General features: G+C 37.5%; 3 protein-coding genes across 9 annotated transcripts; 1 reads left to right on the forward strand and 2 right to left on the reverse strand.

Moving 5' to 3' along the window:
* Positions 1-2,279: 2,279 nt before the first annotated feature.
* On the reverse strand, positions 2,280-25,859 carry LOC136687411 (oncostatin-M-specific receptor subunit beta-like). Its single transcript, XM_066661809.1, has 13 exons — positions 25,761-25,859; positions 25,568-25,621; positions 15,159-15,206; positions 14,147-14,252; positions 13,815-13,981; positions 13,256-13,398; positions 12,702-12,837; positions 11,256-11,338; positions 8,527-8,737; positions 6,268-6,447; positions 6,015-6,146; positions 4,233-4,379; positions 2,280-3,774 (listed from the first exon to the last, which is right to left on the reverse strand). The coding sequence occupies exons 1-13, from the start codon at positions 25,795-25,797 to the stop codon at positions 3,572-3,574; spliced, it is 1,647 nt and encodes a 548-aa protein (XP_066517906.1). The 5' UTR covers positions 25,798-25,859; the 3' UTR covers positions 2,280-3,571.
* A 16,580-nt stretch (positions 25,860-42,439) lies between these two features.
* On the reverse strand, positions 42,440-69,895 carry LOC136687619 (oncostatin-M-specific receptor subunit beta-like). Its single transcript, XM_066662127.1, has 13 exons — positions 69,819-69,895; positions 69,626-69,679; positions 54,265-54,312; positions 53,265-53,370; positions 52,935-53,101; positions 52,373-52,515; positions 51,819-51,954; positions 50,373-50,455; positions 47,644-47,854; positions 45,385-45,564; positions 45,132-45,263; positions 43,350-43,496; positions 42,440-42,895 (listed from the first exon to the last, which is right to left on the reverse strand). The coding sequence occupies exons 1-13, from the start codon at positions 69,853-69,855 to the stop codon at positions 42,693-42,695; spliced, it is 1,647 nt and encodes a 548-aa protein (XP_066518224.1). The 5' UTR covers positions 69,856-69,895; the 3' UTR covers positions 42,440-42,692.
* Positions 69,896-83,372: 13,477 nt separating this feature from the next.
* mast4 (microtubule associated serine/threonine kinase family member 4) lies at positions 83,373-223,988 on the forward strand. 7 transcript variants are annotated; one of them, XM_066657980.1, is made up of 30 exons: positions 83,373-83,900; positions 114,035-114,188; positions 123,512-123,639; positions 162,722-162,753; positions 176,225-176,305; positions 188,415-188,503; positions 190,644-190,713; positions 194,173-194,251; positions 197,454-197,608; positions 198,102-198,177; positions 199,196-199,405; positions 199,610-199,711; positions 199,864-199,996; positions 201,490-201,557; positions 202,250-202,341; positions 203,162-203,370; positions 204,008-204,146; positions 204,287-204,419; positions 204,757-204,922; positions 207,507-207,608; positions 209,048-209,173; positions 210,246-210,358; positions 211,082-211,203; positions 212,368-212,585; positions 214,116-214,316; positions 215,053-215,279; positions 215,718-215,840; positions 216,335-216,471; positions 216,797-216,981; positions 217,135-223,988. In XM_066657980.1, the coding sequence occupies exons 1-30, from the start codon at positions 83,613-83,615 to the stop codon at positions 220,914-220,916; spliced, it is 7,740 nt and encodes a 2,579-aa protein (XP_066514077.1). In that variant the 5' UTR covers positions 83,373-83,612; the 3' UTR covers positions 220,917-223,988. The 7 variants fall into 7 exon arrangements, with proteins under 7 accessions (XP_066514077.1, XP_066514086.1, XP_066514094.1 ...); XM_066657989.1 differs by having other exon boundaries at positions 209,051-209,173; XM_066657997.1 differs by having other exon boundaries at positions 201,490-201,551.
* The last annotated feature ends 10,927 nt before the right edge of the window (positions 223,989-234,915 follow it).

A 234,915-nucleotide genomic window follows, 5' to 3' on the forward strand; every position in this document is an offset into this window, starting at 1 on the left:
TCGAAATGCACATTAATTCGTCAAATCAATTCATGTTAGTATATATTCACCTGAGAATAACCTATGATAGACAATAATAAAACATTACATAATGCATAACTGGATTCAGAAAAGCATACGTGTCCAAGATAACCCTTTTTTTAGGACAGCGATAAAATGAGAGAGAGAGAGAGAGAGAGAGAGAACGGGGTGTCATATGATTTCCAGTCACTTGGAAAGAGGGTTTTACGGCCTTCCAATCTCCAACAGACTATGTGTGTGTGTGTGTGTTTCATAGGTCCCCACAGCTCACTGCTATGGAATGTGAGGTTTAAAAAAGAAAGTCAAAGGCTGTATCTTAAAATTTTTCCATTTCTTGATTTAGATCGAGAGTCTGAAAAAGGTTCAGCATACCTGGGCCTTCCTCCACTACAAGTGACATGCATAATATATGTATTCTCAGCACTAGGCTAATGAGTTTATGACTATATATACCCATTCCATCAAGAGTGAAAGCAAGGATTTATCTGGCTTTGTTTCAATGTACTTTATGTCACTCTTTCTTCCCACTCCTGCAGATGTGTAAGCTGCTAACTGCACATGATACAAATTTCGGCTTGCCAGATTCTTCAGCTCATAACTATTTACATGTGGATCCACTGTAACATCTGGAAAACACAGTGATATACAGACAAATAAATGTAAATCAATTTGTTTGTATTTTGTCGTGTATGATGGTGCCTAAATTAATTGGTGCCTGGTTGCAGATTACAGACGTGGAGGGGGTTTGATGGTGAAGGCTTTGTGAGAATACTGCTGCCATAGGTCTGGTAAGAAAGGGTTACTGATTTTGACTTATTTAATTGTTACTGTGCTTCTCATCATTTTCCTTAGTTGAGAATAGCATAGTTAATATAGCCACACATCAGGCCTGATACACTGATGGTGTATTTTTTGGATAAGAGATATCTTAATAATAATAATCATTAATTAATAATTAATTAATTAATTAATTAATTAATAATCTAAATTAATAAATAATCTGCAAAGATATTAAGTATAATAATATAGTTTTTTTTAACCACGTCATTCTGGAATGCAACATTTAACTCACTTTTTTCACTGCTGTCAACTGTATAATAGACGACATAGCCTCGCAGGAACCCAGACATGTCCTCATCATCCATTGGGGTACAAGTAATCACAAATGAATTCTGGGTAATGTTAGTGATGGTCACATTCTCTGGGGCAGTGAGTGGTCCTGGACAAAAATACACTGCAAGATGTTACTGCTGTTATGATATTGTATGTGCATGTTACACAGGTGGGTAGAGAAGCCTTAACCCATACTCAAGTAAAATAGTTCTCAGGCAAAAGAAAATAAATACAAAAGCAGCAGCAATGGAATTTTAACACAGAAGAGGGCACAGTCAAGTTTACAAAAGGTTTAATACAGTATCTCTGATATATCCAGACTCCGTTCTTTTTTCTGATGCAGTCTAATTTTTACTGTATATTTTATATATATAAAATTTCAAAACGCCAAAGCAGCACAGAAGCTGTCACTTAAGTAATAAAATGTAATGAAATACATACCCAAACTAAATATGTATTTGTAAAAAATGAATTTGAACATGAAAATCAACAGGACCACCACAGAGCAGGTATGATTCTCAGTGCTGCAGTGACACTGCAGCTATGGTGGTGTGACACAGCAGTGCTGCTGGAGATTTTAATCGCTGTGTCCACTCACTGTCCACTCTGTTAGACATGTGTACCTTATTGTTCCATATTGTAAATGTAAAGTCAGTAGATGTAGAGACAGTAGCACTTTTGGAAGTATATTTTTAATTGGTGGAATACTCCCGGTCCAGCAGTGCCACTAACGTGTTTAACATCTCAAGCAGCACTGCTGTGTCTGATCCACTCATACCAACACCCACTAACACACCACCACAACGTGGTGGTCATAATGTTATGGTTGATCTGTATATATATCCTGCCACTGCTGAGGGTTGAGGTGGCAGGAAGCATGTGTTTAAGTGGCTTTATTTACCTACTTAAAACATGAAACTACTCCAGAAAATCAAAACTGAAACACAGAAAAATGGAGCGTGGCATGCTAGTAGAAGGTGTACATGTAATCTAACATAAGGGGCAGAAAAGGAAGCAAAACAAGGACACATGGGCAACATAAACTATACATACTAGTTTGTGAGTTTTCAGGATCTTCAGACTTTATGGACAAACTCTCTACACAGTATTATTTCAAATCAAAGAACACTTTATTGGAAAGGAATAATAATTACTTAATAAACATAGCACAATTATCATAATCTCACAAACGGGATCAACGCAGATAAAACCCTTAAGAGTCTAATAAGTGGCTAGGCTATCAGGCTTGTAAATAATATGTGTTGCTAAATGAAATATAACTAATGATATATATGTAAATTTATTCGCAAGAGTCTCTCTTGTCTCGAATTTTCAGAGGTGATGTCTTGAAGTCAGTGTATAAAGTCCATATACTAAAAATTCACCAATCTCAGCGGTGGTATCTTATTCTGGCCAAAAATAAGTAAATTGAGGCTAGCGCTGACAGAGTTATTTTTACAGGTTTAGTTATCTGACTCAATCACTAAATTATGTAGTGTTAAACTGACCAAAGCATCCCTTGTTCAGTTTTATAAGATTGGTTCGTTATCAGAGTCTTTCAGAAGGTGTGGAGTCGACTCCATTCCGCAGCTCAATTCTTGTGACTTCTGGTGACTTCTCTGTGACTCCTCGACTCTGAAACACGCCCTTTTGGCAGTTTTACTGTTTTCTATGTGACGCCGTTACGCCCACTTGAGAGGTTGCTGTTCTCTGATTGGCTACTGGGTTTGGGAAGTACACATGACCGTCTCAAGTTCCCAGAGAAAAAAGATATGCTTAATGCAGCTTGGGCGGATAAAATATCCTTGAATTAATACTTCGTATATACTTGAATGTTAATACATTGAGTATACTGATGTAGTTACACCAACTATTCTAGTTATTAGAGATTAATTAACATTCTTTTAACTTGAAAAAGGAATTGGTCTTCGTGATTTCGAAATGCACATTAATTCGTCAAATCAATTCATGTTAGTATATATTCACCTGAGAATAACCTATGATAGACAATAATAAAACATTACATAATGCATAACTGGATTCAGAAAAGCATACGTGTCCAAGATGACCCTTTTTTTAGGACAGCGATAAAATGAGAGAGAGAGAGAGAGAGAGAGAGAGAGAGAGAGAGAGAGAGAGAGAGAGAGAGGGAGAGAGAGAGAGAGAGAGAGAGAGAGAACGGGGTGTCATATGATTTCCAGTCACTTGGAAAGAGGGTTTTACGGCCTTCCAATCTCCAACAGACTATGTGTGTGTGTGTGTGTTTCATAGGTCCCCACAGCTCACTGCTATGGAATGTGAGGTTTAAAAAAAGAAAGTCAAAGGCTGTATCTTAATGTTTCCATTTCTTGATTTAGATCGAGAGTCTGAAAAAGGTTCAGCATACCTGGGCCTTCCTCCACTACAAGTGACATGCATAATATATGTATTCTCAGCACTAGGCTAATGAGTTTATGACTATATATACCCATTCCATCAAGAGTGAAAGCAAGGATTTATCTGGCTTTGTTTCAATGTACTTTATGTCACTCTTTCTTCCCACTCCTGCAGATGTGTAAGCTGCCAACTGCACATGATACAAATTTCGGCTTGCCAGATTCTTCAGCTCATAACTGTTTACATGTGGATCCACTGTAACATCTGGAAAACACAGTGATATACAGACAAATAAATGTAAATCAATTTGTTTGTATTTTGTCGTGTATGATGGTGCCTAAATTAATTGGTGCCTGGTTGCAGATTACAGACGTGGAGGGGGTTTGATGGTGAAGGCTTTGTGAGAATACTGCTGCCATAGGTCTGGTAAGAAAGGGTTACTGATTTTGACTTATTTAATTGTTACTGTGCTTCTCATCATTTTCCTTAGTTGAGAATAGCATAGTTAATATAGCCACACATCAGGCCTGATACACTGATGGTGTATTTTTTGGATAAGAGATATCTTAATAATAATAATAATTAATTAATAATTAATTAATTAATTAATTAATTAATTAATTAATTAATAATCTAAATTAATAAATAATCTGCAAAGATATTAAGTATAATAATATAGTTTTTTTTAACCACGTCATTCTGGAATGCAACATTTAACTCACTTTTTTCACTGCTGTCAACTGTATAATAGACGACATAGCCTCGCAGGAACCCAGACATGTCCTCATCATCCATTGGGGTCCAAGTAATCACAAATGAATTCTGGGTAATGTTAGTGACGGTCACATTCTCTGGGGCAGTGAGTGGTCCTGGACAAAAATACACTGCAAGATGTTACTGCTGTTATGATATTGTATGTGCATGTTACACAGGTGGGTAGAGAAGCCTTAACCCATACTCAAGTAAAATAGTTCTCAGGCAAAAGAAAATAAATACAAAAGCAGCAGCAATGGCATTTTAACACAGAAGAGGGCACAGTCAATTTTACAAAAGGTTTAATACAGTATCTCTGATATATCCAGACTCCGTTCTTTTTTCTGATTCAGTCTAATTTTTACTGTATATTTTATATATATAAAATTTCAAAACGCCAAAGCAGCACAGAAGCTGTCACTTAAGTAATAAAATGTAATGAAATACATACCCAAACTAAATATGTATTTGTAAAAAATGAATTTGAACATGAAAATCAACAGGACCACCACAGAGCAGGTATGATTCTCAGTGCTGCAGTGACACTGCAGCTATGGTGGTATGACACAGCAGTGCTGCTGGAGATTTTAATCGCTGTGTCCACTCACTCTCCACTCTGTTAGACATGTGTACCTTATTGTTCCATATTGTAAATGTAAAGTCAGTAGATGTAGAGACAGTAGCACTTTTGGAAGTATATTTTTAATTGGTGGAATACTCCCGGTCCAGCAGTGCCACTAACGTGTTTAACATCTCAAGCAGCACTGCTGTGTCTGATCCACTCATACCAACACCCACTAACACACCACCACAACGTGGTGGTCATAATGTTATGGTTGATCTGTATATATATCCTGCCACTGCTGAGGGTTGAGGTGGCAGGAAGCATGTGTTTAAGTGGCTTTATTTACCTACTTAAAACATGAAACTACCCCAGAAAATCAAAACCGAAACACAGAAAAATGGAGTATGGCATGCTAGTAGAAGGTGTACATGTGATCTAACATAAGGGGCAGAAAAGGAAGCAAAACAAGGACACATGGGCAACATAAACAGGGAGGCAGGGACAAAATAAGACATTTAAATACATTCATTGTCTGTAAGCACTTATCCAGTTCAGGGTCACGGTGGATCCAGAGCCTACCTGGAATCATTGGGCGCAAGGTGGGAATACACCCTGGAGGGGGCGCCAGTCCTTCACAGGGCAACACACACACGTTCAATCACACCTACGGACACTTTTGAGTCGCCAATCCACCTACCAGTGTGAGTTTTTGGACTGTGGGAGGAAACCGGAGTACCCGGAGGAAACCCACGTGGACACAGGGAGAACAACACACCAAACTCTTCACAGACAGTCCCAAACCCACAACCTCCAGGTCCCTGGAGCTGTGTGACTGCAACACTACCTGCTGCACTACTGTGCCACCCCATTTAAATACACCAAAGTGAAATAGAGGAAAAACACAAAATGGCTAAATATTACTACTAGTTCACTTAGCAAGAACTAAACAAACAGGTAAAGTAGGTCAGTTTGAGTGTTATTCTTTTTAAATTCTGTTTTGTTGATGTCTTCTATTCCAATTTAAATCTGTACTCTGACCAAGCCAAATAAGGAGTTTGATCAATGAGCTCTCTGAAAAAAAACATTATACTGCCATTTCTCTTTAGAAAACAACTTTTTAAATTGTGAAATGCAAGCCTCCATATAAAATAAAGGAAGCATATATAACATTTAAAAATATACTGACTTCCTTCTGTGAGGTAGGCCTGGGCTCTTCCGTAGGTCACCTCACTGTTATTGATGTTTTTCAGGTTGCAGTTGTTTTTGTATGGTCTGGCATGCAGGAAGAAGTGATATCTCTTATAGGGCTGAAATGTTACTATTGAAACAAACACACAAACAAACAAAAAGAACAAACCAGCTTTTTAGTGTGATGCACATTTTCTTCATCAGAGAGAGAGAGAGAGAGAGTGTGTATATTATAAAAAGAGATGAGGTACCACTCTGTGTTGTGACTTCATGGGAGGACTTCTTCTCAAAGAACGACTTGTAACTTGTATTCCCTTCACTCTCCCACCACTCTACAGAGTAGCAGGAGTACCCCAGGGCCAGGTTTTTACTCCACGAGAGGCTGAAGCTGTTATTCGCTTTCACAGAAACATTAAGTACACCATCCAAAGCTGTAGAGACCAAACATAGTTTGCTACGTTTACATGAAACAGCATGGCACTTTAGTGAATATGGGCCGTATTTCAACAAAATATCTTGCTGATGCTTGTATAAACATTGTAATGTACAAAAAACAAGTTAAGAAGAGTCAAATTTTAAATTATAAATTAATAATAAATAAAATATACATTAATTTAAAATATATTAATATTATAATTATAATTGAATTATATCAATATTTTATCTCAGAGCTTCATTTTTTGGAACTGCACTGCCCTGTACCTGACTCTTATACCTCATTTGGAGTAATGAAAAGAGTCATGTTGTGATACAGTCCTGTGCACTAAAACACCATTCTGGTCCCATTCCTTTATTTGAAACACGGAAGTGCTTTGTGTGAAACTGATGGACATTTCCTTCTGGTCAAGGAGCCTGAATCATTCTCATTTTACCCATGCAGGTCAGTTTAGGATCATGATCTGTTCAGACTGATGTCAGATATAGGTCAGATTATATAGACTGTGTAAACAGCAGAACAAAAATATCAGATTTGATCACGAAATCAGATTTGGGCCACTTTTACCTGCTGTGTGAAAGTTGCCTTAGATCTTAGTCAAAAACAATGACAAAGAAATATAGGATCTGCCATAGAAAACCACTCAAAATGAGGGCTGTACATAGGGGTTAAGAAAAGCATTGAGGAAACCACTGTTGTGTTAAAAAGAAAAAAAAAGAAGGAAAAAACTGCTGTTCACCTCAGGTTTGTTCAAAACATGAGTATGCAAGGGGGAAATAAAACACAGCATACTAACCCTAAAAACCTCATGTCTCTTTCAATGGAGTAAGTATAGCTGTGTGATGTTGCTCTAAAACCTGAATGTCTTGCACTTTTGAGACTAAAGAGACCATACTGTAAAAGCATGCCTTCATTTGGTTCTCTGTTATAGATTGCCTGCCACATATTGACCACATAATTTGCACACCCCTCCCCACAACATGCACAACCAACACATACCAGCAGATGCTAACAACTGATAGCAGGGCAAGCATATTACATTAGCAGTTTGGTATACTACTTTAATTAAGATAAGATCAGATAAAGATACAAAAATCTAGATCCTTCTAAATGCGTTTGCACCAGTGGCAGTTTAACATTTAACTAATTATTACTTGCTTTCAAGGCGGCACGGTGGCGCAGCAGGTAGTGTCGCAGTCACACAGCTCCAGTGTCCTGGAGGTTGGGGGTTTGATTCCCGCTCCGGGTGACTGTCTGTGAGGAGTTGGTGTGTTCTCCCCGTGTCCGCATGGGTTTCCTCCGGGTGCTCCGGTTTCCTCCCACAGTCCAAAAACACACGTTGTAGGTGGATTGGCGACGTGAATGTGTGTGTGTCTGTGTTGCCCTGTGAAGGACTGGCACCCCCTCCAGGGTGTATTCCCGCCTTGCGCCCAATGATTCCAGGTAGGCTCTGGACCCCCCGCGACCCTAAATTGGATAAGCGGTTACAGATAATGGAAATGGATAGATAGTTGCTTTCAATTCCACCCCATTAGCTTTTAGCTGAACTACAGCACCATGCCTTAACTACTGGGGTGGGGTGGGGGTGTGAAAAAGCAAGCGCTCCCTCTGAGACATGTGATATCAATCACCACTTCTTTCACACTGCTGCTAATGCAATGTTACAAGAGAGTACAGTGCGCCAGATGAGATCAAGAACTACCCAGATCCAGCTGCCATGTGATGAGGTGAGGGAAAGGCAGTCCCACTCACCCAGAGAGATAAGAAATGTGCGCTATCTTTGGACTCCAGTATACTAACACCTAGTGGCCTGGGAGCTTCACGATTTAATATAATGTCATATAACAATAACACATAATGGCTTTAAAAATAGTTTGCTGCTTGTTGGTGGTAAAATGGTTAATTGTTCTTATCATCATTTTCTTCTTTTGTAGTGATCTAAACTCCAGTAGCAGATATACACCAAGTATCTAGTTTTACACCTTAATTTCAGAGTGTAATGTAATCATACTACATAACCAAAATAGTTTTAATGAAAACTACAGCAGATAAAATATAAATATACAGTGCATACCACTTGGATCCTTCTTTGCCTTTATGAATTTATATGCAGGTGGTGATGGTCCAGCACTGTTAATGGCTATTATGCTGATGTGGTAGGCAGAATAACACAGAATCAGAGTTATACTGGTGTTGATTTGTTGGAAAATGTTCACTGTAGAAGGTTCCCCAGATGCCTTCCGAACAGTTACATAATAATGTTCCACTGCCTCACTGTGCACATACTGAAAACAGAAAAAAAAACACACCTTTAAAAATACAGAGTGAAATGAGATTGAAATCAAAAGTAGAACAACATCCACCACTTTGCATTGACTGTGCAAAATGAGCAAATGACATTCGCCAAATATGGGACTTGTCAAGGCTGCCTTCTCTTCCCTCAGATATTTAATATAGACATTGCAATGTAGATGATGGCAATCTTAACTCAGTTTCCAAAATATTCATTTTTGAAAATACAGCTATTCAGTTAAATTAACTAATTAAGAGTGTTGTATATACATTTTATATATATGACCACCTCTGTGTTTCTCTATACTTCCATTCTCTAGGTTCCACTGACCATATAGGAGCACTTTGTAGTATTGCAATTACAGACTGTCATCTTCTTTTTGCTCTACACACATTGTTTGCCCAGATTCACCCTACTCTTCAATGGTGAGGACCCCCATGGGACCACCAGAGAACAGGTATGATTTGGGTTTTAGATCATTTTCAGTACTTCAGTAATACTGACAATGTGTTAGTGTTTGCTGTGGTATGAGTGGATCAGATACAGCAGTGCTACTGGAGTTTTATTTTGAAGCCCTCAGTGTAACTACTGGACGGAGAATAGTCCACCAGGTCAGAGAGAGAAGAATCCTAGCATGGCTGACCAAGCCACTTTGTTGTTTTACTCCTTTATTTTCACCATTGCTTTGTAAACATATTAGACTGTTTTCCAGTGTAGTAACATGCATCCGGTGAGTAAACACATGAATCTTTTAAAAAGTGCTGTTGTTTTTTTTACAGTCATAAACATGGTCTTTAATGTTTAAAATGTCAGATATAGCACTTAAATATTAATATTCTGAAGAACAAGCCTGTTGTTATAATGTTCAGTCTTGTGCTGTTTATCTCTTGGTTTGTGTTAAATCCAGATGATATGTTGAATGTGTTTTATTGTGTATATGTCATTGTATATAAACATTTTTCTACTACTCTAAACATTTTTTTTTTCAAAATACAGTTATCTTTTGAGCTAAAACACTTTAAACAATTTTTTTAACAAATTGAATATGGTTGACAGGTCTGGTTTCCTGTTTCGTAGATTAAATTATTTACAGTTATTTTTGGGCCAAAACTGTAAAAATTTAGGACTGAATATATGTCATTTTGTCAGTATTTTGCAACATATTGTCAGCATTTTCCACAAGTTGGATGAAAATTATAATATATATATATATATATATATATGAATTTGAAAAAAAAAGAAAATTAAATTATCTTTGCCTGTGCAACACAGAAAACAATAAAACAGCACATCTCCAGATGATAGGGTGAACACTTAGACCATTGGGTCACTTGGACAGCCCAATATTATTGAAAACAGAGTCACCTTTTCCATCATTCTTATCCACAATGTACCAGTGTCGCTGCATGTCTTCATTCCAATAAAGCAGCACATCTAATTCTCCTTGTTAAATCAACTAGACTTTAATAATTTGTTAATTATACAGGGTGTGCTCCAGCTTAATAAAATCTGCAGCCACTGCAGTTAAAATTTAATTGTGGAAATATACAAACCCCATTTTCATAAAAATTGGACATTTTGTAAAATGTAATAAAAAAATCTGTTTTATGTTAATTCTCTTTGAGTTTTATTTAGCTGACAAAAATACACAAAACAGATTTCCAATGTTTTCCCTGAGCAACTTGATTTCATTTTGTGAAAATAAACATATTTTTTATTTGAAACCTGTGACACACTCCAAAACATTTATCACTGTGTTACATCAGTTTTCCTTTAATATTCACTGTTTAATCATTTCAGAACTAACAATACTAATTGTTAAAGTTTTGCATGTACACTTTTGCCTATTCTGACTTCAGCTTCTCAACAGCTCATGAACACAGTTGCTTCATTCTCCTCTTTAAATGGCACCATTAAAGTCAGATCTGGGTTGCAGACAGGCCAGTCAAGCACATGCACTATGTCTTTAAAGCCATATTGTTGTAGCACATGCAGAATGAGGCCAGGCATTGTCTTCTTGAAATATCCATGGACTTGCCATCTGCAGCATATGTCTGTTTAAAAACACCTGTTTGCCTCCACTTTAATGGAAAATTCTCACATATGTATGTCACAAATGCTGTGGTCACTGATGCACACCCTGTACTATGAGCAATGCTGGCTTTTGCACCTATCACTGATAACAGTCTGGATGATCCTTGTAATTCTTGTAGTTCTATAAACCATTCACTCTTATTTTGTCCCCGTCACAGCTTTGTTGTAGTGTGCTGCAGACATCAAATTCAAAATAAAAAAAAATGTTTATTGTATTTTATAATATTACTCAAATTTTCTACAAATGGGTTTGTAGGAAGATCACTTAATTTTATGAAATAAAACAAGGTGATAATGTCTGCAGCTACAGAGTTTCATTACTGTAACTACTAAAAAAAACATCTATTTAGGGTGTTTTTGTAGAATACATTTTTGAAAAGATTGAAAAAAATATCATAAAATTTGAGGCACAGTACCTGCCATTTAATGATTATTTCCCTCTCTCCATTTCGTACTTGCTGCTCTTCAATATCTTTAATGTCTGGTACATCTGCTAATTCTGGTGAAAGAACAGCATAAAAGTAAACCTCAAGTTAGTCTCAGCCTACACAATAATCAATAATCAGATATCTGGCTTGTTGGACTACAGAATGAGTCAAATGTCGCAGGACACCCTTTTATCTCAATACCCCAGCAAGTAGTGGGTGTGGGGGCCTATCTTTTAGGCTATGTCCAGAACATGGCTGCCATCTTGAAAGCCACCATATTGCATCAAGTTTTTTCAATGGGAAAGTGGTCATGTAGCATACCAAAAAAATAAAAGGGTGTCCCAGGACATTTGACTCACCCTGTATTGTAATATTAAAAAATATATTAAAAGATAAAGAGAAAAACATTTATCAATGGTGCCTGGTACTTGAATTTGTTCTAGACCCTGTCTGGTATATAGTTGCAGTATATGGTTCCAACCATGCTTGGAAATGATGCTCTACACTCACTGTGGGATATGCCCTTCCACATTTGAGTTAGAAGCCTACATTTTATATGCCAGCTTATTGATAGTGGGAATGACAGTGCATACTGCTCCTGTAAAACAAAGTGGTGACACTGCATGATTGGACATTCTAAACACTTCTTCCTTGCTTCACATCAGTTTACATTCTACATGGAGAGGGCATTTCCTTTTTGACAGCAAATCGGCCCATCAATACAACACACCCTGTACATAGGTGGCCTACAGAGACAAAAAGTGAGCAGTGAGCACTGCTCTACAGGATCGATCTGCAGGCCAGAATGTGTAAAGGGTGCACCTAGAACCCCATTTCCATATTATTTTATGCCAGTACCTTTGTATTGTATGAAGGCCTTCTGAAAATGGAAGGAAAAGCATTTAATTATTTGCTTGCATTTCCAAACAATTATTTTGGGACTTCATTTGTTATTTAACATTCTGCAACAGTCTTAACCCCCAGTCAGTCACTGGACCCATAGACCAAAGCAATGACAGCTGCTCTTGTTACTTTCACTTTCACTATTTGTTTCTATTTAATATTTTAGGCTTTGACTGTTTAACTGATGAATCCCATCAGTGAAGAGAGATATGGAGAAGCTTCTAATGTTAAATTGGGAGCAGTGTTTAGAATGACTTCTGATGTTGTGATACACTGTGCATTATATACACAGTGGTACACTGACATCAGTTCTGTCAGATGAGCTGACATATTGAAATTTGGCCACTGAGGGTATGTGGCAGGGCAAGACACCCAAAAAATGCTTGAAAAAGGACCATACATTATCAATATTGTCAGTTTCCCTAGACCACATTTTAACAGGGGAGCTTCATTCAGAATTCTGGAGTCTAGAACTAAGGCAAATCCCTGTGTAGGAAACAGAGCTCATTAGTGTAATACTTATGACATTACCTTGCGGTATACTAATTGGGTGACTCGGGGGACACTGTGGACACTCTGTAGTCACAACACACTGTATTTGGATCTTGTAGGATAGATATGAGGTAAGATTTTTCACAGTGACCTCTCTGTTGTTCTGGGATAGCACCTATTATATGTAGAAGTGGAGGAAACAATGTTTAGGCATCAAGAGAAAATAGAATCAGTTCAAGCCAATTCATTATTAAGGGAATCTTTAAATTCCTATCTGTAATTTTTACAAGCGTCCATCTTAACACAACAGAAAACGTCAGTGTATTTATTGATGATAATCACTACAAACCATTATAGCATAATGCATTTTTGAATATTGGCCCAGATAATGTAAATGTAAGTAAGTATATAATAAAACTGAACATATACTGACTGGAGTTGAATTAGAAAAGCAAATATATATTTAAATATAATTCTAAACTCAACTTTTGCTGAGCTATTGTTTTTCTTAGGACAAAAAGGAAGAACGTCACACCTAGGAAACAGGATGTCTGTATCAGTGATATAATATGATAAGCAGAAGTGGTGTTTACCTCTTTCCACAAGGTGTTGTTTTGTTCTCTGTACATCAAATAATACTGATTTACATTTTTATCCTTCCACTCAGCTGTAACTTGCAAAACGCCATGTCTTCTCTTGAATTTTATGTTGTTAGCACTCGGCGGGTCACAATGAACTAAAAAAAACCCAACAACATATGAAAACAATTAAATGGGCAACAAAGAAAGAGTTTATGAAGTGTTTTAGGAGATATCTCTAGTCTGGCCTAAGTTCAGTGGATGGACACTGTTGATAAAGCATGATTAAAAAACACCACATTTTCTAACTTTATGCTGTAATTTCCTGCACTGCAAAATGGAACAACATTAACTCTCTTATTCCATACGCAGATCATTGTTCCAAGTTGGGTTTCTATTAATGATGTGAATATTTTGGTTTTAGTTTTTCAAGAAACCTGGAGCTGTGTAACATCAACACTACAACTTGTGCCACTGTGCGGCCTCATTTATTAAATTATGAAGATTAGTTTTTGAAGTTGTAGAACAGTACAAACAAACAAACAAACAATAAATAAATAAATAAATAAATTACTCATTTGTGAAGGAGTGCCAGTGAACTTTGCAACAATGCAATTCTTTTGATCTTCACCCCGTGCAATGGCATACGCCGTCATATTTGTTTTTTCTGACAGAGTGAATGATTTTGAAGACAGGGTTATTCTGCTGACCTGTTCCAGTTCTATTTTTTTACATGTCCTTCTGCCAGCAAAAAGAAAAACGTAAAATGACCAACTTTAATATGATTATAATTTAGCTGCACCATTATAATGTTTATAACTTTTAGAAGGAAAAAAAAATTTTTATGCGCAAGATGAAATAAGAATTTAATATATCAATTAATATCTTACCATCATTAATACTTACTGTGAAATATAGAGTTCATATTTGCTGTAATTTAGACTCAGATTGCATTTATAATCTACAAGGTCACGTTGAATTCGCTGTCCATAGCAAAAAAAAGTGTTGTTTTCTGAACAAATAAATCAAAGAAACATGGAGACAGAATTATAAAATTGTGAAGAAAGCTGGTTTCACTCCACTGAAAATACACAACACCTACAGAAGCTTTACATGACAACTAACATAAACATGTACAGACAACTGGGGGCTTGGATATTTCAAAGATTCTGTACTAAACCCTTTAAAAAATATTATATAACACATGGGACTCAATCTATGGCAGAAAATTTGTTTGAGGACTACAAACAAAAGTTGCTTCTTAAATGACAAGTATTAAATGGTGAGGATTCGTTTGGAAAACAGGAGTCTGTCTCAAAAACGAAATTCATCCTAGGGTTCAAGGTAAGTTCATTTGACAAAATCAATTTTACAATAGAAATTGCTATTAACTTGTTTAACAAGTGGGTCTGACAGCTTTCACTTTTAACCCATGTTTAGATACTCAAGCAATGTGAAGAATGATTAATCAAGCACACGAGTGCAAATGACAAACTACCAACCTCATGAAAGACTGCAAGATGCTGAGGGGATACTTTTCAGAAACAAGATAATGAACTGTGAAAGCAAAATGGCATAAAGCAACACACCCGCTGCCACCGCTGTGTTAAAAATAGTGCTTTTGCTCTTATAATCGCAAGCCACACACAGCACAAAGGGCTTGCTGGGTGGTACCTGTGTCTAATTGTCTTAGTTTTATGAGCACTGTAAAACATTTGTAGCTAAAGATGGCAACGAGAGTTACAGCTTTATTGCTGAAATTCAGAAAAAAAGGAAAACTAAAGATATATATATATATATATATATAAATTGTTAGCAATGATCATTTTGCTTTTTCATTGTATTATGTGAATATCTAATAATGATAATAGATCAGGTGAAAAGGGCTTTTTAAAGAATTGCATTGCCATCACATTACCTTCACTGGCGTTACACTGTACACAGCCATTCTTGCATCCACATGCTCCTGGATAATAAAAGAAAATAATCAGCAAAGCCACTTTGAAACACGAGAGCAAATCTTGACCTATTATTAACTGCCATTTTCATAAAATGTGTCCGAATTTCGGTTCAGAATCTTAAATTAACATTTACTAGGTTTAGACCTTCTCCTCTGGCTTATAGATGTGGTTGTTCCATGAGAGAACCATTAAATGGAGGTTCTGCGTGCACAGAATGCACAACAATTCAATAAATGGCTGGAGAGGGTCATGCTGAAATAAAACAAAATCCACAGTCACAAACATATAGCCTACACTATTGTGTAAAACTCACAGAACGCCCTTCAGTTCATTTAATTTCCTGACAAAAATGTCCAAACAGAGTCAGTTGAAATAAGCAGCAAATGTACGATTAACAGAAAATTTAACAAAAGCCTCAACAACCAATGCATTATAATTTCCTTCAAAATTTGGTGTGTCTGCACTTTTGAGTTTTTCCCCATGCTTCTTGGAAACACAACCAAGTTTCAGACCAACTATGTTGACTTTAGAAACTAAGTGAGAAACTAAACCAAACCCAAAAAAGAAAAAAGTCTTAGTTTGCATAATCGGAATGACTCAAAAATCAAAAATACCTACACCAAGAGATCACTTTTCACATGTCTACAATAATTTTCACAGATGTAAAATTGCCCTATTATGTTTTTTAAAAGTGTTCTTCCACATGGTGTGGTTGTATGCTGGAAATCAAGCATAATGCTGAAACTGTAGCATTGTGGCCATGAAAACTAATACAAGAGTAAGTGGGCTGTTCAAAGAAAATCATGTAACTTCATTTGTTTCCAAATTTCCTTTTCCTGCAACATATCACCTACTCTTAACTTTCTGTGAAAATTATTAGATGAACGGAGCAACAGATATCCTCCCAAATAATTTGAAAAAGTATTACATTAAATTTACCTGCATTAAACGTTAAGAATATTTTCCCCTTATTCTTATTTTGGAAATAACCATTTTTGGGCAGTGACTGATTAAATAGACACATATTATTACTCCATCAAAACACCATAAGTGACACACAAAATGAAGGCCAGCTATGTTGAGTTAAACTGTCAACTGTTTGCTATAAGTCTGAGCGATTTTAATGAAGACCTGACAGAAAGTTGAAAGATGATTTTGGAACATACAGAAAAGGATAAGGTGGCAAATGACGTCTAGTGTTTGTTAACACACTGAATTCTCCATCTTTTTCTTTTGGCTTCTCCCTCCCATTAGGGGTCGCCACAGCAGATCAACCATGATCCGCAACATTGATCTGGCACAGGGTTCACGCCGGATGCATTAACACATAAAAGAAGCTAAAATTGAACACAAAACAAGTCTTGGCGAAAGGTATAAATTGGTAAAAGTGTTCTTCCCACATGGTGTGGTTGTATGCTGGAAATCAAGCATAATGCTGAAACTGTAGCATTGTGGCCATGAAAACTAATACAAGAGTAAGTGGGCTGTTCATTTTTATTTCTGTTGAATCCTTCTAATAAGCTTTATTAACATTACACTTTACCCAATTAGCTGAAAAAATACTACTACATGAACAATAGTTGCATGAACATAACTATACTTCTATACGAGTAACTTGCTTCAAAATCACCAGGTTCACACATTTTAGAGAACTTCTTTTTTATTTTTAAATCATGGATTTATGCCAGAGTCCAAAACTGTTATAAAGCTGGTCACAACCACATGCTTATGTAGGTATGAATTCATAAAGCCATGTTATGCCTAAATAAACTTGCATAACTACAGAGACTTTGTACAACAACGGAAGGTGTCATAAAAGCTGCTTTAGACAATTTCACTTTAGAAAGTTTTATTCTCATTGGAATTAACATTTCTAAATGTTTATGTTTGTTTTCAGTCATTTTCAAAATAGGCTTATGTACATTGCTACCTCATGAATGGAGATTAAATTTACATTGTCTGTAACCTCTTATCCAGCTCATTGTCACAGGGGGCCTAACCAAATCATTGGGCACAAAGCAGGAACACAATCTGGACAGGGCCACAGTCCATCACAGGGCACCACACATTCACACATTCACTCACAGCTATGGACACTTGTGCATTGTCCACTTATCATTGTGTTTTCTGGACTATGGGAGGCAGCCCTCACAGACACAGGGAGAACATACCAAACTCCTCACAAACAGTCAACAGAGGCGAGACTTGAACACACAACTCCAGCAGAGCATCTGTACAGCTTTGTGATTGTTTATGCTATTTTTGAGATGTGGCATTTTATTTTAGCTAAAAAAAGGGAAAAAGTTATACAAATTTCATCTTGTACTGATAGACATGGGATGTACTGAAGAGCTCTGAGGCCTTTCTGTACGATTCTCAGTAACAGGAACTCTAGGAGGTCTTGACCTTCTTTTTGTTGTACTTCTGGAAATGTAGTAGTTGTACATTTAGTTGAGTTTTAAAGGGAACATCTAGGATTGAGGGCAATCACAGTTCTCTCTGGTTGTTTACATTCTGAGGCTAAGCATCTTTTAAGGTGGGACAGCGTGTTTGAGGGGGAAAAAGACTGTTGTTTGTACTTGGATTAAGTCTAACTTGTCTGTAAGTTTATAATCTCTGTTTGAATTACCACACAAACTCATAGTTTATTAATTTTTTAGCACTTTCAGTAATACAGTTAGCTGTCACCTGAATTTGTCAACATTTACACCTTATGTGATCCTACAGACACTGGGGCTTCATAAACACATCAGACTGACGAAAAAAAAGCAAATGGTTAAGAAACATCTTCTGAGTTTTATAAAAAGTGTTTTTTGATTACAAGTATGAACTTGGGATAACACTTAGGATTGCAATACATCCTGCCTCCTTTGAAAAGCTAGATCAAAATCTCTCTCTCTCTTATACATATACAGGGGTTGGACAATGAAGCTGAAACACCTGGTTTTAGACCACAATAATTTATTAGTATGGTGTAGGGCCTCCTTTTGCGGCCAATACAGCATCAGTTTGTCTTGGGAATGACATATACAAGTCCTGCACAGTGGTCAGAGGGATTTTAAGCCATTCTTCTTGCAGGATAGTGGCCAGGTCACTACATGATGCTGGTGGAGGAAAACGTTTCCTGACTCCCCAAAGTGGCTCAATAATAATTAGATCTGGTGACTGTGCAGGCCATGGGAGATGTTCAACTTCATTTTCATGTTCATCAAACCAATCTTTCACCAGTCTTGCTGTGTGTATTGGTGCATTGTCATCCTGATACACAGCACCACCTTCAGGACACAATGTTTGAACCATTGGATGCACATGTTCCTCCAGAATGGTTCGGTAGTCCTTGGCAGTGACGCACCCATCTAGCACAAGTATTGGGCCAAGGGAATGCCATGATATGGCAGCCCAAACCATCACTGATCCACCCGCATGCTTCACTCTGGGCATGCAACAGTTTGGGTGGTACGCTTCTTTGGGGCTTCTCCATACCGTAACTCTCCCGGATGTAGGGAAAACAGTAAAGGCGGACTCATCAGAGAACAATACATGTTTCACATTGTACACAGCCCAAGATTTGCGCTCCTTGCACCATTAAAACCAACGTTTGCCATTGGCATGAGTGACCAAAGGTTTGGCTATAGCAGCCCAGCTGTGTATATTGACCCTGTGGAGCTCCCAACGGACAGTTCTGGTGGAAACAGGAGAGTTGAGGTGCACATTTAATTCTGCCGTGTTTTTGTTTTTTGGATACAATCCGGGTTAACACCCAAACATCCCTTTCAGACAGCTTCCTCTTGCGTGCACAGTTAATCCTGTTGGATGTATTTCGTCCTTCTTGGTGGTATGCTGACATTACCCTGGATACCGTGGCTCTTGATACATCACAAAGGCTTGCTGTCTTGATCACAGATGCGCCAGCAAGACGTGCATCAATAATTTGTCCTCTTTTGAACTCTGGTATGTCACCCATAATGTTGTGTGCTGTCACGCCCTTGTCCTGTCGTGTCTGTTTTCCCCGCAATGTGCTCTCTTAGCACATGGCTCTGTTTGTTATTGTCCATGTCTCCGCCCATGTCCCGCCTTTGTTCCTCCTCTTCATCAGTGTCATTTGTAACCCTGCCCCCTCGTTATCTGTTTCAGGTGTCCCTTGTCTGTGGTGTGCATTTAAGTTCCCTTGTCTCTGTGTGTTTGGTTGGACATTCCACATTCACTCATCTGTCCCTGGTCTGTTTGTCTTGTCTGTCCCTGGTCTGTTTGTCTTGTCTGTCCCTGGTCTGTTTGTCTTGTCTGTCCCTGGTCTGTTTGTCTTGTCTGTCCCTCATCCTCCTCCCTATCAAGTCGGTTTGTGTCTCTCTAGTTTGTTTCTCTGGTCTGTTAGTGTTTCCTTTCCTGTGCTTTGTGTACTTTTGTGGTTTCTGTCTGTAGTCTATTAGCTCTCTCTGTTCAGGTCTCTGTATAAGCCCTCTTTGTCAAGGTTTGTCTCTTTAGCTATCTCTGTCTGTCTAGTTTCGTCTGTTTAGGTTTAGTCTGTATCTGTCTCTTTAGTCTAGGTCTCTGTTTAAATCTTTCTGTCCAAGTCTCCCTGTCTAGGTCTTTCTTTGTCTAAGTATGCTGTTGTGTGATCCAAGTCTGTCTGTCTTTTTGTTATCTTTTGTTTAAATAAGTCTGTGCTATTAGCAAGTGCGTCCATCTGTCAGTCTGCCCCGCGTTCCTGACATGTGCATTACAATATTTTGAGCAAAACTGTGCTCTTACCCTGCTGATTGAACCTTCACATGCTGCTCTTGCTGGTGCAATTAATAAAGATTGGCCACCAGGCTGGTCCAATTTAGCCATGAAACCTCCCACACTAAAATGACAGGTGTTTCAGTTTCATTGTCCAACCCCTATATATATATATATATATATATATATATATATATATATATATATATATATATATATATATATATAAAGCAGTTGTGTGAAAATTTTCGTGATGAATGAACCATTCCTCGGAATATTTCAGTATTACTTAAAATATAATAAAATATTTTATGATATTGACATGTATTTACACTTAAGGTGTTTTTTCTTCCCCTGAAAGTTACTATATTTGGAGATACGTGTTTTTCTTTGGACAGTGATAATGAGGATGATGATGTGTGTGTGTTTTGAGCTACTTGTAACTTAGTTATTATACAATAATGCTTATTATTATATAATTTTTTCTAGGTTCTAAAAATAAAAAAATGATAAGCCGCTTTCTTAAAGGAACTACTATAAATATTACAAAAGATTACATGTACATTTTTTTCCAAAAAGAACTACATTTCTTTGAAACTCTGAACTACTCACATCCTGTGTAGTAGCATTGCTTTCAGTACCATGTAAACAGATTTAAAGATAAAAACCAAAACCATGACAGCTCAAGACATATTGAAGAACTGAAAGAAGTTCATATGCTAGAAATTGTGGTTCATAGCTAAAGGAGTGTGTCGTAGTGTAACATACATAATTATGAAATTTGAAATAAGAGTTTAAATCACTAGCTAATGCTATGCACTTCAGGAGTTCCATTTACTTTAGTCTTGTGTCTAAAATCTTGCAAATCTATTAATCAAAATATCTTTGCTCATTACTTTGATAAATGTCTCTCATAAAATAAAAGTTTCCAGAAAATGCACAAATACAGTTCTCTAGAATATTTGATGAATTCAACTGATATAGTATTCCTTCCAGTTATCTTTTACTGTTTAAAATGACTATTGCATTACTACGTGACATGCCGATCAGCTATAAGTATATGACCGCCTCCTTGTATCTACAATCTCCTTGTATCAACAATCCATTTTCTTAGACCCACTGACCATACAGGGGCAATTTGTGGTTCTTCAAATACAGGCTGTAGTCCACCTGTCAATCTACATACTTTGTATGCCCCCCACAGAGCAGGTATTGAGTTTTTTTGCAATCCTCTGAGTTGTCTGAGAATTGTCCACCAACAAAAAATGTCCGGCCAAAAGCACCCCGTCTCTGACTTTACATCTACAAGGTGTACCAATGAGGTAGTGTCTAACAGAGTGGACAGTGAGTGGACAGTGGTTAACAAATCACTGTTTGATCCACAACACACATGGCAATGTCACTGCCACACTGATAGATGATCCACCAGCTAAATAATATCTGCACTGTGGTGGTCCTTTGGTGATCCTGACCATTGAAGAGCAGGGTGAAAGGGAAACCGATGGACTACATTCTGTAATTGTAATTCTACAGTAGTACTGTATGAACAGAGAATATAGGTAAAAATGATGATTGATAATACTGATTGATTTATGTGTGTATGTTTTGTATCAAATGTATATATTTAATTCTACTGGTTAATCACAGCATTTACAGGTGTTGAAATTAAAGGTGACGTTTTTAATAAAATGCAGAAGATGTTTCCACACCATTTGCTATTTCTCCAGTCTGTTTATGTGCTGGAAACCAGTCTAATGTGTTTTTACCAAGCCCCAGTGTCTGTAAATTAGTAAAAAACAAACGGTTTCTGTCCGGTTTGCTAGGCTGTTGTCTAAAAAATTACAAATGTCTTTATAGTCTATGTCTTTATATGTCTATATTGACATGAGCAGAAAGAGAAAAGACATTTGTAATTTTTTTAGACAACAGAGAACTCCAAATGTTGTAAAGTACGAACTGAGTTGAGGATATTGCTCTATTCAGGCTCCATAGCTGGGTAGTATTGACTTATTTTTACTGTTTCAGATTAATTAAGGTGGAAATGTCTCCAGATTCAGGAGAACGCTAAGTTTATTACAGAAAATGCTACAAAAAGAAACAACTCAAGTTGTTTCTTGCTCTTAGAAATTAAGGATAAATTACTGTCAGTTTATTTAATACATGCACACCTACATTTCTAAAAATCTACATTATAATTTGAGAAACAAAAATAATTTCCTTTTTGAACAAAATGTAAACATGATTTTAAGCAACACTAGGTAGTATTTTTACCTTGAAATTACTGCTTCAAAATTACTGTGATGCTCCACTGACTTGTAATAAGGAGAATAGAGCCTCTGTCGTTGCTTATTTTAACTTTTGGAGGAGGGTAGGATATCAACTCCTCTATTGACACCCTCCCCCTTGATTATAGGACAGTGCTGTAAAGTTAATTACACCCTGTTGTAGGGATTAGCAGCATCCACATTTTTCATAACGTCTCAAAATATTAATATGCTATACGGTATCACCGGCAGGTGGTGTGAGCCTGATTTCTGAGGGAAGGGTTTTCAGTGCTGTGCACTTCAGCTGAGCACATCCCAAGAGTGCACCTAGACACATGTTGGTGATGACAAAAAAAAGAAAACTATTTGGCTCAGAGAGCAAATTTCTGTGACTAGTGCTGAAGGAACAGAAAAGTTTAAAAATAACTGAAATATGACATGCTCCACACTTTTTCTAACAGCCACTTGAGGTTTAGCACACCACAGCAGAGGGCTTTCCAGTGAATAGAGGCACAAAACACATATATTTAGAGGATAAAGCCTCATGCTTTTGAGCATAAAGACGAGTGAGGTGTCTTCTAAGTATTTTGCCAGTTTTCAGACTCAAACGCAGCACTAAACTCACAACAGCAGTGGGCTAGTGTTTTCCCCCACCCATTTTTAAAGTGTGACATCACCATTCAGTGAGCTGCCATAGCACCCCCTCCCTGTGATCCCTTAAATGCACATAGATTAACTCTTTGGCCAAATATGTGACACACCACACACAAGTCATAAATACAGCTCTCATTTTGAGATACCATCCACATTTTTAAATACCATGGTATACTGTATTACCATTACATCACCCAACCCTACTCTGCAGAGGGAGCCCAGAAGCAAATTTACTAAATCTTACATAGTGTTGTTTTCAAAAGAAATATAGAATTATACAGACATGCTGCTTCTAAGACTCCTTCCTCTTCTTTAAATACAAACTAAGCCTGTCTCACACTTTTTTATGTCTTTGGCCTTATCATATTCAAAATGTATTTATGCTGACTGATTGCTGAGTGCATGAAAGTAAACATACCGAAAGTGCTAAAAAACTAAACAACTCAAGTTAAAAATTAGTTTCCGTGGTACAACAACAGTATTTTTATTTTCCTGAAACATGCCATCCCACCTTAAAAGACACTTAAAAGAGCTTCTGAACATAAACAAACCAGAGAGAACTGCAGTTCCCCACAATCATAGACATTGCCTTTAAATATGCTTAGATATATACTATGATAAAAATTGGAAATCACTCAGGATAAACCCATCTATCAAACCCTTTCAACCTGCAGCTCACTAATAGTTTCTGATCCAACATTCACATCTAAGACTTTGAAAGTCTTTTCTCTTTTTTCTCCACAAAAATGCATGCATCCATCCTCAGCTTGTGATCACTAAACAAAACTTAGTATCACTAATGTTGTTTAGTTGAGCTGATGTGGTTAATGCCTTTCCTAAGGCATGGCGTGCAGATGTACTGCAGCTGTTTTGCTTTTCTTTTCTTTTTTTTTACTGATTATCAGTTGTTGTCATCTATTTGCTCTGTCATGTAATCTGCGGTACTTGTTAAATTGCACTGTAAAGTTTATTTAAGTTGCACCATATTTAAGAGTGCCTAATAAAATATCTATTAGAGAATAAGAGATGAACACAGCAGTTTTAACAATGGTGTTTGGGTTAGGGATAAGATTATGGTAAAGATTATGTTTGGGTTTAAGGTTGAAGTGGTTTATGTTTTGGAATGATGTAATGATTAGGGTGAGGTTTAGGGTTAGATTACAAAGAATTGATTACATTCAACATAAATTTGAATAGAACAGATGTTTCATGAAAGATTTAAAGGATTTAAGGACAACAGCTTTCTACAAAGCACTTTCAGTGGACTCTAAAGTAAAGTCTTACTATTATTTTGAGGTGGCTTACATCTATACTCAGGTATAAGTATTTCTTATAAGTGCTTCTATTTTACCTTACTTGGGTAATAAAATAAGTAAGAATGTCTGTGCAAAAAGTATAAAAGAAACAACTAATAAAATACTTATTTTTTTCTAAGTATCTAAGAGAACTGTAGAGGAACTTCGTATCCTGCATCTATCAACATAGGAAGTAAAGCTTGTACAGTTGTACTCTTCTCTTTTTGAATCCTTTTGGGCTAAAATAAGACCAAATGTCAGTGGTATGACTGATCACAAACATGTACAATATCAAAATATCATGAAAGTTAATATAAAAGCTGTATTGTACAATTAATATAGAAATCCATCAATTCTGCACTTCAGTAAATGCATTTGAGTGAATGTCATTAACTACTATCAACTTCTGACAGTATTAATATTATTATTAATGGTAGTAGTAGAAGTAGTTGCAGTGATAGTAGTAGTAGTAGTGTAGCAGAATTTGCACTGTTTTTCCACAGAATTTGTTCATTTCTGCTTACATTTTTGCAGCCTCTTTGTGCCTTGTTTCCATGAATTCAAACTTCACTTTCTGTAATCTGAAAACCAATGTTTGACTGTGGTCTGCACCTTAGAAAAGTATAATTGGACTGAAACTGAGCACTGTGTTTCAAAGAATGAGTTTGCTTAGTGAATACTTTCCGTGTAGTCACTGAATGTCTCACCTACACTTCTTTACATTTCTATATCTACATTTACATTCAACCAACAAAAGCGATTTTTCATAAAAATACCTTGTAAAATGTGTTCTGCACTCCCAGAAAAAATTTACAGTACATGTACATTATTGTCACTAAAGATGTAAACAGTACCTTTAAAGCCCAACTATGTTCCTTAAAGTTACATTAAATTCTCTTCTCCAGAAGGAGAATATATAAATATAATAACAAAGAGCTACCAATTTCTTTCATTTTAAACAATCAAATCCCTATTAAAACCTACATTTCCTTCAAATATAACTTAATAAGATTTACCCATCTTTTTATTCTTATTTATGAAGGTAGGGCTTTTCAAGCATTATTTAGAAAATGCATTAGTTCTATTTGGAATTGATACAGAATGTATTTTTTGTTTATGATTCTGTATTATCATATTATTTTGAAAATAGCACTAAAAGGCACAAACCGGGCATCATAACAATAGAAAAGTTTTATGGTGCAATATAAAAATTGAAAATGCTATTTATAACTCATAGTCATCCTGAGGAACAATTTCACTGTGCAAACTGTTATACAGAACTCATGGTTCTCTACAGAGCCATTGCCTTTACTGAAGAACTAAAGTGTAGAGCTATAAAACATAGAGTAACTAATCTTAATAAAACGGAACCCAGAGTCCATTCCAGTCCATTGACATGTTCAGTTGTTCCAATGTAGTTTGAATTGAACCGACCTGCTGAAGTTTTATGAAGAGGCAGAGAAAAGTAGAAAAAGCCCAGCAGAAAACCTGTAGAAAAGGCAGAACAGCATAAAACAGCATGAACGAATGAGACAGTGTTATTAAATCGTGAAAATGGATTTGAGTATGTTTGAGGTTTGAGTATGCTAGTCTATGTAAACTTGTTTCAAAATACGTTTAAACTCACCGTAGAATAGTCGTAGTGTCGCGCGGGCATGCATCATGCTCTCTCTCTCTCTCTCTCTCTCTCTCTCTTTCTTTCTCTCTCTCTCTCTCTCTCTCTCTCTCTCTCTCTCTCTCTCTCTCTCTCTCTCTCTCTCTCTCTCTCTCTGTGTGTGTGTGTGTGTGTGTGTTGCGAAGTGAAGATTCGGTTATGAAGGGTCTCCAGAGCGACGCTGCAGGAAGATGGAGTGTATTCCTTTACCACACGATAAAATAGACAGAGTCCCCAGGCTCCTGGAGAGTCTCACTTTCGAGACTCAACACACGCATAGCGCTGGCGCTCCTCACACCATGAAAATCTGCACGATGTGAGAGAACGGGCTGCAGAACTCTACCAACCCACACTAGGGAAGACGATGCCTGAATGAACGGTACACTAATTTACATGAACGAAAATAAAACCATGGATAGAGCGGACATTTAACCTCAAATACTGGCATAAGCAAGCCACTCTTTGCACACGTTTCACTTCCTCAAGCCGAGAATAGACTTCAGTTAGCTTTTACATCGTCTCGTTGATTTACTGGAACGAAATGGCGGCTGAGCCGTTGGGTGATGTGCGCTAATGTGATTCATATGTCGATTGTTCCAGAGTTGTGGTTTCTTTAGTTTTGGTCTAAGGCTTGTGTGTGTGTGTGTGTGTGTGTTTATGGTGGAGTGGCTTTGCTTAACTTGAATTTAAATAGAATTTATTAATATTGTAAAATTGTGTTATTATCAAATATTGGTGAATCCCAAGCAGAAACAACGTTAAAAACTCAAGCTGCACGACAACATTAAAAACAAAATCTCTCTGTCAGGGACTGAAACACAGAGAAATGAATGTGTCCTGTCCTATGACACATTTCATGACATCACAGCCTTGCTTTCAAGGAACTCTTCTCTGTATGCGTTGTTTCAGTTATTCGTCGTTGCCTAGTGAACTTTGGTGAACTTTACAATATTTTACAGTGCTAATATTAAACTTAAACTAAACAAGCAAGATACATGGTGTACCCATACATTTGGAACACAATAGTGACTTTCTGACGTGCATTTCTGACATACTAAATTTCTCTCTCTCTCTCTCTCTCTCTCTCTCTCTCTCTCTCTCTCTCTCTCTCTCTCTCTCTCAAACACACACAGGAAGGAGCATTTTCACACTTCAGAGCCTTAGGAGGCCCCAACATAGGCATACTGTACTTGGATCTTGTGACATGCCTGTTTTGGGCACTCTATTAAAAAAATGATTTTTCCCTCTTGTAAGACTGTAGACACCTCACAAGCATCTCTTCAGCAGTTTAAGTCTTCCATCGTCTTTCATTGAAATCGCTGAATTAAAATCATGTTTATTTAACTTCGCATTCTAACTGGAATCAATCAACTTTCATTAGTTTGCTTCATTTGTTTTAAACTGGAGATAAGTGGCTAATATCACTGAAAAAGATTTGTATTACAGTTTCTTTTGAAGTTTTAAAATTCTGAGCAAAACAATGCTTTCACTTGTTAGATACATTAGCGCTGTGTATTTAGCCAGATGGCTATGTTTTGGGTAATTTTCATTTTTTCTTTAAAAAATTCAAATTTGTATTTAAAGATTCTAAATGTTGATATTATTATTAAATTTTGAAAAAGCAGTATTGAATAATCAATTAAAAAACTATGCTGCTCTGATCGAAACAAGCTGCAGGGACGTGAGGTGAGATCTAGGTAATGTAAATGAATGAGGGAAGTGAGTCAAGAGCTAAGATTCTTTACACTAAACAGGACAAAAGGGACACTGACAGGAAATTACTGAAGGGCCCTGTAAGTTTGTGTACCACACAGGGGTAAAATCCCCCACCCATATACTTATCAATGCACTGATCAGCGACAAGGTTGTTTTTTTGACACCTGTCATATGGAGAGCGGTAATGCTGAGATCACAAAGTTAGATAAAAAAAACTGTGTGGGTCCTGTTGTGCTTTGATAGAGCGATTGAAGTGTGTTTGAATGTTACCCGTTTCTATTTTAAGTGATAGACACTGAATCAGTACAATTTCAGAATGATTACAGAATGATTTCCTGAATATAATAATAATAATTTAAAAAATACACTGTTATGTGGACATTTTAAATGTAATAATTATATCTTGCAAAATTAAAATCACTTAACAGAAGTAAAACAGTCTTAATTGTATTTCTTAATTATAATATATTTATTCTTAATTGTAACTGTAAACATGTTCATTTTAAATGTTAATACTCAAAAAACCTCAAAATGGGAATTATCTTGGTAAATGTCTAAAATATACACACTTAACAGGATATTATTCTATAGCAAGGATTGTAATAATTTTCACATATGGATTTAAAAGTAAATGTTAGACAAATTTCCCGCCAATGACAGATTATAATTATGCATATGCTTATAAAATAAGCGTTTACCTTTTTTCTGCAGTAATACTGTAGCTTTAGTTTATTTTGTGTGCACAGCTGATGTTATGGACAGAGTAAAAAACTTACTTTTGATCACCCTCTAGTGTCTAGAACCCTTCAACAGCTTTTGAAGCTATTTTGAGGTGAAAACCAAACTTCTCTTCAGAGAGTAACTCCTGTACATTTCAATACTCACAGTTAATTTGTTGAATTGATGTATTGGTAATAAATGTATTTATATTTATTAATAGTATTCACATATATTGTGCCTTTCTAGACACACAATGACTCTTTTCAGTTAACACAACATTCAATCCACACACACACTGGAACAATGCTCACCTCGAGGACAACATCGAGGGGGTTCACCAAGGATAAAGTACCAATCGATATCTGGGCATACACATATGCAGACATTCATTCACACATACACACTCATTCACACACACACACCAGGACAGTTATTAGTAGTAGCCAATTCACCTAACCTCCATGTGTTTGGATTGTGGGAGGATACATCTTTCTGGAAAAATATATCTTTATGGCATCTTACCAAGAAACGGAATGTATATTTTACGTTTCAGTTCATTCTGCTGTGCATGTGTAAGTGGGAGAAGTGTTTAAGGACAGAACACACTAAGAGGTTAAAAAAAATGGTAAAGAGCAGAAAAACCATATGATTATTTTGCTCTGCTTCTGCCCAAAGATTTCTACTTTGTTTTTAAGTATCACCCACAACAAAATCCCAAATGAACTCAAAAGGTTCCTTTAAAAGTAGAACACAGTCAGAATATGTTTAAAATACAGTGAAGAAACTCACTCTGATTGCTACGTAGTATGTCTTGATTTTGCAAAACTGTTCAACGACAATGTATTTTTCAAAGGACGCTTTCTGGCACCAGAGAAGAGAAAATCAAGGTTCATATAGGCATGCTTCCTCATAGCTAGCAGCCCAGATATCTCTAGCCATTTGAGTGACAAACAAATCTCAGCTCACATTGAGCAGGTCTAGACAAAGTAAAGAACGTGTCGTTAACGTCATGTATAGTTTGGATAACATAAGACTGGACCTTGGCAGATTTCTTGAATGATGTTACCTAAAAGAACATGTGAAGATCTGCACTAAAAAAAGTAAGCCACTGCACAAGACAAAGTAAAGCACAAAATTCCCTTGTAACTTTAATTTCTACAGCAGCACTGAACAGAGTGATTGCGATTATCTGAATCCTCTTACCACAGACTGCTGCTGTTGAAAAATGCAGGGATGTTCTCAATTCAAATGGATACAACCAAAGATCAGGCTCCCAAAGGTCATTGTGCAGTATTGTTCTGCTACGTCACTGATGTTGTCCTTAAGAGGCTGTTTACTGTATTTGATGCAAATCATTGACTGGAAAATACTTTATGGAAATTCTGAAACAAACTCAAGGAAATGCTAAGACTGCTGTCAAGCAAGGGTTAGCCACGCAACAGATGGAGCTGTAAACATATAGGGCACTGCCAGGGTTTCTCATGCATTCTTTACAAATGAATCACATAAAACAGTGCACATAATGTGTTATGTACTCATTGTAAATCTAGATTTGCTCACTAGTGTAACAAGAACCAAGCCTTATCTAATGTATTTGAATGGTTTGGAAAGCTCAGCAGTGCATTCTACACTTATGTGTTTATCACAGTAAAGAAACCAACTGCGAGAGGTAAGGCCAGATGTTTCATTCAATCACCCGTGAATTATGAAACCATAAGCTCAAGTTCTTCTCTGAAATTTTAAGCAGACATCCCCTCTTTGTAAGTACTAACAAACAAGTGGCCTATGGATATACCAGCAGCTCAGAACTTGGTGACTCTTGAAAAAATGTGCCAGGGATTTTGATTGTGTGAAGAGAGAAGCAGATCTTTTTGTTGACTGGACTAATTGTTTTCTGTAAAAACAGCAAAATTGCAATGCTAAAGTGAAGACTGCTGTACCAAAGAAGCAAGTGAAAAAAAAGAATTAAAAAATGCAAAAGCATTTTGCTTAATATTTTGAATTTCAAAAACTCAATTAATGCTTGATACTATTAGAATAATATAGAATATAAACCTATAATATAATATAAAATATAATATAATATAAACATATCCAAACCTTCCATTGTAATCCAACCTGTAAATTAGCCATCTGTACATCATGTTTATGGTATTTACTTTCCAAAATATATATTATACTATAATACATTTATAATATATTCACATATACAGGGGTTGGACAATAAAACTGAAACACCTGTCATTTTAGTGTGGGAGGTTTCATGGCTAAATTGGACCAGCCTGGTGGCCAATCTTCATTAATTGCACATTGCACCAGTAAGAGCAGAGTGTGAAGGTTCTATTAGCAGAGGGTAAGAGCACAGTTTTGCTCAAAATATTGCAATGCACACAACATTATGGGTGACATACCAGAGTTCAAAAGAGGACTAATTGTTGGTGCATGTCTTGCTGGCGCATCTGTGACCAAGACAGCAAGTCTTTGTGAAGTATCAAGAGCCACGGTATCCAGGGTAATGTCAGCATACCACCAAGAAGGACGAAACACATCCAACAGGATTAACTGTGGACGCAAGAGCTGTCTGAAAGGGATGTTCCGGTGCTAACCCGGATTGTATCCAAAAAACATAAAACCACGGCTGCCCAAATCACGGCAGAATTAAATGTGCACCTCAACTCTCCTGTTTCCACCAGAACTGTCCGTCGGGAGCTCCACAGGGTCAATATACACAGCTGGGCTGCTATAGCCAAACCTTTGGTCACTCATGCCAATGCCAAACGTTGGTTTCAATGGTGTAAGGAGTGCAAATGTTGGGCTGTGAACAATGTGAAACATGTATTGTTCTCTGATGAGTCCACCTTTACTGTTTTCCCCACATCCGAGAGAGTTACGGTGTGGAGAAGCCCCAAAGAAGCGTACCACCCAGACTATTGCATGCCCAGAGTGAAGCATGGGGGTGGATCAGTGATGGTTTGGGCTGCCATATCATGGCATTCCCTTGGCCCAATACTTGTGCTAGATGTGTGCATCACTGTCAAGGACTACTAAACCATTCTGGAGGAACATGTGCATCCAATGGTTCAAACATTGTATCCTGAAGGCGGTGCCGTGTATCAGGATGACAATGCACCAATACACACAGCAAGACTGGTGAAAGATTGGTTTGATGAACATGAAAATGAAGCTGAACATCTCCCATGGCCTGCACAGTAACCAGATCTAAATATTATTGAGCCACTTTGGGTGTTTTGGAGGAGTGAGTCAGGAAACGTTTTCCTCCACCAGCATCACGTAGTGACCTGGCCACTATCCTGCAAGAAGAATGGCTTAAAATCCCTCTGACCACTGTGCAGGACTTGTATATGTCATTCCCAAGACGAATTGATGCTGTATTGGCCGCAAAAGGAGGCCCTACACCATACAAACTATTGTGTTAAAAAAAAACCAGGTGTTTCAGTTTCATTGTCCAACCCCTGTATATCGTACAACTGCTGGTTATAAAATTAGAATATCATGAAAAAGTTGATTTATTTCAGTATTCCATTCAAAATATAAAACTTGTATATTATACTCATTCATTACACACAGACTGATTTATTTTAAGTGTGTATTTCTTTTAATTTGATGATTATAACTGACAACTAATGAAAAAATACCCTAAATTCAGAATCTCAGAAAATTAGAATATTAGTTAAGACCAATACAAAAAAAGGGATTTTTAGAAATGCTGGCCGACTGAAAAGTACGAACATGAAAAGTATGATCATGTACAGCACTCAATACTTAGTTGGGGCTCCTTTTGCCTGAATTACTGCAGCAGTGTGGCGTGGCATGGAGTCGTTCAGTCTGTGGCACTGCTCTGGTATGAGAGCTCAGGTTGCTCTGATAGTGGCCTTCAGCTCTTCTGCATTGTTGGGTCTAGCGTATTGCATCTTCCTCTTCACAATACCCCATAGGGATACCATGGTCCTTAAACCAGGTACTGGTAGTTTTGTCACTGTGTGCAGATGCCAAGTCCTGTTGGAAAATTAAATCTGCATCTCCATAAAGTTGGTTAGCAGCAGGAAGCATGAAGTGCTCTAAAACTTCCTGCGTTGACCTTGGACCTCAGAAAACACAGTGGACCAACACTAGCAAATGACATGGCACCCAAACCATCACTGAATATGGAAACTTTACACTGGACCTCAAGCAACGTGGATTCTGTGCCTCTCTTCTCTTCCTCCAGACTGTGGGACCTTGATTTCCAAAGGAAATGAAAAATTTACTTTCATCAGAGAACATAACTTTTGACCACTCAGCAGCAGCCCAGTCCTTTTTTGGAAGCTAGACGTCTCTGACACTGTATTTTGTTTAAGAGTGGCTTCACACAAGGAATGCGACAGCTGAAACCTATGTCTTGCATATGTCTGTGCGTGGTGGTTCTTGAAGCACTGACTCCAGCTGCAGTCTTTTCACAATATTCTAATTTTCTGAGGTACTGAATTCGGGGTATTCGATAGTTGTCAGTTATAATCATCAAATTAAAATAAATAAACACTTGAAATATAACAGTCTGTGTGTAAAGAATGAGTATAATATACATGTTTCACTTTTTGAATGGATTACTGAAGTAAATCAACTTCATGAAATTCTAATTTTATGACCAGCACCTGTATATTTGTCCATACCATTTGCCTATATTTTGTATATATGTACATTCTGCACTTGCTGCTTACTGCACTCGGGTTAGATGCTAAACTATATTTCGTTGCCTTGTACTTGTACATGTGTAATAACAATAAAGTTGAATCTAATCTAATCTAATACAACTCAGAAATATGCATTTCTGTTAGTCAGTATGATTAAGTACTATTAAGAAACCCGTTTTAAGTATTTTAACTAAATATTTAATGTCAAAACGTATATTGTAAGTGTTAATAATAAATTCATTCATCGTCTGTAACCACTAATCCAGTTCAGGTTCATGGTATGTGGAGAGCCCACCCAGTGTCTCTAGGTGAAAACCTGAATGGTGAATAAGTCCACCACAATGCACCACACAGTCACACCTATGGACATGGGCAATCAACCTACCAATGCATGTTTTTGGACTGTGGAAAGAAACCCACAAAGACACAGGGAGAACACACCCAACTCCTCACAAACAGTGACTCGATACAAATCTCGCACCCACAACTCCAGGATCTGGGAGGAGTGTGACAAAGACACCCACTAAAATAAGCTTGTGAATGTGTCAGCATGAAATGCCATAAAAGACCATCTGCCATCTTGGTTGAAAATTGCTGCATAGTGTTTTCTACTTCTGACTACTGACAACATGATGCAAAAAGTCATAATTTTTAAGTTCAGTTAAATCTATAATATAAAGCTGTTTTTACTTAATACAACAAAGAGGATTCTGTGAAATTCAAAATTTTCAGTTTCACAAAATTCACAAACTCACAAATACGAAATATTTGACCATTTGATTTGAGTGAATTGATTTGTTAATTTGATTAAATTTATTTGGGTAACTAAAAGTAACTTTTGAATCTATTTTAAGTTAAAACTGCTCAGTCCAGTTAATTGTTTGAACATTAGGGTGTACAGTGCAGAAAATAAGAAGATCCGCAAATGTGTTTTGAAATGTAATCTGTTTGACACAGTTGAGACCTTTCAAGCAGGACTGTCACAAAAGCCAATTTTGTGGTTGATATATTGTCCCGGAAATAATTGTGATAAAAGCACATCATCAAGGAGATCAAGTTGGTCCAGATTTATAACGGTGAACTGCATGTCTTCGTGGATTACGGCATCTTAAATGGCATCTCTGATATAGGAACAATATTCTTTGTACTGCCGCCATGTTCATCACATACGCAGCATTGTCAGCCTTCCTCTTGGTTACTTACATGTGTACATAATCAATCAGTCAGTGTGTTTGGTTAAGGGTTAACAAGCTCAGTAGGCCAATTTGTAACCATTGCTCAGAAAATAATATATTTATTTACTACTATGACTGTTAACCTGGAAAAAAATATACTGAAATTATGTCATTAATATGTTTATATCAATAAATTATATAGTTCACTTTGAGTAATTTCAGTTGTTTGTTTTACGTGAATACACTGTTTTCAGCCCTGAAATGAAAACAAATATGTACATTTACGCTTTCATTTTTATTAATTCCTCTTCGTATACACACGTGTGCTGCTGCTGTGCACGAAACAATGCGCCAGTGCGTGTTTAAAAGGATGATTAGCGGCCTCTTTCGTTTAAAGACAGAACTGCACCTGAACTTAATGTTAAGGAGAACCTAGATACGAGTGCGTGAGGCTACTCTTACATTTACGAACGAGTTCAAGTAATACGTTAGTTACGAATGCTTTCGGGAAACGCTCTTAATTTTAAGAATGTTCTTAAGTATGGGGTTACGAAGTACTTAGCGTTAGGAACGTTTTGGGAAACGCACCTCAGTTCAGTTGCCTTGGGACTGGTTCAATTTCAGTTTAAAACCTGAAATAATAAGCAAAAAATCACTACCAGTAATGCTTCTGTGGCTGAATGCAGTCAAATTCTCAAAGCAATGTTCCAGTATATATTAAAAAGCCTTGCCTGTATATTAGAGGTTATTAATGCAGCAAATGTTGGACAAACATTCTGTAATATCTTTTGTTTAAAGGACATATTTGATGAGCATGTGCCTATAAACATTTCAGTTAAGGATATGAAAGTCCAGTTCATATTAATGAGAGACCGAACCAAAAAGTTGTTTATTGTTTACAAAACTTATTAACATGTAACATGTTAATATGCACATTACTAATACATTAAACATAGTATTTGAAACAAATTAAAAAAGGCATGTATCCTTTAAATTATAAGCAGCTGAAAAGCCTGAAAACCTAATGGAATACAGCAGAACTATAAAACTACAGTATTTATTAAACAAATGAGCTCACCTCTTGCAAAACCGTGTCCAAGTGGCTCCCTCTAGTGTAAGTGTGATCATAGTCCAAATATTTCCATCCAAGACATAAAAGCCCAATGACTCAGTGTACATTTTAAAGAATAAATAACCGGCAAAGTCTAACTGGAAAATGTGAATCAGAACTTGACTTTGTGGTAAACAGTAGCTTTCCCACCATTATTACTGCAAGGGATTTATCATAATGAGCTAACACTACCCTGCACTACAAGGACTGAAGCAGAAAACAACTGACATAGAAGAAGCATTTTGTTTCCTTAAAAAACTTTATTTGTATACATTATTTGTATTCCTTAATATCATTTAAATTTTATCAAAAATTGAAAATTCACATTAAAAAATACATAAACAATTTCTTGTCTCATCATACATGATGTTTCTGCAGTATATGAGCTTGTTAGAACTTTGCAAAACATTTTAGCATAACTGCTCATAACATTCACCAGCCTAATTAATCAGTTAATTCACATGAATGATCAGCACATTTTTGGCTGATGAATTCTGGCAGGTGTGGTTTTAGTTTCAAGCAGAGATACAGAGATAACACATACTGCCAAAGTTGCACAAATGTATCAATGCCATAGAGTGTTTTTTGAGCCACACAGCAGAAAAAATGCTTTTGGTTTCTTAAAGACCCAGTTTAAAAAAAGAAAGAGATTTGTTAGCGAAGATTCTTTACAAGTTTATAAGTTCTTCCCAGGCCATTTACTCTGAGATTCATCAAACAGAAAGATTCTTCATACTGAATTATTCAGTCATTCATTCATCTACAGTGTCGCCCTGTGAAAGACTGGCGCTCCCTCCAGCGTGTGTTCCTGCTTTGATTCGGGGTAGGCTCCGTTTCTCCTTTTACAGACAATGAATGAATTCCTCTACAGTAACCTATTCATTCTCATCAGAGCGACAGTGTGTCTTGGGCCTACCCACAATCACAGGGTGCAAGTCAGGAACATATCCCAAATAGAGTGCCATTGCAGGGCATCTCACCCACTCATACACACACACCTTTGGACATTGGTCAAAGTATTCCCTCATCGCATCTTTATGAATATGTCTTCACAACATTTTTGATCGGCATACTAGGGCGTTCCCCGGAGGCGACGCGTGGCGCCCTCGCCCGAGCGACGCGAACAGTGAGCTAGGCTTACCCCCCCATGGATGAGACGGGCTAAAGAAGTTAGCCCATTTGCGATTTGGAACGATCAACGTCGGAACACTGACTGGATGCAGTCGAGAGCTGGCCCAGGCCCTGAAGAACTGGAATATCGACATGGCCTACATGCAAGAATGCAAGTGGGCTGGCAGAGATTGGAGAGGGATACAAGCTGTTCTACTGCGGAGAGAAGGCCACCAAGAACGGAGTGGCTATAGCCATCAACTAGCCCCTCCTCCAGTGCCCGTACATGGTGAACAGAACGTCCGACCGGTTGATGGCCATCAAAATCGACTCGGGAACAGTTGCAATCAATGTAGTCAGCTGTTATGCGTCACAGACTGGCTGCAGCGACGAGGAGAAAGACTGGGACAAACTCGATGAGATTATACAAGAATCCCCCCTGGAGAACACATCCTGGTTGGAGGTGACTTGAACGGTCATGTGGGAGTGGATAGAGATTATCCGCAACGCCACGGCGGACAGCGCCTTGGAGATTGGAACTACGAAGGCCAACGCATTCTGGACTGTGGGGAAACTCATGACCTGGCTGTCGCCAACAAATTTTTCAAGAAGCAGCTATTGCATTTGGCCATCTACACCAGCGGCGGCCATGCGACACTACTAGGACCTGTATGACCAGCTAGACACTCCTGAAGGAGCAAACAGCGTCCACAGACTTGCCAAAGCACGCCACCGCGCGATGCTAGATTTCGACACGAACCACGTTGTGCAGATTAAGGGTGCCGACGGACAAGCCCTCCGGAACCCTAAAGATATCCTTCAACGATGGTCAACCTACTTTGCCGCAATCAGCAATGACGAATTCCCGCACCCACCAATAATACGCAGACCCAGTCACCGGGTTTGTCAAGCTGATCACCATTGCGGAAGTTCGAAAGTGCGCTTAAGAAAATGAAAAACCGGAAAGCCACCGGACCCGATGACATCCCTGCTGAAGCATGGAAGCTGATGGGTGATGGCGGGGTCGCATTCCTCGCAGCCCTCTCCAACCGGATCATGGCCGAAGACACCCCTCCCCAAGCCTGGACAACGAGCATCACATCTGGAAGGGCAAAGAGATGCCACCGAGTGTATAAACTACCGGCCGACTCGACTGCTCTGCCATGCCATTAAAATCTTCGAACGGGTCCTGGACAAGCACATCCGTCAGGTGGTGGCGATCACGTCAAACCAATGCGGCTTCGTCAAGGGTCGTAGAACCACTGACACCATCCATGCAGTTTTGTTGCTCATGGAAAAACATCAAGAAAAGAACAAAACGATGCACATGGTCTTCTTAGACTTGGAGAAGGCATTTGACCGAGTCCCACACGAGCTGATTTGGAGATCGCTGCGCTGCCATGGCATCCTAGAAGCCTACGTGCAGTGGACTAAGCTTCTTTCATCCGACTGTGACACGCTGCCAGACGTTAGAGCAAGGATCAATGCAGCATGGATGAAGTGGCGGCAGGTTACCAGAGTTCTCTTCGACAAGAGAATGCCCATCTACCTAAAGGGCACACAAGTTGGTGGTGCGCCTGGCAGCACTCTACGGGTGTTGGCCAGCCACAACCAAACATGAGCAGGCCATGAATACCATGGAAATGAAGATGCTCAGGTGGCCTTTGGGTCTGAACCACATGGATAGAGTGTCAAACGAACGCATCAGGAAAGGGTGGGGTGTGGCACCCATCACAGACAAGATGCGTGAATCCAGGCTTCGATGGTAGGGCCATGTTGTCCACAGCGAGGAGGAGTCAGTGGCCAGAAGGGCCCTGCAAATGGACTCTCTACAGAGTATTATTTCAAATCAAAGAACACTTTATTGGAAAGGAATAAAAATTACTTAATAAACATAGCGCCCTGTGAAGGACTGGCGTCCCCTTCAGGGTGTAGTCCTGCCTTGCGCCCAATGATTCCAGGTAGGCTCTGGACCCCCCGCGACCCTAAATTGGATAAGCGGTTACAGATAATGGAAATGGATAAACATAGCACAATTATCATAATCTCACAAATGGGCTCAACGCAGATGAAACCCTTAAGAGTCTAATAAGTGGCTAGGCTATCAGGCTTGTAAATAATATGTGTTGCTAAATGAAATATAACTGATGATAAATATGTAAATTTATTCGCAAGAGGCTCTCTTGTCTCGAATTTTCAGAGGTGATGTCTTGAAGTCCTTGTATAAAGTCCATATACTAAAAATTCACCAATCTCAGCGGTGGTATCTTATTCTGGCCAAAAATAAGTAAATTGAGGCTAGCGCTGACAGAGTTATTTTTACAGGTTTAGTTATCTGACTCAATCACTAAATTATGTAGTGTTAAACTGACCAAAGCATCCCTTGTTCAGTTTTATAAGATTGGTTCGTTATCAGAGTCTTTCAGAAGGTGTGGAGTCGACTCCATTCCGCAGCTCAATTCTTGTGACTTCTGGTGACTTCTCTGTGACTCCTCGACTCTGAAACACGCCCTTTCGGCAGTTTTACTGTTTTCTATGTGACGCCGTTACGCCCACTTGAGAGGTTGCTGTTCTCTGATTGGCTACTGGGTTTGGGAAGTACACATGACCGTCTCAAGTTCCCAGAGAAAAAAGATATGCTTAATGCAGCTTGGGCGGATAAAATATCCTTGAATTAATACTTCGTATATACTTGAATGTTAATACATTGAGTATACTGATGTAGTTACACCAACTATTCTAGTTATTAGAGATTAATTAACATTCTTTTAACTTGAAAAAGGAATTGGTCTTCGTGATTTCGAAATGCACATTAATTCGTCAAATCAATTCATGTTAGTATATATTCACCTGAGAATAACCTATGATAGACAATAATAAAACATTACATAATGCATAACTGGATTCAGAAAAGCATACGTGTCCAAGATAACCCTTTTTTTAGGACAGCGATAAAATGAGAGAGAGAGAGAGAGAGAGAGAGAACGGGGTGTCATATGATTTCCAGTCACTTGGAAAGAGGGTTTTACGGCCTTCCAATCTCCAACAGACTATGTGTGTGTGTGTGTGTTTCATAGGTCCCCACAGCTCACTGCTATGGAATGTGAGGTTTAAAAAAGAAAGTCAAAGGCTGTATCTTAAAATTTTTCCATTTCTTGATTTAGATCGAGAGTCTGAAAAAGGTTCAGCATACCTGGGCCTTCCTCCACTACAAGTGACATGCATAATATATGTATTCTCAGCACTAGGCTAATGAGTTTATGACTATATATACCCATTCCATCAAGAGTGAAAGCAAGGATTTATCTGGCTTTGTTTCAATGTACTTTATGTCACTCTTTCTTCCCACTCCTGCAGATGTGTAAGCTGCTAACTGCACATGATACAAATTTCGGCTTGCCAGATTCTTCAGCTCATAACTATTTACATGTGGATCCACTGTAACATCTGGAAAACACAGTGATATACAGACAAATAAATGTAAATCAATTTGTTTGTATTTTGTCGTGTATGATGGTGCCTAAATTAATTGGTGCCTGGTTGCAGATTACAGACGTGGAGGGGGTTTGATGGTGAAGGCTTTGTGAGAATACTGCTGCCATAGGTCTGGTAAGAAAGGGTTACTGATTTTGACTTATTTAATTGTTACTGTGCTTCTCATCATTTTCCTTAGTTGAGAATAGCATAGTTAATATAGCCACACATCAGGCCTGATACACTGATGGTGTATTTTTTGGATAAGAGATATCTTAATAATAATAATCATTAATTAATAATTAATTAATTAATTAATTAATTAATAATCTAAATTAATAAATAATCTGCAAAGATATTAAGTATAATAATATAGTTTTTTTTAACCACGTCATTCTGGAATGCAACATTTAACTCACTTTTTTCACTGCTGTCAACTGTATAATAGACGACATAGCCTCGCAGGAACCCAGACATGTCCTCATCATCCATTGGGGTACAAGTAATCACAAATGAATTCTGGGTAATGTTAGTGATGGTCACATTCTCTGGGGCAGTGAGTGGTCCTGGACAAAAATACACTGCAAGATGTTACTGCTGTTATGATATTGTATGTGCATGTTACACAGGTGGGTAGAGAAGCCTTAACCCATACTCAAGTAAAATAGTTCTCAGGCAAAAGAAAATAAATACAAAAGCAGCAGCAATGGAATTTTAACACAGAAGAGGGCACAGTCAAGTTTACAAAAGGTTTAATACAGTATCTCTGATATATCCAGACTCCGTTCTTTTTTCTGATGCAGTCTAATTTTTACTGTATATTTTATATATATAAAATTTCAAAACGCCAAAGCAGCACAGAAGCTGTCACTTAAGTAATAAAATGTAATGAAATACATACCCAAACTAAATATGTATTTGTAAAAAATGAATTTGAACATGAAAATCAACAGGACCACCACAGAGCAGGTATGATTCTCAGTGCTGCAGTGACACTGCAGCTATGGTGGTGTGACACAGCAGTGCTGCTGGAGATTTTAATCGCTGTGTCCACTCACTGTCCACTCTGTTAGACATGTGTACCTTATTGTTCCATATTGTAAATGTAAAGTCAGTAGATGTAGAGACAGTAGCACTTTTGGAAGTATATTTTTAATTGGTGGAATACTCCCGGTCCAGCAGTGCCACTAACGTGTTTAACATCTCAAGCAGCACTGCTGTGTCTGATCCACTCATACCAACACCCACTAACACACCACCACAACGTGGTGGTCATAATGTTATGGTTGATCTGTATATATATCCTGCCACTGCTGAGGGTTGAGGTGGCAGGAAGCATGTGTTTAAGTGGCTTTATTTACCTACTTAAAACATGAAACTACTCCAGAAAATCAAAACTGAAACACAGAAAAATGGAGCGTGGCATGCTAGTAGAAGGTGTACATGTAATCTAACATAAGGGGCAGAAAAGGAAGCAAAACAAGGACACATGGGCAACATAAACTATACATACTAGTTTGTGAGTTTTCAGGATCTTCAGACTTTATGGACAAACTCTCTACACAGTATTATTTCAAATCAAAGAACACTTTATTGGAAAGGAATAATAATTACTTAATAAACATAGCACAATTATCATAATCTCACAAACGGGATCAACGCAGATAAAACCCTTAAGAGTCTAATAAGTGGCTAGGCTATCAGGCTTGTAAATAATATGTGTTGCTAAATGAAATATAACTAATGATATATATGTAAATTTATTCGCAAGAGTCTCTCTTGTCTCGAATTTTCAGAGGTGATGTCTTGAAGTCAGTGTATAAAGTCCATATACTAAAAATTCACCAATCTCAGCGGTGGTATCTTATTCTGGCCAAAAATAAGTAAATTGAGGCTAGCGCTGACAGAGTTATTTTTACAGGTTTAGTTATCTGACTCAATCACTAAATTATGTAGTGTTAAACTGACCAAAGCATCCCTTGTTCAGTTTTATAAGATTGGTTCGTTATCAGAGTCTTTCAGAAGGTGTGGAGTCGACTCCATTCCGCAGCTCAATTCTTGTGACTTCTGGTGACTTCTCTGTGACTCCTCGACTCTGAAACACGCCCTTTTGGCAGTTTTACTGTTTTCTATGTGACGCCGTTACGCCCACTTGAGAGGTTGCTGTTCTCTGATTGGCTACTGGGTTTGGGAAGTACACATGACCGTCTCAAGTTCCCAGAGAAAAAAGATATGCTTAATGCAGCTTGGGCGGATAAAATATCCTTGAATTAATACTTCGTATATACTTGAATGTTAATACATTGAGTATACTGATGTAGTTACACCAACTATTCTAGTTATTAGAGATTAATTAACATTCTTTTAACTTGAAAAAGGAATTGGTCTTCGTGATTTCGAAATGCACATTAATTCGTCAAATCAATTCATGTTAGTATATATTCACCTGAGAATAACCTATGATAGACAATAATAAAACATTACATAATGCATAACTGGATTCAGAAAAGCATACGTGTCCAAGATGACCCTTTTTTTAGGACAGCGATAAAATGAGAGAGAGAGAGAGAGAGAGAGAGAGAGAGAGAGAGAGAGAGAGAGAGAGAGAGAGAGAGAGAGGAGAGAGAGAGAGAGAGAGAGAGAGAGAGAACGGGGTGTCATATGATTTCCAGTCACTTGGAAAGAGGGTTTTACGGCCTTCCAATCTCCAACAGACTATGTGTGTGTGTGTGTGTTTCATAGGTCCCCACAGCTCACTGCTATGGAATGTGAGGTTTAAAAAAAGAAAGTCAAAGGCTGTATCTTAATGTTTCCATTTCTTGATTTAGATCGAGAGTCTGAAAAAGGTTCAGCATACCTGGGCCTTCCTCCACTACAAGTGACATGCATAATATATGTATTCTCAGCACTAGGCTAATGAGTTTATGACTATATATACCCATTCCATCAAGAGTGAAAGCAAGGATTTATCTGGCTTTGTTTCAATGTACTTTATGTCACTCTTTCTTCCCACTCCTGCAGATGTGTAAGCTGCCAACTGCACATGATACAAATTTCGGCTTGCCAGATTCTTCAGCTCATAACTGTTTACATGTGGATCCACTGTAACATCTGGAAAACACAGTGATATACAGACAAATAAATGTAAATCAATTTGTTTGTATTTTGTCGTGTATGATGGTGCCTAAATTAATTGGTGCCTGGTTGCAGATTACAGACGTGGAGGGGGTTTGATGGTGAAGGCTTTGTGAGAATACTGCTGCCATAGGTCTGGTAAGAAAGGGTTACTGATTTTGACTTATTTAATTGTTACTGTGCTTCTCATCATTTTCCTTAGTTGAGAATAGCATAGTTAATATAGCCACACATCAGGCCTGATACACTGATGGTGTATTTTTTGGATAAGAGATATCTTAATAATAATAATAATTAATTAATAATTAATTAATTAATTAATTAATTAATTAATTAATAATCTAAATTAATAAATAATCTGCAAAGATATTAAGTATAATAATATAGTTTTTTTTAACCACGTCATTCTGGAATGCAACATTTAACTCACTTTTTTCACTGCTGTCAACTGTATAATAGACGACATAGCCTCGCAGGAACCCAGACATGTCCTCATCATCCATTGGGGTCCAAGTAATCACAAATGAATTCTGGGTAATGTTAGTGACGGTCACATTCTCTGGGGCAGTGAGTGGTCCTGGACAAAAATACACTGCAAGATGTTACTGCTGTTATGATATTGTATGTGCATGTTACACAGGTGGGTAGAGAAGCCTTAACCCATACTCAAGTAAAATAGTTCTCAGGCAAAAGAAAATAAATACAAAAGCAGCAGCAATGGCATTTTAACACAGAAGAGGGCACAGTCAATTTTACAAAAGGTTTAATACAGTATCTCTGATATATCCAGACTCCGTTCTTTTTTCTGATTCAGTCTAATTTTTACTGTATATTTTATATATATAAAATTTCAAAACGCCAAAGCAGCACAGAAGCTGTCACTTAAGTAATAAAATGTAATGAAATACATACCCAAACTAAATATGTATTTGTAAAAAATGAATTTGAACATGAAAATCAACAGGACCACCACAGAGCAGGTATGATTCTCAGTGCTGCAGTGACACTGCAGCTATGGTGGTATGACACAGCAGTGCTGCTGGAGATTTTAATCGCTGTGTCCACTCACTCTCCACTCTGTTAGACATGTGTACCTTATTGTTCCATATTGTAAATGTAAAGTCAGTAGATGTAGAGACAGTAGCACTTTTGGAAGTATATTTTTAATTGGTGGAATACTCCCGGTCCAGCAGTGCCACTAACGTGTTTAACATCTCAAGCAGCACTGCTGTGTCTGATCCACTCATACCAACACCCACTAACACACCACCACAACGTGGTGGTCATAATGTTATGGTTGATCTGTATATATATCCTGCCACTGCTGAGGGTTGAGGTGGCAGGAAGCATGTGTTTAAGTGGCTTTATTTACCTACTTAAAACATGAAACTACCCCAGAAAATCAAAACCGAAACACAGAAAAATGGAGTATGGCATGCTAGTAGAAGGTGTACATGTGATCTAACATAAGGGGCAGAAAAGTAAGCAAAACAAGGACACATGGGCAACATAAACAGGGAGGCAGGGACAAAATAAGACATTTAAATACATTCATTGTCTGTAAGCACTTATCCAGTTCAGGGTCACGGTGGATCCAGAGCCTACCTGGAATCATTGGGCGCAAGGTGGGAATACACCCTGGAGGGGGCGCCAGTCCTTCACAGGGCAACACACACACGTTCAATCACACCTACGGACACTTTTGAGTCGCCAATCCACCTACCAGTGTGAGTTTTTGGACTGTGGGAGGAAACCGGAGTACCCGGAGGAAACCCACGTGGACACAGGGAGAACAACACACCAAACTCTTCACAGACAGTCCCAAACCCACAACCTCCAGGTCCCTGGAGCTGTGTGACTGCAACACTACCTGCTGCACTACTGTGCCACCCCATTTAAATACACCAAAGTGAAATAGAGGAAAAACACAAAATGGCTAAATATTACTACTAGTTCACTTAGCAAGAACTAAACAAACAGGTAAAGTAGGTCAGTTTGAGTGTTATTCTTTTTAAATTCTGTTTTGTTGATGTCTTCTATTCCAATTTAAATCTGTACTCTGACCAAGCCAAATAAGGAGTTTGATCAATGAGCTCTCTGAAAAAAAACATTATACTGCCATTTCTCTTTAGAAAACAACTTTTTAAATTGTGAAATGCAAGCCTCCATATAAAATAAAGGAAGCATATATAACATTTAAAAATATACTGACTTCCTTCTGTGAGGTAGGCCTGGGCTCTTCCGTAGGTCACCTCACTGTTATTGATGTTTTTCAGGTTGCAGTTGTTTTTGTATGGTCTGGCATGCAGGAAGAAGTGATATCTCTTATAGGGCTGAAATGTTACTATTGAAACAAACACACAAACAAACAAAAAGAACAAACCAGCTTTTTAGTGTGATGCACATTTTCTTCATCAGAGAGAGAGAGAGAGAGAGTGTGTATATTATAAAAAGAGATGAGGTACCACTCTGTGTTGTGACTTCATGGGAGGACTTCTTCTCAAAGAACGACTTGTAACTTGTATTCCCTTCACTCTCCCACCACTCTACAGAGTAGCAGGAGTACCCCAGGGCCAGGTTTTTACTCCACGAGAGGCTGAAGCTGTTATTCGCTTTCACAGAAACATTAAGTACACCATCCAAAGCTGTAGAGACCAAACATAGTTTGCTACGTTTACATGAAACAGCATGGCACTTTAGTGAATATGGGCCGTATTTCAACAAAATATCTTGCTGATGCTTGTATAAACATTGTAATGTACAAAAAACAAGTTAAGAAGAGTCAAATTTTAAATTATAAATTAATAATAAATAAAATATACATTAATTTAAAATATATTAATATTATAATTATAATTGAATTATATCAATATTTTATCTCAGAGCTTCATTTTTTGGAACTGCACTGCCCTGTACCTGACTCTTATACCTCATTTGGAGTAATGAAAAGAGTCATGTTGTGATACAGTCCTGTGCACTAAAACACCATTCTGGTCCCATTCCTTTATTTGAAACACGGAAGTGCTTTGTGTGAAACTGATGGACATTTCCTTCTGGTCAAGGAGCCTGAATCATTCTCATTTTACCCATGCAGGTCAGTTTAGGATCATGATCTGTTCAGACTGATGTCAGATATAGGTCAGATTATATAGACTGTGTAAACAGCAGAACAAAAATATCAGATTTGATCACGAAATCAGATTTGGGCCACTTTTACCTGCTGTGTGAAAGTTGCCTTAGATCTTAGTCAAAAACAATGACAAAGAAATATAGGATCTGCCATAGAAAACCACTCAAAATGAGGGCTGTACATAGGGGTTAAGAAAAGCATTGAGGAAACCACTGTTGTGTTAAAAAGAAAAAAAAAGAAGGAAAAAACTGCTGTTCACCTCAGGTTTGTTCAAAACATGAGTATGCAAGGGGGAAATAAAACACAGCATACTAACCCTAAAAACCTCATGTCTCTTTCAATGGAGTAAGTATAGCTGTGTGATGTTGCTCTAAAACCTGAATGTCTTGCACTTTTGAGACTAAAGAGACCATACTGTAAAAGCATGCCTTCATTTGGTTCTCTGTTATAGATTGCCTGCCACATATTGACCACATAATTTGCACACCCCTCCCCACAACATGCACAACCAACACATACCAGCAGATGCTAACAACTGATAGCAGGGCAAGCATATTACATTAGCAGTTTGGTATACTACTTTAATTAAGATAAGATCAGATAAAGATACAAAAATCTAGATCCTTCTAAATGCGTTTGCACCAGTGGCAGTTTAACATTTAACTAATTATTACTTGCTTTCAAGGCGGCACGGTGGCGCAGCAGGTAGTGTCGCAGTCACACAGCTCCAGTGTCCTGGAGGTTGGGGGTTTGATTCCCGCTCCGGGTGACTGTCTGTGAGGAGTTGGTGTGTTCTCCCCGTGTCCGCATGGGTTTCCTCCGGGTGCTCCGGTTTCCTCCCACAGTCCAAAAACACACGTTGTAGGTGGATTGGCGACGTGAATGTGTGTGTGTCTGTGTTGCCCTGTGAAGGACTGGCACCCCCTCCAGGGTGTATTCCCGCCTTGCGCCCAATGATTCCAGGTAGGCTCTGGACCCCCCGCGACCCTAAATTGGATAAGCGGTTACAGATAATGGAAATGGATAGATAGTTGCTTTCAATTCCACCCCATTAGCTTTTAGCTGAACTACAGCACCATGCCTTAACTACTGGGGTGGGGTGGGGGTGTGAAAAAGCAAGCGCTCCCTCTGAGACATGTGATATCAATCACCACTTCTTTCACACTGCTGCTAATGCAATGTTACAAGAGAGTACAGTGCGCCAGATGAGATCAAGAACTACCCAGATCCAGCTGCCATGTGATGAGGTGAGGGAAAGGCAGTCCCACTCACCCAGAGAGATAAGAAATGTGCGCTATCTTTGGACTCCAGTATACTAACACCTAGTGGCCTGGGAGCTTCACGATTTAATATAATGTCATATAACAATAACACATAATGGCTTTAAAAATAGTTTGCTGCTTGTTGGTGGTAAAATGGTTAATTGTTCTTATCATCATTTTCTTCTTTTGTAGTGATCTAAACTCCAGTAGCAGATATACACCAAGTATCTAGTTTTACACCTTAATTTCAGAGTGTAATGTAATCATACTACATAACCAAAATAGTTTTAATGAAAACTACAGCAGATAAAATATAAATATACAGTGCATACCACTTGGATCCTTCTTTGCCTTTATGAATTTATATGCAGGTGGTGATGGTCCAGCACTGTTAATGGCTATTATGCTGATGTGGTAGGCAGAATAACACAGAATCAGAGTTATACTGGTGTTGATTTGTTGGAAAATGTTCACTGTAGAAGGTTCCCCAGATGCCTTCCGAACAGTTACATAATAATGTTCCACTGCCTCACTGTGCACATACTGAAAACAGAAAAAAAAACACACCTTTAAAAATACAGAGTGAAATGAGATTGAAATCAAAAGTAGAACAACATCCACCACTTTGCATTGACTGTGCAAAATGAGCAAATGACATTCGCCAAATATGGGACTTGTCAAGGCTGCCTTCTCTTCCCTCAGATATTTAATATAGACATTGCAATGTAGATGATGGCAATCTTAACTCAGTTTCCAAAATATTCATTTTTGAAAATACAGCTATTCAGTTAAATTAACTAATTAAGAGTGTTGTATATACATTTTATATATATGACCACCTCTGTGTTTCTCTATACTTCCATTCTCTAGGTTCCACTGACCATATAGGAGCACTTTGTAGTATTGCAATTACAGACTGTCATCTTCTTTTTGCTCTACACACATTGTTTGCCCAGATTCACCCTACTCTTCAATGGTGAGGACCCCCATGGGACCACCAGAGAACAGGTATGATTTGGGTTTTAGATCATTTTCAGTACTTCAGTAATACTGACAATGTGTTAGTGTTTGCTGTGGTATGAGTGGATCAGATACAGCAGTGCTACTGGAGTTTTATTTTGAAGCCCTCAGTGTAACTACTGGACGGAGAATAGTCCACCAGGTCAGAGAGAGAAGAATCCTAGCATGGCTGACCAAGCCACTTTGTTGTTTTACTCCTTTATTTTCACCATTGCTTTGTAAACATATTAGACTGTTTTCCAGTGTAGTAACATGCATCCGGTGAGTAAACACATGAATCTTTTAAAAAGTGCTGTTGTTTTTTTTACAGTCATAAACATGGTCTTTAATGTTTAAAATGTCAGATATAGCACTTAAATATTAATATTCTGAAGAACAAGCCTGTTGTTATAATGTTCAGTCTTGTGCTGTTTATCTCTTGGTTTGTGTTAAATCCAGATGATATGTTGAATGTGTTTTATTGTGTATATGTCATTGTATATAAACATTTTTCTACTACTCTAAACATTTTTTTTTTCAAAATACAGTTATCTTTTGAGCTAAAACACTTTAAACAATTTTTTTAACAAATTGAATATGGTTGACAGGTCTGGTTTCCTGTTTCGTAGATTAAATTATTTACAGTTATTTTTGGGCCAAAACTGTAAAAATTTAGGACTGAATATATGTCATTTTGTCAGTATTTTGCAACATATTGTCAGCATTTTCCACAAGTTGGATGAAAATTATAATATATATATATATATATATATATGAATTTGAAAAAAAAAGAAAATTAAATTATCTTTGCCTGTGCAACACAGAAAACAATAAAACAGCACATCTCCAGATGATAGGGTGAACACTTAGACCATTGGGTCACTTGGACAGCCCAATATTATTGAAAACAGAGTCACCTTTTCCATCATTCTTATCCACAATGTACCAGTGTCGCTGCATGTCTTCATTCCAATAAAGCAGCACATCTAATTCTCCTTGTTAAATCAACTAGACTTTAATAATTTGTTAATTATACAGGGTGTGCTCCAGCTTAATAAAATCTGCAGCCACTGCAGTTAAAATTTAATTGTGGAAATATACAAACCCCATTTTCATAAAAATTGGACATTTTGTAAAATGTAATAAAAAAATCTGTTTTATGTTAATTCTCTTTGAGTTTTATTTAGCTGACAAAAATACACAAAACAGATTTCCAATGTTTTCCCTGAGCAACTTGATTTCATTTTGTGAAAATAAACATATTTTTTATTTGAAACCTGTGACACACTCCAAAACATTTATCACTGTGTTACATCAGTTTTCCTTTAATATTCACTGTTTAATCATTTCAGAACTAACAATACTAATTGTTAAAGTTTTGCATGTACACTTTTGCCTATTCTGACTTCAGCTTCTCAACAGCTCATGAACACAGTTGCTTCATTCTCCTCTTTAAATGGCACCATTAAAGTCAGATCTGGGTTGCAGACAGGCCAGTCAAGCACATGCACTATGTCTTTAAAGCCATATTGTTGTAGCACATGCAGAATGAGGCCAGGCATTGTCTTCTTGAAATATCCATGGACTTGCCATCTGCAGCATATGTCTGTTTAAAAACACCTGTTTGCCTCCACTTTAATGGAAAATTCTCACATATGTATGTCACAAATGCTGTGGTCACTGATGCACACCCTGTACTATGAGCAATGCTGGCTTTTGCACCTATCACTGATAACAGTCTGGATGATCCTTGTAATTCTTGTAGTTCTATAAACCATTCACTCTTATTTTGTCCCCGTCACAGCTTTGTTGTAGTGTGCTGCAGACATCAAATTCAAAATAAAAAAAAATGTTTATTGTATTTTATAATATTACTCAAATTTTCTACAAATGGGTTTGTAGGAAGATCACTTAATTTTATGAAATAAAACAAGGTGATAATGTCTGCAGCTACAGAGTTTCATTACTGTAACTACTAAAAAAAACATCTATTTAGGGTGTTTTTGTAGAATACATTTTTGAAAAGATTGAAAAAAATATCATAAAATTTGAGGCACAGTACCTGCCATTTAATGATTATTTCCCTCTCTCCATTTCGTACTTGCTGCTCTTCAATATCTTTAATGTCTGGTACATCTGCTAATTCTGGTGAAAGAACAGCATAAAAGTAAACCTCAAGTTAGTCTCAGCCTACACAATAATCAATAATCAGATATCTGGCTTGTTGGACTACAGAATGAGTCAAATGTCGCAGGACACCCTTTTATCTCAATACCCCAGCAAGTAGTGGGTGTGGGGGCCTATCTTTTAGGCTATGTCCAGAACATGGCTGCCATCTTGAAAGCCACCATATTGCATCAAGTTTTTTCAATGGGAAAGTGGTCATGTAGCATACCAAAAAAATAAAAGGGTGTCCCAGGACATTTGACTCACCCTGTATTGTAATATTAAAAAATATATTAAAAGATAAAGAGAAAAACATTTATCAATGGTGCCTGGTACTTGAATTTGTTCTAGACCCTGTCTGGTATATAGTTGCAGTATATGGTTCCAACCATGCTTGGAAATGATGCTCTACACTCACTGTGGGATATGCCCTTCCACATTTGAGTTAGAAGCCTACATTTTATATGCCAGCTTATTGATAGTGGGAATGACAGTGCATACTGCTCCTGTAAAACAAAGTGGTGACACTGCATGATTGGACATTCTAAACACTTCTTCCTTGCTTCACATCAGTTTACATTCTACATGGAGAGGGCATTTCCTTTTTGACAGCAAATCGGCCCATCAATACAACACACCCTGTACATAGGTGGCCTACAGAGACAAAAAGTGAGCAGTGAGCACTGCTCTACAGGATCGATCTGCAGGCCAGAATGTGTAAAGGGTGCACCTAGAACCCCATTTCCATATTATTTTATGCCAGTACCTTTGTATTGTATGAAGGCCTTCTGAAAATGGAAGGAAAAGCATTTAATTATTTGCTTGCATTTCCAAACAATTATTTTGGGACTTCATTTGTTATTTAACATTCTGCAACAGTCTTAACCCCCAGTCAGTCACTGGACCCATAGACCAAAGCAATGACAGCTGCTCTTGTTACTTTCACTTTCACTATTTGTTTCTATTTAATATTTTAGGCTTTGACTGTTTAACTGATGAATCCCATCAGTGAAGAGAGATATGGAGAAGCTTCTAATGTTAAATTGGGAGCAGTGTTTAGAATGACTTCTGATGTTGTGATACACTGTGCATTATATACACAGTGGTACACTGACATCAGTTCTGTCAGATGAGCTGACATATTGAAATTTGGCCACTGAGGGTATGTGGCAGGGCAAGACACCCAAAAAATGCTTGAAAAAGGACCATACATTATCAATATTGTCAGTTTCCCTAGACCACATTTTAACAGGGGAGCTTCATTCAGAATTCTGGAGTCTAGAACTAAGGCAAATCCCTGTGTAGGAAACAGAGCTCATTAGTGTAATACTTATGACATTACCTTGCGGTATACTAATTGGGTGACTCGGGGGACACTGTGGACACTCTGTAGTCACAACACACTGTATTTGGATCTTGTAGGATAGATATGAGGTAAGATTTTTCACAGTGACCTCTCTGTTGTTCTGGGATAGCACCTATTATATGTAGAAGTGGAGGAAACAATGTTTAGGCATCAAGAGAAAATAGAATCAGTTCAAGCCAATTCATTATTAAGGGAATCTTTAAATTCCTATCTGTAATTTTTACAAGCGTCCATCTTAACACAACAGAAAACGTCAGTGTATTTATTGATGATAATCACTACAAACCATTATAGCATAATGCATTTTTGAATATTGGCCCAGATAATGTAAATGTAAGTAAGTATATAATAAAACTGAACATATACTGACTGGAGTTGAATTAGAAAAGCAAATATATATTTAAATATAATTCTAAACTCAACTTTTGCTGAGCTATTGTTTTTCTTAGGACAAAAAGGAAGAACGTCACACCTAGGAAACAGGATGTCTGTATCAGTGATATAATATGATAAGCAGAAGTGGTGTTTACCTCTTTCCACAAGGTGTTGTTTTGTTCTCTGTACATCAAATAATACTGATTTACATTTTTATCCTTCCACTCAGCTGTAACTTGCAAAACGCCATGTCTTCTCTTGAATTTTATGTTGTTAGCACTCGGCGGGTCACAATGAACTAAAAAAAACCCAACAACATATGAAAACAATTAAATGGGCAACAAAGAAAGAGTTTATGAAGTGTTTTAGGAGATATCTCTAGTCTGGCCTAAGTTCAGTGGATGGACACTGTTGATAAAGCATGATTAAAGAAAAACACCACATTTTCTAACTTTATGCTGTAATTTCCTGCACTGCAAAATGGAACAACATTAACTCTCTTATTCCATACGCAGATCATTGTTCCAAGTTGGGTTTCTATTAATGATGTGAATATTTTGGTTTTAGTTTTTCAAGAAACCTGGAGCTGTGTAACATCAACACTACAACTTGTGCCACTGTGCGGCCTCATTTATTAAATTATGAAGATTAGTTTTTGAAGTTGTAGAACAGTACAAACAAACAAACAAACAATAAATAAATAAATAAATAAATTACTCATTTGTGAAGGAGTGCCAGTGAACTTTGCAACAATGCAATTCTTTTGATCTTCACCCCGTGCAATGGCATACGCCGTCATATTTGTTTTTTCTGACAGAGTGAATGATTTTGAAGACAGGGTTATTCTGCTGACCTGTTCCAGTTCTATTTTTTTACATGACCTTCTGCCAGCAAAAAGAAAAACGTAAAATGACCAACTTTAATATGATTATAATTTAGCTGCACCATTATAATGTTTATAACCTTTAGAAGGAAAAAAATTTTTATGCGCAAGATGAAATAAGAATTTAATATATCAATTAATATCTTACCATCATTAATACTTACTGTGAAATATAGAGTTCATATTTGCTGTAATTTAGACTCAGATTGCATTTATAATCTACAAGGTCACGTTGAATTCGCTGTCCATAGCAAAAAAGAGTGTTGTTTTCTGAACAAATAAATCAAAGAAACATGGAGACAGAATTATAAAATTGTGAAGAAAGCTGGTTTCACTCCGCTGAAAATACACAACACCTACAGAAGCTTTACATGACAACTAACATAAACATGTACAGACAACTGGGGGCTTGGATATTTCAAAGATTCTGTACTAAACCCTTTAAAAAATATTATATAACACATGGGACTCAATCTATGGCAGAAAAATTGTTTGAGGACTACAAACAAAAGTTGCTTCTTAAATGACAAGTATTAAACGGTGAGGATTCGTTTGGAAAACAGGAGTCTGTCTCAAAAACGAAATTCATCCTAGGGTTCAAGGTAAGTTCATTTGACAAAATCAATTTTACAATAGAAATTGCTATTAACTTGTTTAACAAGTGGGTCTGACAGCTTTCACTTTTAACCCATGTTTAGATACTCAAGCAATGTGAAGAATGATTAATCACGCACACGAGTGCAAATGACAAACTACCAACCTCATGAAAGACTGCAAGATGCTGAGGGGATACTTTTCAGAAACAAGATAATGAACTGTGAAAGCAAAATGGCATAAAGCAACACACCCGCTGCCACCGCTGTGTTAAAAATAGTGCTTTTGCTGTTATAATCGCAAGCCACACACAGCACAAAGGGCTTGCTGGGTGGTACCTGTGTCTAATTGTCTTAGTTTTATGAGCACTGTAAAACATTTGTAGCTAAAGATGGCAACGAGAGTTACAGCTTTATTGCTGAGATTCAGAAAAAAAGGAAAACTAAAGATATATATATAAATTGTTAGCAATGATCATTTTGCTTTTTCATTGTATTATGTGAATATCTAATAATGATAATAGATCAGGTGAAAAGGGCTTTTTAAAGAATTGCATTGCCATCACATTACCTTCACTGGCGTTACACTGTACACAGCCATTCTTGCATCCACATGCTCCTGGATAATAAAAGAAAATAATCAGCAAAGCCATTTTGAAACACGAGAGCAAATCTCTGACCTATTATTAACTGCCATTTTCATAAAATGTGTCCGAATTTCGGTTCAGAATCTTAAATTAACATTTACTAGGTTTAGACCTTCACCTCTGGCTTATAGATGTGGTTGTTCCATGAGAGAACCATTAAATGGAGGTTCTGCGTGCACAGAATGCACAACAATTCAATAAATGGCTGGAGAGGGTCATGCTGAAATAAAACAAAATCCACAGTCACAAACATATAGCCTACACTATTGTGTAAAACTCACAGAACGCCCTTCAGTTCATTTAATTTCCTGACAAAAATGTCCAAACAGAGTCAGTTGAAATAAGCAGCAAATGTACGATTAACAGAAAATTTAACAAAAGCCTCAACAACCAATGCATTATAATTTCTTTCAAAATTTGGTGTGTCTGCGCTTTTGAGTTTTTCCCCATGCTTCTTGGAAACACAACCAAGTTTCAGACCAACTATGTTGACTTTAGAAACTAAGTGAGAAACTAAACCAAACCCAAAAAAGAAAAAAGTCTTAGTTTGCATAATCGGAATGACTCAAAAATCAAAAATACCTACACCAAGAGATCACTTTTCACATGTCTACAATAATTTTCACAGATGTAAAATTGCCCTATTATGTTTTTTAAAAGTGTTCTTCCACATGGTGTGGTTGTATGCTGGAAATCAAGCATAATGCTGAAACTGTAGCATTGTGGCCATGAAAACTAATACAAGAGTAAGTGGGCTGTTCAAAGAAAATCATGTAACTTCATTTGTTTCCAAATTTCCTTTTCCTGCAACATATCACCTACTCTTAACTTTCTGTGAAAATTATTAGATGAACGGAGCAACAGATATCCTCCCAAATAATTTGAAAAAGTATTACATTAAATTTACCTGCATTAAACGTTAAGAATATTTTCCCCTTATTCTTATTTTGGAAATAACCATTTTTGGACAGTGTTACGAACCACTCGCGCTCCAACTCACCTGAGTATTAATTAGTTACACCTGCACCTCATCAGCCACACCCCGTTTGCAGCCTTTAAGTTTCCTTTCTCCTTCCTTGCGAAGTATTGCCCCTTTCATGAGATTCACTAAACCAGGCGTGCACAACTCCAGTCCTGGAGGGCCAGTATCCAGCAAAGTTAGGTGATTACTCTGCTCACACACACCTGATTCAACTCATCTGTTAATTGCCAGGTTTAAGGGGTGTGTTTAAGTAAAGCAATCAACAAACTTTGCTGGATACTGGCCCTCCAGGACTGGAGTTGTGCACCCCTGCACTAAACTGTCAATTTTTCCTTTCTGCCTTCTGGTGTTTCGACCTCTGTTTTTCCCCTCAGGACCTGTCTATCGCCTAGCCCCTCGGATAATTTCTGGACTCTCCCTCCCTGGTGTGACCCACGCTTTCCCTGACTATGCTTACTGGAATAAACCCGTCTGGACCATTCATGTCTCTGCTATTCACTTAGTCCTAGTTGTAAATAAAACTCCTGCAATTGGATCTTTGAGTTTCTCTGTGTTTTTTTGGACGTTACAGGCAGTGACTGATTAAATAGACACATAATATGACTCCATCAAAACACCATAAATGATGCACAAAATGAAGGCCAGCTATGTTGAGTTAAATAGTCAACTGTTTGCTATAAGTCTGAGTGATTTTAATGAAGACCTGACAGAAAGTTGAAAGATGATTTTGGAACATACAAAAAAGGATAAGGTGGCAAATGACGTCTAGTGTTTGTTAACACACTGAATTCTCCTTCTTCCTCTTCTTCTTTCGGCTGCTCCCTCCCATTAGGGGTCGCCACAGCAGATCAACCATGATCCGCACCATTGTTCTGGCACAGGGATCACGCCGGATGCATTAACACATTAAGGAAGCTAAAATTGAACACCAAACAAGTCTTAGCGAAAGGAGGCTAGGATGTAAATTGGTACATTTTTATTTCTGTTGAATCCTTCTAATAAGCTTTATTAACATTACACTTTACCCAATTAGCTGAAAAAATACTACTACATGGACAATAGTTGTATGAACATAACTATACTTCCATACGAGTAACTTGCTTCAAAATCACCAGGTTCACACATTTTAGAGAACTTCTTTTTTATTTTTAAATCATGGATATATGCCAGAGTCCAAAACTGTTATAAAGCTGGTCACAACCACATGCTTATGTAGGTATGAATTCATAAAGCCATGTTATGCCTAAATAAACTTGCATAACTACAGAGACATTGTAAAACAACGGAAGGTGTCATAAAAGCTGCTTTAGACAATTTCACTTTAGAAAGTTTTATTCTCATTGGAATAAACATTTCTAAATGTTTATGTTTGTTTTCAGTCATTTTCAAAATAGGCTTATGTACATTGCTACCTCATGAATGGAGATTAAATTTACATTGTCTGTAACCTCTTATCCAGCTCATTGTCACAGGGGGCCTAACCAAAATCATTGGGCACAAAGCAGGAACACAATCTGGACGGGGCCACAGTCCATCACAGGGCACCACACATTCACACATTCACTCACAGCTATGGACACTTGTGCATGACCAATCCCCTTATCATTGTGTTTTCTGGACTATGGGAGGCAGCCCTCACAGACACAGGGAGAACATACCAAACTCCTCACAAACAGTCAACAGAGGCGAGACTTGAACACACAACTCCAGCAGAGCATCTGTACAGCTTTGTGATTGTTTATGCTATTTTTGAGATGTGGCATTTTATTTTAGCTAAAAAAAGGGAAAAAGTTATACAAATGTCATCTTGTACTGATATTTAATTAACTTTGATATATATAGAATGAAAGCTGATATATATAGAATGAACTTTGATATATATAGAATGAACTTTGATATATAGAGAATGAAAGCTGATATATATAGAATGAACGCTGATATATATAGAATGAACTTTGATATATATAGAATGAACGCTGATATATATAGAATGAACTTTGATATGTATAGAATGAACTTTGATATATATAGAATGAAAGCTGACATACAGGGGTTGGACAATGAAACTAAAACACCTGGTTTTAGACAACAATAATGTATTAGTGTTGTGTAGGGCCTCCTTTTGCGGCCAATACAGCGTCAATTCGTCTTGAGAAAGTCCTGTACAGTGGTCAGAGGGATTTTAAGCCATTCTTCTTGCAGGATAGTGGCCAGGTCACTACGTGATGCTGGTGGAGGAAAACGTTTCCTGACTCGCTCCTCCAAAACACCCCAAAGTGGCTCAATAATATTTAGATCTGGTGACTGTGCAGGCCATGGGAGATGTTCAACTACACTTTCATGTTCATCAGACCAATCTTTCACCAGTCTTGCTGTGTATATTCGTTGCATTGTTATCCTGATACACAGAATCGCCTTCAGGATACAATGTTTGAACCATTGAATGCACATGGTCCTCCAGAATGGTTCGTAAGTCCTTGGCCATGATCATTCTATATATATCAAAGTTCATCCTATATATATCAGCGTTCATTCTATATCCCCCATACTCAAATAGCGGCCTCCTGACCTTTTTAGGCCCATTGAGCATCTATTTCTGGCCCGAGGGCTGTTTTGAAAAGATTTTTTTTTAATTATGATTTTTTTTTCAATCGCGCTGTCCGCTCTTATTTTGAAATCGCGCACCGCGATCTCAAGGCGAGGCTGGTGATTGCCTCCATGGCAACAATAAACAGACAGCAGTAAAGCCTTCGGAAACGAGACAGTCACTCTCTCGCTCAGCAGCAGCAACACGTTTACCGACCGGAGCAATAATGACATGCCCGAAATTTGCCCCAAAAAGAAAACTGTGTTCAATGTTCATTCTATATATATCAGCGTTCATTCTATATATATCAGTTTCATTCTATATATATCAGTTTCATTCTATATATATCAGCGTTCATTCTATATATATCAGCGTTCATTCTATATATATCAGTTTCATTCTATATATATCAGCGTTCATTCTATATATATCAGTTTCATTCTATATATATCAGTTTCATTCTATATATATCAGCGTTCATTCTATATATATCAGTTTCATTCTATATATATCAGTTTCATTCTATATATATCAGCGTTCATTCTATATATATCAGCGTTCATTCTATATATATCAGTTTCATTCTATATATATCAGCGTTCATTCTATATATATCAGTTTCATTCTATATATATCAGTTTCATTCTATATATATCAGCGTTCATTCTATATATATCAGTTTCATTCTATATATATCAGCGTTCATTCTATATATATCAGTTTCATTCTATATATATCAGTTTCATTCTATATATATCAGCGTTCATTCTATATATATCAGTTTCATTCTATATATATCAGCTTTCATTCTATATATATCAGTTTCATTCTATATATATCAGTTTCATTCTATATATATCAGCGTTCATTCTATATATATCAGTTTCATTCTATATATATCAGCTTTCATTCTATATATATCAGTTTCATTCTATATATATCAGCGTTCATTCTATATATATCAGTTTCATTCTATATATATCAGTTTCATCCTATATATATCAGCGTTCATTCTATATATATATCAGCGTTCATTCTATATATATCAGTTTCATTCTATATATATCAGCGTTCATTCTATATATATCAGTTTCATTCTATATATATCAGTTTCATTCTATATATATCAGCGTTCATTCTATATATATCAGTTTCATTCTATATATATCAGCTTTCATTCTATATATATCAGCGTTCATTCTATATATATCAGTTTCATTCTATATATATCAGCGTTCATTCTATATATATCAGTTTCATTCTATATATATCAGCTTTCATTCTATATATATCAGCGTTCATTCTATATATATCAGTTTCATTCTATATATATCAGCTTTCATTCTATATATATCAAAGTTCATTCTATATATATCAGCGTTCATTCTATATATATCAGCTTTCATTCTATATATATCAGCGTTCATTCTATATATATCAGCTTTCATTCTATATATATCAGCGTTCATTCTATATATATCAGCTTTCATTCTATATATATCAGCGTTCATTCTATATATATCAGTTTCATTCTATATATATCAGCGTTCATTCTATATATATCAGCTTTCATTCTATATATATCAGTTTCATTCTATATATATCAGCGTTCATTCTATATATATCAGTTTCATTCTATATATATCAGCGTTCATTCTATATATATCAGTTTCATTCTATATATATCAGCTTTCATTCTATATATATCAGCGTTCATTCTATATATATCAGTTTCATTCTATATATATCAGCGTTCATTCTATATATATCAGCTTTCATTCTATATATATCAGTTTCATTCTATATATATCAGCGTTCATTCTATATATATCAGCTTTCATTCTATATATATCAGTTTCATTCTATATATATCAGCGTTCATTCTATATATATCAGCTTTCATTCTATATATATCAGTTTCATTCTATATATATCAGCGTTCATTCTATATATATCAGCTTTCATTCTATATATATCAGCGTTCATTCTATATATATCAGTTTCATTCTATATATATCAGCGTTCATTCTATATATATCAGTTTCATTCTATATATATCAGCGTTCATTCTATATATATCAGTTTCATTCTATATATATCAGCGTTCATTCTATATATATCAGCTTTCATTCTATATATATCAGTTTCATTCTATATATATCAGCGTTCATTCTATATATATCAGCTTTCATTCTATATATATCAGCGTTCATTCTATATATATCAGCTTTCATTCTATATATATCAGCTTTCATTCTATATATATCATTCATTCTATATATATCAGCTTTCATTCTATATATATCAGTTTCATTCTATATATATCAGCGTTCATTCTATATATATCAGCTTTCATTCTATATATATCAGCGTTCATTCTATATATATCAGTTTCATTCTATATATATCAGCGTTCATTCTATATATATCAGCGTTCATTCTATATATATCAGCTTTCATTCTATATATATCAGCGTTCATTCTATATATATCAGTTTCATTCTATATATATCAGCGTTCATTCTATATATATCAGCTTTCATTCTATATATATCAGTTTCATTCTATATATATCAGCGTTCATTCTATATATATCAGTTTCATTCTATATATATCAGCGTTTATTCTATATATATCAGCGTTCATTCTATATATATCAGCTTTCATTCTATATATATCAAAGTTCATTCTATATATATCAGCGTTCATTCTATATATATCAGCTTTCATTCTATATATATCAGCGTTCATTCTATATATATCAGCTTTCATTCTATATATATCAAAGTTCATTCTATATATATCAGCTTTCATTCTATATATATCAGCGTTCATTCTATATATATCAGTTTCATTCTATATATATCAGCGTTCATTCTATATATATCAGTTTCATTCTATATATATCAGCGTTCATTCTATATATATCAGTTTCATTCTATATATATCAGCGTTCATTCTATATATATCAGCTTTCATTCTATATATATCAGTTTCATTCTATATATATCAGCGTTCATTCTATATATATCAGCTTTCATTCTATATATATCAGCGTTCATTCTATATATATCAGCTTTCATTCTATATATATCAGCTTTCATTCTATATATATCAAAGTTCATTCTATATATATCAGCGTTCATTCTATATATATCAGCTTTCATTCTATATATATCAGCGTTCATTCTATATATATCAGCTTTCATTCTATATATATCAGCGTTCATTCTATATATATCAGCTTTCATTCTATATATATCAGCGTTCATTCTATATATATCAGTTTCATTCTATATATATCAGCGTTCATTCTATATATATCAGCTTTCATTCTATATATATCAGTTTCATTCTATATATATCAGCGTTCATTCTATATATATCAGTTTCATTCTATATATATCAGCGTTCATTCTATATATATCAGTTTCATTCTATATATATCAGCTTTCATTCTATATATATCAGCGTTCATTCTATATATATCAGTTTCATTCTATATATATCAGCGTTCATTCTATATATATCAGCTTTCATTCTATATATATCAGTTTCATTCTATATATATCAGCGTTCATTCTATATATATCAGCTTTCATTCTATATATATCAGTTTCATTCTATATATATCAGCGTTCATTCTATATATATCAGCTTTCATTCTATATATATCAGTTTCATTCTATATATATCAGCGTTCATTCTATATATATCAGCTTTCATTCTATATATATCAGCGTTCATTCTATATATATCAGTTTCATTCTATATATATCAGCGTTCATTCTATATATATCAGTTTCATTCTATATATATCAGCGTTCATTCTATATATATCAGTTTCATTCTATATATATCAGCGTTCATTCTATATATATCAGCTTTCATTCTATATATATCAGTTTCATTCTATATATATCAGCGTTCATTCTATATATATCAGCTTTCATTCTATATATATCAGCGTTCATTCTATATATATCAGCTTTCATTCTATATATATCAGCTTTCATTCTATATATATCATTCATTCTATATATATCAGCTTTCATTCTATATATATCAGTTTCATTCTATATATATCAGCGTTCATTCTATATATATCAGCTTTCATTCTATATATATCAGCGTTCATTCTATATATATCAGTTTCATTCTATATATATCAGCGTTCATTCTATATATATCAGCGTTCATTCTATATATATCAGCTTTCATTCTATATATATCAGCGTTCATTCTATATATATCAGCTTTCATTCTATATATATCAGCGTTCATTCTATATATATCAGTTTCATTCTATATATATCAGCGTTCATTCTATATATATCAGCTTTCATTCTATATATATCAGTTTCATTCTATATATATCAGCGTTCATTCTATATATATCAGTTTCATTCTATATATATCAGCGTTTATTCTATATATATCAGCGTTCATTCTATATATATCAGCTTTCATTCTATATATATCAAAGTTCATTCTATATATATCAGCGTTCATTCTATATATATCAGCTTTCATTCTATATATATCAGCGTTCATTCTATATATATCAGCTTTCATTCTATATATATCAAAGTTCATTCTATATATATCAGCTTTCATTCTATATATATCAGCGTTCATTCTATATATATCAGTTTCATTCTATATATATCAGCGTTCATTCTATATATATCAGTTTCATTCTATATATATCAGCGTTCATTCTATATATATCAGTTTCATTCTATATATATCAGCGTTCATTCTATATATATCAGCTTTCATTCTATATATATCAGTTTCATTCTATATATATCAGCGTTCATTCTATATATATCAGCTTTCATTCTATATATATCAGCGTTCATTCTATATATATCAGCTTTCATTCTATATATATCAGCTTTCATTCTATATATATCATTCATTCTATATATATCAGCTTTCATTCTATATATATCAGTTTCATTCTATATATATCAGCGTTCATTCTATATATATCAGCTTTCATTCTATATATATCAGCGTTCATTCTATATATATCAGTTTCATTCTATATATATCAGCGTTCATTCTATATATATCAGCGTTCATTCTATATATATCAGCGTTCATTCTATATATATCAGCTTTCATTCTATATATATCAGCGTTCATTCTATATATATCAGCTTTCATTCTATATATATCAGCGTTCATTCTATATATATCAGTTTCATTCTATATATATCAGCGTTCATTCTATATATATCAGCTTTCATTCTATATATATCAGTTTCATTCTATATATATCAGCGTTCATTCTATATATATCAGTTTCATTCTATATATATCAGCGTTTATTCTATATATATCAGCGTTCATTCTATATATATCAGCTTTCATTCTATATATATCAAAGTTCATTCTATATATATCAGCGTTCATTCTATATATATCAGCTTTCATTCTATATATATCAGCGTTCATTCTATATATATCAGCTTTCATTCTATATATATCAAAGTTCATTCTATATATATCAGCTTTCATTCTATATATATCAGCGTTCATTCTATATATATCAGCTTTCATTCTATATATATCAGCGTTCATTCTATATATATCAGTTTCATTCTATATATATCAGCGTTCATTCTATATATATCAGTTTCATTCTATATATATCAGCTTTCATTCTATATATATCAGCGTTCATTCTATATATATCAGTTTCATTCTATATATATCAGCTTTCATTCTATATATATCAAAGTTCATTCTATATATATCAGCGTTCATTCTATATATATCAGCTTTCATTCTATATATATCAGCGTTCATTCTATATATATCAGCTTTCATTCTATATATATCAGCGTTCATTCTATATATATCAGTTTCAGTCTATATATATCAGCGTTCATTCTATATATATCAGCTTTCATTCTATATATATCAGCGTTCATTCTATATATATCAGCTTTCATTCTATATATATCAGTTTCATTCTATATATATCAGCGTTCATTCTATATATATCAGCTTTCATTCTATATATATCAGTTTCATTCTATATATATCAGCGTTCATTCTATATATATCAGTTTCATTCTATATATATCAGCTTTCATTCTATATATATCAGCGTTCATTCTATATATATCAGCTTTCATTCTATATATATCAGCGTTCATTCTATATATATCAGCTTTCATTCTATATATATCAGCGTTCATTCTATATATATCAGCTTTCATTCTATATATATCAAAGTTCATTCTATATATATCAGCTTTCATTCTATATATATCAGCGTTCATTCTATATATATCAGCTTTCATTCTATATATATCAGCGTTCATTCTATATATATCAGTTTCATTCTATATATATCAGTTTCATTCTATATATATCAGCATTCATTCTATATATATCAGCTTTCATTCTATATATATCAGCGTTCATTCTATATATATCAGCTTTCATTCTATATATATCAGTTTCATTCTATATATATCAGCTTTCATTCTATATATATCAGCGTTCATTCTATATATATCAGTTTCATTCTATATATATCAGCGTTCATTCTATATATATCAGCTTTCATTCTATATATATCAGTTTCATTCTATATATATCAGCGTTCATTCTATATATATCAGCTTTCATTCTATATATATCAGTTTCATTCCATATGTATCAGCGTTCATTCTATATATATCAGCTTTCATTCTATATATATCAGCGTTAATTCTATATATATCAGTTTCATTCTATATATATCAGCGTTGATTCTATATATATCAGCTTTCATTCTATATATATCAGTTTCATTCTATATATATCAGCGTTCATTCTATATATATCAGCTTTCATTCTATATATATCAGCGTTCATTCTATATATATCAGTTTCATTCTATATATATCAGCGTTCATTCTATATATATAAGCTTTCATTCTATATATATCAGCGTTCATTCTATATATATCAGCTTTCATTCTATATATATCAGCGTTCATTCTATATATATCAGCGTTCATTCTATATATATCAGCGTTCATTCTATATATATCAGCTTTCATTCTATATATATCAGTTTCATTCTATATATATCAGCGTTCATTCTATATATATCAGCTTTCATTCTATATATATCAGCGTTCATTCTATATATATCAGTTTCATTCTATATATATCAGCGTTCATTCTATATATATCAGTTTCATTCTATATATATCAGCGTTCATTCTATATATATCAGCTTTCATTCTATATATATCAGCGTTCATTCTATATATCAGTTTCATTCTATATATATCAGCTTTCATTCTATATATATCAGCGTTCATTCTATATATATCAGCTTTCATTCTATATATATCAAAGTTCATTCTATATATATCAGCGTTCATTCTATATATATCAGCTTTCATTCTATATATATCAGCGTTCATTCTATATATATCAGCTTTCATTCTATATATATCAAAGTTCATTCTATATATATCAGCTTTCATTCTATATATATCAGCGTTCATTCTATATATATCAGCTTTCATTCTATATATATCAGCGTTCATTCTATATATATCAGTTTCATTCTATATATATCAGCGTTCATTCTATATATATCAGTTTCATTCTATATATATCAGCTTTCATTCTATATATATCAGTTTCATTCTATATATATCAGCTTTCATTCTATATATATCAAAGTTCATTCTATATATATCAGCGTTCATTCTATATATATCAGCTTTCATTCTATATATATCAGCGTTCATTCTATATATATCAGCTTTCATTCTATATATATCAGCGTTCATTCTATATATATCAGTTTCATTCTATATATATCAGCGTTCATTCTATATATATCAGCGTTCATTCTATATATATCAGCGTTCATTCTATATATATCAGCTTTCATTCTATATATATCAGTTTCATTCTATATATATCAGCTTTCATTCTATATATATCAGTTTCATTCTATATATATCAGCGTTCATTCTATATATATCAGCTTTCATTCTATTCATATCAGTTTCATTCTATATATATCAGCGTTCATTCTATATATATCAGCGTTCATTCTATATATATCAGCTTTCATTCTACATATATCAGCTTTCATTCTATATATATCAGCGTTCATTCTATATATGTCAGCTTTCATTCTATATATATCAGCGTTCATTCTATATATATCAGCTTTCATTCTATATATATCAGCGTTCATTCTATATATATCAGCTTTCATTCTATATATATCAAAGTTCATTCTATATATATCAGCTTTCATTCTATATATATCAGCGTTCATTCTATATATATCAGCTTTCATTCTATATATATCAGCGTTCATTCTATATATATATCAGCGTTCATTCTATATATATCAGTTTCATTCTATATATATCAGCTTTCATTCTATATATATCAGCGTTCATTCTATATATATCAGCTTTCATTCTATATATATCAGCGTTCATTCTATATATATCAAAGTTCATTCTATATATATCAAAGTTCATTCTATATATATCAGCGTTCATTCTATATATATCAGCTTTCATTCTATATATATCAGCTTTCATTCTATATATATCATTCATTCTATATATATCAGCTTTCATTCTATATATATCAGTGTTCATTCTATATATATCAGCTTTCATTCTATATATATCATTCATTCTATATATATCAGCTTTCATTCTATATATATCAAAGTTCATTCTATATATATCAAAGTTCATTCTATATATATCAGCGTTCATTCTATATATATCAGTGTTCATTCTATATATATCAAAGTTCATTAAATATTTCCTGTTTGGCTTGCCATAATATGTATATAACCACTCTGACTTTACATCTACAAGGTGTACCAATGAGGTAGTGTCAAACAGAGTGGACAGTGAGTGGACAGTGGTTAACAAATCACTGTTTGATGACTGTCCTTTGGTGATCCTGACCATTGAAGAGCAGGGTGAAAGGGAAACCGATGGACTACATTCTGTAATTGTAAACTTTACAGTAGTACTGTATGAACAGAGAATATAGGTAAAAATGATGATTGATAATACTTATTGATTTATGTGTGTATGTTTTGTATCAAATGTATATATTTAATTCTACTGGTTAATCACAGCATTTAAAGGTGTTGAAATTAAAGGTGACATTTTTAATAAAATGCAGATGATATTTCCACACCATTTGCTATTTCTGCAGTCTGTTTGTGTGCTGGAAACCAGTCTAATGTGTTTTTACCAAGCCCCAGAGTCTGTAAATTAGTAAAAAAAACAAACTGTTTCTGTCCGGTTTGCTAGGCTTTTGTCTAAAAACTTACAAATGTCTTTACAGACATTTGTCATGAGCAGAGTGAGAAAAGGCATTTGTAATTTTTTTAGATAACAGAGAACTCCAAATGTTGTAAAGTACGAACTGAGATAAGGATATTCCTCTATTCGGGCTCCATAGGTATCTCATTTTGAGATACCATCCACATTTTTAAATACCATATACTGTATTACCATTACATCGCCCAACCCTACTCTGCAGAGGGAGCCCAGATACAAATTTACTAAATCTTACATAGTGTTGTTTTCAAAAGAAATATAGAATTATACAGACATGCTGCTTCTAAGACTCCTTCCTCTTCTTTAAATACAAACTGAGCCTGTCTCACACTTTTTTTATGTTTTTGGCCTTATCATATTCAAAACGTATTTATGCTGACTGATTGCTGAGTGCATGAAAGTAAACATACCGAAAGTGCTAAAAAACTAAACAACTCAAGTTAAAAATGAGTTTCCGTGGTAATTAAAACATTGAATAAAACTTATAGGCACAAAAATGCATGCATTCATCCTCAGCTTGTGATCACTAAACAAAATTAGTATCACTAATGTTGTTTAGTTGAGCTGATGTGGTTAATGCCCTTCCTAAGGCATGGCGTGCAGATGTACTGCAGCTGTTTTGCTTTTCTTTTCTTTTTTTACTGATTATCAGTTGATGTCATCTATTTGCTCTGTCATGTAATCTGCGGTACTTGTTAAATTGCACTGTAAAGTTTATTTAAGTTGCACCATATTTTTAAGAGTGCCTAATAAAATATCTGTTAGAGAATAAGAGATGAACACAGCAGTTTTAACAATGGTGTTTGGGTTAGGGATAAGATTATGGTAAAGATTATGTTTGGGTTTAAGGTTGAAGTGGTTTATGTTTTGGAATGATGTAATGATTAGGGTGAGGTTTAGGGTTAGATTACAAAGAATTGATTACATTCAACATAAATTTGAATAGAACAGATGTTTCATGAAAGATTTAAAGGATTTAAGGACAACAGCTTTCTACAAAGCACTTTCAGTGGACTCTAAAGTAAAGTCTTACTATTATTTTGAGGTGGCTTACATCTATACTCAGGTATAAGTATTTCTTATAAGTGCTTCTATTTTATCTTACTTGGGTAATAAAATAAGTAAGAATGTCTGTGCAAAAAGTATAAAAGAAACAACTAATAAAATACTTATTTTTTTCTAAGTATCTAAGAGAACTGTAGAGGAACTTCGTATCCTGCATCTATCAACATAGGAAGTAAAGCTTGTACAGTTGTACTCTTCTCTTTTTGAATCCTTTTGGGCTAAAATAAGACCAAATGTCAGTGGTATGACTGATCACAAACATGTACAATATCAAAATATCATGAAATTTAATATAAAAGCTGTATTGTACAATTAATATAGAAATCCATCAATTCTGCACTTCAGTAAATGCATTTGAGTGAATGTCATTAACTACTATCAACTTCTGACAGTATTAATATTATTATTAATGGTAGTAGTAGAAGTAGTTGCAGTGATAGTAGTAGTAGTAGTGTTGTTGTTATTAGTAGCATTAATGTTATTGTTAATAGTAGTAAAAAAGAGGAGGAGGAGGAGGAGGAAGTGGAAAAATAATAGTAGTTACAGTAGGAGTAGTACTCATATTAGCTCATTTAAAAAGGGACCATAACTAGTTTCTCAGGAGGCAGTTAACAATGTTAACAATCAGGGTTGAAGCTTGTCTAAAACACATATATAATTATTTATCTGATAATAATAAAATATAATGATGGCCTTCAGAGTATTCACTGGTTCTGCTCCCATCTACCTCAATAAACTCTTAAAACCATATGTTAGCGCCCGCCCTCTCCGTTCCAACAAACACGACCAACCCCCCGTACAGGTCAGTCGAGGCTATTCTCATCTCTGGTACCACACTGGTGGAACGAGCTTCCAAGCACTATCAGAGCAACAGGAACCCTCTCCGCATTCAAGAAATCCTTGAAAACCCAGCTCTTCCGAGAGTATCTTTTGCACTGAAAGTCTTTCTTTAATGCACTTATTACTTCCTGCATATTGCACTTAATGTAACGTATTTTGTATAATTTGTGCTGTAGTTTGAAGATCCTCTTTTGTAAGTCGCTTTGGATAAAAGCGTCTGCCAAATGCATAAATGTAAATGTAAATGTAAATATAAGCATCAACTATGTCACATATAATATAGCTCTTCAAGCATTATTTAGAAAATGCATTAGTTCTTTTTCGTTTATGATTTACTGAAGAACTAAAGTGTAGAGCTATAAAACATAGAGTAACTAATCTTAATAAAACGGAACCCAGAGTCCATTCCAGTCCATTGACATGTTCAGTTGTTCCAATGTAGTTTGAATTGAACCGACCTGCTGAAGTTTTATGAAGAGGCAGAGAAAAGTAGAAAAAGCCCAGCAGAAAACCTGTAGAAAAGGCAGAACAGCATAAAACAGCATGAACGAATGAGACAGTGTTATTAAATCGTGAAAATGGATTTGAGTATGTTTGAGGTTTGAGTATGCTAGTCTATGTAAACTTGTTTCAAAACACGTTTAAACTCACCGTAGAATAGTCGTAGTGTCGCGCGGGCATGCATCATGCTCTCTCTCTCTCTCTCTCTCTCTCTCTCTCTCTCTCTCTCTCTCTCTCTCTGTGTGTGTGTGTGTGTGTGTGTTGCGAAGTGAAGATTCGGTTATGAAGGGTCTCCAGAGCGACGCTGCAGGAAGATGGAGGGTATTCCTTTACCACACGATAAAATAGACAGAGTCCCCAGGCTCCTGGAGAGTCTCACTTTCGAGACTCAACACACGCATAGCGCTGGCGCTCCTCACACCACGAAAATCTGCACGATGTGAGAGAACGGGCTGCAGAACTCTACCAACCCACACTAGGGAAGACGATGCCTGAATGAACGGTACACTAATTTACATGAACGAAAATAAAACCATGGATAGAGCGGACATTTAACCTCAAATACTGGCATAAGCAAGCCACTCTTTGCACACGTTTCACTTCCTCAAGCCGAGAATAGACTTCAGTTAGCTTTTACATCGTCTCGTTGATTTACTGGAACGAAATGGCGGCTGAGCCGTTGGGTGATGTGCGCTAATGTGATTCATATGTCGATTGTTCCAGAGTTGTGGTTTCTTTAGTTTTGGTCTAAGGCTTGTGTGTGTGTGTGTGTGTGTGTTTATGGTGGAGTGGCTTTGCTTAACTTGAATTTAAATAGAATTTATTAATATTGTAAAATTGTGTTATTATCAAATATTGGTGAATCCCAAGCAGAAACAACGTTAAAAACTCAAGCTGCACGACAACATTAAAAACAAAATCTCTCTGTCAGGGACTGAAACACAGAGAAATGAATGTGTCCTGTCCTATGACACATTTCATGACATCACAGCCTTGCTTTCAAGGAACTCTTCTCTGTATGCGTTGTTTCAGTTATTCGTCGTTGCCTAGTGAACTTTGGTGAACTTTACAATAGGTGTACCCGTACATTTGGAACACAATAGTGACTTTCTGACGTGCATTTCTGACATACTAAATTTCTCTCTCTCTCTCTCTCTCTCTCTCTCTCTCTCTCACGCACACACACACACACGCACACACACACACAAACACACACACACACACACACACACACACGCATTTTTACACTTCAGAGCCTTAGGAGGCACCAACATGGGCATACTCTACTTAGATCTTATGACATGCCTGTTTAGGAGACTCTATTAAAAAAATGTTTCCCCTTGTAAGACTGTAAACACCTCACAAGCATCTCTTCGTCAGTTTAAGTCTTCCATCGTCTTTCATTGAAATAGCTGAATTAAAATCATGTTTAAGGGCGGCACGGTGGCGCAACAGGTAGTGTCCCAGTCACACAGCTCCAGGGACCTAGAGGTTGTGGGTTTGATTCCCGCTCTGGGTGACTGTCTGTGAGGAGTTGGTGTGTTCTCCCTTTGTCTGCGTGGGTTTCCTCCGGGTCCTCCGGTTTCCTCCCACAGTCCAAAATCTAGGTGGATTGGCGACTCAAAAGTGTCCGTAGGTGTGTGTCTGTGTTGCCCTGTGAAGGACTGGCGCCCCCTCCATGGTGTATTCCCGCCTTGCGCCCAATGATTCCAGGTAGGCTCTGGATCCACTGCGACCCTGAACTGGATAAGCGGTTACAGATAATATGAAAATGAAAAGCATGTTTATATAACTTCACATTCTAACAATCAATCAACTTTCATTAGTTTGCTTCATTTGTTTTAAACTGGAGATAAGTGGCTAATATCACTGAAAAAGATTTGTATTACAGTCTCTTTTGAAGTTTTAAAATTCTGAGCAAAACAATACTTTACTTGTTAGATACATTAGCGCTGTGTATTTAGCCAGATGGCTATGTTTTGGGTAATTTTCATTTTTTTCTTTAAAAAATTCAAATTTGTATTTAAAGATTCTAAATGTTGATATTATTATTAAATTTTGAAAAAGCAGTATTGAATAATCAATTAAAAAACTATGCTGCTCTGATCGAAACAAGCTGCAGGGACGTGAGGTGAGATCTAGGTAATGTAAATGAATGAGGGAAGTGAGTCAAGAGCTAAGATTCTTTACACTAAACAGGACAAAAGGGACACTGACAGGAAATTACTGAAGGGCCCTGTAAGTTTGTGTACCACACAGGGGTAAAATCCCCCACCCATGTACTTATCAATGCACTGATCAGCGACAAGGTTGTTTTTTTGACACCTGTCATATGGAGAGCGGTAATGCTGAGATCACAAAGTTAGATAAAAAAAACTGTGTGGGTCCTGTTGTGCTTTGATAGAGCGATTGAAGTGTGTTTGAATGTTACCCGTTTCTATTTTAAGTGATAGACACTGAATCAGTACAATTTCAGAATGATTACAGAATGATTTCCTGAATATAATAATAATAATTTAAAAAATACACTGTTATGTGGACATTTTAAATGTAATAATTATATCTTGCAAAATTAAAATCACTTAACAGAAGTAAAACAGTCTTAATTGTATTTCTTAATTATAATATATTTATTCTTAATTGTAACTGTAAACATGTTCATTTTAAATGTTAATACTCAATAAACCTCAAAATGGGAATTATCTTGGTAAATGTCTAAAATATACACACTTAACAGGATATTATTCTATAGCAAGGATTGTAATAATTTTCACATATGGATTTAAAAGTAAATGCTAGACAAATTTCCCACCAATGCCAGATTATAATATAAAGCAAGCATTTGCCTTCTTTTCTGCAGTAATACTGTAGCTTTAGTTTATTTTGTGTACACAGCTGATGTTATGGACAGAGTAAAAACTTACTTTTGATCACCCTCTAGTGTCTAGAACCCTTCAACAGCTTTTGAAGCTATTTTGAGGTGAAAACCAAACTTCTCTTCAGAGAGTACAAACTCCTGTACATTTCAATACTCACAGTTAATTTGCTGAATTGATGTATTGGTAATAAATGTATTTATATTTATTAATAGTATTCACATATATTGTGCCTTTCTAGACACACAATGACTCTTTTCAATTAACACTACATTCAATCCACACACACACTGGAACAATGTTCACCTCGAGGACAACATCGAGGGGGTTCACCAAGGATAAAGTACCAATCCATATCTGGGCATACACATATGCAGACATTCATTCACACATACACACTCATTCACACACACACACCAGGACAGTTATTAGTAGTAGCCAATTCACCTAACCTCCATGTTTTTGGATTGTGGGAGGATATATCTTTCTGGAAAAATATATCTTTATGGCATCTTACCAAGAAACGGAATGTATATTTTACATGTTCATTTTATTCTGCTGTGCATGTGTAAGTGGGTGAAGTGTTTAAGGACAGAACACACTAAGAGGTTACTTACTAACTCACTCTGATTGCTACGTAGTATGTCTTGAATTTGCAAAACTGTTCAACGACAATATATTTTTCAAAGGACGCTTTCTGGCATAGAAACGTGCACCAGAGAATAGATAATCATTAGCAAATCAATGTTCATAGAGGCATGCTTCCTCATAGCTAGCAGACCAGATGCCTTTAGTCATTTGAGTGACAAACAAATCTCAGCTCACATGGAGCAGGTCTAGAAAAAAATGAACATGTCGTTAACGTGATGTATAGTTTGGATAACATAAGATTAAGAGAAGACCATGAAAACCAACTGCGAGAGGTAAGGCCAGATGTTTCATTCAATCACCCTTGAATTATGAAACCATAAGCTCAAGTTCTTCTCTGAAATTTTAAGCAGACATCCCCTCTTTGTAAGTACTAACAAACAAGTGGCCTATGGATATACCAGCAGCTCAGAACTTGGTGACTCTTGAAAAAATGTGCCAGGGATTTTGATTGTGTGAAGAGAGAAGCAGATCTTTTTGTTGACTGGACTAATTGTTTTCTGTAGAAACAGCAAAATTGCAATGCTAAAGTGAAGACTGCTGTACCAAAGAAGCAAGTGAAAAAGAAGAATTAAAAAATGCAAAAGCCTTAATATTTTGAATTTCAAAAACTCAATTAATGCTTGATGCTATTAGAATAATATAGAATATAAACCTATAATATAATATATAATATAATATAATATAAACATATCCAAACCTTCCATTGTAACCCAACCTGTAAATTAGCCATCTGTACATCATGTTTATGGTATTTACTTTCCAAAATATATATTATACTATAATACATTTATAATATATTCACATATACAGGGGTTGGACAATAAAACTGAAACACCTGTCATTTTAGTGTGGGAGGTTTCATGGCTAAATTGGACCAGCCTGGTGGCCAATCTTCATTAATTGCACATTGCACCAGTAAGAGCAGAGTGTGACGGTTCTATTAGCAGAGGGTAAGAGCACAGTTTTGCTCAAAATATTGCAATGCACACAACATTATGGGTGACATACCAGAGTTCAAAAGAGGACTAATTGTTGGTGCCAAAGAAGCGTACCACCCAGACAGTTGCATGCCCAGAGTGAAGCATGGGGGTGGATCAGTGATGGTTTGGGCTGCCATATCATGGTGCTAGATGTGCGCGTCACTGCCAAGGACTACTGAACCATTCTGGAGGAACATGTGCATCCAATGGTTCAAACATTGTGTCCTGAAGGCGGTGCCGTGTATCAGGATGACAGTGCACCAATACACACAGCAAGACTGGTGAAATATTGGTTTGATGAACATGAAAATGAAGTTGAACATCTCCCATGGCCTGCACAGTCATCAGATCTAAATATTATTGAGCCACTTTGGGGTGTTTTGGAGGAGTGAGTCAGGAAACGTTTTCCTCCACCAGCATCACGTAGTGACCTAGCCACTATCCTGCAAGAAGAATGGCTTAAAATCACTCTGACCACTGTACAGGACTTGTATATGTCATTCCCAAGACGAATTGACACTGTATTGGCCACAAAAGGAGGCCCTACACCATACTAATAAACTATTGTGTTCAAAAAAACAGGTGTTTCAGCTTCATTGTCCAACCCCTTTATATCGTACAACTGCTGGTTATAAAATTAGAATATCATGAAAAAGTTGATTTATTTCAGTATTCCATTCAAAATGTGAAACTTGTATATTATACTCATTCATTACACACAGACTGATATATTTTAAGTGTTTATTTCTTTTAATTTGATGATTATAACTGACAACTAATGAAAAAAACCCATAAATTCAGTATCTCAGAAAATTAGAATATTAAAGACCAATACAAAAAAAGGGATTTTTAGAAATGCTGGCCGACTGAAAAGTACGAACATGAAAAGTATGATCATGTACAGCACTCAATACTTAGTTGGGGCTCCTTTTGCCTGAATTACTGCAGCAGTGCGGTGTGGCATGGAGTCGTTCAGTCTGTGGCACTGCTCAGGTATGAGAGCTCAGGTTGCTCTGATAGTGGCCTTCAGCTCTTCTGCATTGTTGGGTCTAGCGTATTGCATCTTCCTCTTCACAATACCCCATAGGGATACCATGGTCCTTAAACCAGGTACTGGTGGTTTTGTCACTGTGTGCAGATGCCAAGTCCTGTTATCCTGTAAATCTGCATCTCCATAAAGTTGGTTAGCAGCAGGAAGCATGAAGTGCTCTAAAACTTCCTGCGTTGACCTTGGACCTCAGAAAACACAGTGGACCAACACTAGCAAATGACATGGCACCCAAACCATCACTGAATATGGAAACTTTACACTGGACCTCAAGCAACGTGGATTCTGTGCCTCTCTTCTCTTCCTCCAGACTCTGGGACCTTGATTTCCAAAGGAAATGAAAAATTTACTTTCATCAGAGAACATAACTTTTGACCACTCAGCAGCAGTCCAAAAAGTTCCTTTTTTGGAAGCTAGACACCTCTGACACTGTATTTTGTTCAAGAGTGGCTTCACACAAGGAATGCGACAGCTGAAACCCATGTCTGTGCGTGGTGGTTCTTGAAGCACTGACTCCAGCTGCAGTCTTTTCACAATATTCTTATAATATTTGGGATATTCATTAGTTGTCTGTTATAATAATCCAATTAAAATAAATAAACACTTCAACTATATCAGGCTGTGTGTAATGAATGAGTATAATATACAAGTTTTACTTTTTGCATGGAATTACTGAAGTAAATCCACTTTTTCATGAAATTCTAATTTTATGACCAGCACCTGTATATTTGTCAATACCATTATACCATTATATATTTTGTATATATGTACATTCTGCACTTACTGCTTACTGCACTCGGGTTAGATGCTAAACTATATTTCATTGCTTTGTACTTGTACATGTGTAATAACAATAAAGTTAAATCTAATCTAATCTAATCTAATCTAATCTAATCTAATCTAATCTAATACAACTCAGAAATATGCATTTCTGTTAGTCAGTATGATTAAGTACTATTAAGAAACCCGTTTTAAGTATTTTAACTAAATATTTAATGTCAAAACGTATATTGTAAGTGTTAATAATAAATTCATTCATTGTCTGTAACCACTAATCCAGTTCAGGTTCATGGGATGTGGAGAGCCCACCCAGTGTCTCTAGGTGAAAACCTGAATGGTGAATAAGTCCACCACAATGCACCACACAGTCACACCTATGGACATGGGCAATCAACCTACCAATGCATGTTTTTGGACTGTGGAAAGAAACCCACAAAGACACAGGGAGAACACACCCAACTCCTCACAAACAGTGACTCGATACAAATCTCGCACCCACAACTCCAGGATCTGGGAGGAGTGTGACAAAGACACCCACTAAAATAAGCTTGTGAATGTGTCAGCATGAAATGCCATAAAAGACCATCTGCCATCTTGGTTGAAAATTGCTGCATAGTGTTTTCTACTTCTGACTACTGACAACATGATGCACAAACTCATAACTTTTGAGTTCAGTTAAATCTATAATATAAAGCTGTTTAATTAATACAACAAAGAGGATTCTGTGAAATTCAAAATTTTCAGTTTCACAAAATTCACAAACTCACAAATACGAAATATTTGACCATTTGATTTGAGTGAATTGATTTGTTAATTTGATTAAATTTATTTGGGTAACTAAAAGTAACTTTTGAATCTATTTTAAGTTAAAACTACTCAGTCCAGTTAATTGTTTGAACATTAGGGTGTACAGTGCAGAAAATAAGATCAGCAGATGTGTTTTGAAATGTAATCTGTTTGACACAGTTGAGACCTTTCAAGCAGGACTGTCACAAAAGCCAATTTTGTGGTTGATATATTGTCCCGGAAATAATTGTGATAAAAGCACATCATCAAGGAGATCAAGTTGGTCCAGATTTATAATGGTGAACTGCATGTCTTCGTGGATTACGGCATCTTAAATGGCATCTCTGATATAGGAACAATATTCTTTGTACTGCCGCCATGTTCATCACATACGCAGCATTGTCAGCCTTCCTCTTGGTTACTTACATGTGTACATAATCAATCAGTCAGTGTGTTTGGTTAAGGGTTAACAAGCTCAGTAGGCCAATTTGTAACCATTACTCAGAAAATAATATATTTATTTACTACTATGACTGTTAACCTGGAAAAAAATATACTGAAATTATGTCATTAATATGTTTATATCAATAAATTATATAGTTCACTTTGAGTAATTTCAGTTGTTTGTTTTACGTGAATACACTGTTTTCAGCCCTGAAATGAAAACAAATATGTACATTTACGCTTTCATTTTTATTAATTCCTCTTCGTATACACACGTGTGCTGCTGCTGTGCACGAAACAATGCGCCAGTGCGTGTTTAAAAGGATGATTAGCGGCCTCTTTCGTTTTAAAGACAGAACTGCACCTGAACTTCATGTTAAGGAGAACCTAGATACGAGTGCGTGAGGCTACTCTTACATTTACGAACGAGTTCAAGTAATACGTTAGTTACGAATGCTTTCGGGAAACGTTCTTAATTTTAAGAATGTTCTTAAGTATGGGGTTACGAAGTACTTAGCGTTAGGAACGTTTTGGGAAACGCACCACAGTTCAGTTGCCTTGGGACTGGTTCAATTTCAGTTTAAAACCTGAAATAATAAGCAAAAAATCACTACCAGTAATGCTTCTGTGGCTGAATGCAGTCAAATTCTCAAAGCAATGTTCCAGTATATATTAAAAAGCCTTGCCTGTATATTAGAGGTTATTAATGCAGCAAATGTTGGACAAACATTCTGTAATATCTTTTGTTTAAAGGACATATTTGATGAGCATGTGCCTATAAAAATTTCAGTTAAGGATATGAAAGTCCAGTTCATATTAATGAGAGACCGAACCAAAAAGTTGTTTATTGTTTACAAAACTTATTAACATGTAACATGTTAATATGCACATTACTAATACATTAAACATAGTATTTGAAACAAATTAAAAAAGGCATGTATCCTTTAAATTATAAGCAGCTGAAAAGCCTGAAAACCTAATGGAATACAGCAGAACTATAAAACTACAGTATTTATTAAACAAATGAGCTCACCTCTTGCAAAACCGTGTCCAAGTGGCTCCCTCTAGTGTAAGTGTGATCATAGTCCAAATAATTCCATCCAAGACATAAAAGCCCAATGACTCAGTGTACATTTTAAAGAATAAATAACCGGCAAAGTCTAACTGGAAAATGTGAATCAGAACTTGACTTTGTGGTAAACAGTAGCTTTCCCACCATTATTACTGCAAGGGATTTATCATAATGAGTTAACACTACCCTGCGCTAAATTACTGATGCTCTTCACTGAAATTTTCTGTTTTAATTAAACTGTGCTGAGCAGTGCCCCACAAGGACTGAAGCAGAAAACAACTGACATAGAAGAAGCATTTTGTTTCCTTAAAAACATTTTTATTTGTATAAATTATTTGTATTTCTTAATTAATTTCATTAATTATATCAAAATTTGATTATCCACATTAAAAAAAATACAAAAACAATCTCTCGTCTCATCATACATGATGTTCCTGCAGTATATGAGCTTGTTAGAACTTTGCAAAACATTTTAGCATAACTGCTCATAGAACTTTTTAACAGTTTAAAAGTTCTTCCCAGGCCCTTTACTCTGAGATTCATCAAACAGAAAGATTCTTCACACTGAATTATTCAGTCATTCATTCATCTACAGTATTGACCTGTGAAGGACTGGCGCTCCCTCCAGGGTGTTTTCATGCCTTGCACCCAGTGATTCGGGGTAGGCTCCAGACCCACTGTAACCCTGAAATGGAAAAACGTTTACAGACAATGAATGAATTCCTCTACAGTAACCCATTCATCCTCATCAGAGCGACAATGTGTCTTGGGCCTACCAAAGGGCGCAAGTCAGGAACATATCCCAAATAGACTGCCATTGCATTGCAGGGCATCTCACCCACTCATACACACACACACCTTTGGACATTTTTGCTTAGTCAGTTGACCTATCAGTATGTATTTTGGATTGGATTGCCAGTGTCTTCTCTGGCAGTGGTTTTCTACTTCAGTCCTGGGATGCCACAGTTTCAAATATTGGAATTTTCTCAGTTTTGTGACACTGTAAACTGCTGTAGTTCATTGTCTTTCATTACCTTTTTGCCTAGTGAATTGGTGTGCTTTAATGCTTTAATGCAGTGTCCCTGTTTGGAAGAAAAGTATATTTTTCAGCCCCCACACTCCAACATAAAGGTACATGTTTTTTTTTTTTTTGTTTCCAAATTAGCTGAAATTTATTGTAAACCCTGTAATCTATACAAAACCACTACTTCACAAAACAAAATAAAGTGACAAATGTACAGTTTAATTATTAAAAGTGACATGAATAATATATGTATTCATTTGCCTTGCTGCACCCCCAACTTCCCAACAATTTTTTTAGCAGCTGCTGTGAGGCTAGTTGCTAGCTATCCCTGCTGCCACTGCCAACATGGGGAGCATGTTTTTGCCCAACTGGTTATGCTCGGCACAACTCAGTGGCTGGGTAACTACATTCTGCTGCAGACTGTGGTGTCCTGTGCCTCTTGGGCTGGCTGTCTGTTGTTGTTTATTTGCACTATTTCTGTAAATTCTGTGATTCTTGTGATGCACTGGATAAAGGAAATGTATTATCATTCTCTGTCTGTAACCGCTATTTAGAGTTTCCAGTGGGTCCAGAGCCTACCCAGAATCACTGGGCACAAAGCAGCAACACACCCTGGTCAGCCAGTCCATCACAAGGCAGCACACACTCACAGCTATGGACATTGTTGCATCACCAGGTCAACAATCAATATGTCTTTTTGGACCGTGGGAGGAAACTGGAGCAACTGGAGGAAACCAACACTAACACTGGGAGAACACACCAAACCCTTCACAGACAGTGACCCATGGTGGGTCTTGAACTCGCAAGCACAGGTCTCTGGATTTGGTTGCCTGTTTCTTCACAGTGTCAGCTGGAAATATATTATCATTCCTATATTTAATTTATTAAAGAAAAAAATAATGAATGCATAAGTGAAAATATTAGTCTTAAAATATTAGTTTACAATATTCTTAGTTTTAAATAAGACCTGTCTGAACATTTTGGAACTCACTACCCACACAACCACACTTTTTAAATCATATTACACCTCATACAATTATTATTGTGTAGATTCTTGTACTCAGTAATACACACAACATATCTTACTACCAGCACTGGGGATGGCTGCCCGCCGCGCTGGGTGTGTGTTTACAGCCCCACACACACACACATTAAGTAGTGTCATATAGCGGTACAATATTACTATTTCCATTTGTCTCTTTTTTATATGTCATGTTTACCTCTCTTTCTCTCTCACTCCCTTCAAATCACTTTTTATGTTTATTTGTGTTCTGTTTATGCTGTTTATTTTTGGACTGTTCACTTGCTTAAAAATGGCAGTTTGACATTTGCCCACTACCTTGGAGCATTTTCCACTGACTTAATGTGGCACAATCCTCGGTTAACATCTTTTGAGAGTTGGCTAATTTACATGTTTTCCATAAAGCTCCTTTTATCTGTAATTAAATAAAAGCATCTAATTGCTTTAAATAAGTTGCTGCTGTGTGGCAGGAGCGGCGCCAACGTAGATAATAATGTGTTTTTCTCACACTTTGTTGAGCTTTCTTTGTTATGGAAATATGACACACATCATCAAGCCTTTATTAATCTCTGATCCAGCCGTTGGGAATGACCATGGGGATTTTGAAGGATTAGCTTTGGTACAGTTGTGGGTGTAAAGGTCGAAAGGACAGCAGAGAGCACACATTCAGCACCATACAACAACAATACAACTTTAGGTCCGAACCAGATGTGGGTAATTCCTAGATTCACTAAGTAGCTACATGTACTCACATAAAATTTTAATTGGTTTGTACTATGTTGAGATTCTGCAAAGACTTTACCAAACATTTTGGGCACATGCTCATCCAGTATTTCTCCTGAAGTCACTGTATTAAGGTTTTGCACCGTTTTGTTGACCTTGACCGTATTTATTTTTTGTGACTGAATGTCATCAAATTCTCACAGCAGCGTTCCATCATCTAATTTCTAGCCCACAAGTATAGCAGCTGTTAAAGGAACACTAGGTAAGATTTGGTATTTTTTGCTCCTACCTTTAAAAGGTTCTGTGAGCCATGCCAAACGATCATGCTTCCTTTTGGAACCAAAAGTGGTTCTATTGTGGCATTGCTTAGAGAATCCTTTGTGGCACCTTTAAGAGTGTAGGCTTCCTTACAGTTGCAGAGCATAGTACAGTTTCACAGGAATGTCCGTAAATCAAAGTGGGGGGTTGCTTTCCTACCTTCCCCAAAGGTTACATAGTGCAGTTTCTGCAGTGCTGATTCTGGAGTAGCAATGACAGAGACTCTATTCTCCCTATTACATGTCAGGTAAGAGATATTGGATGATTTGTTTGGGCCACATGCACAAAAAATATATTGACCTGCATCACTCCAGGGAATACAGTTTAACTGCTTCACAACTATCGGAGGCTTTATACCCTTCTTGTCTGTGAGAGGCATTGGGCTTCATAGCTGCTAGAGAACGTCTCATTTCATTTCATGATTACCTATGGAGATTTTACAAGTTTTGCAAGCACAACTGGACATCTGTTTTCTCAGTAGGTGCACCATGGCATCGCTGAATTCACTAATTGTACTGAATGTTTACAAACATATACTCCATAGTTAAGAAACACTACATTTCAGAGGCACTATTATATTGTAAAGAAAAACAATAGCTCTATGGCTTTGGCAGCAGTAAATGGAGTTGCCTATAAACCATAATTAAGTATATATATAAAAAAGGACTCAATAACTCCTGAATGGCACAATAGTCTGCTTTCACCCTATCATCCAGAGCTTGATGATTGTTCAATTGTTTGTTACACAGTGTAACAACAGCCTTGTTGTTATAAACCTGGCTTATATAAGAAAATCAAGAGGTATGAAAACTGCAGGAGAGCTGGAAGCCTCTATAGATATTAATGCATTAATGTATTTGGGACAGATTTGTGTATTAGTTGGTGCACTAGTGGTATCTGTGTTTTAAAACAAGTATTTAAAAGTCTGCTAAATCCTAATCTCTAGTGGTTTATTAAATAATAAAAAATGATGCCAGATTACAGGCTTAATGCAGCTCAGTGCTAAGATAAATAAATAAACAAATTACACACAAATTAATTATCTTACTCTCTTCCATGTTTTCTAAGCAGCTGTAATTAAAGGCCTAACTAGCTTTGTCCTAATTATCTGAGAAATGTCATGTTTTCATACAACCTGTGTCGGTGCAGGTTGTTATTGGCATTAAAATCAGTCCTGCACTCTTCAGTCCCCACTCTTCTGGCCTTTAATACAACTGATCAGAAGCAGGGAAAGCATTACGTCGAATTACATTACTCAGCTGCTTTATTTAAATTACATGAAAAATAGGTGTTGTATTATTGTCAGTTATGTGATCTTAAAAATCCATAAATACATGTAACTCTGTTACTGTGTGTTATTGTCATGTGTTACTGCAGTGTGTTACTGCCCTGTCACTGTGGTGTGTTACTGCTGTGTGTTTGTTGTGTGTCATTGTTACAGCAGTGTGTAACTGTGGTGGTCCGTTACTGGTGTGGTATAGTTTTTTTTGCTTGTTACTGTTGTGTTTTACTGCTGCTGTGTGTTTACTGTGCGTCATTCTTACAGCAGTATATTATTGTTGTATGTCACTGTGGTGTGTTATTGCTGTTTTTTGTGCATCTGTGTTACTTCCGTGTGTTACTGCAGACTGTTGTTATTGTGTGTTATTTGCTGTGTGTCACTGTGGGGTGTTATTGTTGTGTGCTTTTATTGTGCGTCATTGTTACAGCAGTGTGTTATTGCTGTGTCGCTGTGGTGTTACTACTGTGTGTTATTGCTCTGTGTCACTGTTGTGTGTTTCTGTTGTGTGTTATTTTTGTGTGCCACTGTGGTGTGTTATTGCTCTGTGTCACGTTACTGCTGTGTTTACGTTGCGTTAATGGTCGATGGGTGAACTTTCCTCCTCTCTGCTCGCTTTGGTGGGCGGGGTTTAGTGAGCGGTGAGCGAATTGAATGAGAATGAACCGTAGGCGCCCGCGCGCGCACTTTTAGAGTCTCGTCGACATAGTATCCGCACGCGGACGTAACGCCTGCAGAGCTGCAGTGACAGTGGTCAGTTATTGCGTCGCGATGGTCTCGAAACCAACGGTTTCTGGCTCAATGGAAAGGTGCGCGTGAGGGTCAGTTCTGCGAGATAAAGAACGTCAACACCGGCGTCCTTCACAATGACGAAGTAGTAGGAGCTCCCTCTGGAAGTTGTTCAGCTCGAACTCGAGCCCGAGCGAGACCGACCGGGGCAGAATGGAGCAGGAGGCAGCCTCGCGTGGGGTTGAGAGTGGCGAGAGTAAAAGTTGCTCGAGCTCTCAGACGCTGTCGGAGGGAGAGTTTGGCGGCGTGAGAAATCAAGCTGAACTGCGGCGTTTGGAGGCTCTTCACCGCCGCGCTTTAGAACAACAACAAAAAGGGACGGAGGAGGAGGAGGAGGAGGAGGAGGAGGACTCCGAGGACATCAGCGAGACGGCGAAAGTGAGACATAAACCAGAGCAGGAACTTGAAGAAGACGAGGAAAATGGAGAAGAAGACGAAATGGTAAAATAAAAACAACAGCAGACATTGGACACAAACACATTTTAGATTACAGGCTCTTCAGATGGCTCAGAGTTTAGAGAAACTGGAAATGCAGGTGTGTTTGTTGAGTGTGGGGGGCGGTCACTCTCCATGGGCTCTAGTGGTAGGACTGGGTCTGGGAGAAGTTTTGTCCAATGACAGTCAAACGACCAGATTCAGACAGACAGGTTTCTTACATCATAAACCTAAGGAACCAATCCTGTCAGCGTGCCAGGAGTGATATTCTAGCTGAAGGCATGCGATGGAAAGTGAAAATTGAGGAGTCTAGCTGCATATTCATAGATCTGTGCATACTGAATGAAAGGGAATGTGTGGAGTTATGTATCCATGTGTTGGAGGTGACATCACGGTATAGTAGCTGCCATATTGGGTACTTATTACACAAAACACTCAAATAAAAACTGTGTAAAATCTTTTTTTACTGTTTCTTTCAACAATTTTAGTCCTCATTTAAAGCAAAACTCAGTTGGTCTGTGTCAGACAGTAGAGGAGGTCAGGCTGTGTCCCAAATAGTGCCATACTCCCTACATAGTATATGTCACACACAAAACTAAATATAATGCACCCACACAGTGCACTAATTCAACTGGGAAACATGAGCCATATAGCTGACTAAAATATTTTTGAACATACAGAAACTGTTATTTTATGACCTACACTGTCTACTACAGACGGTATAGAGTAATATTTGGGGTTCAGCCTTGTGCTTTGCTGCAGTGTGGAGACATCTCTAACTGATCACTCATATTTTCAGACATGAACGAATTAATTAAATTTTAAGCCAAATCAGAGAAATTTAAAACATTATCCTCAAGAATCTATTCTACAGGGACAGATCAGATTATTTACCTTGTAAACCAGGGATAATGTGAGACAAACAAATGTGTGGCTTGTGCATGAAATTTTACACCCAATAACACAATTACTGAAGCTTGTATTTGATCTGTGTATGAATAATTCACACAGATTAAGTCATAAGAGCAAGAAATGCATTTGAGTCTAATGTGCTAACAGTTAGATTTTATGACAAAAATGCTAATAGGTCTAACAGTGGATAACAGTCCTTTCTCCTCATTATACCACACTGTGGGGTGCTTTTCCCTGCTGACGCAAAGAGTCAGTGGGCATCTGTGCTTCTGGGTGTTATAAGACTGTCTCTCCAGCACAGGGAGATGAGCTGTGTGTATGATAATTCTATCTTTTCTCTCTGTTTACATTAGTGCTGCGCCCTAATAAACCAGTCACATAGTACCAAATATGGCACCCACACAAAGAAAAATCACATGACTGCAGCCCTTGGAACAGATACTTTTAAGATGTTAGGGGAAATTTAGCCTGTAACTAACTTTGAAATATTCACTAGCAAGCGTAGATGAGTTTTTAATAGTGCAACTGACGACAGAAGGGAGTCTTATTGTTAATTTCTAATTGTTCTCGTTTCTTAGAACATTGACTTATGCTATTGGGCTGTCTCATAATTATGACTTGCTTTCTCATAATGATATTATTTTTGATTATTACAAGTATAGAGTACAATATATTTATTTTTTGTTATAAAGATTTTATCATGATAAATGTTCTTGATATTAATATTATGACTATGCACACATACACACACACACACACACATATGCAGGGGCTTCAAATTGTACACAATAAACTTTGGAGTCAGCTCTTTAACCAAATCATATCTATTTTTGTTTGTTTAATGTTTTCACTTGCTAGGTTCTGTCTTGATTATTTAAGGCTACAACCTCTGATTTGATTGTATATAAATATGAAAATTAACCACGCAGCCAAAATATGTAATTTAAAAATCCAAATGTGTTCTTTAGATGTTAATCCAAGGTGTGTCTTTACAAAATTCCTTCTCTTTAAACCAAGCAGAGCAAGTTCTGTGGGATTTTCTCTTGATCTAATTTAGGGGTTGTACATGAGTGGGTTAAGTAGCTTAACAACTCTTATAGTTAAATGAACCAACAGCACCAGGGTTTTTCTGATATATATAAAAAAATCCAGCTTGATAGTGAGCCACTCCTGCTTTGTTTTTGACCTTGGTTTCAGAACTGAAGTATCACATATATAAAAGCTTGGTGTTGGGTTTACAAACTCTGTCAGTGCAGTTTTCAGTGAGAGGTTTGGTGTCATTAAATATTCAGTGTTTGAAAATTTTCAAAGTTGGACTTAAAATATGCTTGTGCTTATTTCTGTGTGAAGTTCCTGCTGTATATTTCAGTGGTCTCTCATGTACATATTCACTGTGGGGTGAGTTAGAGTAACATTGATATTCAAAGACTTGTCTTGGTTTTTTCTTTAGAGTATTTCAGAGTGTGTGTTGTGAGGAAAAAGAGGACAGAAGTTGACACTTTCACTTTCCCTCACAGTTCCAATATAGTGACATAGAGCTGACAAGAGAGTGACATAGAGTCATATAGAGCTTTACTTGCATACAAAGTAGGAAAATGTTTGTACCAGTCTAGACTGGTTTCTCCTGCTACACAGAATAGTTATCTTAAACACATAGCTACTTGTTTATGCCATATGTGACATAGTTTTATTTCTAGTTTGAATTTGGTTCAAGCCCATCTCCTCAGGCAGTCCTTGAGAGATGCCTCTGGATCATTCATTTGCAACAGGTCAAGGAACCGTGCAGCTCATGATAAACAGAAATCTGCTTTTGTTCTCAGGCTTCTGGGAACCAGTGGCTTATCTTCTCAATCTGTCCAGGCTTTGTTTACTTTAGATGAGTCCAGCTGTAACATGGCCTAAGTTTATTCTCCACTGACATGAACACCGATCATTGACGTTTGTCGTAGGGTCTAATCTCACTTCAATGGTAAAGAACTGATCTGGACATGAACCTTGAGCTCTGAGTTGACCTAACTAAGACAGTTTAGTGTTTAGGATTACGCAGAGGTTCCCAACCATTGGCCGTGGACTGGTTTCAGGCCCAGTGTAATTTAGTACAGGGCTGCAACAACTGCAAATGTCTGCATGGAGAATTATCAACATAAACACTGAACTATTTTATTAATTTTCTTAATTGTTTTATAGCATATTACTCCTAAAGGTTATTGCTATTAAAACCCGTAATGTAATTTAATGTGATTATTTATATATCAGTCTAGTGCATTAAGTTTTTGCGTGATACTGGGATACGCAAACTATTTGTTTTCGAATGATAAATTTCTACTTACAACTGACGATTTCAGTTGTTTGAGTTGCCAGATGTAAACTCAAAATGTAAATGAATGTGTTTTTAAGGTTGTCGTACAACATACAGCAACATTTTTTTTTCACAATTAACAGCGAACATGAACACACCCTAGTGCAGTAAGATAAATGAACACACACACACACACCTGGAGAAAAGGTGACGTTTAGGCCCAGTTAGACCCCAGCTTAACTTGTTTTGTTGTTTTGGCTTTTGCTGGAATTTTGTTGGAATAGAAACAGATTGTCATATTAGCAATGACAGAGGCTCTGTTCTGCCTGTTACAGGTCAGTGAAACATCACAATGATTTTCAAGCTGTAATTTAAAGGCAAAAAAAAATGTTGCTTTAAAATTTCACGTGCTTTTGTTTCCAGAAACATTGGATTTAAGTCTTGGTTTTGGTCTCATTATTATTTCCAACTTTCATTATCCAGTGTATACAGAGGTAAAATCTAAGTCCAGATGTGTAGTGACATTGGCAGAAAAACATTTTTATAAGAATAAGAGGAAGAAACCGTGACTCAACTAAGGAACCAAGACTAAAAAGAGGAACCCACCCTCAATAAAGGAATGTGTTTGTGATTGCTTAAAAACCTGTTGATGTGGTAAATTGTGTCATAATTTGGATATGCAGAGCATTTCTAAGAGATTATTACACCCATTATTGCTTAAATCAAAAAGATGGCACAAAAAGATCAGATACACAATTCAGCTTGTATGAACTCCATAAAAAATATTGGCAACTGGTGAGCATGCTCAGTGCCAAGCAGCGGCTGAGAACGATTGACGCTGCTTAGCACCGGGCGGTGGAACAGTGAAATTGCACTCTGGAGTGGTGGAGCACCATCCACTACTTTTGAAATGAGTTGGAGAAAAGTAATCAGTCATTCAATCATCATCAACACCTCACAACTCTAGTGGCAATGAACTCCTCATACGGTTACTCTTGTTACTACAGCAAAGAGAAAACAACCCCTCCTCCCCCTATTGCCTTTGGTGTTAAAAGAAGCTTTGGAAGAGCAGGCTTTGAACTTTTTGGTGTATATAAGGAGATGAATATAAGAACATGGATGGAAAGGCGTTCTGTATCAGAGTAAAGCAGGATTACAAGAAGGATTATGGGATTTAAGCAAGGCTTATTTTTTATTTTGATGTCTTTAATATGTTCAGGACATTTTGATTTGAGCATTTGAATTAGTGTAAGAATGTATAAAGCATTTATTAATGTACAGTACAAATTAAAAAAATTACATTTTCCTTAATTTCAGCGTCACTGCACTTATTCATAAATAAGAATCAACACAATAAAGAATTGTAACATAAATACAAGGCTTGTAGGTAAATTGTATTTTTTTTTATTTAATAATAATAATCTTAATCACAATATAAAAAATCTTCAATCAAAAATTTGAGAAAGCTGTGATTCAAATTAAGCCTTGGCTTCACTACACAACTTTTAAAGACAGAGCAGATTATAAACAGACTGCATATCTCTCAGTACACAACTGTTTTGGCCAATTTTTATGGAGACTGGAAAAATGTAAGGCACACACTACATGGCTGGGATAATAAACTACACAACTGACTTGCTTTCCCTAGAAGACACAGATAAACATGGACAATCAACAACTTTCTGCTTTTATTGTTTGCACTGCTATGTGTGTAGAAAAACAAACTGGCAATATGACTCCGGGTTGTGGATGGTAACTTGGGGTCTGTCCAAAAACCTAGTGATCTTTCATCATTTTATGTCATAGTGAGCATGTTCCCGACATGGTAGGCTGTACCAATTCTTAGATACCTTAAATATGATGTATACTGATGTACCTTAATCTGGCCAAAGTTTAAGGCAGCGTCGAACCATTCCTTATTCGCAAGCACAACTCTTGTCTATATTGCTCTTCTTCCAGAGGGAAAAATATAAAAATTCAATTCACAATAATACTGGAAGAGCAAACTCCATCATGCTGACATGTTACATAGTACAGTTTCTGCAGTGTTGAGCTTGGATTAGAAATGGCAAAGGCTGGATTTTCTGCGCGGCACGGTGGCGGAGCAGGTAGTGTCACAGTCATACAGCTCCAGGGACCTTGATTTGCGGGTTTGATTCCTGCTCCAGGTGACTGTCTGTGAGGAGTTGGTGTGTTCTCCCCGTGTCTGCGTGGGTTTCCTCCCACACCTCTGGGTGCTCCAGTTTCCTCTCACGGTCTGATCATCTGATGGTTGATATTTTTCGTTTTATAGTGTCAGTGCCTGAACCTCATTCCACTTTCTTTGGCACAGTTGCTCATGTTCGTCCTTCAAATGCATGAGACAAACACATTAATGCTGATTTTACAGTTACCCTCTAGTACAACCTTCTAAATTGTAGATGAAGTAGCTTGTTCCAGCCCAGTAAAGTCACATTCTGACCACTTTTATGTGAACTCGTCAACCTCATTTCAGCAGTCTTAAATAGCTCCCTGCTCTTCTGTCTTGTCCCAGCTGAATGGTGTTCTAAATAAGAGAGGATGGTTTAACACAAGCCAGACAGTGTCCTGAACGGTTAGTTTTTCACCTTTAGAATTGCGCATGAATTCACACTAAGGCAAACATTCACTTGGCTCACAGCGTGAACTTGTCATGCATGGGTTTCTTTGCTCTGATTGTCCTTACATAATAGATTTACAGTATCCTGTTCTTGCAGAGAGAATGATTTAATGATAATAGCTCATTATAAACATAAATAATGCCATAGTGTTGTACATGGAAAGCATACACCTATAATGTATATTATCATAAATAGTTTCCAGTATTTTGGACCTGTGATGACGGTCATGAAATGTCACGGCCTTATCTGTGTTCCTTATTTCAGCATTGGATTATTACAGTCATAGACTTCATATCAGGCTCCATTACCCACTGGTCTATTTCCCATTAGTCCACTGGATCGCCCAAAGACTCTGCAACTATGATGCTATTTCCGGGTTATAAATAACCTCTCTTTATTTTAGTGGAGCTTTTCGTTGTGGACGGGGTGTGCAGAGTCAATGAATGGCTTACCAGCTAAGAGGATTCATCTTTAATCTCTTTAAGGCTCCTCTTCCTCCACTAGGGGTGATGTCATTCCCAGCGTACTTGTCTGATTTCTGCTGTTGATCTCTCACACTCTGTGCATTCCAAATGCGAATGGCAAATATAAAGCTGTGTCAAAGAAGGCACCGATGGCTTTGAGGAGGAATTTGACTGTACCAGAAAGCAGCACATCTTCCGATGGATACCGGGTAAGAGAAGCTTACCTGACTTTCTAAATGCATTATGTAATAGGGTTCAAAATGTTTCAATGACTTACTGTCCTGCCTCAACATTAGTTTATAATGCCTCTCTTCTGAGGAACATTGGCTTTCATTGATTTAAAGCAGGGTCTAACACCAGCGTGAATTTTAAACAATTCTTATGAATAATAACTGAAAATACTGGCACTAGCACCTGGAAACGAGAAAAGTGTTTGTGTATAGTGTTTGATCAACATGTGTGTTATGATAGGCGGGCTGTAATTATGGCATGAGAACCAGCTCAAAGACAAAAATACAAAAAAAACAACCTTTGTGTTAGTTGACTAATGAACTGTCAGATATTCACACTGTGTCAATATTCATGTCTGTGCAATAATGGAGCTCTGTGGAATTACTTGGATTATCAAAGATGGACACTGAGCCCAGAACGCCAGGGAAGTTACTTGTCTTGGCAGGCTTGTCCATGTTGTCTCAGGGAGTGTGTCCAATTTGCTTGATATAATCTTTTAGAGAGATGTCCTTCCAGGATATCAGCAAAGTTTCTGTTTATATACAAGGGCATTATGTGAATTTAGAACAACTATGCCGTGTGTTCTGTTTAATTAGTTTTATGGCATGATGTCATATTCAAATTCATAAATAGCTAGGAATAGAAATCTGGAAAGACTGGAAATGTTAGAGTATACTTTCATTTATATTTATCTTAGGATTAAAGCAAAACTAGGTAGTTTTTTTTTTTTTTAATTACAGCTTCAAAATCACTGTGATACCTCTGTTATTGCTTTTCTGGTCTCAGCCCTGTAGAACCTGCACTATGTAACTTTTTGAGGTGGGAAAGAACCCACCCCATTCCTCCCCCTTTCCCCTTGGTTTCAGGACAGTGCTGTAAAAATGATTAGATTTTGCAACCATAGGAGGCGCCATGGAGCAAACAATACCAAATGTGGCCTAGGGTTGTTTTATTTTATTTATTTTTTAATCAGCTTTAAACCTTAGATTTTATTTTATTTTTTTAGTTATTATTTTTACCTGGAATGGTTTAAAAGGATATTCCACATGTTGTGAAAGTGGTGATAGGTAGGACGGAGCCTTAATCTTTTTTATATTTAAATCACAGTTTGAAAGAGTGCAATTTTCATATTGTAAAAACTTTAGTTTTATTTTCTAGTCTGCTTTCACAAAAAGCTAAAAATATCTCAAACCAAACACTGAGCTTTGTACATGGCAACCACCACAACTGGCACCCTACATTCAGGATCCAAAATTAAAGCCAGATCACTTGGTGTCATTGTTTATAAAAACAGGCTTGGACCTTAATTTATACAAAACATAATGATAAGAACGAGGGGTTGCTGAGTCTACGATGCAAATATGAAAGTTTTATTGGCTCACAAATAAGTGAGCCTGCACATTATATCAAACCACATAGTAGTTGGTTTGATATTTTCCATTGTCTTCTACTTCTCGTGTTACTGCTACAATTACATTTGCCTTGTTGCATTCTTAAAACATTATCATACTACCACTGCCGCTTTATTGTAGTTGTACTTCTTTTTATTTATTTAGATAAAAGCTGAAAAGTACATTCAGTTGTCTGGTTCCCTCACTTCCACATTCACCACACACTCCATGTTACATCCACCCCTTGAAACTCCAAGATGCCATCTTACAAAGGAGATGGTGGGTTGTAATGTTGATTAAAGGTAAATTGTTGTGAAATCTGGAAAAGACTTTTCTTGGTGGCTGGTTTTGCCCTGCGTGTATTATTAAAAACAAAAAAACACTTTAAACCCAAACTGTATAGAATAAACATTGCAAAAATGATGTCCCACAAACCAGGCTTTTTATTAAGAATCATTTAGTTTTAGTGTTTTAAGGTCACTTTTAGAGCTATGTTTTGAATGTCTGATTTCTTTCACCAGCAGTGTGAGGAAAAATCTGGCTTTAAAACAGAGAATTCATGTAAAACTCTGAATTACTTAATTCCTTTGTTAATTAGGTACATTTTTAATGATAAAATTTTTTGTAATTGGTGAAATTTCTTTTAACTATGTGTTTGTGCTGTTGCATTCATATTATACACTGAATGGTCGCTTTGGGGCACCTCCTTGTGTTTACACTCTTTGTCCATTTAATTTGCCCCACTAATAATACAGAAACATATTATAGCTCTACAGTTTCAGACTTTAGTTCTTTTGTCGCTCTGGATAAGAGCGTCTGCTAAATGCTGTAAATGTTGTTTATCTGCATACATTGTTAGCCCCATTCCCACTATTCTGCAATGGTCAGCACCACCACACAGGAGGTGTTGTTTAGATGGTGGATCATTCTGAGTGCTGCAGTGACCATGACGTGGTGGTGTTATGTTATTGTGTGTTGTGCTGGTATGACTTGATCAGACACAGCATTGCTGCTTTAATATTTAAACGCTGTCTCCTCTACCATCCACTCTATTGGGCAATATAAGACTCCACCACGCCGACACACAGTGCTAGCAGTGTTCAAACCTGCCTCATTTGTTTGCCTTGCTGTACTACTGGTCCCCTATTTTAGGAACCATAGTACTAACTCACTATCACCACACCAGGGTCAATGCAGTGACGAACTGCCCAAATAATATCTGTTCTGTGGGGATCCTGAACAGTGAAGGACAGTATAAAAATGGGCTACGGAACTGTGCAGATAACAAGAAAGACTACAGTCTGTAACAGTAGTAATACAACATGTGGTGATCAACATGATCAGTGGAGCTGATGAAATTAAGAAATAGTGTAGAAACAAGGAAGTGTCTCTAATAAAGTGGCCTGTGACCAAAAATTAAGTTTGGAAATTGGCAAACATTATAAGTTCCATTAAGGAAAATTTACTGCCAAAGAACGTGTATTGATTTGTTCTGTTCTTTGGGATAAAATTGGATCCAGAAGTATGTCTGAGATTTGGCTTAGACAATTTAAAGATGATGGTTTTGATGTTAACACGTGTTAATACTTAAATTTTAAAAAAATATTTAATATTTATATTAATATAAATAATTTATATTATATAAATATAATATTTAAAAAAAGGAGATAAATATGACAAATTACATTTTTAATCCTTACAGTTACCTTACAGTGACACATATGTTAAAGCTTTAAAACTTATTTTGCACACTTAATACTTGCTGCTCTATATACGACCATGTATGCAAGATGGCTGCCTTGCATATCCTGTTTCCATCTGGTGTGTTGTTGTGCATAACCTCATAAATTAATGCTAGGCATACAGAAGTTGTAGTAAACACAAAAAACAGGGGCATAGCATCAAAACTGCAGAATATTTTGAAAAAAACTGTGTGAGCAAGTCGGCAGTTTTTTTATGGTCAGCGTTTTCTGGTCTGTCCTCTACTGGAAACCTCCAGTAGAACATGTAGCATAAGACAAGGCCAAACATGTAGCACTACGCGAACACGGGGCCAACAACAAACCTCATGGATGGCCGAACTTATCTCTAGTCTAATGCGGCATTTCCTGTCAGTTTCTTGTCTGTGGGCTGATGTTACATGACTGAATGCTATTCATAAATAATTTTAAATGATGCTAGGTGACTTTTTTAAGCCATGTAATTGGAAGTAAACACACAAACTTTTGTAAGCAAGCCAGGTCTTTTGAGGCCTGAAGTTACACAGCTGCATGTGCCTAGAAGCAGATCTGATCAACACAGGAAGCTTCAAACTCCCTACTGGGACATTTGAGGGCTGTGGAAGAGTTCAGTGTGGAGGGAGTGTTAAGCTAGCAGGGGCTCTAGCTTGGCAGCAAAGGTCTGTAATATGAACAGTCGTGACCTTCGAAGGAACATGATTTAGCTGGGAATGGAACTAGGGTGAGAGTTGAGGTCAGCCAGATGTCTGATGAGAGTCTCTTTCCTTCCAAAGTCTCTGTCAGATTAGGCTCTCCCCCCCCACAAAGAAATGGATTGGAAAAGCCACTTTTTCCACATCTATTTTTATCAGTAGCCATGTCCTGCAATGAAGTCATAAACCTTATTATATTTGATCTAAGAGGCCTTTAAGTGGATGATTCTTAAAAATATTGACCCTATTTATTTACACATTTGTACATTTAAAGAACCCTTTGACAATTAAAAAATAAATAAAATATATATTTAACATTTCATCAGGACAGATCTCCATGTTCTTAGAATCTTGTCACTTATGGAAAAAGTAGAGTTGTTGGGGTTATGACTGTAATGCTATATTCCGCCTTTATTGCTGGTATTTAAAATGATGACGATATGTGAAATGATAATGTGACACATTTCTGAGGGCAGAGTTCACTTGCACTGAGAAAAGAACACCCCCCCCCCTTTTTTTTTGGCTCCCAGTAAGACATAAATACCCACAGCACACATTTCACTTCATTGTTTGGTGAGGTCACGTACTGATTTGAATAAACACAAAGTAGCAAGGAAAGTTTTCTCCCAAGCTTCTTGTGTAAATCTAACCCTGCTCTATGAGGGCAGCTTCAGTGGGGCTCTTTAAACCTTGGTTTGCAAGCTCCAGGATTTACAGCATGGCTGATTGAACCTCATTCTGTCAGCTAATCTGAAAACCTCTATCAGCCACAACATTATAACTGCTGAAGGTGATGTAAATATCATTGAATATCTTGTTGCAACAGCATCTGCCAAGAGTTTGATATATTAGGCAGCAAGTGAACGGTCAGTTCCTGAAGCTGATATTTCAGAGAAAGCAGGAAAATGGGCAAGCGTAAGGATCTGAGCCAAATTGTCTAGGGCCAAGTAGTGATGGTCATAATATTTAGGTCAGAGAATCTCCAAAGTCACTTTTTGGAGTGTTCTTTTTATGCAGTGGTTTGTTCCTACCAAGGAAAAGCGGTAAACTGTGCCAAGGACATGGCTGTTCAAGGCTCGTTAAAGAGCAAAAGGAGCAAAGACTAGTTTGTCTTGTCTGATTCCACAGAAGGGCTACTCTAGAAAACCCAGGACTTTTTGTGATGAGATTAAGATAGGATTAGTCAAGATGTATTGAGTAAGGTGGTCTGAGAATATTGATCACATTGTAATACAAGTTAGAAACACTTTGTGTTTTCTGTATCTGTAAACCATAATTAATTGGAAACAACTCTGCCAAAGAATGAGTAACTGGTGAGAGGATAGACATGGACATACAAGATGGAGGATACACAAGCTTGGAGTGTCACACAGTCAAACAGCTCCAGAGTCCTGGGGTTGTGGGTTCAAGTCCCGCTCCGGATGACTGTCTGTGAGGAGATTGGTGTGTTCTCCCCGTGCCTGCGTGGGTTTCCTCCCACACCTCCGGGTGGTGCAGTTTCCTCTCACGGTCCATAAACACACGTTGATGGGCGGATTGGCGACTCAAATGTGTCCGAGTGTGTGTGTCGCCCTGTGAAGTACTGGCGCCCCGGGTGTTCCTGCCTTGCACCCAGTGATTCCGGGTAGGCTCTGGACCCACCGTGACCCTGAACTAGATAATTGTAGATGTAAATAGAAGCCAACCAGATTTTCTATATCCAGATAATATTAGGACATAAAACTCCCTTCCATAGCACTTTTTCAGGAACAGTTCCTGTTGGTAACCCTAATTTGGTGCTTCCTCACAGTGTCCACATGGGTTTCCGCCAGGTGCTTCGCTTTACAAAAACAAACATTGGTAGGTGGCTACTCAAAAATGTCCATAGTTGTTAATGTCTGAGTGTGTGTCTCCCTACAAAGGACTGGCACCTCTTCCAGGGTGTGTTCCTGCCCTGCACCCAGTGATTCAGGGAAAGCTCTGGACACATGGCGACCCTGAACTGGATAAGCAGTCACAGACAATGAATTAATAAATGAATGTTGATTCCCTTGTTATTCACAGGTGACTGTAAAAACGTGCTGGTTTTGTCACTTCATTTTTAATGACAAACAAATCTGATGCAGAGAAGAAGGCATTCTGGCAAGAATATTAAACTCATTGCCTTTTCCACCTTAAATGGCATTCTAATTATAATCGACTTATTCCAAACCTGAATTGTGAATTATTTCTACCTTATACAGATTGGTAATATTCTGCCGCCAACATTCACATTCCAATTCCATTACAAGTTCCACCTTAAATGATTTAACATTTTTGGGCATTTATTAATTTTGTGTATCAGTACTTTTGAACTTTTTAGCACATTTTAAAAATACCCTGATAATAATGAAATTTTGCCTCTGTATTCGTGGTGCAAAATTTTCATATTTGTTCGTGTCCATTCACCAGTAATATCAAGTTTCATCACCCCTCCACCACCCACAGTCCAAAAACATGGAGTGTAGGTGAATTGGCTTCTGTCTAATAACTGTCCTGGTGTGTGAGTGAATGAGTGTGAGCCCAGATATGGATTGGCACTCTGTCCTGGGTGAAACCCTAGTGCCCGATGCAGTCCTCCAGGTGGACGGTCGTTCCTGGTCGAGAGTACGCTGTGCGCGTTTGGCTGCCGCTTCTCACCAGTGTGTGTGTGGATTGAGTGTTCTGAGCAGTGTGGATTGTAAAGCGTCCTTGGGTGTCTAGAAAGGCGCTATATAAGTGTAAAGATACATACATACATACATACATACACAGAGTAATATATCACATTAATCTGTAGCAGATATTTGGAACTTTACTCGATCATATGCTGTTAGTGTTTTGCTAGAGTGCTTTTGTATTTCAGATGAAATGCTTCATAGCAGATATTTCCATAGACTCTGAATTACAGAACATGACACATTCAAACAATGGCTTCCCATTGTGTGATTTCCAAGAAGAGCAGTGGGTAGGTTTTCCTGCAAAACGTTGCGACAGTAAATCCAGCTTCCAGAATGAATCAGTGACCTTCCAGGTATCTGGATTTGAAGTCTCTCCTTGGCATCATGCATTAGTATTTTTTTGGACTGCACTTTTGAACTTATGGTAACTCTTGGCATCACTTCTTTGCAAGCAGCATGCTCTACTTCAATAAACTGTGTCAGCTAAGTAGGATTTTGTGTTTTGTGCCCCAGTTCCTTTTACTAACTTCTTGCTCATGTGTTACTAGGTTACTTGTTGGCTGCTGTAGAGTTGTGTATGGGTTTTCTCGTGTTACCACATTTGCTCCCATACTGAGGCTATTTTAGGGGGTAAGGTGACCACAGCGCTAGCTCATGTGGAGCTGACGAGTACTTGGCCTCATGTGACAACTGATTGATTTTCTTGTAGGACATTGGAGAAGGTGTATTAAGATCTGCTGAAGCACCTTTGTTTTAGTTGATTTTAGGCTGTCAATAACTGCTATGCTGGCTGTGAGAATGTACTACGTTGGGAGAATAAACATGGCTCTCGTAATGTTTTTTTTTTTTGGTCATTTATATCTTGTATGTTCTTGCTGCAAAAACATTCTTGCTGGTGTAATAGTAACAGGGGTATCAAAAGGCATTTTAAAATAGTTAAAATAAGCGTATTAATGTTGTTGACTCTAGGTGACCAAATTGGTTAGCTGATCTAGATCTGTGTTGTGTATTAAATATAGATTGTTGCAGTCACCCTTATTTCAAACTGACTTGTGAACAGCATCATAATATAATTCCATATTTGGTGTGTTGTACAGCCTCAGTTCCAAAAAATTTGTGTGTATTTTATTTTGCAGTATGTGTTATTGGATGTTCTCATCAGATTCACGTTTTAATTAATATTCCTTTACAAAAGTTTACACAGTTCTTAATGAAACCTCATGTGACGCTTTTGTCAAAATGCCACAAGGATCAAACATCACTGCACCATTCTCCATTTCTAAACAGCACATGTTCTTTTAAATGAGAATGAGCCACAGCTTAATTCAGTGAGAGCCCAGGAATGTGGCGTGAGGACCAGAAGCTTTGTTTTTTAGCCAGTTTTGCTTGGTTCTCATTTTCTCAGTTTTTTTTAATTAGTATTAATTTCTTTTGCACACATTGTATTTTTTATTTTATTTTTTTTGGTTTATCCTCATTTTGCATATAAACATGTGTTCAGTTTCCTTCCCACCTCTAAAAGTTACAGCAGGTTCTGCAGTGCCGCGTCCAGAGTAGCAATGATAGAGTCTCTATTTTCTGTATTACAGGTCAGGGAAAAATGCATAAACAATGATTTTGAAACTGTAATTTTAAGGTAAATATAATGCCTAGTATTCCTTTAAGACCAATGAAATACAGATGCTTTAGAGTTTATTAGCTTAGTTACTTCTGTTTTATTGATGAGTAAAAATGCTCAGGATTTTTTAATCAGGATTAGCTAAATTGCTAATGTCATTTAATCTATCTACACAGTGGGTGGAGTTAATTGATAATCAGAAACCAGACCTATGTTTTTTTTACCTTTGTTTTGTTGTATATTATTTATTTGTTTTAAAGGAGCAATTGGACATTTCCAGCAGCGATTCTTCTTCAAGTAATGAAACAACCATTATACTGACACTTAGTGAACTGGATGTGTCAGAATTCTGTACTGAACTGATTTTAAACCGTCTGCCCTCATGTGGGAAGTCCATTAAGAATGAAACCTTCTTTGGTTGAAAATCCGCACAATTTTTAAAACCTACAAAGCCAAATTCAAATAATACAGGGTCAAACAAACAACAATGATGGTTCTTACAGGTCTCTTTAGTAATGAAAATGGGACTTTATAGAACCCAGAACACTCAAAATAGCAAAGTACCTTTGGCATGATCAAATAGTCCAAAGGGGTTTTACAGACTGATGGAGAATGTGCTATAGATGGTTCTATGTAGCACCTTTCAGAAAAGGATTCTATATGGCACCAAAAAGGCTTCTTTTATTATCGCACTGTGAAACTTGTACCAATAGAAGAACCGTTTTGTTGCCATACAGAAAGCTCTAAAATGTACTGTATAGAACAATCCATAGCACATACCCCGTTAATCTGGAGAACCCCTTAATGATGCAAAGAACACTTTTAACGATGCAAAATGTTCTTTGAGTGTTCAGAGTTCTGTATAGAACAATTTCCTTTACTAAAGAACCCATGAAGAACCTTAATGTTTAAGTGTGTAGCGCAAAGTCCTATCCAATACATAGATTAGAAAACTAGAAACAGAATTGCTCATCACATTGTTTTTCTCTTTTGAATGTAATGTCAACCTTTGATTGAAATCTCCAATTTGATGGAACATTAGTTGCAGCTCTTGAATCTAATTTTTTTAACATATCCACTGAGGACTTACTTGATCTACTGAGGTCTAATTGAATGCAAACAATATTTAACGACTTAACAGCATGTCTTGGAAAGCTGATGTTGCCTTCCTAAGACATACTCACTTTATGGATTTTTAATGTTGCTGTTTGTTCAAATTGGCTGATGTTTAAAACTCGTCAGTCTCTCTAATACTCTTCATTACATTTCTTTCAATCAGATATTCTGTTGCTATTATGCTGTGTATAAGCTGGTAGTAAAATTATTCAGTGAAGCTTCACTGCTGACTAAAGAACTATATGTGTTATGTAAGATGCTCTATGAGTCATTGTTATGTAAAGCACTTTCTGAGGGTCATCTCAAAGAGGGAATATGGGCTCTGTCATTAGGAACGACCTCATGCATAAGTTCACTGCAGAATGCTGGAACAGCCCTTCAGAAGTGCCATGCATAATTCAGAGGGTCTTCATTTAGTGGATGGAATATGTAGTTGAGTATAATTTAGCTTTTATATTTCAAAAAGCATACAGCATGCGAAATGTAATGAATGCCAACATGCATTAGTTTAGTTATGGTAATGTTTTCATGAATGCTGTTATGCTTTGATAATGTTGGCAGCAGTAATAGACTTTTGTCCAGGACCTGCTGACATGACCTCAGACTGAGGGTGTTTGGCTCTTGATGTTGAATACTTATGGAGTTAATCTGATTATCTAATACTTACATAACAACACTATTTTGTTTGATGCAGATAAGAACATAAACTTGAGGGTAGGGCAAATGAGAAACATGCAGTGCATATGTACATATACGCAGAGGCATGTGTGAGAATGGACCATGCCAAGCTTTTTAATTACAAACAGATGAATACTCTCTAGTACTGATTTCACATTTACACACATATCCACATCTGCTGTTCCTTAGTAACTGGTACTGTTGGGCATAACAATCTCTGTACTCTCAGTACAAATCTCTCATCTGGTGTTTTGATACCATTACAGTAAACATCATCTCAGTCCAGTATAAGTTGCTTTTGACTGTGAGGAGATGCTGTAACATCCACCCACTGTGCTTGACCTCTCCAAGCAGGTCTCTCTGATAGGAGTGCTTTCACATCTGAAAATGAATCGCAGTCCGAGAGATCAGTAGGGGAGCAGTAACATTGTTGCTCACTGATGCACTGCTGAAATGTGCAGATGAAGAACAAGATCCTCTCGAAGGTTCGACAGAAATCATGGTAAGTTGCAGGACGAGCGAGAGATTGTTTTGTGAGTGTTTCATTGTGAGCTGTGGATGCATTTTATTTCCAGAACATTCTCTCTCTCTCTATCTCGCGTGCGTGCTACTACTCCAGAGGCGGTGTTGTGAAGCTTATTGAGGATAATGACCTCTCGAGGTGATGCTATGTGGTGTAATGGAAGGGGGAAAGGTTTGCGAAAGAGCTACCAATTTGGCTGGATGTTTCGTTAGCAGTGGGCTTTCTGTGTTCTCATCTCGTCTAGCTTTGTTTATGGTGTGGACAGTCTCAATAGGCTTTCCTTTGTTTAGTGTCAGTGTTGGGGAGGATTAAATATTATTCTTTGCAGTGGCCTCAAGAGTAATCTTGGAATCATTTCATCCGCATCCTAGAGCACTGCTTCTTCATCGTAAGATATGGCTCAGTTTCCACTCACTTTTTGTGTCAGGTGACATTTCCATACTGCTCTGACCAATCATCATTGTAAAAAAAAAAAATAACAACAAATATCTTTAAAATGGCAGCTTCTTAATATGTGGCAGAAAACTTCTTTACATCTAATGCATGTTAAAGGAGCACTAGGTAAGTGCTCCTGGGCTCCCCCTACATTAACAGTGTGTAATACACTATTATAGCACTGTCCTGAAATCAAGGTGGAGGGGAAAGGATTGGTTTCCTACCCTCTTCAAAAAGTTACAGAGTGCAATTTCTGCAGTGCTGAGCCCGGAGTGGCAGCGATAGATTCTTTAGTCTCCCTATGACAGGTCAGTACAGCATCACAATGACCCTTAAACGTTCCTTTAACTGATTCTTCAGTATGAATTTCCAGATACAAATGAATTAGTGTTATTGAAAAGCTTCAGTATTCTAGAAATCACAATCTTAGAATGACCCACTTCTCCCAAAATGACTAAGTGTCATCCCTTTGCTCTTCATCTGAACAACCTGCTTTTACAGGATTTCACTCACCCAGGAGCATCTCATCATCTTGCAAAGTGATTGTGAGTGTTGCCAGATAAATAGGGTTCATCTGTTCTCCCTATTACAGGTCAGTGAAGCATCACAATGATTTTGAAGCTATAATTTAAAGTTAAAATACTACCTAGGGTTGCTTAAACATTCAAGCAATTTTGGAGCATTTATATTGTTCCACTTTTTCGGGGAAGCTTCACACAATGCTTATACAGCTCCTGTGTTCAGATCAGATTTAGAAAAAGACAAATTGACAGTAACGAAATTACACCCATTATCTTCAACAGTAAAACTCGTGATTGGTGAAGTGAATGAAATTGGGGGGAACTGTGGCCTTGAGGTTAAAAGAAGCGAGCTCATGGCCAGAGGTTTGCAGGTTCAGTTCCCAGGACCGGCAGGAAAAGAAAAAGGATTTACGGCTGTAGTGCCTTTGAGCAAGACACCTAAGCCCCAAACTGTACCCCAGGCGCAGAGGTGGTTGCAGCCTGCTGCTCTGGTTCTGAGGGTGTTCACTGCCCCTAGTGTTAAAGGTGAAGTTCATGATTGTAATAAATAAATTACATTTTTTTTATATAAAATTCAGAAGATGTAGATCTATTCCTGCTCCACAGGTGGGTAATGTAGGCTTATAGTTATAGTTTCTAACCCCCTCTCCAAACAAACTATTCTGCCTTAAAAGACACTGAGCTTCTTAATGCACACAACCAGAGAGAACTGCATTACCCCACAACCGTAGATGTTCCCTTTGTGTGTTCACTGCTATGAATGGGTTAAATGCAGAGAGGAATTTTCCTAAGGGGATCAATAGAAGTTATTTTTCTTCTTCTTCTGCCTATGCTGTCAAAATGACACCTGCCATGGTATTTGGCACCAAGTGAACAGTCAGTTCTTGAAGTTTGTGTTGGAAGTAGAAGAATTTGTCAGGCTTGAAGACATGTGCAGCTTTCACATGGCCAGACTGTGATCGCAAGAGGACTGCTCCAGGGCATCTCCAAAAAGACAGGCTTTGTGAGTTACGTCCCAGTATGCAGTGATTAGTACTTACCAGAATTGTTCTAAATATATACAAACTGAACTGGTGAAAGGGTAATGACTGCCCAAGGCTTATAGGTATATGTAGGAAGCAAAAGCTATAATCTGCTGCACATAGGGCAGTGTGGCCACAGACAGGTAAGAGTGTCCTCTATCCACAGCAATGGAAGAAATGTGTGTTACTTATCAGGGATACAGTTGTCACCAAGCTGCACTATGGAAAGAAATAAAGCCAGCAGAAGCTCTGGACTGTGTTTCATAGGCAAGGCTTGAGCCCTGGCATTCATGTAAATACAACTTAAATGGTTGTAGTAGCCATAGTACAGAATTGTTCAGGAATGACTGGATGGACATGACAGAGTCCAGATCCATCAAGGCACCACCTCGCAACTTCAAGGATCTTTAACACAAGCGAATTTAAATGCAGTAGATGTGCTGATCAAGCAAGAGTACAGCCAGATAACACCATGGATAAATGTACCAGTGCACAAACTCATGAGTCATGATTAGTTTTTATTTTTTTCCCCCAATGCTGTTACATTGCAACATTTTCTTTTTTTAACACATTATATTACTGAACCAGTTAGGGCTGAACATAAATATTAATCCATGTAGATGTTCATTTGTTTGGTAGGGTTCATTCATTCAGACTAGGCTTTTGATGAAGGTAATCTGCAAAATGTAATGTTTGGGGTTCCTGAGATATCATTTATTTGATAATGTCTTTTATGAAATAATATTTTTGTGACATCTGTAGCTTAAAGTGCTTTGCTACAAACTGCACTGGTTTTTAGATGCTACAGAACTAGGCAGTTGTATTCATATCAATGATAGTAATGCTTGCTTGATTGCACACCTATTTTCACACTGTCATAAAAGTATGTTCACACATACTATAGTTAACATAATATGAAATTATTTTGTAAATGTATGTTGTCTCTGTCTCTGTTTTGTGTGGGAAATCTAGTTTAACACTTGCTCAAAAAGAATGTGTTTGTTCACAGAGCATGGACATTTGTTGATTTGTAGCAGTGAGATAAAGAATTGTCTTTGTGCAGAACAATCCCCTACTCCTCCACCCCCCTAAAATTCTAGAGCTGCATCTAATGAAACATTCTTTAACAGTCAGCTTGTCACAGGCTCCTCACAGCTATGATGTAAGAACCGATAACAAACAAGAGCCAGAGTCTTGACATGTCCTCACACAGCATTTGTTTGAAGTCAAACAATCAGTTCCCCCTCGTTCCCAGCACATACAGCTTTAATGCAGAACGTGTGCGATTAGCCTTATTCCTTTGTGCATGAGGGGATGAGGAGGCAGCCACTTGGCTACTGAGCCATAGAGCTATGTGCACACTTGACTTCAGGCAAACAGTGCACTTCAAATATCAGTGTCTAAGCTTATATCTGTCAAAGTGGCTTCGATGGTACTTTATACCTTTATTCAGTATACACAGATCTATGAATATGCAATTAGTCCCTGTCTTTAACTTCACTTAACGCCCTGCCGCTTGCCCACAAGTTGACAAGTTTGGTTCGTTATGTTTATGATATAAGGAACCCTGGCTGTCCAAATTCACCTATTTGAGACTGTCTTTTGAACACTGCTGTTTCAAAGCAGAAATGCTCAGCTAGCACTGGGTGATATGGCCAATATTGTTATCATGATACATTAGTTTATGTTGATCTTGACATTTATCACAATATAAAATTTTGTATAAAATGCAGACAGAATATACCATATGTTTGTTGCTACACAATATTTACATTGTTATTAATAGAACATAATAAATGATGTAAATGACTAAAATGCCCCAAGGAAAGATTTCACTGGAAGTATGTAAATAATTTTGATTACCACAAAATTACCACATTTTGTAGGACACAATCAGACGCATATATGCACGCTATTACGGTAAATGATAATACAGAAAAAAATCTCCCCAAACACAGAGAGAACAGAAGACAATGACAGATTTAATTCAGATATTTTTCATTTACACACACAAGCAATTAAGCATATTACAGACTTATTTCTCACATTCATATTGTCTCATACAGCATTGGTGTATGCACCTGAGAGTATACTGCATTATCAGGCTGCTTCTGCGAAAATGGAATAGGAAGCAAACTCTGTTGCCCAAAGCTAATCAGTAATTGAAAAATCATTAGCAAATCATTAATAGCAAAAATAAATAAATAAATAAATAAATCAAGATTTTATTTTGATATTAATATTAAACTTAGCATAGCTAAATTTTCCCCATACATTAACATTCATTCATTCATTATCTGTAACCGCTTATCCAATTCAGGGTCATGGTGGGTCCAGAGCCCACCTGGAATCATTGGGCGCAAGGTGGGGAATACACCCTGGAGGGGGCGCCAGTCCTTCACAGGGCAACTCACACACATTCACTCAAACACTCACATCTACGGACACTTTTTGAGTCACCAATCCACCTACCAACGTGTGTTTTTGGACTGTGGGAGGAAACCGGAGCACCCGGAGGAAACCCACGCAGACACAGGGAGAACACGCCAACTCCTCACAGACAGTCACCCGGAGCGGGAATCGAACCCACAACCTCCAGGCCCCTGGAGCTGTGTGACTGCGACACTACCTGCTGTGCCACCGTGCTGACCTCATACATTAACAGTACTTGTTATTTTTAAATAAATCCTTATAATATATGGATGAACTACAATGCAATTTATACTGTAGTTTTGAAGTTTTGAGTTTTCAAATGATTGGAGCCGGTTAAGCTGTGGTTATATTTGAGATTTATTTAATTATCTGAGTAAAGCTGAATTGTTCAGAAAGCAGAACACGGCACTCTTCTTCTCGAGTATAATACATTTTTAAAATGCACTGTATATGTGACCCTCGAGACCTTGTGTATTTTTAAATTGCAGCATATTCCCACTGCAGCACTATAGAATGTTGTAGGAATTGTTTGTAGCAATTTTTGTTTTACTTGCTTCCTACTTTTTTAGGTCTCCTACCCTCTAAACAGCTTAGGAAATCATGGAGACCTAGCCGAGGTTTCACTTCACGCGCTGAATTAGAATTAACTCATGAAAGTTATCAGGCATGGCCCATTTTGTATCCCTCTTTATCCTCTCTGTAGTCATTGTATTAAATTATTTATGTAAATGTTCATACCCCTCACTCCTGAGTCCTGAGCTCAGGGATTTTGTGATTTATGAGTGATGGAAATCCAATGAGGGCCTAAATGAGATTTTGAAGTGAAATTCAAACCAAAGGGATTTTTAATGACGTTTATAAGGAATATATCTTGTCTAATCTTAATGTGCTGTACATCCAGTCCAGATATAATCTATCTGTCTGAGTTTTATGACTTTGAATAGTTGGACTGTAAACATTATTTGGATGGTGGCTGTTTTTGTATGACTCAGTGTTTTTTTTTTTTTTTAACTGTGCACCTGCCCATGAAATATGTTTAAAAAAAAAAAGGCAAGTTGCCAGCTCTGAGCTCATTGTGGTACACTGTGAATAAAGACTGACATAGATGTTATCTGCAGTGTTTCTCAGTGGCCTGGGTAAAAATTACCACCACATTCATAATGGAAATGAGTTATACAATGTCAAGCACTGTGCTCCAGACAAAGATCTACTGTATACCATCACTTACACAGGCCTGCTGCGATACTATGGTAATGGAAGATTTTTTTTTTGGAAATAATAAATTTGCTTATAGTGTAATATGTAAAGATACATAGTATATACCCAAAGATTTGCCCATGTACATCCGGTTTTAAAGATTATTAAATTAAATGTATTTATTGCACAAAACAATTCTTAATCATACTATACAAATAACCAATCACAAAATTATTATTATTATATCTGGGGAAAAATAAACATTGTGGCTATTGGTTATTTTACTTCCTAGTTAGTTTCGAGTAGTTTAATGACCCTGCACTGACTGCAGTGTCTCTGTAATGTATAGCCCAGTCTAGTGTGTCCACCTTTGCTCCTCCCTCTTGTGCCTCCTTTGTGTTCCTGCCCCCTCGTTATCCCAGGTGTTTCTTGTTTGTGTAGTCTTTTTATAGTCCATGTCAGTGTTTCCTGGTTGTGGGACATACATGATTGCATGTATGTTTGTGGTTCATGTCTGTGTGCAAGATTCTAAGATGCTAAGTTTTGGTGTTCTGTTTAGTTTGTGTTCTGCTGTTTAGCCATCTTGTTTAGCCTTCTTGTTTAGCCTTGTTTGATGTTTATCTTATGGTTTAGTGTCTTGCCCCTTTAGATCTGTTCTTGTTTAGTGTTTAGCCCAGTGTTCAGTATTTAGCTCTTGTGTTTAGCCCTTGTGTATAATGTCCTAGCCTTTGTGTTTAGCCTTGTTGTTTATAGTTTAGCCTCTGTTTTGTGTTCATCATCTGTTAAGTGTTTAGCCTGTTCTGTATTGTTCTTGTTTACTTTCTCTGTTTTTAGTCTTGTTTAGTATTAGTCCCTTTGTTGTGTTTAGTGTCTAGCCTTGTTTAGTGTTCTTTGTTTTTGTTTCAAGATCTTTGTATTGTTTTTGTTCTATAAGTTAAATTAGTGTTGCTAAGTGAGTTTTGTAGTCTTTGTCTAGTTCCCTTGTCTCTCTGTTTAGTTCCCTTTTTGTGTTAATTAAAAGTCTCCTGCGATTACCTCCTCCCTGTTCATTGCTCTTTGACCTCCCCTACATACCACCACGTGACAGTCTCCAAGTTAAAGTGAATCTGTCGCACTTGTAATTAATTGGAAGATAGGCAATATTTTAGCTTAGTTTTCACAACATAATGTCAACTGTTTTGAGGCAAGCATGCATAAAAAGTAAAAAATATTCTTACGTTTGAAATTGTTGATAAAACACTTTTACATGGCAGTAAACAGTGCTTGTTTATTTAACAGTTTTTTAACTTTTCATTTTGTCATGATTTGGTGCATTGCAGTGCTATCGAGCACATTTCTTATGTACCATTTGTTAGCTTGATGATAATGGTTTTGAAATGAGCAGCTAAGGACAGGCACAAGGTTTGTTTTAGTCAAATTAAAACACCATTAAAAGCTGTTCCCTGGACTGCAGTGTTTGTTTTTTACCAACCATAGCAGAGATTAGCACAGGCAGAGAGGAATACACCTGTGATCACTCAGGCAGCTGCACATTTTACAATAAATGCCAGACTTCTTATGCTACTGGGAGCAATAAAATACGGTAATTGCTGGAGAACACAGAATAATGACCCTGGGATGGCAGTTGCATTAAACATATTTCAGATGAGAAGTGGTACAAAAAGTAGTTTTATTGAGGTCTGTGCACTGTTGGATTGAAATGATCAAAATTACACAATCCGAAAACATCATAACTTGATATACAGACTCTGTGGTTCTCCGTCCAGTATCACCTTTACATTTACCTGTAAATTAAATTTTATCCCAGTCAGACTTGATGCAAAAATAAAATAATGATATACTTATAAACATCAGCTATGTCCAACTATGTTTAAGGGTGTGTTTAACTTGGTTCGGACTAAACATGAAAATAATACATTCTGATTCATTATAGTCCTGGTTTGTTTAGCATTCACAAAGAATAATTTACAAACAAACCCAAATGTGTGTGAGACACAGATGACATATATTATGTGAGCCAGTCACCAGAACAATGCACCACGCTGTGTTTTATCGATATATCAGAATTGTGCGTACCTGTTTGTGTTTTTACCTATGGGAATCACAGCAAGATGGTGTTAAAATGGATGGAGGAGTCAAAACTGTGCCAGAAATTCCTCCACTGCACAAACCAAACATGGTATGCTGTTTGTTTTCAACACTGTTCTCTTGTGGCGTGCTTAGTGTCATATCTTATTACATCCCATTCTGTATTGTATAGTATTCATACTTGAAATGACCCTTTAAGAAATGGACAGAGACCCAGCTGCTTTGGCAGTCTCATTCCACTTGTTTGGTGCATTCCAGAGTTGAAAGGAAGCATTCAAAATTACTGTGACGAAGTACCACCAGGGTTTGATTCAGTCAGACCAAATCTGACAAGTATAAACACACCCTAAAGAGAATATAGTGCAAATGTTGTTTTTGGGCTGTTGTATTCATATTGGCCAAATAACTGTTAAATATTTAAAATGTTTACATTGTTTACATAATTTTTATTTAATTTAATTTTATTTGTTTTTGATAAAATGCTGTTTCCTCAGTGACAAAGCAGGGAAGCACCAATATGGGAATTCTGTGTCGATGACGATATTTGATACATAGACTGGTCAAAGGTTTAAATAAATTTTTTAATTAACAGTTCAAATTAAATAAAAGAGCAAATTGCATTAATTAAAAATTAATGTAATACGTTAATAATAAATAGTTAGTAAGTTAGTTAGTAATAAATATAATAAAGGAAAGCAAATGATGAAATACAGTAATGAGGACTTCACCACTGCCTTTGTGCTTCTCTACACGATGATAATTTTTTAAAAATAAATTTTTAAAAAAGAAAAATAGTATTGCAGAGTCTTTTTCCAGAACAAAATAGATGCATCAGCAGGTATAATTTGGAAATATGGGGAAAATCATGTGTGGTAAATGTATAATAGCTGTTTTTTTAAGGACCTACTCATTACCCATGAAAGAAATACTATGATATTTAATTTTTTATTATTTCTTTCAAAACTATTACCTTCAATTTAATTGCTAGAAGTATAAGTGAGGAACCCTGATACTCTGGTTTCCTCCCACAGTCAAACGCACACAGGTAGGTGGATTGGCGGCTCAAAATTGTCCATAGTTGTGAATGTGTGAGTGTGTGTTGCCCTGCGAAGGACTTGTGCCCCCTCCAGGGTGTGTCCCCGCCCAGTGATTCTGGAAAAGCGGTTACAGACAATGTAAATGAATGTTTGTAAACAGATCTTTTCCACACACTTGTGTCAATCATTAGAGGCTTTGGCTGCACTGCAAATAGTGCCATGTTCCCTACATAGTGCACTTTACAAATAATAAGAGCAGATGGTATGCTTGATCAGATTGTATATCCACTGAAAAGAATGAGACAAGTGAATATGTGGCTTGTGCCTATTGTCTCTTACATGCTGTAACAAAAAAGTGAAATGTGTAAATGTTCTTAACTGTAACAGTATTTAAACGCAGTTTTTTGTAGAATCTCCTACAGGAAGCCAGAGTAGAAGAAAGCTTTGTAAAAGTGTTACTAAGGCAGTCGATTGGCTGTTTACCAATCCAGAAGCAGTAACTGTTTTCAGAAGAATTTGGAAGAATTTTATTCCTTTTATATCTTTTAAAGTTTTTAAAGTGAAAATCAGTATACAGGCTTGGTAAACTATGTGCAAAGATGCTGTTTTTGTTTATATTTGCTTTAGCTTCAGGGAGCATATGTACTATAACATAACAAGCAACTCAGGTTCTAATTTCCAGACAATTAAATAATTAAAATAATAAACAAGCAAATCTTATTAAACTGTTTAATAAAGTTATCCTCCAAGTTTTCCACTCTGTCTGATGTTGCTTCCTAAATCCTGACATGTGTGTAGATTGATATTACTCAAAATAGTGGGGCACTTAGTCACTGTAGTTCTTTGATGGTGAAACTATTACATGGAAGCATTACATTTTTCTGTCAGTGGAAATTTGGCAGTGAAACACATTGTTTCCCTGTTTCCTCTTAAAAAGCAGCAGCATCACACCTTGACTTCTCTTCCTAAAGTCATTGGCAGACAGGTTTAGGTCAGTTTTTATGTTTGCAAATAGAGTACGCGCTGTAGAATTTGAAGCACAGAAAAAAAGTACTTTGTACTTTAATTACAGGTTTTAATGTTTGCCTTTGCCTGTGATGTTTTGGCCTCATAATTCCTAATCATTCTGTCACAATAAGCTCATTATAAATGTAAAACATAAAGAAAAATTTACATTTTCTGTACTGGAGACAAGTATGTAATCTTAAAATGTGTAGCCTAGTAGCTTGGGCAGAACTTTCTACTTGTTCCTCTAAGACGAGTATACAGATTCTATCAGCACCTTTCACGTACAACATTTACGAACAATTGGGCTCCACACATTTCAGTAGAGACATTGCAGGACTAGATCCAGACAAGGCCGCCCAGCCTTTAGCTGCAGCCTCCAAGGAGAGGGTGTTCCCAGTTCCAGTCAGAGCTTAGTGTGTTTACATTCATCTGGAGGAAACTCTTCCCTCTAGCCCACTCTGTCCCACTGAGAGGTGTTTCTCAACAGGACACTGATTTCTTTCAACCTCTGAACAATGAGATTAAGAATGGCCTGTTATGTTGCATCATCTAGGCCAGTGTTTGGGATGTTGGCAATGAAAGAGAGGTTCTTGCCTGAAGGCGAAATGGCTTTGAATTCAATTTTGAAAGGGTTTATCAGCCTATTGTGTAAGTATAATGTGGCCTCACTGTCCATAGAACTGTGTTAACTAAACAGTGGGTTTAGGGTGGATGACTGCTCTAAGAGGAAAAGTTTAATTTTAGATTGTGCAAATTCTACACGCTTTTGTGAGTTGGTTTTCTATTTATGTGTTTTGTTTCATGTCTGCATACTACAGCTCTTTTATTTTTGTTAAATAAATATACAGTAATAACTATACAGTCGTTTATGTGAAGTCCTTGAAGCCTGGCAGTTGGATACATATGCTTTTATGAAATTTTGTGAATTAGGCTTAGTTGAAATATTTGAAATTTACATTGTTTAGTTTGGCTGGTAATGTTTGCCAATATTTGTGTTACTGCGCATCTCCATTATATTTTTTGTTATTTTTGCGAATATTTATTTACCTACATCTCAATGTTATCATGTATTATAATGTAATGTGTAGTACATAAAGTGTTGTAATATTTTACTAATTTATTTACACGGTCTCAGGCCTGATGAGCAGATACGGAAGCATTGTTATTTTGCAATTATGTTTATTTATTTATCAAGATTTATACATTTGTAGACCTTCTGTGTTTCTTTTGCTTCTTGGAACGAAACAAATTTACAAATGAATATTATAATACACATATACCACTCATATTGAAACATTTGCTCATTAGAGTTGGAGATTTTGAACGTGTGCTTATTTTTAACAGTTCACAGTTGATCTTATCAGTACATGAAACACTGTTTAAACACAATTGGAATATTAACACATTTGTATAAAATATTCTGTTCATTTTTTAGAATGGGTATATATATTTTTTGGTTGTATTTATATGTCGGTCAGGCCTAGAAATGCAGCCAGACCTCAGAAAGAAATATTACTTGTTATGCTTTAAAGTCTTTTATAATATTGCACATTCATTTGAAAGGTTATGCAATCTTCATCTTGATTGCTTTCAAATGAGTTTTTGATAGTCATAATTTTCCAACCTCATCTGCCTCATCTTCCCCCAAGCCACTGGGTAAATTGCCTTTCAGCTGGAGTCCTGGATCAGAAATAAATAAATGAATAAATAAATAGGTATATTGTTTGACTTTCCTCTGGGCTCATCAATGTTTATCACAGTGAAAAATGAATGTGCTCGTGTGTAGAATGTAGATCATGCAGCAGCCGAGTGACTTTGTGGCTGATACTTTGCATGGTGGATGTGGATGGTTCAATGGTTGCCTCGTGTTTAAGAGCTTAAAAGGGAGTAAATTACTTGTTACATAATAGGTAAACATTCTGAAAATCAAATGTGTATGAACTCTCGGCTGTGAGGCTTTATTCAGTGTAGCATGACACTGAACGCTAATTTGGCTGAAATAACACTGATTTTTATGGTAAAACTTCAAACAAGGAAAAGTTTCAGTAAGAGGTTGCTGCATTGGTGATTTTCTCTGAATCTTCTGGAGACCGATTCTGTTGATTGGCCCCTAAAACTAAGCAGTGGCCGTCCAGAAATGATGTAGAATAGTTTTAACATAACTGTAACAGTGAAATTGTATTTAACAATTACAAAAATGAACAGTATTCATCTGTGCAAACAAGCAGAGACAAGCATGTTTGGGTACTTTATGACTATTCCTATAAGGGTAGATCCTACCTTGATTGCAGTTAAACATTTAAAGAATCATTCTATGACTGTGTATTTATTGTGGCAAACTAGGGTCAGATGGGCACATACAGAGAGAAGTGGCAAAAAGCTTTTGCATATTTATCAGCACTTGGCTAGTGCCTCAGAACCACATCCTGACCATTCTCAAATCTAGAGATCCTGTATTAGCATCTGTTGTACGGAGGGATAGGAGAAATAAATCATTTTTACCACCAAAAATAGCAAACAATATTTATGAACGTATTGTATTTAATGAACATTTTGCATTCTGTTTAGCGAGATGCATCAAACTGCCTTGTAGAAGGGTTATGCTCTATATAGCAAGCTGCACACATGGAGGTAGCCATATTTAAAATGTCCAGGTCACTAGGTGCCAGTATAATGGTAATACATTGTTTTATGTATGCTTCATTACAATTTGAAACTAAGAAAAAAAAAAAAAAAAACCCAGATGCCAAGTTTTGCTGTGCCTTGCTTGATCCAGCAATATGTCATTCCTTCCCTCCACTACATTTCAATGCTGTACAGATCAGCTCTGTGGGCCACTTACATAACTGAGGGTACAAGCCCATGCAGCTAGCACTAGCTGCTGTGTCTGACATGGTCAAAGAAAAAAACCCAATGCCAAATTTTTGGAATTATTATTACAGACTATACAGGGTGACTCTCAGCAGCAGATAACAGTATTGTTCCATACTCTCTCAGAATAAATGGTACTGTACAGGTACATTATTGTCACTAAAGGTGCAAACAGTGTGTTCCATAAAGGTATATTACATTCTCTTCTTTAGGAGGTTATACATCTTCATTATAGAACTGTGTAAAATTAAAAAAAAATATATATAAGTCCTGGAGATAAAAAGGGACGCCGGAAACAATGCAACTTTAAAATCCACAATTAATATAGATTATGGTACAGTTATGTTCCCTAACTAAAGGTACTGAATTTATACTTGAGGGTATCACTGCAGTTCTTCTGAGAGTATTTGTTAGAAGATTAATATGCCCTTCACTAAATCTGTATATAACTGCTGTGTATGATGCTATCAGAAATATATTCTTTATAATGGCGTGTGCTACTTCCCAGATAAAGCACTCTGTTTATCTGTCTCTTTCCTCTCTGCTAGCTGGATAACATCCTGTATCCCCCATCCGTGATCTTCCGCAAGACTAGCAACCCTGAGGTGTCCAGTGGCTCCAGCCTACCATTTAAATTCAAACGGCAGCTCAGCGAAGATGGCAAACAACTCCGCCGAGGGAGTCTGGGTGGTGCCCTTACAGGTAACGATGGCATCAACAACCATGTACATCCACATAAATGATATTCCCAAAAACAGCTGTAAGGATCACCTTAAAGACAAAAAAGCCTGGAAGGCTGGAATACTTTTGTATTGTGCTATTTTACAAATTTTTCTGGAGAGAATTCATTAGTGCTGCCTATAAACTAAATGCTGGTCCGTTACAAAAAAATAATAATAATGCTCAAAACTCTGAAACTCCTGGCATCCATACTAATGCATCTTCTGTTTGGGATATTTCATGTTGTTGCTGGCTGTTCTATTCCCCTTTTACCTTCAACTCATAGCATATCTGTCTTTTTCAGTGAATTGTTTCTTCTCATTATGTGTCTGCAATAGTGCAGCTTCAGTTTCCCCCCCCACTGTCCACCTTCACATTCATACAGAACCACCGAAAAGACCATAGTCTGGACCAGGGGTGCATAATGTGTTGACTCCAGTCATTTACACCATGCACTTAGGTAAATTGTGCCTCACATATATTTACATTACATTTAAACCTGCAATCAAATTTCATCACTTTCTTTCTGCCTATCGTGGTCAGCAGGTCAACATGATTGACAGATGGGAAATGTAGCTACGGTCCTGTGTAAGGACTGTACATAAATATCCAGATGACTGCAAATTATGAGTGACCAATATGAGGTTTTGATAACATAAGAGATAAGAGACACTTTGTTGCTATTATATGTGAGTGTAATACATTTTTGACAGCCTTCCCAAGCAGCAGGACATACAGTAGGGAAAATGAGTACAAATAGCACAAAAAGTAAGGAAATTTGTGATTGGTGGCATTTGTGATGGGCGCAACCCACATACTCAGCTCTACTGCTCATCCACCAAATGTTCCTTACAAATGTGGCACAATTTAAAAGTTTAATTTAAAATTAACAGGCTTTCCAATGGTAAAAGATTTATTGCCAAGAAGCATTGTTACAACAAAGAAATAATCTACCAAACACAAATTTCCTCACTTTTTGTGCTATGTTTATTTTAAATACTGCCACTTTTGCAAGTCTTCCCACCTACAAAAAAATAGAGAGGTCTGTAATTTTTATTGTAGGTACACTTCAACTGTGAGATGCAGAATCTAAAAAAAAAATCCAGAAAGTCACATTGTAAATCTAAAAATTTTAAATCATTAATTTGCATTTTATTGCATGAAATAAGTATTTTATACAACAGAAAAAAAACACACAGGGATTTTGGCCCACACCTGCATACAGATCATCTCCAGATCTTTCAGGTTTCGGGGTTGTCACTAGCCAACATTGAGTTTCAGCTTCCTCCAAAGATTTTCTGTTGGGCTCAGGTCTGGAGACTGGCTAGGCCACTCCAGGACCTTGAAATGCTTCTTAAGGAGCCACTGTTTAGTTGCCCACTCTGTGTGTTTCGGGTCATTGTCATGCTGGAAAACCCAGCCACGACCCATCTTCAATGCTCTTACTGAGAGAAGGAGGTTGTTGGCCAAAATCTTGGGCTACGTGACCCTATCCATCCTCCCTTCAATCAGTTCTTCTTTGTAGATGGGGAAAACATGCAAAATCAGCAGTGTATCAAATACTTACTTTCCCCACTGTACATTTACAAATAAACATTTACATGAGCAGGAGAATAGTCAGCAATGTGGTATATAAACCATCTTTGAAGTAGATATTGCAGCATAAACTAGTTGCAAGCAGAAGTGTGGGTATTGATTCCAAGATTGTTACAGATTTGCCTAATCATAGTTGAAAGTTGTGTTCCTGTATCGATAAGATGCAAGCTGTATGTACATTAGATGCATACAGAACAAAAGGATAATCTAGTAATAAGGATAATAATTAACTCTGCTTTTATAATGACAGTGCACTTCTTGTGCAATAAGTGATACAGGATGGATAGAGCATGGAGTTGTGCTCTGTATGTGTGGAGTATGTGTTTACTGATTGTGTAAATATCCAGAATATTTATAATATTTAGTATTCACAGAGCAAAAATTAGTTAACAGTTAAAGGTCAAAGCATGAGGAAAAAAATACAGTCAAATAAGTGTAATTGGCAAATCCAAAAGACAGTGATACAACGAGAAAATAGAGGTTGGAAATCCAAAACATCAAAAAAGGCCATTTTTCCCAAACTGGACTGCTTAACAGCTCTCTGATTGGACGGTGAGCTGTCAGTCTGTAACGTAATCCTTGATGGCATTCTGACAGCTGGAGTTCTCCCAGGTCAGTCTGATTGTTGTAGTCATTCTTCCTGTAATGCTCATATCAATATAGATTACTGGTGTTGTTTTTTTAAAGGTAGCTCACAATGACGTGTTCACTGGAAAATGTAGATGTCAAGGTAAAACAATTGTGGGTAACCCTGGTCTGGACAATCCAGATCTTTGTTTGGAAAATTATTCATTCATCATTCGATTAGAATCTTTTTTCAGTTTTTAATCTGCGCTCGGCAGATTGTCAGTCTATGATTTATTTCCTGACTGCTGGATTTTTTGTTGTTAATAGTGGATCCAAATAGGCAAAAGCTCTCCACCACTTCCACATCTGATCGTCAGTGGGTAAAATTAGTGTCCTTTTCTGTTGTAATGACTTCATATGGAGTTGTAGTCTCTTCACTCTTTTCTTTAACTGTCCTTATAAGGGTCTCAAAGACATTTTGATTTTCTGCAACGAATGTTGTGTCATCCGAATACTAAAATGCTATCGATGTTTCTTCTGACAATCTTGGATCCTTGATCAAGAAGCAGAATTAAAGTACAAAGTCATACGCCAGATCTAATTATACACAGATAACAGATCAGATGTTTTATGATGTTTGATGTTTCTTAATAAACGCCTGGAATGTTGATCTTAGTGACAACACTTTTGCTGTAAAATAATGCTGCGTTACATTTGAGCTATATGTTGGAATTTCTCCGTTCTGAGTATACTCTCAGAAAAACTTTCACTGTGGTGGTAACTTTAGGCTGTCACTGTGGTGGTACCCTGAAGGGTATATTTGCAGTACCTTTAGTTATGGAAAAAAGCGTTGATTTTGTACACCCAATATATTTTTTCCCCCACTGTTTTATAATAAAATATTACAAATATTCACCTCTCCAGAAGAAGAGAATTTAATGTAGGTTTAAGGAACACAGCTGGACCTTAAGACCACTGTTTTTTTTAATTAAGGTACATTTACACAGTTCGGAACTTTAGTGACAATAACGTACATCTACCGTACCTTTTTTTCTGAGAGTTTTGACTAGAACTAGGTATAACCCTGCTAAGTTGTATAAATGTATCTCTCTAGTTCTGAGCACTTTTTATACCATGCTGTGGTTTTATCAGTTTTATAGCTGTTTAATTCAGTTAGGCCCCAAGCACCTAGTTCTCCGAGCTTGTCCAGACAAATCTTTGGCTGTACTGTATGATGATAAATCGGCATTTCCTGAATCCTGTGATGAACGCCTCTTCCACACAGAACAGGAGTCACTGCTTTCCTCCCTTTATATCCTGTTTTTACACCATTTCCATCCGTGACTGGGTAGATCAGCAGATTTTGCAATGACATATAATGTACGTCTGCAAGCTAAGATTGTTTCATACTGAGCTTGTTTCGGATTTTTCCTTAATTAACTGTAAGCTTACTTGTCTTTTGGGAGAAATGGTGCGTCCCTAGGCTCTCTTCAGAGCTGGAAATCATAGTAGGATGTTTTTGAGCTGAACTGTGTGAGAGAGCTGCTTCTGTGCCAATTCCCCTTTGGCTCTACTAGACAAAGTGTGTTAAATGTATTTCAAAAAGGTGTGGTTATAATCTGGCTAAAGCCCAAAGACCCGTAGGCCACACATGAATAAGTATATCACGGCACACACTGTTATTGCACACTGTCTCAACATCGTAGCAGTGTGTCTGCAGCTTAGGCCTAGTTTGCTGCAGACAGCAAGGTTCTTTTATTCAGGTTGTGAGGCCAAACAGCTGCTGATTGATATGGAAATGACAACACAGTAGCAAGACAACACAACAGTGAATACACACTCTACCCTCCATGCACTTTAATAAGTGGGGAATCGGACAGATGGTGAATAGAGGGACAAACAACATCAGTGAAGAGCATTTTAAATAAGCCTGTTCTACCCACCTGAAGAACGTCTATTGTGGCCATTATTGTGGCAGCCTTGTAGTTTATTATTCAGATAAATGCAAATCCAACCACAGCGCAACTTGGTAAATAGTGAATAAATGTGGTTTTCAGCATTGTTTACAGCGGTATGTTAATAAAAAACTTATATTTACATACTTACATATTTAACACTTATATAATCCTAGACTTTCCAGTCGACACTGAATCATGTTTAGTCTTATCACATTGCATTTCAAAAGCTGAATTTTCTCTGATACCTGCTGGAAACATATTTTAAATTGATCCTATCTTTGTCAGAAGTGGACTAATACATACATGTTAGTGCAGTTTTTGAGTGTTAGTGTTTTTAAGTATTTCCAAAAGATATATTTTTAAAGAATCATATCTCCAAAATAAGACTGCACTTAAGACTGTAGCAAATTTATATAGTTTGCCTATAAAAACAAATCAATATTAAATGTTTTCATTTCCATTGCATGATTATGTACTACACTGGGTGTGTCAGAGACTCTGACTTAATTTTTAAACATGGCCTTTTCTATGTGGGGATATGGTTTATGTAGCAAAAACAAATGTTTTAAATTTACAATAATAGGTCGTCACTTTCTTACTTTTATTTTTGTAAAAATCACTGATTTCTTCTTTAAAGATTGTGCGGTTATGTCATAAACATCTGTACTGAGTCTCATACAGAGAGTCTAGAATGAAGGATGAGGTTTGTCCAGTTAAGTTTTCAAGTTTTTAAGCATGAGTAATGAGTGAATTTGTACTGAGTTGACAGTACCACTGGCTCCATCTTCAGCGATCCACAAGGAACATTTCAGATATATTATCTTTTTGAAGACACGAACACCAAGATAAGTGCAATGTACCATAAAGAACCAGTGTATTATTAGAGAAATCACAAGCCTACATATTTTTTCAAAATGTTTAACTGCTGCAATTGAATTTGTGGCCTTCAGATTTAATATTCTTTATAACTTCTCAAGCAACAAATTAAATTTTATGGCTCGCCTCCACCAGTGTTAGGAATTAGATTTCAGTTTTTTTAACTGCTGCAGAGGTCGGTTGTGAGGGGAAGGGATTGTCTGAGGTGAAGGGATTCCTCTGAGGAGTTTTGATATTTTGTGATGCATAGTGAAGAGTGTGTGTGTGAGCAGAATATGCCCTTCAGGGCTACCTTAATCAGAACCAAGTTGATCACCAATTTAAGCACTGGTTAGATGCTGTGGATATGACTTCTTAAACTTATGAACATATGAGCTACAACACATTCACTAATGCACTTCAAATATCTTTCTATATATACAATATATGAATCTTTCCATGTTCTCCCTGTGTCTGTGTGGGTTTCCTCCAGGGTCTCTGGTTTCCTCCCACAGTCCAAAAACACTGAGGTTAGGTGAATTGGCTTCTCTCATAACTGGAGTGAATGAGTGTGTATGTGAATGAATGTCTGTATTTGTATTTGTGTGAATGTATGTGTGCCCAGATATGGATTGGCGCTCTGTCCTGGGTGAAACCCTGGTGCTCGATGCAGTCCTCCAGGTGTATGGTCATTCCTGGTCGAGAGTACACCGTGCGCGTTTGGGTGCCGCTTCTCACCAGTGTGTGTGTGGATTGAATGTTGGGTTGTCCTTGGGTTTCTAGAAAGGTGCTATATGTGTAACTTTAAATAAAATGTAAAACATTATTATTTTTATTTTTATGATTTCTTTTTAGTTATAAAATTTTAGTTCTAAGGAAAGTCTACAAAATGCCTAGCAAATTATTTTTAAAGGAATTAGAATGACTTCCATGTGGACAGACCAGACTTTAGATTATTAGCAGAGTCCAGATACAAAGACAGGCCACAAAAAGCAATGTTTTCTTAAACATTTTGATAGATATTGTTTGCTACCTTTTGGTGGTTTCAGTGGAATCATTTGAAAAGGTAAATGAAAACCAGCAAACTCTTATGTCTGCAATGTGGTTCGTTTTCATAAACTTTGAATGAAAGAAAAAGTATTTAACTTGTTTCATCAACACAAGCTAAAACGAGCTCATGTAAGTTTCTGCGCAGCTTAGAAACTTATTGTATTCATTAAAGGAACACTAAATAAGGTTTGGTAGTTTACTTCTGTGCTCCCCACTACAGCTGCAGAAATTAGTCCTGAAATTAAGGAGAGGGGGGTAGTTCCTACTCTCCTCCACAAGTAACACAATGCAGTTGCTGCAGTGCTAAGCCTGTATTAGAAAACCCAGAGGCTCTATACTTCATAAAAAAAGTTTTTTGGCTTTTCTTTTATGAGTATCATCACTACTGACAGAAAACCCGATATATTCTAAATTAAAAAATCAATGTTCTGGGATGTGAAAATGTTTAAATATTATCCTTGTATTGAAGCGACATGGCGTGTATATTTATTTATTTAAAATTAATGTTTGCTTATTGCCACCTTAATAATTCACCCGGTCGGGCAAGCCCCTTTTTAGACTAATGATGTGGGTCATTTAACTGCAGTAAAATTCCATGAAGTTAGTGGGGAATTAATTTTCTTATGAGTTCCTTATGTAACAGTCCGACGACATCCTTAACCTTGACTAAATGGATTGAGTCTTGCTTTTAGCGCATTAACCTTTTAAGGACAGAGTAAACAGCAGGTCTCAGACCCTCTGACTAGTAAATCTTCCTTTAGCCTTTTCCTGTGTGTAGGTGATTCTGCTGACGTTCTGCTAACCTTAAAAGATCTCCACCAAATCTTGTGCAATGATTTAGTTTACTAAATAGCTTCAGTTGCAGCCCTAAAGGCCTTAAAATGCCTCCTTGGTATGTTGTGCAGTATTGTTGTTTATTTAGAGTTACCTAAAAAGCTGGGCTGAGCAATACTGGTAAATGGCAAGGCAGATAACTGTTCTTTTTAACAGCCTTAGGCTTCAAGTAAATGAGAAACATTGCGGTTGTGTAGACACCATGAGGTAAGTTCACAAAATAAAGTTAAAAAGGAGTGTTATGGCATTGTCTTGCAGATACAGCGCTCATCGTATATCAGATCATTCTTTTGGTATCGCTTTACTAAAGGGACACACAGTGCAGTGTTAAATATGTTTTATTACAACCTGGTGTTAGGTGCATTCATTCATTCATTATCTGTAACCCTTATCCAGTTCAGGGTTGCGGTGGGTCCAGCGCCTACCTGGAATCATTGGCTGCAAGGCAGGAATACACCCTGGAGGGGGCGCCAATCCTTCAAAGGGCAACACAGACACACACACACACACACACGCATTCACTCACACACACACACCTACGGACACTTTTGAGTCGTCAATCTACCTACCAACGTGTGTTTTTGGACTGTGGAGGAAACCGGAGCACCCTGAGGAAACCCACACGGGTGTTAGGTGCATATTTGAGTTATTTGTTCATCATTACACTTATTTAAAGACCTTTAATACTTGCATAATTCATTGTATTTAACAAATTGTATGTGCCAAATATTCAGCATGATTTTTAATCTAAATTCAGCAGGGCTTTACAGATCAGTAATTATTAGGTTAAGAATATAGTAAGATGTTTCATTTGCCAATAAATCAACTGTCAATTTCCTAATTGTTACTAAATAATAATTGCATTATTTTATGTGTAACCATATTTGTAATATTTATTTCCCCAAATCAGCAATTCACTTGCTTTTACATTGTTAAGTGCTTAAATGGCCACCTACACAATGAAGTACAGGCTGAAATTAAGAAACTATGTTATAGCTGTAAAATGCAAGCTCATTTTTCCATCTTTTTTCTAAGTTACTACATCTCACTTCTTGTACAACATCAGTTCTTCAGAATAATGTGGGTGACCACTGTAGTGTTTGTGTGTAGTGAGTGAGTAAAGCTTCCATCTGTGCAGCATTCTAGAGAAGGAATTATAATGATCAGGGTTACTGTAATGCTGATCATTAAACTGTAAATAACCTTAAAAAACAGATTAGAAGCAAATATAAAAAAAATAAGTATTTTACAGCACTATTTCATTATGTTTGGTGTAATAACCCTAATATTACAAAAAAGAGTTACAGATGGATGCCTTAAGCTTTTCTAGAAAATTTAATTTAGGGATAAATGCAACCTTTAATCATAATTTTTACCCACCGCAGTTTTCACACCTGCACTTTTTAGTCTAGTTAATTGGATGTGGGGGTTTTTTCCACGCTTGGTGCAGTTTTGTTTGGGCAGGTGTGAAATCAGTAATCACACTCTGTTGCAGACCAAAACAACCGTACTGAGACCCTTGAGAGGACGTGGCCTTGGTCTGGTCCCAAACCAAATTTCGAACGGTTAGTTTGCAGTGAGAATGTGATGCGACCTTGATCCGTCCCAACTATCAGGTGTACTTAGAAAGTTTGAGCCAAGTGGCTCCTGCAGCCAGTAGTTTTTTGCATATTGGAAGCAGCCGAGCATGGAAACAGAGAACTGGCTGATGTTTAGCCAGAAAGAAATAGAACATAAATGTGCGCTAGTCCAGAACACAGGACCTTCTTCCTGTAATTCCTTTCTTGCTCTATGTTCTAGATAGCTTCAGGTTTATTTCTTAAATGTAGTATATTACTTTAAAACATTAAACATATCCAAGTATTAGCATCTTATTAAATTCATATTAAAGTCCACACCAAGAGTCACTAAAACTGGACATTGTCTAGAATCTATAGGAATAAATGCTTTAAGTTACAATTTAAATATAGTCCATAATTCATGTTCAGTAACTTGATACAGACCATAAGAATGAAACCTTAGAACACAATGAAAACAACTTGTATTGGTGTGTATTCAAGGCTTTATTGAGCAAAGAACAAGAAATAAATCAATGTCTAATAATTGTTCCTTAAATAAAGTGCTGTTATTATTTACATTTTTTGCAAAATGTTGATGGAAACTCCTGGTAAGCTGATGATGTATGTCATGGTATAGATAATACACTGATTAAAGCTATTTTTAATCTTTTGCTTTTTATTGCAAAGATAAAGCAGCTCACCTGATTCTACTTGTTTGCTCAGCTGTTCCCTCACCTATCTGTCTTCAGATTTTACAGATTATCTCTGCTTTGTTGAAATAAAAACTTAAAGCCATGCTGGCACTGGAAAAGACTAATTTTTCTGCTAGCTTTACAACACCCATGACTGGCTTTTCAATGTGGATGTTTACACCTCTGTCCTTTAGGAAAGTACCTGTTGCCGTATGTGTCCACTCAGCAGGCGTGGCCAGCTGCCGGGTCAGATAGCTCCAACCTGGTTCGCATGCGCTCACAAAGCCTGGGCAAGTCCGCACCCTCCCTCACCGCCAGCTTGGTGAGTTGATCCACACTTCATTTATTTAATCGTTATTATTATTATTATTATTATTATGTTTTAAGGCGTAAGTTTTGGTAATGTCCTGTAAACTCTATTATACTGGTGCTTCTGAAAGCTCAGATTCTGAATTTCCAAGTGTAGATACCCCGTTGTGTCACTGGGGGGCACTGTTGTATTTAAATCAATGAACAAATGCAACATTGTCTGGATCACTTTGTCTCTTTTTGATGGACTCAGCCTTTCTGATGGAGAACAAGGAGCTCTTTCATTACAACACAATGGACTTACAGGATGCTGCCTGGGAACATATCAGTCGCAATTCAGTAACATTACTCATCTGTCACTGAAGCAGACACTATGAAATGCAGTGCAGATTGTCTAGTCCACGGCCAGTGAATCCTTGTTTCTGTGGGAAAAGTGGATTCCATTTGGAACATTCAAACAGAATAATATTATAAATAATAAATATGTTCAGGAAATAGTGTCGAAATAAATATCGTCCACAGGTTTAGTTCATTTCAAAACAGCGCAGTGTAACTGGCACCATTTTGCAGAAATTAAAATTAATTACTTGTTTTAGTTGCTGAATATGCTAATTATATAAACAACAATCTGCAGACGCCTAATTCTGTAATTAATGAAGCCAGCTATTCAAAGGCACAATCTTTTCCTCACCAGGCATTCAGTGACACACTCTGCTTGTATAATCCTCATAGAAAATCATTGTCTGTACAGTGGTATTCTTAAACAGGTGCAAGTGTCTGAGGATGCGGTGCCCAGTACTAGTGCTAAACACTAGCTGGAGGTTGTAAAGCGTGCCAGCATTGGGCTGGGAAACGTTGGAAGTGTGTTCTACTTTAGAAATGCCGGATGGGAGTGAAACCATAGCCTGGCTGTCGTTGGTTTACGGTCTTGTATGGTCAGGCCTGATGTTAACATCGTGTTTCACACCTGAGGGATGGCGTCCACCTCACACTACAGGATTCTGAGTTGTAAATATTGAACATGTTATATTTTTCCGATTCACAATTGGGGCAGCCCTTGACTGCACGGGGAGAAGATCAGAGGAGTAAAGACTGAATTATGGGCTACAGGATGAAATGGGAAGATGATTATTTAAGAACACCCTTATATTTTTGCAGTGGTCAGGAGGAGCAAGTCCACTGTAGTGTGGGCCAGGCATTAAATGATGGAAAACCATCTAATAAATATGTGACACCCATTTTTGGATCATGGCACCTTTGAAAATTAAATTGTGATAAAATCAGATCAGCTGGATTTTTAATTAAATATATTCCCTGACAATGTAATATATTTTAGGCTGCGTCTGCCGTGTCTTATCACAACGCAAGCCCACTGTCCAGCTCTGCTGAAAGATTCGTCTAAAGCTAGAATTTTTAGATGTTGAGAGAGGTCCGAACATTCTGATATTTCCTCTAAAACTTCTGAAATATTTTCACTTTATTTCTTAATATATTCTGACTTTATTCTTGACCTTTCGGACTCAGAGGATTGGCCATAGGTCCAGGACCAAGGCTCTCCCAGTCAGCCACAGTTAATACCAAGGGGAGTGCAAGACACACAAAATGCTGCCACAGCTGAAGCGCATAAAGTGACTCACCCCCGATCAAAAAAGGTGAAAGTAGCCCGCCTACCACTGTTGACAAACTAAACTGGACACACACTTTTACCTGCACCACTAGTTGTAATTGCTGTGGAGTGGAAATGATTCAGGCCCAGGTGCAGATTTATTTCCGGCCACGTCACTGTTTCTACGTCATAGCCTCCTTTTCATAATAAAGTATAGTAACTATTGTTTTTATTTTTATGTCAGAATATTTTTCACAGCGCCCCTGAAAAAGTTCTGTCATCTACTGAAGACAAATGTCCCCCTGAATGAAACTCTCTGAAACCATTGAATGCTAATAAACACTGCACGGTCCTGTGTCCAAAAAGTTGTGGATGCCATTTAGTTAGTGAATAGATGTAAGTTGAGTAGATTTCACAGACTGCTGCTAAAAGCAGACTCCAAGGTCCATAATGTCCACTTCCTCCTGAGAGGTCAGCCGGCTGCTATGAAATCCCCAGCTCCTGCCACATCTTATTTGGCTCTCAGCAGCTGTGGCCATGCCCCATGTGGGCTTCTGGCTAAAATTAATGACCGCCAACACCAGGGTTGGAGCAACAAACAAACAGCAGCTTTGTATGGCAGCTGTATCCGCCGTGCCTTCCTCCCAGCCACTCACTTAATATTTCTCTCTTATACACTCTCTCTCTCTCTTTCCCCCTCTGCCCCCCCCCCCCTACACCCCACGTCTCTCTGTCTGTCTCTGTCTCACCCATGCTCTGTTTTGCTGAATTCATTTCAGAAAGCTTTATTGGCACGACAAGTAATAAAATGCCTGTGTCTGTTCATGTGCTTCCATCTCTCTTCATTCAATTTTTTCTTCATTTTGTCTTCCATCTTTTATTTCCTGCTGCATGTGCGTGCTCTCTCTCTCTCTCTCTCTTGCTCTCATTTTCTCTACAGTTGAATTCACTTCCAAAGGTTTTGTTTGCATGACAAGTAGTAAAATGTCTCTCTTTATGTCCATTCATTTTCTTCTACTTTATGTTTTGTTCCTTATTTCCTCCTTTTATATTTAATATATATAGCTTTATCTGTCTGTTAACATGTCCCTGCATCTAAACCAGCCTCAGTGAAAATCAATGCTGGCTCACTAGGCCATCCAGCTTTAGGTGGACTCCTATTGAATTGCTAATGCTGCCCCCCCCACCCCCAAACATCCAAGCCCTTTCCCCTTTGGATCTTCCCCTGAAACACAAAGAGGAGAAGGCTGTCTTGGGAATGTTAGCAGTGTTTAGTGGAAATGTTTGCCTGTGGACTAAAGCTATGATTTATATGTGACCTTGGAAGGATGTTATGCACGTTCTGCTAACACTCACGTGCATGGGCACTTGTTCTGCGCACACGTACATACACACGCACACTCAAACCGAGGAAGCTTATCTGTAACTCTTTGAATACCCCAGGCTGCTAAGGGACACGGGACATCTTGCTGGACTTTTGAAACTCTGATGTCTAGCGTATGTGATGTTAAAGACGGTTGGTATAAAAGAGAATTGTAAGTTTATAGTCTTGGATATTTAGGATGTATCGAATACATACAGAACGACATGAAACATCATGCTTTAAATCAGCGTTGGCCGACATATCAGACACAAATGTCGCTTTTCCACCGCATGGGTCCGGCTCGACTCGGCTAAAGCTTGTCACCTTTCCACTGGCAGGGCTCCCCCACGAAATGGAGCCGGCGACGTTGCAAAACCCTGTCTCTAACAGGAACCGCTGGCTGTGAAAACCACAACAACGGCCACAAGAAAGTACAAGCTATGTATTTACACAAGCGTTCACATAACTAACACACTACAGCAACCACAACTTCAGAATTACAATCGCAATCTGAGACTGAGTCGACTCCATGAGTTTCAATACCTGATACTCGATGAATCAAATTTTTGGGAGTCAACTCCTCTTCAGTGTGTTTGTTTACTTTGACATTATTCCTCCACTATCACAGGAGTAGGAGGAAGAGACAGGGTTTTTAAGATAGAAATAGATTCAACTCAAGCCATTTTAAATAAGGACCTACTCACACTCCTAAAGGAAATCCCTCATTCATAGCACAGATCACTTGGAGACTTCTTTTGCTGTGTGACAAATGATATCAGAATATAGTTCTAGAGCTGCCCTGCTGAGAAACAGAACAGAGAGCAGCGGGAAGAGGTGAAAGTGAACACTGATTGAGTCGCTCTAGCCACAGCCCAGAAACAGACGGGGCGTTTCTGTTTTTATTTCATTGCGAGTTATTTTCCATTTTCAGATTTTAAAATGAAATCAAAGGGCCTAAAAGTACACAGACCCAAATATTTATTTATTTATTTATTTATTATGAATGAAAGAGCTGCACTAGTAAAGGAAAAGAGGAGTTGGCCACCCCTGCTTTAAATTCTAATATTGTAAATATTGAACATTTTAAAGGCAATATTCATCTTCCAGTACACTTTTTTTTTCAAATTGATAGAGTAGTTTATCACCATTTTCAAGCTCTCTGATCTGTTTGTGCATCGGAAAAGTTTCTGGTCTTGGTAAATGGGAAATCAGGAGCCCTCACTTTCCATTGCCTGCTCACGCATGGCATCTGGAGGGATTTGGGTGGTGGAGAGACTTCAGAACGTTGAAAAGCATGAAGAGAGATGAGGATGTTGTTCTCTTCCTGCTCCATAGGTGTGTAATATTGACGTAATTTTGCTGTTACCATTACATTACGTAAGGAGATACTAACTCAAAACTCATGAGAGCGTTAACTGCATGAAAGTAAACACATACAGCAAGTTCTACAAAACTAAACAGCTTGAGTTACAAATGAGTTTCTGTGGTTCCACATTAAAAGCTGCAGTGCTTTTGAATAAATACAAATGGAAGGAGTTTGTTTTGTTGTGAGAACAGTAGGAAATTTTCTATGTTGCTTTTTTCTTAGTATTTTGTGAAGATTTATGAAAATATATTTGACATTACCATTGTTTGATAACTGTTTACTGATTGTTGTTCAAATTTCACCTACAATAGCCTTAACATTAAAAAGATTTACTTGTTTTTTACACTCAATATCTATTTATCAGCTCCACTGACCATATGTGCACTTTGTAATTCTACAATTCCAGACTGTGGTCCCGGTATTGCTTTGCATGTTGTTTTTGTTGTTTTTCTCTCTTCTTCTGTAATTAAATTTTCAGGACCCCCTGCAATGACATGGACGTGGTGGTGTGTTATTGTGTGTTGGGTTTTATGGGTGGATCAGACACAGCAGTGCTGCTGGAGTTTTTAAACACATTGTTCACTCACTCTACACTCTATTAGACACAACTACGCCCTTGGTCCACCACGCAGATGTAAAGTCATAGACAGTAGCTTATCTGCTGCTGCCCAATTTGTGTTGGTCATCCTCTAGTCCTTTGGTTGTCACAGGGCACTGTTGGCTGGATATTACTGGTTAGTGAACTTTTCTCAGTCCAGCAGAGCAAACTCTGGCAGTACTGCTAAAAGTAGGAGAGTTTTCCTTCTTTTGTTGATTAAAACGTAGACATTTGCACGGTGAACCTGCTGTACATTGTCTACAAATTCTAACTCATAGGCACACACTCGTCAACTTCCAGAATATTTTTAATTCTCTACGTCCCACATGACAGTCTTAACATTTTATGTTAAGTTTTTATCATTTTGTGGTTATCCCTTACATCTTCATCTCATTGTAAACAGCATCTTTGGGTTATTGAAAAGCACTTTAGAAATGCCTTTTATTATTATTATTATTATTTTTCTTCTTCTTCTTCTTCTTCTTCTTCTTATTGTTATTGTTATTATTATTATTGAAAAACCTCACAAAAGCAACAAGTTGCTTTAAATTACACAGAGTAAGGCATTCAGTCCAAAGTCTTGGAGATAAATAGACAAATGCCTATGGTCTGTTACTTCAGCTGAATCACTTTTTATGATTTCTTTACATGTGGGTTTCTATGATAATGACCAGCATTTCACACCTTTTTTTTTTTTTTTTTTTTTTTTTTTTTTACCATGGCACCCCTAAATGTATGCAAAATATTATGTTGCCCAAATATAAAAAATATTCAAATGATTATACACTTCTTCTCTCTTTCTCTCTCTCTCTCTCTCACACACACACGCCATCAGCCGTAATCAGCCATAAATGAAAATTAAAAAAAAAAAAAAATGACAACAGAGGATCATTTCGACATTTTTATTGAGTAATTTCCTTAGGAATGAAATACATATTTAGCTGCATCCACTCATGAGAACCCACCATACTGTTCCACCTATAGTGCCTAAAATACTGATGGAAAATACTAAGTAAATCTCTAATCAAGAAAATATTAAGGTCACAATACACTGATTTTTTTTGATCATTTTTATTTTTATGTCAGCAATGGAAGAATATTTTTGAAGGCACCCCAGGGTGTGGCGGTCCCCCAGTTGAGAAAGGCCGATATTGACCTTTTTGAACAAACTAATTCTCACTCTTTGTAATATCATTGGTAAGGTTTGTCTTTCCTCACTATAAACACTACGGATTTGTTCTTTCCAATGGTGTTTTAAGGCAACTGCTGTGACATTACTGTTCTGCTTTAATGGTGTGCTCTTTACCTTAAACTTTCTTTACTATTTAAAGGCTCCCTTAGTCATATTGCCAGGAGCTCTTTACCTTTCTATAGTAATTACCTTAAATTTATTTTAATTACTACCTGTATAATGAATGTGGAGGGCTTGGTCTTTGGCAACCCTAAACGCCCACCTGCAGCATAGACTGTGTTATACATATCCAATGAACTTAAACGAGATTATTGATAGGTTTTCATGCATAAATGCATAGCCTTACTCCTACTGTGACCTGTGTGGTTCACACCACGTCTGTTTACATAATCACCCATGAACCATGACCTCACTGAAGTTGCTAAAGTCAGGATTGCTACACCCTGCTCCATCAAATCACATTTCCTCACAAGACCCTGTTCATGGCCTTGATTCGGAGGCTATCTCCTTGCATAATTTATTAGAAAGACTATATTCCTTCCTTTGTTTTATTAACCAGATTTCACCATTCTCACCTGCAGCTTCTATCGGGGCTAAGCACTCATTAGGATGCGGCAAGGGCTCGGGATCGGTCGCTTAACTGCACCTTCGCTAAGGGAGGTTTTCTTGATTCTTTTTTTTTTTCCTCTTTCGGCCAGCCTTCACTAGACTATAAGAAACATTGTAGATGTGAAGATTTATCCACAAATTAAATGTTATCTATTGTATTGAAGGAACAGTAATTCTCCAGTGATTCCTCTTCATGTTATAAAACAGCAGTTATACTGTCACCTAATATCCTGTAGCAGAAATTTTGTACTAATCCTGATCCAAACAAGACCACCCCCAAATGGTGCAACAACTTTATGGAGTGTAAATGGATTCTTTCTAGGAATATAAAGCAATTTGAATCCTCATTTTATAGGATCTGCATTTAAACCTTAAATAGAAATTTATCATTTTTGATGCTAGAAATTACATATTGCTCTTTAAATGTTTAATGAAATTTTTGTCTCTGAGTGTGGGCTAAAAGCTGTGGAGCAGAGAAATTTTTTAATCTGAATTTTGAATTTTTTAATTATATTTACCTGAATTATTGCTGAGTGCGATCACTCCATGGAGTTTACTTGTCCTGAGAAGCCTGGGATGTTGATGTCTCGCCTAGCTTACTATTGTGACATGTGAATTTTAGGCATCTGAATATTTTTCAATCTTTGTCACAAGTTCAAAATGCACAAAAAACATTTTTAAAATTAAAATTCATTCATTACGACATTGAATATTTCAAGTTTATCAAATGCCATGATAACTGTAATTCAATGACAATTTCAGATAGACGTAATCCAAATACAGTGGAACCTCTACCTACGAACTTGATCCGTTCCGTGACCCGGTTCGTAAGTAGAAAAGTTTGTTTCTTGAGTCAATTTTCCCCATTTAAAATAATGGAAAAGCAATTATTGTGTTCCTTTAATTGCGTTTGTTTTACACACTCCAGATTATCCCTATGTATGTACACTTGAGTGTATTCTGTTAGTTTTTAAACTTTGTAACTAAAAGATAAAATAAAATAAATAAATCTTCACTTTACACAACTTTGCTTTACTTTAAACAGAGTAAACAACAGGAAAACAAAGTGAAACATTTCACATTATAATTATTTTGCTGTACTTGAGTATATGCCTTTTTTTTAATATATAAATATTTATATTTTCACTACAGTAGTATTATAGTAGTTGATATTAGTGCAAAGCAATATCACGATTAATTGTACATTTTACCACCATTACAATTAATGAACTGTTAATTTGTTTCTGTATTTTTGACCCTCATAGTCCAGTGATGAGGCTTGTACTATAAATATGCTCCAGTATTAAATATGGGATATTTTTCTAATGTTGCTGGGAGTGTGGGAATGTTGCTCTCTTGATTTCTGAGCACTGTTTATATTTGGTGTGTGATTTGGTCACTGATATTTGCTTTTTTCTCAGTGTTTACATCTGACTTCTTTTTTTCAGTATCTTCTTAACTATAGTCAAAACACAACACGTCCAAACCAAAGATGCTGTGTTTTTCCTTGGTACGAGCTGCTCGAGTTGCTTGGTCGGCCTCTGCATTTTGGTTGCTTCCATCTGGCAGATAGGGGCAGAATCGTGTGATTACAGCTTAGTAGCATAGTTTTAAAGGGACAGTACATGAACACACAGATGGGACATAAGAGATAAAAAAAAACGATATAATCAATATTAAAGGTTTTTGTCAATTAGAAGTTCTTAATGTCGATTTTAATTATTTTTCGAGTAATTGCCCAGCCCTATATTATATTTTCAGGTTTTCCTTCAACCAGGAATTGTAGTGCTCTTTCAATCCTGGTTGTAAGTTCAGAATTATCAAATGACTTAGAAGTTTTTATGGATTTGTTGTTCAGTGTTTGTGTCAAATTCTTCTTACTGAAATAGAATCTTATTCAGGCCAAACAGTTCAGCTTATGAGGGACTTTGCATTATATTACGGGTTTAATACACAGCTTTGTGGTAAGCCCTCAGCAAGCTGAAAACCTTAGTGATGACAATGTAACTTTTATTTCTGCTTTCTGTAGAGCGTGGAATATTTCTCTGAAACCCACCAGGCCCTAGTGTATTTTTCATATATTTGTTTGAGCTCAGGTTGGGTTAAAATGTCATGTTTGCTCTTCGTGCATTGTGTCCTGAATGTTCAACACTTTAGTTTATCTCACTACTTAATGCTGCCTGCTTTCTTATCTTTCCTTGGGCCTATAATATATTTTTTTCTTTATTTTTATCTATATTTTTCTTTACACTCTCTTCTTAAAATGAATATAATTCATTTTATATGATCATTCTCTCACTGTTGCATCAATTAAATTTTTTGGTTGTTATGTCCTTAATGAAAATATCACTTTTTAAGTGCATTAGCTTTACCAACACACAGATTGTGAAATAAAACAACACAGTCAGTTTTTGTAAATTGCCTATGTCAGTAAACATGGGCTGATTGTGCTCCATACGGATTTCAGAATTGTTCTGCCTGGTCTGAACGATTTGTGGAAATATATAATTTATCTAACTTAATCCAATTTAAATTGCAATTTTTTTTTTCAAAAACGTATATTCTTGTGTTTTTTTCATAGCCAAAAATAACAAGACGATCTGGCTTTTATGGTGAATTCTGTGAGTGTAAGTTAGTTGTGTTTTCCTTGTGCATTAAACAGGTTGCCTCAGTTATATAGAAGCGAAATATTACCGTATAAAATATGATAAATATTTCAGCTCTATGTCCTGCCTCTTCTGGCGTATCTGTTATTACAGGGCTGAACTTGTATTTATGTGAGAGCACCAAGATATTTTTAAAGAAGGAAAACAGACACAGTCAGTGCAGAGAATTGAGAGTTCTAAGCAAAAATGGCAAAAAAAGAGAATCAAATAAAAATGCCTAAAACCCAGCGCTTCTGCTCACTCACATCTCACTGGTGTGCGCTGAGTCAACAGTGGATCATTCTCATTTAAAGGAACAGTTGCTAAAACATAGTTCTGAACAGGGTGGTGTTAAGACAAGGAGAATGAGGACAAGACTTGAGACTTGACTTGGACTCGTAATGAGAGACTTCACTAAGCTGAAAAGGTGAACATATTCAAATTAGTTGATTTTTGTAACATCACATGGGCCGGTTTTGAAGCTTATTATCCATGTAGTAGATGGACAGGTAAGAGAATGGTGTATTTTGGGACATTAACCGTATTTACATTTTGCATCCAATTCTCATTGTGAAAAATGATATAATGTGAATTCCCAGCACGAGAGCTCTTTAAACAATATTTAACCTGACATTCTGCCAGCTCTTGTGTTGTTGGCAGCAAAGTCCGCCAGACCAGCATGAATTATGCAATTTCTTCAGAGTAAATCCTTTTTCAGATCGAAGGCTTCTTCAGTGTTGTTTGAAGGCATTGAATGATTAATTAAAGCAGATGGTAAAATTCCTTTTGTAGAGCTATTAATTAGACTGCTCAGTTTTATTGTTTACTGATGATTTGATTATAGCTATTAGTCTCACTACTACTAGTTGGGTACAGGCTGGATATTCTTAGTGTTCACACAGAATTGTGTTAATGCTCGGATTAAAATAGGATCAAAAACTTATAGGGGGTCTGGCTCTGACAAAATTTCTCTCGTGTCTGGGTTCAGATGAGTGATGTTGTCTGAATAGGTAGGTACAATGTTTTCTTATATACTGTATAACTAGACCTAGGCTAAATGTTTAGTGTACAAAACTTAATGCATTCCATTTTCAGGTATTTTATGTAGGCTATATACAGACTTCTCTTCGTATATTTAACGTCCAGGCAAAATAAAGGTGCTACAAAAGGTTCTTTGAGAGATGCCATAGAAGAACCCCTTTTGGATCCATAAAGAACTTTAAGATCAAGTGATGGATTTTTAAACCATTAACGGTTCTTCACACTCTCACATCTCTTAAACAAACCTGTTTTTTTTTTATGGAGCCAAATGTGGTCCTTCTATGGCATTGCTCAAATAACCTTTTGTCACACCTTTATTTTTAAGAATGTGAGGTGCTGCAGGTAGTGTTCCTGTCACACAGCTCCATCAGAGCTGATTCTAGAGTCTCAGTAAACATTCTTTGACATGCAACTGGATGAATGTGAAACATTTTCTCTCTGAGGACATGCACATCACACAATCATATTTGTGTGTGTGTGTGTGTGTCTGTGCAGTAAATGGGTCTCTTCGGGGCTGGATTTATGCTCTATACATTAATATTTTGCAATAACTGCAGATCCTTGTATCTCCGTTTTTGACTTTTTGTATGGTTTTTTGATAACGCCAACTGCTCTTTATATTTTGTTGCAGTTTGAACAGAAAAGGTCCAAAATTAATTCGAGTAGGCCCATTGTTTCCCCCATTATTTTCTATTGAAAGTTCTAAGGTCCAATTATAGTTTTACTTTGTTTGAGGTTGTTTTTCAGCATTCAATTCTCTTTTCTTTGTGCGCTTACAAACACTTCACGTTTTGCAGAGCCCTTGGGTCAATTCATCTTTCATTTTTTGTTGAGAGCCATGGGGCAAACGGTCAGAAATCTCCAAAACATTACACAGACCCATATCTCCTGTCTCCTCAGAGTTAAACCTCTCCTAGAAAACCAGCCACGCTATCAAGTTCTTCTCAAAGCCCCTTTGTCCTTTTCCTATCCCCTGACTGTGATGTCATTCCCTGAAGCGAGTGCAACAAGCTTCTGGGAGAAGGAAGATTCCTGCGACCTCTCACACAGATCCAGGATCAGTTTCCCTGCCCCCACAGATCTCAACCAAAGGAGGCATCACACTGATCTCAGTTCAGAATAACAATAGAAAAAAAACTTCTACCAGCACCTGACCTGGCTGCCTCGTCCCTCTTGAGCATGATTAGCTTTGGCAGGAAATCAATACAGTCTCCCATGGGCTGATATGGAGATAAGGAGTCATAATCCCTATGTTTGGGATTGTGGCCTAGGGCCCTTCTTCATTATGGGGCTTGGAGATGTCCTTCGCAGATAGCAGCATGCAGTCATCCCCCTTAAAGTGGATTCCTCAGCAGGACCACCGTGAGGGAGTGCTGGGACTTAGTTTGGTACTAAAAATATAGCTTGGGATCGCTTCTTCATATTTTGACAGACGTTCCAAAGCGATAACGGTAAAAATGATTGATGTTGGATCATGATCTAAAAACATTATAGTGGTAAGATATAATGGAGAAAGATTTTTTCTCCTTCTTGCCTTTTCCATGATCTATGAAAGCCTAAATCGTACGTTTTTATTGTAGTTTTATTGTACTGTTCCCCAGAGGGCCATTTGTGTTTTTGTGGCTCTGCCTTATTTCATTTTTACATCACCATTTTACCAATGACTTTATGCCCTAATAATTAATTACTTACTGAGCCTATACAACGGGTGTTTTTAAATTAACACACTTACACTGTGCTGTTGTCCAGCCTGAATTACATGGGCTTGGGTCCAAAGTGCTGTATGTCGACTAGGCAGACATACATTATTGTGTTTCTAACATACAACTTATTCATTTTTCAGCATCAAAACGGTAAACTTATGTTTAATAGAAGTTTACACATAACCCTCAATAACGCTATAGATTTTCAGTTTTGAACATGTTCATGCTTTTGCTTTATTACAGATTTTTTTTGTTAGTTTTTTTTTTTTAAAGGGAGACTTTTCAAAGAAAACCACAAGGATTTTGCTTTATTCCACTCAGGTTCCATCTTTGAAGTCAGTTACATTTTCTGCTTTTTATGATCAAAGTGATCTCAAACACAGCTTTGTTTGTTTGCTCTGCCAGTTTCCTGTTTCCCAGTAACAGTTTCTTGACAGCTAATCATTCTTTCAGACCCGTGTTAAGTAGTTTTCTCACAGTGGGAAACTTATGTGGATTTTATTGATTTATTTATTTATTTTTATAATGTATTATTTGTCAGAATGTGACAGTTAGGGTGGTCTGCAAATCCTTGCATGGTTGTTAGGAGTCCCCTGTTCATTTTGTATATTTTAATGTATTTTAACTCCTTTTTTTCTGTTTTTAAATCCATAGTCAATCCATTGTATCCATAGTCCAACATAATGCATGTGTACAATATAATGTGTATGAATATATGTATGTATTTCATCTTTGTAATCCTTGTGTTCCTCTTAGTGTACTGTACCAATGTCATGTTCCTCAATAGCCTTCACAATCTCTATAAAAGGGTCATATGAAGGAGTTGACATGGTGAAATACATTACAGTCATGTTGCATGTTATTGTTCTGGCTGGCAGACAGGACTTAAATAGGAGCTGTCACTCTGATGAAGTGGGAGCACTCAGGGGCGCTGAACCCTTGCCTAACCCGTCTCATTCCTGAAATGGTTTTCAGACATGTTACCGTCAGGTGAAGTATGACACCATTTTTATTTCTCACTTGAAAAGTGGGACGTAAAGTAGCAGCAGTTTTTGTATGGGTGGAGTCATATAGCAGGAATTACATATAGCATACAGTTCATTTTGGTCTAATTAGGTGGGGTGTTATTTATTATTTTTTTAATTCGTAGGGTCTTCACAGTGATATTAAAGGCTTTCAGTATTGGCTGATATGTGCTCTTCATTAAGCTTGGAGTGTTTCTTACTTATCTACTTTATTTTAAGATTTTCTGTTCCACCTCTAATTGCATAGATGTTACATGTGCTGCCTTCTTTAAGGTGGCACATAGAATTCAAATCAGAAGCCAATTTTAGTCTTATGTGCTCTTCACCATCATTATATATATATATTTTTTTTTTCTTTCTTTCCATGGCATGATCTGATTTTATTTTGGACTGTGAGACTCTATGATATTGGGCACTGCTGCCACACACAAACAGATGCAGACACAGACACACAAACACAGTCACAGAGAGAGAGAGACCGACCATGTGCAGACCATCAGGTTTGTTCATGATGTTTGATGTGATGGTGAAGGTAGGATAGTAGCAGATCTGGTCAGATATACTGCTCTTCTGAAAGTAAGTGTGTGTGTGTGTGTGTGCACGGGCATGCTCTGCAGGCCTTGAGCTCACCTATGATGAGCTGTAGCCATAGCTCGACCCCACAGGTCACTCAATCAACCTTCACCACAGGCCCTCTCTGCTGCCCTAAGCCCCTCTCTCCCTCTCATTCTCGATCTCTCTCTCTCTCTCTCTCTCTCTCTCTCATCCCCTTTTCTTTCTCATATCCCCTTTTCTTTCTTTTTCTCCCTATTTCTTTCTTTATTTCTCTCTGCATCTCTCTCACTCTTGTCCCTTTCTTTCTTTCTCTCCCTATTTCTCTCTCTCTCTCTCTCTCTCTAAAACACACACTCATATTCTCTTTCACTTTCTTCCTGGAAATCCCCCTGCTGTTAGACCCTCCATATCTCTTCAAGGCCAGTGGCCTTAGTCTCTCCCCTGGAGGTACCTTTGGCTTGACCCAGTGTGGTCCATCCCTTCATCATTTCTTCTCTTTTACTTCTCTGTGACCAGCTGTTCTGGCCATTGTGGTGACCGGACACATCCCCCGGCAGTGTCCGGCACTTTCCCGGCAGTATGTGTTTCCTGCAGACCCAGAGGAAAAAACATGTTAGTGGCACAAGTTGCCACTGAAGTCAGTAAAGTAATTTCCACTCAGCTCTGTTTTGCAAAAGCTGCAGTAGCTTTGTTGCTGTGAACTGTTTTCTTCAGTGCATTTCTGCAGAATGAGAGGCAGGATTTTTGCATTCATACGTCCCCACAGGGAGTGTTCCCAGCTCCAAATAAGACAAACGACACATCACCGGCTAGTTTTCTAGCCCCCGCCTCCGCGCCCCTTGTTGTCCCCCTGACTCAACTTTAACATACAATGTTCTAATTGTTTCATTTACCTCCATGTGCTGTGCTCACTCATTTGAGACAAGCCACTTTCCCGGAACAGTGCTGCGATTCTCAGCAGGAAAACCTGCCACAGGTCTCTCGACACAAAAAGGGACATCAATCAGGTGTGATTCTCAGGTCTGAAGGCTAGTTTAAGTTTTTTTATGCTGGTTATTATATCAGCCAATATGGAACCCCCAGAAGGTATTTAGGTACTAAGAAGTGTCACATTTAACAATTTACATTTGCCAACCCATTTAAACCCATATGAATTTTTATCAAAATATTTTTCCCTTTAAAATCAATACTGGTGACAGTGATCTTAGGTAAATTATTACAGGGTTCAGTGTATATATACATGAGATGAAATAAGTGACAAAATAAATAAAGATTTTAATGCTCTTGGCACGTTGACCTTCGGGGATCTTTGGGTGTCATCTTAAGGTAGCTTCCACTTTTCCCCCCTCGGTAATCAGGATCATTCAAGCCTGGCTGACGAGACAAGGAGAATGGATGGGAGATCCACTTAATATTCACATGCTAGTCCTAGTGAATTGAAAGGAGAGGGAGAGAGAGAAAATGTGAGTGAGAATGAGTGTGTTAGGTAAAGGAGCATGTATATTAGACTTGGAGAGGGAGAAGGTGAATAAAGAAAAGCCAGAACTAAGCCAAGTAGACTGTGAAATTGGCGGATGGGATTGGCACGATGGCAATCACTTACTTATTTTTCAACTTGCAAATAATTTCTATTGGACAGCAGTAGGGCAGAATGTGGTGGTCACTAAATCCAAAGAAGAGAAGGTCGCACATTTCCACACTCAATGCAATCAAACCCAATTACCCTGGGTAAAGTTTTTCATGCAGATAATTGTTTTCTTTTGGTACATGGTCATCTTTTCAGCTTTTCAGGCTTTTAGACCTACCTTTTATAGGAGGCAGCTTGATGTCATATTGTGTGGGGGAGAAAAAGGAAGGGCATTTTTTTTTATAACCTCACCAACAGCACTTGGTGAAAAACTAAGCAGTTATCTTTTGTGCTCATCTTTTCTAGCCCTAAATGTCAGTTGATACTGAAATGTGTACATTGCTATGTACCTAATAAAGACAGCTTAAAGGAACACGCATTTTTTACATTAAAATTACGGCATCAAAATAATTGATTCTTCACTAACTTGTAATAGGGAAAATAGAACCTCTGTCACTGCTACTCTAGGCTCAGCACTGCAGAAACTGCACTATGAAACCCCAGGAGAAACAAACCCAGATCTTACCTCGTCTTCTTTTAAACTGATTAATATAACTAAAGCCACTATATTAAAAGTTAAATAAATAATTTATTTTTGCCACAAAATCACTGTATATGGAAAATTCAAAACACAGTATCCATAATACAAAAGTACAATTTACAGCCCTCGGTGAGAGAGAGAGAGAGAAATAGGGAGAGAAAGAAAGGGACAAGAGAGAGATGCAGAGAGAAATAAAGAAAGAAATAGGGAGAAAAAGAAAGAAAAGGGGATGAGAGAGAGAGAGAGAGAGAGAGAGAATAATATATATAGTGTAATTCAATTTTACCGCACTGTCCTGAAATGGAAAGGGGGTGGGTGGAAAGACGGAACCCTCCTCAAAAAGTTACATAGTTCAGTTTCTGCAGTGCTTAGCCAGGAGTAGCAATGCAAGAGGCTCTGTTCTCTCTGGTACATGTCAGTGAAACATCACTATAATTTTGAAGCTATATTTTTAAGATAAAAACATTACCTATTGTTCCTTTAAATGAACAAATGGGTATATCCATGTATAAACATTTATTAACCCAAGACGTAAATGCTTAACATCTCTGAATATACATAAAAACAGAACCGATGAAAAATGTATAGTGTAAGTAACATTATCCCTTCTGTTATCTATGGAAAATATTTAAGTTGCGTTTACAAGAAACTGGCCATTGATGGGTCATCAATAAAATCTTTAGGTTGGACACATTCTGTGTAATGATTTCTTATCACCTCAGATGTATAACCCACATTTACAAAGAAGATCTGACTCGATTTGCTGAGAACATGTGAAAGTTCTCAAACATGAAACCAATATCTCAGACAATAGTTAGACAGACAGACATTGTTAGATGGGGTTCTCTTTACAAAACTTTTCCAAAGCACTCAAGGTTATTGGAGAAATATACTTGGGAAAGGGCTATGAGGCAAAAAGAATGTGGAGTGATTGGTCCAAATCTCAAATCACAAAATAAAACAGTGCAGCTTTAAGTGGAATACATGTGAAATATGTAATATGAATTAAATTATGGCAGGTAAAATTTAATAGAATCTCGCTGACCAGGATTGGAGTGTTTTTTCCCGCTTGGCTAGAGATAACATGTCAGTAATGAAATAATCTAAAGTAATTTCCATGAATTTACCTTGACATTTCTGAGCCTTGGGAAATGCCTGCCAGTCATTGACATGGGTTAACATGGTAGAGTAGATGGCCCCCTCTGGGTTTGTTTGTACTTGATGAAAGGAAACCCCCCCGCCGCCCCAACCCCAGCTGTGCGACTTCATAACACTGAGGAAAATGTTTGGGGGTCCAGCTGTTACAGGTCACCTAATGGTCCATATGTTTGAATTGATTCAACTTTTGTGCACCCATGTGTGAACTTCTGCTTTACCCTAGTCTGTGTTCTGTCTGTCTGTCTATCTGTCTGCCCACCATGACCTTCAGACTCCTAGCCCTTATCTGCGAGGCCCAGAGTAGGCCAAACAGCCGCAGGCTCAATACGGCCCGAGCGAGAAGGTCCACTCGCTCTATTGACAGAAGGTGGCTGCATGAACAGGATGCCAGCTGCATTGTCTCATAGTGGCAGAACAATATGGGACAGGATTTCCTGTCTTTTCTTCCACCCTCCCTCATACACCCCTCTTTGTGCACTTTAGGCAGTCTCTTCAGGCACCAAAAACTGACTGCTAAGGGGAAGTAAGTCACTAGCATCAGTGTCCCCCAGAACTGAATTATCAGCAGATCTGTGATGACTAATCTGTTAGCAGAAGTGACGTTTTTTTTTTTTTGCCTATTGAAATGGACATTTTTGCTCACATTAATGTTAGATAGCTAGCTAAAGACCACTCTGTAAGACACACCTATGTGGTTGGTCCACCTTGTATATGTCTAGTCAGACAGTAGCTCATTTGTTGCTGCACATTTTGTATAGGTCTTCCTCTAGTCCTTCATTGGTGCACGCAGGACACTAAAGTCAGTATTTGTAGCCAACAAGTGCCCCTGTATGGTCAGTGGAGCTAAGAGAATGGACAGCAGATGGTAATGGGCTACCTTTTCAAAATTTAATTACCATTAAAACCAAGATTTGAAAACCTTACATATAGCATCAACCAAAGTTAGCAGCCGACTTCCAGACGCAGCCACACTTTTGTGTCGGGTTTGTTTTGTGTTGGGAGAAAATGGTGCAGTGATGGAGCTGCGTTGTGCTGCCCAGTTTTGGCTCCCCATCCTGATTTCAATCTCTAAGGATTTTCGAAACCAGGGGAGGTGAAATTGGGCACTGGAGCTCCTAAAGACTCTGTGAAAAGTAAGCTAACATAGCTAATGTTTGTGCTCTACTAAACACACGCCGTTTAGCACTTCTGTAGAAATTAGCCGGTTTGATCATTTTGTTTAATTCATAACGCCAATAAGGCGCCTCCTGCAAAACGAAAGCATTCTATCCAAAATTACACATTCATTGTTCTGTTATATGTTAAATGTTGTTGTGATTAAAGTCAAGTGCTTTCCCCACCCCCGACCTTCAATTTTGAAGCTATATGAAATAAGGGGGCCCTAAATTTTCTATATGTATGTATCTCCAAAATAGTAACTTTATAGGAGAAAGGAAAAAAACACAATTTTCAGTGAACGTCACTGTTTAAAAAAAAAAAATAGTAATAATAATAACTACTTACTGATGTAGTTAATTAATGTTTTTGGAAATCAAACAAAATTATCTGTTAAACATAAAACCTAATACAAATCATCTTAATCTCACCTGATGAAATACTGCTTTACATACAGTGCAATACAACTGCATACAGTACTGCTTTAATTTTGTTCATTTAGGTCTATTTTTATTTAAACTTTATTTAAATGAATACATAGTGCAGCTAATTTCTTCCATCCATCCATTATCTGTAACCGCTTATCCAATTTAGGGTCACGGGGGGTCCAGAGCCTACCTGGAATCATCGGGCGCAAGGCGGGAATACACCCTGGAGGGGACGCCAGTCCTTCACAGGGCAACACAGACACACACACATTCACTCACACACTCACACCTACGGACACTTTTTTGAGTCGCCAATCCACCTGCAACGTGTGTTTTTGGACTGTGGGAGGAAACCGGAGCACCCGGAGGAAACCCACGCGGACACGGGGAGAACACACCAACTCCTCACAGACAGAGCTAATTTCTTGTTCAGTATAAAAATTAGTGAAATCATTTCAGATTGTGTATCATAATTATTATTTTCAGCACATTGTAGCCATATTGTGATAATACAGTGATAATTTTGGCCACTATAATCATTATATTAAATATTTAAAAAAAATTAAATATATATATATATATATATATATATATATATATATATATATATATATCAAGTGGAGTTTATAAAGTACATGAGTGTAGAAACAATGAGGACCTTTGTCTGATAGCTGTCTATATGTGTGTTTATGAATGTGTGTGTATACACACACACACGCACACATGCACTCTTCGCGCCTCCACATTGTCCTGAACTTCCAAGAGCAAGGGATAGAGCAGAGGACAGAAGAGGGGTGGAGTCAGCTGACTGGGCCCCTCCAATCAGATAAGTTCTGATGTAAGTGTTTAGCAGCTGCTAAGATCAGATGGAGTGTGCCTGGAGGAATTGCACGCCAGTAGCGCAGGCAGTGCAGTGCAGCATGTCTCACGACCGGTGAGAGAGAGAGAGAGAGAGAGAGAGAGGGAGAGGCAGAGGCAGAGAGCTGTGCCTCTCTAGGATGGACGAGTCCAGCATTCTGAGGAGACGAGGGCTACAGGTAGGAGATAGCAAATGTCAGTCGTAAAGGATGGAGGAGTGTGTGTATGTCTGTATGTATATATATGTGTGTGTGTGGGTCTAGTATGTATGTGTGTTAGACTGAGCTCCTCACCCTGGAGTTTTTTTTTTTCTTAACACTTGGAGTTGCTGGGTGAATAATAAAACAGTCGTGCCTGTGTACCGGTAGAGTTGAAGAGGGGAGAGAAAGAACATGAGAGTGTTCATATTTAAAGCCGTCTTCCACTGCAGTGCTCAGTGCTCATCTGAATTTTTCTCTCATTCTTCCGTAAAGCCCCCTGTTTCGGTGCTGAGTAGCAACATGGTGTTTGTAACCTGTAAACCAAAACAGGTTTCTTTCCTTTGCCCTCAACTTTTGTTAAAAAAAGCTGCAGGGAAACTTGCGTGAGAGAAACATCTGGGTGTTACATTTAATTGAAGTCTAGTCTCTGCATGATACTGAAGGGACTGTAAGAGCTGTGGTGCTGTAGAAAGGCTTGAGAAATGTCATCGACACTGTTGCCATGACAGAACTGTGTGTGAAGTTCCTCGACTGAACTGTTAATCTACAAGTATTGGATGAACACAAGGTCGCTGGTAGAGACTTGCACGGCTAATGAACACTTGGCTTGAATGACAGAAGTACAGCTATAGATTCCTGGCCCTTAGCCATGCGTTCATTTATAGGCTACATAATGATTCTACAGTGTGTGAACGTACTGTACTGTATGTGAAAATTAAGAAGTTAACATCCGTTTAGTGGGTTTCTTAACACCCTGTTGCTACCACAATAACTTCCTGAGCCCCTTGCAAGCTCGCAGTGTCATGGAAAGAAGTTGAATGAATGTCTCTGACTTTTAAACACTTTTAGAGAAAGAATACAATTTATATTTTATTTCTTTTCTATTGTGTGCAAGCCAATAAATGTCTTATTTGTACTGACCAGGTTCCTTGTTGTTAGACCCCCAACAAATAAAAAAAAATCTTGTTTACGCAACGTCTATTTATACATGTCCTTGGTCACAATACGGAAACATTTTGATCAGTTTAAGTTTATATTTTATTACAGTGTGTGCTACTACATTGTCTGTCGCTATATTAAATGTGGGCTTTGCACATTTCCTGTGCATTGTGACACTCTCCATTTCAGCAGTGCTACTCATGGTCCAGTGCCAGTATGTGGTATCACTCTGGTTCCATCTCTGGAAGCGGGCTTACTGTAAATTAATAAAAAAAAAAAAAACAGCCATAGATTTGTTTAGTGTAAATGGAAGACGGTGAGACTTAAAAATGGTAAAAATAATAAAAATTACAGTCATTTCAAATCCCAGATTTCAGTTTGAACAAAGGTGCCCTTGATCAAAGATTCCAACCCCCATGCTAGTGCTGTGGTAACCCTTCACTCATAAATCGAAGAGAAAATTTGACCATTTAGATTCTTGAATTCCGTTCCTTGGCCATTCACTTTGAAGTTCTTAATGAATTTCTCCGCTCCAGCCATTAACATATGGGGTAATTGCAGTGTGTTTATCAGGGCAGACCAAAGGCGTCATTTCCCTCTGGTGGCTATTAATCTTGGGCCAATTTGTGTATTAAATTAACTCAAAAAGAAACCAATTTTTTAACCTTCTTTTTGTCATATTAGCAGAGGAGCACACTGAGAAGTATCTTTTGGCAATGTGCAGACGTTGAGGCTCATGAGACAGTGTTTCATTGTGGTAATGGAGTAGCTTGCATGTGTATGATTTCATGTTGGACACATTCATTTGACTGGCAAATGATTTTATAACTGTCTGCTATTGGACTTTTCCTTATGCCAACAAAGCCTGAGGTCATATGTCTGAGCTTGTATGAGCTTGTTAAATATCTCAGATGAAACTTTCAAATTGTATTTCAACAGTCATTTTTCTCTTTGTTGGTTGAACAGTCCAGTAGCTTGAATATGTAAATCAACTTCCTCTGTTTCATTACCTTTATGTTTTGTGTTGGTGTACGATATGTGTTTGCACATGCTCACTGGAAGCCTGAATTTCACCATAGCACAGGAAACAAGTGGGTGTTATTGCTAAATTTAGATTAAATGCCTAGTCTGTCAGTTACAGTAAAGTAATTGTAATGTTCTGGGAAAACCTGGGACAATTGTTTTGAGACCAATACAAGTCCACTCTAGTAATGGGATATTCATGTTTGCCTGGGCTTTTGAATCTTTTTGAATTAAGAAAATACAAATGAAGGACGACATCTGTCAAAAAATGGAAAAAAAAAGCAAACATGGTGATCTAAAGTTTTTGATCTTCTGCCAAAGCAATAAAAAATGACCATCAGACACATGGGGTGAATTCCATTTCTTAATTTTACCCTACCCTTAATTTTTGAGTGGTCTATTGCCCCTTGGAACTGAGTTACAAGTTGGAGTGTTTATAATCCTAGGGCATCAAAAGCTTTCAAAAGCATTCCACAATACTTCATTATCGTCCACTCCCAACTATCTGTGATATAAAGCTAAATTCAGGTTAATTATTCGGTGGCTTGTTGTTTGAAACTTCCAGTTCCACATTAAATGCTGCGCTACTGGCCACTGGCGCTAGAATGTAATTGCTTCAGAATTAAAAATTGCAAATAATGCACTGAAACCACATTAAATTAGGTAATACAGTGGTTATCATGCTGATTAAAGGAGAAATAACAGACATTTGTGGCTATCTTTCTTGCCGGTGATTCACAAGGCATTAATAACCATTCGGTTGAAGGGCGCCGCTGAAAAATCTCAGTTTCAAGGGGTATGTAGTCCTACCACTTAGCCTTACCCGGCTTTCCCAACAAGCACTGAGCCATCCCTATTTGTTGGCAAAATGGCGAGGCAGGGCTAAGGGGTGAAATGAGATTCACCCATGCTTTTTCCATTTTCTTTAAGATCGGACTGTCAGTCAGATTATATGTACAATAGTAAAATAATCAAAAAGCGATATTAGCATATGTGCTAGTATAAAATATAACATATTAGCTATATTATTAGCTTTAAATATGAATGAATGAATGAATTAATTAAATATCTAGCTGACAAAATCTTACAAAGCGACTATCCCAAAACTGAGGAGTTGTTTGTATTCTGCGGCTAAGTTGTAGCTTTTGAAGTCAGACTTTTTCTCAGTAACGTTGGCTTCAATTTAAAAGTTCTACTCAAATGAGGACTGTTATGTGAATGTTATAAAAACAAACATCACCAGAAGGGTGAAACAAGAGCTAATTTAGGCTGTAGCTGTTAAAAACGAATAACAAAGCATTGCTGGCATTAGTAGTTAAAAATCCTCTTCGATTTTACCTATTCCAGCAAAGCAAATTGATATAAACTAAATTAATTTTTAATTCTTAAGCTGATTATTGATAGAAGTTAGTTGAGATTTGGTTATTCTAGAAATTTTCACTTTTGGGCACCACAATGCAACAGCTGTGATTTTTAAGGTGGAATGGGATATATGAATAAGAATCTGGCAAATATTTAGCCAACTTCAGATTGTGCTGAAGCTTGTCAAACTGTGCCATCGCCATTCTTCTTCCACCTCCTGAAAAAATTATTGCATAAATAGACATTTATATGATTCCATGATTCTGTTTGTAACCGAATGTGTTTTAAACTGAAAATGTGTCAACGTGTTAACATGTTGCTAGACTCTGTAGTATCAAACATATGTATCTTGCTCCATCAAATGGTGCGGCTAGTACTGTTTTCCTGATTTGACAGACCTTTTGAGTTTTAAGTAGTTGAGCTAGTGAATAGGAGTGTATAGGCTATGTAGGTGAAATACCACAGTGGCAAATTATAGGTGCAATATCCATCCATTTCCACTCAACATGGTGTGCACAATGTCCATTTATAGATGGTAATGCATACCATAATTGAAGCCCTATAGTATTATGGGGGAATATGGGTCTTGTTATATTGTCCATGCCCTGTGAGGTCTGTAGGGGATTTTGTTGTCAGCTGAACATATTGAAATGGGTGTGGGATAGTGTCTTGTGATTAGAATGAATAGACAGTTATGCTCCTGTATTAGCTTTGTAATTACAGTTGCAGTGACTGAGCATACACAGAGCTCTCCTGAGGCCCTTGCCCCACGCTTGTTTGGATGCATTTAGCTTCACGCTGCATGTATCCTTTATTAAAAAAATAAAAAACTATGAAGCGCCTGTTCTCTCATTTTAATGAGATGTGCACATGTAATTGCTTTCTGTGTTTTCTTTTTTTTCCTCCTCCACCTTGGTAATTATTATTTTGCAGGCAACCGTTAGAATATGTGGTTTGTGAATAGGTTTACATACATATATATGGCAGGGCTAAGACACACACAGCACTGAAACCAGCATTGCTCTACATTCACTGATCATTTTATCACCTCACTGTACCATACAGGAGTATGTTGTAATTCTGCAATTACAGACTGTAGTCCATCAGTTGCTCTGCATATATATTTAGCCCCCTTTTGCCCTGTTTGTAAAGGTCAGAACCTTTCACAGGATCAAACCAGAGCAGGTCTTTTGGTGGTAGATGAATTTCAGCACTGATGGGACAATCTGCGTTTTAGGGTCAAATATAAGGCACAGCTCATTCTGAAGAAAACATCCCCCAAACCATCACAGATCATCCTTCAGTGTGTATTTTACATGCTTTCAGTCTAATTTAAACTTGCTCACGAAAGTGAATTTGGACCAGTTCTCTTAGGTCCAAACAACATGCCCCTTAGTCTTGTCTTTTGATTGTTTCTGCTGATGAGAAACTTAATTACAGAGGGGTGGGCTTAGGTCAAAACATTATCTGATGGCTAGACACTGTATGCCGAAAGAGAACCTTGAATTTGCAACTGAATTTGTAAGCAATCCCAGCCTCCTGTTGTGAATATTCTTAATGGAATTGTACATAATAGTTGGACCCAAACTCAGATTGGATGATTGGAACCCATAAAAATAATCCAGAATGTTTAAAATGTAACATATATTAATGTAACTTAATGAAAACACCTAGTACTCAGTGTTTTTTTTTCTGTGCATCATAGTGGCCATGAGATTCAAAGGATGAATTTGAAGATGTGTAGGTCTATGTAAAAAGTGTACGCTGTGAAAGTATATATTTGCAACTAATAATATGGTCATCAACATTGTATTTGTTGTTCTTTTTGTGTTGAATCTACACCATTTGTTATTTATTTGTATTTTTGGGCATTTTAAATATATGTAATGAAGCTGAAAATGATGACTCAATATATCATTTTACAAGATGTATGACAATGGATCATTATTCAATAATGGTGATTGATGATGCTAAAGCATAATGTGCCTGTAAAGCGAGATCAATCAATTTTCATTTACCTTGTGAATGTCAGACTGCTTTCATTTTATTATTATTATTATTTTATCTGTTGAGTGCCCTGTTTTAGATTAAAAGAAAGGACCATGATTGACCAATAGTATAAGACACTTTCTACAATTGATCACTTAATACAAATAATATTCTCTAAAAATATTTTGCTTAATTTTACAAAAGTACTCAGAACTGTATCACTAAGAAATGGTGGAAATATTGATCAGATTTAAGATGCTTTTACTTAAGATGTCTTTTTTTTTTTCTTTTGCAGTAGTCAGGGATTTTGCAGTACAGTCTTCTCTTTTGTTCCTTTTGAATTGAAATGCTGAATGCAGCTCCAGCAGTTTGTTGACTCTATAGAATAGTGCAGTCCTGATACCTCAATATATTCATGCCCACATCAAAAGGCTCCAGTCCTCCGCAGTGTGCAAGCGGCTCCATTGGAAGTTATCAGGCCATCTAAGTCATATTTGTATGCGCTGCATGGCATATGCCAACTATCTGCTTGGTTGACACAGTGGTAATCTAGCTGTAGGAGTCTCAAGCTTTGGCCAGTGAACATATGCGATCACACAAGCTGTTACACTTTCTATCAGCTCAGTAAACACTAAAAGAATCCACAGACCAACTGATGTAATGGATGTACTACCAGGAAAATTGCCCATGTATGAACTTGTGTTAAAATCCAATTTGAGCTTAAATTGTGCATGACCACTCCATGGGAATATCCACAAAAAAGGCACTTAAATTCATGTGTCTATTATTGTTTTTAAATGTCAATACACCATAAATGAGTTTTCCTCAACATTACCTGGCTGGGACAAACTTATAAGCACTGGAAATATATTTGTATTAGTGCGGTCAATTAATAAAAAAAAAATAAAACACACACAAAATGTACTGAAATTTATCATGATTAATCGCATTGTCCCTTCTTAAGACTGAAACTTTTAAATAATGAATATTTAATTATAAAATGAATCATCTATGTAAGATCAGCACAGTGGAATTATATTTGTTAGTAGCGTCTATTCATTTAAAAATATAATCGTAGACATACAGTTAAAACTCCAGTACTTCCTTATACCTTTTTTTGTGATATTTGAAATTGAAATTTGCTTAGTAAAGCATTAGACACAAACATTTTAATTGAGAAAAGTAAAGCTACGGCACAGCTCATGGCTCTCAACATGAAAACGAGGTGTGTGTGATCAAGGGATGGAGAGAGGAAGTGTAAGAGAGAGAGTTAGTTATGGTATTTAATATGTATTTCAACATAGTCTACCTTCTCAAAGGTAGCGACACTGTTTACTTCGCTCCAAAAACTTTTGTTAATTTTGACATCACTAATTTACATATTTCTAATTTATTGTCTCATCAGTATTTCTAGATAAATCAGTAGGTGATCCCAGCTCTAAGCATTTCTAAGGCTATATTACAGCCTTTTATGAATTTAGTGAAATTGTGTTCTTGAAGTTGCACTTATTGTGATTACAGGCATTCAGTTCTAAACACAGGTTTTATCATTTCTGTAGTAAGAATGAAACAAATGCTCAGAAGCTGAACTTTACCTCACTTTTTCAATGCCAGATATATACTTTTCTTAAAACAGTGCATTAATGAAAATATACGCCATACATCTGGAATGAGTTGGAAGGGGATTTTGTGATCCAAGACTTCCAATACCAGCAACTGACCCTGCTAATGTTCCGTTTGCGGATTGCTGTCAAATCCTTGGAAATATCCCAACGTTTATGGTATTGCCCTAGTTGCATCACCTAAGGATCAACCATGCATACTCGAAGATAGAGCAGTTAGCCATTTTTGCCACTCTGTAGCTGCAGTTAATAGTTATGTGAACACATTCATTTAGTTAAAAGAGTGTATCATAAACATGTTGAGTATAGGTAGTTGGCTTGGGCAATGATAATTTACATATCACTATTATAAATAAAAATAAGGCTTTTATTTTAAATAATTTTAAAAAGTAGACTGATATCGCGAATGCTATGATACGGCACAGCTCTAATAGACCGTTACAAAATCATCAGAACAAGAAGATGAATTTGAAGCAGCTTCAAGATTGATTTCAGTCTTTTACAAACATCAATGGAATGGCAAAGGTCACCTAAAAATGAATTTCACTAATACAGCTGAAGATGGTATTGCTATCTTTGACGTCTTAAAGCTTTGGATGGCATATAGTGTGAGGCGTGACCTTTGCCAAGAGTGATGCTGAGGGCAGAAGAAGCAGTGGTTCTGAGGCAGATGAAAGTGTTCTGTTGTAGGTCAGTGTGATCTTGCAGTGTCACAACCACATTAGGAGCTGGATTGATCCCACAACCTCCAACTGATCCCCTACTCAGACTCCAGAGCTGCTCTTTGAAGCTTGGAGTACTAGCTGCAGTCATTTATATGGAGTACTGCACACTCTCAGAATAAGGAATCTCACCATTCTAAAACTCTAAGGACCTGAAGATGGGTAATTAACTAGGAAGCCCAGTCTATGGAGGTGCTCTTTACCTCCCTCGCTATCCTCCAAATAAATATGATTTGCTATAGCAATTAATATACGGGACATATTTGGGACTGAAATGTAATTATTAATTATTGCCACAGCACTATTTGGTTTTGTTGTAATTTGCAATTTGCGTATGTAAGTTGTGTAAAGAGTCACGTCTTTATTAGATCAGCAGTGCTCATTTAATGCAAATTTATGGGAGACATTAACAGCTTTATATCTGCACCAGTGGAGTTTTATCTATAGAACGCGTTCAGTTCCTTACAATATGTACCATCAAAACCTAGAGTGTCTGATTGAAGTGAGGCCATCAATCAGATTTTGACTGTCATTTGAAGCCTTTCTCTATAATAGCTTTGAAATGCACTTTGGTGTTTTAATTACCTGAGGGCTGGGGAGTAGGGGGCAGCCATCATTCCCTCCATTTGTCTCTCTTGATGAATGAAATGACAACAGAAGATAAGAGAAAGGTAAAATAAAGCACACAGACAGTTCTTTTTTTCAATCCTTCGGGGAGTTCACACAGTAATTCATTTATTTTTTAAGTCTCTCTCACATGTCCTTGACGACATTTTCATAAAGCAGGATGTTTCAGTTTTCAATAGCTGTAAGCCTGTTAAACTCTTTCATCAAATGGATTGCACTAGATTTCACAACATTGCATAAATTGTCCTCTTAAATCCTGTTCAGTTTTGTTAAATCCAGTCATGGTTGTAAGTTAAATTCTGCTTGTGGATTTGTAAATATTGTAAGCGATTAACCTGCTGAATCCTAGAGCCATTGTAAAACAGTGGGCGATACTTTGTGTTGGACTCATTTGATAATAAATATGCTTTAAGACTTGTTAATTTAAGATAAAAAGCATTGTAAGTCATAAGTTCCCTGAACACTTACCTAATAAAACCCACTAATGTGCCCCTAGACAGGTATAAAGGCAGGAAATTGCAACTGGGCATTCTACTGTATGTGTGTTTAGGCAAGGAAGAAGTATGCTGCTTCTTCTAGGTGTCTGGTTTTCCATTTTGCTATGCCGTAGATTAATTTTTATTTCTGAAGATCAACTCATATCAGATGGATGGCACTGCAGTTAGTGTCGCAGTCACACAGCTCCAGGGACCTTGAGGTTGTGGGTTAAAGTCCCACTCCAGGTGACTGTATGTGAGGAGTTGGGTGTGTTCTCCCTGTGTCTGCATGGGTTTCCTCCGAGTGCTCCGGTTTCCTCACACGGTCCAAAACCACACGTTGGTAGGTGCATTGGCGACTCAAAAGTGTTCATAGGCAAGTGCATGTGAGTGAGCATGTGAGTGAATGTGTGAGTGTGTGTGTTGTTATGGCACCAGTGCAATAATAAGTGCAACTTATAGTTTTACTTAAACATTTGTTGCAGTATATATAGGACCCCAGTCACGTAAACCCTACTGTCATGTGCCCCTTCTGCACGTACACCAAGCATCATGTGTACCATTCAGATATTATTACATCATGTCTCATTTCACAAACACAGACATTCCCTTAACTGGCATGTATCCGTTATCTTCTATTTCACTTCTGTCAGCAAAATGATTGCAGACCGTTAGGTCAAGTTTAAATCTATCTAGGGACCTACTTCCCTATTCTAATCTCTCTGTTCCCCTCTCTCCTGGGTCGTGCCCTTAGGACACAATGTAATAAGCCCTTTAAGGTTTATACACAAGCTTAAGCACAATATGTTCTATACTTCAATCAGGATGTATGTGTCTATAACAATCATTATAGAGTATATTGGTAGGTCAGAATCATTATTATCTCATTACAATGTTATATTGCATTTTCCTATCACGTGTCGCCCTGTGAAGGACTGGTGCCCCCTCCAAGGTGTGTTCCTGCCTTGCGTCCAATGATTCCAAGTAGACTCCGGACCCACCGCAACCCTGAACTGGATAAGTGCTTACAGATAATGAATGAATGAATAAATAAACTCATATCAGGTGAAGCAGTTAATATGTGGATCAGCATCTCTTTTTTTTTTAAAAATGGGAACCTCCGCCCCGGTTTGCCAATCCAAAGGCACTGTTCCTGAAGTTCATGGCACCCACCAACAGGATTTTAGGTTGCCACAGGCATCAACAAGGTTTTGGCCAAAGCTATCTGCATTTCCTTTCACAAAAGATATTTCAGAAGGATCAATTCAGACTCCATGAACCATAAATCCTCTGGACAGTGTCCTCCATCAGGTTTTCCTAAAAAACTATACGTACTATTTCTGTCTGTCAGTTTTTCTCAGTGTCTGATCCAATTCACCACCAGACAGTGGTCAGCAGACCACTCACTTTATCAGAGTGTCCAAAACATACAGCCTCAAGTCAGAAGTCGATCATTGACCTTTGTGTCAAGGTGCTCTGGTACAAAGTACTCTTATAAGCAACCTTGTGTCCAAACATGCTGTTCATTATGGACAAACCAGGACTGTTTCTCAATACTGTTGCTAAAGACTACCAAGCATGTGTTGTCTTGAGCTGTGAGCTCCCAGGTCTGGAGAGAAGATCCTGACAAACAGGATCCAAAAAGCACCCTTATGAAAAACACAAATGAAGAAAAGTATGGATATTGCCCAGGAAATCACTTCTGGGACCTATTCTGAGAGCCAGGATTCCGAAGCAGGAGGTTGAGATATATAGCTAGATATGGTTGAGCTCAACTCTATGAAAAGTGGTCGCTCTGGAACCAAACTTTGCGGCAAGGGGTGGCTCTTTCCTACTCAGGAGCTGCACAGTTATATACTCAAGATTTATACCAGGAGGAAATTCATCAGAAGTGTCTGTCGGTTACCATATATAACCAGCCATGAAATGACGGATATTTATTGAGAAGATATTTCCGATAGCAGAAAATCTGGAGGACATCAATATCTGCCAATATTAGTGACAGTTTGATATCGGTCAGCTCTAATTATTATGAATAGGTTTTTGTTGCTGCACTGTGCCAGGAGTATGTCATTCTCCTGATAGCTTTGTGTTGTTAGCAGAAGGACACATCTTATCAGTCATCTTAATGTAGACATAGCTCCTGCTGCCCAGGAGGTCAGCCGCTGTGTCCTTGGGGGCATCTCGCAGATGGAGGATGCTGTCGCCGCAGAACTCTCCATCTCCCAGTGCTCTGCACAGATATTTTTAAACAGAGCACGGAGCAAGGGGAAGGCCCCTCATGTCATGCAAGTCAGCATTTCTCCAGGGTTACGCCAATGCACTTTTGATCTTGCGATAGTTGAGAAATGCACCTAATTTAAAGGGAATTATTAATAGTCCATCACAGGAAGGTTTTTAGAAGGGTGTTGCCAGAGCTTTGATGTCATGGCTGGAACCTGGGATTTTCCTTGCAGTGGTCAACCTGCAACTTTATTAAGTCCCATTATGCAAAGAAAACAAGCGGCCAAGATGATTCCGCCACATAACCATAATTGATTTAAGATTACAACATTTTGTTTGCCAGGAAGTTGATATAAAGGTGAATGGTCAATGATCACTAACCTTTTTTTTGTTACCATTTCATTTGCATCTTCAGGCACCTCAGCTCTCTTTGAAACACTGTCAATAACTGGAGGATTGCTTGTGCAGCAGGAACATGCTGGAGTTTTCCTTTTTTTTTGTCAGTCATCGCAGCTCTTCTTTGTTAGATGTTGAGAGATTGATGGTGAATCTCTTTGTGTAGAGAAACATACAGGAAAATCAATGAACTCTTTTAAAAACTCATTTTCTTTTTCAGTTAGTTGTTTCTTCAGTGTGCATCTACATCCAGCGAAACCATTCATGAACTAGAAATGTGTTCAGAAATGTAAACCCTGTTAAATGCTCCAACTTGGCAAATTTTGGATACTGAAATTATTATTTAGCTACTCCGGGAAGTCAGGAAAGGAGACGAGATAAAATGTACAAACCAACAATTTCATAAAACTAGAGTTTCTTGTTTTTAAAGGACTGTAAAATGTGGATTAGCAACTTTTTTTGATTATACTTTCAGTAAACCTGGGTCTGCAATTTCTGTGCAACTCTTTGGGGAGGAAAGCTCAGTTCTTTGTTTTTTCTTCTCACACAAGCCTTGCTTTCTACTTCAGCTCTGCAAGAAGACAAGGAGAATCACTGGAGTGTTCAGGCAGCAGTGTCAGCCTACAGCGGCACAGCTTGATTGGAGACGTTTGATGTAAAGCTCGCACTGGTGTAAACAGCGGCTAGAGAACCTCTCAAAATGGATTATGAATTCCTGGCAACCTCTAAAATGCTTTGTTTTATTCTGTTGATTGTTTTATCTGCCATAAAGGCCAGCTTGGAGGATTTTAATTGGCCCCATTAAAGGTGAAATCATTGCAGTTCACAGCTGTGTCAGTTTCTGATGAGGGTGATTTTTAGGTGAAAACCTAGCCAATGAGTGGAATAAGAGGTTAGAACTGGGTAAAACAGTTACAATAGTTTAAAAACAGGTACATTTCATTATTATCACAATTTCATGTGCTTAAAAAATGTATATCTGTTCGGTTAGTTTTATATAAACAGTATATATAGAAATATATATCTAAAGTTGCATCATATATATCACATAAAATAATAATGTAATATACAGTAAAATTACTCATGTCCACTCAGGCACATGATGCCATTTCCCAGTCTCGCCATCTGCATAAGTAGCACAGAAAGTGTCAATGTAACCTCCAAGCCCATTTCAGCAGTTTCTATCTTTCCCAGCAGCCCCATCACCCTTTAGAATCTGACCCTCAAAAACATCAGGGTTGGGGTCCAATCACAGGCAAGCATGATGTATCCCATCATTCACTGGGCTCGTTAAGTCATTAGGTCTTGGCAGTGGAAAGAGAATAAGCTCTGGGCCAGGCATGGCCTCTTTCATTTACTGCGAAATTACACCTGGACCAGTTACTCTGGGAGTTGTCCAGACAGCTGAGCACTAGTTGTGGTGGCACAGATTTGTCCGGTCACTGAGCGCTGATTAACAGCAGTAGTCCAGTCTTTTCTCTTTTTTCTCAAGTGTTGAGCTTGAGCCTGTATACTTGGTCTAATAATGTTGAATGTAGCGCTGTCACAATTACTCAGTTAACCTTTATTAATTGATTAAAAATGTAATAAGCTTTTTTAAAAACACACAAAAGGCATCCAAACTTAACATTCAATATGAGTGTAGCTTCTTATCACAGAAAGCTCTCAGTGAGATAAACTAATTGAAAAATGAGACGTCTACGATCGTGGGCAAATGCACTTCTCTCTGGGTGGTTTACGTTCAGGATCTCCATGTCTTTTAAGGTGGAACGGTATGTTTGAGAAGAAAACGAATGTTGTTTGAACGTGGCTGAAGTTTAAGTTGTCTGTAAGTTTTTATTCACTGAATTACCGCAGAAACTCGTTTGTAACTTGAGTTGTTTAGTTTGGAGACAATTCTGCTTTAACTCATCTGAAACAGCAAAAATAAATATTATCTACCTACCAATAGAGCAATAATAGAGCGATATCCTCATCTCGGTTTGTGCTTTTTAATGTTTGGAGTTCATTCCCTTCATTGTCTAAAAAATTGATCAGATGTATTTACTCTCCTATGAGGAGAGAGAGAGAGAGAGAGAGAGAGAGAGAGAGAGAGAGAGAGAGATGGTTTGTTTTTTACACATTTACAGACACTGGGGCTTCATAAAAACATTAGACTGGTTTCCAGCACAAACAGATTGGAGAGCTAGCAAATGGTGAGGAAACATCTGAATTTTATAAAAAGTGTTGTTTTTTTTATTACAATCGTGAAAGTCACCTTTTAAGTGGTTATAGTAGATGTTTTTTCTTTTTCTGTAGTGCCCCGTTTTAGGTGTTAATATTTTCAAGCCCCAACTCTGTCACACACACACACACACACACACTTTTGTTTCCAGGCTCCACTGTATTAATTATTTTAAACATTGAAATTCATACTAAAGTGCAGCTTCTTCTTGAACAAAAAATAAAGTCACATATCACATATGTGCATTATAAATATATTATTTAATCGCCTGCTGCTCCTTTCCCCTGCAATACCTTTGTGACATTTTTGTTACCACTGGGTTAAAGGATTTTTTTCTTTTTTATGGTAACACAATGTTTATGTTAACATTTTGTTTGTGGTAATAAACATATAGCAATGCAGCTTTCAAATGTAATTTAGTTTTGTAGACCCTGTGACACTCTTTACTGGTGTTTTAAAAGCTTTCTATGTTGTATTTTTCACTGTACTGAAACAAAATGAGATATCCTACCCTGCACCAAATTTACATAGTGCAGTTTCTGCAGTGCTGAGCCCAGAGTAGCAATGACAGATGCTCTTTTCTCTATATCATCGGTCAGTGAAGCATAACAGTAATCCTGAAGCTGTAATTGGAAAGTAAAAATATTATATAGCGTTCCATTAAAAGGCTACGCATGATTATTGTTCAGTTAAGATTATTTTAGTGTGAAATATTGCATGGAGCTGTCTTCTAACACTCACATTCACTCACACACTCACTGATATTTAACCAACTGCTCCACAGTGAGTGAAGTTTACCACTTGGCATTTATTACATTGTTGTATTGTTGTTATTTGTCTTATTTTGTACAACAAATTACCTTGACAGTGAAGGCAGATTACTTGATTATTAAAAAGTCCCTTCCAGCATTGGATAAGGTATGTTTTTGACACTGCTGGTGTTCCTTCCTTTACATATTTTGATGTCAATATGTTTTATTCATCATTTTAGAAGACAAACTTAGGAAAAGAAAACTTTTTTTGTTGTTTTTGAGTACCCTTACCCTCCAAATATCATAGTCAAATATGCCCAACATCAGAGGCAGCCTCTTTTTCAGTGTCTGCAGGTCTTTTATGACTGGCTGCGCATTTATCCATGTTAAGCAGTTGAGCAGAGTTTGTGTTTTCGAGCTCCCCAAAGCCCTGTTGGGGTGTGTGTCGTCTCGGTCACGCTGTTGTCGCCTCTATCCTGCTGGGCTCCTTTTTCTGCATGTTCTGTCTCATTACCTTTGAACCGCGCAAAGCCAAACTATACTCTGTGCCATCTGGAGTAGCGAGGTAGAAAGAGTGCATCAGAAGTTTTTTTCTCAGCGCTGTTGGCTGTCTTAGTTTATATGGGCCCTCTGGTGTATTACCCTCCCATACTAAAACGTCTCTACAAGGAAAAGGAATCTCAAAAAATGTGGAGCTTGTTTTGGAGTCAGCAGTTAGGAATGTTAATGTTTGGTGGCTCCTGCTTGATAATGAGCTGTGAGGTTTTGGGGGCAGTGTTACTCTGCCGAGCACCAGTCGGGGCATGTGAATTTTGTGGTTCTCATCTCTTTCTCGTCTCTTCAAACATGTTTCAGGCTGAGTGCTGGAGGGGAATCCCAATTGCTCTGAACAAATTTGCTGTCAGCCTTCCAAATCTGCATTTGTACTGTCATTTATTCAAATCACATTTTTTAATATTAATATAGTAAACAATGCATTAATTATGTGTGGTGTATTGTCTGTGCTGATTTACCATTTAAAGAAGAAATACGTAGTTTTACCACAAATTCATATAATATTTCTGTAAGGTGCAAGCTATAAAGATCTCTCTCTATCTATCTATCTACCGATCTATCTATCTATCTGTAACACCTGCTTGTATCCACACACACTGTCCAATTGATCAACTCCACTGACCATACAGGAGCACATTGTAGTTCTACAATTACAGACTGTTGTCCCCCTGTTTCTCTGCATGCTTTCTTATCTTCATTTCACCTGCTCTTCAGTTGTCAGCCCCCTCACAGGACCACCACAGAGTAGGTATGATCTTCATCACTGCAGTGACACTGATGTGGTGGTGGTGTGTTAGTGTGTGTTGCGCTGTTACGAGTGGATCAGACACAGCAGTGCTGCGGGAGTTTTTAAAACCTGTGACACTTAATATCCACTCTGTTAGACACATCTACCTCGTTGGTCCACCTTGTGGATGTAAAGTCAGAGACAGTAGCTCGTCAGTTGCTGTACAGTTTGTGTTGATTGTTCAATGGATGCTACACAAAAGATGCTGTTGGCTGGAAGTTTTCAGCCGATGGACTATTCCGATTGGAGTTGACACTACTCCAGCAGCACTGCTGTTTCTGATCTTCTCGTACCAGCACAACACACATTAACACACCACCACAATGGCAGTATCACTGCAGCGATAAGTATGACCCACCACTCAAATCATACCTGACCATTGAAGAACAGGGGGAAAGGGGATTAAAACAAAGTGTGCAAAAGTGGACTACAGTCTTTAATTGTAGGATTATGAAGCGCTCCTGGGTGGTCAGTGGAGCTGAGAGAATGGACAGTGAGTGTAGAAACAAGGAGGTGGTCATAATGTTAAGGCTGACTGGTGTAATTTCTATTGCTTTTTTATTTATTTTTTGTAAATGAAATTTTGACACAGAAAAGGGCAGCTGGTGTTTTGTCAGAAAAATAAGTAAAGTCTAAATTATATGTAGGAGATTTTTTTTCATTCCTTCCCTCAACAGTGATAAATAATAAGAGCATCATAATTTCCTGAGGAAGTTTGTCTTTATGAATTTATTGCAAATGCCCCCTCTGGTGGAAGCTTCTGAAAATTGCATTTATTAAAACGTGAAAACCTGATCCATCATCAGGATTAAAGAGTGTATTGAGGGAAATGTATTTGGTTCTTGTGTGTACTGGCAAATATAGGACAGTGCAGATCATACTGTGCTCTGGTGTTGTGTTTCAAGGTTGTGTGCTCACACATTACATTCATGATATGAGATTTAGGTTTAGATATTTAGCTTTTAGTTTCATGTGTATTTTCTGTGAGTGAGTGAGTTGCATGAAGTGCAGAGGTTAATTACTCATAGTGACTTTGTGTCTGTGTGTTTTTATATGGAGCACTGAGAAAGTGGGTCACTGCTGAAAACCAAAGAGCCAGAACGGTGAAGTCATTGCAGCTTGTGAATGGTCAGACAAGGGGACGTGTGTGTGTGTGTGTGTGTGTGTAGTCACAGTTCCAGCTCTGGGTGAAGAAGCAGGCACTTTGTAATTGTTTGGGGCAGTGGTCTGGCTCATTCCTGCACTGATCCAGGTCTCCATTGAGAAAAGCCAGACGCAGGGAACTTCCCACGCTCCCAGGCCCTGTGTTTATGAATGAAGCCCAGTAAAAACAGAACAGGCCTCTGAGGCACTGCTAGAGCAATAAATAAATAACTTTAAATGAAAATAACTTTTTAAAAGAGATTAGTTTTCAAATTGCTATATTTATTTTGGCTTAAATCACCAACAGTCTTACCATTGTGTAAAATTCTTTCTGAAGTGCTACATCTCAGTTTAATCCTGTCTTCCATTGCACTGTTTTATTTGTGTTTTATGTTTTAATTCTTATTTTAACTGCTTTTAAATTGTTTTAATTATCTTTTAACATTTTACTTATTCCACTGTATTGTTTCTGTATTATTTTGTAAAGCACATTGAATTGCCATTGTGTACAAAGGGTGCTCAATAGATAAACTTGCTTTGCCTTGCCTAGCACATTTAGGTGGGGAAATGCAACCCTATAGCCCTCAAGTAGAGAAATGTTGTAGATTACTTCAACAAATTCGAAGCAACCAAACACCTGTATGCTGTGACAACACAACCACCACCAACAAACACTTTTATTCAAGCCTCAAGCCAGAAAAACTGGATATTGGTAGAATAAAAATGTGATTTAAAGAAACACTAGATAATGTTTTTACCTTAAAATTACCGCATCAGTTTTTAAAATTTATTCAGTGTTGTCAATTAGTGTTGCACTGTATATCGATACTAGAAAAGTCATTGTCAATAAAAACGGTAAAATACCCCATATAATGAGTAACGGTACTTTAAGGATAATATGATAGGAGCGGCATTTTCAACGTGTGCCACAGGGGGCAGTTTGGACCCGCAGCCCTTTGCCTCCTGTCCCTCCCTTAATGACGTTTCCGCTAGTTTTAGCGACATTTCAGACCTTCTAGCAAGTTATTTTAAAAACAAAAAACTCGACTAGCACCTGCGACTTTCTGTACAAACCTTAGATACTTCATATAGAAGAGAATCGCTGGTAGCACACCGTTAGAACACCGGGACTGACCGTGAGCGGGATTAACAGCTCTCTCTGCGGCTTCTCTGCTCCGGGAGTCGCAGCTCCCTCGACGCGCCTCGTCTGCTCCAGAGACGGAGCTGCACCCTCGGCCCACACGTCAGCAAAAAGTGCTGTCAAAGACATGTTTGCTTCCTTTTATGTTGAGTTTATCCCTTTTCTGAACGGAGATTCCATAATTGATTGAGGCATTCAACTTTATTTAAACAGTAAACACGTCTTATGAACGTATGACAGGACCAAAGGTGCAACTGGACCCAGAAATGGCGAAGCCTCATGTGTGGCATCACACTTAACAAGCAGATACCCGCAATTTAGCCTACCGCCCTCGGTACATTACTTTTTCTGACGTTTTAGTAGGGTGACCAGACGTCATCTTTTTCCCAGAGATGTCCTCTTTTTTAGACTTAGAAAAAATGTCCGGCCGGAATTTCACAAACGTCCGGGATTTTGTTTTCCTAGAGCTTGCCTAGTATTTCGAAAAACATTTCGTTCACAAACTAGTCCCGCCCTCCCCTACTCCGATTGGTTCGCTTGAGTGAGGAGGGGGCGTGGTGAAGTAGCCTAAAATCTTCGGATTGGACGGTCTTGACTGTAGAGCTACCGTTATTGGTCGATAACCTCTGTAAGCATTTAATTGGTCAGTCTGCACATCAGTAGATCTGGGGGTTTTGGGATGATATCATTTCAGTATCGGTATCGAGATATTTAGGTAGGTATTGTATCGAAAGTCATAATTTTGGTATTGTGACAACACTACTTCCAAAAAGACGACTGCTTCATAAAGATGCTTGGCCTGTAGGTAGCACAGTATCGGCAGTATTTAATAAAACAATAATTGTACGCATATTTAAACTGTCACTATAGTTTTCCAGCAATTCTTCTTCACCTTGCACTGGTACCTAGTGGTATGACGTCATGAAAGATTCTCTACTAAACCTTCCTCAGCATGGCCTCCCTCGTGGGAGAGATCTGCTTTATAGAGCTTAAGATGGTTCATTTAGGGACTACACATGAAATTAGGTTCTTCATTGTGTATTTGCGCAATAAATGTTAAAAATATTAGGTAAACTTTCTTATAATATTTTTTGTTATTTTTAATGACTAATTGGTGTTTTAATCAGTTGTAAATTTTGGGACAATATTACTTTGAAATACACAATGTAATAATAAAATAAACATGTAATATCCATACATGAATTATATATTTTGTGCCATTATTTTTGTTAATGTAGTTTAGTTTTCAAATAATGTATTCATTCATATATTTTAAAAAATGACTTGTTTTTACATGTGATATGACTGATTTACTTACATGCAAGTTGTGCATTTTGGGCAGTATCATGATGTCAGTATATTTTTACAGTTTCACTTTGCAGCATTGTCCAGTGACTACAGACCTGGAAGCTCACACACTTCTCTTTTCCTCTCTCTTTTCCAGAAGGAGCTCAGTCTGCCCAGAAGAGGGAGCTTGTAAGTAAATGACTCTTATTCAAATCCAACTCTTGCTCAAGGCATGTGGGAATTTAAATCACAGCCTCAAATGCTGGGAAGAGTTTGGCGACCCATATATTTGTACACTACCACAGTGCTTACAGTGATTTGTGTTCTAGATTACATTTATTTAATTTTATTTCAAACTGTCACAGTATATCAGTGTAAATACGTCTTTTTTCCATATGGATCAAGGTGATCTCCTAATGGATTCTTTACATTTTGACCTAAGCACTATTCAATATCAATGTTTTATAAAGAAACAGTGCTCAATCGTGGCTTATTTTTTTCGTCTGCAGACCCTGGGAAAGTGAGTCTTTGTATAATGACTAATCAAAGCTTCTTAAATAGGCAAGAAAATAAAAACCACAAGGCAACCTTAAAAGTGCTTCTTTATGTTCTAGTGCTTCTTTTAAATTATATGTAAATAATAGGTTATGGTGTTCTTATCATAGAAAATTAAATTCATAAAACAAATATGACACAATTCTAGTAACAGAGCTGCTAAGATACAAGCCTGTAATTAAACATTAAAAATCCAGATCTGTTCTGCTTGTGAGAATATGTTTAAAATTTGTAACTTCAACTATTTTGCTGCTTTTTAAAGGAATTTCATTGTTGTCTATGTGTGTAATGCAGCTTATTGTAGACCTTCCGCATCAGCTATATGTAAATAGCTTTCCCAATTAGAGAGTCACTGGCAACATATTTGAATGTTTTTCACTTCTGAAGTGCTTGCTAAAGCACAAGCTTGTTATGGCTCCACAGCTGAATTTGAAGTTGTGTTTTTGTTTTTTAACACTTGAGGTTTAGTCGAGTCAGGATAAAGTGGCTCTATATTGTATTCCCATTCAACTCATATAAGGTTTAGCTCACCGGAAGCAGCATGCTACTGGGAACAGCATATTTGTGTATGTAATATATACATTCATCTTAAGTATGTGTAGGGTTTGCATACATGTACATTTACACTCATCCAAAATAACTTACAATTCTTATGATGTTACGGAAGACTTCATTTAGGCCCAAGGGCTGTTAGTAATACTGCATGAGGTTCCTACCTTCCAGTTTGCTGTGTGGAAGGCAGTAGTTTTACCCATTACTTTGTACCAACCTCTGAAATCTCATTTCTGCCTGTATTGTCTATGGACGGCATCATTCGTCATTCATTCTTAGCTTGGCCAGCCAAGCAGCTCGAGCTCTGCCATGACACAGAGTCCATTGGCAGTTTCTAGTAATTTCTTTCTGAGGCACAAATGGCATTCTAGCCTACAAAGTACCTTCTGGGAACTCTGCCTCATAATTGGTGAAGGCTAGTAAAATGTGCCTACACTCATAGGATCCTCAGCTTTGAATCATATTTATGCCCTCACTATAATGGTGTGTGATCTGAAGCACTGTTTACACAGATGGCATTAAAACAGCCACCCCTTCGCCAGAATTAAATAAAGCTTTACCCTCTTCAGGAAGAAGTCTGCCTCACAGTTCTCTAGGAATTGATCTAAGAATACGACTACAAGTGAACCGTTATGAGCTGAAGGAGGATTGTAGGGCCTTGTACGTCCCTTAGGGTCCATGAGTGCTATTTAATTTGTTTTTCTTATTGGAAATGGAGTACAACTTAAGTAAAGTAAAACAAATAATGATAAATTATTTTTCCAGATTATTCTTACATTTAGATCTTGAGTTGGCTCAGCGTTTCAATACTGTTCTTCACATACCCTTGTCGAACTGTACTCTGCATTATCCAAATCACCAAATCAATATTTTAAAAGCAAATAAATAAACAATTAACGATATTTGCTAGAAGACTAAAGACACCTTTGAGTGCCCTATGTAAACTGCAGTTACAGAATTTGTATAGAAATCATTGGCTAATCTCTGATTCCATTTTTGGACATGTTTAAAATGTTTTACATTTCAGAGTTATAAACTGTAATTGTATAACTTCATCAGGGCTGTAATTTTGTTAGTTTACTGTGCTAGTTTGCTTGTTACCAGGCTAATTCAGCTGGCAACAACAAATTAAAAAGGCAATGAATTCAATGTAAATCCAAGCTAATGCTAACAGCGTTGCTAACTGTGAAGGAGTGTAGAGCAAGTGTTCTAAATAATACATGAGTGAGTGTGTATCCATATTTACACAGCTTAAAACACCAATTTAAATCACAGTTCACTGTCATTAGAAGGTAGCATTGATCATGAGGATGCACCCCTGGTGAGTAGAACTGACAGTCTTGTCCAAACAACTTTAATCATGTTACAGATATAGGTAAATGTAGTTTTTATGAAACCAAACCAAAGTCTTTTGTGTGTAGAGCAGTGATATTACCCAGTATGCTACGCTATCCACCACCTTTAGTTCACATAGTTGCTGTGACCTAGGTCCAAACATACCAGAACCAGGTCATTAAGAGCTGTTCTGAGTTGGTTTTGAGATTGGTTTCAGAACAATGAATCATATAATTCCCCTAAACATTTTTAAGTTTCTAGGTTTTCAAATTACATTAGCTTTTCCTGTTTCAAACAGACTGACTTTAATTTGTTCATGCCAAATGTGGAGGTTGTGACTAGTCTTTAAAGAAGCAGTAGGTAAGATTTTGTGTTTTTGCTCTTGGGCTCCCCCTACAGTAGCAGTGTATAATTCACTTTTATAGCGTTGTCCTGAAATCAGGGGAGCGAAGGATGGAAGGGGTGGTTTCCTGTTCTCCTCCAAAATTTACATAGTGCAGTCCTGTAGTGCTGAGCCCAGAAAAGCAAAGACTGAGGTACTGTTCTCCCAATTATGCATCAGTGAAACATCTCAATCATTTTTAAGGTCATTTTATGAATGTAATTTTAAGGTAAAAATAATTCCTAGTGTTCCTTTATATGATGTTTGCTCTATTTCTCTGCAGCTTAAGCAGTGAAATTATTTTTTGTTTCAATAGCTTCATGTAGGTGTATGTGTTTTAAAGAGCAATTTTTAATTAAACCAAAGAGGATAAAGCAGTTACAGAAAATTAATGAATGTGTAGTATTGATTTTTTTTTTCTAAAATTAAAGTTGGTTGAGGGCAGTTAAAAACAGTACAGAAGAGGATTTTTTTTAATCTTAAGCTTTCATCAGCTTGATTTTTTTTTTCTTTTAACTTGAGCTTTACGCTGCATGGATTGAATTTCATGATTGTGAAGAACCTTACTAATCTCTTTTAAAGGAACAGTTTCATCACAGTGTTATTACTGTGGTGATCCACACCTGTTAAGTCAATTGTAGCTTCAAACCGATATCATCTACTGGTGTGGGCCAAGAGTCTAGTGACAGAAATGAAATGCTTGCCATAGCACACATTGGAGATGTCTGAGATTACTTCCATCTTAAGTCAACACTTTCTGACAGACATGGCTGTTATTGGATATTGACCAGCTGATATGGTCAAAACGTGTCAGGTCATTAAATGTCATGTTTCTGTTCAGGATTTAATTTACATCCAGCTTTTAGATATAGAACGTATGTTTGATTATTTGCATGACTTAAAAGACAAATTCCAATTATGATAGTGTTTAAGGTGTTTCTAAAAACTCAGGTTTACCCTGGCCTACCTGAAGTGTTTTGTCTGTGTATGTCTGAAATAGGTCAGGCAGGTTTGCTTTCACCTGTTTATATTTAGCCTTCACTGCTGTTTATTTTTGTCATGGCTTTACTGACCTATGCTGGTGATATGTGTTGTAACTGTATGGCCAAAAACTGTGGACAACAGCTCATCTACCACCACCATTTCTTCCAATCCTGAGAATGTTAATAAATAGTTTGTAGTAGTAAAAAAATATATCCATATATCGGGAAAATATATATTAGCCGCCAATATCTTGTGCATAACTAGTTTGTAGTCCTTTTGCTGCAGTATCATCTTGTACTCTACTACAGTTTTTAGGTTATATTTTGTAGATATGATACAGAGCAGATATGATTTGGATGGTGGATCAATCTCAGTTCTACAGTGAGTCTGACATGGTGGTAATGTGTTAGTGTTGCGTTGGTACGAGTGGATCAGGCACAGCAGTGCTGCTTGGGTTTTTAAAGCCCTCAGTGTCACTGCTAGACTGAGACAGTCCACCAACCAAAAAATATCCAGTCAACAGCGTCCTGTGTCCACTGATGAAGGACTAGAAGACGATCAACAAAAACTATGCAGCAACAGATGAGTTACTGTCTCTGACTTTACATCTTACAAGGTGGACCAATGTGGTAGGTGTGTCTAACTGAGGGCACACAGTATTTAAAAAAAATTCCAGCAGCACTACATTGTCTGTTACACTCATACCAGCGCAAATCATACCTGCTCTGTGGTGGTCTTGTGGGGACCCTGACCGTTGAGGAGTAGGGTGAAATGTGGATAAGAAAATATACAGAAACACAGGTGGACTACAGTCAGCATTTGTAGAATTACAACATGCTCCTGTATGGTCAGTGGAGCTGATAATGTGGATAATGAATGTAGAAACAAGGTAAGTGTTCCTAATCCAGTGATCACTCAGTTTATAAGGGAACAGTAAAACCAGAGTTTACTTTTTCATTAAGAGTACATTTCTTTGAGAACTGCACTGAATGAAGCAGCATGTTGATGATTCGTATTGGTTTTTTAAGCTTGAGTTTCTTGGTTGTGTCCAAGTTGACTCCAGCACAGTTGCTGAATGATGAATGTGTGTTTTTTTCCATTGGGATTGATGGATGCCAGTGGTACAGGCTGAAGTGAAAGTGAATGAGAGAGTGGACAGCAGTGAGTCAGTAGAGCAGTCAGATGGCTAGCTTTGGTCGACAGCATGCTGGATGATGTAATGAATGCACTGAACATGTATAGACCACCTAATGTTTTTTGCTAAATGTCAATGATGGGGTGACTCATGCTGCCACACTGCAACGGCAGAGTGTGATGGCTGTCAAATAAATGATTTCTTTTTTTTTTAGTGTTGGCTGAGCCTGTTGTAATGTGGTGGAGAAAATTGGACCTTATGCACCATCTTTTCACTGCATGCTTGTGATATACAAACCCTTATTTGTGTTAATGGCTCATATCAGAGAAGACTTCATTTCCTTCGGAATGTGTACCATTAACTTCTCTGTCCATACGGAAATAGACGTATTAATACTGACACCTATAAAAACATATATTCCACAAAGAAGACAAATTCATTGTTTTATTTTAACCTTTTTGTGTAAGAAAAAAAATCTGTTATTTGTTTTCCTTGATTAATACACTGCTCAGTCATTCTGAAGACATGACTGTGACTCACTGGTGGAGGATAATGGATTAAAACACTATAATGAATGTTCCATGTGTCCCGAGTTCTTGTGACGTGTGACCTGTAAATTCCCAGATGGCTGATTCTAAGAACTGACTATTGATTACACTGTTCTCTCCCCCTCTGTTAATCGGTGCGTTTCATATTAAAGCTCTTAGTACTTTTAGTTTGGCAAATTTGATGGCTAATTTGTGTTTTGCAAGGGTTATAACATTGAAGAGCAAAATGGTAGATAACCACAATATCATTGGATTGTTTTTCAATAAAATACATTTCTCCAATTAATTTTCTTTATGTTATGGAACAAAATTTTGGAAATTTTGACCTGTCTCAGAAATTCTAAAGTAAACCTATTTTAAACATGGCCACCCACTGTGGAAGACTCTATGGAGCCTAAACTGGTTCTGAGGTCTTGTTTGAGGACCATGGGTCATGTTATTAAAAAGGCTTTAGATTTTCATATTTTTAATGAAGTAAATGGCATCAAGAGTCCAGGAGAAAGGGTTGACAGACCTTACACTGGGTACGTGGAACATAGAGGAACATTTTATATTTATATTTACACATACCATATGCATATAAAGAATTACAATTACAACATTTCACATCAGTATTTTTATTATAAAGCTTTATTCTTAGGATAAAATCAACCTTAGTCAAACCATCCACCCAACACAATGAACAGCAGGTTTATTATCATCCACGCCATTCTCTTTCTAATTCTTTCTTCTTTCTAGAGCGCATAGTATTTTTGGTTAGTAAATACCAGCCCTTATGGAGTGTTTTGGTGGCAAATAATTTTCATGTGGATACACAAATTATCTTAAGGCTGTGAGTTTTTCCATTCCATTGAAGCCAAAGTAAAGCTTGGCTTAGCTTCATACCGATCATAATGAAGTGTTCTGAACAAACTGAATGTGTTCCTAGTTTTGTGGATTGGTGTCTGGTGTCTGGCCCAGTTCTGGGGGGCTACAGTATAGGTGTTGAACTGGGTTCACTTCTCATGCTCCAGTTCTCTGCGCCACTAACTGTTTCTGTGCTCTGTTTGATGCAGTGTGTTTTCATCGCCAATTTTGCATTCCTTTGCATCTGCCAGTTATAAACAAGCAATTATTTTTCCTGATGTTTAACTTGGCTTGGTGAATGGGGTCAAAGTCCTGCATGTTGTTGATCACACAAAATAATGCTATGTTGATTTAAAAATTGCAGTCATAATTGTTTTTAAAGCTAAATATGGGAATTGAAATGGATAAACCAAACTTAAGATACCATAATGTGTAATATGTCATTGTAATATGAGTGGCTTCCAAAGTGGCAGAAATATATTTTACCTGTCTAAAGAAACGTGTGTTTGGAATGTTGATTATTACATTGCTGTATTTAGGATTGAGGGGGCAAAAGTATTATTTAGAAATATTATTCAGTAAAAATCTGTAAAGGTCTAGTCAATATATCAAATATTACTCATTATGAGGTTGTAAGAATTTAATACATTTATTACACCACTTCCTACAAAGTTGTATCTTATCTGGAGAAATTTTCACAGATAATGATGCATTAAGTCAAAATAAATAAATAAATTAAATAAAATAGATTCTTAGAAGAAATAAAATATGACTTTGAATATATTAGTGATATTCATAAAATTAATTCATGGTGAGGTAGGGCTGGGCAATAATTTAATATCAATATATAACACAATATAAAATGTTTAAAAAATGATGAGATTATTTATTTATTTATTTTTACACATTTTCAGTATTTCAGTATATTTTATTTACAGCATCTGTCACTCCAGCTCCATAGTGAGGAGTATTAAATATATTAACTACATTTAAGATTTCACATGCTAAGATTTTTTTTTTTTTTTTAATTGTATTCCTTTTATTTTTTATTTTTAAAACAGATATGCATTATTTTAAAAACATTTAATTAGCAGTGAATGTGGTAAACAGGACTAAGGTGTCATACTTGTTCATTTTCACTATTGCTTGACATTTGCAGCTGTTGAAAAGGTATTTGATGTCTACAGATGTTCGTGATAACCTACAAAAAAATTACATTATAAATTTTTGCAATGAATCTACAGAGCTTATAATATCTTGCCTACTTATGAGATGAAGGAGCATCTGGAGGGTTATTGATTAATATCATTACTTCTCATTACAACTTTAACCTGTGGGTATTCATACATCTGGCTTGCATTTCGAAACCATTGAGCACGTTGTTTGGCAAGAAAGGGTGTATTTGCTTAACACACAACTTGATTATCACCTAGCATCTGAACAGGGTCTGTTCTCAAATCTGTTTGCAGGGCTATTCCAGAGTTCTGCTTGCTTTATCCCAAGAACAGTGAGATTATGGTACCAGCCTCTGACCACCTTTGTCCCTGCTGAACCTGACCTAAAGCTTTCAGAGAAATGGCTGTGTGCTCATTATTTACATCTCAAATCGCATAAAGGTGCTTGTGAAAATGAGTTTTGAATAGATCTGCTGACTCAGTGACTGGTGTAGTTCTATTACTGTACATTCTGTATTCTTTGTACCAAGGATGCAGCAGTGGGAATTATAAAGCAATGCTGATACCCTTTTTTCAGGTATCTACCTTCTGAAACATGAAATGTAGAAACTGTGTCTGAATAACATGATAATGAAGCACACGCTCATAGGAGAGGATGGATTTCACTTTTACACTCATCTTGATGAAACAGAACAAAATTACACACAAAGGTATTTACTTACTGCAGGTTGAAAGTGCGTAATTATTCTCTGGCAGCCTTTTACAGCTTTATGGCTCGTCCGTTTCTCATCTCAATAACATCAGCTCATGGGTTCACTCTGTGTCAAACTATAATGAGTGAAACATGTTTAGAATGTGTTACAGAAATTAAGGACAAGTGTAGTATTACGTTTGTTTATTAGAGAAAAATATAGGGAAGACTTTGCTGTTACCTGATATATATTTGCAGAATATACGTTCCCTTTATTGGTTACAAAACAGATCCTGTCTAACCCTTCCTCTTTGTGCATATTACAGTCCTTTTGTTTTTTATATTACAGTCCTTTTGTTTTTTACCTGTGTTAACGTCACACAGCTCAAATTCCGTCAAAATAAGGATCTGACAAGCAGTTGTCAAATAATGCCTAGCAGTAGCTCTCTCATTTAAACAGATCTATTTTTCAATCCTGGCCTTTAAGAATTGTGACTGGATCCACATTGGTTTAGATTATGAAGATTTGGAACAATTGTAGATAGTTACAAGTGCAGTAAAATGAAGGCGTTTAATTGGTTTAGTCATTATGGATGAGCAGCTTCACAAGACCTGTGTGTGTGTGTGTGTGTTTGAGCTTGCATTTGGAGATTGCCCCCCATTGTGGGGGTCTTGCACTTTTTGTAGGAAGCCATGTTACTTGGACAATCCATCAAGGCTGACTAGCGTGAAGCCAAAGTAATGAATATGCAAATGAACATTCAATTATCAAGGACACTGCAGTGTGTGATAACAGGGAAGAAGTTCAATCTTGTCTACGGCCTCACTTGTAGGTGTCATTTGAAGTGATTGTGTTCCAAATGTTGTTGTTGTTCTAACTAGTAACTTTTAAAAAGTGCCGTCACATTTAAAGAAAGTTTACATGTGTTATTTTTTTTATTACCAATTTTGGCCACACATTCCTCCCATAATTGAATCTTTTAACAGAGCCTAATGAATTTGTAGTGGCTTTATTTAGTTATGGAAACACAGCATTACTACTGTTGAGTTCGGAGGGTAGATTACATTTTGTTTATGCTGAAATATGTAATTATACATGTATATAATCATTTACTGTCTTTCATTCACACACACACATATATCGATCCCACTGTGATCTTGGGCGGCACGGTGGCGCAGCAGGTAGTGTCACAGTCACACAGCTCCAGGGGTGACTGTCTGTGAGGAGTTTTGTGTGTTCTCCCCGTGTCCGCATGGGTTTCCTCCGGGTGCTCCGGTTTCCTCCCACGGTCCAAAAACACACGTTGGTAGGTGGATTGGTGACTCAAAAGTGTCTGTAGGTGTGAACGTGTGTGTGTTGCCCTGTGAAGGACTGGTGCCCCCTCCAGGGTCTATTCCTGCCTGGCACCCAATGATTCCAAGTAGGCTCTGGACCCACTGCGACCCTGAACTGGATAATTGGTTAGAAATAATGAATGAATGAATGTGTTGGTCTTATATTGATACCTTTATTTTACATTTAAACAACCATTATTAAATACTGCAGTCTTAAGAAGGGACAGTGCAATTAATTGTGATTATTTGTTGTAAATTAAGCAATTAAGGGTGGCACGATGGTGCAGCAGGTATCGCAGTCGCACAGTTCCAGGGGTTCCTGGAGGTTGTGGGTTCGTGTCCCACTCAAGGTGACTGTCTGTGAGGAGTTTGCTGTGTTCTCCCCGTGTCCGCATGGGTTTCCTCTGGGTGCTCTGGTTTCCTCCCACGGTCCAAAAACACATGTTGGTAGTGAATATTGGCAGTGAGTGAACCTGTGAGTGTTTGTGTTGCCCCCTCCAGGGTGTTTTCTTGCCTTGCACTCAGTGATTCCAGGTCGGCTCCGGACCCACCACGACCCTGAAATGGATAAGTGGTTTCAGACAATAAATGAATGAACGAATGAAGGAAATTACAATAAAATGGTCAGTTTTTTTAAATCAATCGACCGCACTACTTTAAACACAAACCAGATGTGTGTGAATATTTAGAAAATGTATAAATGACTGGTTCTTGAAACAGACCTCTTATTTTAGAGACCTTTTATTTTATGAACCTTATGAGGATTCTCCTCACTTATGTCTCCTTTTGTTTAAATTACTGTAGTTCTTGTGGGAAGTTGTTCCAAAGATCCCTCCCAAGGTGGAACGCAGAGCTTTACAGAATCCATACTCTGCGTTAGGCTCTGCTGACGTAAGGGTCTTCCACCAGCGGAGGAGGGGCAGGATCAGACGGTGCATGTTTGTATATGAGAAGGGAGAAAGAGAGAAGGGGGGGGTGCAGTATGGGAGGGGAAAAGAACCATTGTCCAGCCTCCTGAGCTTTCCACAGGCAGCTTGCTGATGGTCTCATCTGACAGCTCAGGGTGGAAGTTGAAGGACCGCAAAAACCAGCCCCCCCCCCCCTCCTCGTCAGCCCCCTCCTCTCCACTCAGCACTGCTGTGAGTGGCTCGGATCCCTGATCCTCCGCAACAGAGCCTGCCTTTTGGCTCTTTGTCAGCGCACAAGGGTTGCAAGGCAGGCAGGCAAAGGGGGAAAAATATCATGTGCACAATAGAGCGAGCGAGTGCAGTGCAGCAGCCATGAAAGCCCAGCGAGAGAGGCTGAGGATTCCAGGGCTGACGTTGGAGTGAGTATTTTTGTATCTCTCCCTTTCTCTCTCTCTCCCTCTGTCTATATATATATATATATATATATATATTTATATTTATATGGCCGTCCCCTGTCTCTCCTTGTTCATCTGTAATGTTTCAGCTGATGACAGTGGCAGACATCTTCATTTATGCGCAGTGTCCCTGCTGTCACCAGTGCAGCGTTACCACAGTAGCAGTTTCTGCAGCATGTGTTAGGAGGTAAATACAGCCTGGCTAGTCAGTGGCTAGCATAGCACCAGCCAGGGATTACTGGATCATGATATTGATAGGAATCTTACACGGATCTGAGACCAGTTTCTTTATTTTCCTTCCTCCTTCTGTTTCGGAAACAATAAGACTAAACCTTGAGAAAGGACGCTGATCTTGGATCAGTGCAAAAAAGGCAGTAGCTAGGCAGCCTGGAGCTGAGGGGACTGCAGCAGCTGTGCAACCTGCCAGGCTGTGTTTGTTTAGATAAGGTGAGATACGGACAACGTGTCACTTCACAATTAACTTGAGACTTTTTAGTACAGATAATAGCATGGACTGTTTCAAATACCCTTTTCAAAACCACTGAACTGTTTGTTTGGTAGCCCACTATATTGCTATAGCGTCTCCAGCATAGCCTCCAATACAAAAACATCTCAGTATATATGCAGCATGTCCTCTGTCAATACCAAAGGACACTGTACTGTGTCTGATGAGATGCAGAGAGGTCAGATTTTGTGTTCAGAGGTCAAAGGAGACAAGTTTACGTCTGTGCTGTGCATGTTGCATCACAGCTGGTGTTGCTAAGGACATGATCTGCGCATAGCTCCGGACATGTCAGCATTTTCAGCTGACACGATTGGTTTAATGTGCTCATCAATACACACACACACACAGGCTCTAAAACACCATGCATCCATTGGAAAATTCAAGCAACGGCCTTTATCAATGCGCACATACGAAGGCACACACACACACACACACACACACACACACACACACACACACACACACCGTAGTGATGAGATTTTCGAGGGCATGTTGCAATGTTTGTTTTAAACAGTTGCTGTGTATTATGTTACATGTTGACTCAAGCTTTGATATTAATAGATTCAAACAATGACCTGAGTCTGGTTATATCCAGCACCTGAGTTCTGAACATATTGGAAACTGATAGTTGAGTATTGACAGACAAATAACCCCTGTATGATTTTAAATGTCCTATAATAGGACATAATCTAAAAACAATGCTGCATAATTTATTCTTTCCATACACCTTTAAAGGTGATGTTCGTGATTTTATTTAAGAAATAAAAGAGAACACTTTTTATTCCTCACCATTTGCACACTACCCAGCCTGTTTGGGTGTCTAATGTGATTACAAAGCCCTGGTGTCTGTAAATGGTTAATAAATAAATAAATAAAATGAATGAATGAATGAATGGTTTCGGTCCAATATGCTACAAACAATTCAATCTAGAATTGTTTAGACAGTGAACATTCTTCAATACATTGAAAATCATGAAAAAAGATGAGGATGTTGCTCTATTCCTGCTCCATAGGTAGGTAATATTAGCTTATTTTTGCTGTTTTGGATTACTTAAGTTGGAACTGACACCAAATTGGGAGACTGCCAACTGCATGAAAGTAAACACAAACATTCAACTCAAGTTACAAATGAGTTTCAGTGGTAATTTAAGACTGAATAAAATCTTACAGAACAGTTAAACTTCAGACATGTAAAAGCAAGTCGTTTTTCCCCCTTAAAACACACTGTTCTACATTAAAAGGTGCGGAGCTTCTGAACGTTAACAAACCAGAGAGAACAGCAGCACCTAAAATCATGAATAATGCCTTTAAATCCTTTGAACCAATCTGTTAGCATACCCAGTCATTTTTTGACATTTTCATTCAGTTCATTTTGCTGTAACAGAACTCCTGTTAACACAACACACTGCCAAATTCTAATGAAAATCTGGTTTAGCAGTGGCCCAAATTTCTGTGAATTCTTATCCTAGTATAGCATCATATTTATTTTAAAGAATGTAAAAACAATAAACACAATGACAAAGAAAAAAGTATTGTTGAGGAGAAAAATGACTTGTTTGTATGTGGCTGAAATAACTTTGTACGTTTTAATTTCCACAGAAAGTTCAGTTTTGTAGCACTTTCAGTCTGTGATTACATTTCTGCAGTCTTCAGAAACGAAAAAGCGAAAAAGAGAAAGAGTAAATATTACCAACCTGTGGAGCAGGAATAAAGCAATATCCTCATCTCTTTTCATGATTTTTAACATTTGGTGTGTCTGCCATTTCTTTGCCTTGAGCAGAGGGAGAGGAAGCCTAGCATGTCTGACTGAGCCACTTTTTTTTTCACTCCTTTGCTGACACTAGGATTTCGTAAAACACGTTAGACGGTTTCCAGCGTGCAAACATCTTCTGAATGTTATAAAAAGTATTTTTATTTTATTACAAAAGCGAATTTAAGGTGTAACACAGACAGGGAACTGTTTTATGTCTGGTTTCTGCTCTTTCTACTCAGTTTGGCCAAATATCCATAACTGCTTTTGATTCTTTCCATAAAAATACTTGCTGGCCTTTTCTTGGAGGAACTCATGTGCGAATCTGCTCTGTGGTAGCGTCTGCCAGTTTAGTGCGTCTTTGTATGTTCATATGTGTTGAGTAAATATATACTGCGGTATGTCACTGTCCTCAGCATCAAAGTCTTTGCATGACAGATGTTGTATGGGCCATGTGGTCATTCTTAAGGATCAGCATTTATGAAACTCAAATTTGACTTCCAGCCTCACTCCAAGAAGCTTGAGCCCAACTCCCACAAGCCCTTGCAGCCCATGTAGCCCACTGCATGCCTTCCATTTCTGGAGGTAAGATTTGTGCTGCTTCTTTAACATAGTCGTTTAGTGTTGATGTGTATTATTTTTTTATATATATTTTTTCCTTTTGCTTGTTTTTTTTTATTTTTTTATTATTATTTTTTTTTTCCCCCAGGAACCAAAAGGTCGAAAGAGGGTTTTCTCTCTCTCTCTCTCTCTCTCTCTCTCTCTCTCTCTCTTTTTTTTTTAATCTCTGCTGAAGATTAAGCCAGTGTCACAATTGTGGATTTTTTTGTGATCCAAAGGGCACAAAAGTCTTCCTTTTATTATCAGTTTTTTTTCATACTCCAAATCCAAAGCCTTTGTATGAGATTTGATAGAAAAGCAAAGTGTGCTTATATAATGTTTTTTGGTTCAGCCTCCCTCCCCCTTCGCCGTTTGCCGAGCTTCGCTTTCGCCCCTCTTTAAAGTGCAAAATAGGATTTGGTGGCTGAATGTCTGCAATATTCAAATGCGCACTGGAAATCAGGTCAATTCCAGTCTGAATGTCAACTGTTTGGAAGGAGGATTTTTAACGGTGAAAGAAAAATTGTGATTTTATTTGGGATGAACTGAGTCAAGATATTATTTCTAGCTTTTGGGGGGATGCTGAAAGCCAAATGTAATGTGGCTGCCTTAGATAAAGAAAAATGGAGAACTGTATTCTTGCAGATTTATCACTAGTTGTTTGGTGCAGATGCATCATTACAGTTTGTGAAGACTTGGTTTCAGGTCATAACTTGGTGTCCTACATAGAATGCTACATAGCCAACCACTCAATTTGATTATTATTTTATCTCTCTCTCTTTCTCTCTCTCCCCCTCCTCTTAACAGAAATCAGTCTTTGTTCCTCAAGTATACATCTTTGGACTTGCAAATGAAATGGGTCATTGAGCTTGGGGAGTTTTGTATTTGAAGCAGTCTGGTTAGTTTATATTTACGCTTGATGTAGGAACAGTAGTCTAGTGAACATAGTATTGTGAGATCGAAACTGAATCTTGGTTGCTTACAGTGCTGTATAAATTTGAACTGTGGTTCTTACCAAATATGTTTATGGGATAGAATATTGGATATAATTTCTTGTTGAATCTCCAGTTTTCTATCCATACAGAGTTGATTATTATACTGTGCTTTCATCAACATTCCCTCAACAACTGATGAGAACTCTCATGACTAATGTTGCCTTATTATCTATTTTTTAAAACGTCCTATGACAGTCGCAGTATAGAAAAGGGTTGTGAGTCATAGGACATGATGCCATCGATAATGGTGATGTCACTATTCTCAGTATATGGCAAGACAATATTCTGTGATGCATCACAATATCTGTGTAACTGAAGAAGATAGCAGGAATTATTTATCGTGAATGGTTTAGCTTTATGCCCTTACACACACACACACACACTCACACACCCTGACTGCAACTTGCCCTTGTCAAAATAGGTCATCATTCCAATGTGAAATAGCTATAAACTGCCAGAAAACAGAAAAGTTCAGTGGTTGCTAAGCACATTCATTGCATTGCCTGTGTACTTTATTTTCCCCAGACACTTGTTGCAAATCACATGATTTCTGTCCGTTTCATTTGTGTCTGTCGAAGTCGAAGTGGCCCCAGACTTTGGACTTGAAAGAGGACAGTGCCTGTCTGAGCTTATTGTTCTTTTCCACAGGTTGACCCTATTCATTTGATTAGCACCACCATATTTATTATATACAAATAATTTAGTAAAATTATCAAAGTATCGAAATATAGATATTTGGTGCTAGTGTCGATAATGTGTCTCAAAAAATGTATACAATATATCACTGTATCGATATTTGGTCCCACCTCTAGTTGAGATGCTGCTTGTCTTTCTCAGTTTGTGTTTTACAATCCCTCAACAGTTAAACATTGTCTATTTACTTATAAATGTTTATAAGTAACGTTTTTAATGTCAAAGGGACATTTTTTTAGAATATCATTTTAAATTATTTTATTTATTTTAACTCCTGGGGCTCCTGTTAGTGTAATTAATTTTTACAGGACTACAGGATTGTACAGAAATATTAGGGAGGAGAAGGAGTTGGGTAGGGTGGTTCCCTACCCTCCTCCAACTCCACATAGTGCAGTTTCTGCAGTGCTGAGTCTGGAGTAAGAATGACAGTGTTTATATTCTCTGTATTACAGGTCAGTGCAGCATCACAATAATTTTGAAGCTGTAATTTTAAAGTTAAGGTATTACATAGTGTTCCTTTAAACCGTGGGAGTAGTATTTGATATGATATTTTTTTTCTAGAACATGGACTTGAGGCTTCTGCATTAGGGATCGTTTCACTGTGAAATAGTTAGCCTTTTGCCACTCTCCTATATAAGACTTTGAATCTGGTTTAATTGACATGCCAAGTTTTTCAGGATTTGTTTTGAGAGAATCTTTTTTTTTAAATAATATTTAAAATGCAAATAAATTTGTATGTCATCATACAAATGCTTTGTGGTTGTCTGTTGTTTGAGACGTGCTCGAATGAAATCCTCAAGACAATGCGCTGATGTAACCTGTAAGTCAATGAACGACTCATCTGATTCAGGTCTCTACTGGTGCCTTTGATTCACCCTCTCTTAATGGGAGCAGTATAAACGGAGCACTACCAAATCTAGTGCACAGCCTGCCACATCAGACCCTTTGGGACCTGGAGAGAAGGAGGTTAGGCCTGATTTGTTTCTAATGTCAGCCAAGTTTTCAAATTAAGATTTCCTAAGTCACAGGCCTGGCAGGAGGAACATTAGAGGGACACTATCATGAGACCTTTTTTTTTTTTGTCTGGACTTTGCTCTCCATGTTGTGAAAATGGGCGTGTGTGTGTGTACCTTTAGTAATCAACATGAGTCTCAGGATTATATTCATGTTGTTGGTATTCCCCAGCAAACCTGGTGAGTGTTAGCTATCTCTGGCTTTGTCAGGTGAGCCCGTGGTGTGTAACAGGATCCTGGCTGAGTTCATTGCATACGCCCTGCTCTTTCGGTCTCTCTGTCTCTCTCTCAGGCTTGTGGCTGCATGCCTCCCGGCTCATGACACCATTTCTCTTGTCCTGCTTTGACTCTCTAGCAGGCCCTAGCTTCTCTCTGCATTCTGTGTGCAATTGTGAAGTCCAGGGCAGTGTCATCCCACCCCAGACGTCATCTGTCATCTGTCAGGGAGGTCGGACCACTCTTCGAGGGTCTGCCTGCCAAACGACCAGATTGCACAGAAGCAAGAAGGAGATCAAAGGTTCTGAAGTGGAACAGAAGCCGCGTCCTTCACTTGGGCAAGTCCGATTCAAGACTTCAGAGGGTGGGGGGGGGGGGGGGGGACGAGAGGGGGTTTGGACGTTTTTGATGGAGATAACCAGTGAAAAGCTATGGATTTCCACTTCAGAGTGGCGCTGCTGGAGAAGAGCCAGTCCAGGAGTGCATTCACTGTGAGACGTCTGCTGATGATGCAATGCTTCTCTGACTCATGGCGCCCCTCCTCCTCCTGTCCTTCCCCTCCCTTCACTCCACTCACCCCCCCACCCCCACCCCAGCTCAGGATGTGAAGTGGTAGATGCCTGTTACATGATATGGACTGTGTTTCAGCTCATTCAGAGTATGGGATAGAAGCAGAGCAGTAAGACTTTGCCAAGGAAACAAAAGTCTCCTGCTGGAACCCCTCCTATCTCTCCGTCCCAGAGGCTCTGAGGAACACCGATTATGCCCTCAGTAGAAAAGCGGTGCAAGGAAACTTTCTTCTTTCATTCGCTCCCCATTCAGTTTTAGAACACTTCAAAGGATATTCCGTCCCTTCTGACAGCTCTGCTGCTTCCAGATGCGCCTGGACAGATCTCCTCAAGCTCGGAATGCTGCGGAGATAGTTAACCGGCACTCTAGCGTACCGGGTGGGTGCATACACCCCCGTGTGAAGATAACCACTTCTCCTCAGCCAGTTTTCTAGCGTGGGCAGCCCTGATTTGTGGCATGACTTTATCACCATGTCCGATTCCAGCTTGTGGACCGTCCTGTCAAATTTTTCCATGCCTCATTTTCTCAGTGGATCCAGACTCCGGCGATCGAAAAGGTAACCAAAGGGAGCTTGAGAGTTTGAGGTTGCAAACAAGAACAATGCTGTAAGATGGGCGCTGCTTATTGCTATTGTATTGTGTTTCCTGGTGAGCAGCTTTTGATTGTAATCAGGACATTTATTGTTCAGTTCACCCAGCGCCTACAAAAGATGTTTACGTCTGTAGTGTAATTACCTCGCGTCTGTAGCTAGGAACCGAAAGTGAACCGTGGGTAAGGAAAGCTGATTGTTCTTGGTATCCGTTCTCTTGTTGTCAAGTAGCTGTGGTGTGCTACCAGCATGTTATAGGCTTAGAGGTTTAATGCTTGGAAGGATATTGGAAGAATAAACAAGCTCTATGAAGCTGAGGAAGCTGTAGCGACATTCATCTTTTAAGAACAACATGGAGACTTTACAAAGTGCTTGTGCACTCATGCTAGCACAATTAAGGTATTGGTGCTGTTGATTTTTCTGTTTTTTACTCATGTTGTAGTCTGTGAATTGACCCAATATATACATAGGGGTTTATGTGGGATGAAGTTGTGTGCAGTAACTGAACTACCCAGGGCTGTAGTAGGTTTGTGTATATTAGGTGTACATATCAGTTTCAAAGTGTTTTTTTTTTTGTGTAATGTATAATTGTAATTCAAAATTCAAACGTTCTTTCACTCATTTGCCATATTTTGGTAACTGTTTTGTAATTTAAAAAAATGAAAATCGTAATTTTTTTTAAAACACCTTAAAATGAAGTTGTTTGAAAATAGCAAGAAGTATTTATTTGTCACTGCATTTATTATGAGTTCCATCAATGAATTAGCCCTGCAAAAGCATGTGATTAGACTTGTTCTGTTCTTGGGGTTGATATTAATGTATTTGTACACTTTATGAGACACAGCTCTATACATTTTCCATATTTAGCTCCATAATACATCTAGCATGTGTAGCATATATAAAATAAGTAATATAAAGCTGCTGAACTTTAACATTGCCATCTGCCATATTATTTACTCTTTAATGTGCACTGTTGTGGCTGAGGGTCACCCTTGAGGTTTGTGAATTTTTAATAATTTTTAAAGACAGAGTGTGTGTGAGAGAGAGAGAGAGAGAACGACAAACCAGAAGGAGCAGGATGATAGCGGATATTAGTCCACAATTCCAGCATTGCCACATCATTTTAAACTTTTTTGAAATTAGGGGCTCAGGAATGGTGCTCCCCTGACCAAGGGAGCGCATCTGATTTTGCTCTCTCAGGGTGTGTAGGATTGGACCAATCCCTTCCCCATCATAGAAGCACAGTGCTAGACAGCGTGGGCATCTTTTGGCTAATATGACAGATATGGGTAGTTAGCATTCTCCTTCAAGCCCTTGAAAATGTAAAAAGTAAAGGGGCTTTGGTCTGACTCACATGTCTCAGAGGAAGCATGCGCTTGAATTCACGTACCCAGGTTGGTGGCATGGTGACTGACTGGGGGAGTCTTAGCTATGTAAGGGTGTAAATGGTGACTGTTAATGAGTGGGATCAACATTGAGATTAACTTAAATAATGTTTATTTACAGGTTGCATAGCCTTTTCATCATTTATGGTTAATGAGAGGGAGGCAGAGTGGCATTGCAGTTAGTGTCGCAGTCACACAGCTCCAGGGACCTGGAGGTTGTGGGTTCAAGTCCCGGTGACTGTCTGTGAGGAGTTTGGTGTGTTCTCTCTGTGTCTGCGTGGGTTTCCTCTGGGTGCTCCAGTTTCCTCCCAGGGTCCAAAAACACACATTTGTAGGTGGATTGGGCGACTCAAAAGTGTCCGTAGGTGTGAGTGAATGTGTTTGTGTTGCCCTGTGAAGGACTGGCGTCCCCTCCAGGGTGTATTCCCGCCTTGCGCCCGATGATTCCAGGTAGGCTCTGGACCCACCGTGACCCTGAACTGGATAAGCGGTTACAGATAATGGATGGATGGATTAATTGAAGTAATTCTGTACATTTTGGGCCAGTGCTAGCATTGGGAATAATCTGCATCATCTCAGTGTTTTTTTTTTTTTGGTCTGTATAGTGTCTGTTTGTTGACAAGGCCACTTAAAAGAAAGTGCTTTTAAAGTCACTTTCTGAATGTGATTGTCCTAAAGATTTCTTTTTTTTCCACATGCAAATGGAAACATGTTTCATTTCTTTGTTGAAAATGATCCGTTGCGGCCTCAGCTTTTCATGAACAGAGTGTACAGAGGATTATGTCTACAGTAAAGTGTTTTTGATGAGTGGAATATATTCTGTGCCTGTTCTTCTCCTTGATGTTTATTCCAGCTGGATTTTTGTTACAAAGGATCCATGTACTCGGTGGTGGGTGTAAATCTGTTTGTGGGAGCAATGACTTGGATGATTATACCCTGAGTAAACAGATAGAAGAATTCAGAATGATTAATAGGGTCAGATGTTTTTGGACAGCTCATCCAGCATTTCTTCAGGAATGGTGCTGGATATAGTTTTGATCCAATACAATTTTTGTGAATTTCAAAGAATGTTTGCTCTTTGCTCTTTGGTGTGCTTGTGTGCTGGAAATAAGGCCAGGCATTTGTACACAGCCCTAACTCTGTAAATGGAGAATCAAGCAAATTCGCTCAGAGCTAAACTTGCACACACTGTCAAGGAGAGATATTTGAACGGTGGAGGAGAAAGGCATAGAAAGGGATGTGTATGTTGAGAGTATTCCTCATCCATAGGTGTATAACACTGATTGATTTTTTTATAAATAATAAAAAGTTTGCTAGTTACGTTGGTTAATGTGCGTAAACGTACACAAATAATGAAAGTGCTACAAAATCAATAGCCTTATTTACCAATGAGGTTTTGCTGTAATTCAGTGAATTGTTTCTTGGAGGCAACTTCAGTGTCAACAACAACAACAAAATTTGTTTGTTTAATTCCACATAAAAAAAAAATGCAGAGAGTTACATTTCTTAAAGCCTGGCAATGTGTGTGCATGGCTTTGTGGGCGGAGCTTCTCTAGGGTCTTCAGAAAGAGGCAGCAGGATGTTCTCCAGAATCATGTACAACACCTTTAAATATTTGTCCCCCTTTATAGCACTAACAGTTTCTACTCTTCTGAGCAGGCTTTATAGCAGATGGTGGAACATTTCTTTGATGATTTCAGAGCTTTTAGCAGTGACCGTAATAGTGAGGTCAGATACTAATGTTGGATTGATAATTTGTGGATCACAAAAGCCACTCCAACACATCATGAAGGTATTGAATGGTGCTCCATCATTTCAGGGAGCACAGTTCCACTGCTTCAAAACCCTGTGCCTTTTTTTAACATGATACAATTTCACAGTAATGTTGGGTAACAAGATTATACGCGCATTACATGTCAAAAATGGCCCTGCTTGCAATGAGCATAGTGACTTTTTTCAACATCTTCAAGTGGCTTGAACACTTTACTACCTCATCCTTTTCCTAAACATTGTTTTAAAATAGAGTAATATTATTTATCAGTCACAAAAATAATTAATGTAAGAATAATAAACACATTCTAATCATCTAATCTAATCATTTGTTCATGAATAAAAATGAGTTACTATTCATCTAACAATTTACAGTAAATGTGAGTAATGTCATTTTGTCAGTGAGCTGTAGGAGGCCTCCTAGAGCATGAGCTGGGGCCTGACAGGGCTTAGTTCACCCGTGTGTGGGAACTGTATAAATAGCTGAGGTAAATCTGATCCTCTTTCACTGAGCACCTGTGAACTTCATATTATATACCTGCGGGTAGGATGAATGCTTTGTGTATGAACAAAGACTTTCATCCTCATCAGAATGACCACGCTACATAGAAGAAAGAGAGGAACTGGGCAAAAAGCCACAGGATTAGTACAATCCACAATACAAATGTTAGAATAGACTTTTGATTTTAAAATTTAAACTTTTATATTTGCTTTGAGAAGCTGTCTATGCTGTCATAACAGTTGTGAACCATCAGGGCCAGCTAAGCTTTCAGAGAAGGCTTAATATTTTCTATTAACTTATAAATACCACTGACCAGAGAGGAGCACTTTGTTGTTCTACAATTCACAGACTGTCGTCCATCTATTGCTCTGCATAAATTGTTAGCATCCTTCCACCCTGTTCTTCAGTGGCCAAGGCCTCTACAGGACCACCACAGAGCAAGTATAATGTGTGTGGTGTCTTGAATGCCCACTTAGCTTAAACTGTACGCTATGAAATCCTCTGCATTTTCTCACAGTTTTTGCCCTCATGCATGAAGTCAGACACTATTTCCACCATGTCGTCATAAGGCCACAATAGGCATGTAATAAATAAATAAGATTCTTTTTTTAAATCTTTGATCATGTCACAGCATCTCTTGCAGTGGTTTGTCCTAGTGAACGTGCATAGTTTTTTTCCCCCTCTCTTTTAATCAGAATCTGACAGGGTCGAATCCCAAGGGATTTGTTTGAAAATATTTTTAAATCCGTTTCCTTTCCAGGTGTGCGTTTAAGTGCTTTGAAGGAGTTTTAAAACTTTGTTCTCTTTATTTTTCCTTGTGGATTGTTTGCCTGATTCTTATGCTCTGCGTCTGGAAATGCAAATCATCTTTTGCTTTCTTGATATGTATCATGTGAATAGAACTTCTAAGTAGGACCACGCGACGCACCGTTTTAATATCAAATTCAGTTTGAAAGACGCCAATTTCTGAATTGACACAACAGCGTTTTGTAATATATACTACATTATTCATATTATTTTAGGTTTTGAGTGTGTAAATTTAATCTAGTTACACATTGCTTCAGAACTGCATCAGGAAAAGTTTGATTAATCAGAAGCAACTAAATGCCCATAAGCTCTGATGTCTATACTCCTTACTAACTGGCATTCTACCATACCCTTGAGTAAGTAGCTGGAGCTGTGGCTATACGTCACCTTGCACACACACTCCCAGCTGAGCATGGGAGTACCGCAGTCTCATTAAGCCTGTGAACTAAGAGGATCTGTTTGATGAGCTGTAATCGTCCCGTTGGTGAACACCCAGTACTTGTCTGTGGCTTCTCAATGTGGAAGGGACCTGTAGAGGTAATCCTCTCCTCTGTTTGGAGCTTCCAACTGTTTTATTGAAAATGGCAGTGTAAGTTCTGGGACGGATGTGGTCGGGTCTTGAGGATGCGTACCTTGCGACATTAATAAGATATCTCCACAGGACTAAGTGGTTCAGCTTGTGGAGAAGATCAGGAAGGAGACGGTATGTAAGAAAACAAAGGGTTGATGTTATCCATTCTTACACCTGTGCTGCAAGAAGTGAAATGATCTCAGGTCTAGATCAGTATTTATAGTATTTCCCATTAGGAGATTTTATGATCATTTAAAACAAGTATTCAGTATGGCTCTCTTCATTTTGCTAGTGTTAAATCATTTTATGTACTTATTTTCTTACTGGGCGGCACGGTAGCGCAGCAGGTAGTGTCGCAGTCACACAGCTCCAGGGGCCTGGAGGTTGTGGGTTCGATTCCCGCTCCGGGTGACTGTCTGTGAGGAGTTGGTGTGTTCTCCCTGTGTCCGCGTGGGTTTTCTCCGGGTGCTCCGGTTTCATCCCACAGTCCACAAACACACGTTGGTAGGTGGATTGGTAACTCGAAATTATTCGTAGGTGTGAGTGAATGTGTGTGTGTGTGTCTGTGTTGCCCTGTAAAGGACTGGCGACCCCTCCAGGGTGTATTCCCACCTTGCGCCCAATGATTCCAGGTAGGCTCTGGACCCACCGCGACCCTGAACTGGATAAGCGGTTACAGATAATGAATGAATGAATATTTTCTTACTCATATGCTTAAAATGGGCACAATTTTCAGGAAAGAGGGTAAAACTTTCTAAAGAATTAATCTTACATTCATACTCATAAGCATGTAAGGAAATATATATATTTTATTATATATATATAAATTATATATGATGGGCATTTTGTTGAATTTTTGCTGTACATGGATATTAACTTGAGTCATCCTTGGTTACTAAAGCTTATAGTAAAGTGGAAGGATTCTGAATATTGGCTGGTGTAGATTCATTTCAGTTATATATTTTTTAAGGACCCTTGAAAGGAATGACAGCAAAGCCAGACAGACATCTAGAACCTAATCTCTAGCACAAAATTCACACTGGTGACTAAGCCCCACTGGCACTGTTAATGCATTCTCAGTGCTATCAGTTCCATGAAAACTCTACATTAACAAACATGCAAGGTACACACTTACATACATAACTATAAAATCATATTGGCCTTTCTAGTGACTAAGCCTGTAGCTAGCCCCACTGGCACGGTTAATGAAAGCAGAGTGCCTCCATATCCAAGAGGATTCTACGCATGTTTATGTCAACAACACTACATATGACTGAAGAAAATATGTTGAACATAAAGGTGGGACATTGTGTGTTGAGCATAACCCCCCCAGATCTTGAGGCTTGTCCTGGATGGTTGGAGGAATGTGTAACTGCTTCCTCTTGGTCAGAGATGCTTGGATGTCAAGGAGCCATGGACACCCCAATCTGGACAATGCCTTCCTGTATGAGAAACATACAGATAGTTAGTTAGTTCTGTTTCTTGATTCTGGGTGACTGAACACTATAAGAGTGTGAGTTGTAGCTCCAGCAGACCTAATTAGAACAGTATAATTAGAGCCAGAAATGTAACACAGACCTGAGTGCCCCCTAAGGAATTGGAACCTCTCTGCTTTACCATCAATAAACCTGAGTGACCTGCATCTTTTAAGTGTCAGGAATATTTTAACCAGCCACATCTCTAAATATAAAGGTTTTTAACCTAGATTTGTGTATGGGAGAGTGTGTATGGATCCAAAACTTTGACTCATGGGTTATGAGGCTGATTACCTTTTTAAAAATTCTATTAAAAGCCATTTATAATTTGGCCCTTTTTTGGCTTGAGTTTGTATAATCGTAAATGGTGATGATGTTTATTGTTATTTTGAAGGTAAATAGTCACCTAAAATAAATTCTTGAACTTTTATTTATTTATATCATAAAAATCATAGTAAAACACCAGTCAGAATCAAATATAAATGAACATCGTAGCATTTTGAAATAGTTGGAAAGCTATAGAGATGATGTTTTAAGAATGCTGATGCTAAGCGATGCTGGAAAATAAACTGTGCTGAAGGTAGATACCCACAAAGCTACGTAAGTTTTAGGTGTTTTAGGACATCCTCAGACTACAGTGGGAGGTTTTAGACATTAGATTGAATGTCAAGAAAAACATGAGGAAAATCCTCACTCTTAGCTTCAACTGTACTCTAGCCACAACTTTTCCTCAGCTGCTTAACTTCACAAAGCTTAAAAACTCACACAGTACTCACACTTTGTTTACTTCACCATTTGTGCATATTAGATCACTATTGTTTTTGTTTGCTTGGTTTCTTTGGTGCTTGATTCGTTGGTATATGTGTATTTTTAATAAATGTTATTATTATTTTAATGTATGCATGTAAATTTAGCTTTGTTAATAAACATTATTTTCACACAGTTGCCTGAATAAGAGGTCTCTGTCACCAGAACAGGAAATATCAACCCAATCTGCCAACAAATGACTGAATTACAAAGATAATCAGTAGTGAGCCCTGCTGGGGATGATTTTGATTTGAGCTTGAATTCAAGTATAGGGCCAGGGTTGGATGATTTTTGGAAAATATTTTCTGTTTCTACCTTGACGTGTGAGCTTCTGGACAGTTAACAAGCACTGTCTTAGTTTAAATTATTTTAATTGTATTAATAATATAAGTAATAAAATTAAGTAAAATTCAAAAATGTAACTGTTTCATGTTAGTTTCAGTGAGAGTTTTCCCATCTGCAGATGATCTTGAGTTTTGATAATATCACCATGTGCCAGTGGTCTTGTTTTGTCTCTTACTACTTCCGTCTGTGAATGTGTGAAACATTCCACTAGTTCTGAGACACTTTACTTATACATTAAACAGAAAAGTCAGGATTTCCAATTCATGTTGACCTGTTAACCTTTAATGCAGTGCAGTGCTGAGATTTAACTTCACTGTAATCAGATGCTTATCTACTTCTGCTCTTTGTTTTTCTAGCTGCAGGACGAGCAACCGAAAGAGTCTGATAGGAAGTGGACAATCGTCTGCCCTTCCTCGACCTCACTCTCCCCTTTCCTCACATACAGGTAAATTGCTTGTCTGTATTTCTCTTAGGGATGTGCATTTTAGTCAAATTGGATAATTAATATTTCACTGTATTAATTTATTTTTTAATCCACCAGTCTAATGCCAGATGTCTGTTAAATAAGCGTCTAAATGTCTACCAGGCATTAGTTGGGTTTCTGCTGTTCTTAACAGACTACAATTTCTATCAATGTCTGTGGAGTACAGTGCCCTCTAATTTAATACAGTGTTCAGACATGTCTTGTGTTTAGGTTCAGGTATGAGACTACGAATTGGGTAACAGTAGAAAAGCACATTTATAGTTGGAATAGATACTGTACCAAACTTGTTTTACATATGCGTTGAAAGTCAGAATCAGAATGACTAGCCATGAGTGATTCATTTACTGCCCACAGGATCCTCCACTGTCTGTAGGTCCAGACAAAGAGCAGGCATTTGTGATGTCATTACAGTCATGATGTGATGTGTATAAAGTGGAGTGGAAAAGTACAGAAATTCCAGCTGAATAATTGCCACTGTAGTGATACTTAACACTTTTTATTTATAAATAGGAGCTAACTATGTGGTGTGTTTTTTTTTTTTTTTTTTTTTTTTTTTTTTAATATTCAGTTTAGTTCACATACAGATAAGACATAGCTTTACAAATGTTGATTGATATGTGATTTACATTTCAAATGTGTCTGATAATATAAATAGTAAAGAGAGATACCTAGTTTAAGTATTAGTAATGATAATAATAACAATAATATGTTATTATTCTTTTAATTTCTAATCTTTTTATTCATGGCTTAGTATGCGTATGGCATAAAATGAAAACAAGTCATCAGTTTTGTGCTGTACAGCTACTGCTTGTATGGAAAGCTCAATGACTCTCCACAGAGAGGTTAACCGCAGAATGTATAAACTCTATTGTGGAATCTAAGCCTGGCCTCTAATCACAAAATGATGGGCTTAATTGGGTCAAGTCTGCCATCTCTGTTGCAAATGGGCCACCAACCAAACAATAACAAAAGTCTTTCTCCAGTTTCTGTTTGCGTCTCAGTAAATGATTCAGACCCACTGAGTGAATCTTGCCCAGCAGCCTTGAGATTCCCAGCTCACAAACTTGTCTTTATCACTGCGGGGTACCATTGTGCCTCTTTGTTTAATTAACTCTTAACCCGCTCCTGTATTCAGTGGAGTTAATTATCTGTAATTAATGTTGGTCAGAGGGCTGTGTTTCTTCATGTGGTCTAGGCACAATCGCTACCATTGGGGACCCACACACACACACATGCACCATTTCTCTGTCATTGTTCTACATTGCCAGAAGCAAACCCCAGAAACAGTGGAGTCTTGCTAATAAGTGGATGGTGTCCATATGGTGGAGGCCTGTACCATGCTGTATAAGCTCAAGTGTAAATGCAGAAGCTCCAGGCTTTACTTCAGGAAACTGAATGTCAAAACAGCTCTGTCTCCAAGAAAAAAGGCAGCCTTGTGTGTTGAAGCCATCAAAGGCTTTCAGAGATCAGCCATTTCTTTTAATTCCTGCCTGGGCTCTGCAGCAACAGCAGCAGCAGCTTTCAGAGTATTTTGTAGATTTAAAAAAAAAAATCTGTCTCTCAACATCTTTGTGAAACTCAAATTTGTGTAGTTATATTTTTTCAGCCAAAATATTTCTTTGCAGTGATGCCACAGAGGAATTATATAATTGTTCCTAAAAACTGATAAACTGGTAAAAGCTTATTCCAATAAGTATTTGTTTCTAGGATGAGAGCAGCCACTATGGTAACTGCATGTTGCTGGAATATGTAGTTATAGATGTTCATGTCAGTTGTCATAAAAGGTGTATATTGGGGTCTTGTAGCCATATGAGTGATCACAGTAAAGTGATATTATATATTTTAAGCTGTGTTCATGGTCAAGGTCTTTAAATTGAGAGGAAACATCATGTTTTTTTTAATTAAACGTAATTTAATAAAATAAAAAAAAAAAAAAATGTTCCTATTTTGCTTTATTTAAACATTATTGATTGCTCCTCTCCTATAGTTAGTCGAATTATTCTCTTTATTTCTGGACGATGTCTGACTGAAGGTCAAAATACTGCTGAATCAAAGATTGAAAGTGTGCTTGAACAATCATCTCCTGTTTTGTCTCCTCCAGGCACCAGTCCCCAGGACAGCCCCAGAAACTTTTCCCCAAGTGCTTCAGCCCATTTCTCCTTTGCTCGCAGGTAACAGACACATTAGTAAAGTGCATTACTGATAGATATAGATAGATTTTAAAAAGTCAATGTAAGACTATGAACATTATAAATAGAGTAGCTTTTCATAAACCTAATGTAATGAGAAATATTTATTTGATTTATTAGTTGTATAAATATAATTAAAAACTTTTTTGTGTAACGTAATTTCAAATTCAAACATTCTCCTGCTCTTTTCTCATTTTATGAGAACTGTTCTATAGTATTTAAAAATTCGAAATTTTTCATTTGATTCAACAAAAATAAACTAAAAGTTTTAGTTTGAAAATGGCAAGCGAGAAGAATTTATTAATGACTGCATTTGTTAAGAGTTCCATCAAAGAAAAAGTGCTGCAAAAGCATGCGCAGTGATTTCTTCAGTCCTTGAAGATGATATTGTATCAGAAAGAAAGTGTGAGTTTTGGTTTATAAGATTCAAATATGGTGATTTCAGTGTTAGCAATCCGAATGTAGCATTTTAATACTTTCTTTGTTTTGTTTTTTATAAAATTTGTACCTATGCACCTAATATTTTCTTAGACTTATTAAGAACGTAGTCATGCTGCATGCTTGTTAATATTGTTAATGACATTAGCTATTAATTTAGAGCACTGGTTCTAAGCATTTTCACCACCTGAAATCTTTGCTGCTGCTTGCTTGCATTTTATCTTACTAAGTAGATGTTACACATGCAAACAATGGCATGTTACAAATAAAAACTAAGAGCAGATATTTAAAAAATCCAGGTTAAAAGAGTAAATGTACGACATGTGCGTGGGATTGCAGGAGAATAATATAAACTCTTAATTACAGTATATTCCAGGATGATGTGAAGAGTTACGTTATGCACGGCAGTTACACACTGCCTTGTTATTGCTTGATTGAAGTAGGATCTTTGAGTCTTTCATCTGGTGTAAAATATCCACAGTGTTCTTTTATGCAGGATATGTGCTCTTCCGTGTCATTTTATGCATCTATTGAGATGTTGGCAGGTGCTTTGGAAGGCTTCAGAATTTGACAGGCACTGGAAATGGTTCTGAATTTAAAAAACGTGGTTCGAAAGTCACCTTATAAGCTGTCATTTCAGCAGTGGAGGGAAGAGACCATCAAACTGCAGTTGGCTGTTAAGGAAAAAACACACAGCTATGCTTTGTTGTCACAACTACTCAGAATGATTGTATTTCTTTCTTGCTATTTATAATTTCTCAGCCATGGCTACAGAACAGGCAGGTAATTCAAATTAGAGCCATTCGTTCTGTTATTCTCGCTCTTCTCTTGACTCATGTCTGCATGAGTTTTGCTGTGTGTGCACTTCAAAATAAAGAAGCTCCAGTATTTCTTTAGCCTAATATCTATCTGCCTGCCTGCCATGCCACATATGTGCTCAGTAGTTCCTTGCAGGACCAGTAAAAACATCAGCAGGGCCTGTAAATTAAATCCTGCTGTGCGCAGCCAATAAATCATGTAAACAAAAATCAATATTCAATTTTAATTATGATTTGTCAGTTGTAATAAAATGATTTAAGCAGTCAAGGTTTTATTTAAGGCTTTTGGAGAACATGGGAAATGTAACATCCGGATGGTCACATCAAGATTTCAACCTTTTTTACCACAATATTAACACTAAAAATTACAAAAAATTTTCTAGAAACTGATACATTCCCCTAATCCTTTTTTTAAACTCTACTGAACAGACAAACCTTTGTAATGGAATCCAGTGGGAAGTGTATTTTCCATTTTTCTATAAACTCAAGTATTTTCTATGTCCTATGTGTGCTTCGGTTGCAACAGATGGTCATTATGCTGAAATGTGCTGGAGCATCTCTTTAAAGACTCATTCTCTGGAAGGTTCTTAAGGGAACCAAAGGTGGTTCTTCTGTGGCATTGCTCCAAAGAACACATTTGGCAGCTTATGAGTCAGTTCTAAGCAAGTCAAGCTTCTCAGCCCCTTCACTGATGTTTTTCGGCCATTTACAGTCTTTCCACTCAGCCCACGAGACACCACTCCCAGTCTTTGTGTTTCTGTTATTGTTATCATTATTTCCCTGCTATAAATTGGCTGGCAAAGGGTCTAGAGGAAATGGCTCACCCATTGGCATTCTGTAAAAACAATTGCGCTCAGCCGACTGACTGCTTTGTAACCAGCTTTCATCTCCTTTTTTTTGAAAATCAGTGAGTCATTTAGCATATCCCTTGTATCTGGAATCCCACTTCCCCCCCCCCAGTATTTTGAACTGTGAACCGATGCTTCACTGTGTGCTACTCACCCGAGTTCTGTTCACATAATCACGATTAGAGTGTGAAACCGATTTCAGAAGTGCCTTTGTTTTAGTCCCACTGCATCTGCAGTATTTCAATAAAGAAAAATTATTATTTATTAATTATATGCAACAAAAGTGTACATACTGGTACATTACAGATGGATTTTAGTGCTGCAGTTCATATAATTGTGTAATTGCATGCAATTAGGTGTTAACTGCAAGACATGTTTGTGTAATTACATAAAGTTACATAGAGTCATAAACTGAAGTTGATGTATATTCGTATCCATGGGTTGCAGGTGACGTCACTGTGTATAGTAGCCACCATAACAAACACGTACTCTTTACTCATAAACAATGTCAGTAAAATCTGTGACGTTTAGATGGTTTTATTGTTTCTTTCCACGTTTTTAGTTCTCGTTTAGTCATTAAAATTAAAGAAATGTAAGTATGGATCCTTGATCCATTTACTGGTGTCACATTTGTAAACAGAGCTTCTTTGGTCTGTGTCAGTGAGAAGAGAGGAACCTAGGCTAAATTCCAAATAGCGCCATGTTCCCTAAAAAATGCACATTACCAATAAGTATAATGAAAAATATTATACCCAGACACAAATTCAAGAGGGATATATTTATATCTGACAAAATGTTTTTTTCTAAATACAACACACTGCGTGAGTGTAGAAACAGTTTTATTGACATATACTGTGCCCTACAGAGGGTGTAGAGTGACATTGGTTATTTTGCCTCAGCTTTGCTGTGTTGCAGAAATCACTGGTCACTCACATTTTCAGAGAAAAACTACTTTATTATAATATAGCCAAATTAGAGGAATAATTTAGGCACACAGTGGGGTATTTTACCCTCGATAAACAAAGAGGATGTGGGCTTCTGTGCTTCTGAGTGTTGTAAAACTCTCCACCGCAAGAACAGGAGCTATGTGTGAAAAATATATCCATCTTTTCCATAAGTTTACATTATGGCTGCACTCAGTAACCAGACCTTGGGTAATAAATATGGCACTCATATTTATTCATCCATGGGACTGCAACCCATGGATACATAAACTGTAATACTGTGATCCATATGGATACACCACCAGGTTGTACCTTTTTGTTGCTACATTACATGTAACAACATCGTTGCTAAAGACACAGTATAAAGTGGGATTGTGGGTTGTTTTTCTACAGGACTGATGGCCGTCGCTGGTCCCTTGCCTCACTCCCATCCTCTGGATATGGTACCAACACTCCCAGTTCTACTGTTTCTGTAAGTATTTCGATATGTATATTTTTTTAAACAGTTGTTTTTGGATACATAACGTTGTACAGTTCAAATGTTCTGTGAATTGTCAGTTTATAAGGATTATATTTGTTCAGGCTCTTTCCAGCTACCAACCGCCATCACTTAATACTATAAAGAAGTCTTTATAGTATCTTGTCTTAGAATTAATGTGCAAAATTGTATGCAGTGTACACTGGATACAATTAACAGCAACAAGCGCTTCAGAGGGTGCGCTACATTGTGCGCATTTTTTTGAGCGAAACTGCTTCATGTGCTTGTGTCTTTAAAGGAATACGCCAGCCTTGTTTCAAAATAATGTGCTGCATCTCTATCCTACGACTGATTACCAAAGACAATCACCTTTGTACGGAAATTCGAAACACATAGCTGCTGAATTCAGGGAATATAAGTTAATAAATGTTATTTTTTTAAATCTTTGTTTTTATAGTACCTTTTTTTTTAACTGTCTTTAAACCTGAATTCAGTCACTTTTCATTTATTTCTATTATTACCATTGTCAGAGTTTCAGTTAATTTGTAAGCACAAGAAAATTTCAAATGTTTTTCATTTATTGTCGAGGTTAATCAGTGTTAAAGATGCAGTAGATAAGGATCAGATTAAAAAATGTTTGGTTATTCCTTTATGTTGGTTTGGCACGCCATCTCTATACTAGCCCTGCTCATGCGGAACAGCCCAAGTAAATGGGTTCTGTCTGCCATGAATAACAGATGCTGCTCTGACTGTCTCCCCCTCTGACTAATGCCGCTCTCAGCTCCGCCAGATTTGTTTGCTGGTAAATATGTCCGTGAATTGGCGCCAGACTACCCACTCGCTCACTGGCTGTGGCTGTGTTTACTGACACTGTTTCAGCACCCGCCCACCTGGGAAGGAAATGGCAAACAATCTGGTGCCTGCATGGCAGCCAATCGGAGCGGAGTGTGGGGGATATGCCTGACAATCATTCAGATAGAGCACTTGGCACAGACAGCCTTTAGCCAAGGCAGTTAAGAGGAGAGACAGGTCATCATGCACAAGCTAATGATGTGTAAACTATGTAGAGCTGATTATAGAGGGACGAGCTGAGCACCAAAGTATCCAAGAAGCCATCTTTACAAACAGAATGTTTTAGAAAATTAGTTATTTAAAATAACTTTTATTTTTACTCATCGTTTTGTGCAACCTTATAAGTGTCAAATAACTAATAAAAAAGTAGAAATGGAAAAAGAACATGAGAAATTTAAATGCCCAGAACAATGAACAGAGCATCCAGTTAATCATCTTTGCATACAGATGGTGTTTTAGGTAGTTAGATGTTTCAGAATGATGTTTAGTTTAGTTCTTTTTTAGTGTTATTTTGGCAGCTCATTTTGATTTAGTCTTTATCTAGTTTGCACAAATTAGTTGACAAATCTAAAAACATTAAATCTGGTTTTAGTCCACTGAATAAAAATAGCCTAATTTTAATCTTTTTTTTTTTAATGCTTTACTATTTTGTAGGTATTATATACTACTAAATTTCATGAATGATGGCTTAAATCATGTTAGATTTTAAAACATTCTTACATCAAAATTGTGGAAGGAATTTTTTTTATTGGTGAAATGCTTGTTGCATTAATTTAAAATAAACATTTTAAGTTGCAGCAGAAGGCATTTGCACACGGAGACTTAGTTGACTCCAAGAGTTCCAGCTCTTGAATCTTTGGCCAACAGTTAATACGATGGAAACCCATACACTCAGTGAATCAATTCTTTGGGAGTCAATTCCTCTTCGCTATTCTGCCTGGTCACTCTTGTTGCCATGGCAACAGCAAACAGACAGAGCCTTTTCCGGTTTTAGTTTCTTGCCATTATCTTTGTTCTAAATCAACAAAATAACTAGTCATTTATCAGTCATTCATATTTTCCTTTAGTTTTTATTTGTTGATGAAAAGTATAAAACATTTCACCATAATTCTAATAATAATAATAATAATAATAAGTTAGATTTATATAGCGCCTTTCTAATACCCAAGGTCGCTTTACACAAAGAAGAATAAATAATAATAATAATAATAAACAAAAGAGGAAAACACTTATGCCTGCAGAGTGCAGAAGAACTGAGAGAAGAGATGGGTCTTTAGCTGGGTTTTAAAGGCAGAAAATGAAGAGCAGAGATGAAGACTTTGTGGTAATGAATTCCAGAGCTTGGGTGCCATCACGCTGAATGATCTACCACCAGCGGTAACCAGTTTAAATTTTGGTACTGACAAAAGACCGCTCTCAGAGGACCTCAGTGATCTAGTAGGACAGTAGGAGTGTAAAAGTTCAGAAAGGTAGGCTGGCACCAGACCGTGCAGAGCTTTGTATGTGAGCAGGAGAACTTTAAACTGAATACGGAGTGAGACAGGTAACCAGTGGAGCTGATGAAGAACAGGGGTGATATGAGCTGATTTTTTAGAATAAGAGAGGACCCGAGCAGCAGTTCTGAACACACTGAAGGGAGTGTATGCTTGTAGAAGGAAGGCCAATAAAGAGAGAATTACAATAGTCTAAACGGGAGGAAATGAAAGCATGGACCAGAATTTCAGCCTCCTTAACAGAAAGCAGGGTACGAAGGCAAGCAATATTATGTAGTCTTCAAATTATAATTTTTATTTAGTTTTTGTCTAATTTTTGTTATGAAAAATAGATTGTCAGTGAATATATTTTGTCATAGGTTTTTGATGAAATTAATTCTGTTCATTATGCTGGGCACTTTAAAAATTAATTTTTTTTAAATGATTGACTTTTAAATACTTTGCACAGAGCTAACTTATTACAAATATTTTAGTCTTTGCATGTGCATGGTTATATAACAACACAGACAAAGTAAACATTTGTAATATTGAAAGTGTTGTAAAATATTGTGCATTCAACAAATATTGATATAGATGTAAAAAATATCAGACAGACAGTCATAATGACTTGACTCCTAAATGTTTTAAGATTTTTATCTAATAACCCTTGTGTGGATTTAACATTGTTACACATTGTAGTTGTATAGAGATGGGATGCCTTGACCATTCAGTCCTGAAATCAGTCGTGCTGTTTGTGTTTTTTCTGTCACCTGCATGCTCGCATGATGCTCAAGTGACATGACACATCCATCAGCTTCTTCTCTTTTTTCTTTTCTTTTTTTTCTCCTATATATTTCCTGTGTCATTTCCAGTCGTCCTGTTCATCACAGGAGAAGCTCCACCAGCTGCCCTTCCAGCCCACGCCAGACGAACTCCACTTCCTGTCCAAGCACTTCTGCACTGAGAGCATCGCCGGAGACGACCGTCGCAGAGCCACGCCCATGCGGCCACGTTCACGCAGTCTCAGGTACAGCTAGGGATTGTGGATTGTTGCCGCTATTAGCACTGCACACAAAAACTTTTTGGCAAGTAAAATAATCTTAAATTTATATAATAGATAAATAATATTTTTATTATGATATAGATGTAAGTACTTTATAACAGTTTGAAGGAGGTGAGGGTGTAGGTATCTATTTATTTATTCATTTAGATGTGAACATTTCTTGCTGTATTGGCAACTTATTTTATTTGATTTGAGGCAATGTCTACAAATCACAATTGTCTAACGTGTTAATTTCACTTAATATATCTGTTAGGAACACATAATGTGTGTAAATGCCTAGGGGAAAAAAACATAATATATCTTATAATACCCTAATAGCAAACAAAATGAGAAGTATTAGTTGTATCAACTAGATTTAATCAGATAGTTTTCAATTGAATTATCTATATTTAAATCCATGTATCTAAGGTAATATTGTATTATTGATGTGGTGTTTGTTTGCTTGTTTGTTGCTTAGCCCTGGAAGATCCCCATCATGCTGTGATCATGAAATTATAATGATGAATCATGTGTACAAAGAAAGATTTCCTAAGGTAAGTAGTAATCCTGCTTGCACAGAATTCCATTTATTTAGGTTATTGCTTTGTATTGTGTTATATATTAAGGTATATAAATAAATGAATACAACACTGAGAAGTAACATAAAAAAATTAACGACTGTCCTGCATTGAATTTGACTAAATGGTAATGTTGAACCATGCACTATCTATCACAGTATCCAGGCACACATTTTAATTTGGCTGGTGTCAGAAACTGCTCGTTTGAACAACAACACAATAAATAGAAATATTTACTATATTAACTCTGATTAGGAAAACACATAGAAGCTCTTACTAAGCTCTAACCACACTGAATAAGATCTTGTGCTCACTAAAAAATAATCTAACAATAAAAAACATAATTTATTTGTTGTACAGTGATAGGACTCATAATAGCACACAGAAAGTTCTCATTCTGTGAACTGGTTTATTTCACTGAATGCAGCGGGAACATGCTTGCGCCATGACTCCCCTATCAGCAGATTCTACCTGTCAGTCTCCTTTCTGCTGTTGAAATAGGTAGACCTAGTCAGTTCTGCACACTTAGCTGGTTTTTTGCATATAGGTTGAGCTTTCATTCACACTGCACAAATCCAAGCTTTGTCTGGAGGTATAGAGGGAGCCCACCAGCACTGCACTAAAAAATAGTTGAATTGTGCTCTTTGAGCACTGAATACCTCTGAGCTAAATTGGAGATATGTTTAAGATTGTATCAGCAACTGATCTCAATAATGTTTGTGGCTGAACCAGAAGATCACAGACTGTCATGGCACCAAATGGACAATGGATAAACTGTTTTTTAAATAGTCTTACCTAGTTCAGTATGCTCCCAATAAAACATTTCCTTTAAAAAAAATTAAGTTGTCACCATCTGACTTAAAATGTGTTTAGGCGATTAAACAAGTTGTATTACTTGTGTGTTCAAGAATTCTTCTCAAATATTTCTAGGATGATTTTTTAAAACTGGGAACATTACAACTTTGGGTTCTGAGTGTTCTATCACATTCTCCAGGCCACAGCTCAGATGGAGGAGCGCATCCAAGAGATCATCAGTAGTAGCTCCCCGGAGAATGTGTTACCACTGGCTGATGGTGTGCTCAGCTTCGCCCATCACCAGATCATCGAGCTGGCCCGAGATTGCCTGGAGAAGTCTCGCCTCGGCCTCATCACCTCCCGCTACTTCTGTGAGCTCACGGACAAACTAGAAAGGCTTTTCCAAGAGGTATGCAGCACTAAATTTATATATATAAATTTTATTTTCTCTTGTACATTTCCTACAGAATTTTCCTTGGGCCGTGTAGAAACTCCCACCTGCTGTCATTGTTATTTTTGTGAAAACAACTTGCAAACAAAACTTAGTTTACACTCTGTGATGTGACTCTATTGTCTTTTTAAATCACCCATGGCTAACTGTTTTACTGCCTAGTCTGCTGAGCGATCGGAGAGTGCTGAAGTGACATTCATCAAAGAACTGGTGAAGAAAATCCTCATTGTCATTGCCAGACCAGCACGACTCCTAGAATGTCTGGTAGGTTTCTTTACATTTATCTGGTAACTTCCAAGCCCTAAACTCCTTGAATATTAATGAAATTTATCACAGGTTCATATTTGCATACTGTCACCTATGCTGTTATGTGAGAAAAGTAACAGTTTGGCTCACAGTGAATTATGTTCCCTTAGGAATTTGATCCAGAAGAATTCTATCATCTGCTGGAGGCTGCAGAGGGCCATGCCAAAGAGGGGCAAGGTATTAAAACTGACATTCCTCGCTACATCATCAGCCAGCTCGGCCTGACTCGAGACCCTTTGGAAGGTAAGGCGGTCTTATGAACAGCTGGATTAAAGATGTAGGAATATTGTTGAAATAATGATTACTGTAGTTAATTAACACTACACCTAACACTAACCTTAACCTCAGCAACTAAAATTAAATCAGTTTAGTCTTTTAGTTTTCACATTAAAACACCAGTTTTTTTATTAAATAAAAAAGAGAAAAGCTGCGAGGACCACCAAATTGTCTTTACAATACCACAAAAATTGACATAATCCTGTCCTCAAGGACATCTGGTCCCTAAATGTTTGTTAATATGTGAGAAATGGTGCACCATGTGGTGCAGTTTCTAACAGTGAGGGAGTGAGTGAGCCATTAGCTGAGTTTCCATCCAAAAATATCACAAATATGAGCAATATAGACATTTCTGGAGAAAAATTACTTGAATTTCCATCGACTACAGTTTTTGAATAATCTTCAAATGACCAGGGTGAGGCATCAGAGTGTACAAAACATAACGTAAAATCTTTGTGGGTTGAAAAGTAGCAAGAGAACCCAGTTTTTTTTAGTAGGTGCTTCACATCTGAAAGTTCATTTGAAACCATTCAGTTTAAAAATGCTTTAGAGGATCATAAGTCATATCTTTAATCACACCAATTTTATGCTCTGATCACATTTTTTTGATACTTGTTTGGACTAAAGCTTTGGATTAAATTCACTTCCGTAGCAGATAAAATTGAACAGTTGACTGCTGTCTAAATTGACTCTATTTGATTCTATTGTTTGGAATGCAAATTTACAGGCACTCTTAACTTTAACTAAAATATTTGGCCTAAAATGTTCAGTGATCTTCATTACGTTACTTTAGTTCACAGATTGGATTCTTAATCTATTAGACAGACCTGGTATAATGATCTTGTAATTTTGCATCCAGGACTATTATTAGCAGTAATTAGTAGTGAATGCATCTCCCACACTCCCCATCCCATTCCCAGTAAACCTGGGGTATCCTCAGCTGCTTCTGCCAAACAGCGTTGGTTTCAAAGCCCTCCAAGGCTTGCTAATCCTCAGTGGTCTCTAAGCCTGATTCCTGTGATGGCTGAAAGCAGAGATGGACAGCTGTTCTGAAGTCTTTTCAGTGTGTTCAGGTCCCTTTAGGGACGGCAGAACAACCCTCTGGTTCATTACCTCCTGCTGTTTGCAGGTTGGCTTTGGGACCAGACTTGCTGAGGATTTGTTTGGCGGTGCATTTCTCCTGCAGAAGTGTGTCACGACATGTGTTAAGATCCCTTCCTCTGATTTCCACTCCATTTAACTCATTTTGAAACCACAGGAGTCAGCTCTTCAGGCTTATTGTGTGGAAAAAGTGATGTAGTCCTTTGTTTTAGACTGACCCCCTCTTGTAAACAAGGATGGAGCCAAGTATGTTTATCCACAAGTTCATACAAGTTTTAATCTCGCTCTCTTTATAGGGGCACTTAATGGGATTTTAATGTTGTGGCTTAGCTCAAGGCCTAACCAGTGTTTTCTTACAGAAATAGCCCAGTTAACCAGCTATGACAGTGGAATTGCGGAAACCCCAGAGACCGATGATTCTGTGAGTGTAAGTTGACTTGGCCTCTTTTTTTTTTTACATTGACATTAATATCAGTGCAACCTATTTCACACTTGTGATGGAAAATCATGCATGAATGTATTAATATCTTTGGCTTTACCATAATGGAGAAATACAGATCAGGCATTTCCTGAACATCTAGAATCTTCCCTTTCAATTTCATTTTTTATAAGATCCTACGAGGAGGCGTTGAGATGCATGAAATCTGCCTCTCATCATGTCTAAATGTTGGATTTATTTTTTCATCTTATTTTGTATAAAACTGACCAATAGACACTCAAGAAATCGCTAAGGCCATACCCAACATGTCACTCTTCATTCAGTCGGCATCTGAGAAACGTGAAACAACGTGTAAAATGTTTATTGCTGCTAAAGCTGCTGCAGTGGTTTTGGAAAGGAGCACAGAAGAAGAGTTTCAGAGATGAAGGGATTTGATTCATATGTGGGTAGCATGCTATATGCAAGTGCCTTTAAATGTGAATTTCAGAAAGTTTAAAGGAATCCTTTAGAACCCCAAGGTGTTAGTCATGTTATATTTGCACACACAAATGTAAAAACAAATCTTCTGTCACCTAACACCTAAATGAGGAGAGAAATTCTTTGACTAGTGATGTGTTAAATTTCTATTGCTTTTGAAATGTGATTAAAAATTGCTGTAATTTCTTCACTTTTCTCTTCAGTCTCAGAGCCTGAGTGCAGCATTACGATCCCGCCGAAAACCCTGTGAGATGGACTTTGAAATGATTAAACTCATCAGCAATGGAGCTTATGGGTAATATTTTTTAATACAGTGCAGGCCTTATGTCTACTGTGAGGGTAATAATTACCATAGCTTGTACAATCTAAAAAAAGTATCAAAGTCAACTTTGTCTACTGCACACCACATATATGTTGAGTGAGGAGAGAGACATAGTTACTCCAGGAAATGGTGCTATATTTAATAAAGAATAACAGCAGATTTACTGCAAATGGACAATAAATAAAGAAAATAGTTAGTAATAAATATTAGGTATACAAAAATAGTTTAAAAGTATGTGTGCGTGTAACACAAAAATTCTAATTCAAGCATTCTCCCATTCCCCTGACATATTATAAGTATAGCATAGTATTAAAAATGACAATTGTCATTTATTCAACAAAAAATAACCTAAATATGAAGTAGTTTAAAAATGGCATGAAAGAAGAATTGATTAATTACTGCGTTTAGTATGAATTCCATCAATGAAAAAGCACAGCAACAGCATTGATTTTTTTCTGTTCTTTAGGATAATATTGTATCCAGAAATACATATGAGTTTTGGTTTAGATGATTTAAAGATGGTGACTGCATTTTAGCGAATGTTAGCATTTTTTTATCACTATATAGCATTCACCATAAGAGAGAATGTTTGCAATTAAACATACACAATTACATTTTGAAACTTATTTGTACACATACTAATATAGTTCCATAGATAAAAACATTTATAAACATGATAACTATAAGAAGCAATAAGCTCAAGAAAACACAGACAGGTAAAATTAGACCAGTACTGATTTTAAGAGTTAAAATATCAGATAACAGCATTTATTATTTGTTTATTTTATCCCAGCGCTGTCTATTTGGTACGGCACAAAGAGACTAATCAACGCTTTGCTATGAAGAAGATAAACAAGCAGAACTTGATCCTAAGGAACCAGATCCAACAGGCCTTTGTGGAGAGGGACATTCTGACCTTCGCCGAGAATCCTTTTGTTGTCAGCATGTACTGTTCCTTTGAGACACGCAGGCACCTTTGCATGGTCATGGAATACGTTGAGGGTAAGGAATGTATATATTCTCATTACTGTTAAAAAAAACAACCAAGAAGAAAAATAAATCCCTGAACTGATAACAGTAACCGATTATTAACATCTTGTGATTGACAACAGTTTTAAACGGGACATTGTAACCCTTTTTCCACAGGTTAACACAGTTCATTTTGGTCTTAATAAAATGTTTGTGACACACTTTGGTCAAAATATCTCAGGATCAAAAAACTTTTTCCCTTTCCCTGCCCTGTTCAGAAACACTGGTTTCAGCTAATGTTGAGAATGAGCCTCTGTTTACTTACATGAGCATGAGCAACCCAGCACTGAGGTGTGAGGAGCAGAAAAGCTGTCTTTTAGTCATTTCTTCTGGGTTCTATTTCTGATCTCATTCTTAATAAGTACACATTTCTCTGAGTTTGTTTTGTTTGTTTTGTTCATTAAACCTAACTTTGTTCTCTCAATTAAATGTGGAAGGACTCAGGCGAGGTGGTGCAACAACTGAAGTGCTTGATATCTACATAAGATGGAGGACAGAATCAGAACTCAGAACTCGTTTTATTCCACGTTTTTAGCCTTTGACAGATCACAAAAACTGACCGGGTTGCTTTATTTCACAGTAACAATTGGGAACTATTGTTTTTTGATAGGTGGTGATTGTGCAACTTTGCTGAAGAACATGGGTCCTCTGCCTGTGGACATGGCCAGGATGTATTTTGCAGAGACCGTTCTGGCCTTGGAGTATCTGCACAACTATGGCATTGTTCATCGAGATCTGAAACCAGACAAGTGAGTTTCCCACAACATCTACTGCCTTCAACATCCACTGCAAGGGGCAGCAAGGCCACAGTCATGTTCATCTCTGTTCATATGCATGTGTAGCTTCTCTCTTTGTGGTTTTTATATGCCCTCTGTCACTGTATTTACAGTTTGCTGGTTACTTCAATGGGCCACATCAAGTTGACCGACTTTGGCTTGTCAAAAGTGGGCTTGATGAACATGACCACGAACCTCTATGAGGGCCACATTGAGAAAGATGCAAGGGAGTTCTTGGATAAACAGGTGAAGAGTTAGAAGTCTGAAAGGCTGTATTATTTTAATTTATTGTGTCAGTGAAATATCTGTAGTACTCTGCTATACCCTTGTACCATCAAAGGGGTACCTTTTCACTTCCTTTATTTAGGGAACATAATTATATAAAATACATTATATATTATTTTAGCTATATGTTTTAGTTTGTACAAATATGCCCCTTTGTCCATATTAAATCCTATTAAGTTACAAAGAATATTATTGTACCTTTGAGAGCCAGTTTATATAAGCATTTAATACGAGACACAGTGACATCTTATAGTTTTCAGAATGCTTGTCAATTAAGCCATTACTTTATTTGTTGTAGGTATGTGGCACTCCTGAGTACATTGCTCCAGAAGTGATCCTCAGACAGGGCTATGGGAAGCCTGTGGACTGGTGGGCTATGGGTATCATCCTGTATGAGTTCCTTGTCGGCTGTGTGCCCTTTTTTGGAGACACACCAGAGGAGCTCTTTGGTCAGGTCATTAGTGGTCAGTATCATTTATTATATATTTTTTTAACAAACCCCATTTCCAGAAAAGTTAGGACACTTTCTAAAAATGAAATAAAAACCGTATTCTGTAATTTGTAAATTTACTTAAAACTTTATTTAACTGACAAATGTAAGAAGAAAAAAATTCCAATGTTTTCTTTGACCAACTTGTTCATGTTTTATAAACATAAACAAATTCAGAATTTGATGCCTGCAACACACTCAAAGGACCACAATATGAGTGAAATATTTATAGATATTTTAATTTTACTGGCTTAAAAATTTCCATAGTAAGCACATGAATTTTCAAGATAAAAAAGGAGGACCCAGTAAAAGATTTTGTGCCAAACTTTTAAAAAGAATTGTGAAACGGTTATAAAGAACATTTTTAATGCAGTATTGCAAATGTTTTTTTTTTCATTAACTATCAAATATAGATAATATTTGGAAAAGATTCAAGAAATCCCAGTCCATGTAGAACAAAAAAAACATGCAGAAAACACTGGTGAATGTGCATGACCTTTGAGCCCTCAGATGGCACTGCATGAGACTTCGTAAAGCTGTGACAAATATAGTCAGATGGGCCTAGGAGTACTTTGAAAAGTCATTGTCAATTAACACTTGGCCAAGGCACTGGCTTATCTCGGATGGTCAGTGGAAACATGTTGTGGTCACATGAGTCCATGTTTCAGCTTGGTGAAAAGGACTATCCAAATTGTTATCAAAGAGCTTGCAAAGGACTACAGCTTTTGTATGGGGGATACATCAGTGGCCATGGCATTGGTGACCTGCATATATGTGAATGAACTACTCTTGGAAGTCTGTAGTTAGTTCAGCAAGACAGTGTGAGGTCAAATGTTTAGGCAACAGGTCTGCTGGCAAAACTTGAAAAATAGTATTCTCACTTCCCAAAGGATTAAAGGATATAATTAAAAAGAAAGGTGATGTAAAACAATGGCAAACATTCCTCTGTCCCATCTTTTTTTGTGTTGCAGGCATCAGATTCAAAAACTTGTTAATATTTACAAAGTGCAAACAAGATAGTCAGTTGTTGTTTTTATTCCATTAAACAAATCTTCAAGTGAATTAACAAATTACAGATTTCAGTTTTATTGAATTGTCCCAGCTTTTATGGAAAGGGGTTTTTATATTCATAACACAAGTTAATCTATATTTAATAGACTGATGTTTTTTACTTATACTGTTTATAGATAATATAGTATATCTGTTTATTCTGTTATTTTCTGTCACAACACATAAAAAACTTATTATTTACTAAAATATGAATATGTCATTGCCAAGGTTGTGTGGGGAATGAGTTGCATGATTATTCACAAAATTTATTGAACATCCCTGCTTCTGTGCACTAGTTTTATCAGCCTTGAGGGAAACAAATAATTCAGTCATAATGCTACTTGCAAGAATTGCATCTGTACATATCTATTAGCCTTTCAGAGAAAGATATAGGTCTTGTAGTGGAACCAGAAAACATCTTTGAGTTTCTCATTTCAAAATGTTATTATTGGTTTTAAGACAGCAGTTGTTGAAACCTTCCCAGCCTGTTTTAGCACAGTTTAGTAGGATATCCCCCTGCACGTTCACTGCAGTTTATACTGCCACTGTATTTCAGAGGCTGTCCTGAGTTATTAGTCTTGTAGTCTATTCAGCCCCTACTGGTGACTAGTAGATGTTACAGTTTAGTTTTTGAAGCAGAATAAAAGACCTCCCAATGACTAAAGCTTAAGAATTAATTTTACTGAGTGTTGTTATAAACAAATTTAAATCTGCCTTTGCAGTTACAGGACCATAGATTTGCATTTTTATGCAAGCATTAACCTAGTTGACATTCCGACCTCTGAGCCTTTGTCTCGGCAAATACGACCTTCAAAAAATCTTGACACTGACTACTCCAGACAGTAGGTCCTCTTTTCCCTAAATGAGTATCAGGCAATACATCTCTGAAAATTAATGATGCGACAGGACACATTTGGTTTGCTCTCCATCATGAGGTTACCATGGGACTGAGTGTTAATTAAGGAGCCTGGAAAAGACTGTGCTAGCTGCCATCGCCCTGGGCATGGATGCATATTCATGCCCCCAATTTGATTAAAATGTGTGACCCGTGCTGCCGTACAGACAATTGGGGCCTAAATAAAATGCGGCCTCTCATCTATCTCCACCTCTGGCCTTTTAGTGAAGCATTCCCCCTGCTGGTCCTGGATCAGCGTAAACATGGCAGTGTCTATTCAGCCCTGAGCACATCCCCAAAGCGGATGCAAATTACACGAGTTGTTGCGATGTTTATGCATGCCTGCTTATGCACACTAGGTATTGTGATTCAAGCCTGTACGCTCAGAGATGAGCATCCAATTGTTTGAATTCATGTGAGAATGAGTCCTACATATTGGTTTGTGTAATGTGACGGAGAGGTAATGCATCTCGTTAGTTCAATGAAAGCTTGATGGACGAATGGCTTTCGTATTTTGTCCTCTGTGTTTTCAACGTTTGATGTTGAGTAAATGCAAGGCTGTTGTAATGCCTAGATGGTCACTAGGTGTGTGTTTGCCTTGGTGTCTTTCCAGATGAAATAAACTGGCCAGAGGGAGAAGATGCTCCTCCAGCTGACGCTCAAGAGCTCATCACACTGCTGCTCAGGCAGAACCCTCTAGAGAGGCTGGGCACTGGTATGCCTTCACTTTCACACCAGATTTTGAATGTTGATCACTGAATACCCCAAAACTGTTCACAGAACATTTCCCAGAGCTCAGACGGGGCTGTAACGATCACAGATTTCCACAATGAAAGCATTGTAATAATTGTACCTTTGTGTATGTATTATATCTATATGTCCATCCAGGACTCTGACATTTTGAGAGCCTTTGATTTTTAATAACCAATAATTTAGTACAATGAGATTTTAAAAATAAATTTAAGTTGAAAATAATTTATTTAAATTAATTTAAAAATAGTTTTCTGCTGGTTTACATGTGCTTAAACATTGCCTAACCCAATTAACTGAGATATGTAAATATGAATATAGATTCTTAACACTCATATCCTAAACTAGCTGTAGTGCAATACTGGTTTATGTCAATACCCTCTTATTTTTCAATTTTTCAATATTTATATATTTTTATTTCATTAAACTTTCACTGAGGATTTGGTACATTTTATATTTTTTTAGTTTTTTTTTTTTTTTTTAACTCTGATTAATTATTGCATTTTATCATTTATTATGTTAAGAAGATTTAGGAATTAATGTATCCCAGGAATTTATCTTGTAAAGACTACTAGATTGTAATTCTTAATTGAAGTGAACTCTCGGCTTTCTCCATAAAGGTAAAACAAACATTTGCCTATTTAGCTTCACAGGCCATAGAGAAAAGCCTCCATTCTCAGCCTAAAGCTGATCTTCTTTTCATCTGAATAAAATAACGCATGGTAGGGCACATTCATCAGAACCAGCTCTACCATTCAACTGGACCTCCAGTCTCCCTGAAAGGTCACTCGCAGCAAATTACATTGCATAATTTATGACTATGTTATCAACGTTAGCTGCCTGCCATTGAAAAACGTGTGACTCTGCACTTTCTACCTGTCCTGATTGTCTGCTTTTCAGCTCCATTAAGAATTCCAATGTATGTCAAAACCATGTTTGTGAAAGACTGAATATTTGCCATACTTTTTATCTGTTTTTTTTCCCAGCATTTTTCACTAGTGTAGTAATGACCTAATTCAAAAGGGCATTTCAGTTTTTCAAACCGTATTCATTGCTCAGTCATTAAAATGTAAAATGGAGTGGTTTGATGTGAAATGTTCATGAATTCAGTGTTGAAAAAATGTTCTTGTCCAAAGAGTTGCATAAATACAAATGATACAAATACTCTTAGGCTTGAGGCCTTGTTTAATAGTTGTTTTGAAATAAGGTTTTGGCTTAAAACATTTTTAAAATTCATTGCCTACAGACAAATGGGATTGTTAAATGAGAATGTAATATGTGTGCAATCAAACTCACATCCGGTAAAAGTACATATAAATATTCCCCCTTTAACCTTTATTTACTCTCTGTGAATTTGGAGCTGATGTAGACTGGTGTATGTTTGTGTGTGTATGTATATATCAGCAGGAGGAGCCTATGAAGTCAAGCACCACCAGTTCTTCCATAATCTGGACTGGAACAGTCTTCTCAGACAGAAGGCAGAATTTATTCCCCAACTGGAGTCTGAGGACGACACCAGCTACTTTGACAGTCAGTGTGTGTGTGTGTGTGTGTGGTTGTGTGTGTGTGTGTGTGTGTGGTTCATGCAGGCAGAACAGAAATGAGAGGCAGAAACTGTCAGCCGCTGTCAGCATGAATCAAATGTAGATATGAACATTGGCCATGTTATATGTTGGTGTACTAAAACTGGATTTGTAAAATTACAGTTGGAATATATTTGAAGACAAGACAGCTGAACAGTTTTCTACTACCCTATTCTATTACAGCTGGTGGCTGTAGAATCAAACAGCACCTTAACCCCAATGCGGCTTTAGAGTTCTAAAGGGGTCTCGACTAAAATGGAAGGTGTTGGTGTTTTTTGTGTGCAACTGTAATTCACATAATACATACCAAATTTTTTTACAATTACAGAACTACAGTACCTCCATTAAAGCCTTGAATATGAACCAGTACCCACAATGTTTTTCTTTCAGATCTGCTAAGCTTGAATGAATGGATAGATAAATAAATAAATAAATAAATAAAAGCACTTAAAGTAACACTATGTAATATATAGTTTTTCTTAAAATTACTGCTTCAAAATCATGACAAGCCTCTGTCATTGCTACACTAAAGATCTAAATATATGCTCTCATGTACTACCACATAGGAAAAAATAAATGGCCAACACAACATAACACAAAGCAGGCTTGTGCAGTGTCAGGCTAGATTTGTTACAGGACTGGATTGTTTTTTCCTAAAATCTAATTTAGCATTTTCCAGTATCGTTAATTCATGCCAGTTCTAGATAAAACAAACGTTATTCTAAGCTGGCTGTGTATGTGTGTCTGTGTGTATTCATTCCCTGAAAAGCATAGATTGGGGTGTGTGAGGGATCAATTTAGTCATCAATTTGTGACTATAGCACAGTCTTCTAATGAGTTGAATTTCTCCAAGTCTCAGTTTTTATGCTAGTATAGAATATATGTGAGAACAGTAAATGTACTGTAATTTAGTATGCGCTAAAGCACACGAAGAGTGGACCTTGAAAAGTGTAATGTTTATTTAACTGTGAATTAGCATTAAATATACTTTATGATCATATTATTATTTGTATCTACAGCTCGATCTGAAAGATACCATCACCTGGAGACCGAAGAAGAAGATGATACAAATGATGAAGACTTCAACGTTGAGCTGCGCCAGTTTTCGTCTTCCTCACACCGATTTTCCAAAGTGAGCTTCCTTCTCTGTAACAGTGCTCGGACTAGTCGATAAACTTCAGAAGCCTTTGCGCAACAGTGTAATGAATCAGTCAATACCTTCCAAATTACTTAAAGCCAAGTGCATTAAAGGTGAATGTTTGGGAATCTTCAGATCTTCCTTTGTTAAGGCTGAAGCAATTATCCAAATGAGTCTTTTCCCTTTCTCTGGCTGTAGCATTAGTGTTTGGGCTAGAGCACAGACCCTTTTCATGCATTTGCTGTTACATGTACAGCTTTTGTTTTTCAGTAGTATAGGAAACAAAAGCACAAGAAACTATGGTGCATTCTAACATGCATACAAATACATTTGGTGCATTGCAGTATGGATCCAGGAATATTGTCACTTGTGTGTTGCAGGTTTTTCTTGATGTGCAATAGTTGTAGTGTATGGGCTTGAGATAGCTCTGGAATATCCCTGAAATGTGTGTGACAACAAGCCTTTGCTGTCCATTAATTATACATTGTGTGATTTAATGTATATAAAGCAATCACTTCCAAAGTTCCACATCTTTTTTTTAGAATGTAGTTTTGTATTCACTCCAAATTCATATGCATTTGCTCTTTTTTTGTCTTTTCAATGACAAAAATATGTATAACACTTAATATTAGTACTTAATATTATTACTTATTAATTAGTATGTTGCATATTTAAATACCTGTACTTTTGTGTTTGTGTATGTACATTTATTAATAGGTGTACAGCAGTCTGGATCTGTCCCGTGGGCAGCTGGAAGAGAAGGGAGAGCAATCAGAGAAGAAAAGTGAGAGTCCTCTGACTGTAGACTCTCTCAGCTGGACCCCAGACTTCACTGAGATGTATGTCATAACGAGCTGTACCATTACTTTGCTTCCAGCTCAGTGCTGAAAAAACAATATATTAGCACTAGTTATATAAAACCTTCCTTATTTATGTTTTCTTACATGTACAAATCATGGGCTAGATGACAGATAGTATGCTTTTTAAGAGGCTGTCAGTAATCGTAAAATTCTGCTTAACATAAGGCAATCAATTTACACCTGTTATAAAATAAGCTTGGACAATAAATTAAAGTAGCATTCCCCCGTATGAGAATGGGTTTCCTTCGGGTGCTCTGGTTTCCTCCCAAGGACCAAAAACGCTGGTATGGAGAGCTGGTAGGGAGAGTTTTTAGATGATGTGAATTTAATCTGAAGGAATATATTCACATCTTCTAAAAAGTCTCCCTCCCAACTCCCAGTATTCCACATCTCCAGACTGTTGGTGTGTACATCACCAAGACTTAAGTTACAAGAGGTTCAAAGTGCAGCCTTAATATTTTATAATGATAACTGTACTCTGCAGAGACATATATACAGCAAGTTACACTGTTAGCATCCAGAGATTCTCCATTGTCATTTGATTGGAATACAAATCACTGTCAGACTGGCTCATTTAAACCCTTCTCCTGGACCAAGTTGTGCAATGTACACCAGCTTTTTTTGCTGGACACAAAATCTATTGTAGTTTTTTAAAGTGACATTCAGATTCTGTTTGTGTTCAGTTAATTAGTTTATGTTCAGTTTTTATAGCCAGTAGTTAAATGTGACATTTGTGATTTTAATCCAAAATTGTTTTTTTATAAAAGTGTATTTTTTAGGAGGATGTTTTCTTACTCAAAACTTGTTTAATGTGTTTCCAAAGTCCCAGTGACTGTAATTGGGTAAAAAAAAAGGGTCTCAGTCCAGTAAGCTAGGCTTTTTCTCTTTCTGCTCATGACGGAAGAATGGCATCTGGAGGCTTTTAGACAATGAATAGACCTCCAGATGTTGAAAAGCATGAACCAAGATCAGGATATTGCGCTATTCCTTAATGTATGATTATTTTTTCATTGTCAAATATGGTCAAATCATAATAATCTGTGGTATCTGTTACTGGCCAGAGGCTATGGTAAAAATATAATACACACTAATATTGTAAACTCATGTAACTAGATATATATATTGTTTCCACCCCTTGAACAGGCCATCCTTGTCACACTCGTCTGACACAGAGAGCACCAGTCTGGGCAGGCGTTCAGGTCTGCTGCCTAAGTTTGCAATTTCAGCAGAAGTAGATAGCTGTGAGTGCTCCCTGGCCCTGGAGGACACCTGTAAATTGGACTTCTCTACTGGAGAGCTGCCTCAAGATGAGCCTGATGCAACCACACCCTGCAGCACTGTTAGCAACTCCACTCTCTCAGGTAAGACAGAAAATCAAATCCGACACCTCTAACAGAGGCTTTTTTTTCTCCAAATATCACTGAGCTTGAGGTTAAAATGGGGTATAGACATGTATGCTAAAGAGGAAAACAGAGATGGATCTGAAACTTATAGCCAAGAATGGTCTGAACATGCACGCTAAAGTGAAGAATGGGGTGGTCTTGTGTCTTCCAGTAAAGAATGAATATAGACGTGTATCTTAAGAGAAGGTATCTTATTACGTAGTGAAGTAGTCTAGTCTTGGCAACAATAGACCATAATCTATCTGATAATGTTTAGGTTTACGGTCTTGTGTAATACTTAATCATGAGGTATGGGTCTTATCTGGTATTATGTGGTAGGGTCAGACTGATGATTACACTTAGGATCTAGTTTGAGGTTAGCATGAGTATTAGGTTAAGGATCAGGAAAAAGGTTTTTTTGAGTTTCCCATTAGAAAAAAAATTAAACATTAGGAAAATTTATAATATATTTTACAATAAACTAGATTCCTACTAAAGGTAAAAAATTAGAATTCGAGTCATAGAGATACAGAGAACAAAGCGACAGAGCAGAGCAGGTATGATTTGGGAAGTGGAACATTCTCAGCACTGCATTGACACTGACATCGCGGTGGTGTAATAGTGTGTGTTGTTCTGGTTTGAGTGGATCAGACACAGCAGTGTTGCTCAAGTTTTTCCACTTACTGACACACCTACCTCGTTGGTCCACCTTGTAGATGTTAAGTCAGAGACGATAGCTCAATATTGACTGGACTGTTCTGTGCCCAGGCGGCACGGTGGTGCAGCAGGTAGTGTCGCAGTCACACAGCTCCAGGGACCTGGAGGTTGTGGGTTCGATTCCCGCTCCACGTGACTGTCTGTGAGGAGTTGGTGTGTTCTCCCCGTGTCCGCGTGGGTTTCCTCCAGGTGCTCCGGTTTCCTCCCACAGTCCAAAAACACACGTTGTTAGGTGGATTGGTGACTCAAAAGTGTCCGTATGTGTGTGAATGTGTGTGTGTGTTGCCCTGTGAAAGACTGGCGTCCCCTGCAGGGTGTATTCCCGCCTTGCGCCCCATGAATCCAGGTAGGCTCTGGACCCACCGCGACCCTGAACTGGATAAGCGGTTATAGATAATGAATGAATGAATGAATGTTCTGTGCCCAGCAGTGACACTGAGGGTTTTAAAAACCCCAACAGCACTTTTGTATCTGTTCCACCCATACCAGTGCAATACACACTAAGACACCACCACCACCACATTAGTGACACTGCAGTGCCACCACCCAAATAATACCTGCAATGTGGTGGTCGTATGCAGGCCTTGACCATTGAAGAACAGAGTAAACACCAGTTAAGGAAGCATTCTGTGGAGCATAAAGTTATTTTAAGTATTATTTACTGCTTTTTTGTGACCAAAAAATGGCCTAATCATGCAATTAGTCATTGTTTAATTATTTATTAATAAACAGTGTTGTCTACAATGAACAAGTTTTATTTATATGAAGTTTTATTTGTGTCTGTATGAACAGGTAGTTTCTCTGAGCATCTGGACCAACTGCCATCTCGGCCAGAGGGTGTGGACAGTCCAGAGAGCTCCTCCAAGCCGTCCACTGACACTGGCGCCCACCTGACCACCCAGAGACTGGAAAGCACTGAAAAAGCCAGCAACAACATCAGCAAAGTTCACAAGTCTGTGTCTGCCAACGCGTTGTCTCTGATGATCCCTGGTGGTGAGTGTGGGTGTCAGTGTTTGAGCATTTAGCCCCTTGTGAAGTGTGAAGAGAAAGATTATGCTTTTGTATCCCTGCAGATTTCACACAGAATGTAGCAAACTGTGTTGAACTGGTGTGTGCAAGATTAAAGATGTTTGAAATTTGGCGTGGCTTGGCTCCCGCTGTGAAACAGCTAAGTGCTGAAGCCATGTCCTCTTGAGCAAAGAGAGCTGCAGCAAGCTTGGGCAATCTCAGCGGTTCAGAGGGAGAGGAAAATCCTATTGGTCTCGCTTACAGCAAGAGAATGAGCCATAACCATTACTTCAGCAGTTTAAAGGAGCCATATCATGGAATAATATCATTCACTTCTCAGGCTGTACAGTTCCAATATGAAAATTTAAATATAAAATCTTTTTTCAAATTCATTCTCTCTTTGACTAATTAAATATGTTCTCCTTTTAACATGGCAGTATGGCTCCACCAATTCAATTGTTATAAGGAGTGTTGATGGTAACTTAATGAAACAGATACACGTTCATAACATGTGTAGACTGCTGCTGTGCACAGAATCTACCTACAGCAACCGTACATTTCTGTCCTCTGAGTGAACCTTTAGGACTTCTTGCCTTGAACTTGAACCATATAATTCATCACTGAACACCTTATCCAGCTCCTCCATATTAATAATTATATACTAAAAATGTGACTAGATACAGAACGTTTAATGTAGTGTGCACTTTCATTGTTCTTCCAGATGTTTTTGGTACGTCTCCGTTGGCGAGCCCTATTTCTCCATACTCCCTGTCATCAGACCCCTCCTCCAGAGACTCGTCTCCCAGCCGTGACTCCTCCCACTCTGCCACCAGCTCACAACAGCCAGTCATCATTCACAGTTCAGGAAAGAAGTTTGGCTTCACTTTGCGAGCTATTCGAGTCTATGCTTGCGACAGTGACGTCTATACAGTCTATCACATGGTCTGGGTAAGAGTCCTTGGTGGAATTTAAAGTCCATCTATTCACTTTTAAATTATAAAATGTGTTCCTGTCTGGATTACTTTAAGACTGAGACACATACAAGGCAGCAGTTGGGTAGCAATTTTGGGAAAGAATAATGGTCAGAAACATAGAAAGCAATGTGTAACAGTTTTCAGATATTCTGGCATTAAAAATAATAATAATAATAGTTTGCAGCACTCATTTCAAAGAATAGATTTTTACAGTTTTCTTCAACAAACTATTGAAATCACATATTAATAATCTCTTAGATTTATAAACCCAACCCTAATAATCCCAAAGAACACTGATGGATGCTGACATTACAGTGATTGGATAAAATGCATAGAGTATGGCATCATTTCCAGGGTAGTACAGTCACGGGATTTGTCCTAACTGTAATACTGTATTTTACTTTTCTGTTAGAATGTGGAAGATGGGGGGCCTGCTCATAAGGCTGGACTCAAGGCTGGAGACTTGATCACTCATGTGAATGGAGAAACAGTCCATGGCCTTTTACACACCGAGGTTGTGGAGCTACTACTGAAGGTCAGGATTCAATATTCAATACTAAAACAGTATTAAAGTATTCAGTATTAAAAATTTTCACATTTTGTGGACGTTTACTTTTTTTTAGACAGATATTTAGTGTACGCCTGTCACAAGAATCTTATTATTGACTTATCGTACTATATATGGATATTACCTCAATAATTGTTGCTGACCTCAGTATATGATTGTCACTAATATTGGACGTCCCCAATATTTTAGCCATGTTCTGTTCTGTGGTTTTCTGTGGTCTCTCTATTCCGGAGCCATTATGTGGATTTGTTTAAAAAATAAAAGTGATTTTATTATATTTATGCTTTATTTATGTGTGTTTAAGCATTGTTATACTTCAGGTCCATTGTCTGAATATTTCTAATAATTAGTTTTTTGCTTATAAAAAGTTAATTGCTCTCAAATGTTTCTGTAATTCCATTATTATTGTTTTTAAATGACAATAATATCAATGTAAAGTAATGTTGCCTGTTCGTTTACAGAGTGGAAGTAAGGTTGCTATATCCACCACTCCTTTTGAGAACACGTCTATCAAAACTGGCCCAGCTAGAAGAAATAGTTACAGGAGTAAAATGATAAGGAGAACCAAGAAGCCAAAGAAAGAGAAAACACAAGAGCGGTAGGTACTTATTCCTGCATCACAAAATGTACCACAGTTCTCCACTAGAGGTAGCTGTGGTTCCATTTGTTTTACTTGCTTCCTGTTTATGTCGTAAGAGCCTAATAACATCAGTATGAATATTCATATTCCATTTTATTAGCTCCACTGACCAAGCAGGGGCACTGTGTAATTCTGCAATTACAGACCATGGTTAACCCTGTTCTTCAGCACTCAGGACCTACAGTGGCTACAGTCTGTTATTGTAGAATCACAAAATGCACCCATTTGGTGACTCATTACTGTATATAGCTCGGGATCAATTTGAAATGTTCTGTATCTCCAGGAGGCGATCAGTGTTCAGACGTTTTGCCATGCAGCCTTCTCCACTGCTTCACACAAGCCGTAGTTTCACTTCCTTGAACCGTTCACTGTCTTCTGGAGAGAGTCTGCCAGGATCCCCCACACACAGCTTGTCTCCTCGTTCTCCCACCACCGCCTTTCGGCCCAACCCTGATTTCACCCAGTCAGGTGAGTGGTCTTCTGCAGGTCGTAAGGATATATTGTTTTGTTACAGTATTGAATATTGTCCCATTGTCCCAACCATCAATAAGTCAGTACCATCAAAAAGTAGCAAATATATATCTTTTTTAATTTAAATATCTTCTTTTCTACTGTTTGCAGGTGCCACTTCCTCTCAGAGTAGTTCACCCAGCTCCAGCGCTCCAAATTCCCCTGCAGGCTCTGGCCACGTCCGCCCAAACACACTGCATGGCTTGGGCCCTAAGCTGCCTGGGCAGCGTCTACGTCAGGGCCGGCGTAAATCCGCAGGAAGCATCCCTCTTTCTCCACTGGCTCGAACACCTTCACCGACCCCTCAGCCCACCTCTCCCCAGCGGTCTCCTTCCCCACTGCTAACCCACACAGTAGGAAGCTCCAAGACCACTCAAGGTTTTCCAGCCAAGATGCATTCACCCCCTACAATCGTCCGGCACATGGTGCGTCCTAAAAGTGCTGAGCCCCCTCGCTCCCCGCTCCTTAAGAGGGTCCAGTCCGAGGAAAAGCTCTCCCCTTCCTACCCAGGGGACAAGAAGCATCTCTGCACCCGAAAGCACAGCTTGGAAGTAACTCAAGAGGAAGCGCAGAGCGATGTAGCATCCGGAGGTGAGCATGTACTGCAGTGTGTGGAGGAAAACTCTGAACCCCCTGCCATCACCCGAGTGAGACCTGCTGAACAGGGCTGTTTGAAGCGCCCAGTCACTCGCAAGGTCGGACGGCAGGAATCGCTGGAGGAGCTTGATAAGGAGAAGTTAAAGGCCAAAGTGGTGGCAAAAAGGCAAGACTGGACTGAGAGACGCGAATCCCTACATAAACAAGATGCGCTACAAGAAGCCGAGGCTGCTGTATGCTCTCCCACCAATGACGATAGGGAAAAGGGGCTCCCTGGACGAGGTACAGGCAGACCCCAAAGTAGCAGTGAGCCTGGCTTTCTTGAAAGCAAAGCAGCAAATGCCACACTTAAAGATGTCTTATACAAAAAACTGAACACCAGGACGTGTGAGGGCTTAACAGAGTCGCTCAGCAGCACTGGAGACTGTGTAGCAATCTTAAATGAAGGTGTAAGATCAGGCCCAAGTCAGGGAGACAGGCAGCTTTCCAGGCAGATTAAAGAGGGTAATAAACCAGACAGGCTTGATTACAAAGCTACAAACATTGAATTTGCCAGAAAGAAGCATTCTTTTGAGGAGCGTGAAGACTGCATGTGTTGGATCAGCCCTGGTGTTCATGAAAGTCTTCACTTCAGTGCAACCAGATCCAAAAGTCTCCAACTGGACTCTGCTTTGACTTTAGATCATACAAAAGGATCAATAGGCTGTGTCCATGCCACACCTGGAATCAGTGCAGAGCCCCTGGGCTCTAAACTGTTCAGTGGGCGTGGGGAGAGTGCGGTGGAGAAGCTTCAGATGATTTCCTCCACCGAGGGGTCCATCAGGAAGACTTCATCCGAGTACAAACTAGAGGGACGACTTGTGTCTTCCCTAAAACCTTTAGAGGGCACTCTGGACATAGGCTTGCTCTCTGGGCCTAGGGTTTCCAAGACTGACACGTGTCTCTCTAAGTTGGCCGGGGGCCAGACTGAAAGTGTTGGACTGGCTGGGTCTTTGCAGAATCAGAGTGAGAAGCAGAATGTCCTTAAAAAACAGACATCCTCACCACTGGTAATGGAAAGTCACGGGGCCATTGTGACTCTGAGCAGCAAAAACACTTGGAAAGAGCAACCTGCATCTAGCAGAGAAAGCATAGTTTGTTCCATTAGCGGTGATGGAACTCCAGAGACAAATAAGCAAGGTGAAGGCTTCAAGTTACAGGTCACGTCCACTAAAATGGAGCCAGCAGACCCTTGTGGAAAATCAGAGGCGAAGTTGAAAACAGCCCAGGAGATGAGGGCTGCTCGACACAGCACTCATTTTGCTTGTGGGAAAACGCCCTCAATCAGAGAGGTCAGCAACGAAGACCAAGACGATGACATAGAAAACCCAGAGGAAAAACCTAGTCAGCAAAACAACATTGCCGACACAAATACGCCCATGACCTACGACTGTGTTGTGAAGCCAAACCTATCGACACCATCTGACATTGGTTTTACCAGCAAAGAGTCAGGTGTCAGTCCGCAAAACTTGAAGCCAGCTACAGTATTTGAGAGCACCGACAAAAATAAAGCAGCAAAAACAATAACAAGTGTGGCAGCAGATCTAGTGCATCAATCAAGGGCTGACAAGGACAAAACTGATACACACAGCTCAGCTTTGGTTTCTACACAATCTCTGCCTCAAAAAAGAGAAACTTCTCTTCATGCGCTGCACTCAGGCTTGGATTCCGAACATTTAGCAGCAAATGGATTGGTCAAATCAGAAAACACGATCCCAACTGTAGATAAGGGTTCAGATAAGACTCCCGAGAGAATAAAAGGCACACCACCTTCACATGTCAAATCTGAACAGGCACGTCCACAGGACCTGGTTCAAGAAAAAACTACTGCTCCAAAAAGTTTGTCTACTTCCCCCACAATCATAACCTCCGTTTCTCCTATGCCTCCAGCTACAGCATCTTCTGAACCAGGGAACCCTGTTATTAAAGGTCCATTGTCTCCAGATGCTTCTCTTCCAACCAAGCAAAGAAAAGGCAACACCAACCAAAGTTCCAGACCTGTTCCTCTTAAAGCCATGCCTCCCGTCATTTCCCAATCACCACAAAGCATAGAAGACACCCCACAGCACTCTAAGGAAATAAAGTCAGGCTGCAGCTCAAGTGTACGGTTCCCACAAATACCAGCCAAAACAGTAACCACAGCAGATTCAACAGATAGAAAAACTGGTTCAGATACCGTCTGCAAAGATAATTCTGTCAAAACCAAAATGGCTATTTCTGGAGATGGTCCTGAGCAATGTGGAGGCAAGTCTACAAACGTAGACAAGGAGCGCACAACCCATGTGGTCTCAAAAGATTTGAAAGATGAATCCACTTTACCTGCGAAGCTTGTCAAAACAGCAGTATCGAGTGAGCCAAGAGAAGAAGTGCCACAAAACAGAGAAGTATGTTTGAATATGAACATAAAATGTACTGTAGTAAGAGACGGTGTCAATACTGCATCTGTCAAAAGTGTAAATTTGACAGAGAGACAAGGAGTCCTAGCCCCAAGTCAGACACTCTCCGGTTCTGTGTCAAAGCAGGATCCGAGTGCCAGTCCTTCTAAGATGAAAGCTAGCGATAGTAAGACTCGTCAAACTGTGGAAGTTCATTCTGCAAAACTTCTTGAAGAGAAGCTGAAACTCATGAATGCTCCAGATGTGTCAAGCCAGAAGTCCAACAAGCCAGCTCAGCCTGAGGTTTGTGGCAAAGATCCAGGTCTCTCTCAGGCAGTGTTAAAACAGCCACAGCAGTCAGGTACTAGTGCTCCGGCAAAACCAGGAGCCCTGAGTTCCAAGAACAAACCCAAAGTAGAGTCCCCGTTAGTTATGAACTATTGTGCTAAGGCAGCTGAAGACAGAGGAAAACAAGAGAGCAAGGCACCAGTGCAGACCACTGTTAAAGAGAGCACAGAGGTCAATCCAAAGGAGCAGAAAGAACTTTCTTCGAATTTATCTAGAGGTCAGCCGCCGAAAGATTCAGGGCAGATTCTGGGCAAAACTGGCTCCCAGTTGGCATCTGTGCCAGTGCTCCCTGTGCCTGCTGTTAAGGTTCAAATTCCCAGTGGCTCCCCTACAGTCAAAGTTGCTGGTGTCTCAATGGAGACATCTGGGCAATCCAGCAGAGATCCAGTAAAGCTTAAAGCGGACACTTCGAAACAAGACTCCTCACAGAAAGCCAACCGTAAAGACTCTCCAAGAGCCATGACACAGGCCAAGGAAGCCTTAGCGCCCAAGCAGTCCAAGGATCTGCCTCGAGGTTGCGCTAATAAAAAATGAAATGGGAGATTCTGGTCATTGCCAAGTCAACTTTGTCAACTATCTCTTTCTTTTAACAGCAAGGCAATCGATTTGTGTTTCCATGCATTGTATCATAATGCCTTCCTTTCTGAGGACCGGTGAAGCTGTTACTTCAGTGTTTCATAATGGCAGAGAGAAACAAGTGTGTGTGTGTGTGTGTGTGTGTGTGTGTGTGCGCACTGTTACTGTATCTAAAAAACATAGGTTTGAATGTAGACCTGACTTGCTGCTGCAGGTCTTTGTTTTCCTCTCTTAGTTGATTGTGAAAAAAGTCATCGTTGTATTTTTTCGTGCGAGGTAAGAGATACTGGTAGAAAATGTATGTGCAATCAAATAAGCATGGACAGAGTCAATGCCTTGAATAGGCGATGAGGAATAGTGCCAACTGAGCCTGTGTGAAGTTGTGAGAAACAAAGACGCAAATGCAATCCCAGTGTATTTTAATAATCAAGCATTTCTCTCTCATTCAAACTAAGGCTCTCAGTCAAAATGCAATGGTTTCACAGGCGTTCAAAAGTCATAGATGACATATTTGTAGCAATGGTGCTGAAGTCTCAGCACACAAGAAAATGCCACCAAATTTGTCCTTTCTTGTGTTTTTTTTTTTTTGTTTGGTTATTTTTTTTTTGACCTAGTGACAAAGCGTGTAGTTTTGTTTTGGGTAGTGGTGCACAGAGGGAATGCACTTTGTCCTGTGCTTCTCACCTAGAACTATTTTATAATGGAATCATCTTACGGTTCTGGACTCATATCTAGTGGAAGGGGCCTTAGGGTGTTTTTGGGCAGTGCAGCTTGCTGTTCTTAGCAGGTTGTGGCAAAATTCACATTCCTTTCACATACATCTCTACATTTACTAAAGATTAATTTTTATGCAATGTACTGTACATAGAGCAATGTTAATTGTACAAAAGGGCGGTCCATGGGATCAGCTGATTCTGAGTGTCGTATGTTTTATATGTATATATTTTGCTATGTCATATTGTTTGTATACTGTACTCGATATGTCTGTTGCTCAGTGACCTTTTCACCTGCGCAGTAAATGTCACTGTCGGAAATAAGCTCATGTAGAAAAAGGCATGAAGGTGGATTCATTTCCAAATGAGCTCTACTTGAAATTCTTTGAAATTCTAAGGACACTAATAGCAGTACAACCACAACTCATCCTCAAAACACGTAGTACTCTAGTGAACTTGTCCGGAAAACGGAATGCAGTGTGAATGTCCTCTTGATTTTGTGTTTTTGTGGTTGATTAAAGCTAATAGTGTCAACCAACTAAAAAAAAAAAGGGACGTCTGCAACAAAAGTACTATTTTTGAAAACTGAATGTTCAGATTTGCTAAGCTGTGTCTCACAATTCACGCTGGGTTTCCACATAAATTGTCAAGATATTAGGGCTAGTCTTTTCCACCATTAAATATGTTATTACACTGCAAAAAATGAATCGATAAAGTGAAAAATTAAATCTCGTCAATATATCTGATGTTTCTCATTGTGATTAAGAATATTATACAATTTCTAAACATTTTTCTGGAGCGTTTGGCTTGTTTTATCTTTAGAAAGTGTCAATGCACTGGCAGATAGTTTTGCTTGTTGGAAGCATTATTACTTAAAACGGGTAAAGTAATCCGCCAATGGAATACAACATGATTTAAATCAGTTAAAATTCGCATCATTCAGTATTTTTACAACAGTCTCAGTGAGAAAGGTTAGATATATCGACTCATTTCAGACATTTTTGCAGTGTATTAGTTTTTAGAATGAGGCAGGACAGAGGCAGTGAGGACTTTGAGCCAGGATTTCTGTGTTGTTTCTACTATACTCGCAATCAGTTGCGGTCAATCATTTACACCAGTAGGACGTGTCATAATTATCTAGAGACATTATAGCACTCACAGTAGAATTTTCAGATACATATTGGAAATCATTACATAATGCACTTCAGCCCCTGTGAGTGCCAAGACTTGTAAACTTGTCTCTAAATGTACCCATCCAAATATTCTTAGGAATGTTTATTAAAGTCATCATTATATAAATTTCTCTTGATCCGTAAGCTCTTGGCAAGTAACAGAAAATTAGAGACCACTGAATCACTACTAAAGGTTGAATATTTACTCTTTAAATCATGGTCCTTGTTGTACCACTTCCTCCTAAATGACCTTACCAGCTCTGCTGTATGTAGCCTATACCATGGCATTAAAATAATGTAGTATCTATAGATTGGAGTGCAGTATAAGAGCCTGAATATGAATGTGATATGAATATGAATGAATGCGCAAAGAAAAAATGTGCAAAGAAAAAGGAATGAATTTGATTGTAGAGATTTTAAACGTATTAACCGAAGTCTGAAGTTTTACTGTCCCTCACGAGGCCTGAGGAGACGAGATGCACCTTATTGCTTAAGTAAAATCATACGACATGTACTGCATTTCTGGACAAAGAATGAGAAATAGATCATAACTGAGCATAACGTGAACATTGAAGTAATGTGAATGTTTAAATGGGGTATATAATGTCATCCGTCATAGCCTGCTTGACCATGGTCATGAATGAACTAATGTTTAATGGATGGATCGTCTTTCTGTCCCCATGCCTTTTACTCTGACAATTGATGTTTAAATCCTTAACTAAGCACATGGGATTTTTTTTTTGTTTTCATGGATGTATATTTTGGAAATTGTGTTATTAATTTGCCAAATCTGTGTGCTGTGTCACAGGAGATTATGTCGTGATCATAGTGTGTGTATGATGTCCTTCATGGAGGTTATGCCGTTGAAGACTTGTCAGTCTGTGGTAGCCAGTCTCTGTTCTGAGTCTGTCAGTTCTAAAGGGTCATGCATAGTTTTCTCTCTCTCTCTCTCTCTCTCTCTCTCTCAAACTAGTGTTTTGTGTAGATGGCCCTGCTTTTTCTCATTGTTTGTCTTTTAGGATCTGTGCAATAAAAGATGTGGTTTTGAGTTTTGTATTTCACCCAAGGAAATTCTATGGATGTCATAGATGTTGTATTCTATACAAATATTTATACTTCTAAGGTTGTATAATACTGAAAATAAAAAGGCATGACAAAGTTTAGTTTCAGTTCATTATATGGGACATTATTGCACTAAAACCACCATATGTTGACATTTTTATGAGATGTTTTATTGTTTTAAAAACATTTTCCCTTAGCAGAAAATGTGTTGTTGTGTTGACTGTAAGGTACTAGACGTATTAGTACCCATCATTATCAAACCAGAACCTCCAAGTACTGGGGTCATGTGTTCCCTTCCTGGAAAAAGGTTCCCTTACAAGCATAATGAATTACGGTGTATGTGTGCATTTTTATTATTATTATTATTTTTTTAATGTCATTAAATCATAATTATTAATACGGCGAAACATTATTTACACATAAAAAGTTTTTCAGACTTAGATTTTCAGTTATTAATAAATTCCTTAATAAATTAGTACATTTTTCAATTCTCAAATACCACCTCTTGCTGTTTCACGTACCACCAGTTGTGCACGTATCACAGTTTGAGAACCACTACTTTAGTGAATGTGGATGAAGAGATTTTAAAGGGATTTGAAAGTAAACTGACCCTTTGTAAGTCCTTGGTCATGATTTTTTTTCTAAACGCTTTTAAAGACAACACTGGCTCCTAATATTGCATCTAGGCAATATTGACCTTAGGCATCATTTTTAACAATGATGGAGCACAAGAATATACTAAGAATTCAGTCCTCAATACTTAACTACTTAACACGACCAGGGTCTGGTGACTGATGATCACACACATTTCTTTCAAGAAAAAAAAAGAAAATCACTATATAAGGTACAAAGACATGATTAACCCTCACAGACTCGCATGACTATGTGAAAGTCTTGAATAAAATACTGATTTATATTTACCCATTCAGTAAAAAGCATTATAATAGCAACTCTAATTATAATTTAATGGTAATCACTAGTGACCCATACTATCTGTTTTGTAAGGGTTTCATTTCAGGGCAGAACAATTCGAGTAAGAAGTGAATTTCAGTCTCACAATGTCATGCACTAAAGGTGGACCAATATTGGACCAATTTGGACCAATAAGAAACAATGTATATAATAAAACTGCTGTACAACTTGATTTGGAATGGGATATTAGAATTAGAAGCTGGTGAAATTGTTTCTCACTTTTATTTTCTGATGGTTGTTTCAGCTGGTGCTAATTTTTATTTTAACTGCTTAATCTCATCTACTTAGTCTGTTTACACACGGCTGTATTCTCCATTCACACAAATGGAGGGGGGGGGGTAGTGTTTGGAAACAGAGATGTTTACATTTTCCATATTTCTGAATGTTCATATTTCATTGTTAAATAGGATTACAGTTTGTTAATGTTTCAATGCAATATTCAGTATATTTTGGGCATAACTAACCTTAAAAATATTTTAATAACCAATATTCAGCATAGATATATTTACTTGTTAAATGTTTATTTTAGGAGTAATTTATGTAAATGTTAATGTGCCCCCTTGTGAAAGTATCTAAATTATCAACTTAATGCACTCTGAAGTATTTACAAATTATTTAAATTTGGTTATTCGCTGTAAAAAAAAAAAGAGAGTAGGCATAAACATGCTTGACAATGAAAATTGCAAGGCTGGGAGCATTTTATTTATCTTCCTGATGTTTTATAAAATCACTAATGTGTTTGGTCACCTGTTAATTAAGAATGCCACACACTGTTGGGCCTCAATCTAGTTTTTTAACCAGAGTCATTCAAATCCAGACCTTGGATCCAGGTTCCAGGGCCAGATTTTAAAATGACCAGCTGGTACAGCACTATAGCTGCAATTGTTCATATACCTGACTGGCCAGGTATCATCATACAGGTGATGGATACCAATGTGGTATGTAAGTACGTTGCACTAGTAAGGCTGGATCAGACACAGCAGTGCTGCTGGAGTGTTTAAACCCCTCAGTCTCACTGCTGGACTGAGAATTGTCCACCAAACCAAAATATCCAGTCATTGTCAAGTATCCATCATTATCCAGCATTGTCAAGTGATGAAGGACTACTGCAGCTGCAGATGATCTACTTTTTCTGACTTTACATCTACAATGTGGACTATAAGGTACATGTGTCTAACATAGTGAACATTGAGTGGACTGTTTAAAATCTGCAGCTCTCCAGTGTGTGTACTAATACCTGTTTTTTACTAATACTTGTAATAATTGTAATACTAATTTCCTGTTACAATCTCATCCCGGTCAGGCTCACATGAGGGGTCCGTTCATCACAGGCAATGATACATTCACTCAGTCGCTCATACAGTCACCCTGTGGATATTTTCAGTCAAACAGGCAATGTCTGTTTTTGGATTGTAGGAGAAAACCCACATGGGAAGAGCAAATGAAAGTCATATAAAGCTGGGATTGAACAAACAATCCTAGGACCCTTGAACTGTGTGGTAGCAACTCTATCTAACACAATGGTGCCACACGCACTGATGTATAGGTTTTCTACTTCATAATAATAATAACATTACATAACTGAAAAGGCACATGAATACACAATGAACATATGACCGCCCCCTAGTGCAAGTTTTCTTATGCTGCAATCCAGACTCAACTTTAAGTGTGAATCACATTCCTTATTTTTACTCCTATCCCTTGTTTTGCAGTGTCATTTTTACGCTGTTACGCGGTGTAGCTTTTAAAAACTTCCCCAACGAAACAAGGCGACTCTCCAAGAGCCTAATACCTCGTCAGCACAGGAGCAGTGCTTCATTCCGAGGCTATAGCCGTGCTCTGTAGGCAGTTGGTCCAGTCCGCAGTGATATCAGACTAGAGCCCGTGGACGTGAGGTAAATTTAAGGTGTCGTACGCCTTCAGAAGTGTTCAACGATGAAATAGTATCACCCATTCCTCAGTTTTCTGTGATATGACACTGAATTTAGCTACTTATTTTGCAACTTTTTTCCTCAAATCTCCTGTTGAACCTTAAATGTGGCAGTAGTAATGTCAGACGCTGGAATGTAATTGATTCACAATTTAAAGTGGAACTGGAAATTAACTAGCTATCAGTGTACTATATGTTTTATGCTTGTTATCAATCAATTTGAAAACAGTCATAATTTACTGCCAGTGAAGTCACCTGGCATGTTGGAGGTATTGTAACAGGGTGCGGTACAGTACTGATAGCAAGGAACCAACATTACGCTTATACTAAAAATATATAAATAAATAAAAATAGCAACAGATTTAACAGTATTTAAAATATTGCCCCGTGGTAAACTTTTTCACATTTTATGTCATTGGATTTATTGCAGTTTTTCACACAAAACAATCATAACATTTCAAAAGTAAAAAAGAAGCAAAAAAAAAAAAATTGAATTGACTAAAAACAAAAGGTGCATACAGAATGGTAGTGAAAACCAAGTCCTTATCGGTTTTATGCCATCTGTCAAAGACTGACTGCCTCCACCTCAAAGCTATGATAAAACTTTGTATACAGGCTTTTTGTGTATTGGTGGCAATACAGCTGAATGATGAAACTGATAGACGCTTTGACAATACAGCTTTTGACTGTAAATGAAAAATACTGCACATTCAAAAATCTGTTTTTGTTGCTAGTTTCTTCTGAGAAATAAGAATCTGAGAACAGAGAAACTGCTGAGCATTGAGCATGTCTAGAGTAAGTGTTGTAACTTGAGTTAGGCAAATGAATTCTTCTTTCAGATCTTTTATTTATTTGGCAATGATTTGTTCCATTATCATTTACTTGAATATGTTCCCCAAAGTTAACCATTCATTTTTGATTTGACAGTTGTTGTTTTTTTATTTTTAATGCATGCAATGAAGAGAAAATGAAAACTGTTTCTTTGTGGGAATGATTTAAGAATTAGTGGCCACATGGTAAATAAAAGGGCTCTGTAGCTATCAGCCAAATCTAGTAACAATATTACAGTATTTCTAAGCTCCTGAAACACTAAAACCCATTCTTGGAACAAAACTAAATGTTATTTACCAAATTAGATTTGATGCAGTTTCACTGACAAAAACACTTTCTGCACTTTCATTCTGAATGGTAAACAAAGGCCGCAAAACTTAAACACACGGAACCCATAGATATTAAATTCAGCAGGGGAGGGAACAGGTGCAGTAATGTGTTTGGTACATGACAATAACAGTACAATAAAAGTGCAGAGTAACAGGGCAGGTGCATTTCTCTGCCTATAATATAGAAAGAAGACAGGATAAAAAGTATTACAAGGAAACTTGCCATTTCAATTTTACAGTATGTAACCTCTAATACTTTAAAATGGCCTCTATTTGTAGAAGGATAGCTACATAATTGTGGATAGACATGTGTTTCCTCACAACAACAGGAGACCAGTATTTATATCATCTGTCCCAATAAATCAATCTGTGTAATACAACTGTGTATTACTGAATCTTCACAGAGTCAGCTGTGTCCTGCATCACAAGCAGATACAGGTAAAACAAGCATATGAAAACCATTTGAGAACAATTAAGAAAGAATGGCATAGCTACAATATCAGTATTAAGTAAATGTAAGTAAATGTAGATGTACAGTTACACTACACACTACTGTAGGATGTACACTCTACTGTGAATAAAGAAGCACTCAGAGACACAAGGTTTGTTCTTCTGTTTCAGAAAATGAATTGTTATCTGTTCACTCTGTTTAGCGGATGTCTGAGTTGGAATCCATGGAGTGGCCATAAGTGTATCTCTTGGATGAAGCTGGGTTTAATCTAATAAACACTGAATGACTGACACTGTGTGTTGAAAATACAATCTACTGTTTCTTTATTTAATGATGGTTTCTTAGTATACATATAAATATTTAAAACATGTTTTTGTAAATGCAATAATATTCCATATTTTTGAAGATAGATTTTCTTCCTTCTGTGCCAAGAGAGCAGTGTTTTGTATTTCATCGCTGACCAATGAGAAACATCCATTTTCTGTTACCTCTTATCCAGTTCAGGGTCACGGTGGGTCCAGAGACTACTTGGAATCATTGGGCACAAGGCAGAAATACACCCTGGAGGGGGCGGCAGTCCCTCACAGGGCAACACAGAAACACACATTCACTCACAGACACTTTTTGAGTCACCAATCCACCTACCAACGTGTGTTTTTGGACTGTGGGAGGAAACCGGGGCACCCGGAGGAAACCCACGCGGACACGGGGAGAACACACCAACTCCTCACAGACAGTCACCCGGAGCGGGACTTGAACCCACAACCTCCGGGTCCCTGGAGCTGTGTGACTGCAACACCTACCTGCTGCACCACCGTGCCGCCCTCCAATGAGAAACATGCATTTCCAAAATAGTAACTTTACAAAAGAAGGGAAAAAAAAACCATCTTAAATTGTTAAAAAAAATTCAAGAAATTTTTGAGCATTTCTAATGGTTCATTCTTTCACACAACTTGAAGGACAGCTGCTGTGTTCAAATGATGTATGTTTTTGCTTGGACAGCGTTGATTTGTCCACAGCTACAGTTTCTCCTCTGCTCAACAGAGGGCAGTATCACATTGTTCTTTTCATATTACAGTGACGGGCTGCAAACAGTGTCAGGCCGAGTTACGCAATGCTCACATCCAAAGAAGACACCCACAATATAATCTACATATAAATAGAAAGAAATCTTTGTGGAGATTACGATGTCACAGTGAGCAGGGAGCGTGCTCAGTGCAGCCAGGAGATTATTGACCACTGAAATCCAAATGTTAATACAGGGAACATGACTCCAGAGGGGATTTCATGACCTTATGTATTAAAAGTGTGTGGTAGCACCATTGAATTTAATGGAATTGGGTTCTATACTCTTTATGCATCATGTCAATTATTCAGTGCCTGGTGTATAAAAGCTTTTGCATAATTCATATTGTAGTCTAGGCTCAGGCTTTTGTGCCTCAATTCTAGTATGTAAAAAAAGAAAAACCCTGAGGAGTGCTTAATATGTGTCTCTCTAGCTGCTCCAATCACTAGGAATGAGAAATGTATGACATATGTCTTTAAGGTCACATGAAACCTCCCATCGATATTGCACAGCAGTAAAACAATATTTAGAAGCCACCCCAGCATCCAGGGAGCAGTTAGAAGCTAGGTGTCTTGCTTAAGGTCACTTCAGCTGTAAATGCTGTGGAAGTAGAAGGTGTTGACTCACCCACCCCTCCCTTTTTTTTTGTTTAGTCCAGGGGATCAGACCAGGGACCTTTTGGCTCCTAACCCCACTACTCTGACCTTTAGCCCATGGCTGTTCCCTAAGCTACTTTAAGGTGCTCCCATTGTAGACACAGGTGTACATCTGTGCTTGTATAATTTACGTAGAAAAGCTTAAATGAAATTGAATGCCCTGGTCTTGCTGTTTGGGACTGCTACTGCAGCAAACAGAGAGACACTCTCCTATTAACAGCCATGTCTTCAGAGAAAATGCTGCATGAACAGGTGGACATATAGTGTGTAATTAGCATAAAGCTATTCTTAAAACATTGGAAAAAGGCCTCAGTTTTCATGAGATTTATTTTCCCCTGTAATTGTAGCCGGCTGGCAAGAGGTTCAACGAAGTTCAAAATGGGAACCATGGCAACCATGCTGTAATATAATAAAAAAAAATAGCGGTGGGAGAGGACAGGGAATGCAAGAGTAGTAAGAGAAGTTGTGACCTTACAGAAGCACAGTGGCAGTGATACTAATGTGCTGTTGACTCATGTTGAGCAACACAAAACTAGTTTAACAATGACAGAATTTTCCACAAACCTTTGTCTGTCTTGGCTCAATGCCTCACTATCTTTAGAGAGGTATGTACAGATATTAATCTCTATTGCCAAGAACTTAGTGTTAGGCGATAAGTTCTGGCATCTTTTTTAAAAACTCATGGGCTTTTCTTTTTTGGTCATATCCAGGTATTAGTGAAGCTTTTTTAAATGATGAAAACTACACGTTTTAAGTGTGGCACAAAGAAAGGTCTCTTTTTTGGGCACATTTATACAAGTGCTATCATGTTTAACAGTTTAAAACATAACCCAAAATTAGTTATCAGTGAGCTTCATGTTTGGTTGTACATTTCAAAATGACATGACATTTAATAAAAATTAAAAAAAAACTAGAGTGACCATACACACCCACACCCCACACCCACACTAGTGATTAGTAGCAGTGAACACAATCATCCAGGTCAGTGGGCAGCCACCCTCTGTGCCTATGGAGCATTTCAGGGGTTTGGTGCTTTGCTGTTTGTAGGGATTTATTAAGCTATGTCTGCCCTCTTTTTTTTTCCCTTGTGCAACAGATCCATGGCAGTGAACACACACACACACACACACACACACACACACACACACACACACACACACAAACGTAGCAGAGGGCAGCCATCCCCAACAATCAGGGAGCAGTTAGGGGTTAGATGTCTCGCTTAAAGGCTAATCAAATCATGACTAATCAAAAAACACTTTTTTATAAAATTCAGAAGATGTTTCCTCACCATTTGCTAGCTCTCAGGTTGCATTGCGTGCTCGAAAATGTTCTAAGGTATTTACAAAGTTACAATGGTTATTTACAGCTGCAAAATCAAGAATGTTTTAGTGCTGAGGAGATTGATGCCAATGACCTGTCTTTGGTTCAGTTGCAGATAAACACGTTATTAAGAGTTATTATAATAATAAATTATAAATAAATTATAATAATAAAGAATTATTATTTCAGCAAATCTCCACCAAAGCTCAAGAGGAGGCATGAGGTTCCTGGGCTTTTTACTGTAACAGGGATTCTGTTAAAAATGGCTGCCCCCACCTGGGGTACCCATTCTATGAAGCTTAAACTGGTTCATGTAAAAACAGTCATAATACAAAAATAATAAATATTCACTTTCATAAACATTTTATATCACAAATTGCTGGTGAAAATGACTCCTTTATTTATTTTATGCCACATTATATTTACCCTTAATGTTCGTGCTTTCATTTCTATCGTATCCTGTGTTGTTTTATTAATTGTTTTACTTCATGATCATTTATGAGGCAATGCACCTATTATTAGGTGTGCTGTTCGCACAATTGCTGTGTTTGTCCAAAGCTTTTAAGCACAATGGCGCAATAGAATCTCGCCCCCTCGTCGTGACACAGAAAACGCTAGCACCCAGAAGCCCCTGCGACCCTCCACCCACGTCAGCAGTGGAGTCGTGATGGTGCAGATGCACTTGTGCCCACACGCAGATGCAGTATTAGTAAGCAGAAAAAAAAGCCTTCCCATTCCAGACTCAAATCCTCTTAGGGATTTTCTCTCTCTCTCTCTCTCTCTCTCTCTCTCTCTCTCTCTCTCTCTCTCTCTCTCTCTCTCTCTCTCTCTCTCTCCTCTCTGTCTCCCTCCCCATGGCAAACGAAACAGGGCAGAGAAGTCCTTGTGGTATTAAGGACAACTGTCCTGACCCTGGTCAGGCCTAAGTCTCCAGCTACGAACAAAGAGAGAACAGCAGGAGGCCCATGACCTAGATCTCTAAATTAGACATCAATGAATGATCTGCACGTGGAATCCCTCTCTACCCCCGCCCCTTCATTCCCGCCCTCAATTTAAATCAATCTGACAGGACCCCTCCGCCAAACCAAAGAACATAAAGAATGAAAGAAGCACCCTTTTTCCCTTTTCTTCTTTCATTTTCTGTTTATTGTATTTTACCCTTCCCTTCCCCCACAAACCTCACGCTCGTATGTATGGACACGGGGTAGAGGCAGGGGTATGGTCCATTGAGAATGTACAGTAATAAACATTATACATCAGCTGCTCCAGGCTAAGGCCCCAAGTACAGTGCTGTGGGATTTCACAGTGGCAGATCTTTTTCCCACACATTTACAGGACACTGTTTGGGTTCATCTCCAAGGCCGCTTCACAGATAAGTTCAGTTTATGTGCGCTTAAACTTGGTCTCAAAACAAAGACAAATTTTACAATCACATCACATTTTTTGTTTTTTTCTCTATCTTGTTTTTGGAGGGGGTGGAGGGGGTGGGCCCCAGACAAAGAAACATAGCATGAATTATGTTCTGTTTCATGACAAATAAGGGTTAATTACATCATGTACATTCAATGTAAGTTAGTGGCTTGGTGTGTCTGTCTCTTTCGTGCATCAAAATCTGATTTATCCGTTGCCAGTCTTTTTGATGTCATATGACACATCTTTCAGATCTTTCAGGCCAATGTGTTTTGTCCTGTCTTTAAGTGCCCATGATTCCCTGGTGGTTGCTAGGTAGATTCAACTCTCCCATTAGCTGGGGCTTAATGAGTTGAGCTGAAGGACTTGCATGTCATTAATTGTTCATTTAATGTTTTGGTTTTGAGAGAAGAAACATGACTCAAGATACAGCGCTGACTGCAAACATTAGAATATGTTTGTGTTAATGAGCCCTTACAGTGAAGAGCCATATATCAGATGTTTAAAATTTCAGTAGCACTGCTACTAAGTTTTACAGTGTGAGTAAAGATTGAAATGTGTACAGTAATAATCAGAATAAATTTATTCAGTAATTATTTAGTGGCTGTATAAAGAGAGAGAGAGGGAGAATTGCGCCAACTCTGTTGACTCCAATGGACAAGTTTATTTTAAAGCAACGGTGGATCATGGAGCTTCTCAATAGTTCCCGGAAGTTAGAGGCAGACACCAGCAGCGCCGTTGAGTTACAGCAGATCAGACGCGAGTATGATGCACGTTTAAAGTTTAAGGATGAGTTTAAAGAATGAGATTTTAAATTATCAGCACATCTATATCCAATTAATATCCAAGTGTGTTAAAGCATGGCAGCGGATTTCCCCACTAAATTATTAGATTTGGGGAATGTTAGCAGTCAATTAGGCTGTAGGACTTTGAGTAAAGTATAAGTATAACCTACAGCCTGGAAGTGCCTTCTCATAATTTCCCAATGGAATAAATCCTAAAATTAGAGAAACATTATTCTAGCGTGGTGTTTGTCCGGGGGAGTATTTGTTAAATGTTACTGGTCGAGTGTAGAGTTGTGAGTGGAGAAGGTGAAATGAGGAATTATTTTGCAGTAGAACTATTTGGAGCCTGTATGAGTCAGGTGACCACCAAGCATTTTGGACTTCCTTTTGCGCAACTCTATATGGCTTTGGTGGCTGCTATATTTTGAATTGAGGGCATCAAACAATGTAATTTCTGGTTTACGAATGTTTTAAAAAAAAATCACCATTATGGGCCTTTAGTTGCAAGGGCTAAATTAATGTGTACTAACTACAATACAAATTGCTTATGGTGCTTTTCCACTGCATGGTACTTACTCTACTTGAACCTACTTGGCTCTACTTGCTTTGTGACCCATGGTACCCATGAAAGTACAGCTTCCCACAGAAATACAGTTGGTGACCTGGTAAAACACAGTCTCTACGGGGAACCTCAAGCTTTGGAATCCACAACAGCGACGCTAATGTTAAGCCTTGTTTACTCAGCATATTGGTGTTTTTGTCTTTGGGACTGAACATGGCTCCGCGCACCAGTTCAGACAGATCAGTGCAGTTTTTCGTTCCTTGTTTTCCTCGCTGAATTCTTTCATCAGCCACCAATCCAAGGAACGATTTGAACCTCTTCAAAAGACCACGGTGTAGTTTTACAAGCTGCCATTGTGAGTTGCATAAAAATAAATGCAATCTAAATGCAAGTCTAGTTGGTGCTAGATGTCTAATTTCAGGGTTTACACATAACATTTAGTCCCCCTCTGCTAGGCACCAAATCTGCCTAATGGAAAAGCAGCAAAAAAAAAAAAAAAAAAAAAAGAGTAGAACTGAGTCGAGTCGAGTAGGTACTGTGCAGTGGGAAAGGAACATTAGTGGTGTCAGTGGCAGTTATATTATTTATTATGTTATATTATATAGTGGAATTATATTTTTACCATTGGTATTTTTGTATTTGGAAAAACAAAGCCTAATACTCATCATTTCATTTCACTCACTCACTCACCCACC

This window comes from Hoplias malabaricus, chromosome 2 (assembly GCF_029633855.1).
Source record: "Hoplias malabaricus isolate fHopMal1 chromosome 2, fHopMal1.hap1, whole genome shotgun sequence".
Lineage (NCBI taxonomy): Eukaryota > Metazoa > Chordata > Actinopteri > Characiformes > Erythrinidae > Hoplias > Hoplias malabaricus.

What these genes read in the sequence shown, in the direction of transcription:
- LOC136687411 (XM_066661809.1), bottom strand. Translation starts at nt 25,797, where the DNA reads ATGATGCATGCCCGCGCGACACTACGACTATTCTACG. An exon ending in ACAACACCTTGTGGAAAGAG is followed by an intron (nt 12,838 to 13,255) that starts GTAAACACCACT and finishes TACATATAATAG; the next exon opens with GTGCTATCCCAGAACAACAG. An exon ending in AGTTGACAGCAGTGAAAAAA is followed by an intron (nt 3,775 to 4,232) that starts GTGAGTTAAATG and finishes TGTGTTTTCCAG; the next exon opens with ATGTTACAGTGGATCCACAT.
- LOC136687619 (XM_066662127.1), bottom strand. Translation starts at nt 69,855, where the DNA reads ATGATGCATGCCCGCGCGACACTACGACTATTCTACG. An exon ending in TATGAACTCTATATTTCACA is followed by an intron (nt 53,102 to 53,264) that starts GTAAGTATTAAT and finishes TTTTGCTGGCAG; the next exon opens with AAGGTCATGTAAAAAAATAG. An exon ending in GGCAAAGAAGGATCCAAGTG is followed by an intron (nt 45,565 to 47,643) that starts GTATGCACTGTA and finishes TGGTCTCTACAG; the next exon opens with CTTTGGATGGTGTACTTAAT.
- mast4 (XM_066657980.1), top strand. Translation starts at nt 83,613, where the DNA reads ATGGAGCAGGAGGCAGCCTCGCGTGGGGTTGAGAGTGGCGAGAGTAAA. An exon ending in ATGGAGAAGAAGACGAAATG is followed by an intron (nt 83,901 to 114,034) that starts GTAAAATAAAAA and finishes CCTCTCTGCTAG; the next exon opens with CTGGATAACATCCTGTATCC. An exon ending in GTCTCTGATGATCCCTGGTG is followed by an intron (nt 214,317 to 215,052) that starts GTGAGTGTGGGT and finishes TTGTTCTTCCAG; the next exon opens with ATGTTTTTGGTACGTCTCCG.